The sequence below is a fragment of the Phacochoerus africanus genome, chromosome 3, assembly GCF_016906955.1.
Source record: "Phacochoerus africanus isolate WHEZ1 chromosome 3, ROS_Pafr_v1, whole genome shotgun sequence".
Lineage (NCBI taxonomy): Eukaryota > Metazoa > Chordata > Mammalia > Artiodactyla > Suidae > Phacochoerus > Phacochoerus africanus.
In genome coordinates this window covers 181,376,954-181,665,311 of record NC_062546.1, presented here as the reverse complement: position 1 = coordinate 181,665,311, position 288,358 = coordinate 181,376,954, and the positions used below count along the sequence as shown (strand labels likewise).

The window sequence follows — 288,358 nt, the reverse complement described above, 5'->3', positions numbered from 1 at the left end:
CAGGGCCCTCTACCAGCTGACTTTCCAATGGAAAGTACTAATTGGAGATTGGAGGGGGGACAGAAAGGGAGCACCCAGGGAATTTCTTTCTCATTCAGTATGAACCTCTAGAATATGTCTACTTGCTAAATTACTTGAGGACTTATTTTATTCCATTGACCATCCATTGACCATTCTGAGTGTTGTAAATGTTCTAATGCATTTGGTCCTCATAACCATCTCTAAGTACGGTTATCACTATCATCTCCATTTAGAGCTGAAAAAAATTGAAACATGAGTTTAAGTAAATTGTTTAAAATCATGTGGATGGTAAGTATAGAGCAGAAGTTTGAACCAGGTTATCCGGCTTTACAAAATACCTTCCTAAGCACTTTATCAATGTATTGTGGTCAAAGGTATGGGGACTGATTCAGACAAACTTAGGTTCAAATCTCAGCTCTATCCCTTAATCGTCAGTGTTCCAACATAATAATGTGCAAAAAGAAAATATCATTTTTGGCAGTGTAATTAACTACTTTCAAGGCCCCAGGAAGAAAACTCATTCAAAACTTTCCTACTTTGTCACTTCCTAAAGTATTAGCATCTAGCACGGCATTAGCCCATATGTCTTAACTTTTTAAAAGAATGTTAGAGATATATTCTTAGACAATAGAAAGATATGTTTCAGATAATTTTTGAGTATGCTTTTTAAAATTTTGCTTGCTTCCTGAGTCACACAAGAGATTAATGTGTCTCCTAAATGGACTTTATTGTTATTTTACTTTTTCAAACTGATGATAAATAGCTTGAATTATTCTTCAACCACAGCTATTCTCCCTTTAAAGGAAAAAATTACCATAATACAATTTGTTCAAGTACAAGCATTTGTAATTTAAAATAATGATAATCAAAACCCAGAATGCAGGTATATTTTCCCTCTAGTTTAAATTCTACAAGGTTTTCAGATAGTTAAAAAAAATCATGAGTTTCCATCGTGGCTCAGAGGAAGTTAATTTGGCTAGTATCCATGAGGACACAGGTTTGATCCCTGGCCCTGCTCAGTGGGTTAAGGATCCAGCTTTGCTGTGAGTCATGGTGTAAGTCACAGACACAGCTCAGATCCTGAGTTGCTATGGCTGTGGTGTAGGCTGGCAGCTATAGCTCTGATTTGACCCCCTAGCCTGGGAACTACCACATGCCATGGGCGTGGCACAAAAAAGACAAAAAAAAATCAAAGATACATAAAAAGTCATTTTTCTTAAATTGGTGTGAATATATTATACCATAGTTTGAATAATTATTAATTGTCTCATGTAATTAATCTAATACGGTGCCCTTTAATTTTTATTAATGCATTATTCAATATATTCCATGAAGAAATAACCTTCTAGTATAAAAACTAATAAATGCCTAAGTTTGACTCCTGAGAATATATTTATTGTATAGAATGTGGATATGGAGGGACAAGTTAAGGTTGACAGAGGGGTAGGTTAACTGATGTTTATTCTGGTATATATTGGATTATGATTAACATATCTTTTATGATTTTTTAATATTAAACAATATGGCTTATATGCATTTCTATAGCTTTTTAAAGTGCCTAACCCACTCCTAGTTAAATATTTACTACAAGAACAATTTGACTCTTCATTTAAATTTTTGCTTTTCAAAGTAGATCAAAAAAATGCACACTCTTCATTAAAAAAAGAGAGAGAGAGACTAGTGTAGAAAGCTTACATTTTCTTTAGAGTTATACAATAGAACAGAGAACATAATTTATAAAATGTGCACATAATATATAAGTAGAATACTAATAAGAAAACTCTGACTGCTTCAGATAAGCCTAAAGATGGATGCTTCATGAATATTTTCAAGTCTTCTGATATGTTACTTGTCTATCTTATCGATTGTAAAGGATGCAGAAAATTCATAGTCCAGGTAAAACCATAAAATTTTACCTTAAGTTTAGTGACAGCACAGCAAAAAAGTTTTATACACATGATAAACCAGTAATTGTTTCATTTTTTAAAAGAAAATGGTGGGTTTTTATATATATAAAACTGAGGTCTTTGTCCCCAGTTCCTGGTACATGTCTCCTAAAACTTAGACTCTCCAGAGTGCTGAATGTCTTTTATAGGCTAATAAGATTACTGGCATCTGGGAACTCATAGATAGTTTTAGGATGGGTTCTGGTCACCATAAAGATTGAGGCATGATTAGAGGATTGGAACATTTAGCCCCGCTCCTAATCTCTGTGGAGGGGAGAATGTGCTGGAAATTGAGTCAATCACCAGTGGCTAATGATTTGATCAATTATGTATACATAATGAAACTTCCATGAAAACCCCTTAATGATGAGGTTCAAGAGTGTCTGGGTTTATGAAAACAACAGATGTGGGAAGGTGGTATACCTGAAGTAGGTATGGGAGCTCCACGCCTCTTCTCCCATATCATGCCCTATGCATCTCTTCCATTTAGCTGAGTTGTATCCTTTATAATAAACCATAATAGTAAGTAAAAGTAGTAATAAAGCACTTCCCTAAGTTTTATGAGTTGCTCTAGCAGATCGTCAAACCTGGGGAGGAGACTATAGGATCCCACTGCAATTTAATGTATCCAAAGGCTGGTGCTTAGGTAACTTGAATATTTTTAGCAACTCCCCAGATAATTTTATCAGGTGGTCTATCTGCAGACAAACTTTAAAAATGAATATAGTTAATATTTCTCTCCAAAATATCTTCCAAAGTTTGAAAAACTGGTAAAGAATTCAACATTGGTAAATTATATAATTCCAATGCTTAAACTCTTCAGAATTCCCTGCAATCTATCCTAAACTATCTTTTCAAATATATCTCACTATTTTATACATAATTAATCTTCTCTGGTCATATTCACAGCCCCTCTGTCTCCTGAACCATTTCTATTTCCTTTTCTATCTCCCTCTATCAACTGTCTTGAAAACCTCATCCATCAATATACTGCCTTCTGATATTGAAGTTTTCTATTCCCATTAAAAATTCTCTTTCATTGATTTTCCACACAAGACAAAATAACAGTAGCCTCTTCCAACAGCACAGTACCTCCTTTCTAAAAATAGATCAGTCATATATATTTTGCCTTACTTATGAAGTATATTGTTTAAAATGTATAGCTTTATGTTCTATCTGATACATATTATATAATCGAATATAAATGTTATATATAATTATATAAAATGCATATACTTATATTGAGAACAAAATTATAAACACTACTGTAATCAACACAGTTTATTAAGGTTTCAGGTCTAACATCTTACATCTCTCCTAATCTCTACCTAAAATTTAAACACTCATACTTGTGGTGAAACTGATTTACATTGTGCTGTACAGCTGTAATAATTTTTTCACCTATTGTTTAAGGGTACATAAGCTATTTTTAAATGATTATATTCATAAAATAATGCTTTATTTATTTACACTTATTTATTCACTGAATTATAGTTGATTTACAATATTATGTAAGTTTCACATGTACAATATAGTGCTCCACAAGTTTTAAACACTATACTCCATTTATACTTATTATAAAATATTGGCTATACTTCCTATGCTATTCAATAAATACTTGTAGCTTATTTATTTTATATGTAGTATTTTGTACTTCTTAATCCCTTAATTCATCTTTCCCCTTCTGCCTTCTGTCTCTTCACTAGAAACCACTAGTTTTTTCCTAGTATCTGTGAGTCTACTTCTTTTTTGTTATATTTACTAGTTTGTTTTATTTTTAAATTCCACATATAACTGATATCTGACTCATTTCAATAAGCATTAATACCCTCCAAGTCTATCTATGTCGTTATAAATTGCAAAATTTCATTATTTTTTAGCTGAATATTCTTCCATAGTGTATGTGGCATAAGTGTGTGTTTGTGTGTACATCTTCTGATATCCACATCTTCTTTATTCTTTCATCTGTTGATGGACACACTTATGTTGCATTCATATATTGATTATTGTAAATAACACTGCTATGAACATTGAGGTGCATGTATCATTTTTAATTAGTATTTTTTTTACAGATATATATCTAGAAGTGGAATTGCTGGATCATATGGTAATTTACCTTTCAGTTTTTGATGAACCTCTATACTATTTCCCAAAGTGGCTGCACCAATTTAAATTTCTACCAACAGTGTACAAGGATCCCCTTTTCTCCACATTCTTGCCAACATTTGTTATTCGTGGTCTTTTGATGATAATCATTCTGACAGATGTGAGATGATAAGTCATTGTGGTTTTGATTTGGATTTAGCAATCTTGAACATCTTTTCATGTGCCTGTTGGCTATCTCTATACCTTCTTTGAAAAAAATGTTCAGACCATCTGCCAATTTTAATCAAGTTGTTTGGTTTTTTTAATGTTGAGTTGAATGAGCTATTTATATTTTGGATGTTAATCCCTTATGGGTCATATAATTTGCAGATATTTTTCCTATTCATTAGGTCGTCTTTTCATTTTGTCTTTTCATTTTTGCTATGCAAAATCTTTTATTTAGGTCCCATAAAGCTTGCCCCAGAAAAAAGAAAAATCCCAAATAAGCAACCTAAATTTACACCGAAAAGAACTTGAAAAGAACAAACAAAACTCAAAGTTAGTAAAAGAAAGCATAAAAACAAAGCATAAATAAATGAAATAGAGACTGACAAAAGAAAAGTAGAAAAGATCAAAGAAACTATGAGGGTTCTTCAAAAAGACAAATAAAATTGATAAACCTTTAGCCAGATTCATCAAGAAAAGTAGAGATGGCCCAAATCAATAAAATCCAGAAATAAAAAAGGAAGTTACAATTAACACCACCAAAATACAAAGAATCATAAGAGCTTATTATGAGCAATTATATGTCAATCAAATGGATTACCTAGAAGAAATGGATAAATTTCTAGAGATGTATAATCTCTCAAGACTGAACCAGGAAGAAATAGAAAATATGAACAGACTGATTACTAGTAATTAAATTAAAATAGTAATTAAAAAAAAACCCTCCCAACAAAGTACAAGACCAGATGGCATCACATTTTAAGAAGAGTTAACAGCTATCCTTTTCAAACTATTACAAAAATTGCAGAGGACGAACACTTCTAAACTCATTCTCTAAGGCCAGCATCACCTTAATACCAAAATCAGACAACGAAATCAAAAGAAATGGAAGAAAGAAAAACATAGGCCAATACCACTGATGAACATTTTTGCATAGACACAAAAATCTTCAACAAAATATTAACAAACCAATCCAACAATTCATTAAAAGGATCATACACCATGATCAAGTGATATTTATCTCAGGAATGCAAGGATGGTTTAATATATGCAAATCAATTAATAGGATACATCACAAAGACAAATTAAATAATAAAATCATATGATCATATCAATAGATGCAGAAAAAGCTTTTGACAAAATTCAGCATCTGATCATAATAAAAACTCTCCAGTAAGTTGGTATAGTGGGACCATACCTCAACATAGTAAAGGCCATATGCGATAAGCCCACAGGTAACATACTGAATGCTGAAAAACTCCTAGTATTTCCTCTAAAATCAGAAGCAAGACAAAGATGCCCAGTCTCACCAGTTTTATTTAACATAATATTAGAAGTCCTAGCCATAGCAACTAGACAAGAAAAATAAAAAGCATACAAATTTGAAAGAAAAAGTAAAAATATCACTATTTGCTGATGACATTATACTTCACATAGAAATTATGAAAGATGCTATCACAAAACTACCAGATCTCATCAGTGAATTAAGTAAAGCTGCAGGATATGAATTAATACACATTTTATACACTAAAAATAAACTATCAGAAAGAGAAATTAAGGAAGCAGTAAAGTTAATTTTTTTTGTTTTGTTTTGTTTTTTGTTTTTTTGGTGTCTTTTTCTTGGGCCACTTCTGCGGCATATGGAGGTTCCCAGGCTAGGGGTCGAATCGGAGCTGTAGCCGCTGGCCTACGCCACCGCCACAGCAACGCCAGATCCGAGCCACATCTGCAACCTACACCACAGCTCACGGCAAGGCCAGATCATCGGCCCACTGAGCAAGGCCGGGGATCAAACCCGCAACCTCATGGTTCCTAGTCGGATTGGTTAACCACTGCACCACGATGGGAACTCCAAGGAAGCAGTAAAGTTAATTTTAAAAAGAAAATGCTTAACATTAACTTTGTTAATGTGAGCCAACTATCTAACCTCTTACTAGAATGAGCTACTAAGAATATATTTGTATTTAACTTACTGATTTGTATAAGGCACAAACTCTTATTAAAAAAAAAAAAAAGCCAAGGAAATCTGGAGAGAAAATTCAGCAATAAAAAGAAGATAAGCAAAAGAAACAGAGAAATCATTGGGGTGTTACAAGGTCTAGCAATTCAACCCACTCTTGACTTTTCTATCTTTGGTACTCTTTGTGAAGGCAAAGAAAATAGAAGTGCTGATAGAGAATGGAAGAGTATAGCATATTCAGCCAAGTTTAAATTACACCAGTATGTTTAAGGCAGGGGGTGAATGATGAGAAGTGGCTGAAAATAGGAAGGAAAGGAAGCGCCCTCTATGTTCCTGGTAAGGAGAATGCCATTACAAGAACTATATAGTAAAATAGGAAATATAAATGTATTATGCCCTTCTCAAAATAAGTCTTAGGTCTGGCAAGTTAAAGAAAGCAAACACTTTGCAGTTTGCATGTGGGGGATGGTAAACAGGAGGGGATTTATATTCTAACATATCGAACACAAATGTAATCCAATGTACGAATAAATGATCTCAGATAATGATGAATGCAAAGAAGGAAACACATTGTAATGGATTAGGAAGTGATCACGCAGTCAGAGCACAGTAGAAGGACAGTCAGTGGTGGGGAAGTTTATGGAGATTTGGTGGTTGGGAAGGACTCTGAAAAAATTTCACTTGAGTTCATTCGTTGAGTATGAATGCTGATAAGGAGTCCAAATATGATTATCTGGAGGAATGTTCTAGGCATAGGGACTGTTAAGGCAGAAGGCAGACAATGGAGACTTAATAGCATGAATCCTATAGTTTTACAATTTAACTTCAATCAGCAGCTAACTAAAGTGGGAAGAACTCCATAGAAAAAGTAATATATCTCTGCTATCTTTTCACAACAAAAGATTACTGAATTAGTCAAAACTGTGGGGCTACAGCCTAAAACTTGCCATGCTGTTTTGCAGTGAGGGTAAAAAAAATAACTAGGTGTGCACAAAGGAAAGCTTTTGGGACATGAATCACCACTAAAGAGATGAGGTAGGCTGGACTGAGGATTTTTAAAGCTCTAGCACTCAGTGCCACTTGATGACATTAGAATTCATAATAGAAGTTGAAATTCTCATTGCTTCTATAAGTGGAAGTCCCTTTCAGGCTAGTTCTTATGGAACTTGCTTGCAAAATATTAGGCTTCAGTTAATAAATTAATTAAACAAAATTAAATTCTTATGTATCATAGAGAGGGTGGTTATGTTTGGACTGCTCAGTATCAATTCCCCTTTCAAAAAGCCTCCATATTCTTTATTGGAATTATATTTTCCTCATTGGATCCAGCCAAGTCTGCAGGGACTCAGCTACCCATTAGACAAGGGGCCAGGCCTGGAAGTACTCCCAAAAGGTGAAGATACTAAAAATGGTTGATATCTATTCAGACTGAGCCACAATGTCCTGAACAGACTGTTCATGTTGGCAGTTTGCAATTCCTAGACCCTAAAAATTAACTCAGTTCCTTCCTCTTCCCAATACTGCTTCTTCTGCCTCAATTAACATTTGAGATCTTTTGGTAAATTCTCATTTGTTTAAATTACCCAGAGTGTCCTAGTGTAGATAAAGTACCCTAAGTGAAGCATATTACCCAGAATGAATTAGACATCAGAGTACTAATATTCAATGTGCTTAAGTAGATTAAAAAAGAAATCACCTAGAGAGCTTTCAAAAATGACATATTTCAGACCCAACTATGAGATTCAGATTCAGTAGTTTGGGCAAGAGCCCAGGAATCTGCATATTTAATAAACTTCCTCAGGATTCTAAAGTAAACCACATTTTGAGAAAAAGTAAGAGGATCTTCTATCTTCCCTCTACTGCCACATTTCTTCTATGATTTACTGCTTTCTCCAGTGTTTGAGTGATATCTTCCAGGGTGCCTTAGGGCAGCTGTTCTGGCTGTATTTTATTGCTGCTCTGTTTCTTTCCCCACCTCTGTGTTAAGGAAGTTAATGGGATGTTTCCATTTAAAAGGCCTCCTGCAGAGTGGCAGACTCCATAGGGAAAGTAAAGTAAATAAGAAATAGTTAACTGTGCAAATTCATTAATTTATACTATAATCTGCTTAATTATGCAGTAAAATTGGGACAATTTGCTGGAAGTTACTTCTTTCCACACACTGAGAAGCAGGGCATGAGTTTACATAGTCTCTTGGTGTCTTCAAAAGAGCTCTGAGAATAGTACTAGAGAATGTGGGTTTGAATCTTCACTCTGCCCCTTACTGTTGTGTGGCTTTGAGCATCTATTAATGAAGCTGATCTCAAGCTTCTTCACAAATAAAAGGAAATAATTTCATAGAGTTATTGTGATAATGACAAAACATAACAATTATTTTGTAAACCACATAACTCATGATATATTCTATACTTACATCTATCTTCTATATTCTAGTTCTATACTCCTTTTTATTTTATTTATTATTATTATTATTACTACTATTATTATTATTATTTTGCTTTTGAGGGGTGAGTCTTTGGCATATGGAAGTTCCCAGGCTAGGGGCTGAATCAGAGCTACAGCTCTTGGCCTATGTCATTATATCACAGCCACAGCAACACAGGATTCGAGCTGCATCTGCTACCTACACCACAGCTCCAGCAACACCGGATCCTTAACCCATTGAGCGAGGCCAAGGATCGAACCCACATCTTCATGGATACTAGTCAGATTCGTTTCCACTGAGCCACAGAAACTCCCCTGTACTCCTCTTTAATATATAACTGCAGCTATTTGCACAATTCAAACTAATATCTGCTAATGTTAAATTTCAGTACAATAAAGCATTTAGTGAAAATTGTTAGGTTAAGTTATTATAGTATGATACCTACACTTACCTACACTTACAAAATGAAGTTGTTTTTAGATAGCTCCAATGAGCCAAAGATCCAAACACACTATTCTCATCTAATAACAATTTTGGTATTCTCATTGCTGGGCTGTTATTTTTCACCTGGCAAATCATGAGGATTACAAATGTGTTTATTATCTATATCATCTCATCAGAATAACTGTGCCTACAGTTACAGCAGGTATTCAATAAGTGTTTGCAGATTAATAATCTTATCAACTTGATTTTGGGGAACTCAAACACATTGACACTGTCAGGTTACATATAAGCAAAATGGTTCTAGTAATATCAATGTTGAAGGATTGTTTTAAAATTAACGTAAATGTATATGGGTACTTAGCATATTTGTCAACAATGAGAAATTCAAAGGAAACACTGACTCTCTTCTCTACACTTTACTCCACCACTGGGGAAAATGCTACAGAACTCACTGCCAATCATTCCTGTGTTGGTATTTTCAAACATAATTTCAATCATAAATTATCTTTGTTATAAGTATAAATTACTCATTGACAGTGCAATATTAACTGACCTTCATGTATTAATGCCCCATAATGTCTTATGAAAGCATAAAAGGAAGTTTCGTAGATGAACTTTCTACGTAAAGCTTTCCAAAATATCAATGTCAGATTTAAGTAATTACCTACATGGGACTGTCCCCAACCTTTGTGATCAAGCAGATGAATAGATGGCATACCCTGATTTGAAGAAACTGGCATTCAGTTTCCAAGGAAAATAATAGGGCTATTGTAATGGATATTTATCCTCTGATGTTTCTGGAGTACTGATAACAGAAATTCTGGGTTTCTGCAATAGGTCAGGCATCAAATGTTGAATTGAGAAAATTTTAAAGTTAAGTGCCTCTACTCCTGCTTTAAGATTAATTGAAGGCTACTGATTCATTTAATGGTTATCTTTTGGTGCTAGTACAAAGAAGTGCAGGGTAAGATGAGAAAAGGAAAAGATACGTATCTCATAACCTTTGCATCACCCTAAATAAAATTTACTATAAAAATTCAGATGTTATGAGAGTTTATTTTATTTTATTTTATTTTATTTTATTACTCAAATGAATTTATCACATCTGTTGTAGTATAATGATCATAACAATCTGATTTCACAGGATTTCCATCCCACAGCCCAAGCATATCCCCCTACCCCCCAAACTGTCTCCTCTGGAGACCATAAGTTTTTCAATGTCTGTGAGTCAGCATCTGTTCTGCACAGAAGTTCCGTCTGTCCTTTTTTCAGATTCCACATGTCAGTGAAAGCATTTGATGTTGGTGTCTCATTGTACGGCTGACTTCACTTAGCATGATGGTTTCTAGGTCCATCCATGTTGCTAAGAATGCTGGTATTTCATTCCTTTTAATGGATGAGTAATATTCCATTGTGTATATGGACCACATCTTCTTGATCCACTCCTCTATCAATGGATATTTAGGTTGTTTCCATGTCTTGGCTATTGTAAATACTGCTGCAATGAACATCAGAGTACATGTGTCTTTTTGAGTCATGGTTTTTTCGGGGGTAGATGCCCAGGAGTGGGATTGCTGGATCAAATGGTAGTTCTATTTTTAGTTTTCTGAGGAATCTCCATACTGTTTTCCACAGTGGCTGCACCAATTTACAATCCCACCAACAATGTACTAGGGTTCCTTTTTCTCCACACCCTCTCCAGCACTTATTGTTTGTATATTTTTGGATGATGGCCATTCTGGCTGGTGTAAGGTGGTACTTCATAGTGGTTTTGATTTGCATTTCTCTAATAATGAATGATGTTGAACATCTTTCCATGTGTTTTTTTGCCATCTGTATGTCTTCTTTGGAGAACTGTCTGTTTAGATCTTCTGCCCATTTTTGGATGGGGTTGTTTGTTTTTTTGGTATGGAGCTGCAGAAGTTGTTTGTAAATTTTGGAGATCAATCCCTTGTCAGTTGGTTCACTTGCAAAGATTTTCTCCCATTCTGTGGGTTGTCTTTTCATTTTGTTTAGAGTTTCCTTTGCTGTGCAGAAATTTTTACGTTTGATTAGGTCCCATTTATTTTTGTTTTTATTGTCAGTACTCTAAGAGGTGGATCAGAGAAGATGTTGCTGTCATTTATGTCTGAGAGTGTTTGGCCTATGTTTTCCTCTAAGAGTTTGATAGTGTCTTATATCTAGGTCTTTAATCCATTTGGAGTTGATTTTTGTGTATGGTGTTTGGGAGTGTTCTAATTTCATTCTTCTCCATGTGGCTGTCCAGTTTTCCCAGCACCACTTATTGAACAAGCTGTCCTTTCTCCATTGTATATTCTTGCCTCCTTTGTTGTAGATTAGTGGGCTGTAGGTGCGTGGGTTTAATTCTGGACTTTCTATCGTGTTCCACTGATCTATATGTCTGTCTTTTTGCCAGTACCATACGGTTTTGATGATTGTTGCTTTGTAGTATAGTCTGAAGTCCAGGAACCTGATTCCTCCAGCTCTGTTTTTCTTTTTTAGGATGTCTTTGACTATTCTGGGTCTGTTGTGCTTCCAAAAAAACTTTAAAATATTTTGTTTGAGTTCTGTGAAAAATGTCCTTGGTAATTTGATAGGGATTGCACTGAATCTGTATATTACCTTAGGTAGTATAGTCATTTTGATAATATTAACTCTTCCAATCCATGAGCATGGTATATATTTCCATCTATTTGTGTCATCTATGATTTCTTTCATCAGTGTCTTATAGTTTTCAGAGTACCCATCTTTTGTCTCTTTAGGTAGGTTTATTCCTAGGTATTTTATTCTTTTGGATGCAATGGTAAACAGAATTGCTTCCCTAATTTCTTTTTCTGCTCTTTCATTGTTAGTGTATAGAAATGCTGTCAATTTCCATGTATTAATTTTGTATCCTGCGACTTTGCCAAATTCGTGGATGAGCTCTAAGAGTTTTCTGGTAGAGTCTTTAGGGTTCTCTAGGTATAGTATCATGTCATCTCCAAATAATGATAGTTTTACTTCTTCCTTTCCAATTTGGATTCCTATTATTTCTTTTACTTCTCTGATTGCTGCGGCTAGGACTTCCAGAACTATGTTGAAGAGTAGTGGCGAGAGCAGACATCCTTATCTTGTTCCTGATCTCAGCAGGAATTCTTTCAGCTTTTCACCATTGAGAATGATGTTTGCTGTGGGTTTGTCATATATGGACTTTATCATGTTGAGGTAGGTTCCTGTTATGCCCACTTTCTGAAGGGTTTTTAATCAGAAATGGGTGTTGGATTTTGTTAAAGGTTTCTTCCACGTCTATTGTGAGGATCATATGGTTTTTATTCTTCAGTTTGTTAATGTGCTGTATCACACTGATGGATTTGTGGATATTGAAGAATCTTTGCATCCCTGGAATAAATCCCACGTGATCATGATTTATAATCCTTTTAATGTATTGTTGGATGCTGTTTGTTAGTATTTTGTTGAGGATTTTTGCATTGATGTTCATCAGTGAAATTGGCCTGTAGTTTTCTTTTTTTGTGGTATCTTTGTCTGGTTTTGGTATCAGGGTGATGGTGGCCTCATAGAATGAGTTTGGGAGAATCCCTTCCTCTGCAATTTTCTGAAATAGTTTCAGAAGTATAGGTATAATCAACCCTTTGCAGGGCATTAAAAATTCTGTGAATGGTGAGAATTTTCATTTTATGTTCACAAAACAAACCTAGTTTGTGCACTTCCAAACTTCCATTCCTTTACTCCATAGGTATATCCAAGTCAACAAGATTTCAATGAGTAAGTTTTTGGAAACAGTATTTACCATACCTTCTATTCAGAATATTCTCCCAGCAAGATATAAGGATGGGATATTCAGAATAGGTTGCTATCTTATTTCCAAAGCTAGAGGAGCTCTTGCTCTGTGACCACACTTTATGAAGAAGAGATTGAGAGGCAGGATTCATCATAACACAGTTTCTGTTTAGAACCTTTGAGTTGGGTACTTCCATTCTCAGTTTATACTAAGCAATCTTTTCTCATCCGCTTATAAACTTTGCTCCCTATACACAGAGGAATAGGATGAACTATTCGAACAGCCATCAGGTACTATAGAACATCTATTATATGTCAAACACTTGGAATACAGTATTGAAAATAAAAAGGAAAAAATCTCTGCCTTCATAGAAAAAGTATTCTAAAGAAGAAGCAGAGAATAAAAATCTAAATAGACATATGTGCTAAGGAGAAAATAAAATTAGGAAAGAGTAGATAGAAAGTGAAAGAGAACATATAATATTTATCTAGGAAAGGTCTCATTGAACTGTCATATGGACAAGACCTAAGGTACATTAAAGATTTTAAAAAACACTTGAGGAAAAATTATTTCAGGTAGCAGGATGACAGTTTGCAAAGGCCCAAAGTAAGGAATGACCTGGTCTAGTCAAAGCAAGTCAAAGAGACCACTGGCTGGTTAGAGAAAGCAAGGAGTAAAGAATCCGGAAGTGAGGTCAGAGAGTAACAGGGATCCATATCATACAAGGTATTTGACTTTTAAGGACTTTGCCACTTGTTTTAAGTGAAAAAAAGAGACAATGGGCTTTGTGAGCAGAAGGTAACATGATCTGATTATATTATAATGGGATCATTCTGGTTACTGTGTTGAGAACAGACTTGGCTAGGGTTGAAGCAGAACAAAGCCATAAACAAAGAGACCAGTTTGGAGGCTAGCAATAGTCTAGGTGATATGTAATGTTGGTTTGGATTAGAAGTGTTTAAAAAAAAAAGATAGTGATGGATGGTCAGATGCTGGGTATAAACTAAAGGAAAATCAAGAGAGTTTCTTAATAAAGTATTTGGTATGGAAGAAAGAGAGGATTCAAAAGTGATTCCCAGGTTTGTTTGTTTGTTTGTTTGTTTTGTTTTTAACCAAGTCAGCTATGAGAACAGAGATAGGAAAGTAACTGAAAGAGGAAAGAAGTAGGTTTGGAGAATTATATTTGCCACATCAAGTTTGAAATACCCTATAGATATTCAAGTGATGATGCAAAGTAAGCAGGTGGAGTTCAGAGGAGGTATCCTGGCTGAAGATAAACATTTGGGTATCAATAATAATTTAAGATTCAATATAATTCTAAGAGAGAAAAAATAAAATTCCAATAATTGGTCCTGGGGCACTTAAAATTTTAGATGTTTATATCTATGTAAGAAATATATTAATCTTGATATTTCCTTTCTAAATATTATTTGAGTACCTGTATGTAGGTATTCAATGTATATTTGTTAATTAAGAAAAATAAGGACACATTATGAGATATAATATTTTAGATGGAAATACATACCAATTGCTTCAAACCCTTATTCTACCTTTGCTGTAGGTATTTAACACATACAAACTGGCCAAAATTATAATCTTAAGACACAAACATAGTTTTGAGATCAATAAAAAATTTCACAATATTTATATAAAGCACTTCAACTATTATTATTGCTGTCATTATTATTATATCATCAAGCTATTGCTTCTTTGATTTTAGAGTTCCAGCCATACAAAATATTAATTGTGGAGAACATCCTAAAAGCAGTATTGAAAACGGGTAGCTTTCTGTGAACCAAATTAGGAAAGCTGACCTTTAAATAAAAAAGAAAGAAAAGAAGAAATTCCTGGTTTCAATCGTAAAATGCTAAGAATATAAAACGAAAGATCTCTCTACATCTCCAAAATGAAGCCTTGTGCTTCCTCATTTATATACTTGGGTGTGTTTTCACAAATCACTACTTAATGCAATAATGGGATATGTATGAATTACAAAAATGTGTTTCTCAGTGAAAAATTCTATTTCTTATGGGAATTCTATTACTAGTTTACATAGAAAATCCCTTAAAAATGGGGTAGTTAATAGTGTAGCTATCTATGAGGTAAATAAAATAGAAGACGTAATTTACAGTATTATTAACTAATCACTCCATTTAAGCCAGATAAAGCCATAAAAATGGATTGAAATCCTTTACACTGTCCAGTACAGCTTATCAAGATATTTGTTTTTCTTTCAATGTGGTAACAATTAGATTTATTTTTCAAGAAGTATAGCATTCTTATAGGTTCCAGAATATAAAATCATATAGTAAAAGTCATGCTATTAATTACACATGTAATTATTGTGCTTCATTTAAATGTCCTTCACTATTTTGTCTCAACCAATAACATACTTAATCATAAAATATTCAATAATGCTATGATTAAAACAAGAAAAAAGAAGACAAGTCAGTCAACAAACTTTGAAACAAGTGTCAAGAATATTCAAATATAAGTATCCATAATTATAACACTGAAACAATAACAGAGGAGCTAGTAGGAGTTCTAACCAGGATCCTTAACCAACCATGACCTGGTCTAAGTCTTGCTTGTGAACTGCTTTTTCTGCGCCTTTGGTGGTCACACTGGCTGGACTTTGAATAGGCAGAGTAAATTTTGTTTAGAGTAGTAGAAAATAAAATGACTATGAATGAAAATACATACACACAGAAGAACATAATCACCACTACTATCATTAAAAGACCAGCACTCAATCAGGAAATCTGAGACAAAATAAGGATTGATCTGCATTTCTAATGATGAGAGTCCTGTGAATGACAATTTAGACTGAAAATGAGATGGTGGAGAAATAGGCAGAGGACAGGTTCTCAGATAAGAAGAGAGGCAAATAACTTGAATTTGATGAGTGTGGGGCTGGGAAAGAGATTTAGTGAGATATGGAAGTCAATAGATTGTCATTGTTAAGTCCTTGAGGAACTGCTAGTCACTGCAGCGTGTAAGAAAACTAACTTATCAAATAGAAGATGCGACATTCAGAATAAATTTAAAAGGCCACACATAGGAAAACAGAGAGGGATGTATTAAAAATGCTCAGAGAAGGGAGTTCCCATTGTGGTGCAGTGGAAACAAATCCAACTAGTGTCCATGAGGACACGTGTTTGACCCGTGGCCCTGCTTAGTGGGTTAAGGATCTGGTGTTGCCATGAACTGTGTTGTAGGTTGCAGTCATAGCTCAGATCTGGTGTTGCCATGGCTGTGGTGTAGGCTGGCAGCTACAGCTCTGATTCAACCCCTAGCCTGGGATTTTCCATCATGTGCTGCAAGTATGGCCGCCCCCCAAAAAAAACCTTAGAAAAGAGAAAATTAAGACAGCAACAGTTGCATAAAAGAATTGGCATATTGAATTGGCATACAAAATTTATAAATGTGTCATAAAAGAAGTTCCTATTTAAAGTGAATTTAGTGAAAGTAAGGAAAAGGGTAGAATGGTCAATATAAACCACTGCTCCAGTAATTTACAACCAATGTAGAGAATCAATCTAATAGCTATAAAAATGCTCCTGGGAGGCATCCAAGAATCTGGGGGGTTTCTGGCTTTTATTTTCAAAATGTACAAATTAACTGGGTAATATTCAGGCTCTTACGTTATTTTTGCTGTAAAATCAAGCCTCTGAGATCAATGAAGACCCAGTTTTATTATCACTTCTGCAAAATGACACAAAATATAATTTTTTAAAAGGGCTTTTAAAAATGTCTGATTGTATTTACTGGTAGATTTTATTTTCTCTTGAAGGTACAATATCTTTCACATTTGTGAACCCCACCTTCTTGCTTCCCTCCTATCTCTCTCTCTCTCTCTCTCTCTCTCTCTCTCTCTCACACACACACACACACACACACACACTCAGGGAAACAAAATTAGAAAGTGTTGACGCGCATGAATTGGTGGGATCTGAGGTCTCAAGAATCAGCGGCGATAACACCTCATTGAAAAAAAATGTATTATATTTCACACTATAAAGGACCATAGTTAAATTTAGTAGCTTAGGAAGTATTAAAAATGGATTGAGGTCCAGAAAGTGAAAAATTAAACAACTATGAAAGGTGCTTATTAGCCTTAGTGGAAGGGAAATTAAATAACTTCCTGGAATCAGAGTGTAGTTGTACCTGACAAATTACCAACTTTCTCCAGAGGAAGATATAGGTATTCCCTGTAATCTGTGGGCAAAGGCAAATGACTACTTCTTGGTCAGAACATCAACTGTATCTTAGATTTTAAAATGCAATACGTGCAGATCATGTAGTAAATAGAGAGTACAACTCACAATGAAGTGAGGAATGGGCTTCAAGTCATTAGACTTAGATGTTTGTCCAAGCTCTACCCTTATTGGCTAAGTCACTTTTAGTAGTTAGGTATGAAACAACAATAATATTGTTGACTAGAACTCTCTCATAAAAAAGTAAATGATTAGATTGTGCATGAGAAAATTTTAATATGTTCTCACTAACATAGATGTTGTGAGTGAATAGACAATCTTTCCAAATTTCATAGGTGCAGGTGCAAAACATCTATCAATATTAACCTAGAAAGTTAACTCATATACCTAATTGATTACTTAAGCACTAAGGAATATAGGGCTTCCAAGTCTTTTATATAGAAGAGTTCAATAAAAAGAAGTAAATAAACATTTAATTTGAATGTCTTCATATATGCATTGTTTTTTTTTAAATAATGAAACATGACTTTTTAAAAATCTGTAAAGTAAAACATATCCATGGAAGAAATATAATTTGAAAACTGTTATGTCTGGTTGCTCCCTATTTTCTGTTAAATCAAATTGAAACTCTCTGACCAAACTTCAAGGTATTTTACCAACTGTCTCTTCATCTACTCAAAATATACCTTCTTTCTGATGAGTCAGACATGCACTATAAATCTCAACTGACTTCTACACTCTTACATGCTTGCTTCTACCATTTTCTTCCCTGAGAATATACTGCCCTTCTCTATCAACACCTTCTTTCACCTTTATTTTTATCTGATGGTTTCCATAATATTCACCATTGTCTCCACCCCAATGAAGGTAAAATAGTAGGACTGAAGGAAATATTAAGCTGTATCTTCCACTAAGGGTACGAGTGATGGCAGGGTAAGGAAGTACTCATTATTAACAACGGATTGAGAGACTGAGAAATCAGCTGGCTTGGGACCGGATGTAGATAATGAAATCTGTGGTTGAAGATGAGCCTAGGGATCATGATCTTCAGTGGGTACAGCTGCAAGTTAATAGCCAGAATCAAATAGGCATTCAGTAACTGGACCAAGTAAGGAGACATATATAAGAATGTTCATGGCCACATTTGTAATCAGTGAAAATCTGGAAATAATGTCCAAGAAACATGCAAAAGGGTCAAATCATTCACTATCAGAAAATGTCAATTAAAACACTATGCAACATCAGCCAGCATCAACAAAATAGCTATAATCAAGAGGACTATGAGCTCTGGCAAAAAAAAAAAAAGTGAAGTAACTAGAACTCTGATACATTGCTTATGGGAGTATAAATTGGTTCAGCCAGTTTGGAAAACAGTTTAGCCACTAAACCTGAACATATACCTCCCTTATCCCTTATCATCCAGAATATTTTCTTTCTTTTTTTTTTGTCTTTTTGCCTTTTCTAGGGCCGCTCCCGCGGGGTATGAAGATTCCCAGGCTAGGGCAGAATATTTTCACTGAAAGATATATACATGAATGTTCATAGCAGCTTTATTCATAATAACCAAAAACTAAAAAGAATATAAATGCCTTTCAATAGAATTGTGGTATATTTATATAATGGAACATTACTCAACACTAAAAAGAATTAATTACAACATACAACATGGATACACATATAACAACATGGATAAGTCTCAGAAATACTGTGTTAAGCGAAAGAAACCAGACATCACAAGGACACTAGTCAAGCCATTCATGTAAAGTTAGCAAAGGCAAAATTAACCTATGTTCATTGAAGTCAGAGTAGTGCTAATTCTAACCTTGATGGTGAGGGCCTCATTCAATCTGCTGAATGCCTGAATATAACAAAAGGCTTTTCACTCTCTCTGCCCAACAATCTCTGAGCTGGGACAGGAGTCTGATCTGTCTTCTGACTTAGACTCACATTGTAACTTCTACTATAGGATTTACTGCTTCTCAGGCCTTCAGACTCAGAGGAGAATTATAACACTGGCCCTCCTGGATCTCCAGCTTGCTGAGTGCAGATCTTGATTCCTTGTAATAAACTATATATGTAACTTCAACAGGTTCTGATTCTCTGGAGAACACTGATTATAACACATGACTCTTGGGATAAAGAGTTGGGGAAAGAAAGATTGGCTAGGAAATCATGAAGATTATCCATTTATCCCGATGTTTTACATAATATCAAATTAGAGTAAATTAAAGGAAAGATGTAAAAGAGAAAGAAAATTTAGGCATAAACATTTAGCTAATAATTTCTGTCAGTGAGCTCCAGGACCATTTGGAATTAGAAGTAAGCTACAGTTGATACTTAAGAGAGCAGAGAAGAAGCATACAGTTCTTTTACAGCCCTCCAGAAATATTTTAATGATTGTTCCTCTTTAATTCATTCTGTAATCATTAGGCTATTTGCATCTTCATTGTATTGCGAGTAAATTGAGCTTAAAATTAGATTTGTTTACCAAGTCTTAAATTCTGAAATGAATATTTTACCTGTGACTATTTCTTTTTAAAGAATAAATAGATCATAAGTATTAGAAAATATAACAGAATGACATAGAAGAGACATAAACTTTCCTAATATACATTTGCTCAATTTAGATGACATAAAACTAATACTTTCTAAAGGTCAGCTTTCTGACTCAAGTATTTCATATTCAAAGGCAATAAGTAACTAGGTTGTCTACAGAGGTTTTTTTTTCCCACCAAAGTTTATGTAACCTGATGACACATACCCAAACTTACTTATATTTCATTTTTAGGACCCATTACTAAAACATGTCAGCACCCACCAAAACAACAGAAAGAGAAAGTATAGGCAATTCTAATTTGAGATCCTGGTTGACTTTACAAACATCACAATACAGAACATAAAAGAAGCAATTCATGAGAGTAGTTCAGTTCATTCTTATAACCCTTCCTTTAAGTCTCAAAAGTCATTTGGGTTCATATCTCAAAAAACCTCTGTAGACAATACTTCCCAGTGATCGCCAATGCTGAGTATTCTGTATTCTGAATTTTATACTCCAGTGAGTCTGGCATCTGGCAGTCTTGTCTCTGTAACCAATACCATATTGCTTGACACATTCCTAATAAAGATTAACTTGATTATCTCAAAAGACATTTAAAACCACTCAGTTATACATAAGATATTGTTATTAATACTAGCATTTGAAAACTATTTGATGAAAATCATTTGTATATTATGCAATATTTTCTGTTTGTTAAGCAAAATAGAATTATTTGTCAAGATTTCAGAGAAACAAAACTTATGGATCTTAGTTACTATATATAACTAGCCAAAAGTAATACTGAAGTTTTTTTTTAAAAAAGAGAAATTCTAAAGGGTCAAAATAAATTTTTTAATTAAATTAACAAAATTCTAAAATTTAGAAATTACTGTTTAACACATGATTGTATCATATGTGATCCAGTGTACCACTTACAACTTTGTGAAATAAGTTATTTAAAATATTCTGTTTGAGAACTGTGCTTACCAAGAAAAAGGTAAATTAAGGATGGAGAGAAAGTCGAAAATAATATAGCAAATATATTCTACATGTGTTGTTAGCTCGATGAGGACAGAGATCCGGAATGTATAGCTAACACTGTACTCCAAGTGACAAGCAAAGTGCCTTGATCAAATATGTCTGCAGTATAAAAAATCTTTTTTAATTTAAAAATATAAACAATATATTAAAATTTTTAAAAATGTTTGCCGTGATTATGTGTTAAATTAACAAATGAATAAAACATATGAATAAAGGAATTAATCTTTCTAAATATAAATCAGAATTTGGGCACCAAAATCTTCTACAGAGAGCAAGGCTCTATCGAATTGCCCTCTTCAGTTTGGAAAACCAAGGGCAACATTGCTTACTGTTCAGGCAGACTCTCATATCAGTTTTACTTGTTTTTGCCTGCTTTAAAAAGTCAGAAGTCAGTTTTTCGTGTCTTGCAAAGTAATATCTTCTATTTCCATTCTGGTCATTTTATTTTCTTTTTCTTTTTTTTTCTTTTTTTTTTTTTGTCTTTTTGTTGTTGTTGTGTTGTTGTTGTTGTTGCTATTTCTTGGGCCGCTCCCACGGCATATGGAGGTTCCCAGGCTAGGGGACCAATCAGAGTTGTAACTACCGGCCTATGCCAGAGCCACAGCAACGCGGGATCCGAGCCGCGTCTGCAACCTACACCACACACAGCTCACGGCAACACCGGATCGTTAACCCACTGAGCAAGGGCAGGGACCGAACCTGCAACCTCATGGTTCCTAGTCGGATTCGTTAACCACTGCACCACGACGGGAACTCCGTGGTCATTTTATTTTCAAAAGTCTCAGCAAAATGCTTTCATAACCTCCAGCCGTTTCATAAATAGAGAGGTAACTGGCTGGCCATTATTTGGCTGATCAGACATTCTCTCTGCAAGCAGATGTCATATAAAAGAGATGTCATATAATCAGAAGTTTGCTTAGTGAATATGGAATCAGATTGACTGAAGTGTATTTAATTTCAAGGGTCTAATAACACTAACTAGGCTATCCAGCTGCATTGCTTCCACAATTGGTGTACACCTATTTCTGGGCTCACTCTGTGCCTTTGGCTTTCATAAATCCCCTTTTCCTTAACTTCCGATACAAAGTCACTCATTAGGATTATTGGTACCTCTCAGAATCCTTAATCATAATTTACCACAATTTCCCCAGGGTCAAAAATAAGGAAATGAGCATTTAAAATTACTAAAATTTTGTATTCTGCTTGCTTTCAATTAAAAACTTGCTTAATCATATTCTTTTTTTATTGTGTGTGTGGGGGGGTGTGTGTGTGTGTGTGTGTGTGCGAGTGTCTTTTCTAGGGCCGCATTTGCGGCATATGGACGTTCCCAGGCTAGGAGTCTAATCGGAGCTGTAGCCCCCAGCCCACACCACAGCCACAGCGATGTGGGATCAGAGCCAAGTCTGCGACCTTCACCACAGCTCATGGCAATGCGGGATCCTTAACCCGCTGAGCAAGGCCAGGGATCAAACCCTCAACATCATGGTTCCTAGTTGGAGTCGTTAACCACTGAGCCACAATGGGAATTCCTGCTTAATCGTATTCTTAAATGCCATTCCTAAAAGCATGATCTGAAACTTAGATCAGAGAGAGGTCTCAGATTTAAAGGATTTCAATCTCATATTTTCATGCTTTATACTCAAAAATATGTTCTGAAGTGACACTAGTGTGATCTGAAGTGAACATTACAATGAACTCGGGTCTGCATAAATGGCAACCTAAAATACTATTTAATAAAAGTTAACACTTAAGTGTCCTGAAGAAACCAAAATTTTAAAATATGTCAGGTTTCCCAAGAGAGAAAAGAATACACAATTATTGAAAGTTCAAATCAGCATATAAAAACTCTGTACCATCACCCCAAAGCTTACAATCTCCTTCGGCTATAAATCAAGAAGTTATTATTCCCCACAAAGAAACATGCCTGGCCTTTTGCTTATTAAATTAAAATGTATTATTCTGTTTATCAGATATACTATCAGTTTGATCTTTGAATGTGCTCTAAGAAGAAGTAAAATAAAAAATGTTGCTGGTAATTGATAATATTTTGTGATTTGGCATTGAATAGCCAAATGATCTGTCCGTAGACTGACACATGAAGAGCATTAACTTTGAGTCTGTTATTAGTTGATGAAGCACAAAATCACATTGATGAAGTACACAATGGTGACCAGAGTACATTTTAATCAATTATTGAATAATGAATGCAATAACTTGCAGAATAAATACTATCAATTTTAATAAAAATTGCCATCTAATTTGCACAATAGTTATTTCTTCCATTTACATATAAGGATTACTTGATTAATATTTCCAGGGAATAAAGTAAAACAAATCTCAGAATATTTAAATTCCAGTATTTGTTAGCCTAGTTGGCACTGCAAGTCCAGTATGTTACTTAAAACATCAAAATAACTTATTCAATGCCAGCAAAGTGTTCTATGACTTTGTATAGACAGTACAAAGAACTTTCTGTAGTGTAACTAGAAAATTTTAAGACTATTCGCACTATCACTACTTTATATTTAAAATTATTCAAACCTCCGACAGTTATTACATAGAACGTTTTTAAACTTAAAAGTGAAAAAATGTGTCAGGTTTGATATATGTTAAAAGAAAACCTGCATATCTTCTTAAGTTAATTGATAATAAAGAGTTACCTGTCTATCTGTCTTTGTCTAATTTTTCCAGCTGGATAAACTTAACTGTTATTAAACTTGACAAAAAACAATGATATTATTAATGGAAGTAACTACATGATGTTAAATGTTTCACCACAATATCCCAGTGAGTTTTAATTAACTGTATGACTGTTATGCTGGAGAAAAGAGGAGTCCATAGGTGATAACGTGAATTCTTTTGAGTTTATTATTCTTATTTTTGATGGGATAGCAGCCCATCATTTGAACATTTCAAAAGTTAAATTACAAATGCTTTAAAATTATAATCTAAAATGTATTTTTCTTCCTCAGGAAACCCACCTATCATACTTTATTTAACAGTAGATTTACATTTATAACTATCAAAAGACAAAGGAGCCCTCTAAAACCTCGAACTAATTTAGATAGATAGGTGGATAGGTAGGTAGGTAGGTAGATAGATAAGTAAACAGACAGACATGCATATGGTTATTACAATATTAAGTGAACTGCAAAATCATTACAGTCTTTATGCTTTCAATTCAGACACAAAAATGTACATTAAAACACCGGAGAGTATATTTAAATTAACATGTATGTTCAAAATGAAGGTTTTATGTAGAATGAAAAGTTCAATTTGGTTTAGATCAACAAACATTCCATTGTCCTTTATGTGTTTGATCCTATATCAGGTCCCAGATATCCATCTCCAGGTCCCTGCTTCAAGGACTGAAGCATCAGAAATGTAAAATAATTCATCATAATGATATTTATTGGGGGCCCCAAAGAGGGATCACTTTTAAACCTAAAGGGAGATGGAAAAATATTCAGGAAGCAATGATACTTGAGATTTATAAGATGAAAAGGGATTTGCCAGGTATAAAATACAAGAGGGGAAAGGATGATATAGGCAGAGGGAAATTGCACAAAAGCACAAACAGCATGGTGATTGGGAAGGACTTCTCTTGTAATGAAACATAAGGCTATAATTATCTTATATCTGCCCATCTCCGGGTCACAGAGAGCCTTATAGGTGATTCTGAGAAATCTGGACTTATATCTGTGTACTTAAAGAGATTTTATTTTTATTTATTTTATTTATTTATTTTGAAGGGGGGGGTCTTTCTTTTGCCATTTCTTGGGCCGCTCCTGCGGCATATGGAAGTTCCCAGGCTAGGGGTCCAATCGGAGCTGTAGCTGCTGGCCTACACCAGAGCCACAGCGATGCGGGATCCCAGCCACGTCTGCAACCTACACCACAGCTCACGGCAATGCCGGATCCTTAACCCACTGAGCAAGGCCAGAGATCGAACCCACAACTTCATGGTTCCTAGTTGGATTCGTTAACCACTGAGCCACAACAGGAATGCCTCAAAAAGATTTTATTTAGAAAAAAAAAATCTTTAAGATGGATAACACTAGATGGAAAGCAGAGATTAGACTGAAGGAGAAAGGATGAAGTTTACGAGATTAAAAAAAAAAAAAATCCCTGAAATAATCTGTGTGAGATATGATGGTTGGGTCTGACCTATAGCAGTGCCAGCAAAAACAGAAAGAAGACGATGCATTGAAAAATGTGTATGGCTCAAAGCCATAGGAAAGGGTGTTTGATAAGATGCAGAGGGAGTGATGAAGTAGGCAAAGACTACTTTGATTCTCTGGTTAGGGTATAGCCATTAGCTAACTGGAAATACAGAAGAAGCAGCTGATCTACAAAAGAATCTGAAGAATTCCAGAGGAAACTTTCCTTTTCCCCTGGCAAACAAGAAGACTTACAATATTGAAGCAAATTTTGAGGAAATATCCAAGTTTAAATGACATAAAATTTTATATTGAATTTTGAATGTAAAACTATCTAAAATGTTGCAATATTTTTTTCATTTTTTAAAGTTTTACTGTAGTTGATTTACAAAGTTGTGATAATTTCTGCTGTACAACAAAGTGATTCAGTTAAACATACATACACTTCCATTCTTTTTCAGTTTCTTTTCCCTCATAGACCTTCACAGAATATTGGGTAGAGTTCTCTCTGCTATATAGCAGTTCCACATTGGCCAGTCATTCCACGTACCACAGTGTACATGTGCCAATCCCAAATCCCCAGTTCATTCCCCCTCCCCTCAACCTGTCCCCTTGGGTTTTTCAGTCTGTGAGTCTGTTTCTGTTCTACACATAAGTTCATTTGCTACCCCATTTTTAGATTCCACATATAAGTGATATCATGTGATGTTTGTCTTTCACTAAAATCACTTAATATGATAATTTTGAGATATTATATTGCTGCAAATGGCATTATTCCATTCTTTTCTATGGAATTCTTAGAGAATTACAGAAAAGAATTCCATAGAATCCAATTCTGTAGAATTCAATTTCTACAGAATTCCATTCTAAAAAATTCCATTCTTTTCTATACACACACACACACACACACACACACAGTGGAATATTACTCAGCTATAGAAAAGAATGGAATAATGCTATTTGCAGCAATATAAAAGAATATATATATATACACACCATATCTCCTTTATCCATTCCTCTGTTGATGGACATTTAGGTTGTTTCCATGCTTGGATATTGTAAATAGTGCTGCAGTGCACTTTGGGTGCATGCATGCATCTTTTCAAATTATTGTTTTCTCCAGATAGATGTCCAGGATAGAGATTACTGCAGCATATGGTAGTTCTATTTTTAGTTTTTTAAGGAATCGCCATATTGCCTTTCATAGTAGTTGCACCAATTTAGATTCCCAGCAACAGTGTAAGAAGGTTCCCTTTTCTCAACACCCTCTTCAGCATTTATTATTTATAGATATTTATAGATATTATTTATAGATATTTTGATCTATATTATTTATAGATATATTTTATAGATATTCTGACTCTTGTAAGGTGGTGCCTCATAATAGTTTTGATTTGCATTTCTTTAACAAATAGTGATGCTGCACATTTATTCATGTGTTTTTTGTATATCTATATGTCTTTTTTTTTGGAGAAATGTCTATTTAGATCTTCTGCCCAATTTTTGATTGCATTGCTTGTTTTTTTTTTTTTTATATTGAGCTGCAGGAGCCATTTATATATTTGGAGATTAATCCCTTGTCACTTGCTTCATTTGCAGATATTTTCTTCCATTTTGTGCATTATCTTTTTGTTTTGTTGATGCTTTCCTTTGCTGTGCAAAAACTTAAGTTTAATTAGGTCCCATTTGTTTATTTTTGTTTTTATTTTCATTACTTTAGGAGGCAGACGTGAAAATATATTGCTGCAGTTGATGTCAGAGAGTTTTGGCCTATGTTTTTCTCTAAGAGTTTTAGAGTATCCAGTCTTAGATCTTTAATCCATTTTGAGCTTAATTTTGTGTATGGTATTACAGAGTGTGCTAATTTCATTATTTTTGCATATCAGCTGTCCTGTTTTCACAGCACCACTTGTGAAGAGACTGTCTTTCTCCATGTATATTCTTGCCTCTTTTGTTGTAGATCAGTTGACCATAAGTGCATGAGTTTATTTCTGGGCTTTCTATCCTCTTCCATTGATCTATATTTCTAGTTTTGTGCCACTACTATACTATTTTGACGACTGTAGCTTTGTAGTATAATCTGAAGTCAGGGATCCTGATTCCTCCAGCTCCAGTTATTTTTCTTTCTCAGGATCACTTTGGCAATTTGAGGTCTTTTTTGTTTACATTCAAATTTTAAAATTTTGATGGAAGATAGCATGAGAAAAAGAATGAATGAAAAGTATGAGAAAAAGTGTGTATATACACATGACTGGGTATAGCAGAAATTGATACAACACTGTAAATGAATTATACTCTAATAAATTTTTTTTGTTCTAGTTCTGTGAAAACTGTGACTGGTAATTTGATAGAGATTACACTGAATCTATCAACTGCTTTGGGTAATATATTTACTTTAACAATATTGATTCTTCCAATCCGAAAGCATGGCATATCTTTCCATATGTTTGTGTCATCCTTGATTTCTTTCACCAGCATCTTACAGTTTTCAGAGTACAGGTCTTTTATCTCTTTAGGTATGTTTATTCCTAGGTATTTTATTCTTTTTGATATGATGTTAAATGGGATTGTTTGTCTAATTTCTCTGATGATTTTTCATTATTAGTATATAGAAATGCAACAGATTTCTGTGTATTAGCTTTGTACCCTGAAGCTTTACCAAACTCATTGACAAGCTCTAACAGTTTTCTGGTAACATCTTTAGTATTTTCCATGTATAATGATGTATAGTATCATGTCATCTGCAAACAGTGATAGTTTTACTTCTTTCTTTCCAATTTGGATTCCTTTTATTTCTTTTTCTTCTCTGATTGCTGTGGCTAGGGCTTCCAAAATGATGTGGAATAAAAGAAAAGATTAAGGGACCAATCACAAGTACTAAAATTGAAATCATGATTTAAAAACTTCCAACAAACAAAAGTCTAGGATCCAATGGTTTCACAGGCGAATTCTATTAAACATTTAGAGTAACATCTATCCTTCTGAAATTCTTCCAAGAAACTTCGGAGGAAGGAACACTCCCTAACTCATTCCATGAGGCCACAATCACCCTGATACTAAAACCAGACAAAGATACCACAAAAAAAGAAACATTACAGTTCAATATCACTGATGGACATGGATGCAAAAATCCTCAAAAAAAAAAAATACAAACCAAAACCAGCAATATGTCAAAAGGATCATCACCTTGGTCAAATGGGATTTATCCCAGGGATACAGGGATTTTTCATTATCCACGAATTGATCAGTATGATATACCACATTAATAAATTGAAGAATAAAAACTATACATCATATAAATAGATGCAAAAAAAGCTTTTGAAAAAATCCAACCCCTATTTCTGATAAAAACCTACCAGAAAGTGGGCATTGAGAGAAACTTCCTCAGCATAACAAAGGCCATATATGACAAACCCACAGCTAACATCATTCTTAACAGTGAAAAGCTAAAAGAATTCCCACTAAGATCAGGAATAGGACAAGAATGTCCACACTTGCCACTTTTATACAAATACTTAAAACATCACAGCATTTTAAACTATATTGTAAATTTAGTAGCTAAATCATATTTAGAGTGTAAGAGCAGAAGTGAGACGTAGATGATGGGAAGGGAAATAAAGGGGGAAGGACAAAACCAGTTTCAAAGCTATGATTATGATCCACGAATTTGACCAAGGTCGACACTGTATCTTAGCATACAGGATCTGGTCAGGTGTCAGGAAAGGAAATGGACCCAGAGGAAAATACAGTGTTGTATCTGAGAGAGGTATTAAAACACACTTTAAAATAACAAGAAGTATCCATGCCATGAAATAGAGTTTCAAATGCATTACACAAGTTTTTCTTACTTCTGAAAAGGCTTCTAAGAAAAGGCATTGACTAATTTTTGTATGAAAAAAAATGGATAAATTAGGTGCTCTTTACAAGTAAAGAAAAAATGGACTAAGGCTGCTTTCCCCTAATAAGATGAAAGCAGAGATACTGAAAGCTCAGATAAACATAGAGGTGGTGATGGTGATGGTATCGATTTAGGTGAAGATTAATATAGTTTTTAAAACCATTAAAATGAATTACAATTATTATACTTGTCTGTTAGAAGAACTGCCTTCAAATGGAAAGAAGAAAAGTGAGAAAGGCCCTCTGTTATAAGAACAGTACACTCAGAGTGACAAAGTGGTTACTCCATTTGAGAGATTCGTTCATATCCACAACCTCAAATTGCTTGCTCTGTGTGAAGCAAGAAGCTTCATTAGTGCCATTCAAACTCCGAACTTCCTCCTTTCTTGGAGAACAGACATGGATAACATTTCTAATCTGCCCTGAAGATCCTTCCTGTGAAGACAGACTTCCCACAGGTCTCCATAAAACTTTTAAGCTAAAAATGACTACGGAGTCATGTAGGATATTATTCTCATTGTTTAGCTCACCAGATACTTTCCAGCATACTGAACTTCAGGGGACAGGGCAAGGACACATAGATATTTAATTATTTAATTTGCTAAATGTATTTGCATTTTTCAACCAATAGTAACTTATTGAGTATGTGGCTTTTACAATGTTTTTAATTTTTAAACAAATGCTTCAGAATAAATATTAGTATATAGAATTATAAATACCTAAGTTTTTCCTAGCAGAAAGTTAAAAATACTAGACTAATTTAAACAGAGACCCTTTGTAAGGTTATTCATTTCATACATGAGTAAAGTAAGTAGATTCATTTTTATGATTATGTACATGTGTGCATATGATTGTTTACAGATTTTATATACACAGTACCCAGAGTAAAGAATAGTTCTATTTCATACCTCTAGAATTAGAGATTCTATGTTTAATTGTTTTCTTAGGCTTAGGTACTAATATTTTCATGATGAAAGCTTTTTCTTTGCATTAGTTCTTTAAATAAAATTTTAAATATAGTTGAGAGATATGAAGCAAAGAATTTTAAAAGTGATAATCATTTTAAGTTGCATTTTATGTGTAAAACCAGTACAACTGAACAACTGTTAAATTTTATAATATTGATTGGAACTACATCCCTAATTTTGAGTCTCGAGACTTATTCTTTTAGAGGAACATATTGCTAAAAATTGTATGATTCTTACTACTAATTGATACTGGCAAGGAACACAGAGACTAGAATTTGTGCAGAAGTACTTCATGAAATATGAATGACTACTTATAATTGTTCATAACAAATTCTTTTCAGGGTCAGAATTAAATGATCTTCCCTTAAAATAAACAGATAGTGAATTGATTTTAAAACATGTACCCCAGAATGTAATACAGCTTAAGCAACAGATATTAGCTTTTCCTAAGCCTAGAAGATAAAGATAACAAGATGTAGAACAATTACGTACAGTTATATGTGAAAATTGTTTGATTTAGGTATTTTAGCTTTTGTAAGAAAACTCGCCATTTTCAAGCATGTTTTCATAGCAAATGCCCTGAACTTTATATGTTAAATGTATCTTTTTTGCCCATCAAGTTGGGTTAAGGATTAGGATAGGAACACTGATGCTTTCAGAAGACTCAAGAGTTCTCCATATCTGAAAAAAAAAAAAAAAAAGGAGAGAATGCTATCCCTCTTGAGGCATAGTTGAATTTGTAAACTCAAAAGAGCACCCAGCATTCCTGATGTTCAAGGGGAATTATTCTCAGGGAAGGTGAAGCTATGTCATTTTGGGAAGGAAGGAAAAATGGAAAGTGGGACCTAACCTGGCACAGGAAATGGCTAAAGAAACTTGACTTGCCATAGTCAGAGCTACAGCCCTGGTTCCATCTGCTTCAATTTGTGTACAAACTCTGGAGCAATTTAACAGGTGCAATTTGGGAGGAACTGGGAGTCAACTTTGGTAGTTAATTAAAATTTAGAAGTCTTTTAACTGAATTGAAATATTGGCATCTTCCATTTGTTTATCAATAAAACACCTAGAAATATTTAGCAAATGAATTATAAATTATTAGAAAAATGAGGGTATACTTATGCTATTAGTTATATAGAGTCATAATGCAGAGATATTTCTGTTTTCTTATCCACACTGTGATCTAATTGTCTGCTATTTTCAAAAAGTTTGGACAATCTATATTAGCCCAGCAGAACTGAGGACACTTTATATGTAAAGATAATCAAGTAAGTATTCTATGTTATTCTTTCTTTTTTTGTTCACAAGAGTATTGTTGGATCTAGAAAACAGTTTACTATTCTTTTTGTTTATTTTTCTACAAAACCTAATAAATAATGTTTGAAAAAAAATCATTATCAGCAATAAGACTTTCTATTCCAAGAAACATTTAATTAACCTATCACTTAAATTTGAACTCATTTTTCTAAACCATCATTTTCCTACCATGTGAGAACCTTGATATAAAACTGATTGTACTTTCTGATACTTTTCTATTCAATTGCATTTTCTCAAAATGGATACCACAATGTCATTATGTTACACTTTTGAATTTTTTTGTAAAAAAATAGCACAAATATATGAGGAGGCTAGTGTTTTCCTTAAAAATAATTTTAAAGTTTTCCAACAGTCTAAGTCATTGCCATATTAAATTATTTATTGGCCTTCATTGTGATGGTTCATACTCAATTTCCTGTTAATATAAGCATATGAGGATGTGTCTTCTTGACTGATAAGTAATGGACAACATAAGAATATTCTATTTAAAAAGAGAAAAAGGAGGAAATGGACCATCTGAAACTATTTTAAATTATTTATGCACCTTTGATGTTTAATATATTACTTTAAAAATGAAAAAAAAAAACCCATCCCTTCCACATACTACTCAGGGGAAAATTTTAAAATCCCACAAGAAAATAATTTTCTCAATCTAATGACAGAAATAAACAAGAATAAACCCAAGAACACTAGCTGACTCCCAAAGTTACACCTTCAAATCTCAATTTTCCTGAGCTTCAGATATACATCCAGTTTTCTACTAGAAGTTGTCACTTTTCAGGCATTAAAATCTAGTGATTTGTCCTCCCACCTCTACCATCCAGTCTTCCTCTTCATGTTCCTAATTTTAAGGAATGAGTCCGTGATCCATTAAATGAACCAAGCTGGATACCAATACTTCCCCTTCTTCTCCACTCTAGGCATGTAATCTGGACTCTAGTCTCCAAATTCTTTTGAATTTGCCTAGGCTTTTCCATCCCCAAATCAATTATCCTAGCTCAGGATTTCTTTTGCTCCTCACTAGAATTTCTTATATCTTGCCTTTCTGCCTCCAATATTAATAATTTAGAACCTACCTTCATTTCTGAAAGGTATGCCATCATGTCATCCCTTTGCTTAAAACCTATGAATGACTCCATTGCTAAACTGACAAAATTCAAACTCCTTTTTATGGACAGCCTACAGCATCATTTGTGATTTGACCTCTGTTGTGAGGCATCTTTCCCTAATCTTCTTCCTTGATTGTTGAGAGACCTGTTTCTCTAATTTTCCTTGATTATCTACCAATAACCCCTCCTCACGTGATCTCATTTAAGAAACACAATAAAAGCGGTGTGGTTTCTGAAGGCGGGGCTCTTGGTCCCTGAGACCTTGAGTCCCCCGGGTTCCCACCTTTACTCTCTCTCTGTCTTGTTATTCTTGTGTCTTGATGTTTTGTTGCTTTTTTTCCTTAAGCTCCGTAGCACCCGTTCTTCAGCCCCATCCTGCTGAGCTAGCCTTGGCAGACCTCCATCCACCACTTTAATCTCAGCTATCACATTTATATTGTGTTCTAACATTATTTAATTTCTTTCAGATCTCTTCCACAACTAAGTTTTGTTTCAACATATTCAGCTTTTTCGTAATTCTCCTATTATGACTTTCTACATTTTATAGGTCTTTCTAAAACATAGCCCTTTTTCTTTTTATCCTTTCATCATCATTCATTTCCTTCCTACCATCCAACCCAGCTGTACCTCCTGGACTAAATTATAAATAATCAGTTCAATAAGTGTCTCTGTCAAAATACTATCTCTAATTAACTTCACCCCCAGGCTGAATTAGGAATTCTTCCCCTGTTGTTTGTATTTATAACATTTAATATTTAGCTATTTAATTTTGTTGTTAGTATCTTTTCTTACTGTGAACTCGAGACAGTCATGACCAAGCCTCTGATGTCTGAACACCTAAGAGGCCATCAGGAACTTAGCACACAGTGGATATTAATAAATGAAAAATCTCAAAAATTTTAAACTCTTTCAAGAATTATTGAATTTGTTAAATATTGGGCAACATAAAATGTAATAATTGTTCTATTTTCTCTAAATGTATGTCTTTATTTCATAGGTATAGATATCTATACAATGACAGTACTGTAAAGAGAACAACTATGGAGATTCTAACATAAAGATAAATACTAGTTTGAATTAATTAAATAAACAGAATATATTGTTCATAACTTAAAGAGATGCTTACAGAATGGGCATAAGATATTCTGGTTACTAAGTGTCCATAATAAACAACTTTTGCTAAACATTTCATTTAAAATGGTCTATATGGGATTAGTACAGTTTATGTGATCATATATATGTTGATTTACCACTGGCAGTTTAAGTATTTAACAAATATCATAATCGGCCCCCATTTTTTGACTCCAAAACATATTTTTGCCATTACCCTATATTGAAGGTAATGAAAGAAAAGCTAAAATGAATGAGAGTGAAATGCCTCAAACAACTGGAGGCCATTGAAAGGGTTTAAATTATATGCACCAATTTTTCAATTAAATTTAACAATATATATATTCAGCTTTATTTCAGTGTTATACTTGTACACAGTGAACATTAAATTGCTGAAATATCGCCTACTAATATTTTAGACCTTTAGCTGTTACCAATTTATTTCCTTCCTTAAAACTCCAAATTTTCTAGGTACAACATACAAATATTTGTTCTTTGTATATTTCAATTAGACTTTAAATGTTAGAGCCACAGGGCACAATCATCTGTCAAGGTATATTTTAAGTTGGAGAAATAGGAAATCATTTTGACAGCATTATGTCTAGACTTTCTATATTTCTAAATGAAAAAAAAAAAAAAACTACTTTTTTGCACTGTGATGGTTGCCAATTCCAACACAGTTTGTGAACTGTGGTGACCTATAGTCATTCCTATCAGCTGGGCAGATCACCTGCAAGATTATTCACATTCTTGAGCTGTAAAAGAAAACTATTCAGATATTATACCCTGTAATGGGAGGGGATTTTCTCATCTTAAAGAAAACGTAAAGAAAAATATTTTAGATTACCCAAGACTTGATTGAATGTTATTATATATTGACCTTATTAAAAAGAAGTTTCAGATTACACCTGAAATTAACATCATGTAATGTTGATTATACCTCAATTTAAAAAATGAGTGACTTAGGGTCAGTTATGAAGGCAACTAATAAAAAGTGGATTCCTCTCAAGAACCTCCCCCTTCTCAAAAAAAGAAGAGATCATTTTGAGATTGAACAACAAATTAATAATTTTGTAAAACATACAATATGGTGAAATAATGTGTTTATTTTTTAGAATCTAGGTTCCTCTTGATCAGTTATTCTAAACTTTCCATCCTGTATATCCCTTTGAAGAGTTTTAAAGGTCATATACTGAATAGAGAATTTTAGATTTAATCAGGCTAGCTATTTAAAATGTAAATATTGAAATATCAGCCACTATCTACTGAAAAACAAGTTTGAGACAAAATTTCAAATAACAGAATTGCTATAACTAATAAGCATTTGAGTTGCATGTACTATTTGTTTCTGTGTAATCCCTAAACCTAGGAATCTGATATATGTACCTTCAATACATTCATCACTGTATATACATCATAATATGTCACGAAGATGATTACATTAAATGCTTTCATTTGCAAAAAATATAATAAAAACAGAGGGGGGGTGGGTAATAAATGTTTCAAAAGTAGTCCTTTTTAATCTTGCGTGGTACTATTTCTTGTCATGGGCAAGGGTCATAACTCAAGCCAGTTTTGACAGTTTTGTCATTTCCAAAAATTATTTAAGGTTAAACTTATGCAAATTTAAATGTTTATAAATTAATGTACTGATTTGACATAAATCATATTTACCTCTGCAAGAATGGAAACTTTGCTGTATTTTAGATATAACACAATTAAAGGAGGGGAAAAAAACCAAACTTTCTGTAAGCTGCATGGATGAAATTAATATGTTTAGTTAGAAATATATGGTCATATTTGGTTATCTTCAATCAAATCTTCATACTTCTGAAAATGAGCCATTCATAAATAAAAGTCAGGGAATTTTAAGAGTTTTTAAAAGCTATTGTTAATCATTTAAGAAATTAATAAGCAAGAAGAGTTTCTTTTAGCCACACTTCCTCCAACACACCAAAACACATGCTAGTTAGAGTCATACCTATTAAAATATATTTATTAGCTGCTAATAAATCTTTCAAGTAAAGACATCAGTGAAGAATGCTGATCAATGAGTTGTTGAAATCACCAAATTCCTTCTTCGAAGAATGTATCACCTAGATTTCAATTATCTTTGTCCCAATCCTCCATATCAAAAGCCTGCCCTACACCCACCTATGTCTCAATGGTCTTTTTTTAAAAATCTGGTTTCTGACATTTTTCTTTGGATTAAAAAAATACTACCATGAAGTTCCCATCATGGCTCAGTGGTTAATGAACCCAACTAGCAACCATGAGTATGCAGGTTTGCTCAGTGGGTTAAGGATCTGGAAGTGCTGTGAGCTGTGGTGTAGATCACAGATGGGGCTCGAATCCCGCATTGCTGTGGCTCTGGCGAAGGCCGGCAGCTGTAGCTCCAATACCACCCCTAGTCTGGGAACCCACATATGCTGTGGGTAAAATACTACCTTGACCAAATAAGCAGAAAATCCTGCAATTTTCTTTTCTCTAAGACCTTTAATTTCTCCCTCTTTATCATTTATTAAAATAATGACTTTCTGGGCAGCTTTGAGCCCAACCTTAATTTTCTTCTGAACGTCATCATTGGGTTCCCATTTTCTCTTTTCTCTTCAAGGCACAGTTTGTTCCCATGGCACCTGGAAGGATCCAGGGTCAATAACCCAGCCTCATTTCCCAGAAGTTGGTTCCAAATGTTGATCATGTCAAAACTCCAAAGAAAAATAAGTTACTAGCAGGGTAAAAATAATTCAAATAGATTCAGCCAATACTGTATGTTAGAGGACCGAGCATTCTCTGCTGGGTGACTGAGGGTATCAGAACATGACTATCACATAATCCCTACCTTAAGAAATTAAAACCTTACTAAAACATACATTTCTACAATTAGATTTTTCATAAAAATCTTTGTATATTTCATAAAAAGTCTGAGTTCCAAGTGTTGTTTTTCTTTACTTATTCAAATGGTGTGTGGAAGTGTCTGTACTAATCTTGTTTATAATCTATTGCCACTGTTTAATCCAAAATTATTGTTAACATCTATCATAGTTTCTACAAAATATCTCATTGTTTTAAAAAAAAGCAAATAAATCCAAATTTTCCAACAAAACTTCTTTCATTTTCCTCTTGAATTCCTTAAAAGATAAATTATGAGACCATAATGAGTATCAAATTTGATGGAAAATAACTTTATAGGGAAACCCATTTCTTTCTTTGCAAAAGGCAGTAGGGAAGGTGTTTTAACATTTAGTTACTGAAACCTCAGGGAAGATGGCGTTTTCTTCCTCAGCTACCTGAAAAAATATTAACTTTTACTCTTTAGTTTTCATTGATAAAATCATTTTATTTTCAGTCTTCCATAAATATTTGGCAATATGTAAAACATTACACAAGCATTTGAGGGACAAAGTGCAACACGGTTTTCTACCATGTGTTACTTCTAAAGAAGGCCAAAATGGTTAATAGGAATTTGGAAAAACACTGTACCACAACTGATATTTCTAAGAGCAGTTGTAATGAAGATTTGAAGGAAAACTGCCAAAGTATCACACATTTGAGAAAATATTAAATAGGATATCACATACTTTTGCTTTGGATCCAGTGTAACTAATTATTTTCAAAATTAGATATGACTATTCATTCACTATGAGTTGATATGTGTTTCATTCCATCTGGCAAGAAGGCTGTTTTTGTGTTGTTTCGTTTTTTCATAGAAAGTGTATTACTGACAAATGAATATCTGAACTAGAGCATTCAATTTAACTTATATATCAATATAGTGGGTATTTCTTTTAAAACACACTCTATGTTGCATATATGATACTGATATTTAAAACAATAGAAATAAAATATAGAAACAATAGCCTAATTTGCTAAAATGACTATAGCTATTTGACTTCAAATAATAAATTAAATAGCACATCGTAAATGTATGTGCTTGACCAATTTTTAATGGAGTTATAATTTCATAATATTTTTTTAATGTAAGTATTGTAACATTTACACTACTGTTTCCAGAAATGGAAGTTCTGGCTACTTGTATAATTAGTCACTGGCGCCTAAATAAAGAGCTTCTAAATAAAAAGGAACATTTTACTCATTGCAGAAGCGTGTTCCCTCCTACCCAAATGCTAGCAAGCTGAAAAAGAAAGCAATCTAAGTTCCTACCCTAGCACTGAAAAAATAATTTTCAATGATTATCGGAAATCTCTCATGACCTCCTGCAACAGAATTTACTTCAATACATTGAACAACATGTCATTCTGTGGACACAGTGCCCTTTCTAAAACACACTCATCTACCACGGAGAGCAAGTTAAAACTGAATATTAAAAATTCCTGCTTTTAAAAACTCTATTTTTCACTTCTCTCTTGGTCCTTGCTCCAATTTCAAATCACTGTAACTTATGATACAGCACAGTTTCAACTCTCACTTGGTTCCCTTGTGCCTTTCAGTCCATGACCTCAGGGCCTCATGCGTCATGGCTGAAGTTATACAGTCAGCCCTCCATTTCAGGTTCCACCTCCACAGATTCAACCAAACTCCAATGGAAAATACTAGGAAAAAAAATCCCAGTAAGTTCCAAGAGGCAAAACTTGAATTTGCCGCTCACTGGAAACTATTCGGATAACATCTACATTGTATTTACAACTATTTACAAAGCATTTATATTGTATTAGTTATTATAAGTAGTCTAGAAATTACTTAAAGATATGGGAGGATGCACATAAATTATATGCAAATACTACACCATTTTATATAAGGGACTTGAGCATCTGTAGCTTTTGATGTACTTGAGAGGTCCTGGAACAAATCCCCTGTGGATGCTAGGGATGACTGTACTCAGGAGCCTTCTAATTAGAGAATGCTTTTGTATAAAGAAGAATTTGAGGCCACTTGTTACAAATAATGTTTTCTTTCCAGCACACCTGGCCATTTAAAAAAATAAAGCTATGCACAGAAGTAAGATATATCCTGACTTGTGATGATGTTAAAATAATAGTTTAAGAATAATACAATAGGAGTTCCTGTAGTGGCACAGCAGAAACGAATCTGACTAGGAACCATGAGGTTGTGAGTTGATCCCTGGCCTCACTCAGTGGGTTAAGGATCTGCATTGCCGTGAGCTGTGGTGTAGCTCACAGACGCAGCTCAGATCTGGCGTTGGTGTGGCTGTGGCATAGTCCAGAGGCTGCAGCTCCAATTAGACCCCTAGCCTGGGAACCTCCATATGTCACAGGTACAGCCCTAAAAAGGACAAAAGACTCACACACAAAAGAAGAATAATACAATATAAAAGTTAAAACATTATCTAAGCTATAAAACCGAAACACTTAGAGAACTTTCTGGATAGAATCAAAAGTACCATATATAAATTCTACATAGTACCTATTCTCTCTTTGAAAGTATTTTAAGAGGAAAGGTAAGATTTCATATTGTAAATAAAATGTAATATGATTTAGATTAAAGAAACTCAAAAGGCAGATTGTGTTAGAACATTTGAGTAAGAGATTCTCCCTCCATTTCATAGTTCACATTTTCCAAAATTAGAGAATGCCTTTGATGACTTTTTATGATGTAGAGAGGAGGGAAGAGTACCTGAAAATGGCTTAATGGCAAAAGAAATTATTTCACTTTTAACTGCAAGTTCCACTGATAAGGGTAGCTTCAGGTGGGGCTTGAGTCATACCTCATATATCGCAACATCTATTCTGAGTTATACTTCTTTTGAGTATTAGATCCATTTTCAGCTGGCTTCTGTCATCATACAGCAAGGTGGCAGGAGAAGTTCTAAGTTTCACACTTTAGCACCACAAAAAGAGGAAAACTGAAGGCCTTTTTTGCTACTCCCCCACTACCACCCCAACATCCTAGAGATCCAGTGACTAAATAGGCCAGAAAGGAGAGGTGATGGCTAGCTTCATACAATCAAGATGAATTTAGACTTAAGAGTGAGATCAATAATACATGGCTAAAAACTGTTTGCTAAACAACATTTAACGCCTTCAGAAAGCAAGAGGGGAAAAGGCTACCAGGCATCTGATAAAAGATGTTGAATAGAACAGATGCTATATATTATTGTTATAGTTATGATAAATATAGCAAAAATGACATAACTGGAAAGATCTATAGAGTTACTCAACAACATTACTGAATTTTCTAAGTCCCTGTGTCTTCATTTGTAAAACTGATATTCCTACATTCAATTGTAAAATAAGAAAATAAAAATAAAGAAATATACAATACAAAATACAAAAATAAATTTAAAATAAAAATGAATAAATACAATTAACTTGAATTAGAAAGAATTGAATTATAAAGCAAAACAGGTAGAAAGCTATAAAAGGATGGGCTTACATAGTTTATTGTTTAAATGGTAAAAACTAGAACAACAATAGGTTTTGGGAATATCTGCAAAATTCTAGGCATGTAAATAAATGTATGGCAAGAAATACCTATAAATTTATTTGAGAACAATAAACTACTAAAAAAAATTGAAGCAGGAATACAAATAAGATTTTCACAGAAGAAGAAATGTACATCATCAATATAGTTGCTAAACGATGATCTAACTCAGTATTAGTTAGGGAAAAACAAGTTAAGACAACAATGTAGCACTCCATTCTGAGTGGAAAAAAGTAATGAAAAACAATAACATGCATGTTGACAAGGATTTTGAAAATGGCACTCTCTTCACTGTTGCTGTGGTTGTAAATCGCTATAATCTTTGAGAAACATCTCGAAACAAATTGCAATGAAATCTTAGATATACTGTTCTATGGATTTATATAATGAAATATTTAATGGTATTCAAATAACATCAATATTCTAATTTTTATATACAATCATGATCAGTAGCACAAATGTGCTTTTTATTTTGATATCATATGTGACAATAATGTCATGTCAATTAACATTAGATCACAAATAAAAAGTTGCTGATGAAGAGAATGAGAAGCAATTACTTTACCTCTAAATTTATTACCTTGACTAACAAATAGATATGTTAGTGAAAAGTTGTGAATAAAATTTTAAATTTTATCAATTCAAATTTACTCAATCTAAATATAGTTAAATCTATTAAATGCAAATGAAATTGATTATAACAAAGAAAGTAAAGAGAAAACCTTTAAAAAGAAAACAAAAAATTATTCCTTTTTAATACAGAAATCTATCAAAAAGAATCTTTTTAAGAGAGTATCACTTTACCTTATTTTGCTTTCCCAGCATAAAATATCAAGGACAGTGCATTTATTTCTGATTAAGTACAAATTAATCCTTACCACTTATTAGAGAAGTTTTCTTTTAAAAAACTTAATAAAGCCAAAATCAAACTATAGATTATAAATCACTATTGTTATATGACAGAAAACAAAATATCTTACCCCTAAGCTGCAGACCTGAGAGATGCAGCTTAAGTATAAGCACTGGGAACAAGGATTTAGTAGGATTTTTTTAAATCTTAAAACAATGCACATTCTTAAAATTATATTTACACTTAAAATATTTAAATCAGCTTTTATAATAAAACATATATGTTACCTGGTCAACTATAATTAACTTTTCCTGAGCATATTAAAGAAATGGAACTCTGGCCACCTATGTAAAAGAATAGATTTTCAAGGGAAAAAAAATATTTACTACCTTAATTTTTTTTCAAAAACTAAAATATAAAAATATCAATAAACTATCTTTTTGTCTCCATATTAATGAACTAAGACTAATAAAAATCTTGATTGTCTTTACCTCTGAGTTAATCTTATTAAATAAAGTGTCATTTTCCCTAAAATAGTATATTGAATTCTAGGTTTTACTTGCAGTATCATAAAACAAGGATTTCCTATACATACTGCTCATGAGATGCTTGCATCACTTTAAAACTTTAAAATAATTATCTCTAAACTTCATAAGATCCTATGATCTTTTTATTAAAGAAAATATTACTTGTGGATATCTGTGTTCTTACTATATATATTATATATCAAAATAGTATAGCATATATTTCAAAATAGCAGATCAAAATAGCAGATTACAGTGGTCATGTTTGTGGAATGTTTCTGCAAGTGGTCTTATATTTTTGTAATTTGTTCTTTGGCCTTTTGAATCATATATCTTTCCTCTTTTTTCTGTCACAGCTGATTGGGGCAAGGATGGATATATGACCATATATAAGACTCATCTAAGAGTTTAGTTATTAAAAAGAAAAAAAATCTTAACATAAGCAACGGCATGCCCTTTTTCTGAGAGAAGAATGAAGCCAACATACAGAAGAAAGGATAAAGCAAAGAACTGGTGGTTCCAGAGGAAGAGTGGAAGGTTCTTTATCTGTCCTCAATGGCTTCCAACATCTCAGTGTCTGGCTCCAGAATGTGCTATTGTATTTCTTTCTTTCTTTTTCTTTCTTTCTTTTTTTTTTCTTGTCTTTTTGCCATTTCTTGGGCTGCTCCCATGGCATATGGAGGTTCCCAGGCTAGGGGTTGTAGCTGCTGGCCTATGCCAGAGCCACAGCAACACGGGATCCGAGGCGTGTCTGCGACTACACCGCAGCTCGTGACAACGTTGGATACTTAACCCACTGAGGAAGGCCAGGGATCGAACCCACAACCTCATGGTTCCTGGTTGGATTCGTTAACCACTGAGCCACGATCGGAACTCCTGCGCTACTGTATTTCATTCATTTCTACAATACTATCATATCCTTAAATATTTAAGCTGCTTAGAGTAGGTTTCTCTTTCTTGGAACAAAAGAGCCTTGAACAAAATGAAGATGATTAAACCATGCTTAGTCAATATTTTCAAGACTAAAATTAGAATACTATAAGGGAAAAATCAGTTATTGTTACTCACTACCAGAATTCTCCTAAGTTCCAGGACTGTCTTCTTTTTTCAAATTGGACAGTATCTGTTGGAAGTCCCAGAGCAGACCTGGGCACAGATATGTAGCAACTGAGCCCAAATAGATGTGAGATGGGGTCATGAGGAAGAGATTATACAGACATACAGAAAGACAAGCCTATTAGAAAACAGAAATGGAGGTTGGAAAAACGCACATGGTCGCAATGTTTTGCCTAAGCAAGAGCAGGTGTGTTAAGCACAAAGTGAACAGATCTCAAAGGGGAATATAAATTCTAGTGTAAGGAAGAAAGGCATCTGCTACTCAAGGTTCAATTTGGACTGTAGAACTCAAGGGAATGATGGTGCAGGAAGCAGATAATAATGCTCAAGTCAGGCAGAGTGTTAGAATGAGGGTGTACTTCTGGGATTATGTTGCCAGGGAAGACGTTCTTTTTTAACTTAAAAGTACCCTTTCTTTTCCACAAAGAGGATAGAATGTTGATCTTTGTATTGAAATGTACTCTTGATATGATGTGTTAATTATATATTTATGTTTTTATTTAACTAAGGAGAAGGAGAAAAATTGTGTCATATTTTTCTAACATTGAAAAATAAATTTCCGGAGAAGAGACTTGTGGCTGCCTGATGGGAGGGGGAGGGAGTGGGAGGGATCGGGAGTTTGGGCTTATCAGACACAACTTAGAATAGATTTACAAGGAGATCCTGCTGAATAGCATTGAGAACTTTGTCTAGATACTCATGTTGCAACAGAAGAAAGGCTGGGGGAAAAATGTAATTGTAATGTATACATGTAAGGATAACCTGACCCCCTTGCTGTACAGTGGGAAAATAAAAAAAATAAAAAAAGAAAAAGAAATTTCCAAGTAAAAAGTAAAAGAAAATTAAAATGGAGTATAAAATGCATGAGAATCAGTTGAGTAGCTTTATGAGCTGCTAGTGTATGCTTGTTAGCAGAAATTCCATTTTATGATGCAAGAACTATTGGGGGAAGAAACAGAGATTGATAAATGATTAATGACTGGGTGCAACTATAGTTTGTGAAAAATGAGCATGGTGTTCATGACTTTAAACCTCATAAGAAGACCACAAGTGAGTTATATCCATTGACAGTGTATTCTCTAATGGAAATAAACCATAATATTGATGTGAATTCCTGAGCAACTCATTCATGAACAATTGAATGATGAAAATAAAATATGGAATTATTTTTGAAATCTAGCAATTAGAAACTGGCATGAAAATTCACAAACCAATAATGGGTCTATGTTTTATGAAATAGTCTGGGCTTAAAACAAAAATTGCTGGGGAAAATATACATATAAAACAAAAAATTTATAAAGAAATTTCTTTTGAAGCTATAATAGATCATTTTCAATATGACATGAAAATTTAATAATCAATTGAAATGAGGATAACACAGTAGGTCTCTAATAGATAAAGGAACAGAAGTTAAGGAAAATACAAAAGAAAATAATAAATATCCATTAATTTATAAAATACTGGACTATTACTTTATTGCCTTTAAGTTTACATTCAAGGTATCAATATAATTATGTCTTCCTACCCTAATCCTGTAAAAGTATTAAGTATCATTGTAGGCTATTTGAGAGAAAGACATTATCTTGATAATTAAAATAAATGCATTCAATACAGTATAGGGATATTACTTGTCAGTCTCTTCTCCCTAATTTCACAGATAAGCATTTATAACTCAAGAATTTTAGAGACACTACTAGCATTGTGTTGATGGATGATGGTTCATGGGGGTTTGATTATGGGAGAAGGAAGAAAAGGGCTACACACTAGTCAGGCCCTTTTTTGATGGAAAAGGATCTCTGAATTAATAAGGAGGTCAAAGGGAAAATAAATAAAATGGCAAAAAATGCCCATACAGTGACTTCTGTAACCAAATGGGAAAGTGAACTGCATACACTGTGAGCCCTTATTATGGGTTTGGGTCTGTGTATGCATTATATAAACACAAATATTCCTGTGTATGTAAAGAGCTACTGATTGGATGCTGACCTGTGCTAAACATCACAGGTGATTTGTCCTCTGGCTTATAACTGATCAAGAGAACAATAAAGCTGATGTGATATAGCTTAAAAATTTTGCTATATAAACACAACTAGTGTGGTTAACATTACCTAGTAGCCTAAGTACATATTCATGCATAACTAAAGATGTTGGTTCCAATGTATCTAAAGGCACAGGGGATTTCCTCTCTTCCCAAACACCATGCTCAGCTCCTTAAGTACCAATATCTCTAGCACCACAGATTCCTTTGTCGCAATTACTCTGATGTAGGATCTTCCCTGTTTCCTTGAAAGCTTAGCTTTGCCCTCTACTCACTAATTTGCTATAAGCAATGAGCATAAATAACCTTGGTTTGGAGATGAGTGGGTTGATACAGAACATTAAAAGAACAGTCATGGAAACTAATGTGGGCATAAATTTGATTGTAAGTGGTCCCAGCAGGGTTGATGAAAAACTGGATAAACAAGATTATACTGCTTTCCAAGGGGTTTTATAGTGAAAGGGTAGAAAAATAGTATATCATCTACAGCAATAGAAAATTAATATCCTCAATAAAATTTCAAGTTTTACTTGATGAAATATAATCAAACATGCAGTTATTTATATCTTTGTTTCTCAAACTACAGTCCAAGGACCAGCAGCATAGGCATCACCCGAGAGCTTATTAGAAATGTGTAATATTAGACCTCACTCCATTCCTAGTAAATCTGAACCTGACTTTTTAACAAGATCCCCAGATGACAAGCATGCACATTAAAGTTTGATACATACTGGTTTAGAGTATACTAAACTTTATAATTTTTATGCATTTCATAAATGTTTATGCTATTATCAAAAGTAACTATTCAAAGCCCCTAGAAATGCTTAAGAAGTCATCAAAAATTTTTTGTACCAGCAAAACAAATATACATAGAAATTTATGATAAAATTAAAATAATTCAAATTATGAAAAAAGTAGACATCACAGACCACAGACATGTTATCAACAAATATACATAAAAAAGCATATTCCCAAAGCAATCATGGAAATAAGAAACAAAGTATATTTCAAGGCAATTTTAAGTACAAAATTAATTGCTGATCTTGTAAAATTAAGAAATCACTACTATTAACCAAAATCAATTATATTTATCATATAAGCAATAGGGGTCTATAGCATACACCAGTCATTTACAGATCAAGGTCAATTTTGGTGAAAGAGTTTCATTTACATTTTTTAAAATAAGAGCATCCCATTAAAGAACAGAGATTTTTAAAATTATCACAGAGTAATAAAACTGATTGTTATAGATGAATATAATTAATCAAGGATTAAAAACTGACATCTGAGTTGATTAGAATATGTGTTGATTAGAAGAGAGTATCCAACTTTGTCTCCAGAGTTTTTGGTCAGTGTATTATATTTGTTTGCATCTGACTCTCCTAATCAGAAGATTTAAACAGCACTGGCAATGGCTCAAGATAAGCCAGAAGGACAAAAATCATATCATCAGCAATTAATTATATGGGGATCATTTGAAACTGTTTGCCAACTCTGAAAAAAAAAATTTTGATAAGAAATGAAGTGCTAGAGTTAGAAGAGATATTCAGAAAATTAAACAATGCTTTCTGACATTGTATTGTATTTTCTAAGGTACAACAATGTATATTATTAATCACATAAATTAAATTTGATAACTAAAAAAGAAAAGACTAGCAAAATGTCTTCAGATTATACAATCTAGGAAAGGACAGTTTCTTAAGCCATGAATGTGTCTTTCTATGCCGTCACCAGAGAGATCATTTAATCTGCCACTGAATTAGATTGTCTTGCAGATGCTGAACAAAATAATTAAAAATTCTAATTGATTTTTAGTCAACAGAAGGGATACCAGATGTTACACAGGGAGCTTAGGTCATTTATCTGTTGTCAAAAATTACTATGAAGAATAGCAATTTACTTATGATTATAATAAAATAATAGCTATTAAATTTGAGGGTTTCTCCACTCAATACTTGTCTAAATTTCAACTTAATTAAAAATACCTTTCCACAAATTACATATTTTTTGTTAAATTAAGGATTGAAGAATAGAAATAGTGAAGAGAAGGAGAGAAAAGATGACCTTAGGTAAAGAAAAAAGGGTTGCATTTGTCTGAATATTTTCTTTGCCTTTGTCTGCATTTTCTTCTGACTATTTCTCCCGTTAAAGTTGAAATTTCCTTAGGAAAAATATTAGTTACATAACTTTTCTCATAGTTCTGATTCTAAGAGGCCTTGACTTTCAGCTGAATTCTGGCCAGCATTCCATGCAACAGAAACATCCAATTTGGATAATTCCTCCAAATAGCTATCTGTGCACTTTCCTGATTCCTTCTTATTCAATGATCTTCCCTTTCACTTCAGCAACCACTTTGCACATCTGAAGTCCTTGAACTGTTCAATTGGGAAAACAAGCTTTTTGTTCACAACTTCCTGAGTCCAAGTGCAATGACCTCCAGTTTGAAAGCCGTTCCTATTCTCCCAGCCTGTGAATCCTCTTTTGCTTTTACTTCCTCCTCAATTCAATATGAACCCCATAATCAATCAATTTAACACACCCTCAGCAAGACCAGCATTTTCCTCCCCTACTTTCTACTCTACCAAATCATCCCCACCATTGCTTAGAACCATCAATATGATCTCTATTGCTTTGGCAGTCAACTGGGCTAGAAAAAGATAATCTTCAAGGCTCTAAGCTGATTCAGTCCTTCAGTCCTTATGAGGCCTGGGATCTTACTGGTTGTCTTTTTTTGCTTGTTTAAAACTTGTATATGTGTTTTTATTGAGGGGATATTGCCTCTCATGTATACAACAGACATTCATTTTACTTAAAGATTTATTGAGCAGCTAATCTGTTCCAGTCACTCTTCTGGGCAGAGTAAATAATATAGATATGATCCTTTCTATCACAGAGTTTACAATCTAGAGGTTGACTTTTAATACTAGACTGTACTCTTCATTAGCCCTTCAGGATCTCAACTGAGAGTCAAGGGTTTTGCAAGGGAGCTCGTTAGTTTATAGGCCCTGATTATTTCAAGCTTTTAATTGTTGAAAACCCAGTCTATTTCTCAGCCTCCTAAATCCCACTTCATTCCCAGCTTCTCAACATCTGCTTTGGACCTGACATCAGTGAGGAGAAAAGCAGTTTAAACTGTCAGGTTTACCTATTTAGGTTTGCTTTCTCCAGGATTTCGACTCCAGTGTAGCCCCTCCATGCTTTTTAACATTTTACATTTTGCTCAGGTTTCTAGTTTTGAGTAGACGATCTGCTCAGAAACAAGCTACTTTCAATGCTGGAAAAAGTCCATATTGTGTTTGTATTTACTCATGGAATGTTTTTCCCACAAGAATGTAAATTTCCTAAAGATTCATGTTCTACCGGTTGCTGTGTCTCACACTCCTAGAATAAAGCCTAAATGTACCACTTAGTGCATATTTCATGAGGAATGAAGTGAACATGTAACAGAAATGAAAACTTATGACCAGAGAAGGTAAATAAATCAATACTAGCTACAGAAATACTAGTTGCAGAAATATGTGGTAGTTCTGAAAGTACATTTAGGTCTAATGTTATTGCCATGAAAAGTAACACTGACACATTACCTTGAACAATTCTAAAAAGTGTATTACCAAATTTGTTTAAAAGTAAATATTTTGATATTAGGGGCCATAAAAAAACCAACAAGTATTTGAATTTTCACATACAAATTTATTTTGGGGATTTTAACATTTTCATCACAGTAGTGATATAATTTAGCTTACAGGCTTAGGGGTTAGATTTATAGGAATGAATTTTGGCTTGGTTGTTTAGCATCTATTTCACCTTGGACAAGTCTCTCTTAATCATTCTGGGTTCAGTTTCATAATGTATAAAATGTAGTTAATAGTGGTATAAATCTCACAGGATTCTTGTGTATATGAATGAAGTTAATAAATGTGAGAAAGTCAAAATAGTGCTTGACACATGAGACATGTTCAATAAATGTTAGTAAGTAGTAGCTGTTATATCACTAATCATTTCTTTGTTTTATGTGCTGTAAGGCACGTGTTACAAGTTGTCACCACAATAATTCACATATAACATCATTTAAAATATTTCACCCATATATCAAGTTACTTCACAGAACTTTATAATTTAAAAGTTAATATTCTTGAATATCTTTTAAATGTGTGGCATAAGATGATGGATTGGGCATGTGCATTGCCCTGGGCCATCTCCTCCTATCTTTCAGTCAATCAGTGAAATAACAGCAAGGACAAAAGACATTTGTAGAAATTCAGAAAAGGTGATTGGGACTGCACAAGCAGATTAACCCAAACAGTAGGAGTCATAGTTCAGGGCAGCATAGGAAGAAGGATGAACAAAGGTGGATGCTCTTTCCTTTATAGTGACAAAACTCCAATTCCACCTTCCCCTACCTCACTGACAGGTAAGGAGAGCAAAAGAAGTGGATTTGCCAATGTACATGTCCTTCCACACATATGAAGCCTGCAATCAGCACACTCATTCAAGGGCAGTAATATAATGTCAGAGAAAACCAAAACCAGTCACCTATAGCAATCCATGTAGTCCTTCAATGGTAAATATGTGCAAACCATAAACACCAATGAAGATGAATAGAACAAAAGCAAGAAGGAAAGAGGAAAAGGTAACATTGGTAAGAGAGAAAAAAGAAAAAATTCAAAGTTCAGAAACCAATTATAATTGACGTTCTCAGAGAGATTCAAAAAGATATATACTGCAAACACGAAAAAAATGTATCACTTAAAAGAAGTAATCATGGAATTAAAGAGTTTTTAGAAATTAAAGCTATATCTAAGAAAATAAAAGCAAAATCAATTTTAAGTACTAAAAGAAAAAAAGTTAATCTCCTCAAATGTAGAAGATTGAAATGGTGGACCATATGAAGAGAAAGAGAGACGTGGAAGATCAATTTGTGAAGGTCATCATCAGTGAATGTGTTCCCGCTATGGCACAAGGGACTGGCGGTGTCTCTGCAGCACTGGGACACAGGCTTGATCCCTGGCCTGGCACAGTGGGTTAAAAGGATCTGGTGCTGCCACAGCTGCGGTTGCACTGCAACTGTGGCTCAGCTTCGATCTGATCCCCAGCCTGGAAACTCCATATGCCGAAAAAGAAAAAAAAAAAAGCTCAGAAAAAAAAAGCAGTAACTGTAATTCTACAGGTTTAATGCTGATTTGAATCCACACCATTTTTTAAAATTAGTGGAAGATATTTTTACTCAAACAAATGGAATGAGCAGTTTAATAAAGAGGAATTTACAGGCATAAACTGAAATTCAAGAAATTTTGTATGTATGGCAGGAATACAACAAAATGAAATTTCAGAATGACAGCTGACCAAAGGATCTAGTAAGAAATCATTACTGATTAGCACATTCTAGACATAATGTTTTAAAAGAGCTAGTGTATATTAATTAATACAAAAGGCATTTTTTTTTCCTGTCAAAAGAATCAAAATAAATGCTGTTGGAAATTCTTGGATAAACAGCACATTTTTTTTTTTTCAAACAGAACACTGAACATCCTTGTTCAAATACAGCAAATGAAAATACGGCATGGTTCTAAGCAAGAAATTGAATTTAGAAAAGAAGATCTACTGTTCTACATGCACAAATATACCCCTTCAGGCAGTCTCGCTAGAGGTAACAAATTACACTCTTTTACACACAAACCCAACCACATAACCTAATCAGTAGCAGATACCTAATCATACTAATAGAAATATCATTTATTAAAATCTATTTTAAGAATGAATCTACAGTGAGAAAGTAAAGATCTTCATGTTCAACATACATATTAATACTTGAAATTATCAGAGTATGAGCATATCAGACAGAATCTGAGATGTGGAGGGATACTGGAGAAAAATTAATAGTTGCTAAATTCCTCATGATTCACTGTGTGAAGTGAAACATAAATGTTCAAAATAGATGGATACAGAAATTAAGATTATACATTATTTCAATGCATAAACAGATTTAATTGATAAAACAAAAACAAAACTTTTAAAAGATAGGAAGTGCGAGGAGTGAAAAGAACTGGTTCTCACCTTCCGTTTTGCAGAAACAGTAGATTTTGCTTGGAGGGCCTATATCAAGAAATACACAGGCATATAACTTATTCCAGAACTAAAATACAGAGATGGTTGAAAGAGCCTACATTTAAGAAAAAGAACTGAGAACATGGATTGAGGGAGTCTTTTACTACTCATTTTTCTTCTTTAGTGCTTTCTGAACTTTTATTTCCATGTCATATAGTTTTAAAATTATAAATTTGTATTTTTGAAGTTTGCTGAAACAGTCCACTAGCATTACTTGTAAACCTAAGTAAATTGTATTTGTCCTGCTAGAATTGCTTGAAATACACGTGGATTTCTTTTTCCTGGGAAGGAAAAATGACACATTGGCTTTGCTAGTTTAAGCAGAAACTTTTGAACCATGGTTTCTAGGTTTATTTTTCTCCAAATAATAAACAATTCACTATTGCTTATGAATTTCCATATCCTAATTCTTCATCATGTTCTAGACTCTTTTTCTGGGATCCACAAAACTTAATTGGTTCCTTTTCTCCTATGGAAGTTTCATAATAAAAGAAAAACTACAAATAAGAAGATATTTAGAGTAAACATGATGATACAGTTTCACACTTTTTTCCTCTGAGTGAACACTGCATAAACAATATTTAAAATATATAAGCAACATATGAACAACATGTGTCCACATCCAGGCTAGGTGAGAATAGTTCACATTTTTACTTGTGATCTCACTTGACTTTTATAGTTGATTTCTATATGTGTAAGATTTATGGCCTAATAAAAAGGGAAAAAATGAAAAAAAAAACCTATGTGAATTATAAGTATCCTAGAAGAATACTGTATTTAAAATACTAATGGGCACTCACAGAGCAATGTAACAATAATTTGAAGTGTTCTCTTGTTAATCATTAGCTAGTTTTTGGTCTTCAAAGCAAGTGTACATGTGTTTAAATATTTATAATTAAATAAAGATCAACTCTATAAATCCTTACTCTTAGGGGAGGGAAGGGTGGAATGAGGGTTTGAGATGGAAATGTTCAAAAATTAGGTTGTAATGATGGTTGTACAACTATAAATATAATAAAATCACTGAATTATTTAAAAAAATAAATCCCTAATCTAATAATCCACTGGGAAATTATATCTTTAGAAAAAAACAGCAAATAAAAATTTTTCAAGGTTTAGATATTTTTTAGCATTTCCACATATCTCATTCTGAGAATAATTAAAATTTTAAAATGTGTAATATAATTTTACAAATATACTAAGGAAATCTTTTAAAATATAACCAAAATTCAATAACAAAAAACATAATTTGTGATTCAGATTAAATATGTAAGTATTCAGAAAAGCAAATATTTCATTTCATTTCAAATCAGAACAGGATTTTTAGGTGTTTAATGTAATTTGAATTTATATCATGATCTTTTCCATTGCAATTCTGTTGCTGAATAACAAGGGTGCTGCCATATAGCTGTTAACTTTTGTTTCCAGTTTGTGAGATTTCTCTTTCCTCTTGTTTCTCCTTAAAAATGATGGCAAATTACCTGCAGTGATTTGATGCATCTGACACTAATTGCATACTTTCTCTGAAAACCTGCATGACATCACATTTTCATCACAAAGCAAGAAGTTTATGTACTTGCTGACTTTCTAAGTTGAAATGAGAATAAACACTTCCATTGGGAAATTGTGCAGATAATTCAGAAGTGTTCTCTGTAGAATGACAGTTGTTATTTTGCTTTAGAAGATAAAGGCATAGGAAACTGGTACCGATGATTTTTCTTCGTATTTTGAGGAAAGGATAAAATTAATAGTCTTATTTCTTCAATGCTTCAGTTAGAGTTGGTATGATTAAAATGAATTCTACGCAACTGAAAGAAATTGAATGAGGACTATGTCATAGATGATAGCAATTATTGTCAATATTGTTCATATAATAATGCTATTATAAGTTTTTAATCTATTAGAGATACATGCTAAAATATTTATTAGTGAAATGATATGATGTCAGAATTTGCTTTAAAACATACCGGGAAAGAAAAAATAGAAGAATCAAAATTTAAAGGACATAAAGTTGGTGGTATTTGGATCATATGGCAATTCTATATTTAGTTTTCTGAGGAATCTCCGGTATTGTTTTCCACAGTGGTTGTACCAATTTATACATCCAGACAAAACTATAATTCAAAAAGATACATGTACCCCTATGTTCACTGCAGAACTATTCACAATAGCTAAGACATGGAAATAACCTAAACGTCCATTGACAGATGACTGGATTAAGAAGATGTGGATTATATATACAATGGAATACTACCCAGCCATAAAAAAGAATGAAATAACTGTATTTGCATAAACATAGTTGCAACTAGAGATGCTCATACTAAATGAAGTCAGAAAAGGAAAGCCAAATACCACATGATGTCACTTATGGTATTCCAAATACCTTGGAATTTAAAATATGGCACAAATGAACCCATATACTAAACAGAAACAGACTCACAGAACAGACTTGTGGTTGCCAAGAGGGTTGGAGGGAGGGAGTGGGATGGACCGAGAGTTTGGGGTTGGTAGATGCAAACTATTATATTTAGAATGGATAAGAAATGTGGTCCTACTGTACAGCACAGGGAACTATATCCAGTCTCTTGGGATAGAACATGATGGAAGATAATATGAGAAAAAGAATGTATACATATGTATGGCTGAGTCACTATTCTGTACAGCAAAAATTCGCACATTGTAAATCAACTATTCCTTAATAAAAATAAAAAAGATAAAACTTACTTGATAAAAAAAATAAAGCTGGTGGTTTTTAAAGTTTGAGGAATGATACACAGAGGTTCTCTGTACTATTCCACTTCTACAGGTATTTGAAATTCTTTATAATGAAAAAATAAAACTAAAAAGGTATTCTGAACATAGCCAAAGAGCTCAAATAACCAAAAGTATTAAACCTATCTACAATTTGTATTTTTCTCCCAAAAACCATACTGTTTTTAATATTCTTAAATAGATTATAAACCTCCTGAGGATAAAGACCTTATCTTTTACATTGTTTTAATCTCCATGCAGAAAGTTTTTAATAAAATGCTATAAAATGAATAAAGCTAAATCAAGAAATATAAAGAATTAAAATATTTTATTAACATTTAATAATACTGATGATATAAAAACCTTCCAACTTGTTCTTTTCATAATAAAACAGTATTTTTTACCAAATCTTTGGTGATATTTAAAAGACATCTCAAACATATCATAATGAGTTAATCTGTTTCATATTTTTAATTTCTAAAACTTGTTACTATAATGCTCTCTGGGAGGCAAAAGGGTATTTGACTGTGGAACTGACTTTCATATGGTTACGTTATCAGTCACCAATACATTTATATTCATTAAAGTATTATGTTTATAAGAAAAGAATAAATTTTACAAAGATATGATTGATAAAGTATTATTAAGTTATTAGATAATCTGTTACTCTGGAATGTTGTTTTCTACATTTCAAGTAGAAAACATACACCCATTAGAGATGAAAACTCACGAAACACATAAAGAACTCGTTATTCTATTTTTCTGACTTCTTCCTCATTAAACAAAACAAAACAAAGTATCTTAGCAAAGAGATAATAGGACTATGCTTGTGAATACAAATCAAAAGAATTCACTTCAAATGTATTTCAGCTTGAGAAGATTAATTTTAGAGCAGTCAGTACACAGATTGGTTTTAATTTTAAAAAGATTTTTTAAAAATATAAACTCACTAATGATGTAATGATGTAACCTACTTGCTTTTTAGTATCATTTTACCATTTATAACATTCCTTGTCTTTTTTAATCATTCTGATTTATCCATATACCATATCCTGAGAAGAGCAAGCAATTTTTAAATTTTCAAAATTTTCATGCTCAAGGATTAACATTATCATGTGGACACATCTTAATACTGCATACAATGTAGGAAATAGGACAAAATACTTTAAAGTTTTAAATATTTTAACTATTAAAAATTGTCCCCAAATATATAAAAATGAAAGGGAACAGAGTTTGAGTATGTGTGTGTACACACATGCATTTAGAAGGAAACAACAAAAACAGATTGAGATAAATAAAGGACAACTAAGTTATTATAAAGAGAAGTGGTTAGATCATTATTATGAAGATATCATCAGCAGGCAAATTTCAAGAGCTCTCAAAGAGGTATATTTTTGACAGTGTTCATTACTCAATCATCTAAAACAGAATCCATTTACTGAAGGAAAACTGCAAATAACATGACTTTTTAGATTAAGCTATACTAATTTTTGCTATATTCTAATCATGGTTCTTAGTCAGATATTTTATTTCAGTGGAATATTTTTGACTTCCTAACGCAGTGTTAATAGGAATGTTATTTTACATCAGGCAGATAAACAAACTGAGAAATAAAGATAGAAAATAAGTACAAGCAGAAATCTATGTTGTAAATAGGTTTCTGTCTGCCCCCAAGAGTATGAAACAATTAAATAAAAACTCATATCAAATGAAAAACATGCTCTTCTCACAGAAGAGAGATTTTACTCTAGGCAATAGCAAAAAAAAATTAGCAAGAAAAGAATCTTAAGGCAATAGTCAATGAAGAAATAAATATAGGCAAGGCTCTCATTAATTTAGAGTTGAATGGGGCATCTGGCTGAAGAATGAAAAATGAAGACATCTGAGGTCCCCCCACTGGATATAAATATAAATAAATTAAATATTATAAATATAAATAAATTATATATAAATTTATAAATAAATATAAATCAAATCCTCAAAAAAGTCACATTTTTTAATTAATGACATACTAATATACATATAATGTATGTATGTATGTATATATACATTACATATATATATATATGAAGAGATATTGGAGAAAAGGAAATTAGAGATTTAGATGATAAAAAAATTTATTTAAATAGTAAGACTAGGCTAGAGTAAGATATTTTGGTATGTTTAAGAACTACATTAAATTTTTTGTCAAGATATCCACAAAACTATAGGAGATTACCTTCAATATTCCTGGCATAATTTTGAAATAAGCATATAGAATCAAAACTTTTAAGAATTAGAAATATCAAATGGATTTTTTTGTCTTAAAATGACATATGTAGCTTATACATTTAAAAGTATTTGCTTCCAAACATCAACCAGAATATATGTTTTAAATGAATAAATTATATCAGCTTTGGAAAACAGCTGATAGACATATGAAAATGTCTGTAAGACAAGATGGAATTGAAGGAAGAAAGAATCCTATCTAATTAGAGCATATTCTAAGGAGAATCACATTAGGAATTTGAGTGATTAGTTTTTCTCCCCAGTTTCTGCACAGATCTTTGGAGAAACCAGGCTTGGGAGGAGATGCTTGCAGTATTTAGTCATGGGTAGGGTGGAGGAAAATCAAGGAATTTTAGAAGCCTGTAGGATCTGCAATCACAATATAAACCTAATGTTCATCTCCACCATTACTGGCTGCAGATAGACTGTGCATATTTAAGCAGGAGAGAGAAGTCAGGCCAGACTAAGCTATTTTGGTCTGGAAACAACAAAGGATGATTAAAGAGAAGAAAGAAGCTTCCCATAAGGCAGGGCATGTCTCTGCCCACCCTCTTCATTTCCCACTTCCTCATTTCCTATAAACAGTTGATATTAAGAAACAAAGGGGGTCAAGGGAGGACATTCAAACTTTAGGGTGTGGAAGCAGATTGGGACATCTGGCACAAAAGAATGCCCAAGCCTAAAAGATCTTAGAAAGTGCTGCATAGTCATGGAAACTTCTGAACACTATATTTGTCCTCATTCATTATCTGACAGGTGTGACAAGCCACTGCAAGGTACTGGCTTCTTTTCAGCGGTTCCTAAAAATGGTGTCCTGGTCAAATACAGAAAGAGGTGAGGCAATTACTTTTCAAAATACAGCAGACACAGAAAAGAAATTGACAGCAAATGAGTGTCCCTGTCCTATAGTGCTCTCTTAAGAACCCTCTCTATATAGTTGAACCTTGAACATCGCAAGGGTTCACTGACCCTTCGTGCAGTCAAAAGTCCATGATCCATGTCACAAGTAGAACTATGAGATCACAGCACTGTCCTTAGTTCATTTAATCTGGCCAGTAAATTCCTGATACCAACACCTGATAAAAATAACTGATAATAAATGCCTAAAACTTCATTGAGTAATCTCACACTACAAATAACATTTAGCAAGTAAAATGCAGTTGTGTACTTGCAATGAAGACCTATGGAATTGTCTTCCTGGCAACATTTCTTGGGAAATGCTCCCCCACATGAGCGAAAAATCACATGGGTGCTGCAGAAGCCACCACATCAGACAGTTTTATCTTAGGTAAAACTGGTCCAAGAGATGGAAGAAAATCCTTTTCAAAGATTTCTATACACTGGGCCAGAAAAATCTTCAGAAGAATCTCTCTCAAAGGACTGAAGTTCTCTGTAGCTTCATACTCTGTTTCATGAAGAAAGCTATATACTATAGAAGAAAAAAAGGACAACAATTTAAAAAAAAATGAAAAAAGTAAGAGTTGGAAAGAAAATCTAGACACCTGCCAAATCCCTGGCTACTAGGATCAGGAAAACTCTGAATTTTTCTAAAATATCTTTCTTTCAGAGTTCCAGTCATGGCAAAGTGGAAACGAATCCAACTAGGAACCATAAGGTTGTGGGTTCAATCCCTGGCCTCGCTCAGTGGTTTAAGGATCTGGTGTTGCTATGAGCTGTGGTATAGGTCACAGACACAGCTCAGATCCTTCATTGCCGTGGCTGTGATGTAGGCTGGCAGCTGTAGCTCTGATTCGACCCCTAACCTGGAAACCTCCATATGCCGCAGGTGTAGCCCTAAAAAAGCAAAAATAATAATAATAATAATAATAAAATAATTTTCATGAGTTATTTCTCTATTATTTGCAATAAATTAACTCATCACCTTTTGTTTTCCTAAGCTAATTTCAAGTGGGTTTCCATCACTCACAACATAGACTCCCAAATAATGAAGTGTGAAAGCCAAATACAACATTGCCAAGTGAAATTCAGTCTGAGAATGCAAGAATGACACAGTATTAGAAAATGTGTTAATATAAACAATTATATTAATGGATGAAAAGGTGTTTATTGGAGACTTCCAAAATTCAAAAAGCAATCAGTCTGATTTTTTTTTTTAAAAAATCAACAAAAAGATTTTCAGAAAGTAATTCTTAAACATGATTATAAATGTTTTTTGCAAATATACAATTTGTATTGTGAACTGGAGACTGGACTGGCATTTGCCATCTGTCTCTATGCTGATTAAATCATGAGCTGCTGCAGCTGCTGACCCTCAACGCCCCCTGAAAGAGTTCAGGGTAAAGATCAGGAGTGAGGAACTCTGCTCTGGGAAAGCTAGCAAAAGAGGTCTTCAGATAGATATTTCAGGAGAAGATTTTATGAACTCAGTTCTTGAATCTCCTTGTGTCTAAGCACTAAAATCCTTCACGGTGATATTTCCTCCTCGTGACTAGCAGTAACCTTCAAGAAACTAGCATCAAACCTTTGGAAAAAACGTGTGCTCAGTCGAATGTACCTCACCCTTCGCCAAAATCATATATATACTGACATTTCCACCACCTCTTTGGAGCTGTTTTTTTTTGGTTTTTTTTTTTTGGTTTGCTTTTTTTTTTTTTTTTTAAGACCTATCTGAAATGCTGCCTCCTGGGTTATAGTCCTCCTGAGTTAAGTTTTATTTTGCCCCAAATAAAACTTAACTCACCACTCTCATGAGTGCATTTTTTTCTAAGTCGACAGTATAATACTTACAATTAAAACTAAAAGGGTATTCTCATTAAAGTCAACAATAATATAAAAGGGCTAACATCTCCATTGTTTTCATAAAGATATTTTAATCAAAACTATTGCAAATAGATGGAGATGAGTAAGTGAAATCAGAGTATAAATGTTGAAATGTACTGTTTATGACAATGAATATAAAACAATTAAAAATAAATTTAACAGGAATTTTGTAGATGATATGATTAAAAACTGGCAAAAGTTTTTTAAGAGATATAAAAGAATACCTGAATGAACAGAATGACATTATTCAATGTGATTACTCAATATTGAAAAAATACAAATTATCTTTTAAAAGTGTATTTTTATTTTCTTTTAATTAATTTATTTATTTTGCTTTTTAGGGCCACAACCATAGTATATGGAAGTTCTCAGGCTAGGGGTTGAATTGGAGCTACAGCTGCGATCCTATGCCAAAGCCATGGCAACTTGGGATCCAAGCCGAGTCTAGAACTTACACCACAGCTCCAATGCCAGATCCCAGACCCACTGAGGCCAGGGATAGAACACACATCCTCACGGATACTGGTCTGATTTGTTTCTACTGCACCACAAAGGGAACTTCCTAAAAGTGTATTTTTAAAATACACTCCAAAATATCATCAGCATGTTTTGCTAAAGAAGCCAATGAATTGCTAAAGGTCACTTGGAAGATGAAAATTCTAATATAAAAGAGAAATAAATATTTAAATATATTAAAAGTTACACATAATCTGAATAGTGAAAAATAATGTCATAACAAAAACTAGAATTTAAAACATGGTAATTGCAGCATTTAAAAATTAGTAGAAAAGTACCATTATTCAGTAAATGAGGCTGGTCAATTTGTTCTTTGGCAAAAAAACTATTATGTTACATTCCTATTTCAAATCTCACATAAAAATAAATTCCAGACAAAACCTTTAAGAGTTGGAAGAAAGCAATATAAACATGGTATAAGAATAAAATAGGTGAATATTTACCACTGAGCAAACACACACACATGCTCAAGTTCTAGTTCCAGATGATAATATAATAAGCTTCTGAATGCCCTTCCTTCCATGGACAAATCAAACCTATAGTTACATATGGAGCAGTTTCCTCTGAAAAAAAAAAATCCAGAGAAACTAGCTGAGTGACTCCTACACAAAAAACAGCCAACTCCCAGCTTCTGTCTGAGGAGCAATGGTTTGGACCCATAGCTAGGGCCACACTTTTAAGACCCCCACTGAGAGACAGGACCCCAAACACCTAGTTCTGCTTAGCTCTGTAAGCCAACAGAACTTGTATCCATCACTAACCTCTCTCCCCCCGGCTTAGATCAGATAGGCAGGTAGAAAACACCCAGATCTATCTTCCCCTTAAGAGGCTCTATTGCATACTTTAAGAAAGCTACTGCCTGAGGGTCCAAGTTGCTAATTTAACACACTTCAGGAGTTGAATGCCATCCATCCTGGAGACCAGAGTAGCCAGCAGACATCTTCTCTGCCTTCTTCCACTAACCTGCTCCAAACTGCTAATGTCTCCAAGAAAAGAACTTGTATACACATATGTGCTCCAGCTGTGCTAGCTTCCACCAGAGGGATAGCTCCCTGGATCTCCTGGCTCTCACAGCTAACTGTCTTGCACGTAGCAAACAAATAATTCTTAGCTAGCTAATTTCCCAGAATTTAGATCTGAGGGAACAAAGAAATATCCATCTTCCAGCCTTTCCCTGAAACAGTTGTATTTGCATAATTTAAGAGTTACACCGGGAGGATCAAGTTTCTAACACATATACACACATCTGAGGGGTTAACACATATCACCCCAGAGACCAGGGAAACCTGTGGACACCTGTCTTGCCCTCTCCCTCTAGCCTTCCACCTCCACAACAGGTCTCCAGTATCTCCCTGGGAGGAGTCTGTACACACATCTGGTATAGAAGCTTTTGTAGCTGCTGCCCAAGAGACAGGCCTCTGGATCACCTGGCTTAGGTAGTCAATGAAATTTACTTTCACGAGTCCCACAGGATAGGAGCAAACAAAGCAGTGGTTCTCAATAGGTGTAGGTGTCAACATCCTCCATAACCCCACACCTTCACCAGCCAACAGCTAGGATAAGCACAGAGGATATAGGCAAAAATTCCCATTTCCAAGTTTCATATTTTCTTGGCTACTGTCTGAGGTTCCAGCTTCCAATCAAACTGCATCTAGGTGCTGACTGCGATCATCCACCCCCTTCAGGACACTGCTGGGGCTTAGCACATTCTTAACTACTGAGAGTCATTAATGACAAAGATGGGTTCCTGGACAATTATAGAATGTTCGAGTGACAACAAAGAGCTTGGGCCAGGCTAATTGATAAAGTTTATCTCCTATAGCAGACCACTCTGTCAAGAATGGGAAAGGTGGCTGTTTTATCTAAAGTACAGAAATCAACATGAAGAAACAGAGGAATATGTTCTACCAGATGTCTTCGCTGATGAATTCAATCAAATTCTATCAAATTTAAAAAGGAATTAATATCAATAATGCCCGGACTTGCAAAAAAAAAAGAAGAAGAAGAAGAAGAGAGGGAAACACTTGCAAACTCATCTTATAAGGCCAGCATTATCCTGATACCAAAATGAGACAAGGACATGGAAGAGAGAGAGGACGGTAAGAAGGAAGAGAGGGAGGGAAAAATGAAAGAGAGAGGGAAGGAAGGAAGACCAGCAGCTGCAGCTCCAATTCGACCCCTAGCCTGGGAACTTCCATATGCCATGGGTGTGGCCCTAAAAAAATTTCCATCAAAGAGAATAAAATACCTAGAAATAAATTTAACCAAGGAAGTGAAAAATCTATACTATAAAAAGTAGAAGACACTGATAAAAGAAATTGAAGACATACATAAATAGAAAGATATTTTGTGCTTGTGGATTAAAACAATATTATTAAAATGTTCAAAGTGATCCTCAGATTGAAGGCAATCTCTATCCAAATTACGATGGCATTTTTCACAGGAATAGAATCCTAAAATTTATATGGAACTACAAAAGACCCCAAATAGCCAACGTTATGAGAAAGAACAAAGCTGAAGTTACTCTTCCTGATTTCAAACTATATTACAAAGACAAAGTAATTAAAATACTATGATACTAGCATAAAAACAGACACATAGATCAATGGAAGAGAAGAGGGAACCCAGAAATAAACCCATGCATATATGGTCAATTAATTTATGACAAAGGAGCCAAGAATAGACAATAGAGAAAGAATAAACTCTTCAAAAAATGGTGTTAGAAAAACTGGACAGCCACATGCAAAAGAATCAAACGAGACCCCTATCTCCCACTGGGCACAAAAATCAACTAAACATGGATTAAAAACTTGAATGTAAGACTTGAAATCATAAAAATTTTGGAAGAAAACATAGGGATTTAGTTCCTTGTCATTGCTCTTGGTGATGATGTTTTTTAAATGTGACACCAAAATCAAAACCAACAACAGCTAAATAAGTGGTGAAGGCTGGTAGCTACAGCTCTGATTTGATCCCTGGCCTGGGAACTTCCATATGCCGTGGATGTGGCCCTAAAAAGACAAAAAGACAAAAAAAAAAAGAAAAGAAAAGCTAAACAAGTGGGAGTGTATCAAACTAAAAAGCTTCTACTCAGTAAAGGAAACCATCAACAAATGAAAGGCAATTTTTGGAGGAGTAGGGGGAAATATTAATAAATCATATATCTATAAGATGTTAAAATTTTAAAAAATCAGTAATTTATATACGTCAATAGTAAAAAAAATATCATTTTAAGGGTGAGCAGAGCAACCAAGTAGACCTTTTTTTCCTAAGACATACAAATGGTGTGCAGGTACATGAAAAGGGGCCCAACATTACTAATCATCAGGGAAGTGCAAATCAAAACCAAAATATTACCTCACACCTTTCAGAATGACTATTATTAAAAAGCCAAGAGATAAGCTTTTGAACGAATGAGGAGGAAAAAGGAAATTTTATACACTTTTGGTGGTAATATAAATCGTTACAGCCACAATGGAAAATGGGTTTCAAAGAAAAATGAAAATAGAACTACCACATGATCCAGGAATCTCACTTCTGGTATATATCCAATGGAAAGGAAAACAGGAAAGTAAAGAGATATTTGCACTCCCATGTTCATTACAATATTATTCATAATAGCGAAGATATAGAAATAACTGATGTGTCCATAACAGATGGATGTATGAAAATGTTCTGTGTATGATGGACTATCATTCAGCCATGGGAAAGTAGGACATCCTGCTATTTGCAAAAACATGTATAGACTTTAAGGGCATTATATTAAGTGAAACGATTCAAACAGAAAAGGACAAATTCTATGTGTGGAATCTAAAAAAGCCAAACACATAGAAACAGACACTAGAACAGTGGTTACCAGGGCTTCAGCAGTAGAGGATAAGGGGAGATTTTGGTCAAAAAGTATAAACTTCCAGTTATGAGTTGAAGAAGTTCTGGGGATCTAGTGTAGAGCACAATGATTATAGTTAATATATAGTATTTTATGATTGAAAGTTGCCAAGAGAGTGGATCTTAAATGTTCCACCACAAGAAAGAAATGGCGGTTATTATGTCACATAACATAGATATTAGCTAAGGCTCTGATGGTATTCACCCTGCAATATATGCATATTAAATCATCATGTTGAATCTCTTAAACTTACATAATATGTCAATATGCCAGTAAAGCTGAAAAACACACAAATACTCACACCCTCAAACGATCTAAGGAAGATATTGATTTGAAAAAATACAAGAATCTAAAAGCATATTTTTGTCAAACAAAATCTTAAAAAAAATCTAGCTTCCATATGCAGAATGAATTTACACAGGGAGCTTCAAGCAGAACTTAACCTAACATGAGTAATGACAGAGATTTTGTTAAAGATGGAGGCAGTAATATGGGTCTTGGAGAGGAAGAGATTATTAAGAGTCAAAATGTATACGACTAGGAGTGAGAAGCAGGAGACAAGAATGACACCCAGTCTTGGGTATACATGTGTCTTCACACTGATAAGATTAGTGAAATACAGTTTTAGAGAAACTAACGTGAGATATCTGTCAAATTATTAAAACATCTTAAAATTAGCCATCAGTTAACAAAATCCATCATTTTGTGTACCTAAATATTTAGAGTAAAAGGTATAATTAAAATTTAAAAATAAATAATAAAATTAAAAGCTATAATATAAAAATTCCTATTTGAATACCACATTATGGGTCTTTCCTCAAAGTAATTTTTAAATGCAAAAAAAAAACCTGAGTTTTACTTTGAGTTCCATTGATCCTAGGTAGAAACCCAAAACATTAAAAACATAGCATATAATTAGGGTGACATCTTAAATATATCAATTTGAGAATGATTATATAAACAGTGCTAGAAGAACTCAGTGGCATCTGGAAAAATATAAGTGGAATAACACTTTAACTGAAAAACCAGAAAAATTCTAAATGTATAATATATTAAAGTGTAAGACATGCAATCATAAAAATATCAGAAGTCATGAAAGTAAACTTTCAAAACTTGGGAAAGCCTTTTAAAGAGAAAGACAAATACCTAATGATATCAAGTATATGTGGAATCTCAAATATGGCACAAATGAACTTACCTACAAAATAGAAATGGACTCACAGACATAGAAAACAGACTTGTGGTTGCCAAGGGGGAGGGGAGAACAAGTGGGATGGACGGGGAGTTTGGGGTTGGTAGATGCAAACTATTACATTTAGAATGGATAAGCTATGAGGTCCTACTATAAAGCACAGGGGGTTATATCCAATCTCTTGGGATAGAACATGATGGAAGATTGAATTAGAAAAATAATGTGTGTGTATACATATATATATACCCATATATATATATGACTGGGTCACTATGCTATGGAGCAGAAATTGACACACACTGTAAATCAATTATACTTTAATAAAAATTTTTCATACAAAATTTAAAATTAAGACCATAAGCAAAGTCAAAAGACAAATAACAATTTGGTGAAAAATATTTGAAATTTATGACACAGAAAATATAAATACATTCTCTGATACATAAGAGAGCTTCTAGAAATTGGTAAAACAAATGAAGGAAATTTGGTAATATTATTACTCATCAAAATTACAAAAGTCTGGAACTTTGTACTCAGTAATTCCACTTCCAGGAGTATTCTCTACAGATTTATATGTGCAAAACCATGTCAGTAGAGTTGACCCTTGAACAATGCTGGGATTAGGGGAACTGACCCTTCTTACAGTGAAAAATCCACATATAACCTTACAGTTCACCCTCCATAACCTCAGTTCCAAAGACTCAACCAAGAGAGGATTTTGTAGTACTGCAGTATGAGAGAAAAGTCCATACATGTATTAGGGGATCTGTGCAGTTCAAACCCAATTTTTCCAAGGGTCAACTGTGTATGTTATTGATTATATCAGTAAAAGACTGGGAAAAAGCTAATCTCCCATCAATCACAGACAGATTAAATGAATTTAAGGATATCATAAAATTTATTACTATGTAGGTTTTAAATAAATGAGGAAGCTCCTTATAATACCAATATAGAAAAGCCTCTGTGACTTAAATGATAAAAACAATGTGCAGAACAATTTCAAAGTATGTAAAATTTTTAGGTAAATAAAGGCAGGAGAAAATACATATTCAAGCTTGTTTATATATGAATAAAACCTTTGGAAAGATATAAAAGATACAGTAAATATTTACTTCCACATAGGTTATGGAGACTGGGTGGTGACAGGACAATGGTGGGACAATTTCATGAGGCTGCAGGTTCCATCCCTGCCCTTGCTCAGTGGGTTAACGATCCGGCGTTGCCGTGAGCTGTGGTGTAGGTTGCAGACGCGGCTCGGATCCCGCGTTGCTGTGGCTCTGGCTTAGGCTGGCAGCTACAGCTCCCATTAGACCCCTAGCCTGAGAACCTCCATATGCCGCGGGAGCGGCCCAAGAAATGGCAAAAAAAGACCAAAAAAAAAAAAAATTCCTCACTTTAAAAAATTTACTCCTTCTATACATCAAATATACTGTTACTTAAAAATAAGTGAAAAAAAACTTAAAATGAGGTTAAAATACTTTAAATGTTTGTTTAATAATTTTAGTATAAAATACTAATACTTGAAAAAATTTTAATGAGACCACTACAATATAATGAATATCTGTAAAACATTCCAAAGAAAATAAATTTTGAATTTAAATAGGCCAAATAAATGTTCACTTTCAAAACAATGAAAGGGAAAGTATTTGATATTGGTTCTCTATTAATAAAACAAAGCAAGACGATAGAGAATATACCAGAACTACTTTCACTGGGAAAAAAAATCCATTTGGGGAGCCTTTTTCTATTTTATCATTTCCAAGACAATGAAAGGTGATATTGCTAACACTATATTTTGTCAATGATATTGTGATAGGAGAAACTATATCAATGATATATTAGGTCATCTTCTGATAATGATTTTTTCAAAAGCCCCAAGGCTATTATTTAAATAGAAAATGTAAATGATATTTTGTTTGAATTGTGAAGAGAGATCCACAATAAAATATATTATTTTAATCTATGTTCCATAAGTGAAAAGCAATCTATTTCTATTAGCCTCAGGTTTCTTTCCTTCCCTTCTCCAGCTACAAAGGAATATAACTGCATTATATATCTTTTTCAACAGCAACTTAGATTTCCAAAGGGTATTTAAACCACAATTCATTAAAAAGCTTTCTTTTTTCAATTCTCCTAAAGCAGGGGGAAAAAAGTGAGAGATATACTTCTTATAAAGTAATTACAACCCCTACTAACAAGTATCATTTTTATTTCTAAGTAAATTTTTAATGATTCATCTGATCCTGTGTTAAGGTTAAGCAATAAGGAAGATGGAAAGAGGCTTCTTGAACAACCTTTTTAAAACATCCTTCTAACCTGTTACTGTCACCTTATCCGTTATATTTTTTCCAAAGCACTTATCATTAACTTCAACTGTCATATGGTTCTTACTTACTATTTCTTACTCAAAAGAATGCCATTCCCTGTTACCTGGAACAGTGATTAAACTTGAGGAAAATACTTATTAAAAAAAGTACTAACACTACATGTTCCTACACATTATGAGAGAAATCCATTCAATCTGAAACATTTATGGAATACTTCCTATGTGCAAAGATTGATATGACCACTATCAACAAATGTGTAATAGAAAAACATATGTTTCTAACTTTCAATTTAACATAGCAAGATAAAGATATATCAAAAACAATCAGGAGTTCCCGTCGTGGTGCAGCAGAAATGAATCTGACTAGGCACCATGAGGTTGCGGGTTCAATCCCTGGACTCTCTCAGTGGGTTAAGGATCTGGCGTTGCTGTGGCTGTGGCGTAGGCTGGCAGGAACAGCTCTGATTCGACCCCTAGCCTGGGAACCTCCATATGCCACAGGTGTGGCACTAAAAAGACAAAAAACAAAAACCAAACCAAAACAAAACAAAAAACAAAGAAAACAATCAGAGCAATAACACATTATGCTTGATGAAACCAGAAGGCATTTATAATTCCAACCTGTGATTTAAAAACAGGAAACATGGAAAAACAGTGGTGACTGAGCAGAGGAGAAAAGCACAAACTTAAGTGCTCACTGGAAGGGATAAAAAGGAGAAAGAATCAGGTAAAAAAGATTCAAGCAAAGGCAGGAACCTTTATATAGAGGAATCTACTCAGTCTGCTTAAAAAACAGCTAGGTCTGAAATTCCTCAGTCCCACTTTCTTCTCAAGAGTAGGAAAGTTGCAAGATACATTGTCTAAAGAAATTCAACCGTAGCAGCTCTAAACTTGGGGACTTGGATACTGAATGGGGTCAAGGTGTGGTGCCTGACTAAAAACAAAGGGATTAAGTAATATTCTACAAATTGAATGGTAGTGACTTCCCATGCAAGCCCTTTACTTTCCATCAGCTCTGGAACACAGAAACTAGTCTTTTATCCCTGGAAGTTTATATATGGTAGTAGCTCATTATCTGCAGAGAGAAAAGACCTAGAGACATCAACATTTGTGAAGCCCTAATGTAAATGGTGGCTGACTGATATATCATGCAGACTTCTCTTATGCATGAAGTCCTTCACTCTTAATCATGGATGGTCAAACTTACCACCAGATACAAAAGGATAGCCTCCTACACAAAAAACAGGACCCAAAGCAAAAGAACAAATAGTAAGTAACAGAGGAGGTACTATAAGCATAAAAATACTTCAAAAAATTTATAATTAATATTCTCTGAGCCATAAAATATTCATGCAATATAAACAGGGACACTATAATAAAAGAACACTCCAAAAACAAAAATAAGGAGTTTTCAAATTAAATATATATTACTGAAAAATAAGTGTGAATTAAGCATTTGAAAAATAATGTCGAAGAAATTATTCAGAGTGGAACAATATGGAAAAAACAAAATTTAACTAGATAGAGAAAAACACATAAAATCAGAAAGCCAATTCGATATGTCCAATATTTGACTAATATGCATTCTTGAAAGAGAAAGCAAGAAAATTGTGAGGAAATCATTAAATTAAATAAAGAACTTCACTGGGGAGTATGCAAACTTTCCATTAAAAGATTTGAAGATGTTTAAAAAGGTATGTACCATGTGCATGGATAAAACCATTTAGCCTTGTAACTTTCAATATTCCCAAACTAGCCTAAAAATTCAATATGATTCCAATGAAAATTCCACATGGAGCTTTTTGAGGAAGTCAACATATTTAATCAAAAGTATACATAGGAAAATGAAAGTCTCTATAAAGCTTATGCCAAGTTTTAAAGAAAAGCAAAGGAAGTATGGGGGTTCATTAAACTATTAAAATATATTAAACAAACAGTAATAAATATGTTTGGTTAAGAACAAATTAACCAATAGAACAGGTTAGAAAGCACAAAAAATTATCCATATGAAGATAAATTCTTATAGTTAAGTCTCAAACAGATGGGAATCCAAAGGAAATAAATACATAGCTCTAAATGAAAAGGTATAAAGCCAGTAAATGAAAATGTTTGAGTATCTTTTCCATCTAGGGATAAGAAAAATTAAATAAAACCCCCAAATTAAAATTGATAAGGGATAAATTTAATGAATAAAGACATGAAAATTAAGTATTTTTCATTAAATATCAGACACCATAGATGAAATTAACCAACAGAAAATAGGGAGAAGCTACTTGGCAATGTCAAAAACTGATAAGGGGGTCAATAAAAAAAATAAAATTCAACACATAAAAAGAAAATTACTGAGAGTTCAACAGAAAATCGGCAAAACTATAAAACTGTTCTTAATATCCCTTACATTCCTGTAAATATTTGTATAACTCGCACTGATGGAGCCATTCTTATTCCTGACATTGGTCATCTGAATCATCTCTCTTTTAATTCTGTTCATTCTAGATAGACATTTATCAATTTTACTGATCTCCTCTAAGAGTCAGCTTGTCATTTCATTGATATCTCTATTTTTCCTCTATTTTCTTTTTTTTAATTAAAGTATAGTTGATTTACAATGTTGTGGCAATTTCTGCTATAAAACAAATTTTCCTCTATTTTCTATTTTATTGATTCATTTTTATTATATTCATTCATGTTTTTACTTTGGGTTTAATTTGTTCTTCTCTAACACAAATATTTCCATGTTTCAAGTAAATCGATAAAAAGCATAGCATTGAGTAAATAGAAAAATTAAAGTTAAGAACTACATCCAGTAACATTAAATCCACTACTAGAGACAAACACTGAATCACCTAATTTTTTTCCCTTTGCCTTTGCATAATGGCAATGAAAATATGCCTCATTTTTTTTTTTTTTTGCCTTTTTGCCATTTCTTGGGCCGCTCCCGCGGCATATGGAGGTTCCCAGGCTAGGGGTCGAATCGGAGCTGTAGCCGCCAGCCTACGCCAGAGCCACAGCAACGCAGGATCCAGCTGGTCTGCGACCTACACCACAGCTCACGGCAACGCCCGATCCTTAACCCACAGACCAAGGGCAGGGATCGAACCCACAACCTCATGGTTCCTAGTCGGATTCGGTAACCACTGCGCCACGACGGGAACTCCTGCCTCACCTTTTAATTAAAAATATTTATACTTAGTACAATGAGTTGTTTTTATTCTTCTGGTCCTTCTGTTAGCATTCTCATGATTGATATGTCACAATTAGTGACATCAGTGAGGGAAAGTAATTGAGGAAGTGGTGCTAATGCAAAGGCTTATTGGTGTCATTTTTCAGACAATGAAAGAAATAAACAGAAACTAAGTAACGGAAACTCAATATTTTGTTCCTTATTTTTATTTATTTTCATCTTGGACAAGGCAGGTTTTTAATCTCATAAATAAACTGTAATGTGGAGATAATGCTTTATTCCTAATGGATAGTAAAATCCTAAAGTAAAACTTTATTAAAATAATTGTATTGCTTGGTTTCATGTAACAAAAAATAAGAATGAAGGGAATAAATGATCATAACTACCATCATCTTTAAAGCAATTTAGTAGGCATTAATTAGTCTAAATCACATAATACAAAAGATTGTAAAATTCCTTATTTATTCACTGAGATAGCTGCCAAAATAAAACACACATTATTTTTTTAATCAAAATGAAAAAATGTCTCATCAAACTAGCTTAAAAGATCATGTAATAGCTCAGGTGTAATACTGAAGCATTAGCTATGAAAATCGACTTTTTTTCCTGGATTAACCTAAGCATGAATTTGTGGGACTTACAGGCAATGGCTCCTGGGTGATTTTCAGGAGTAATAAGATAGCCATGAAGGTAGTGTTTCTATCAGTTCCCTAGTCCTGTTATACATCCACCCTCACTCAGGAAGGATTCTGTGGGTATAATTTGAGGGTGAAAATCTCATTATTAAAAATCATTCCTTTTTATGGGAAAAATAAAACATTAAATGCACACCAGTTTTTGCAAAAGGGGGAAAAAAACTAGTATTTTTTCTTTTTAGTTGTGTGTGGACAGGGGTCTAATAATTTAGCTTTTCAATTTTATTATACATCCTTGAAGAGTTCTTCTCACTCTTCTACATCTAACCAAGTCCTTCCTATCATTTAAGAAGTTTCAGGAGCCGTAACTCTGAACAATCTCCACCTCCTACAAAAGAAGTAATATAACCTATAACACATCTGGCAGTTTTACATTCCATATTTTTATTATTTATTTTTTATATGTTCACATGCTTTCTCTGAACCCTCACTATAAGTTTTTGAGGGATTTTCCTTTTAAGATTAGAGTCTGTCTCCCCAAAACCCTCTTCAAGCACCCTACTGCCCTATCACTACTTGGACTTCTATTTCTTCATGACCTCCATTCTCAGCCTTTACTTTTCATTATACCTAAATGAGACCATCACAGAGGTGTCAGATATAAGAACAGGAAGATCATGGTGTTAGACCACTGACCTAATGAATAGCAGAAATAGCACATATTAGCTATGCAGAAGTTAAGTTACCTCTAGTCTTTTACTTGTAACTCAATGAGCATATACACGCAAAATGAAAATGTGAAAAATTAGGGAGATGGAAACTACTTGATGATGCATTTCAAACTCCACTTTTACATTGGAGTCCCAGAAACTACTCCTTCAATTTTCTTCTTCACATTTCCTTATTTAATTGGCAAAATTATCCCCAGAAATTATTCCTTCAATTTTCTTCTTCACATTTCCTTATTTAATTGGCAAAATTATCACCAGGTATAATAATGCTCATTTGTATCCAGGTTGGGTCATCAAATGGTCTTAAAAAGTGGTGAAGTATAGATTTCTTTTCATTTTAGGACTGCTCTCCCTTTAAATTTCTTGATTCCTGGGTAGACCAGGGAACTACTGCTTTTGAGCAAGAAATTGATGTTTCTTTAAAGCATACCAGGGAAAACTTTAAGAGTTGGGGGGACACAAAGAGTTGACAAGCTTAGCTCAAAGACAGGATGACTGGGAAATATTAACAGGTGATTTCTGACACTTTAATCACTTTGGTCCAAAAGAGAAGACAATATAATTTATGATAGATTATCACATTTGAAATCTTGCACTTTCTGGAATTTTTTTATTCTAAATTATAAAGGTGACTATCCAAAGTGAGAAATCACTATTTCTGTAAAGATGACTTAATAGGGTCATGCATGGTAGAGTTGTTTGAGGAAGTCTGGAAGATGACTTCCAAAAATGTATACTACATCCTTAAGGAGTAAAAAATAAACAGATAATGTTTCATTACACTAGAACCTAGCATTTAAGAACAGAAACTTGAAATATAACTTTCAAAATATCAAGGGCTTTTCTTATAACTACTTAGGTGCTAATTTTGGAAAATTAAAAATTATAATTGGGCTAGTCAGATTTAGACTAATATGCCTTCAGTCCCTGAAAATAAAAATAATAAATGCAGTAGACCTCCTTCATTCTGGAGGGATATGTTACAAGACCCCCAGTGGACTGTTGAAACCACAGATGATACCAAACCAGACAGATATATACTATGTATATACTATACCTATGATGGTTTAATTTATAAATTAGGTACAATAATAGAGTAAAATAATAACCGATAATAAACTGAACAATTGTAATAATATATTGTAATAAAAGTTATATTAATATGGTATCTCTTTTTCAAAATACTTTACATACAAAATTTAATGCTTTTTCCATTTTTTTCTTCTTCTAGTTTTATTGAGATATAATTGACAGAACTGTATAAGTTTAAGGTGTGCAGCATGATTTGACTTACATCATGAAATGATTATCACAATGCCAATGAACATTCACTATCTCATATAGGTACAACTTTTATTTTTTTTACTTTTTATTTTTTGTCTTTTTGCCATTTCTTGGGCTGCTCCCGTGGCATACGGAGGTTCCCAGGCTAGGGGTCAAATCAAAGCTATAGCCACCAGCCTACGCCAGAGCCACAGCAACGCGGGAGTCAAGCCCCAGCTGCAACCTACACCACAGCTCACGGCAACGCCGGATCCTTAACCCACTGAGCAAGGCCAGGGATCGAACCTGAAACCTCAAGGTTCCTAGTTGGATTCATTAACCACTGAGCCACAACGGGAACTCCAGATACAACTTTTAAAATAGAAAAAATATTGTTTCTTGTTAGGAGAACTCTTAGGATTTATTTATCTTAACAATTTTCATATACAAATTTGCATAGTGTTAATTATATTTACCATGTACATTATAAACCTACTACTTTACATCTTGCAATCAGAGGTCTGTGCCTTTTGACTAGCTTTAACCAATTCCACTATCCTCCCTGCCCATGTTAACCACAATCTGGTCTTTTTTCTGTGTTTCCCTGTTTTTGAAGTATAATTTTCCTACAACACTATGTTAATTCCTGTCATACAACATAGCAATTCAATATTTCTATACACTTCAAAATGATCACCATGATTACTCTACCCATGATCTGTCATCATATGAAAATATTACATAGTTATTGACTATCCCCCACATTGTATATTTCATACCTGCAACTTATTTTAAAACTGGATGACCATACCTCTTAATCTCCCTCACTTATTTCTATCTCCCCCAAACTACTTCCCTCTGACAACCACGTGTTTGTTCTCTAGGAGACATATACCAAAAAAAAAAAAAATTAAGACCAATGTCAAAGGACCTACTACTCTGTTTTCTTGGAGACACTAGAGTTTCATTTCTTACATTTAAGCCTTTAATCCATTTTGAATTTATTTTTTGCATGGTGTGAGAGAGTAGTTCACTTTGATTCTTTTGCATGTAGCTTTCCAGTTTTCCCAACACCATTTATTGTCTTTTATCCATTGTATATTCTTGTCTTCTTTGTTATAGATTAATCGCCAATGTGTGGGTTCATTTCTGGATGCTCTACTCTGTTCCATTGATCTATGTGTCTGTTTTTGTGCCAGTAACATATTGTTTTGATTATTGTGGCTTTATAGTGTAGTTTGAAATCAGGGAGGGTGTTACCTCCTGTTTTCTTCTTCTTTCTTTAGATTGCTTTGGCTCTTCAGGGTCTTTTGAGTTATTCAAGGTCTGTGAAAAATGCCATTGTTATGTTCATAGAGATTTCACTGAATCTGTAGATTGTCTAGGGTAGTATGGTAATTTTAATAGTATTAATTCTCCCAATCCATGAACATGGCATATATTTTCATCTATTTGTGTCATCTTCAATTTCTTTCATCAGTGTCTTACAGTTTTCAAGGTACAGGTCTTTTACTTCCTTAGTTAGATTGATTCCTGAGTATTTTATTCTTTTTGATGTGATGTAAATGAGATTGTTTTCTTAATTTCTCATAATTCAGTTGAGTTTTAGCTGTCTTTAGAATCTTTTTTTTTTTTTTGCCCTTTCTAGGGCCACTTCTGCAGCATATGGAGTTTCCCAAGCTAGGGGTCTAATCAGGGCTGGAGCTGCCAGCCTACACCAGAGCCACAGCAACACAGAATCCGAGCCACATCTGCAGTCTATACCACAGCTCATGGCAATGCCGGATCCTTAACCCACTGAGCAAGGCCAGGGATCAAACCCACAACCTCATGGTTCCTAGTTGGATTCATTAACCACTGAGCCATGGCGGGCACTCCAAGAATCTTTTTTTTATAGTAGCAAGTCACCTGCAAATAGTAGTGACAGTTTTACTTCTTCCTTTCTAATTTAGATTTATTTTATTCTTTGTCTTGTCTAATTTTTGTGGCTAGGACTTTCAAAATTTTGTTGACTAAATGTGGCAAGAATGTACATCCTTGTCTTGTTCCTGATCTTTCCACTTTTCATTGTTGAGTATTATATGAGCTGTGGTTTTATCATGTCATATATGGCCTGTATTATGTTGAGTTCTGTTCTCACTATAACCACTATGTGCAGAGTTTTTATAATAAGTGGATACTGGATTTTTGTCAAATCTTTTTCTACATCTATTGAAATAGTTTTATGATTTTTATTCTTTAATTTTTTAACATGGTGTGTTACATTGTTTGATTTGGGGATATTGAAACACCCTTGCATTTCTGGATACAATCACACTTGATCTTGGTGTATGATTGTTGAATTTGGTTTGCTAGTATTTTATTGAGGAGTTTTTTTATGTTCATCAGCGATATTGGCTTATAATTTTTTTTGGAATATCCTGTCTGTTTTTGGTATCAAGGTGATTGTGAGTCTTGTATAATGAATTCAGAAGTGTTCTTTCCTCTGCAATTTTTGAGGATAGTTTGAGAAGTATAGATGTTGTTAACTCTTAACTTTAGTAGAATTCACCTATTGTATAAAAGTCCTGGACTTTAGTTAGTTTTGAGGATTTTTTTATTATAATTACTGATTCAATTTCATTATTTGTAATTGGTCTGTTCATATTTTCTATTTTTTCCTGGTTCAGTCTTGAGAAATACACATTTCTGAGAAATCTTTCAATTCTTCTAGGTTTTCTATTTTATCAGCATATACTTGTCTATAGCAGTCTCTTACGATCCTTTGTATTTCTGTGGAATTTATTATAGCTTCTTTTTAATTTTTCTAATGATTTTTATTTTTCCATTATACTTGGTTTACACTGTTCTGTCAATTTCTACTGTACAACAAACTGACCCAGTCACATATATTATATATATTATATATATATTCTTTTTCTTACATCATCCTCCATCATGTTCCATCATAAGTGATGGATATAGATGGGGAGATCTAGTTCCCTATGATATACAGCAGGTTTTTTAATTTTTTATTTTCTTGATTTGGTCCTCCTCTCTTTTCTTCTTCATGAGTCTGGCTAAAAAATGTGTCAAATCTGTTTATATTTCCCAAAGAACCAAATCTTAATTTCACTGATTTTCTATTGTTTTTTTAGTCTATTTCACTTATTTATGCTCTGATCTTTATGATTTCTTTCTCCTACCTTTAGGTTTTGTTTATATTCTTATTTCTCTAGTTCTTTTATGTGTAACATTAGGTTGTTTATCCAAGATTTTTTTCTTGTTTACTGAGGTAGGCTTGTATTGTTATAAACTTCCCTCTTAGAAGTGCTTTTTATACATCCTATAAATTTTGAATCATTGTGTTCTTGTTTTCATTTATTTCCATGTATTTTTTAATTTCTTCTTTGATTTATTCAGTGAATCATTGGCTGTTTAGTAACATACTGCTTAGCCTTCACATATTTATGCTTTTTTGCAAGTTTTTCCTTCTAGGAAACCTGATATGATTTCAATTTTCTTAAATTTGCTGAGACTTGTTTTGTGGCCTAATGCCTTTTCCTTATTGACTCAGCATGTATCACACACTGTGGCTGTAAACTTTTGCAATAGCAAAACTAATACAAATTTATTTTTTCTTCTTCACAATTTCAAGAATATAAGTTATTTTTTCTTACCTTAGATATTAGCAAACTCAGAAAATATTTTTTTTTTCTTTCTTTATTAAGTCCCTTCACCCTTTCACTTAACAGAAGCACTTTACAGCTTGTCTTTGGCACATGTGAATTGCCAGAAACACTACTTTTGAGTTTGGGGGCCATTATTAAGTACAATAAGGGTTACCTTAACACAGTGCATGATACTACAACCCTCTATCTAATACCTGGGGTGGCTACTATGTAATTAATGGGCAGACGTGTTAGTCAAAGGGATGACTTATATCCTTGGTGGGACAAAGCTTCACAGTGCAAGATTTCATCATCATGCTACTCAAAACAGCATGCAATTTAAAACTTATTAATTCTTTATTTCTGCAATATCCCACTTAATATTTTTCAGCTGTGGTTGACTATGGGGTAATTGAAACTGCAAAAAGTGAAACCACAGATAAGGGGGGACTACTGTAAAAATACATTATTATCAAGCTGATAATTCGCATAGTACTGTGTGTATAAGAATTTGAAAAAAAAGTATTCTAAGTTTAATTAACCAATATATTTTTGTTTGGCAAAGTTAGTTTTGGGTAAATAATATTGCAATATTGAAAGAAATGAGACAATATTCCATTTTTAAATTACAACATTAGCTACTTCAATTAAAATGCATAATTAGGAAGTTCCTATGGTGGCTCAGTAGTAAGAAGCCTGACTAGTATACATGAGGATGCAGGTTCGATTCCTGAACTCACTCAGTGGGTTAAAGGATCCAGTGTTGCCATGAGCTGTGGTGTAGGTTTCACACGATTCAGATCATGTGTTGGTGTAGCTGTGGTGTAGACTAGCAGCTGTAGTTCCAATTCGACCCCTCGTCTGGGAACTTCCATATGCTGCAAGTGCAGCCTTAAATATATATATATATATATAGAGAGAGAGCACAATCAACTCAATGTTGAGAAATTTCTACTAATGAAGATAAAAATAAAATGACAAGTGTAATATAAAAAAATGTGAAATGTTCAAATTTTATAAAGTGGTAATCTACATCAACCATTTCAGGGTGGTGTTTGCATCATTAAAATAAATAATTATGTACTAAATACATGTTAATGTTTGCAATAAATATATACTCATACATGTATACTCACATTCAAGAAATATAGTATTTTTTAGATCATTTCAGACTTTAGGCAATATAAGGATTCAGTTAGAAGCACACTTTTTAATGAATTTTTTTAAAGGTAGAAATCAATCGAAAAGCAATAGCCTTAAGTTGCTTGTGGGCTTGTGATTTTAATTCTATTAACAACTTCGTTTCATTAGACTTTCAACATTGAAATATAATTGTGTTAATAAGAAAGCTCTATTTATTTCACTTCATTTATCTGAATTGTTGCTAAGGTGATTATGACCTGCAAAATATGTCAGTGCATTAAAATAACGGTGTAAAAGGTGAAATGATACAAAAACTCATGAAAATTAGTCTTAAAAATAGTTAAAACTATTTTAACTTCTGTTGTTTGGCAAACTATTTTAAATGATACCTTTAATTTTTTTATTTTTGGTAATAATCTGAAAATAATTTTCATTAATGGTATACATTATTACTATTTGTTTAATCAAGTTTTTAACATAATTAGTCTACTTAATAGTTATGTTAATTATGTTATTCGTCTACTATTATTAACACACACTCTTTGTAAGGTTACAACTCAGTGATGCAACAAGTTATTCTTTTGTAAGGGGAAATCATTCAATCATGTAAACTTTTTTTTTTAGTTAACAAACCACAGTCACCTTCCAGTTTTGCCAGACACCAAAATAGCCTGAAGGAAACAAATATTTCTATAGTGAAACTAATTTGGACTTCTTCACCCACATCTAATGACAGCTGGACAGGTTGGAAAGACACTCCATTACCATTTTAAGCCGGCTAAATTTTAACTTGAACTTTAGTAATGCTCAGTCATTGTGCTTAATAAGCATTTAAACACTGTTGTCTTACGCTGTAACTGCAGATAAAATGCATATCAGAGATTTGGAAGTTGACCATAATGGGCAATGTCCTGTTTCCACAAGATAGATTCAATATTCACAGCTATAACCAAAAATTCTAAAGAAATGCTTTTACCACCACTGAAGAGGTGTGTTGAACGATGTATCTGTGAAATTCACAGTATGTAAGAGTATTTCTTCTTCCCTACACAAATTCAATCAGATAACACTTACTGTTCAAACCCTAACTGAAAATACCAGAAGGCAGGTCTTAAGCTAGAGAAGTCTATCACCTTTCTTAAAAGATAACAAGTATATATGCATACTTTTAAATCTGGATGAAATTAAATGCATTTTTATAGAATACTGTTTGGTTTAAACATATATTTCTGCTGATAAAGTGTTTAGAAGGTAAACCTAACCAAAGAAATCTACAAAACGGAGGTGATTTGTCCTGAATGTTAATGGTTAGTTATGTGTATTTATAAGTAGATAGATAGACATTAAATAGATGTTTCTTATCAAAAAACTTCTCTGACTCTATTAATGGTAAATCACAGGTTATATGGATGAACTGAACATAAAATATGCAAATTATCTTACATTAAATAAATGATAAAGCTATTTGTCCAAGAAAAAAAGGTGCAATAGGGAAGAAAGACTTAGGGTGATGGTAGAACCCTTTGATGCAGAAGTTTTTATTAAAAGTAAATGATTATTTTTTCCTAGATATACACCCAGGAGTGGGATTGCTGAATCATATGGTAGTTCTATTTTTAGGTTTTAAGGAATCACCATGCTGTCCTCCATAGTGGTTGCACCAACTTACATTCCCACCAACAGTGTTAGGAGGGTTACCTTTTCTCCACACCTCTCCAACATTTATTGTTTTTAGACATTTTAATGATGGCCATTCTGACTGGTCTGAGGTGATACCTCCTTGCAATTTTGGCTTGCATTTCTCTAAAAAGATATATGCACCCCAATGCCCATTGCAACACTATTTACAATAGCCAAGACATGGATGCAACCTAAATGTCCATCAACAGAGGAATAGATAAAGAAGTGGAACATACATACAAAGGAGTATTTTTCAGCCACAGAAAAAAATTAAATAATGCCATTTGTAGCAACATGTATGGACCTAGATTATGCTACTGGGTGAAGTCAGACAGAGAAAGATAAATATCATATGATATCACTTAAATGTGGTAAATAATAAAAATGACACAAAAGAACTTATTAACAAAACAGAAACAAACTCACTGATTTCAAAACCATCCTTATGGATACCACTGGTGAAACTGTTGTTGGGAGGGAAGACTTGGGAAGGTGGAAATAATATATACATACTACTGTATAAAACGTGATTAACAAGAACCTACTGTATAGCACAGGAATACCTGCTTGATAGTTTACAACATTCTACATGGGGAAAAGTGGATACATCTATATGTTTGATTCACTTTGCTGTACACCTCAAACTTATACAACATTTTCAGTCAACTATATTCCAATAAAATTAAATTTAAAAAATAAAAACATAAAAGTTTAAAATAAAATTATCTGCTTATAACACATAAAAATAAGTGATTATTAATACACTCCCTCAGTATCCATATACACTAACTGACTTTCTCCAGGTTACCTATGAATTAGTGAATTTTACCGGGAAAAAAGTTCTTTTTTTTTCTTTTTTTTTAATAGTTATTTCCCCAATGCAATATTTTCTATTGCACAGCATGGTGACCCAGTTACGCATACATGCACACATTCTATTTTCGCACATTATCATGCTCCATCATAAGTGACTAGACATAGGAAAAAAGTTCTTATAAATATTTAGCCTTCTTTCAAAAATATGGAGAGAATTACACACATAGAAAGCGTGAAATATAGTAATTCCTGAGGCACAGGAATATTTTCACTAAAATATTCCCTAACAACTTAAGAATACATATAATAAATTTGATAAAAGATGCCAACATGAACATAATTCTCTAATACTACATTCCACCTAATCAATTGAAATGAACAAAGGAATTTGAAACGGAATACTCTGAACCACTCTGGTAAAAGAAAAATGTATAATCTATAAATTTCGAGGAATTTTACACTATATGCAATGCAATTGGGAACATATTAAAGAATAACATTTAAAACATTGTCGGGAGTTCCTGTCGTGGTGCAGTGGTTAACAAATCCAAGTAGGAACCATGAGGTTGCGGGTTCAATCCCTGGCCTCGCTCAGTGGGTTAAGGATCCGGCGTTGCTGTGAGCTGTGGTATAGGCCGCAGACATGGCTCGTATCCCAGGTTGCTGTGGCTATGGTGTAGGCCAGTGGCTACAACTTCAATTAGACCCCTAGCCTGGGAACCTCCATATGCCGTGGGTGCCGCCCTAGAAAAGACCAAAAAAAAAAAAAGACTAAAAATAAAGCATTGTCAAATATCCATTTCTCAGAAAATAGGTTTAAATTTGTAATATTTTTCATTCACCATAATTTGTAATTAAATATCACTTTATGCATTGATTTTGTTGTTAGCTTAATATGATAGACAAAACTCCCATAAAACTAGAGACAGTATCTTTTTGACATTAACAGTATCTAGATTCAGTATTGAACTAATATAGGAATGAATAAAATAATAAGTAAAAACCTCCACTGAAACTTCCTGAATCAGAGAAGTAATAGGTGGATACAACAAAGAGCTGAGAAAAATACTGCCATGTATGCAGAACTACACAATGAAGCCACAGTCCTGAAGTATCCAACAACCATAACCAAACCAAGTATCAGGGCAGTAGTCAATTGGACATTATCAGATGCAGAATTTCTTCTTTGATGGAATAGACTATAATACCACAAAACAGAATAATGACAACCACAATGGGTATCTAGATTGTAAACTAAGCCAAACTGAAATCAAGGTATAGAAAAATGGCTTTTCCAAACAGAGACATCAGAAAACTAAAAATCCTTGATGTCTACCCTCATAAATTTTGAAAACTAGCATTTTAAATCAATGATACAGTGATAGATAATTAGTGATCTGATGAGCATTGTTTAAAATAAAGAAAAATAGATTATTGAAACTGCAAAGAAATTACAACATAATTTGAGTGAATAATTTATCTCAGAGTAAGACAAACATAGCAAAAATGCAAAGGAAAACATAGACATAACTGATATTTTTCATCTCAGACAGTGTAATTTTTATTGCCAGAAGTTGCATTTGTGTATATTTTGCATCTTGCATATCTCTACTTAACATGCTTAACCTTTTAGGTTCTTGACCATATGGGATGCAGTTATAATAAATGTTTTAATGCCCTTGTATACTAATTATATTACCTGCATATTTTCTAGGTTACTTTCAATGGATTGATGTTTCTGTATTCATTTGGGGGTCACATTTTTATACTTCTTTGCATGAATGGTAAATTTTGGGGGGTGACAGACATTGTGATTTTTACCTTATTGGGTTCTATATATTTTTTAATTTCTATAAATATTCTCTTTTTTTTTGTCTTTACATCTTTTTTGGGCTGCAACCATGGCATATGGAGGTTCCCAGGCTAGGGATCTGATTGGAGTTGTAGCCACTGGCCTACACCAGAGCCATAACAATGCCAGATCCCAGCCATGTTTGCAACCTATACCACATCTCATGGCAATGCCGGATCCTTAACCCACTGAGTGAGTCCAGGGATCAAACCTGCAACCTCATGGTTCCTAGTCGGATTCATTTCTGCTGCACCATGACAGGAACTCCTGAAATTTCTATAAATATTCTTGATCTTTGTTCTGCAATATGGCTATACTTCTTTGGAAGAGATTCATCTTTTGAGAGTTGGCTTTGAAGTTTTGTTAGATGGACAGTGATTAGTACACGGAAAATTTGGCCCAAATATTCAAACAAAACCTTTCTGATTACCACATGCCCTGTGAATGATAAGATTTTCCACAAAGGCTGGTAACAATAGAAATTTTCTCAGCCCTGTGTGAAAACCGAGGGATTTCTGGCTCTGATCACTTTGTCATTCTTTCACCAGCCTTCATCCACATGCACTGACAAGTACTCAGCTAGGTATTTCAGAGACCTTATGTAGATATTTGAAGTTTTCTATCTATACAGCTCTCTACTCTCTAATATTCAGTCCTAAAAACTCTAGCATGCCTTGGACTCTGAATTCTGAGCTCTTCTCCTCAACTCTGGAAAACCATTGGGATACACCTGAATTACCTGAAACTGTGAAATAATCTGGAATTTTCCTCAGGCAGAAATCAGAAAATTACTCTGGGGTTCACCTCATTAATTTCTTATTCTCCAGTGATAACCATCTTCTTTGGGTAATGTTGAATATCTTGAAAACCAGCCATTCACGTGCTTCGTCTCTTCTTTTCTCATTATTTCAGTCAGGAGAGCAATGCTTTCCCTGTAACTCCGGCTTGGCCATAACTGTCTAATAATTGAAATTTTGGTTTTTTATTGGTCATAATAACCTGCGGTAATCTGCACAAACATAGAAGGTATATTTTTTTAGTTTGCTAGGGCTACCATAGCAAATTCCACAGACCAGATGGCTAAATAGTAGAACTTTATTTTCTAACAATCCTGGAGGTTAGAAGTCTTGAGATCAAGGTGCGGGAAGGGTTGGTGTCTTCTGAGGTCTCTCTCTTTGGCTTTAGAATGCTGTCTTCTTTTCATGTCTTCACGTGGTCTTCCACTGTGTATGCCTCTGTTCTAATTTTCTCTTTTTATAAGGACACCATTCATACTTCATTAAGGTCCATCTATATGACCGCATTTTTCCCTAATTACCTCTTTAAAGCCTCACATTTTGAAGTAGTTGGGGTTAGGACCTCAACATATAAACTTTGATGGAACAAAGTTCAGTTCATAACAGTAGAGTTTCTTGAGTTGTGACTAATATAAGCCCATGTAACCAATGTCCAAAATGAGAAGATATCACTGAAATTTCTGAAAGTTCCACTGTGCCCCTTTTCATTCTTTCTCCCAACTCCCTTCATGAAGGCAACAATTCTCCTGATTTCTAACACTATTTAACATTTATACCTGTGGTTGAACATCACAGAAACAGATTACCTGGTACTTATGTACATATTATTTTATATCTTGATTCTCTCAATGAGCATGTTTTTAGGATTCTTCTATGTTTTTGTGTGATTCTATGGTTCATATCTTTCAATTCTGAGCATTTTATGAATACATCACAATTTTTTTATCCATTCTTTTTGGTAAGAGGTTGTTTCCAATAGTTTGCTATTATGAAGAGTTTTATAATAAAAAATTTTTACAAGTGCTTCGTATGCATGTTTGAAATTATTTGGAGTAAATCCCTAGGAGAAAAGTTGCTGGATATAAAGTATGTTTGTGTTCAGCTCTTTGAGAAACTGCCAATTTCTTCTCCATAGAGACTGAACTAAATTAGACATATTTAACTAAAGTGCATATCAAAAATGATCACAATTATAAAGCAATCAAAATGGTAAGAAAACTAACTTGCAAAATATAGGACAGCCCAAAGTTTAATACTTTTATGGAAAAAAAGACTTCTAAATTAATAAGAAAACACATACTGAGATATAAAAAATGTTAAGGGCATGATCAGATTATACAAAATAATACAATAACCAAAACCACTGTAGATGTGCATGAAAATTTTAAAATTGATTTTATCATGTTTTATTTAAGAGCAAAAAATGAAATTAAAAAATATTCAATAATATAGTTTGATTATATGTTAGAATGTATATCATGCATCCATTAAAAACCAATTATCAAGCTGTTTCATATATTTTAATGATATAAAATAACATTAAAATTAAGCAAAAATATCTGTAAATATAAACTGTAGGATTCCATATACACCTATGAAGTATTTATAATGCACAATTATGCATAAATATGATTAAAGGATATATATAAAAATATCCTACTAGTCAAAGATAAATTACAATTATCTTTGACTAGTATGATTGTAGATATTATCATTTATTTCTGGCATTTTCCCATATTTTCACAATTTCAAATAGAAATACATATTACATTTATATTCAGAGGAAAAGTAATAAGGTCTCATCCTCAAAAAATATATGCAAAAGAATACCTACATCACTTTTTAAATTTCAGACACCAAATTTTACCTGAATTTTTCATATATATTATAGTCAATCTCTGGTGTCATTTGGCTCATTACATGCAAATTCAGTGAGAAGATGCCAAATATTGCAGGAGCTTCATAATAGAATAGAATGAGAATTGTGTTAGAGTAAATGTCTTGCAACCCAAGGAAAGTACTCCCAAATTGTTTGGCAGTGAAGATAAATGTTTCAGCCTTTCAGCCTGAAAAGTGTCAGCCTAACCCTAACTACTCAATAAGGGCAAAGGTGTGGTGCAGAATAAAAAGTCATGGGAGGAGCAGGGAAGACTTTAAGTAGTCTGCTTAATCTGGCCTTGAAAACACATACATGTATACATAAAGAGAGGGTTTACATACATTATTAATACCCATGTTTGCATTATGTTTTCTGTAAATCTGAAACATAAGTGACCACATTTAAATGATATATATGCACATATTATGTTACATTTCATATTTTATAATATGTACTCACACATTAAAGCTATGTAAATGCACATAAATATTTATTCTATGATGGAGAGAAACTAAATTCTGAGAATAATTAGTTGCATTCATATACATGGAAATAAATTGGGCCAATAATATTTATATTCTTGTGCAGTTGTAGTAGCTCTAAAATTCACTGGAAAATATGAACACATATTTTCTACAAATTATTTTAATGTATTAAAATACAGTTAGTCTTTAAATAACTAGTCAATTAAATAACTATGAATAGTTAGAATATAGTAGAGTAAGAGTTATAGCATTTATTTTAAAGTCATAAAATTATAGTTTATTATAAAATAACATTCAGGTTTTCAAAATTCAATTGAGTCAATATAAAGTGAAACTCTTAGTCAATAAACTGAATTTATTTTCATAATGTCAATTTCTTTGGGCCCCCAAGCCCCTCCCCAAATCAAATTATTTCTGGAATATTAATATACAACAGAGTAGTAAAGAAATAATCCTTACAGTTTGGGCTAAAATAATATAACTACAAATGTTTTCTAAGAATATTTCACTAAAGGAAGCATTAAGGAATGCAAATTTATGTTTTTATTGTAATAAAAGTACAATCAGATCCAGCAACACAACATTGTAGTAATTTATAACATTCTGTTTTGTTCTTCCAAATTAAGATACCTTCCTAAATATATTTCAAACTTCATATATAATGCTTACATTTTAAAAACTGAAATTGGAACAAGAATTTTTACAAATGGGTATACTTTCAGAGGAAAATAATTTCCTGATATTGATATTTTCCTAAAAATAAACCAAAAACCCTGCTGATGCCATTCTCTACTTAGCTATGCTGACAGAGTCGCAGTTTCCTTGGTCCCTCTCTCACCTCAGCAAAGCATTAGAGCAGCAGACGTTTTACAAATTTATTAAAGCGAAAATACAATTCAGAGAGGGAGAGCAAGGACTCACATGTACGCAGGTTAAAAAGAGTGCCTGACTCACTCTGCAATAGTCTTTATACCCCACAATGCGGACCTGAGTGGAGACCCAATTTGATCTGATTTGTCTTGGGCGGGATTCCTTATCTGCATGGGGAACAAGTTTTAGAGTGGCAGGTGAGGAATGGGCAACATTCCTTCTCTAGCAGGGAGTGAGCAGCCCAGGCCGGTGAAGGTGGGGGAAGGGGCATATACAGTGAGATACGGCCAGTGGCTTTTGGGTTTAATCTCCTTGAAGGAGACGTGAAGTCTGTAACAGTGCTCACGTCAAAATAAAAAAAAAAAAATTACTGTATACATATACCAGATATAATGTGGATAGCACCCAAAGAAGTTATTGCTATGGTTCGTTGATGGTAGGACCAATGTGTTCACTGTTTAAAGGTCCAGTGATAATGAAGTTTTCATTTCAAATGCCATTCCAAATTAATTAATGATTAATTCAAATTATTAATAGGAGAAAAATGAAATAAACTCATAAAAAATAAGAACAAAAGAATGACCCCTGGTAGATAAGATACTTCAAACACTTTTGTAGAAATTAAGGCAGATTGAAACTTTCATTGAATGAAACAAAGTAATGAAGCCGTAACCCAGAACGCATGGAAACTGTACGCACCAGAGAAAATTCTACAAAGGCACTAAGATTGAAATCTGAAGGTACTAGAAAAGCCTGGAATACCAAGGATGGTAGCAGAAGGAAGGGACTGGTGGCAGTTTCTGTCCATGAAGCAACTACATTAGTCCTCTTTCCTACATACCTGTTCCCCATGCAATTTTCTCTCTCCTCAACTGTTCAGTGTCACAGTGCAGGCAACCTGGCACATACTGCCAAGGAGAATCACATCCATAGGCCAAACGCACACACCACTTCTCCAGATAAATTGAAGAAAAAAATCATAATTAGAAATAGGACTGAAAGATTAAGATTATGTGCTAAGGTTGAAGCCTACTCCATTCTGGCATTTGAGAGTATGTCAGAAAGATTCCAAATTGATTCCTGAAGATCTGCCCACCCATGAAAGGTGATGAAAAGCCTGCTGAAAATTTATACTTATAACTTTTTTTTTCTTAGCATTATCTTAGTAAACGGATAAAGTATTATCTGAAGCTAATGATTCTAATTAAACTTATTTGCAGTCTTTTCTACTTTCTTAATTGTCAGTTTTCCTTTTAGTTTTTTTCCCCCCTGAGCTTTATCTTTGGTACTATTGGTTTTAACACAGCCCTTGATTTGCTTGTCAATTTATATTCAATAAAGTGGAACTGGTTTGATTTCTCTACTGGATGACTTGAGTGTTCTCTTCATTTCTATGTAAAGTGTTCACACTAGGATAAAGGTAATTTAAAAATTTCCTAGTTGAAATAGTTGTGTCTATATTCTTCCCAAATCAAGAAAAAGCCATATTATTAAATTATTTAAAGACAATAACCAGCAGTACTACAAGAAGAAAAGGCTCAAAGAAATAACCTCTGGGAAGCAATATTAGAGTTGGTAGAATGAGGTTTGAATCATTTTTCATTATAAGCCTTTTTATTCTATTTTAAGTGTATTAAATTTTGAGAAAAAAATTAATAAATATATTAATCCAGTGGTACACTGAAGCTGGCTCACTCAGCCAAGGAAAGACAGTTGTGAGCCTCCCTCCCCAATACTGCTTTCAGTGACACCAATTAACTACCTTAAAGTCATGCCTAATGGGAGAATTCTATCATAGACATCAGTAAATGCTGCCAATCAGGGTTTTATTTTGGTGGGGAGGACTAGTGTATCAGCAAAACACTAATTTTCCTGAAGAGATATTTTAATAGAAGAACAATATCAATGCTGGCTGCATTTATCATGTTAAAAAACATATCTAGCATGCTAAGATTTAGAATAGCAAATTTATTTCATTCCTACTGCTCTAAAGCAGAGAATGGTTTTATTAATATGTCAATAAAAAAAAAATCCTGCAGATAAAATGTTACCAGCCTAAGCATTTGAAGTTCAATTTAAATTTATTCTAAATCATATCTTCATTATTAGAATTTCATAAAAAGTAACATGTTACATAAAGTTCTTGTCTACTAAGAAAGGGAATTTTCTAAGTATCTGTCATTTCAAAACAATATTTTTGATACTGCTTTCATGTAGATGCCAGAAGGGCTATGTGACTGATAATCAGTTTTCCCAGGCTGTGAATGAAGCCAGGTTTATAGTCTCTAGTAGGGAAGCAAAAATGACTTTTGAATTTATGTATATGATTTTTTTTGTCTTTTGTCTTTTTTTGTTGTTGTTGTTATTGTTGTTGCCATTTCTTGGGCAGCTTCCGCGGCATATGGAAGTTCCCAGGCCAGGGGTTGAATCGGAGCTGTAGCCACCGGCCTACGCCAGAGCCACAGCAACGCGGGATCCGAGCCGCATCTGCAACCTACACCACAGCTCATGGCAACGCCGGATCGTTAACCCACTGAGCAAGAGCAGGGACCGAACCCGCAACCTCATGGTTCCTAGTCGGATTCGTTAACCACTGCGCCACGACGGGAACTCCTGTATATGATTTTTAAAGGCATTTGTATCGAGAAAACAAGTGAACGAAAAAATTATGCACACGAGTAGCATATGTGCAACTGAATATATTTTATAATACCATATACATACATATATATTAAAGAGTTAATGCTACTTTTATAAAACAAAATCAGGTTTCCAACTCCAAAAATCAAATGATACTTAAAAATACTTTATAATTTTATTCAAAACAGCAAATTTGCCTCAAGTTTTACCTTTTTCTCAAAGAGATGAGTTTTTCCAGGTATAAATATCTTAGGAAATTAATCTTATTTTTCTCTAAATTTCCAACATAAAATTGGAGTTTCACTTCTGAATTTACCCACTGACTATGTAGAATACCTTTTGGCCATGAAAGAGAATAAGATGATAGTCAGCCCTTTGAATATTTGGGTTTGTTAAGAAATAGAATCCCATATAGGTTATGTATATTATATTTTGAAAGTCTAGAGACTATCAGTATATAGCACCTTGTCTGGTATTTATATCATGACCATTCACTTCGTTCATTTGTCTAAGCCTCTCATCCATATTTCTGAATTTATTTCAACAGAGTTTATGATACATTTTGCTGCTTCTGGTTTAACTTTCACTTCTGTAGTGAGTTTACTTGTAAAAACTCCTGCATACTGTAAGAAAATTAAAGATTTATGTGCACCCTTATTTCCAAAATTTGTTGCATTTTTCCTGTACTATTTCCTACATTTCCTAAGCTATTCTTAATAGTATTTTGGGGGAGGTTTTATCTGATTTCTCATTATATTAAAACTGGTATCTTATGTTATGCCTATATAGTTTTTTTGTGTTTGTCATTTTAGTTTTCAGGACTGCTTTTAGCATAGAAAATGAAATGAAATCTTTACTCTTCCATATTTGACCTCAATTTTTTTACTGTATCAATATTTGCAATTTCAGGAAGAGAAGTACTTTAGCAGAGAGAGAAAAAAGGCAGAAATGTTACTGAAGTTGATCATAAGTTGCAATTTATATAGAGGATCATAAAAGACTACTATAAGCAACTATATGCCAAAAAAAAGACAACCTAGAAGAAAGGGACAAATTCTTAGAAAGATAAAATCTCACAAGACTGAACCAAAAAGTAGAAAACATGAACAAACCAATTACAAGTAATGAAATTGAATCTGTGTTTGAAAAATTCCCAACAAACAAAAACCAAGACAGACGGCTTAACAGATGAATTCTAGCAAACAATTAGAGAAGAGTTACCAATTATCCTTCTGAAACTATTCCCAAAAATTTCAGAGGAAGGAACACTTCTGAACTCATTCTATGAGGCCATCATCATCCTGATACCAAAACCAAACAAAGATATCACAAAATAAAATTACTGGTTAATATGACCAATGACCAATGAACATAGACACAAATATCCTCAACAAAATACTGGCAAATTGATTCCAACAATACATTAAAAGAGTAATATACAATGATTATGTGCAACTTATCCCTTGGGTGCAAGGACTTTTTAGTATCTGCAAATCAACGTGATACAACACATTAACAAACTGAAGAATTAAAACCATATGATCATCTCAAGAGATGCATAAAAAGAATTTTGATATAACTGAACAGCCATTTATCATAAAAGCTCTACAGAAGCTGGGCATAGAGGGAAAATACCTCAACATAATAAAGGCCCAAAGTGACAAACCCACAGTTAACATCATACTCAAGGGTGAAAAACTCAACCTTTTTTACTCTAATATCAGAAACAAGACAAAAACACCCACTTTCAACATAGTTTTTTAAGTCCTAGACACAACAATCAGGGAAGAAGAAATAAAGGAATCCAAAATGGAAAAGAAGTAAAACTGTCACTGTTTGCAGATGACTTGATACTACCAGAAAATTACCAGAGGTCATCAATGAATTCAGTAAAGTTTCTGGAAACAAAATTAAGATACAGAAGTCTGTTGCATTTCCATATACTAACAATGAAAGATCGGAATGAGGAACAAAGGAGATAATTCAATTTACCATCATTTCAAAAAGAATAAAATGCCAAGGAATAAACCTACCTAAGGAGGTAAAAGACCAGTACTCTAAAAACTATAAGATGCTCAGGAAAGATATTGAAGATAATACAAACAGAAGAAAGATGCATTATATTCCTGGAAGAGAAGAATCAATATTGTTAAAATCACTGTATTACACAAGGTGATCTACAGATTCAATGCACTTCCTATCAAATTACCAATGGCATTTTTTCATAGGACTAGAACATTTTTTTTTAATAATCTGTATAGAAACAGGAAAGATCCAGAATAGCCAAAACAATCTTGAGAAATAAGAATGGAGGTGCAGGAGTCATGCTTCTTCACATCAGACTATACCACAAAGCTAGAGTTGTCAAAACAGTGTGGTAGTAGCACAAAAACAGACATAAAGATCAATGGAACAGGATAGGAATCCCAGAAATAAACTCACACTTATGGTCAAAAAATCTATGACAAAAGAGGCTAGAATATAAATGGAGAAAATATAGTCTCTTTGATACTGGGAAAACTGGATAATGGATAAAGAAGTGTTATATATGTACAATGAAATATTACTCAGCTGTAAAATAGAATCAAATAATGCCATTTACTGCAATATAGACCTAGAGATTACCATATTAAGTCAAGTCAAACAGAGAAAGACAAATATCATATGATATAGATTATATGTGGAATCTTTAAAAAGAATACAAATGAAATTATTTACAAAACAGAAGTAGACTTACAGACATAAAAAAGAAATTTATGGTCACCAAAGTGGATTGTGTGAGAGCTAGGGTTTAAATTAGGAGGTCAAAATTAACATATACACACTGCTATTTATAAAGGTCCTGCTGTATAACATAGGGAACCATATTCAATATATTATAATAAACTATAATGAAAAAGAATATGAAAAGGTACATATATATATATATATATATATACACACACACATACACATTTATATCTGAATAACTTTTCTGTACACTTAAAACTAAAAAAACACTGTAAAATGACCATACTCAATAAAGGAAAATGAATTCTCAGTATATAAACTGAAAAAAAGAAGTTGCAATTTAAATGCCATATTAAATGTACATGTGCTTATCTCCTCAAACTTCAACTAAAATGACAACAAAAAAATAAGCAGACAAAAATCCCACAAAGTCATAGGGAAGAGCAAAAGTGGAGAAGAAAAGATGAAATTTTGGAAACTGCAAAGTGTATGAATGTAAACTGATCTAGCAGCTTAAAGAAGGCTAGAAGCAAAGAGCCTGCAGGGGTCACACAGACAAGAAGCAAGTCAGTCTTTCCTCCCAGATCCTGGAAATGTGGGGAAGATGAAATACTGAAAAAGGCTGAAAATTGACAGCGTCACTGAAACTTTCCATCATCAACAGACTCCCTTGACTCCCTAATGTCTCTCCCCAGCCTATGCAATCTCCTTGGCAGAAGGTAAATGTTTACCATCTGAAGACACTGAACCATCATAGACATCATCTCAGGATGCCAGGCATAGCTGAGAGGAAAGGTGAGAATTGACACTGGCAATGAGAGAGATTAATGGAAATTAATTTTTATTAATGAGATTCCTCAGTCATCTTCCCCCTTAAGTCAAAGCAGGTCATTGTATGCTTGTCTAGAAAACAAAATTCATCTGTAAAGAAAACCCCTGTAGATATTAACCTTTGGATTTTCCTCTTTATGATGAGGTCTTCTTGACAACTCCCCACACTTTCTCAAGCTATTTTACATAGTAGTAATACTTTAATATTCTGAGAAAAAGTTATTTTTGATCTAGGAATTTGCCCAATCAAGTATGAAGAAAAGACATTTTCAGAATTTCATATTCTCAAAACCTTCTTCAACTTTGCCTTCTTTCTCATAAATTCAGTGTTGGAGGGTAGCAGAATATGCCACCCTAAAATATGCCTCTTTGGCATAAGGATTATTTTGAGCTGAAGGCACTGAAAAACATCAAATGCAGAGAGGCTTTCTCTAAATTCCATTTATCTGCTTAAAAACAGATATTACAAAAGGAACTCCAATGTCATAATCCCATCCCCAGGAGTGTCCTCAACCAGGGAAGATGGACTCGTCGTGGGAGAGGACTAGTCAACACCACAACCAAACTAACTTTGTCAAAACTATCATACCTCCCGTCTGTTCTTCTAAGGGCCTATTCATTGCTCTTAAAAATCATTTACTCTATCTCCTAAATGAACTACATACCTTTTACCCCTTTCCTATTAAGACAGTATGTAAGATCTCAAATCTCACTGCAACTTAAGGTATTCACTTTGTCCACTAGTGATGTCCTGTGCATGTTCTTATCAAGAAATAAATTTGTATAACTTTTCTAATATTAATCTTCTTATTTCATAGATCCAAATATTGAACTAGAGCCATTAGAAGGGAAAATACTTCCTCTCCTATAACAGACACCACCAAAACAAGGGGACAAAATATGGTGTCCAGAAAATGAGATTCAATAGAAAGAGGCCAAAACATTTTCTAGGAATCTATCAAAAAGAGGCTCTGAGATGGCAGCAGTGTAGCCAACCAAGAGAGCAAGTGGTCTAGACTAGAACAGGAGAACACAGCAATGCAGGAATGGTGTCTGTCTCCTAGAGGAAAAAAGACCATATAAAGAAGTATTATCACAACTTGATTCACCTCAAAACAGAACCTCCATAGTCACAGAATTTAAATACTGCATATTGAATTAATGGTAAATTATGATATAAATTGGTGGGCTGAAGGGAAAGAAAATGTCTAGGTAGGTTCAGGAAAAAGAACCTTTTGATAATTTAAACAAGGTAGGTCTTCTATATTAACAAATGAATGAACAGTCTGATCTAAGAAAACATTTGTATGGTTTATGTCAGGGAATAGTTTACATAAGTTTGCTTTTAGGAGCTCAATGGTTATCTTGTCTTATGTCTAAGTCTTTAAGCCATTTTGAATTTATTTTTGTGCATGCTGTGTGTTCGAGTGCCCTTAATTTACATGCAGCTGTCTATTTTTCCCAGCACCACTTGCTGAAGAGACTTTTTCCCATTTTATATTCTTGCCTACTTTGTGGAAGACTGACTGTAGGTGTCTCGGTTTATTTCTAGGCTCTCTATTCTGTTCTATTGGTCTCTATGTCTGTTTTCGTATTAGTATCACACTGTTTTGAGTAATGTAGCTTTGTAATATTTTCTGAAGTCTGGAAGAGTTATGCCTCCTGCTTTGCTTTTCTCTCTGTTTTGTTTTGTTTTGCTTTCCCCTCAGGATTGCTTTGGCAATTTGGGGTCTTTTATGGTTCCATATAAATTTTTGGATTATTTGTTCTACTTCTGTGAAAAATGTCATGGGTAATTTGATAGGGATCACATTAAATCTGTAGATTGCTTTGGCATTTTAACATGGTAATTTTCCAATCTAGGAACACGGAATATCTTTCCATTTCTTTGAATCCTCTTTAACTTCCTTGATTAATGTTTTATAGTTCCCAGCATAAGTCTTCCACTTCCTTGATCAGGTTTATTCCTGGATACTTTATTTATTTTTTGGTACAATTTTAAAAGGTATTTTTTATATTCCTTTTCTAATATTTCATTGTCAGTATACAGAAACACAAATGATTTCTGAATGTTAATCTTGTATCCTGCTACTTGGCAAAATTCGTTTATCAGATCAAGTAGTTTACAAACAATTCATACAACTCAACAAGAAAAAACCAAATAACTCAATCAAAAATGGGTAGAAGACCTAAATAGACATTTCTCCAAAGACATATAGATGGCCAACAGGCACATGAAAAAGTGCTCAACATCACTAATTATCAATAAATGCAAATCAAAACTACTGGAAGGTACCGCCTCACACAGGTCAGAACAGCCATCATTAATAATTATACAAATAACAAATGCTGGAGAGAGTGTGGAGAAAAGGAAACTCTCCTATACTGTGGTAGGAATGTAAATTGCTACAACCATTATGGAAAACAATATGGAGGTTCCTTAGAAAACTAAATATACTAAATATAGAACTATCAAGTATTTTCCTACTCCTGGGCATATATTGGGACAAAACTTTCACTCAAAAAGATACATGCATCACTATATTCATTGCAGCACTATTCACAATAGGCAAAACATGGAAACAACCTAAGAAGATGTGTACATTGCCTACAATGCAATTTTACTCAGCCATAAAAAGGACAAGATAATGCCATTTGCAGCAACATGGATGTAACTAGAGATTCTGATACTAAGTGAAGTAAGTCAAAAGAGAAAGACAAATACCTTATTATATCACTTATATGTTTGGAATCTAAAAAATGGTATAAATGAATCTATCTACAAAACAGAAACAGACTTGCAGACATAGAGAACAGACCTGTGGTTGCCAAGGGGTATGGGGAGGGAGTAGGATGGACTAGGAGTTTGGGGTTAGTAGATGCAAACTTATATTTAGAATGGAAAAGCAACGAGGTCCTATTGTACAGCACAGGGAATTATATCAAGTCTCTTGGGATAGACCATAATGGAAGATAATATAAGGAAAAGAATGTATCAATATGTATGACTGTCACTTTGCTGTGTGGCAGAAATTGGCACAACATTGGGAATCAACTGTAATTTTTAAAAAATTAAAAAAAACAGATTATTTAGAAATGTGCAAGTAAAAACAGGTAAAATTTAAAAGTGCTTCATTACAGACAGTATATGTTTGAAGTGGAGAGTATTTAGTGCAAAAAAAAGTAATTTTATTATTTTTATAACTGGAATTTTTTATGGCTTTTCGAACGCATACATGTATGACCTGGTTAATTATAACATTTGTAACAAGCAAAAAAAAAATAGGAATATCTATAATCAATATATTTAAGAAAATACGTTAAAGCCCTGAGGTGGGGAAAAAAATGATGTAGATAATTAGACACTTGAAAATTAGAACATTATCAAACTGGTAATTTTCAAATCTATCTTTAGACATATTTTTAATGACGATATATTCATAGGCACTAAATTAATAATAATTTGACTCTCTGTCTCTCCATAATTTTGAAAGCATATTAAATTATTCATTTTTTTGTGATAAGCAATTTTAGAATATATTCAAACTCCGTTTACAAACTTCTCTAAAGTTTGAATCTAGAATTATAATTATGGTAGACACAAAGATGTGCTACCCAGACACCCTTTCAAGGAATGTCCACTGGGGAGACTATGAACTGTACATGGCTTCCAGCTATCAGCTTTGTCAGTGTCTGCCTCAGCTGAAGAGGGCCACCTTGCCCAAGGTCATATATTTCCAGGGGCCAGTAACTGAGAGAGACAGAAGTTTAAAGCAAGACCACTGGAGTCCAGTGAAGGGCATAACCCCATTGTGTTGACTGAGGCTTTGTCAATTTTTCCCTGTGCCCAATCCTGCCCCCCTCACCTCTGCTTCTCACAGCTATTGACAGCACCACCACTAGGGCAGATTTTTTTTTCTGACAGGCTCCTGATTATATACTGTGTGTAACATATAAACATACATGTTTACATGTTAATGATATAACATATCTTATTGAAACAAACAATCGTATTTAAAATATATTGTCTCATGTGAAGTACAACCATTTACCACTAATGATTTAGAATGAAGTCAGGTAAGTATTTACATACTTGTTTATTATCCAATCAGTGAAATTAAAGAGTCTTCACAGTATCTGAGCTTCATCTCTTGCTGTTCAGATTCTGAACCACCTCCTTTTCTTGTTCTTTACCATCATATATGCTATGTATGGCTAATTTCTTTTACTCCGTCCCAGGAAAAAAGATAGGCTATACTCTTATGACTTACAATGGCATCACTTTTCGGAACTTTATACCGAATAATACAGATATTCTTGACTCTGCAATTCTCTCTTTATTACCTGATGCTCACATTATTGCTCATGACGCCACATCATCCATCATGAATATTGGCTTCCAATGACGCTCTCAAGCGATACTGCTATGCTTCCCTGATGTTGACCACAAATGCAAATCTTACACAGAGCATGCAGAAAAGCATGAGCAATCATTTATTTTGAGGTCATGCTAACTTTACCATTTAGAATGGTAACATACATGTAAAGCAACATATTACACCATAGGAGGAGCATACATGTAAAATAATACATTTTCAAACATGACTTCTGTTGAACGCTTTAGGCTATAATTAGTGCATTTCTAGAATACTACCTCTTCTCATGGTGACCCTCACCTTCTACACACTACCACTAGTAAGGAAGATAGGCAGGGGGGCCTATGACTAGTCCCACTCAGGCAAGAAATATCTGTCCTTTATCAGGCATGGCTTAAACCTGACTCAGAAGCACATAATATAACCACATGGATTTGAGAAATGAAAGGCTGTCAGCTGGAAGAGCCTATCTGCACTGTGTAACACAGTCTCCCTCAAAGGAGACAGGCCTAGTCAGTCCTGGAAGATTGCCTGAAAATACACTTCCATGCTTTCAGAGGAATGGGTGACCTTCCTTGGATGTTAACAAACTGGAATTAGCACTGCAAGTCAGAAGGTGGGCAGAGAAGAGACACCTAGATGTGCAAGAGCCTACATTCAGTTCCCTATATTATATGTCCAATATAAGAAGGAAGTTACGCAAATCATCATATCAGGACCATTCTGACAGCCTGAATTTGTGTGATTCTATGGAAGAATTACCCTATCAGTAAGCAGGAGCAATTTGCTGACCAGGCCACCTTCCTGGAACTAGGATCCTGACATGACCCATAACACACGTTCAGGAGCTCCTCAGGACATGTGGTTGAATCCACACACAGGCAAAAGAATCAGAGAAGACCCCCAAAAAGGTGAAATGGGGATGCTAAGCATGTTGTCCTGCAGATGGCATTGTCAGGACCAGACAATTCCTAGATAACAAAGGAAGACTTAAAAATCTCAAGAAAGTCATTCCAAACGCTAGAACTCTTGAGCCTTGGGGCAAGAGCAGGAAAACAATTTGCTCAAGTATAAGGGTAAAACTGGCTGCTGATTCTTAATAAAGATACCTAAAACTCTTTTTGAGTACCTACTTCCAGACAAACCTGCTGTGACAATAATTTACTTAGGAAATTATATAGAATGTTCAAAAGTTATTGAGATGTCTAATAAAGGCAGTATTTGTGAATTGTTTTGTTTTTTTAAATTGAAGTACAGCTGATTTAATATATATTAGTTTCAGGTATACAGCACAGTGATTCAGTTATATACATATATGTATATTCTTTTCAAATTTTTCCCTTATAGGATATTATAAATATATATAAATATATATAGTATATTTGAGTATAGTTCCCTGTACTACATAGTAGGTCCTTCTTGGTTATTTGTTTTATATATAGTAGTGAATAGATGTTAATCCCATCCTCCTAATTTATCCCTATCTGCCCCTTTTCTTTTGAAAAATTTTGTTTTTAAGCGTCTATGAGAAAGAAAATGAGAATTAATGCAGTATTAGTCTCCTAGGGCTGCTGTAACAAAGTACCACTAAGTGAGTGGCTTCAAAGAGCAGAAACTACTCTCTCTCAGTGCTAGAGTCTAAGGCCGGTTCCTTCTGGAGACTGAGGAAGAACTCTCTCCTTACTTCCCATGGTTTTCCACAGTCCTTCTCATCCCTTGGTTTATGGCAGCATAATTCTAGTCTTTGCCCTGTTGTCAGATGCTGTTCTCCCTGTTAGACTCTGTGTGTGTGTGTGTATCTTTTCTCTTCTTATAAGCACACCAGTCATATCAGATTAGGCCCATCCTGATCCAGTATAACTTCGATTTGATAACATCTGCAAAGATCTTATTCCTAAATATGATCACATTCACAGGTACCAGAAATCAGAATTTTAACATATCTTTGAAATGGACACAATTCAACCAGAAACAAGTACTGTTCTATAAAAACATGTTTGCTCTAGTTTCATTTTCTTACATAGATTCTACAGAAGAATTGTATGCAAAGACATTCTACAGTGGTGAAAAGAGTTTCTAGGAGTAAATGTTGAAATTCTTAGACATAGTTTTATTATAGCTCAAGGACAAAATGTTAAGTCAATAAGAAAATGTAAGAAGATGAGTTGGCATAAAATTACAAGCTTTATATTCAACATTTTGCGAATGTTTCTAATGCAAAAAGCAATAGTAAATCAGCATGCACTAAATAAATTCAGAAATAAGAAAATCAATTACATAGAAACTTTTTTCATTTCTCCCATTTAATGAAAAAGCAACCAATACATTTTCTTGAAAAAAATCCCCCACCTAATACATTTCTCAATGCTTATACTCAAAGGCCTGCTCAAAGGAAGCTTTTCTGACACCCTACACCCCTACAGGTGCTGCAGGTACCCCGTAATGTGGTTATTACATTGTTTTTGTAAGTATGGCACCCCTCTAGACTTTGAGTTCTTTGAGGACAGGGACCTCCCTTATTTCCGTAATTTCACCATCTATAATAATGCCTGGCACATATTAATAGCTAAATAGATATTTGAGAATCAATTAATAAATGAGTATATAAATATGTGATTTAACAACCTGTGAGTAACTACAAATCAACATTTAACCTAGGGTGATTCCTTACAAAGAAAGTAAGAAATGTAGATCATTTTCCTTAAAAGTAAAAAATATCAGTTCATTTTTTAGAAAAAAAAAATGCTGGGTTTCATTTTGCACAAGTCTCAGTAAAATGTATGGGCGCCTATTAAAGAAAAAAACGATCTTATATCAGGGATGTATTAGTTATCTTTATCATACCATTACTTAAACACACACACACATAAAAACTAGACATAAATTCCCATAGCTGATGTGAATGTCAGAGTATAATTTCATGTAAGCAAGAAATGTCTCTTCTTTCTCTTTGAGCATAATTTCTCAGGTTTACCCATTTTATATCAGAACTGGGGACAAGACCACAAGAAACTAAATATCTTACAGCATTATAGGCATCACATTAAATAAATTCATTAATAGTTCACAGAAGTCTCAATAAAAACTGCTGGTTCCTCTTCTGTGATCTGTTTTGGTTCAATAGCTCTCTTTCTGCTATTTCTGTTTCATTATTGGGGATAAGAATCATTTGGCAATTCCTTCTCCAAGCTGGAGGGCTGAAACTGGCATGCCATCTGTCTAGATGCCCCGTGCAGTGGTTTCTTTTCTGGGATCTTGTCACATCTCTAGGGTCTTACTTAGGAAATGGGGCACAGATCTCTTGTGTTCTTGGCCCTGCAAAATCAGCTGGAGGTAAGGGAAAGGGAAAACTTAATCTGTTCTTCACACATTAAGTTTCTCCACTGTGCTAGGAGCATTTTCTATGCCAGGTGCATTTTCTGCTCTTCTAAGGTCTCAAGTTTTCCTAAGTAACAAAATTGTCTTTTTTCCTCTCTCTCTTTCTGTCACATTTTCACCCCAGCCAAAGGTACAGAACCAAACTACTCCAACTGTGATAAAGGCAACAGTAAAAAGAAACTGCTATGGTAAAAAAAAAAAATCAGTGACTATTTCAAGAATATTTTTGATTCACATACCTTATCCTTGTGTTAGGGGACCGAACAGATGTACAAGCATGTCTCAGGAAGTACTCAGCAGGAGAGCAATGGGATTGGAAGTTATTGAGGGAAGGAGAGGTTAGAAATAAGGATCAAAGTACAGAGGAATTGGTTTTTTCTCTTTCAGAAAGAGAAAGTCAACAATATGACATTAAAATATATATGCTATATGGTGGGTTCTCCTGTTTTAAAAGAAGAATTTAGTCACTTTAGAAGATGAATTGGAAGGAGTAGAAATTAGTAAAAGGCTGTTGAGTCCAGGTAAGAAAACAGGAAGACCTAATTTAATTACCTTTTCTAATGATTCAGATAGCATGGGGTTTTATAACTATTTATTTAATAGTCTGAATATTTATTTAGTTCATTTCATGATTATATACAAGTTATCGGTGTTGCAGAAAATAAGTTATCTTAGGTACGTCATTTTGAATAAAAATCAATTTGTTTATAAGTGATAAAATTTGAATATGATTATTAAGAGCATTTAAAGACCCTTGATGCTGATAAGTGAACTATTATAATTCATCACATTAAATAGCTTTAGAACAGCATCTGTGATTAATCTAGAAAAATGTGTAGATTACTTACATTATCAAAATGATTACATCCATCACAGTAAAATAACTTAATGGGATTCCATTTTAGGAATGCATAATAATTAATTATCTGGGTTATTAGAGCAATTAGCATAGGCTCATATCTGTACTATCATAAATAGTTTCAATTTTATTAATTATATTTTACTTTAAATCTATGAGAACTGAAAAACTTAAAAATTAAAAATACTATGTTGCCATTATGGTAGATTTCAACAGAACTAATTTTTAATGAAATAAATAAACTATAATAGTATTTTATATTATCTTTATAGGTCAGCATTCATTGTACTTAGCCTAAACTTCCATTGAGAATGAAAGTCATTTAGAAAAGCCAACTGCAAGGAACACAGAATTATGAGTAAATAACATGGGCCCATTTCCTCAGCAAACATGAAATCCTCAATAAACCATAATGTGAGAAATGATCACATGATTTCTTTTGGGCTACATATACTGAATTCTCTAAGGATCATCTAGTTTTTCTATTAGTCTCTTTAAAATACTCATATTATTGAACTCTTTGCAAAATTTGTCCACTCCATCTTTTCAAATCTCTCTTTGCTCTTGGGTTTTGTAATACCATTCTGCCTTAGCTCTCTTTAATACTCTCAGTCAACCTGCCTGGTTTCTATTCACTGCTTCTTCCTTCCTTCACAGAATCCTGAATTTGTCCAGGTATTCAATTCTCCTCCATATTGCAATATGCTGTGTGACCAAGCTGTAAGGGAAGACTTAACAGTCCATGATTGGAAGAGAGGATTTCTTTCGCTTTCCTACTGTGAGTTCATTTTTTCCTGCAATCATTTCATAAACATGAAGGGAATCAGCCTAATTATAAAAGAGAAAGATGATGTGACAGATGATGATATCTGTGTGCTTACTAACCTATGTTGCCCAGTCTCCCTTGCAGCTAACTCAATATATACCGTGTGACTTAGTTCTGGAAGTGTATAACCCTCCCAGGGATGGCCACTACTCCTCACAGAGATACTTAACTCTTTTTTTTTTGTCTTTTTGCCTTTTCTAGGTCCACACCCGCAGCATATGGAGGTTCCCAGGCTAGGGGTCTAATCAGAGCTGTAGCCACCAGCTTACGCCAGAGCCACAGCAACGCGGGATCCAAGCAGCATCTGCGACCTACACCACAGCTCATGACAACGCCGGATCCTTAACCCACTGAGCAAGGCCAGGGATTGAACCTGCAACCTCATGGTTCCTAGTCGGATTCGTTAACCACTGCACCACAACGGGAACTCTGACACAGCTTTTTTTTCACTCTTCTCAGAACCTCAAAGGTTGTGTGTTAAAGATTCCAGTGTTATAAAAAGATCCTAAATCTCTGAGATTTCCCAAATCGACACTTGGAAAAGAGATGCTCAGCAACGCTTCCAAATAGGAAAACCTCCATTGACCAGATATGGGTGAGAAATAAATTTTTATTGTGCAAATCCCTGAATGTAAAAATTGCTTATGAACATGTATAAGAATGGAATATTGGAGGCAAAGATATAAAAGAAGTATCTGGAGAGCCTATAGGTCCCTTTCCTCAAAGTGGTATATTCAAAGTCGAGAATGACTCAGCCACATGTAGCATAGATCCTATTTAAAGCAGAATCAGTGAATTTATAAACCACCTTATCCAAAAGTTTGGTTTGTTGCTTAAATTACATTCTTCCCCCTTTCTATGCATTTCTTTATAACACTGATTTTCAATGCCATTGAAAATTTGTTTCATCATTGCAATAACAGATTTTAATGGTGACTTTCATATACTAATAGCCATCTAAGGTAATCAAGTGGAAATATAATTTATACTTCTCTGTAACAAAAATATAATAGTAATTTCTTTCTTTTTTCTCCTAAAAGGAAATAAAAATAACACATATATAATATTTTATTGGGCTTCACAAAGTATTGCGAGTACAAATATTTTTTGTAAAAAACACTATATTTTTATATTTTATTATTTATAGATTAGTTCCTCTATTTTATTTAGCCCTAATCTATTACTTTATGCCTACCAAAGATGAGACTAGAATGAACACGAGACCCCAAAGGAAATACAAAACTGTACTTTTGAAAGGTAAGAAGTAACACCAGAATAATTTAAGCTTGACAGTAGGAAAAATTTAATTTAAAATATATGCTAGAAAAGTATTGCTAAAACAAGGATAAGAAAGCCCAGAGAAAAACTAATCATGATACAAAGAACCTTTCTAAGCAGCAACAATCCATTCCAATGTGCTTCAAGATAAAATAAATTTTAACAAATAAAATAAATAATTATATAGTAAAATAATCTAATATTTATTTTCTCAAATCAAATTTTGCTTTCAGAACCAGTTTACTTTAGAACACTACAACCAAAAATGCAGGATTATAGTTCAAGAAGACCCGAAGTGATCTGTTTAACTATATACACTTCCTAAATCTGGAAACAATGGTATTTTCTCACGAATTGGTTTCAAATCATGTTAGATCTTTCACTGATATTTCAAAAGTGGTGGCATTTGAAATTCATTCCTGCTCAAGAAATCCAGACCTCTACCAGAGCTGTCCATATATGTTTAGTTGACATAAAAAGTTAATAACATCATATGAAAAATGTTCTCTCCAGCCAGTCTGAATATAAGTCAACGTGTAAACATCTGAATATCAAATAGGATAGCTCTGTGTCAAAGACACAAATTAAAAATAAGATGATCTTTGAGGTTTAAGCTATGAAGAGAAGAAATACATCACTATAAAGGATGTGGATTATTCCCTGCTGGATCAGGGAAGCTCTTCTTTCAGAAAAGTTCTTTCTGAGGTAGTAACATTTAGCATGAACCTTGAATAATGGGTAGGAACTGGGAAAAAATAAGTTGAACTTTGATATTAGTCCTTACAGTAACATGTACATCATTTACTATTTTTTAGATTTTAATAATTGAAAATAACTTTCCAAAGGACTTTCAAAATTAAAATTAAAATGCTATTTTCATGGCTGAAACATCCTTATAAATCAAATTCATTTGCATGAAAATTTACACATAAATAAATAATAAGTATTATAATCATTGGTTTAAATAAAATGAACCATATTTGAGCTTAAAAATCAAAAAATATATTCAACTATTAGGATTACAAGTAACATTACATCTTAATTATAGCTAGATAGACATAAGCCTATTATATTAAGAGCTTGCTATATGACATGTATGTCTCACTTACTCCACACATAATTCTGTAAAGTAGATGTTCCATGTTCAAGACCACTTGTGGGGTAAGAAAATCATGCCTAAGTGAAGGTCAGTCATTACCAGAAGGCTGCGCAGTGTTATGGACTGAGTGTTTGTGACCCTCTCCCAAAATCCATATGATGAAGCCCTAAACCCCAATATGACCAAATCTGGAGGTAGAGCCTTTATATGAGTAACTTTACAGAAGTAACTAATTAGGTCATAAGGGTGGGGCTCTGATCCAAAAGGATTATTGTCTTTATGGGAAAAGATCACCTGAGAGGTCTTTCACTCCTTGTGTGCGCACACCAAGAAAAGACCATCTGAAAACCAGGAAGAGAGTTTACACATGAATAAATAATAAAGCAAGAAACTGAACCATGCCAGAACCCTGATCTTGGACTTCTGGCATCCACAACTATGAGAAATTAATTTTTGTTGTTTAGGTGTTCCAGGCTCTGATATTTTGTTATGGCTGAACCAGAAACTGAACTGTGCCAGAACCCTGATCTTGGTCTTCTGTTGTCCAAAACTATAAGAAATTAATTTTTGTTGTTTAGGTGTTCCAGGCTATGATATTTTGTTATGACAGCCTGAGCAGACTAATACATAGAATAAGCAAGTGATGAGGTCCAGCATTGTAACTATAGAACCCACATTGCTAGTCTCTTAGCTGTAACTAATAACCAAGTAGAAGTTACTTTAAGTTACATATACCTAGAGTCAAATATATTCCACAGCACAATGAAATTTAATATAAAGTGTAATTAAAATCTCTTTCATGGACCATAAAGAATCACCATTCAACATTAAAGATCATTGTACAGTTGACTAAGCATTAAGATTATGTTATAGTAACATATGTGGACCATCACATGTAAACAAAAAAAAATAATGTGTTAAATACCAAAAAACAGAATGTGTTCATATGCCACACTCAATTTGTGAAATGATCTTAATCTAACCTAGCAATTGTGGAAACCAAGTCAACCTGTGGCTGTGTCCTTCAGCTATGGCTGAGGATTAAATCCCCATAAACTACACTAGAATCTTAGTGCTATTATAGATGAACAAGAAATCTCCAGGAAGGGGTTGACATGAAATGAAATTAATTAAGATTTTAAATTTCACAAAGTACTATAGTAGACATGTCCAAATTGTTCAGAGTAAAAAATCACTTATCAAGTCAACAAAAATAGTATTTTTTAAAGTTCCTAGAGAAAACTGTTCCTAAAACAAAAATTGATATTCCTGTTTTAATTTGTTTTATGATCAGAACACATAAAATTAAATAAAAATAAATCAGCATTTATTGGTTTCAGATTATAATAAAATTGGCACATCAATGATAAATTGACATCCTACCATCAAGAGAACCATTATTAGTATATTTTTATTTATCCTTCTATTGATAGATAGATATATGGAGAATGGATGAATACATATATACATACATACATATGTACATACACATACATATATATGTTGTTAGAAATTGGTAGCATAATAAATATATTAATTACTAATAAAACTTTCATGTGTTAATATATTATTAATGTTTTATTTCCTTAAAAATTCTCTTAAAATATTATTTAACCAATTTAATACCATTAGCTGTATAAGTTGCTATCTAATATTTTTCTATTAAACATAATACTGTAAGATGTTCTTTTACCAATACATGTGTATGAATCTCTAGAGTAAATTCTTATATGTTAAATCAATTAGAGAAATAGCAAGGGTATTTTTAACACCATTAAAACAACTGCTCCATTTAAAGTACAGAATGAGAAAGTATGATTTCAGTAAAAAAAATACCTAAAGAAGAAGAAACAAAAAACTAGCCAGCTAGATAAACATATAAGGGCTCACAATGTAGGAGTGCTCTGTTAACACATTCCAAACTTTGAACCCCAGTTATTTAGCAGGTAAAAACCATTGTCAGTATATATACATAGCTAACCTAATAAATACTGAAATATACACATATGCACAAACATAAACATAGAAGGCAAAATTCATTAATTTATAGTAATAACAAAGATTTGAAGCAATTTGAATACTAGAACTCAGAATATTTTTTCCATATAGGCTAATCTTCAGATTACATGAAATAAGGAGACACTTACCACTGAGTATGGAATTAAAATAAGGAATTTAATAGTATCCTAGATTTTAATGACAACTATCTCTACTACAGCACTACATAAAATCAAATCATGTGTTTGGGCCAAGACATACTCCAGGCTGTATGTTTACAATGTTTTAGAGATACTGAGTTCCATTAACTCTCTGGATCTCCCTTCTTTAATACAATGCATATCATTGTTTTTAAAATTTATTTACTTCAGATTGACTACAATAAAATTTTTTATTTATTTATATACAAAGTAGTTATATTTCTCTGAAAGATGATCTGGATGAATATTTTAAATTATTAGATAATACTTTGGGTGATTTCCACAAAGTAATGATGCTTCTCACATTTTATTTCTCAATGGAAAAACTGTATAGATTCTTATAGCCATAAATTGCATACATAGAAATGTTGTCAAACTATCCCATCAGAAAATTTGAACAAATTAAACCACAAGCATAATATAAAAATATTATACCATCGATTATTTAAAGTAATTCTAGGTACTTTATTTTTAATATTATTTTAAATATTTATGGTGAAATCAATAAGGAAATCAGAAATTATTTTAAATGGAACTTTTGAAAATTTTTTTGCATTATCTCAGTATTACTGTATAGGAACATAACAGATTTCCATATATTAATCTTGTACCCTGAAACTTCCCTGAATTCACTTATTGGTTTTAATAGAGTGTCATGTCGTCCGCAAATAATGACAGTTTTATCTCTTCCCTTCCTATTTTGATACCTTTCATTTCTTTTTCTTGTCTGACTGCAGGGACTAGGACTTCCAATACTATGTTAAAGTTGTGAGAGTGGGCATCCTTGTCTTCTTCATTAATTTACCAGGAAGGCTTTCAGCTTTTCACCATTGAGTATTATATTGGCTGTGGGTTTGTCATAAATGACCTTTATTATGTTGAGATATGTTCTCCTATGCCCACTTTAATAAGAATTTTTTTCATGAATGAAAGTTAAATTTTGCCAAATATTTTTTGTGCATCACGTAGGTTTTGTCTTTCTTTTGTTAATGTGCTACCGGTATCACACTGATTGATTTGAGGATACGGAAACATTCTTGTGACCCTACAATAAACCCAACTTGATAATGGTGCATGATCATTTTCACGTACTGTTAGATTTGGTTTGCTAATATTTAGTTAAGGATTTTTGCATCTATTTTCATGAGATATATTGACCTGTAATTTTCTTTTTCTTTTCTTTTTGGTAGTATCTTTGCCTGATTTTGGTATTGAGATAATAGAAACTTCATAGAATGAATTTGTGTTCCTTCCTGTTCAATTTTTAGGAATAGTTTGAGAAGGAGAGTTCTAAGTTTTTCTTCCTATGTTTGGTAGAATTCTCTAGTGAAGGAGTCTGGTCCTGAACTTTTGTTTGCAGGGAGTTTTAAAATTACAGATTCTATTTCATTTCTAGTAATTGGTCTGTTCAAATAGTTTCTTCTTTACTCAGTCTTGGCAGGCTGTATGTTCCTAGAAATTTGTCCATTTATTTGAGTTGTCCAATTTACTGGCATATAACTTTTTATAGTATTCTCTTATGATTTTTCTTTATCTCTATGGTATCAGTTGTAATTTCTCCTCTTAAATATTTTGTTGTTTGGTTGTTTGGTTGAGGCTTCTCTCTTTTCTTGGTGATCTTGGCTAAAAGTTTTTCAAAAAAAACCCAGCTCTTTGTCTCACTGATCTTTTCTATTGTTTTTTTAAATATCTCTTTTATTTGTTTCCTCTCTGATTATTATTTCCCTCCTTCTGCTGATTGGAGCATTGTTTGTTCTTTGTCTAATTCTTTCAGGTGATAGATTTTTCTTGTTCTTGATAAAGGTCTGTATTGCTATGAACTTCCCTCTTAGAAATGCTTTATCTGAATTCCATAGATTCTAGAAAGTTGTTTTATTTTCATTTGCCTCAAGATGTTTTCTGATTTCCTTACTGATTTCACCATTAAGCCATTTTGGTTTGTTGTGGTTTCGTATGGTTAATTTTTGTTTGTTTTTAGTAGCATGTTGTTTAGTCTCTATGCATTTGTTGTTGTTGTTTTCCTTTCTGTAGTTGATTTTTAGTTTCATATTGTGGTCAGAAAAGGTGCTTGAAATAATTTCTATCCTCTTAAATTTCTTGAGGCTTGTTTCAGGATCTAGTATGTGGTCCATCCTGGAGAATGTTCATGCATGCTTGAAAAGAATATGTATTCTATATTCTGTTTTTTGGATTTAGTGTCCTGTATATATCAGTTAAGTGCAAGTGGTCTATTGTGTCATTGAGGACCTCTGTTGCCTTATTGAACATCTCAGCCATAAAAAAGAATGAAATACTACTTCCATTTGCAGCAATATGGATGGGCCTAGAGGATATTATACTTAGAGAAATAAGTCAGACAGAGAGTAACACTATATAATATCACTTACATGTGGAATTTAAGAAATAATACAAATGAATGTATATGCAAATCAAAAACAGACTTACAGACAAGAAAATAAACTTGGTTACTAAAAGGAAGAGGGAAGGGGTAGGGATAAATAAGGATGTGAGATTAACAAATAAAAACTACTATACATAAAATAGATAAGCAGCAAAGATTTACTGTACAGCACAAAGAACTATATTCATTATATGTAATAACATATAATGGAATATAATCTACAAAAATACTAAATCACTATGCTGTTCACCAATATTGTAAAACTAATACAATAATTTAAAGCAACTGTACTTCAATTTAAAAAAAGGTAATTCTAGACTATATTAGTTTGAATTTCTTATATTAAGTATCTTCCTTTTTGCTCATTGGCTATTTGCTGTTTTTCTCACATAAGGGACAAGTATATCTTTCACTTTTTTTAACTGGGATTTTTTTTTTATTCACTTGTGCAATGTCTTTATATTATTAGCATCCTTCCACCTGTACTTTAAATTCCTTCCACCCTATTCCTCTCATAAACTTTATACTTTGAATGTTCCTTTTATATCTTATGTATTCAACTTTCCTACCATAGTGGATGCTTCCATTTAGCTTACACACAATCTTCAGTTTCTCATATTAAACAAACAAAAACTTCATCAAACTCCATTCACCCTCTAACGACTTTATTTTCATTTATTTTTATACCTTTTCCAAGGCAATATTTTAGAAATAATTGATTGTTTTCACTGTATTATTTTATTTGCATTTCTAATTCACTAATTATCCAAGGCCAATCTCATTTTGCCACCAGCTTCATGAAAAAGTGACTCCAGTAATATTTAAAGTAACTTGTGGCATTCAAGACTGTTGATCATGTCTTTCATTTAGTGTTCTATGATGTCATGCTTTCTGAATCCACTCCTATCTCTACCTATTTTTTTACTTTCTTCTTTCAAATTAATTTTTACTTACTTATTAAATGAGTAATACAAGGTTCATTTCAAGGTCTTCTACCCTTTTCACTCTTTCCTGAAAACATTTCCTCCATGCCTACTGCTTGCTGTCACATATAAGAAGATAAATCACATTTTTAATCTTCTGTTTAGTCTCACCTCTAAAATCTAGATCCATACAAGTTTGATGTCTCAGAGGCACCTACAACTCAAGTGTATCACATTGATCATCTCTACCCAAACTTCATCCTCTGCACCAAAAACCACCCATTTTGAGGTTTTACAGAGGACAACGGAACAAGATAATGTAGCTTTTCTAATAATAAGGGTATAGTTCTATTATAAACATCTAAAATATGCTTGTTATTCTATTCATTATACACTCAACTTCTACTGAAAACCTTTTAAACTATAACCAAATAGACAACTATAAACCATTATAGGGAAATTATATTTAAAAGTTGTTCCTCTCTTTTTCTGCCATCTTTGACCTTAATTCTTGTAATTGCACTAAAGATTTCAGGTAAAAGTTTAGTAAGTCATAGTGAATCTCTCCAAGATATTTACAAAACATGTTTATGATGTGGTAAATATTTTGGTCTACCCCATCCAGAAATATTTTTAGAAAATATCAACATCAGCCAATGGCTATGAGAATTCTAACTATTATTTTTATTAACCATTTAAATTACTGGAGGAAAACATGCAATGTGAAGGATATTGTTTTATTTAGTAATGTTAAAGTGTAAATCATTTATTTTTTCTGATAACCTTGCTATAGTCAAGTGAGTAATCTACTTCTCTATCTGAAATTATCATATTTTATAATGCATTATTGATTCATGGCTGTTACTTAGAGAAAGAAAAATGAAGGCATAGAGAATGGTCAGAACTGAGAAAAGACTGAGTTCTATAATCACACAGGTTAGGATCTAAGTAGACTGCAACTGTTTCAGGTGGGATAGCAAGTCATACTATTCAAAAATTAATCCAATTTACAGTCAAACAACACCAGAACTCAAAGATGGTCTCAATGGGTATACAATACTTACAGGTCCGAGAGAATAAAGAATGACTTAAATATATATTCATATGTTCCTGTCCCAGGTCACTATGTTAATGAAAAGAGACCCAGTCAGAAGAAGATAGAGATTGAAAATAGGCAGAAATTAAAGACTAACATCTACTGAGCACATATCGTATTCCAGGAAAAATTGCCATGTACTATTAGGTAAACCATTTCATTGAATCCTTATAGCCTGACACTGATTTTCTTTTACTTTATCTGTCCAGGACATACACCCATGTCCTAAGTACACTTGAAAAATGTCGCCAAATAAATGCTGCATGCCTGATTACCTGTGGCAATTTTCTTTTTAATACACAAACGCTAAATATTACAGAAACAGAAAATTCAAAACAAGTAACAAAGAAAACACCCAGAGACAGTAGTTGGGACCCATGGGAATATACTACAACTTGGGGAACAAGGGACTGGTTAGCACTGACTATTGGGTAAGCCTAGAAGAGATGGAAACCTGCATCATGCAGCTGAGACTTGTTCAGCATGCATTCCTTTTAACACCCAGGTTTGCTTGTTTGTTTGTTTTAGGAGCCACATTCTTGTATTATCAGCTACGTGGACTGATATTATTCCCATCTCAAAATTGTGATTTTTTTTTATATCAGGATAGTGGCCATTCTCCTAGTCACAATTTTCAACTCTGGGGTGGCAATTAACCCAACTAGTCAATGAAACACACGGCAGCATTTGCCTAAACTTGCAAGAAAGAGAACTTCGTTCTCTTTCTTTAAGAGATATGGAAGGAGATCCTTCCCTAGATGGTGCTGTGATAGAATATGAAGTAGAGAACCATTTCAGTCATTTTATTCCCACAAAAGGAGAGGTTGAAGCCTGAAGATAAGGCTACTATAAAGGACAGAAAAGAAACATAGTGAAATCAGGTGCTTAATGATATTTTTAAAACAGTGAAACAAGGGGTTCCATCATGGCTCAGTGGTTAATGAATCTAACTAGCATCCATGAGGACACAGGTTCAATTCCTGGCCTTGCTCAGTGGGTCCAGCATTGCTGTGAGCTATGGTGTAGTTCGCAGATAAAGCTCGGATCCCAAGTTGCTGTGAATGTAGTGTAGGCTGGCAACTGCAACCCCAATTCAACCCCTAGCCTGGAAACCTCATTATGCTGTGGGGGGCCCTAAAAAGACAGAAAAAAACAGTGAAAAATTTGATCTGAAGCCTGAAGCCACTCCTACCTCTGACCTTTTCACTTTATGGATCTAATAATTCCTTTTCATATTTTAACAAATTTATGTTGTATTTTTCAGTTCCAACTTATGCTGGTAGCAGATGGGATCTCAGCATGGCTCAGGTGATAAACAGCTCCAAAATGGCCATTAGAAGAATTATTTAATGATCCCCACTTTGGAAGAGCTGAGATGAAGGTGGGAGGTAAGATCAGGGAGGGTTTCTAATCACCATGAATTTGAGTGACCTTTCAGGGAGAACAATGGGTCCAAATGTGAAAAAGGCATACAAGGAAATTGAGTAGGAAGTAACATACTTTTACTTTAAGATCATAAAAAATACTCTTCATATATTTGAGATAAAACTTACAAAACTAAGGTATACATATTACATTATATCCTAGAATTATGAAATTTATATGATTGCATACTTTTATAAAGATGAATTGAAGGTGCCTATATTACTCCAACACATATTCTAGTGGAAGAAAATAAATTCACTGTAAGTCAATAGCTAAAAATATAATTAAAGTATTTCTACAGGACATAAAATAAAATATTTATTATTGCATCAAGAATTAAGTAGTTTCCTGTCTAGTACCCTTATTGCTTTAGATTAAGCATGAGTAGCAAAGAAAAATTAGGAGCTCCTGTTGTGGCACAAAGTGGTTAACCAATCCGACTAGGAACCATGAGGTTGTGGGCTCGCTCAGTGGGTTAAGGATCTGGTGTTGCTGTGAGCTTTGGTGTAAGCCAGTGGCTATAGCTCCAATTAGACCCTAGTCTGGGACGCTCCATATGCCACAGGTGAGACCCTAGAAAAGACAAAAAAAAAAAGAAAGAAAAATCGGTAGAAATAGGTTTTAGCTTAAATCTATATGGTAATTTAACTCCAGAAATATATTGCTCTCCTAAATCTCTAATACAAATAAGAAAACTGAAAATGTCATTAATAAATTCAAATTAAACATATAAATATACAAAGATCTATGTAATATAATTATAGATGGGCTATTTATAAAATGATAAAATTATGAAATGAAGTATTATATATTGATGAATCATATTAATCAGATATATAAACAAGGATGGAAGAGGTAACAGAAGGATATCCACTGAGCACTGTACAAAGTAAATATCAGAAAAGTCTTTATAATATGACGCTAACTGTAGATGGGAGTGGGGAAGGTAAGAGACAGGGTTTTAAAGGATTTCTGAAAGGACAATAGTTACCCGAAGTGTTCATAGTGTGTATCTGTTTCGGTATATGAAGAATGGATCAAGCAGGAGCATACATAAGAAAATTGCATGTGATTATGAATATTTAGTAATTTGTCATACAGATAAAAACTATCATTATCATCATAAATTCCTTCACTCGAATCAAATAAGCACAAAGTTACATTTCACAATATTGCTGACAAATTTATATTGTCAATACCAATATCATAACTATACAACATTTTGAGATACAAGAAAGGCCAATTAAGATATATCTGTATGGTACAATAAGTTTTGTAGAGTGATTCAATCAGCATACCGTATAGCAAATTTTAACCAGTGTTTTCAGAATAGTTATAAAAGTAAAAAAAAAAGAATATATACAAATACATAATATATATATATAACTATAAAAAGGAATATCTTGTTCACAAATAAATCTCATTTCAACTGTAGCTAGAAGTTTTGACACTGTATATTTAAAACTGATACCTTTTTTTTCTATTTCTATAACAATATCCTTTAATATAAATCTCTATTATACATAGTCTGTATAATCCAGGTGAAATTAAAGGTCACTGTTGTCAAGTTGAAAAATCAATTTTTGTTTATACAAAGTAACATTTGTTGCCATAAATAGTAATGAATTCTGAAATGTCCAAGATACAGATATTTTGAATGTGTACCAGTGCTTAAATGTATTTTATTAAATGGGAGTTAGTATTTATCTAAACTGTGGAGCAAGTCTGAGCGTAAAAGATTGTGGGAAGGTGAGCACATAGCTGTGGACATGTCCAAAGGGCCTGAATTTTTGGCTGTCATGGGCAAGTCTGTCTCACTGATGAGTGGGAACAAGGTCAGGGTGAAAACAAATAAAAGGGCAGTTTGCTGAGAGGCTTTTACAAAAATGCACATCTTAAGAATCTCCATGAGCACATTTAGCAGAGAATCAACCTCACTGGCCTATATCCTGGAGTTTTTTGGGTTTTTTTTTCCCATTTCCCCCTCATTTTTCTACCTTGTTTTCTTACATCTTTACAGAATGTACAATTTCATCACCCGGCAGCATCTTGCTACTTTTTTAGTACTTCCAATTGCTTTGATTTTTGTTGGTTATCTTAAATTACCCCTTTTTCCAACTTCAACTGATTCACTATATCTTTTAACTCTAGTCTTTCTATTTCCACCTGATCTTCTTTATCTTTCTTTAACATATATTTTCATCTATAAGAATATAAAGAATATATCTCTGTCATTTTTACATTGAAAAATAATCTTATTTTTAATGTTATAGTTTAACTTTTTTCTATTTTCTGGCTTCTTTTAGGTTTTTAATACATTAATTCTTTTATTTTAACACCTCTCATCTTTATGTCTTTAAAAAGTCTTCCTTGACTAAAATTTAAAGATGGTTTATGTTTCTATTACCACATTTAATTCATTTAATTTTTAAACTCAAGCTTCTAGACTTTACTATGTCATTTTCACTTAAAAATTTCTCTTTATTCCTTGTCATAAAATTGTTCTTACTTTATGATTTATTTTTAAGAATAGAACTAAGCTAAAGGAAAATCTCCTCTAAAAAGGAGAGTTGGAGCTTTTGTCCTTCAGCTTTCCCTGAAACATTCCTAGTGCTTCCATAAGTGGGTCCAGCTTATTCGTACAGGCTTCTCCAATAAATAAATAATTAAATAAAGCCAATCTCACTTCAGAATATCTGGGTGACATTATGGCAGATCTGGAAGGGAGGGGGCTGGTAAAGAGCAACAGGACTGGGTACTTCACTGTCAAACATACTTCCAATGCGGAGATTTTCAATACATTTTAAGCTAGCATGTCAAAATGACAAGTTTTTATGAGTATAATGAAGAGATCTAAAAGGAACCATTGTGAACATAAGTCAGGGAGGTACATAAAGAATGTAGTTAAAAAACAAAACCCAAACACTTTACATTTTGAAGGAATTAACACTGAAATGTCTCCGCCCATTGCCTAACTCATGCATTCTCAATGAGGGCAATATTGCCACATTCCAAGGAGGCAAAAATTGGTTCGTGGAGGAGGCTGAAAAATGTTATATATTACAAAGATTTGTGGACCTCCAAAGGCCAGAGTGTATAAACAGATATATATGCTATGAGAAACTGGCTAACTTGTCTCTCTGTCAGAAGAGACAGGCTAGAAAAGCTGTAGATAGTCTTCTTAATGGCAATTCACTCATTTTTTTCATTCATCCTTTCAAAAAATAAGTTTTAAGTGCCAACTATGTGTCATAATCTATATTATGCACTAGGATACTATGGTAAAATAAGGCATGGTCTTTTTCCCAAAGAAGCTGACAGCCACCAAGAGAATCATATGTTTAGACATGTAAGTGGGTAAGTGAAGTATATGTTTTGTTAAAAAGTGACTACAACTCTCTGGGATCACATGGGGTGGGGGAAGTAGTCTATATTTACTGAATCAAGAAAGGCTTCTTGAAGGTCATAGTAACTAGAAATATATGTTCAGGCAATTGAAATAGATCACACAGCACTTAAAAGCAAGACAAAGGATAGGTCTGGAAATGAATGTAGTTAATTAAATTCAGTATGGTTGGTGGGATGGATAATATCCAAAAATGATCCAAATTTCCTTCTCTAACTGTATGCACATGCCACCCCATCAATCAAAAGGTGCTTATTTCCTTCCTCTCAAGTCTTGGCTGGTCTGTGGACTTGCTTTCACCAAGGGAATGCAATAAAAATCATGCCTCTATGACCTAACGGCCTGGGCCCAGGTACTAAGACAAACAGCAACTTCTATCTCCTAACTTTTGGAAGCCAGCTATCACAATCTAAGACAATCCAGGAAATCCTGATAGAGATTCTATCTATCTATCTATCTATCTATCTATCTATCTATCTATCTATCTATCTATCTATCTATCTATCTATCTATCTATCTTTCTACCTACCTACCTACCCACCTACCTACCTACCTGTCTATCTATCTATCCATCCATCTAGAGAGGAGCAGGGAGGGAAAGGAGTATTTATGAAGAAATCCTATAGAGTGGGATATCACCTGAAGGGAGGGAGATTTAGAAGAAGAGTGAGACATCAAACATGTCTGTAAGTTTTCTTGAACTTTACATCCACCAGCTGAGGGTAGCTGAGCTGAGTGATTCCAGCTGAGCCACATGCAACAGAATCACAGGGCTAATTGCAATCAACCCACAGAATCATGAGAAATAATCTAAAACTTTTGGTTTAAGCCGCTGAGATTTGAACAGGTCTAGTTACTAAATCATCTAGCATGTAGAGTGTAGGGTCACAAAGTTGAAGAGGTAAATAAGAACCAGAAAATAAAAGGTTTTATGAGCCTTGTTAAAAAGTTTAAACTTTTTTTCTTTCCCCTGTTAACAACAAGGGTTATTTAACGGTCCTTTGGAACAGAGTAATGAAATCAGAGTCAAATTAGAAGACTAGGTGGGTTTGTCCATAGACTAGAGGAACCATGTTTGCAGACTTCAGAGCAAGTTGCACCTAATGGGAGCAGATGCTTTATAAGGGACAAAAGCTAGCCAATGCCTTCTTTTCTGAGACTCTAAAAATGAGAATATAAAGGTGATGAACTTTAGGTGGCTATTTTAATGGCTTTAAATAATTTTTGACAGTATAAGATATAAGGTACATATTTCTTTTATTCCTCTAGGTTTGTGTAAAATCATATTTCTTAATTCCTTAATTTAAACTACTGAGGTAAAATAAAAAATTTCCTTTTAAGTTTTAAACCTTATATGACTAAATTCCTCAATAAATCCTGAAAACTTCTAAATACGAAATTCTTTCATCTTGAAATATGACATACTCCTTACCAAAAATTGTAAAATGTATTTTATCTGCAGAACTTTCCTAATAGAAGTGATATAATTTAGCCATTCTTCTTATACCCCTAAGTTATGTATTATTAAATAAATCTATCTAGTATTAGCAATGTGCTAGTTTATTTACAAATATTAATTCACTTAGACATCATAACATCAATCAAAGTAGCATAGTAATAATTCTGATTTTGTAGATTAGAAGTAAATAGAGATTAAATAACTTGTCCAAGATTATAAGGTGAATACGAAAAATAGACAGTTTAAGTAACTTGCCCAAGGTCACAGAATTGGTGTGCAGTAGAACTACAATTTGTATACAGGCCAGCTAGTACCAACATTTGTAATCTTAACCACTAACCTATATTGTTTCCCTAAATTCATGCCCTTTAATTTTAAAAATTCCTATTAATTGGGAATACAGATAAAGCAAACACATAAGAATCAATGAAGAATAAGACATCAAACATTCTGAAATCTCAGATTCCTCCTCTGTAAAATGGGTAAATAACAGTACCATATTAAAGATTTCTTCGTAAGGATTAAATGAGATGATATGTGAGAAATCTTTAACAATGTAAATTGGCTCAACTTCTCAATAAAGTTTCACTGTGACTACTGGTGTATAGTCATCATCCAGGATGTAAGCTCCAATGTTAGTGACCACTAAAGAGACTAATAAGTGAGTTCATAAGCCGCTATTTTATTTAGCCTATTATTTCAAAATTTATACTTTCTGGAGTTCCTGTCATAGCTCAGCAGTTAACGAACCTGACTAGTATTCATGAGGACACGAGTTTGATCCCTGGGCTCACTCAGTGGGTTAAGGATCTGGCGTTGCCATGAGCTGTGGTGTAGGTTGCAGACATAGCTCAGAGCCTGCGTTGCTGTGGCTGTGGTATAGGCCAGCAGCTACAGCCCTGACTGGACCCCTAGCCTGGGAACCTTCATATGCCGCAGGTGCAGCCCTAAAAAGACAAAATATATATATACTTTCTGACCCTGTGGTTGACTTAAATATTAAAAAATGAATTCCTAGTGTAGCTTCTTGTATAAAGGTAAAATTTGTAAAGGAGGGGGGGAGATTTTACACAATGTGTACTACTCCAGGGTAAAGGCCATTATTTAGATTTAAAGTCACTTTGGAAACGCCCAGCTAAACAAAAATAAATTCATGTAATTCTTATAACACTTTGGTTAACTGCCTACAACCTCACTCATTTGGACTAATCCAGTCCCTAAAATTGGGACTTAACAATTTTCAGAATTTTCCTCTTGTTGGTTTTATTTATTAAAAAATGATAAATCCCAAGATAACTAGTAGGAAAGATTAAATCAATAAAATCAGTTCCCTAGAATAACTAAGATTCAGTATAATCAGTCCGATATCTTTTTCTTTTTTCTTTCTTTTTTTTTTTTTTTTTGCTTTTTCAGGCCCACACTCACGGCATATGGAGGTTCCCAGGCTAGGGGTCAAATGGGAGCTGTAGCTGCTGGCCTACACCACAGCCACAGTAACGCCAGATCCGAGCTGCATCTGTGACCTATTATTAGATCCTTAACCCACTGAGTGAGGCCAGGGATCGAACCTGCATCCTCATGGATCCTAGTCAGATTTGTTTCCACTGAGCCACGACAGGAACTCCCAATATCTATTTTCAATATCTACAAAAGCTTACAAATAAATGTAAATTCTCTGCCAAGCACAAAAAGAAAACATATATTCCCTACCATGTGCTAGATGGCTAGATTTAAATGTACTGCAGTACACTTGCCACCAAAGAAAGGAAAAAATTTCTCAGAATGATCACTGAGAAACTGAGATGGAGCCACTTCTCGATCAGTCCTTCTGTTTACAACGAGCAGGTCTAAAGCCATATATATAACATTTAGCTTCCTCTGAAGAGAATTTCCGGTATTTTTAAGGCAGATCATGAGAACATTTTACATAATAAAATATTGGAAAGAAAATAGGGAAACCTTTAGAAATAGATGTACCTTTTTTTTCACCAAGTAATATGTTGGTTGTTTGGGTTAAGCATAAAGCGAACAGAGGTAAATTCTTTCTATTCCTCGATCAAAATTTCTCAAGAAATTAATAGTATCATTTTAAGAAATGTTCAATATTATTAGCAAATCAAGGTAAGTGGTGCCTAACTTATTAGCAATTTGTTAGTTTCCTTAGAAATCTTTGATACTAGTCTGGTTTAACATGACATAGTGAAAATTATAAAATCTACGTGGTAGCAATGACAGCTGCAAGAACTGTCTCAGATACAACAACTTTTAAAGCTTTAATCTAGAACTTCATATTGAGATCAGAAATTTACAGTTACCTTCTTTCTATGGGAAAGGTCTCTCTCCCCCAAAGTTGCCCACATATTTGTGTAGAAAAAGCCTGCCTTCTATATCAAAAACAATATTTTTCATTACCCTTGACACATACTGTTTAAACATACCTCTGCCTTTGCTCTGATGTGTGATTAGAAGCTGGAGATGTTTGGAAATTAGGAGGCCCATGTATTTCTCAAACACCCATTACCTTCTTCTGAAGAAAATATTCAGAAAGAACACTCTGGAAAAATGCAAACCATTTATTCTCTGTGCGCAGATTTGACAGCTAGAACTCTTTTTCCCCACTTTCCTGCAATCCTACACTAAGGACTAACATAATATTAATCCCTCTCTATCCATTTCCTCTGGGTCTACAGTCAATAATTGGGTGTCTAGGCCTTTATACTGCAATGATAAATACATAACCAGATTTCAATCTCTCTCTCTCCCTCTCCTCACTCCCTCTCTCTCACCATTTTATCCCCAATGTTTACAACAGTCTGACACATGGTAGGGATTTAGAATACAATTACTAAGTGAATGAAGAAAATCAAGGGGGAAAGTCTGTTTGTCCCACATCAAGACCACTTGGTTCTCCTCTCACATATAGCTCTAAATTTTAGCAATGTGACTTAATCGTGTCCTTTCCTTGACCATATCAATACTCCTCCTTCTCAAGAAGTGATTTTGACCTGCCCCATATCCATGACATCCGTATGTCAAAGGTGCATGGAATGCCAAATTTTCCTTCTTACATATTCTTTATCAATCAAAAAGTCTTAAGTTCATTGATACATTGTAGAATAGGCAATATATTTGTTCATATTCATATTTGTTGTTGAATTCCTCCATAAAAGCATTCTTCAGGTTTGTCAGATAAATCCTCACTCCTCAAACAGCAAACAATCTAGAATACTTAGTTGCCAAGAAAATCAGGTTGGACAGGAAAAGAATAGATCTGGGGGATGACCAGGTGGAAGCCTAGATTCCAGGTCACCAAGGTCAAAGTTAAGAGGTACTCAGCTGTCAGGTATCTGAAACAAACCAAGGAGGCCAACTAGGTGAGGGAAAAGCAGAAGAGTCAGGAATCCAGTAAGAGTCTTAGGAATACTTAAAACGTCACATATCTGGGAATTGGAAAGAGAAAGTACATAAGAGAATAAGGGACCGACTGTTGAGGACACAGACAAGCAAGAGTGAGAAAAGCAGGAAATCAGGAAAACAAGGCAGTTTACATTAAAGGGGCCTCTTTCATACTTCCTGTCAAACAAAAGAGAACCAGGTCTTGGGTACATTGCAGAAAGAGCTGTAGTTACTGTGAGATTACTCTTTATAACTAATCTATTTTCATGGCGTATACCATTTATGGCTATGATTGTGAGTAGAAAAATTAGATCACAGATATTACAGAAATCAATGCACATTCAAGCCAAATTAAATTTAAAAGGCAGGGCGACACTGGCAATACATAAATTGTAAGTGGATAATATATTTTTAAAAGTTTTCTATAAAACTATGACTACAAACAATATTTTCATTCAATCCATGCAGTCATTCCTTAAACACCTATGAGGCATCTCCTATATGTCAGGGGCTATTCATAATGAGACATGTTCTGTCCCCTCAACAGTCCTCGTTGAGGGTTTGGGAGACATAAACATGTAAAGAAATCTTTGGGATTCAATAGGACCTGTTCTATGTTACCCTTTATTATAGCATCTAGCACCAAGAGAACAGAAAGAAAGTTCGATTCACAGAAGAGTTATTTTCTCAGGTTGCTTGATATTTGCAAATAGAAAAAGTAGGGAAATGCATTCCAAGTCAATGGAACATGAACCAAGACATAAACATGTGAAAAGATCTCACTGAGTCTAGAGCATGGTGGTATAGAGACAAGGGGTACATTAAGAGCTAGAAAAATAGGTTGGAACCAGATTGGGAAGGGCTAAGCACGTCCTGAGGGCTTGAAATATAAAGATTTTAAAGCAGAAATAAGATATCAGATCATTTTATAAAGATTACTATAATGGCAGTAGAGGGGGTAAATCTAATTTGAAGGAACATCTGGAGGCAGAGAGACCAGGAGGAGATTGCTGGGGGAGCCTAAGTGACAGGTGACAGACTCTCAGAAGTGGAAGGCTGCACAACTCATTTTGGATATAGAATACAGACCTAAGTGACTGGCTGGATGTGATAGGAAGTGGTCAGGAGGATCGGAGATTCACAGATCATCTTATGTAACCATATGGCTGATATCAGTGACACAAACCAAAATGGGAGAAAGAATAAGGTGAGGGTGGAGGGGAAGAGGACGATAGAAAGAAGAAACTGGCTTTGAGATCTGCTAGGTTTGAGGTGCTCATAAGGTGTGCAAGTCGAAATGTCCTATTTTATGAGGTACTCTGAGTTAATAGTGATTGCCTTGGGATAATGTCAGTAGTTCTAAATTAAATTTGAATTCAAAGTACAAATATTGCTACATATGCTGGGGTATAAGTCTAATAAAAAGTTTTATTACTTTCTCTTACACTATTGATATGAAAAAAAGGAATAATATAAAATGAACATGATAACTTCATCTTAGTCCTGGCCACATAAAAAATTGTCGAAATTGGTTTAAGTCTTAAACCTATTGGCACAAGCACTGATGTTTATATAGCTCATTCACTATATAATTGTGAATACCAAGAAAAAATATGAGAAAAAAATTTTTCTCAAAAAATATTATAAGATACTATTCCATGTGCACAAGCTTTAGCACGGATTAGGGACAAGATCTTGGCAAATTTGGGTAAGGCACCCCAACAAGTAATGACAGAAAGTGCTGAAACCACTGATGATTTGTACTTCATCAAATCTTGCCAACTCAAACTTTTTAAACTGAATTGTTAGTATAAGTGTGAATATAATATAGTTTGAAACATTAAATAAATTATTTAAAAGAAAAAGAAATATATTGAAACTTGTCCTAAAGCATCTTCCCTGACATTCTGTATTACAAAGATTACCCTTTGCTTTAACATCCATTTCCCTTTCTATTACACAGCAGGTAACAAGGAATGCTAGCAGGCAGCTAAGCAAAAGGGTAGAGTGAGAGATAGTTTCCATATTTTCTGAAAAATTATTATTACATTGTCATACCATGGAAATTCGACTTTCTCTATCATAATATATTCCAGAAAAAGTTATGCAAAAACTGAATGATTTGTTGTTGTTGTTTTCCCCCAAAGAGTGAAACTATGTCCTAAGAGAGACTAGCATAGTTCCATTTCTACCAACCTTAGTTAATAAGTGGGATTTTTATGCATTGTTGGCGCTACACATAATTGCCATATATAATTATAATAGGTCCAACAATGCCTTCCTGTAGGTCACTGTGGTTATTATTATGAATCTAGATAATTAAAACAGAATGAAAAACTGTTATAGCCCCAGAAGGGCAACTGTCGGTCTCTGAGTCTATGCAACATTGGAATTGAAAATGCTTTGTGCATTGTCTGTGACCAATGAAAAGGCCTTTCCATAATTTTAGCTGTAAATTGACCCAAAAAACAAATCAGAACACCTTCTGGAAGATGACAGCTACTCAACAACTCCTGAGTGCCTAAATCAACTTAGTTTAAAGCTGAAAACAGATACATGCAAGGCCACAACAGACAATCTGAAATAAACTGAAAATCTAATCCCCTAGTTAAATGATGTGTTTATTCATGGAACACACCCCAAAATATAAATGGTTAATAAAAATATATGTTTACATTTGCTGCAAATTTGTGTACCTCCTCCTTCTTAAAATTTTATAGCATAAATATTATTGTTATTTAATGAAAGCTAACGGAATACCTTAGTACTTTGATAGCAAACTATAAAACCAGCAGAATGTATCTTTATATTATAGAAAATGTTTTAAATTATTCTGAAGGCTACTTGTAAGTAGTTATTACAAATATTTTTATCTGCATATAATCATTGCCCTTCTAAGGAGAATTTTCTGGAAGCTTCAAGAAAATAAGTTATTTTCCTTTGATAACTCAAAGTTTAAATATACACTAGGCTCTAATATGTTGCTTCTTTATTTGGAGAATATAAACATCATAAAAATTACAGTATATCTTCAAGCTTATTATAAATATACATTGTAAAATACCAGTTAAATTTATAGATATAAAAGGGATTTAATATTTAACTTGAAAACACATATTTTAAAATGTAATTGTGGGCTCTTATAAACATATATAATTTATAGCAGAAACAAGAAGAGAAATATTGACCAATGCTAAAAAATTACATTTCTATAATGCCGATTTTTGGCATTAAAAGCTGCTAAGGGAGTTCTCACTGTGGCAGTAGGTTAGTGATCTGGCAGTCTCTGTGGCAGTGCTTGTTCCATCCCCCTCTCCAATGCGGTAGGTTAAAGGATCCAGCATTGGAGTTCCCACTGTGGCTCAGGAGAAACAAACCCAACTAGTATCCATGAGGATGCAGGTTAGATTCCTGGCCTTGCTTAGTGGCTAAGGATCCAGTGTGGCCATAAGCTGTGGCGTAGCTTGCAGACTCAGCTCAGATCTGGCATTGCTGTGGCTGTGGTAAAGCCGGTAGCTATAGCTCAAATTCAACTCCTAGCCTGGGAACTTCCATATGCTGCACCTACAGCCCTAGGGGGGAAAAGAAAAAAAAAAATCCAGCATTGATCCTTTTTTTTTTTTTTTTTTTTGGCGTAGGCCATAGCTGTGGCTTGGATTCAATTCCTGACCCAGGAAATTCCATATGGGGCCAAAAAAGAAAAAAAAAAGCAAATTAGTCATTTTTTCCTTATTTCTGATGACTGCTTCCATGGAAAGGCATGGAATACTACTGGCATGAGCCTAACTACTTGCTAGGCAGCCACTCAGCTATGAATTGTGTTCAGCAGGGCATAACAGATTCCATTCACATCTAGGTCCACTTGGAAGTTTAATGGGCATCCCAAACTTAATATGCCCAACCCCAAATTCCGAACCTGGCCCTCTCTTAGCCTTCTTTATTGAAATTCATGGCCACTCTACTTTCATTTTCTCTGACCAAAGACCTTGGAGTTATCTTTAAATCCTCCTTCTCTCTTTCTCTCTCTCATCAAATCCAGCCTATCTGAAAATTCTGTTCACTCTCTCATCAAAAAATAAAAATCTTACCACTTAGTCTCTACAACATTATCATACTAGGCCAGAAAATTTTTATAATTCTTTTGAATTATTGAAACAGTTCCTAACTAGTCTTCCATCTTCTACCCTTAACCCCATGCCAGTCTATTTTCCACACAGTAGTCAGAGCATCTTGTTGTTACATAAACCGAATTGCATAATTATTTTCAAGATCCTCTAACAGCTTTTGAACATTCTCAGAATAAAATTCACAAGATTTAGTATGATCTATAAGGCCTTAAGTCACACTCCTGCTGGTGCCCACATACCTAACTTCATTTTCTCCTCTTCTGCAAGTTCATTTGCTCTGTTTATAATGGACTCCTTGTTGGAATATTTTGGCCACGCTCTCACCGCAAGGGCTTTGCATTTGCTGTTCCCCTTGACTCTAATTTTCTTCCTTATTCTCTGCACGCCTCACTTCTCTACCTGCTTCAGGTTTTCATTACAAGTCACTTTCTCAGAAAAGCCCTAGCCACTTGTGTTTAACTTCAAGTCACCCTGTACCTCATTTCCTTCTGCCTCCTTTATGTTTCTCTATAGCACTTATGGCCATCAAACATATTATAGCATATATGTGTTCATTACTGGTTTATTACTTATTATCTGTGACAAATACAAGTTCCCTGGGAACAGATTTCTGTATATTTAGTTAATTTTCCAGAATTGTGCCTGATAAATGTTAAATAAATTTTTGTAGAATGAATAAATGAATGTGAAAATATGCTGTCTTTCTTTTAAAAAATATGCAGTCATCTTACACAGCCTAACATTTATTTCACAAAAATATAGTGCATTATTTAGGACAATTAAAGCAATACCTCAGGTAAAGTTTGATGAAAGTTGGGAAATTCTCCAAATAATAAAGGACTCAGAGATCCATGCTCCATCTAGCACAAAGTTCATCACTTTCAAAGACCTGTTATTTCAGCTATGAGAATGTAATTGGAGAAGGCAGAGAATCCCAATGGAAGTCTTGGGGGTTAACTCACTTTGGAAGGCTGGGAGAAAGAATCTTCCAACAGGAAGAGGAAACCGAATTGATAAGCATCTAGCCAGTCTCTGCCACATATGAACCAGGAAAACACTAAGATTTCATGTTCTTTTTTATTTTTATAAAATACTTTAAAACTTATGTTGTATGCCTACTGAAAACCATAATGGAAATAAAGCAGAATCATAGAATTGAAAGTAACTACATCAGTGAGGAGAAAAACGTTAGTTACATATTTCAGGAACTGCCTCTTTCAAAGAGCTAACATTTGAGCTGAGATTTTAGAGATAAGAATGAGCCAGACATGCACTAATCGGAGAAGTAATAACACAAGCATAGGGAAGTGCTAGTGTAAAGACCTGGTGGCAGCGATAAGGGTGACATGTTTACAGAATAGTGAGAAGACAGGGTAGCTGAGGGTCCTGGGCAAGGGGGCCTGGGAGAACGTGTGGTCAGTCCAATGGGAGGTAGGCAGCAGTCTCAACTTGCAGAGCCTGGTATGCCTCATTAACAAGATAGTATCTTATTTTAAAACAAAGGAAGACATTATTATACTTTAAGGCAGAAAATCTTTCATCTGATTTACATTTTTAAAAGATCAGTTTGGCTATTGTGAAGTAAATGAATTATTGCTGGGTAAGTTAGGGTGAATTAGTAGGCTTTTGCAATAGTATGAGAGAGGGCCATAGTGATATAAATAGAAGTGGAAAATGTAAATATATTCTGGAGATAAAGCCTATCAGACTTACTCCTAGATCTAATGATGGCAATTACAGGGTAAGAGAATGAGTTATCAAAATTACTCTGAGGCCTTTGATTAAGTAAATTCACATAAGTTCAGATTCTGCTTTTGCAAAAATGGGGAAGATGAGAATATCATTTTCTGGGGGAAAACCAGAGTTCTTCCTGAACATGATACTTTGGAGAAGTCTATTGGACGTCCAAGCTCAAGGAAGATGTCAATATTAGCAATATCCCCAAGGGAATCATTGCTAAATGGAGAGTAGATAAAGCCTAAGAATGAAAGAGGCCATCTGAGAAAGTGAAGCAGCAAAAAGATGAAGCTGTGATGCTGAGACTGGGGGCAATCTATCAACCAGAAGTCTGGCAGAAGAGAAGCAGCCTTCTGAGAAGACACTGAGCAGGACAACCTAGGAATCAGCAGGTAGACCCAGACCCTAAAAATAATGGAAGTCAGGAGAAAAAAAAGCAGCGGTCATGGGTTGTATTGACTGCAGCTGACAGGAGAAGCAAACAAGAACAGATGAGTGACCACTGTTGGTGGGCTGGGATGAAGCAAATGACCAACAACTGCAGTTCCAGAGCAGAGCAAAGGAAGGGAGCTCCACTGGAAGGGAGAATGAGAAGAGCGGGCGGAGGCTAGTTCAGTCAGCACTATAGCCAGCTTTTTTAGTGAAAAGAAGTAGAGCAGCTCTTGGGGAAATACCATAGGTTTGGTGGAAGTTGTTGTCTGGTCAAGAAGAAAACATTTTTTTAACTAATGGAAGTTACTGGAGGATATTTTCTAGGTTGGAAGGAACTATCCTATAAAGTAGAAAAAAGACATGTATCTCAGAACTTAAAAACTCTTAACTAATCTGATTTAAAATCCTCTGATTCTTCGACCTATGAAATTGCACTCTATAAAAATGCAAATTAGCAAGACACTAAGAATTTTAAAATTATCTGGAATTCAATATGCGTTTATTTTATTATGACCTTGTTAGAAAAAAGCAGTAAAAATACATTTTAATATGTCTGTTTTTTACAAGGAAAGAACATATAATTAACAAATTCTGCATTTAAACACAATCTAATTAATTATCTTAATATTTAAGTTCAAAGCAATTATCCTAGGTCATGCTTGTCAGAGGAAGAAAAATATCTTGGCCAAACTCATAGGTTGTATAGTTGTATGTTACTGACAAACGTGTATGGTTGATTGTAAAAATAGAAACTATTTCCTCGGTCTTTTTCTTTAAAATAATGTGTGGTTCATTCACGTTTTGCGGTTTTGAGTTAACCAGACTTGCTACAAAATCTTTCTCTGTATTCTCAAGGTCTCTGAGCTTCATCAGTGTGTGTGTGAGTGTGTTTGCGTGTGTGTGTGACAAAGGGAGAGAGAGAAAAATGGGGGGAAAAAGCTGCATCCTGGAATTTATAGATGCTTAGTTTATTGTTATTACTGATATTCTTTCATTATTGTTATTATTGCTATTATTGTTATTTTGATGAAGTCAAGGAACTATACACCATAGAGGAGAACTTTATTTCCACTTATGGTAATTGAAAATCAAAATAAATAAATAAATTCACAGTTTCTTATAAAGAAATTTTTTTTATTCTTTAAAGAAACATATAATTGAGTCAATAAATGTCATATTATTAAAGTACCAAACATCTCTGTATATATGTGGGGTGGGGGGAGTGGGTGATTTAGCTATGAAATTGAGAAGAGAATATGAAATTATTTGAGGAACACTAGAAAATTTACAAATGAATTTACATTATGGCTACTTAAGGACTGATGTTACATACTGAGAGTACAGAAAAAGTAGTATAATAAAATAGGTGGAAGAGAAATGAACCCCTGAGTTTAAAAAAATGGCAATATAAAGAAATAGAAACTAAGACAAATTGCAAGACAAGAAAGAAAAAAAAAGGCCCAGGTAAATGAGCTGTCTCAAAGTCACAGCTTAATCTTCCTTTGAGGTATGTCATTCCAGATTAGTGATTATATTTTCTACTAGTGATTCATTTTTTTTTTTTTACTACCTATCTCATAATGCTAGAATCTTCTCTCCTAATGGGCTAGCTAGTGAAGATTATGACGGAGAAATTATTCCCTGGGTCTGCAGTAGTAGTTATCAAGGCAGCTGTCTTTCCAAAGGCTGCAAATAAATCAAGCTGAATCCAGATTTTGTCTTCGACTAAGAGCTAAATGTTTCCCTCTTCCTCTTCTCCACATTTTCATTTTAAAAAACTTCTCCCTTAACCTCTACTTTATCGCTGATCAACATATCTCATTCTCTCTGTAAAATACTTGGAGCTCTCAGACCCTGCTCCAGCAGACTTGCCCAGGGTTGCTCCCACCAGCAAAGGCCCATGATTACAAAGAGTCAAAGGAGCTTGTTACTAAACCTCCTCATAAGCCAGTTGTGTTTGCTATTGTAATGTAATTAAATATTAATCAAGGTGATGAAATACAAGTGTGATGAGAATTACTGTCAATAAAAATTAAATTAATGCCATGGGCGGTGAGGAGATCATCATCTGAGTGTTTGAAGTTCTTGTTTCAGACTAAGAAAATCATAAAATTGAAATTGTTAGTGATGCATTATTGGTATAGCTTATGCAAGACATATGATGTAGAATTCCAATAAACAGTCACTTAATCAAAGACAAGACCATGGCCTTCCATGAAATGACTGCCATGTGAATGCAAATGAACCTTTTAAGTTGAAATAGAATACTTAAGCTGTGAATGTACCATTACGATTCCTTTTACTGACAGAGCTGTTCAATAAATTGACCTACTGGTTGGTCATGGTAGGTAAGAGCCTATCTCCTGTGCTCTTAAGAAAGATACCATAGACAATATTATTGCTACATGAAAATAAACAAATAGAGTTCAGAAAGTAAATTACACATACAGTCATCGAGAGCAAGGGAAACAGTGTGAATGACAAAAAATAAATAAAAAATCCTCACCACAGCTAAATGTAAGTTATTAGAGTTGGTTTACAACCTATTCTGAGACATCTGTTCTCATTAAAGTATAACAGGGGCGACTATATATAATGTCTGCCATATACTTTTGTACAAATCTTAGATTTCCCGAAGATCAATAACGTAAACTTGGGGTTATGTAAACAAATACAATAAAATATTACTTACCTGAACCATAATCAAAATGATTTATCCATGATTATCTACAAAAGCTGACCATTTACTCAAATTTCAATGTACCATAGAACTCTATGATAGAATATACACATATTTATTCCCCCAGAAGTATCTTTCTCAAAAACTCTGAACAATAGAAGTATATATTTTACAAGATTTAAATAAATTCCTATGAATGTAAATATGCAGATTAGTGAAATAATGCATTTTTAATAAATACCAAATAAGTAGTAAGTTTTGTCTTTAAATTGACGTAATTATGGTTCACATAGCTATGGTCCTCAAAACAAAACTATTTGTTAATGAGAAAAAAACATACTTTTTTTTGTAAAAAAAATTGTCAAATTGTAAGTAAAATAATCAAATGCAATGCATAGTGGCTGAGATCCTATTTTTAAAATAAATCCTACAAACCTCTCTAAAAACAATTTGCACCTTAAGCCAGAACTGTAATACCCACATTAAATAAGCACAATAGTGCACTTAGCCTGTACTGCCACCAAGTGCCTAAACCAATTAGTTTTGAGATTCTTGCAACAGCTTTAAGCAGATTCTTTCAGTGTCAGAAGTAGCAATTTGGAAACAGGCTAAAAACAAACCACTTTGACCATGAATGGCTGTAATAAAAGAATCATAACTTAGACACTATTAGGCAATCTCAAAGGTATTAATAAAGCATTAAGAATCCTACCAGCTCACTGGAAGTTCGTGAAGTCTAAATATGTTATTCAGCTTGTAGTCAAATTTTGCTGGACAAATATTTTCTTTACATAAACACGGGTTTGGATTTGGTTGCATATTTGTGGGAAATTCTGAATCCTAGAGAAAAAATAAAGCAAGACCTTTCTGTAAAACAGACAACTCACTGTACACATTGATACAGTCTTATTTAATATTAAATTACAATGTAAATATTACTCTTATAAACCATCAGGATATACCTTCAGTCCTTCAGTCCTGATTTTAGCTTTGAGAAAATATACAAAAAAGATAAATTTTTAAATAAGGCATATACATTCTTGTATAAGTCTAAACTGTATTCTACATAGCAAAAAGTATTGGCAAACATCCCCTTCTTGAATCACAGTGAAGCACAACAGAGTACTATCTCATGTTATTGGTCACTTGTCCTTTTTCAATTATTTTCCATCCCCAATGGTAACATCAGCAAAATGTGCGATTATTTTTATACTCCTTTTGTCCTCTAAAAATGGTGAACTAAAATCCTTTTAATTGAGTAACAAAATAACAGCAACCAATTGATAATTATAACTGATAATTACAGTTTTATTTAAATCTGAAGCCTCAGGGATAATGTGAAGGAATTTACTAAAGAGAAAAGATTTCTGTCATTTTAAATCACACGTACATTAGCATCTATACCTGCCATGTGATAGTCACTTCCCTTCCCATCTAGCAAACTCTAACTAGAGACCATGAAAAAGTAGTGTCTCCTTACTGAAAGAAGATATGCTACTAATAGCATGTAATTAACACTTAATGAAGGCAGATTAATTGTTCGATTCCATAAAAAAAGGGAAATAATGTGTTTTTCCTTAACATTTTAAAATTGCCTCTAAAAGGGGGAGACATGCTGTTTCTTAGTATACTCATTCATTTATTCAAAAATATTTATAACTGCTACTTTATGCCAAACATTATTCTAGGCATGGGGAATGCACCAAGGAACAAAGAAAACGAAAAGACTTGCCCCTGTGGAGGAGACATTACAGAGTTGGAAATGATAAAGCCAATTTTCATTGATGAAGTCTTTTTCTGATTGCAAAGTAATATACATTCATATAGAAATTTAATGCAATTCATTCTACAAAGAAAAAAATTAAAGTTATTCTTACCACCTAGATGTAATTACTATTAATACTTTCACTTAAAAAAATTGTCTCTCTTGGTTTGTTTTTTGTTTTTTTTTGTCTTTTTAGGGCCACACCCGTGGCATATGGAAGTTCCCAGGCTAGGGGTCAAACTAGAGCTGCAGCTGCCAGCCTACGCCACAGCCTACGCCCCAGCCACAGCCACATGGAGATCTGAGCCACATCCGCACACTGCACCACAGCTCATGGTAATGCCAGATCCTTAACCCACTGAGCAAGGCCAGGGATCAATCCTGCATCCTCACAGATACTAGTCAGGTTTGTTACCACTGAGTCACAATGGGAAGTCCAGCGTCTCTCGATTTTTATAAAATCAAAACAATGATCTATTATCCACCCTCCATTTTTCATTTAACACTATATCACTGCATTTTCACATTATTCAGTCTGTTTTGAAAGAATGATAAATGCCATATTTTATTTCACATCAGCTATTTTTTTCTCTTATGACTATCAATGCTATAAAAAGAATTTTTGCCTCTAAATCTGCACTTTGCATCCTTAAAGCAAAATTCTAGAAGTGTAAATAAATAATAAGCCAAATAAGATAAACATTTAACAAAAAACATACCTCTTCACAGATTGCTTTTCAGAATTATTATAAGAATTCATACCCCTGCCAGTTATATTGTACTGTGTATACATCACTTCTTTGTTACAGGGCACACTCACGCATTGTATGGGCAGGCCACTTGATAGGGCTGTCCTCTTGCTCTCTGCAAATCCCCTGCTTGACCAGTGCTGCTTCACCTACAGCCTGCCCTACTCACATGACCTCCCTATAGACTTGCACCAAGCCCCAGCTAGAGATTATTCAGAACTCTTTACTTTGCCTATCAAAGGGGTGGTGAAGGGGTTGTGGAGAAAAGGGAACCCTCCTGCACTTTTGGTGGGAATGTAAGCTGGTACAGCCACTATAGAGAACAGTATGGAGGTACCTTAGAAATCTATACATAGAACTACCATATGACCCAGCAATCCCACTCTTCAGCATATATCCAGACAAAACTTTCCTTAAAAAAGACACATGCACCTGCATGTTCATTTCAGCTCTATTCACAATAGCCAAGACATGGAAACAACCCAAATGTCCATTAACAGATGACTGGATTAGGAAGATGTGGTACATATACACAATGGAATACTACTCAGCCATAAAAAAGAATGAAATAACGCCATGAGCAGCAACATGGATGGAACTAGAGTCTCTCATACTGAGTGAAATAATTCAGAAAGAGAAAGACAAATTCCATATGACATCACTCATATCTAGTATCTCATATACAGCACAAATGAACCTTTCCACAGAAGAGAAAATCATGGACTTGGAGAATAGTCTTATGGTTGCCAGGGGGGATGGGGAGGGAGTGGGAGGGATTGAGAGCTCGGGGTTAGGTTAACGGATGCAAACTATTGCTCTTGGTAAGGACTAACAGTGAGATCCTGCTGTGTAGCACTGAGTATGTCTAGATATTTACAACACAGTACGACAATGGGAGAAAAAAATTATGTATACATATATGTGTAACTGGGTCCCCATGCTGTACAGTGGGGGAAAAAAAAGTGTGTTGAGGGAAATAACAATAAAAAAATTACAAATAAAAAATTAAAAAAATTTTTAAAAGGGGTGGTGAGGTGCCTGCTCTCGGCTGCTTTCTCTAGTAACTGACCTCAATTCCCCCAGTAACTTGTAAGCTCCTCTGCCCCAGGGATGGAACACTGGCCCTTCCCACCACTGTCCCCCGCACACCAAGAGGTATAGCTTCAGGACCTTACTTCAGACTTACAAGCTCCTCCATCCATTATACCACTGATGTTTCTGTCCCTCACTCCTGGCTCTTTCTTCAGTCTTGAAGCCGGGCAAGCAAAGTGTGCAGCCCAAGACACACACACACACACACACACACACACACACACACACACACACACACACACACAATGTGTCTCTGTCCGAGGGCTTGTAGGTCTGTGGTGCAGCACCATCTCCCCCCTCAACACACACTCTGTCCCTCACTCCTGGCTTTCTTCAGTCTTGAAGCTGAGCATGTAAAGGGCTTGTATTCCTGCAGTGTAGCCTAGCACACACACACACACACACACACATGCACGTACACATGAACACACAAACATTCATATTTAATAATTTCTTTGGCTAATATTTATTATTGAGTGTCTATTTCAGGACAGGCCTTGGTTTCAGTTCTTATATTACTGACCAAAATAGACAAAGTTGCCTCGCTTGTGGAACCTACGTTCTAGCATGAGGATACTATAAAAATAATAAGTATGTAAGTTATAAGGTTAAAAATCTGAAAAAACGCTAATTCATATATAAAACCATTTTTCTGGTGTTTCTCCAATTAGCTGATTAGGTTAACTATTTTTGTATTGCTTTTTGCACCTCATTTTTTTCTCGACTGTATATATTATGCCTTTTAGCCATTTTCCTATTATTGCAATGATACTTCATTTTAATAATATTGCTTGGGTTGGAAATGGAGGGAGAGTAAATTATTATGTCAGAAAATATAGCAAGGTGGAGTGGAATCAGTCATAATAAAAATTTTTGTCTACATGTAGATATCTAAAACCATGAAGTTATTGTCTATAGCAATTTGCATAAGCACTATTCAATCATTATATAAAACTAATACAATGAGGCATGAAATAAAACTGATCAACTAGATTTAATAAAACCTAATCAACTATATCCTGTTTGGCACAGCTGAGAAGAATATAGGAAAATAAAATAACTGAACAACTATTTAAAACAAGAGCAGTAAAGGCCTAGTCAGAGCAATCCTATCGAAACATAGATGCACTTTTAGGCACAAAACCTAAACCCAGCCTGTATTCTGAAACATTCAGGAGATAATAGCCAATAAGATGGCAGGCAAGAACAAGGAGGTAAATGTGGGATACACATATAAGGACAATCCATAGAGGAGTGAGGAAACAAAATAAATCTTAAAACTATTCTTTCAAGCTATGTAACCATTACCATTTCTTTGTATTGACAAAGTACAACTGGAGGGCAAAGCTAAATTCTCAGTAACATGCCTTGATAGGTCAGTGGTTCTCAACTCTTGAGTACACACTGAAATCACCCAGCAGCTTTTTAAAAAAATACCAAAACCAGGTCCCACCCCAGACCAATTAAGTAATAATTCCTGAAAGTGAGGCTCTGACATTGGTATTTATTTTATTTTAAAGTCCCCCATGTGAAATAAAAGTCAGGACTGAAAATCTTTGTTTTTCCTCACAATTCAGCTTCACCACATACCAGAATCTGAATTTAGCCAAGCCTTTCAACAAACATTTTAAGCTGTATTTTCTCACCTATAAATACAACCAAAATCATACCAAATTCATAGATGGCTGTGAGGATTAAGTGAGATAATTTCTGTGAAGCACTGATCATGTGCTTGGCACCTAATAAATCCTTAATAAATATTAGTGATTTCTGTGTTTAATTTTATTATTGCTGCAATTAGTGGCACATGTTACTTTCAACTGTTGAGAAAAGGTGAATATACTCATTAGGAGTTATTTCATACTCTATTTATTATAACATACCCTATCTTAATCAAATCCTAGGTTTAATATTCTCCTGGAATATGGATTAAAGCAAAGCAGACTTTGGTATGATTCCCACCTGTCAGAATCAGTCCTATATCTAGTTAACTGCTGTTTATCTCTCTTTGTCCCAGGATCAATAACAAAAGGAGTTCTTGCTTCACTGGACAGCCAGTTGGGATTAAATACAGACTTGCTGCTTATATTCACAGGATGAAAGAACAGATGGGTAACTTGCTCTCATCTCAGTGATATATCAGTTAGGCATCCCCTGCATCTACACTGATTGGGAAGCCAATTATCTATTTGGCTTCCTTCCACAGGAGTCTCTTGGGTACCCAGGCTCCATCCCTATGCCATTGACTTGTATCTGCTTCTCGATCTTGTTCATTGCTTTCCACTGAGCCAATATTCATGGGAATTACCCAGAATAATCTTGAATCTGGAAGCTCAAAATTATTCATTCTACATTCGCGTGTTTACATTGTGTCAGGCATTAGGTTAGTTACAAGACCACAAATATAAGTAGAATATACTCTTTCCATTGCAAGGATTCACAGTCTCATGAAGGAACAGCTTAAATGAAAAGAAAAGCTATACTAGCCATATACAGAATACATTAAGGTGAAGAAATAACCAATAAGACTTCTGGAATGAAGTAGATAAAATTATCATTAGTTGTATATATTTTGATTACATCGATAGATGATAGAGATAGATAATGTGTATGAAGTCAAGTGGGAAAAAGAATTACTACTAAGAAATTTATTAAACCTAAAGAAAGAAAAACACACTTTATTCAGAGATATAAATCAAGGGCTGATTTAATATCGATATTCTATGAACTCAAAGTCTATTAACAAACTTATTAAAAAGTTTGATTTAAATATTTAATTCAGGGAGTTCCCATTGTGGCACAGCAGAAACAAATCTGACTAGGAACCATGAGGATGTGGGTTTGATCCCTGGCCTCACTCAGTGGGTTGGGGATCTGGCATTGCCATGAGCTGTGATGTTGTACACGGCTCATATCCCATGTTGCGGTGGCTTTGGCTTAGGCCAGCAGCTGTAGCTCCTGTTCAGTCCCTAGCTTGGGAACTTACATGTGCCATGGGTGAGGCCCTAATAAAAGCAAAAACAAATTTTTAATGCAATTCAAATAAAATCTTCAGTGTGAATTTTGAGAAGCCTTAAAAAATTATCCTAGAATTTATCTGGAATAAAAAAATCAGGCAAAGTTGCTTTGATATTTATAATATCTCCATTTTACAGTCAAGAAAACAAACTCAGAGTAAATAATCCAAATATAAGCAACAAGTATAAGTCTAAATGATTCCAAATCTAACAATTTTTTTCAACTATTACAAAATGATGACTGAACAAGAATGGACTATTTCTTTAACCATTCAGTTATTGAATTTAATCAATAAAAAAGTTTTGATAGCATAATATTGCAATCTGTTGGCCAAGATATGGAAAAAAATATTCTCTCATTTGAGGTGAATGTAAACTGATTTGGCTTTTTCAAAGGGCAAATGGAAATGTCTATTAAAATAAAAATTGTCTTGGCAATTTTATATCCAGGAATTTGCTTTATGGGTATTCTCACAAAGCTTCACCAAATTACATATATGAGTTTTGTTTTTTGTTTTTGTATTTGTTGTTGTTTTTATGATTTGCTTGTGCTTTCTAATATGTAGCATTTCTTATAATATTAGATATTGAAAACAATTTAATTGTACATCAATACCTTGATTTAATTAAAAAAAATATCATACTATTCTGGTATACTATCTTCAAATGGAATGAGGTACATGCAGTTCTGATATAATCCTAGTACACCAGTATGGCCTTTTTGGTTGTTGAAATACGGAAAGATACTTAACAACATTTGGAAAACAGCTGATATCCTTAGTACATACTCCATGTTCCTCTCAGACCCACCACTCTAGTTCCTCCTTTGGGTACCCTCCTACCCCTGACGTATTCATTATCTTGTCTGAATTAAGGTAGTTCCTAGCACATCTGGGCCTCCAGGCTCATTCTCCCACCCTACATCCATCATCAGTGCTGACTGGTCAGTGCTCATGCTTTAATGGTTGTTAAACATTTTGAATATCATTCTAAATTTATATATACTTATACAAAATTATACTTGATATATTGTTAATTTTAAAAAGAAATTTACAGAGTGGCAAATAAGGAAAATCATTCCATTTTCACAAAATATAAAAAAAAGTTCTACATATCTAAGTGATAATGTATGTATGAAATATTTTAAGGAGAGACAGAGAAAGTAAGAATCTTAACAGTGATCACCAGGAAGAGATCAAGATGGTGGACTTTGGAGGGTGTGGAGCTCACAGGCCCCCACAAACACATCAAAAATATATCCACATGTGGACCCGATTCTCACTGAAAACAAACTGTAGACTGGTAGAAAGACTCTTATACAAACAAGAGTGTAAGAAAGACCCACACATAGCAAAGTAGGACAGGAAGAGAGGTGATCAGATTGGGACCTGAGACTCTAGGAAGGAACAAAGAAGAGGAGAAGGATTATATGGGCTTGGGGGCCCCTCCCAGGGAGTGGGCAGTTGGAACCACAGATTGAGTGCTCCAGCCCTGAGGTATGATGCTAGGAGAACCACTAAAGAGCTAAAGACATACACAGACCGCAAGTGAGGAGACAGGAAAAGATATTCATGCAAATGGAAATAATGAGAGATGGGGTAGCAATATCATATCAGACAAAATAGACATTAAAACAAATTCTGTAGCAAAAGACAAAGGGTACTATACAATGACAAAGGGATAAATATAAGAAGGGGATATAACAATCATTACATATAAGTGCTAATAGAGGAACACCTAAATATATGAAGAAAACATTAAGGGAGACATAAAGAGAGAAACTAACAATGATACAATAATACTAGGGTTATTTACACACTACTTACATTAATGGATAAGTCATCCAGATAGAAAATAAAGAAACAGTAGTCTTCAGTGACACATTAGATCAGTTGAACTTAATAAATATTTACAGCACATTGCATCCCAAACCAGCAGAATACATATTCTTTTCAACTGATGCGGAACATCCTTTAGAATCAATCGCTTGTTACGCCACAAGAAAAGTTTCAACAAATGTAAACTCAACATCTATTCATGATGAAAACTTTCATCAAAATTTGTACAGAGGCAACATATCTCAACTTAATAAAGTCCATTTATGACAAACCCACAGCAAACATTATATTCAACACTGAGAACCTGAAAGTTTTTTGCCTAAAATCAGGAACAAGACAAGGATGCCCAGTCTTACCACTTCTGTTTAACATAATATTATAAACTCCTAGCACTTAAACCAGACAAGAAAAAGAAAAGGTATCCAAATGGGAAGGAAAGAAATAAAATTCACTATTTGAATATGACATGATACTATATATAAAAAACCCTTAAATCTTCACCAAAAAAACTTTTAGAACTAATAAAGCAACTCAGTAAAGCTGCAGGACACAAGAGTAATATACAGAGGTCTGCCTTTCTACACACTAATAATGAAATATCAAAGAGAGAAAAGAAAACAATCTCATTTAAAACCTCAACTAAAATAAAATAAAATACCTTGGAATAAACTTAACCAAGTAGGTAAAAGACTTATACCCTGAAAATTGTAAGACATTCATGAAGAACACTGAAGATGATACCAAGGAATTGAAAGATATCTGGTGTGCATAGACTGGAAGAATTAATGTTGTTAAAATGTCCACACTACCTCAAGTGATCTATAGACTTAATACAATCGCTATCAAAAAACTCATGACATTTTTCACAGAATTGGAACAAATAATTCTAAAACTTATATGGAATCAAAAAAAAAAGAAAGAAAGAACCCAAATGGGCAGAGCAATCTCAGGTAAAAAAATAATAATACAAAGCTGAAGTTATCACACTCCCTGACTTCAGACTGTACACAAAGGCACACTAATCAAGATAGTATGGTATGGAGAAAAAAAAAAAGCAGAAATACAGATTAGTGGAACAGAATAGGGAACCTATGTGTTGATTTTTTTAATTAGTCTCCTAAGGGAAAAAGAAACAAGCTAAAATAAGCAATTGTGGCCTATTTAAATTTAAAAACTTGCACAGCAAAGGAAACATTAACAAAACAGAAAAATAACCAACTGAATGGGAAAAAATAAATGATATGATGAATAAGGGGTTAATATCCAAAATATATAAGTAGCACGTACAACTTAATATCAAAAAACTAAGCAATCCAATTAAATAATGGACAGAAGACCTGAATAGTAAATTTTTCTAAATAAGATACATAAATGGCAATAAGTACCTGTTAGGATGCTCAACATCACTATTAATCAGATAAATGCAAATCAAAACCACAATGAGCTATCACCTAATATCTGTCAGAATGATAAACTGTCTCATAAATCTGTCTAAAAATGATAAACAATGTCAAGGACATGAAGAAAAGGGAACTCAAGTACACTGCTTGTGGGAATGTAAATTGGTGCAGCCACTATGGAAAACAGAATGAAGGTTCTTCAAAAAACTGAAAATAAGACTACCATGTGATATAGCATTTCTACTACTGTGAATATATCTGAAGAAAAAAAATACTAATAAAAAGATATATGCATGCCCTTGTTCATGGCATCATTATTTACAACAGCCAAGATATGGAAGCAACTTAATTGTCCAACAACAGATGAATGGATAAAGACATGGTATAAATACAATGGAATATTACTCAGCCATAAAAAGAAGGAATTATTTTCATTTGCAATAATGTGGATGAACCAGGAGTGCCAGAAAGGGAAAGACAAAAACTCTGCTATCACATATAGGTAGAATCTAAATATTAAAATAGGCATTCCCATCATGGCACAGTGGAAACAAATCCAACTAGGAGCCATGAGCTTGAGGGTTCGATCCCTGGCCTCACTCTGGCGTTATGGTGAGCTGTGGTGTAGGTCCCAAATGCAGCTTGGATCCTGCATTTCTGTGGCTGTGGTGTAGGCTGGCAGCTGTAGCTCTAATTCGACCCCTAGCCTGGGAACCTTGATATGCTGTGGGTGCGGTCCTAAAAAGACAAAAGACCAAAAACAAACAAATAAATAAATAAACTTAAACAAATGAATATGGCAAAACAGAAACAGATTCATATACACTGAATGAACTTGTGGTTACCAGTGAGGAGAGGAAAGGGTGGAGGGGAAAGACAGGGGTTGAATATTACAAACTTCAGTCTAAACTAAATAAGCTATAGGGATATATTGTACAGTATAGGGAATGTAGCCAATATTTTATAACTTTAAATGGTGTATAATATATAAAAACATTGAATCACTGTTGTACACCTGAAACTAATATTATAACTGAGCTTTATTTCAAAAATATATATAAAATTTTCAAAATAGGGAGGCAGCTATGAATGTACATAGAAGCACTATTTATGATAGCTAAGCTATGGAAGTAACCCAAATATCAACGAATAGATAAAGATATGGTATATATGGACAATGGCATATTACTCAGCCATAAAAAATAATGAATTAATACCATTTTAAGCAATATGGATAGACTTAGAGATTATCATACAAAGTGAAGTAAGTCAAAGACAGACATCAAATTATATCACTTATATGCATAATCTTAAAAAAATGATGCAAGTGAACTTATTTACCAAACAGAGATACATTCACAGACATAGAAAACAAACTTATGGTTACCAAAGGGGAAAGAGCAGAGGGGTAAAATGGGAATGTGAGATTAAGATATATACACTACTGTATATAAAATAAATAATGAACAAGCCTACTTACTATGGGTGGAAGAAAGCAGGGCCATAGATCTTGAGCCTGAATGCTTGGTCATGAAAAATCATGACTCCCTCTTGGAGTGCCAAAAGGGATGTGCTAGGAAAGAACAGATACTGCTTTGCTAAGACAAAATAAGGGGCCAAAGCAGTCTCTTTGCTGTTCTGCAGGAAGTTGCATTATGTCCTAGATAAATGCTCTTATGAATTTGTTGCTAATGATTTTCTCATCAGGAGATAGCATTGAAGCTCCCTGTGCTGGTTTAGCAAAATGTATCTATAATCTTTTTGAAAGTTCTGCTTCCCACACTTCTGCATGTAGCCTTTGTGCCCAATCCTAATAAAAGACAGACACTGAATTTGCTCGGGGCTCTTGCTTTTCACAGCATTAGCCATCTCTGTGTTTTTCTTAAGTTGACCTCCAGGCACAGGCCTGAGTTCAGATTGTTGTGAACGATGACAACTTATAGCACAGGGAATGCTATTCAGTATAATAACCCATAATGGAAAAGAATCTGAAAAAGAATATACATAAATATATATGTATATACACACATATATATGAATCATTTGGCTGTAGAGCTAAAACACTATAAATCAACTATACTTCAATTTTAAAAAGGAAAAAGTAAACTTAAAAAAGAACAAATCTTTAAAAATTAAAATATTAAAGAAGAAAATTAAAATGTGGAGGCAGGAGTTTCAGGATCATAGAAGGGGAAGTGATGATGGAAAAAGAATTTACTGTGATGTACTGTGAAGATGGAGGAAGAGCCCATGAGCCAAGGAATCTAAGCAGCCTCTCAAGTTGGAAAAGTCCAGGAAAGGATTCTCCTCCAGAGGCTCCAGAAGAAACCAGCCCTGACACCTTGATTTCAGACTTCTGCCCTCCAGATCTGTGAGCTAATAAATAAGGGTTTTAAACCAAAAACAAAACAAAGAAAGCAAAAAAACCCATTGTTACCAATGGATAGAGTAGAGATCAAAGCAAAGGGAATAGATTAATTACATTTGACATCATATCTTTCTTTACTGTTTGGATATTTTATCACATATATGTATTCTTTTCTTAAGTATTCAATTAAAGTAATATATATAAAGAATCTAACATACACATATTAAGGCCATCTCGTTTTAACTAGTATTTTCAAACTGTGGCTTACCTGGATATGATGCAGTTAAAAACCTGTTTTCAATGACTTGTCAAATAAAACAAATTTGGCAGCTAGCTATAGAGACCATCAAGAGCTTCTCTACATCTCGCTGCCTCCCTTGCAGTTAATCTGAGTTAAAGTTACTGGGTTTTGAAAAATGGGATGTTAGTAGAAATGATGGAAGCCACTTCCAGTCCTAGCCTTTAAATATCCCAACGTAGTTCACCATCCCCCTTCCACAGTGACTTTGGAGGTCTATATTCCAGACAGTGTAGCCACCAGACGGCTACCCCTATACCCAAGTCACTGAATGGAGGAGAGCCACACTGGGGAGTTACACTGTCCAGTCAGAATGAACCTTAGTTGTAAAAACACTTTGGATTTGGGGGCTTATCTCTCATTTCAGCTAATGTTTACATTGGCCAATACAGTTGAAAATGATGATACTTAATAATCAGTCATTTATATTAATTTTTAAAAATACAAGGTCAAAAGATGAATGTTTTCAAATAGTGCATTTAATGAATATGGCAAAAAAAATTGTTCAAATGTGATTTTTCTCTCCTTGTCCTAAATTTCCATGGTGAGAGGAATTTATCAGAAATAAAGTAAGTTTTGTACAGGCTTTTGTGCCCTCATTATTGCATTCATCACTCAAGTATTCTATTACCTGATGACAAACTTCACACATTACTACCTAGCAATGACAGACAGGTGACATTATGTCCAAGACTTGACTGAGCTAAGTGATATTCACAGTCCAAGTATGAACATAAGAGTGAGGCAGGGAAAGTCCTTCCTTATTTATACATTCAACTGCTTGACTTTTATGTTTGTTTACACTGTGGTGACTTCAGGTTGTAAGGAGGATTATATTTGCAAAAGGCTGTTTTCACATGTATTTAGGCATCTTTGATCTAATACTCCTAAAAGTATCTAATCATTCTTTAAATTTTCTACTGTGTATAATTACATCAAGCAAATAGTTTTGGTGCATTTTCACTAAGTCATCCTTTACTTTGACCCAGATCAAATTAGGCTAAAGTTAAAAGACTAACAAAACAAAACATATGGAGTTCCTGTTGTAGCTCAGCAGGTTAAGAACTCAACATAGCATCTGTAAGGATATGAGTTCCATCCCTGGCCTCACTCAGTGGGTTAAAGATCTGGCTTTGTTGCAAGCTTCAGTGAGGGTTGCAGATGAGGCTTGTATCTGGTGTTGCCATGGCTGTGGGGTAGGCTAACAGCTACAGCTATAGCCATGGCTGTGGGGTAGGCCTACAACTACAGCTCCGATTAGGACCCTAGCCCAGGAATTTCCATGTGACTGTAAAAAATAAAAATTAAAAAAAGCACTTGGAAACTCCTAGTTTGTCACATTTTTAAAGTATATCTCTAGACTAAACTGCTTATTTGTGCCATAAATTTATTAATAGAACAGAGATCAAAGATTTGCTTGATTTAAAAACAGAGATTGACAGCCAGATTTATACTTCCTCTTAGTATGTATAGGATTTTGAAGGAAATAAATTATTAAGAAATACTCTTAGAATATTATTAAAGGTAAAGACAAGAATTGTAGTGCTTCAAGTAAATTTAAGTTGTGAAGTTAAATGAATGTACTTTTTACTATGCTGAATAATAATATTATTTGAAAACTAACTTCCATTAATTAATTTCAGTAATTCTCAAAGAGTAGTCCTTTGAGCAGTGTATCCACATCAGCTGAGAAATTAATTAAAGTACAAATCCACAAACCCCAGTCCAAATTTACTAAATCAGAAACTCTGGGAACAGGGTCCAACGATCTGTATTTATAATGAGATCTTCAGGTGATTTGGATGCTTGCTAAAATTTGAGAGCCACTGAATTTCATGAAAATCTTATCTTTCAAAATTTAACAAACTTAGCTAACAGATTTAAAAGCATTAAGCATAATTATAATAACTGAAATTTAAATGCCATATAATCAGAACTGGAGAAAATGAATAAATTATAGGTATTCAATATCCAATATCTTAATCTTTATAATATTACAATGAATTTACATTAATAAAAATAATTATAATGCAAGGAATTTATATGATTCATTATATTCTTTCATTATTTGTCTCAGTGAAGTATCATCAAAAGGATATAATAAAACACTAGCCAGTCAGGAACTCAGCTGAAATTTTTTTTAACATTTTTTATAATGTTAAAAAATGTTTTAGAACTTCTCACCTTTTTCATTTATCATATATATTAATTTGTGTTCACAATAACTAACCTCATTTTAAATAGTTCACTAAAACTTCAGAGGAATAGACAAGACCATTAAAATGAATTAAGATTAATAGTGAAAATAATAATACCTATCATTTATTTAATAACCTACCTATATACTATCTCAGATACTCACAAGAGTTCTGCATGTTGGATATCATCTCTTTTTTACAGATGGACAAAAATTGAGCTCAGGTAGGATAATGACTAACTGGTGTTGCTGGGACCAGGAGTCAGATTCCATCTTCCTGGCCTTAAAGCCTCGGTTATTTCTACTTTGCCCTTTGGCTCCAGTATCTGTGATAGTATTCTTGTGTCTCCAACTGGACACTTTTAACTAAGATGCACTGATGAAATACTTAAGACCTAACTTTTCTTCTAGCTTAAAAGAATAATTTGTTTTAACTATAAACTACAAACAAACAGCTCCTGAAATTGCTTAGGACAATGTCATATCTACCTGAAATTTTCAGAAACTTGGAAACTCACCTTGAAGCAGGCTTGGGGTGAGTAGGAGGTGGATAAGGGATGAACATAGTGAAACTGTAAATCATTTTAATTTCCCCATGGCCATACAAGGATCATTTATCATCCTCATTTTACAGATGGGAAAAATTAGTCTAAAATAATCTAACCCTTTTCCCAATGTTACAAATCTGTAAGGTTAAAAAAAGCACATTAAAATCAAACTTTGTTTGACTCCAAAATCTTTCTCATTTTACCATATTTTACCCCACCCCCAAGTTCTTTCATCAAGGCCTGTTGTTTTAAAAGTTTTTCTTTTTTAAAAAATGGGCTTCTTAACAGAAACAGTAAAGGTAATGAAACCTTTTTTCTTTAATGCCTTGGTAATCATTATTAATACTACTGTTCAACAATACAACTTTGTCTATTTTTTTAGTCTTTATGCCTTCTAATTATAATAATCATAGCAATTTCTGCTCTTTTCTTGATCCATTTTTGTGTGGTTTCTAATCTGCTATAAGTCATAAAGTACCACAACCGGATAAATTAAGAACCTTTTCTTAACTACACCAGTAAAGTTCTGTATTGAGACCTCCTGGGAGTTCCCATTGTGGCTCAGAGGTAAAGAATTTGAGGAGTATCCATAAGGATGTGGGTTCAATCACTGGCCTCACTCCATAAGAATCTGGCATTGCTATGAGCTGTGGTGTAGGTGGCAGATGTGGCTCAAGTCTAGCATTGCTGTGGCTGTGGAATAGGCCTTCAGCTGTAGCTCCAATTCAATCACTAGCCTGGGAACTTCCATATGCTGTGGGTGCAGCCCTAAAAAGGCAAAAATAAAAAAAAATATGACCTTCTGCACAGTAGCACTATAATTTTTAATGCAGATCTTTGTCTCAGATGAGATCTCTCTGTTGGTCTTATTAGGGATAAGTGTGAATATATTTTTCTTCTTAGTGCTTCACCTGCAGCACATGGAAGTTCTCAGGCTAGGGCTCAGATTGGAACTACAGCTGGAAATCTACACCACAGCCACAGAAATACCAGATCCTTAACCCACCTTGTGACAGCCAGGGATCAAACCTGCATCCTCACAGATACTATGTTGGGTTCTTAACTCACTGAGCCACAATGGGAACTCCTAAGTCAGCATTTTTGATGACTGAGTCTCCAGAAGATCCAATACTGATTATTGAATAAAAATTGTTATGAAAACTGGTTTAATTATTCAGGAGGAAAAGGTAGAATATTGCATTTTATCCTTCTCCCAAATTAATTCTAGATGAATTAGAGTTCAATATTTTTAAAAAATTATGAATCAGAAATAATATATAAATATTTATATAATTTTGGAATATAGAAATCCTAAGCATAATATTAAGAAAGAAATAGTGAAGTAAAAGATAGTTATAATTGACAGCACAATTTTTAAACTTCTAAAATTAAAAGAAATCAAAGGGAAAACTGCAAGGAAAATGTTGGCATATAAAATAATTTATAATATATAAATTACACATAAAGATGACTTAAAATCAGTCATAAAAAAGTAAACTGTCTTGAAGAAAAAGATACAAAGTCTATGAATACACAAGTCACCCATAAAGTAGTCGGTTAACATGTAAAGGGTCAGTCTCTCTAATAATCTAATACATTCGTAATAACAAACAATATGATAATCATTTGCAAATTGGTAAACTATATTTTTAAGTGAGAAAATTGGTGAGGTACTCTCATACACTTTAAGCAGTAATATAAAATTATATAAACTGTCTAGAAGGAAATCTTAATATGCATAATATTAAGAAATGACAAAATACCTTCTATCAATAAGGTTATTTCTAAAAATGTATTTGAAGAAAACATTCATATGAATGTGTTAGGATGTATATATAAAGATATCCATGGGCCACTATTTATTGCAGCAAAGTACAAGAAACACCTAAATTTCAATAAATAGGGATTAGTTAACTGAATAATAGAATTCCATACCTCCAGGTATTGGGACACAATTTAGCTGTTAATAATTAAATTTACAAAGAACATTTATGGACATAAAAAATATCCACTAATATGGAATAAAAATAAATTACATACCTGCATACATATATGTGTGTGGAACTAAAAGAAAGTATATCAAAATAAAAATAGTAACTAACTCTGTGTGCTATTTTATTTTATAGTCATTTCTTCATTCTCAAATCTTTCTAAAAGGGACTGAGATTACTTTTAACATTTAGAAAAGCATGTTATCAAATATACTTATGATGTAGAAATAATACAGGATAGGACTACACATCTCTGCCCTCTTGAACGTGGTGTGTCCATGTGATTTATCTGACCAATGAAATGTGAGCAGAAGCCACATGAGGCACTTGTGGGAAGACCACTTCTTTGGTACCTCCTTCTGATACTATGAAAGCACATGACAAGCACTTCATCAGCCTGTATTCCCAAATAATTATCATGAGCAGAGCCCCTTTGTTGACCCACAGTGTATGTGATATATTTGTTTTTGTTTTTTTCTGCTTAAGCCACTGAGATATATTTGACTTGTGTGTGTGTGTGTGTGTGTGTGTGTGTGTGTGTGTGTGTGTGTGTGTGTGTTAAGACATCCAAATTTCAAACTGGTGTAGATAAGACCACAGACACTGAGATGTTTGGCAATGTCTTATTGTCTCTACTCATTAAAAATGAAAGTAACCTATTACTATTTGTAATTCCCAAGTAAAATAACCCTTTAAGTAATACACTGATTCTTCCTTCATTTATAAAAATCACACTACGACAGCCTTAATAAACTTGTTTCAAAGCAGCGAATGAAGTCTACATCCCTCTCTTGCCCAGACTTTTTCTGAGAAGTGGGAATAATGATCCAATTCATTTGTGTTCTCTTAGACAAATCTTCCTTTTAGGAAGACAATAAACACTTTTCTAATGGTGCCTTTCTGTTTCCCATGCACATTTCTGGAGGGCAGACAGGTTCTCTTACTGACACCAAGAGCATACAGCTGGGTTGCCTATACTTCTATTTCTCTAGAATGCATGATAGTGGCTCCCATAGTCCTCAGGAGCCTAAACAGATGCTAATCGAAATTCAACCAGGATAAAAACTCTTACCAAAGTATATAAAAGCCATTTATGACAAACCTACAGACAATATAATACTCAGTGGAGAAAAGCTGAAAGCCTTCCCACCAAAATCAGGAATATGACAAAGATGCCCACTCTCACTATTTTTATTCAACATAATATTGGAAATCATAGCCACAGCAATCAGACAATCAAAAGAAATAAAATGTATCCAAATTGGAAGAGGTAAAACTGTCACTGTATTAATATGACATGATACCACATACAGAAAACAATAAGGACTCCAAACAAAAACTACTAGAACTGATCAACAAATTCAGCAAAGTAGCAGGATACAAGATAAACATTCAGAAATTGACTGCATGTCTGTATACTAACAATGAAATATTAGAAAATGAATATAAAAATATAATATCTTTTAAAATCACACCCAAAACAATAAAACACCTAGTAATAAACCTAACCAAGGAGGTGAAAGATTTATATGCTAAAGTCTATAAAACATTAATCAAGGAAATTAAAGAGGATGAAAAGAAATGTAAAGAGATCCCATAGTCCTGGATTGGAAGAATTAATATATTTAAAATAGCCATAGTACCCAAAGCAATCTACAGATTCAATGCAATACCTATCAAATTACACGTGACATGTTTTCACAGAACTAGAACAAACAACCCAAAAATTTATATAGAACCGTAAAAGACCCAGAATTGCCAAAGCAATCCTGAGGAACAAAAACCAAGCAGGAGGCATAATTCTCCCAGACTTCAGACAATACTACAAAGCTACCTTAATCAAGACAATGTGGTACTGGTACAAAACCAGACATACAGACCAATGGAACAGAATAGAGAACCCAGAAACAATCCCAGACACCTATGGTCAATTAATCTTCAACGAAGGAGGCAAAAATATAAAACGGGAAAAAGTCTCTTTAGCAAATGGTGCTGGGAAAATTGGACCGCTGAATATACATCAATGAAACTAGAACACACCTTCACAAAATTCACAAAAATAAACATAAAATGGTTTAAAGACATAAATATAAGACACCACAAAACTCCTAGAAGAGAACACAGGCAAAACATTCTCTGACATCAACCTTACAAATGTTTTCTTAGGTTAGTTTCCCAAGGAAATAAAAATAAAAACAAAAATAAACCAAAGGGAACTAATACAGTTTACAGGATTTTGTAGAGCAAAGGAAACCATAAAAAAAAGACAACCTATAAAATGGGAGAAAATAGTTTCAAACAATGCAACCAACTAGGGCTTAATCTCTAAAATATACAAACAACTCATATAACTCAACAACAACAAAAAATTGAAAAATGGGCAGAAGACCTGAATAGACATTTTTCCAAATAAGACATACATATGGCCACAGGCACATGAAAAAATGTTCAGCATTACTAATTATTAGAGAAATATAAATCAAAACTACAATGAGGTACCACATCACACAGGTCAGAACAGCCATCATTAATAAGTCTACAAATAACAAATGCTGGAGAGGGTGTGGATAAAAGGGAACCCTGCACTGTTGGTGGGAATGTAAATTGGTGAAATTCCATTCACTATGGAAAACGGTATGGAGGTAACTTGGAAAGCTACCATATGAGCCAGCATTTCTACCCCTGGACATTTACATGGACAAAACTTAAATTCAAAAAGATACAAGCATCCCTATGTTCATTGCAGCACTATTCACAATAGCCAAGACATAGAAACAACCTAATGTCCACTGACAGATGAATTAATGAAGATGTAGTACATATATATAATGGAGCACTACTCAGCCATAACAAAGAACAAAATAATGCCATCTGCAGCTACATGGATGGAACTAGAGATTCTCATACCAAGTGAAGTAAGTAAGAAAGACAAATACCGTATGATATCACTTATATCTGGAATCAAATATATGGCACAAATGAGTCTATCTACAGAATAGAAACAAACTCATGGACATAGAAAACAGACTTGTGGTTTTCGGGGGTGGGGGGGAAGGAGTGAGAAGAATTGGGAGTTTGGATTTAGCTGATGCAAACTTGCATTTGGAGTGGAGAAGCAATGAGGCCCTGCTATACAGCATAGGGAGCTATATCCAATCACCTGTGATAGAACATGATGAAAGATAATATGAGAAAAAGAATATATATATATATATATATATATATATATATATATATAACTGGGTTACTTTGCTATACAGCAGAAATTGACAGAAAATTGTAAATCGGCTATAATAAAAATTTTACAAAAAAGAAATAAAACCAGGATTTAAGGAGGTCAAGGGTCACTCATACAGTACCTAGTTATTGCTGGTGCAGAGCTATTAAGACATAGCTATTTATTTTCTCAATGGTTTTTGATCATATCCATTCACTACTGTAAGAAAATAGTTAATCTTTTAAATTCTACTTGACATAAAAAATTTAAGCAATTAAATGAAAGGTAAGAAAAAATCAATGAAGTGGACACTTACCAATAAAAGACATACTCTATTTATTGTAAAGCAAGGCAATTCTCCACTAGTAGTTTTGTTTGAAAAAGGATGAAGACTTTCTAAGCCTTTATCAATTCCCCTCACTTAGCAGCATATAAAAGAAAATTGATAGACCTGGACATTTCAATGACTTTTAGATTATATCCCTCTCACTATAATATTAATTTAAAATAAACAATTATATAATCTCTATGAAACAGAGACCAAGAATAAGTCTTATAAAGGTTAAATTTGCCCAAAGATATATCTGACCAGTTATACATCATTGAATTGGATGACTTGTCTAGTCACATTCACTGTCTAATATATTCTCTGTTGGCAGCTTCCAAAATAAAGCATAATCATGTATTTTTGTTACTGAAATTGCCACATTTAACTCAGCTATCTTATCCTGACTTTAATGCAGTTAAATTAAGAATTGTAATTTAGGAGTTCCTGTCGTGGCTCAGTGGTTAACGAATCCAACTAGGAACCATGAGGTTGAGGGTTCGATCCCTGGCCTCACTCTTTGGGTTAAGGATCTGGCATTACCATGAGCTATAGTGTAGGTCACAGATGTGGCTCAGATCCCGAGTTGCTGTGGCTATGGCATAGGCCAGCAGCTGTAGCTCCAATTAGACCCCTAGCCTGGGAACCTCCATATACCGTAGCTGCAGCCCTAGAAAATACAAAAGAAAAAAAAAGAAAAAAAAGGAAAAAAAGAATTGTAATTTAATAAAAAATACATCATCCAATTTTTCATTTTGACGAAGCTTGTTATGCAATAATGTAAATATCTAAAAAGTTTCTATTTATATTTCATGTAAAATAACCCTAGACAATAAATAATAACTTTTAACACTATTATAATCACATAAAAGTTTGCAAACTCTGACATTTTCAAAGGAAGGATAAATGAAATGGAGAGACAGCAGAAAGCACATGAAATTCATGAAAGTCTACCAAAATGATAACATAAGTGCCCATTTCTGTCACAGTGTCATGCGTGAAGAAGTGCCAAGCAATGCTTTATGCGAAGTCAATAAATGGGACAGCTTTTGAAAATGATGGCCCCATTTTCAACACATTTCCTAATTCAGCAAATCAACTTTCATTTATTTGAGATACGAGTAAATGTCAAGGATTTTCTGGTTAGCTTTGTGGATAGAAAGTATGGATAATCATTGATGCCTCTCCTCACTGGTTTTTATCTGTATCCATCCCTCTAAGGCAATGCCTTGTTGTAGCAAGGTTACATTATCTGCATTAGCTGCTAAGAGGAAATGCTTGATATTTCTGCCCCAAACTGTCATTTGTTTGTTTTACATGTCCAGATAGAAATAGAAGCCTGTGCCCAAATTGATAATCATCTTAGCTACTGAAGTTTTCACTGTCTGGGGAGACCCACAAGGATGAACTTCTCGTGGTTTGGTGACTTATAGCTACATGAGGACTCACAGTAAAATAGCTACTTTTCACTCTGAGTTTTTCAAGGTAGCTGCCATTAGTACAATTTTCTGCAATTTTTATCTTCTTTTTGTTAGTACCTACTTTGGTGGTCTTCTTACCTTTGAATTTTAAATAAAGTTGTAGTTTAGACAATGTAAAGCAGGTTCAGTCATTCAAAAGCCAGGAAGATAGTTCAAATGAATTAACTAACTAGTCATTGAAAGATGTACATTTAATACGTAATTCTTCACTTCCACATAGTAATATGTTCTCTCCCTTTTTTTTAGTAAATATATAACTTTCTCTCTCTTTCGTGATACCACGCCCCCCCTCCTTATGTTAAAGACACGAGTACAAGACAAAATTAATTTTTATCTCTATGGTAAGAAAAACAAAAGCAGAAATATGAAGATTAATTATACCTATTATGGAATATTGCAATTGTCACAGAATAGTCCTTCTATTTAACTATGAGCTCTTAGAAGACAAGTATGAAATATTATTCACTTTTGTCTCTCTAACATTATAACTTACACATAAATGGCTACTCAATACATGCCTATTTAGTGAACTAATGGCCTTCCCAAAAGTCAGCATGTTGTTCATATCTCATTCATGGAACAGAGTCAGTATATTTCTCTGAGGTAGAAATGGTATAAAATAACTTTATAAATCATATTGTTGTGTGTGAACTTACCTAGGAATTTTATTCCCCTAATTCAATCACTAGGTGGTAAATCCTATATGGGGCCAGCTAGAGACATTCTTTATTTTTGCACCACGGAATGATAATGAGTGTTAAAGATTTAGTGACTCTAAAAACACACCTACTGATTTACAATGACCTACACTAACACTATGTAAATAAGATTTTTAAATCCATTATACATTTACATTTTAATAATACCTTTCAGAGATTCTGATTCAACTTCTATCTTTTGACTTCTAGCCATGCATATGCATATATACCAAATTTACTATGTATTCATAAAAAAATCAAAGATGACGCAGGAATAATTCAAGATAACCTGTGTTTCAATGACTTCAAATATTTGTCTTCAGGTCAAAATCAGCTCAATTCCTTTGCCAAAAGTTTGCCTTATTCCTGTTTGAGTGTCCCTGCAACATTAACAGGCAGATACAATGGAAACATATTCATCTAGAGTCAGATTATTTTCAGCAGAGTGAGACAAGTAGGAAGGAGCAAGATCTCTGATAGGAATCTATCTTGACATGATAATTAGGCTTGTTATAGGAATATAGACCAATTAATTTTGAATCACAGTCTTGAAGACACAAATGGGGTTTGAATAAGATGGTAGCAAACAGCATGCATTAATACAAAAATGATCTAGACTCTGGGAAAAGCAAAACTTGGTACTGCAGATGAAAAACCCATAAAGAAAGAGTACAAGTAGGTAAGACTGGAAAGGATGAAGTTGAATGGAAGAAGTCCATGAAGGAATAGGAAGACGAGATAAACATGGAATTTTATAGACACTGAAGATACTGAAATTCTAGGCAAAAAAAAAAACATGATTCAAGAAAATATATTTTTCAAAGTAATATACTGTTTTCAATTATTCAATATATCATACATCCTATATATAAATATAAAAATTTAAGTTTATATATATATATCTTCAAAGCAGATAAGTTTTAGTAAACAATGAATGATATGTGGAAAAAACTCTCAGTTGAAAAAAGCTAAAAAATATGGTCAAAAAAAATTTTTAGATGTCTTTGAAATATCAGTGTTTAAAAATATAGTAAAGAATAACTGAGTCAAGATCCAAGAGGAGAAAGACACACATTTGGCATTTGGCGTTCATTTTCTCCTGAAGCTTTGGCTACTTGTCAGACAACTTTAATAGAGAAGGCTAAGAAAGTGAGACAAGAAGGACTAAAATTGAAGCTGAGAGGCCAGCCAAAGGATGCGTTCCGCAAACACCCCAGGCCTTGCACTGAGAATCTGAGGAATGAACATGAACTAGTTACAGACTGACCTTCCAAAGACCAAAGCTAAACTTTGAATCATCTCAGTCACTAACTGGAATAAGGTGATATGCCATTGACAGTACTTCTAGTACAACTTCCTACAAGATGTTACCTAAAATCTGCTTTGGAGAAACAGGGCCTCATATCAGACTTCTATTTTTTTTATATATTTTAAATTTTAAATTATTTTTATTTTTTCCATTATAGTTGGTTTACAGTGTTCTATCAGTTTCTCCTGTACAGCAAAATGACCCAGTCACACACACACACACACACACATATTATGTGTGTTTTTTCTCACATTATCCTCCATCATGTTCCATGACAAGGGACTAGACATAGTTCCCTGTATTATACAGCAGGATCTCATTGCTTGTCCCGTATAAATGCAATAGTTTGCATCTATTAACCTGAGACTCTCAGTCCATCCCACTCCCTCCCCCTCCCCCTTGGCAACCACAAGTCTGTTTGTTCTCCAAGTCCATGAGTTTCTTTTCTATAAAAAGGTTCATTTGTGCCATATATTAAATTCCAGATATGTGATATCATATGGAGTTTGGCTTTCTCTTTCTGACTTACTTCACTTAGTATAAGCGTCTCTAGTTCCATCCATGTTGCTGCAAGTGGCACTATTTTGTTCTTTTCTATGGATGAGTAGTATTCCATTGTGCATATAGACCACATCTTCTTAATCAGTTCATCTGTCAATGGACATTTAGGTTGTTTCCATGCCTTAGCTATGTGAATGGTGCTGAAATGAACATATGGGTGCATGTATCTTTTTCAAGGAAAGTTTTGTCTGGATATACGCCCAAGAATGGGACTACTGGGTCGTATGGTAGTTCTATATTTAGTTTTCTGAGGTACCTCCATACTGTTTTCCATAATGGTTGTACCAATTTACATTCCCATCAACATTGTAGGAAGGTACCCTTTTCCCCACACCCTCTCTAACATTTGTTATTTGTTGACTTTGTTAATGATGGCCATTCTGACATGTGTGAGGTGGTACCTCATAGCAGTTTTGAGGAAATCATAAAAAAAAGACAACCTATGGAATGGGAGAAAATAGTTCCAAATGATGCAACTGACAAGGGCTTAATTTCTAAAATATACAAACAACTTATACAACTCAACAGCAAAAAAACCAACAACTCAATTGAAAAATGGGCAAAAGACCTGGATAAACATTTCTCCAAAGGAGATATACAGATAGCCAACAGGCACATGAAAAATTCTCAACATCACTAATTATTAGAGAAATGCAAATCAGACTTCTATTTTTAAAGAGACATTGTCTAGTACACACAAAAACAAAAACAGAACAAATAAAACACGTTCATGAAACTCAAGACAATGTGACCAAAACCCAAGAGAAATGATGGACATTAGACACTTACCCAACAGGAATACAGATGATGAAGAAATTAGTCACAGATGTTAATCTGTGAACTGGAAGATGAATCCAAAGGAAACTACTTTGCTGACAAAGGGAGAGGTTAATATATGGAAAAGAATATAAAATACAATGAGAATAAAAGGAAAATATTTATAAAAATATAAACTGGCACCTGATATAAAAATAGAGATAAAATGGTGAAGAAGCAATATGTGAAGAGATAAAAGCTAAGAATTTTCCAAACCAATAAAGAAGATCAAGCCACAAATTCAAAAAGCATGACACAGAGTTCTCATTGTGGTTCAGTGGGTTAAGGACCTGACGTTGTCTCTGTGTGGATGCTGGTTTGATCCCTGGCCTCACTTAGTTGGTTACAGATACCACACTGCCGCAAGATGGGGCATAGTTCACAGATGAGGCTCAGATCAAGTGTTGCTGTGTGGCTGTGGCATAGGCCAGCATCTATAGCTCTGATTCGACCCCTGGTCCAGGAACTTCCATATGCCACAAGTGTGGCCTTTAAAAAAAAAGGGGGGGGGGGATAAAGAAAGCATAACAAACCACATGCAGTATAAATAAAAAAGAGAACTATACATATATATCATAACATAACTGCTAAAAATCAAAATAATGGTGACAGAAAATCTTTAAAGAAGTCAGAGGGAAATACAGATACATAGTACTGAAATAAGGAAGAGTAAGAATTACAGCTAACTGGAGTTCCCATCATCATGCAGTGGTTAACAACTCTGACTAGGAACCATGAGGTTGCAGGTTCGATCCATGGCCTTGCTCAGTGGGTTAAGGATCCCGCGTTACCATGAGCTGTGGTGTGGGTTGCAGACACAGCTTGGATCCCGTGTTGCTGTGGCTCTGGCGTAGGCCAGAGGCTACAGCTCCGATTCGACCCCTAGCCTGGGAACCTCCATATGCCATGGGAGTGGCCCTAGAAATGGCAAAAAACAAAACAAAAAATAAAATAAAGTAAAATAAAATAAAGAATCACAGCTAACTTTTCTATAGAATAAGGGAAGCCAGAGATGATGGAACTGTATCTTAAAAGTGCTGAAAGGAAATATTTGCTCTCCTAGAACTCTATACTCAGTAAAATTGTCTTTCAAAACTGGAGACAAAATAAAAGCACTTTCAGACAAAATCAACTGAGAATTTTTATTACCTGAGTAGCTTTTTCACTGCAGGAAGTTTTTTTAAAAATGTTAATTAGAAGGATAATGATTTCAAAAGGAAAATCATGGTATATGAAAGAATGATAAGAAAATGAAATAGGTATTTGTGAGTATATTTAAAAATTAACTACTAAAAATAATAATGAAGTCTTATAAAGTTTTAAATATACACAAATGAAGATATGTGACAACACTGGAATAGTAAATAGGTAATGGAAATATATAAAATTCTAAGATCACAGGAAGAGGTAAAAGTACTGATTAATACTAGACTCTGATTAGGAAAGGATTCAAGGAGTAATCCCTAATATGTCCACTAAACATTAGTAGAAAGAAAAAAATTAAGTAATTATAATGATAATAAATTAGAAAAAAAAAGCTATAAAGAAGAAAGAAATATGAAAGAAGGGGAATAAATAAAAAGAAAATAATCATACAGTAAAGTTAGCTAAATATACAGTTGGCCAGAAAGTAAAAAAAAAAAAAAAAATTCAAGTATATGCTGTTCCAGGTACAAAACTAAAATATATGGAAACAAAAATGTTAAAAAAAAAAACTCTTTTATAAAAATACCAAAAAGAAATCTGGCCCAGCTAAAATAATATAAGCAGACTTTAATACAAATGTCTAAAATAAGTGAAAAATGACATCCAGGATATTAATAAATTTAATTCATTGTGTAGATACAATTATAAGACTTCTGTACACTGCCTCAAAATATAAGCTTCAATTTTTTTTTTTGTCTTTTTGCCACTTCTTGGGCCGCTCCCGCGGCATATGGAGGTTCCCAGGCTAGGGGTCGAATCAGAGCTGTAGCTGCCAGCCTACGCCAGAGCCACAGCAACGCAGGATCCGAGCCGCGTCTGCAACCTACACCACAGCTCACGGCAACACCCGGTCCTTAACCCACTGAGCAAGGCCAGGGATCGAACCCACAACCTCATGGTTCCTAGTCAGATTCCTTAACCACTGCACCACAACAGGCGCTCCTAAGCTTCAATTTTTAAGAACAATAACACCCATCACAGCATCTCACAAAATTTCCCCAAAAATTAATATAGATGAGCACAACAAACAAGAAATCGCAAAAATCAAATTTTCAGCTTAATCTTCCAAACATAAAAGTAACTATAATAGGAAAAAAAAAAAAACACCAAATTACATCAACCTCTCATGCCCTGCCCCTGCTGCAATTGTTAGAGAGCAAGAGCAAGCTGAAAAAACTTCCAAGAAAGAGGAAATCTAGCAAGGCATAACTACACAAAGAATAAGTCTGTCTTATATGACAAAATAATAAAATCATTTCTTGGTTAGAGAATTGGGATTCCAGGGGGAGGAATTGGAAAAATATGCAACATTAAGTAAATGTCTTCGAAAAGCAAAGTTTCTGGAAGAAAAAGCCAAAAAAGAGAGGGAGATGTGGGCTTTGGCAGATGAATAGTAAAAAAGGAAAAAATATAAGTCAAAAAAGTTAGGATCCTACAACACAAAAAGAATCATATATTTGAGGGCATACAACTTTGACCATAATTTTAAAAGATACACTAAAGAAACTAGCTTTTATATACAGATAGAAAAGGGCATTAGTCAATTAGAAATCTTGGGCACATCCCCAAATCAACAAAAAATGAATAGAAGAAAAGAATTAATACATACAGTTTCATTATCCAAAAAATAAAAAAATAGAGTCTGGTCACATCTGAACTGATGAAAATTCCCCTTCAAAAACAACCTTTAAGCAGAAGAAAACTGTATGAAACAATTCAAAAAACCTAAACAAACTCAAAAAAGCTCTTGAATTGGAAATTCAAAAGTTAAGAAAGAAATGGACATTTAAAAAGAAGAAATAACAGAATTCACTGAACTCAAGAAGGAAATGAAAGACCAAATTATCTCAGACATGAGAAATAAGGGAAAACCATTTTAAATTAAAGATTTTTAAAGAGTACTGAAGAAAGGCAGAAAAACCACTGATAGGATAAAAATGAGAAAGGAAGTAGTACAAAATTTCAAGAATATGAGGGACATGGAAGACAGGAAAAGAAGAGATAACGTTCACATAATTATAGTACTTAGAAGAGTAAAATAAAACTATGAAATAGAAATAATATTTAAAACTGAACTTCAAAACAACTTTCCATAAATTTTAAGAAGGCTCCAACCTACATATTGAAAGGAACCCAATGACAATTGGGAGACAGTAAGCCCAAATTTTGACTCTAAGACATATCTTAGTAAAACTACTAGACCTCTAAAAAAACTGTTAAGGTCCCCAGGCAAAAAGATCAAATAATTTTACAAGGAAAATTCAAGAGCATTTACTGGTATTCCCCCCCCCCCTTTTTTTTTTTTTTTTGGTACTTTTCTAGTTTCAGACCCACATGCTCTTTCAGACATCATGAGGTATAACAGAAGGTTATACACTTCTATAGTAATTATTTGGCTCCCACTCACTTCTGACTTCACTTTGGGAACCCACATTCCCTCCATGGCTCAACCCCATACATTCAGACATATGCACATGCTTCTTTCTTCCACTAAGTTCCCTTCCTAGCCATTGATACTCTTTCCCCAGCCATACATACTGAATAGGGCTCCCTTAGTATAGCTTGGAATAAAAATGTATCCCATTAATTGTTTGTATTCTTCCAGGTTGTAATCCAAATGAAATACAAGGTAAAGATTTCTGGAGCACCTGAATATGCAAGAAGAGCATGATTAAGTGTAAAATTATAGAATTCAAACTCTTCTAAACATACTGCTAGCCATAGGAGACATGAAAAATCTTATCTTTATAGCAAAAGTATTATGAAAAATAATATAACATTTATAAAGTTCCTTAAGCAAGAAAGTAACATTTGAGTTTTTTTCTGTTTTCCTCAGGTAAAACTTTAGATCACAATAATAAATTTTATCATATACTTTAAGAAATTTAATTAATGATGAGAGAACTTCGATGCTCTCTCTAATTAACGAGATAAGAGGAATGTATAAAAGGTCAGCTTTTGGACAAACATTTTATTATCTGGAATTTGATAATTAGGTAATTTTGAAACCTAGATTTCAAGAAATAACACATTAAAAGAACTTTTTCCACTAAATTAGTATAACACTAGATGTTTTCAAGGTCTTTAGAATGACTTTGGAGGTTTACAACATAGAATCAGTGAAACTATCAGATACAGACAAAATACAATTTAAACCTCTAAAAGAAGTGTGTGTGTAATAGAGGGGAAGAATATGTACTTTGGAATAGAAAGAAAACATTTAACTATATTAGTTGAAGGCAATCTTGTGAACAACTTGTGCTTTGGTTACAAAATTTCATCCATTCCAATCAGGCAATAAAGAAACATGATAACGTGATAATAAGATACATGATTTAAATCCTGGGTCATGTGCAACCTGACCACTCCATTTTTAGGTTTTGGTGTACATTGCAATGACTATGAAAGAGGTGCTCAGCCTTATGTCAGGCTTATGAAGAAAACTGCCTTCCATATTGGCAGCAATGGATCTTGCAGCCCGGGAAGAATCTCTGGTTAATATGCAACTTCAGGCTGCTCATAAAGTCACTCCTAAACAATATAATTATCCATCTGGCAACCAAGTATCTCTAATTCTTGGAAATTTCTGAGTAAGTCTGGAGATAAAGAAGCAAATCCAACCTATTATATTAATCTGGGGCCATATTTCCAAAGAAATTCTGAAGATATCACAATCTAGAATATAAATAGTGTCAAATTTAATCTTACTATCTTTATATAAGAATCAAAGTTATAAAGTACAAGATGAATATAGAGAAAATATAACCTTTATATTATTCTACAGACTAAAACATATGTATGTATATTAAAAATCAAAGGAAAGAAATAGCACTTAAGTTGTTTAAGTGTTAGAATTTTGGAATGAAATATACACACTTTTAAAAAATAGCATGTATTTTTTGTTGTTACAAGATCAACATTTTGTTAACATCAAAATAGAGCATTGAAATTAATAGACCCAAAGTCTGTACTTTGTATTATATAAAACTATTATAATATTCATGGTGAAGAGGAAAAAAGCTGCAGATGATAATCCCTGACCTCAATTTCACTGGAGTATTGTAGTAACATATTTCCCACATGCCATTAGAAAAAGCTCCATACAAAAGCCAAGGATTCCTGGCTATGTAAAGTATTATCATACTAAATACTAAGAGTCACAGAAGAGACAGGGAGAGCAAGAGGGAGAAGGAATAAAGAGAGGAAAAAATGGGGAGTGGAGGGATAGAGGAAAAGAAAATGAGAATGAATGTTAAATCCTGTCAGCAATCAACTCACTTTTTAATACAGAATCTCCTCTGCTTCCCACTGAGATGTTCTCAGGTACAACTTCAAACAACAAAACCACCTGTGTGTTTCCCCAACATGCTTATATTCTACCCCTGAAACCAATTCTTGTCATGGACTCCTTTGAGCCTGCACCCAGAGAGGAGCAAGGTGAGCAGTCAGTTTAGTGCCACACTCACTGCCTGCGTTCCTCCAGGCACTGGAACCAGGGGAATTTTTCTGCCCTCTGGCCTCCCAAAGTAAGCCCAGACAGGCAGATGGCCACTGGATCTGCCAATAAGGGTCTCATCCTCCCAAATTCTCCGCATGCACTCATCATCCCTCTCATCACAATTTCCCATTTAATTAATATTACAAATTATGAAAATAACTTCACTGGAAAAGCTAAGGATTCATATACTGTGTTTAAGTAGGTCCAGGACAAGTACTGAACATTCAGTATAGTAATTCATTATTATAATATGATGAAAATATACTCTTACCACAGAATACTGGTTTTAAAGTCAGAACCGATTTTAAATCCCAGCTGTCTTATTTAGTAGCTCTTTATATTCATAAACTCAAAAAGCACTTATCATTATGAGCTAGACACTATGATAGGTTGGAGATACTGCAATGAGCAAAAAGAGATAGGGCCCCTGCTCTCTCAGAGCTTACAATAAGGGTAGTAAGAGACATTAATCAAAAATATTAATAAATGCAAAACTATAAAGTAAAATAATCTTCTAAGAAGAAAAGAAACAGGCATCTAGATTTTACAAAGCAGAGAAAAACAAAAGAACCAGACCTAAAATGAGGGGTCAGAGAAAATTTCACTGAGGAAATGATGCTCCAGAGGGGGAGGGAGTGGGGTGGTTGAGGAGGTTGGGATTAATAGATACAAACTATTGCCTTTGGAATGGATTAGCAATGAGATCCTGCTGTGTAGCACTGGGAACTATGTCTAGTCACTTATGATGGAGCAGGATAATGTGCAAAAATAGAATGTGTATGTGTACGTGTAACTGGGTCCCCATGCTGTACAGTAGAAGAAAAAAAATTGTAATGGGGAAATAACTATTAAAAAAAAAGAAAAAAAAACAAAGTAAACACAGAAATTAGAGTTTTAAAAGTTGTTAATTCAAAAAGATATATCCAAAACCCCTCAAATTATTATATTTTACATGGTGTACTTTTTCTTTTCTTTTTTTTCTTACTAGATTAGTGGTTTATTACAAAAGATATCAAAAAGGGTATGAATGAACCACCAGATGAGGAGATACATAGGTCAAGGTCCCAAACACAGGGGCATCTTCCATGGCATTTGAGGCCACGTGTGGATGTACTCGGGTTCACCATTCTGCAAGTTCTCTAGGGTTTTTTTTTCCTTAACATTAATAATAACAGGAAAAAAAAATCAGTTAAAGAATAACTTCCATTGGATTAGTTGACATAGAACTCCACTTGTAAGGGCAGGAGATTGGAAGTTGGTTAGGGCATACACAAAAGGGGCTATAGTACCCCAGAGCATCTGAGAGATTGCCCTTGAAAGGTGATAGGAATTTAGTATAGGATTCCAGTGTGCACTATCAGGGGCCAGAACTTCTTACTAGCACATATCTGAAAATAAAACCTGAATCCAAGAGCCAAAAGACTGAGGGAGATTGAATGGCAAAGAGAAAGACAAAGAATGGAACAGACAAAAGAAAACATGACGGTATTGCTTAAGCCATTCAGATCAGCCATCTCTAAATGCAGAACTGTCACCTAGGCTTCTCAGTTACATTAACTCATGATTTGACATCTTTTAGGTAAAATTCAGCTACTTTGGGATGAGTTTTTGACTTAATCTAGCTTAAAATAAGTTTCTGTCACTAGCAACCAAAAGAATCTGAAGCAACAGTGTCAAAGAGGCCCAAGCTTTATACCGAATTAACTAATGGAAGATGTTCTGCCCAGCCCCAAAATGGGCAGAGGGACAGCATGAGGAATAAGATACATAGGCAAAGAGTGCACTCTGATATTAAGGTAAAGAAAACTAAGATTTACCAAGCATTTCCTAAGCCAGGCACTCAAATTTTTCTTACCATGTAAAAATAAAATGTTGAGGCATGACTGTGGGATTGAACTGCAAAGGTATAGCTCACTGAAGCAGAAAAAGTCAAGGGCCTATAAGATTGAGTGGGGATGTTTGCGGGGTGTTGAAGTGACACTTATTTTGATGTGATTTGTGGTAGAATAAATTGGCTTTAAGCAAGAACACAAAGCTTACAAAATAAAGAGAAAACATTTTTAAGAAACCATTTAAAAATATAGGTTCTTACTAACAATAACAATATGAAGGCTTGCCATGGGCTGAGCACCTGCCTAAATTCTATACAGGAATTTTATTATTTAACTCTAATAAAAGTTATTTTAAAGGGGGTATTATAATCCTGATTTTATAGATGATAAAATTGATGGAGAAATTAATTTGCCCAAGATACCAGAGTTAGAAAGAAATGAAGGATGGGCAATGGGACTCTAAACCTCACAGCTTTCATCAAAATGCTTAAAGACTAAGAGGGTGCTCATTTTTGCACAGTGTTACATGCTATACTGAGAACGGAAAGAATGCAAATCAAGTCGTGTGAAAGATTTAGTCCATGTAAATGATGATGATGAATGCAAATGTTCCCATAAAAGAAAAGGAATTTAATGGTATTTTAAAAGGAATTAAAGGGTATTAGGAAAGGAATAGCATTTCAGATAAAGATTTGCTAGTTGTGAGTAACATGAAGAAATACAATACATAATACAATGCAATCAGTATTTCTGACCTGCAAATAACTCATAAATTACTTGACTAGATAATACATTAAGTCAAATTTAATGTCATGACAAGATTAAAATAATCCAAGTACATAATATAATTAGCATATATTAAAATCAATTTTATTTGTATTAAATTAGAGATTTAATGATATAGTATCTGAAATCTACAGTACCACAGTTTTCTAAATGCCCAATATCCTCACTGCTTGACATATGAAGTTCAAACAAATTTTACAGATTTCAGAAAATGCCACACTAATCTTTTTGTGTTATCTCCCTCCTCTAGCTATAGACATTTCTCCTCATGTCCCCAAGCTAAAATTGTTTTCAATTGCCCATTTTAGTCCTATTCATAATTCCACTACTTACTCATGAAAAGCTGCAGTAAAATGTGATTAAGTGATTTATTTAATATTAAATAGCTGATAAATAGCAGTGAATGGACTAAAACTCAGGGCCTATAACTTTAAGACCAGTGTACTTTCATCAATATCTGATTGAAAATTTGAGGATGACTTAAGATAATTCTCAGGCATCTAAGTTTATTAACAGATAGGAATTAAAAGACATAAGGAACAAAAAGAATAAAGGCATACCTGTCTTTTACATAAGGGAGAGAAGGTAACTAAGTGAAAAGTGAGCTGGTTTCAAAGAGCAGGATTAAGTTATGTATGCAAAATTACAGAGCTAGTGAGTTGTACCAGGATTATAAAGAGAGCCCAAACACGCATCTTAAAGATTGCCAACCCTAGCCATAAATAGATATTTCATGATTTTGTTATTTGATGAGAAATATTAAAATATATGATTTTATGTAATCAAGGGAATTCAGATTTGTTTTTAGTCCTGAATAACTGGCCCAATGCGATGCAATTTTATCGATCTTTTTAGACAATAAATATTAACTAATTATATTAAGCTCCACATGGATTTAAAAATCCCAAGTAACTAAATGAAATAACCATTATCATTAAATATATTTTATCTCATTGTTTTTCCATATCAGCTTTTGACTACATGCTTGATTTAACTACATAATAAGAGATAAGGGCATTTATTCTTCATTCAATACTCTTTCCCTCAAAAATCACTATCTAGAAAATAAGATGCACTAATAGATGAATTTTACATCCAGCAAAGGAAATTAAATTTGCACTGAATATTTTAATGATAGTCATTTGCCAGATCAGTCTTTCCTAAACAATCATTATAAATCAGATAAGATATTCAGTTTTAACAACTAAATTTGAGATATCAGGGAATATATCCCTATAATTTAATGCAGCAATTATCCCTGAAGAGTAGCATTGTCGTCCTCACTTTCATTGTTGTAGGACCACAAATCCAATAAGAATCTTTTGAAATCTCTAACTCCATGTTGGTAATACAGTAGAGATGGACATAAAGCACTTTTCCTGCAAAGAGGTTGTACATCAACCACATAGTTTCCTTCTGCCTTGAGTGTATCCCTTACAAAGCACTAGACACATTCTTGACATTGAAGGCCACAATTTAGGCTTGTATTCAAAGACTTCCCAAACTACAAATGTTCCCCCAGGCCCGTGGTAAAAACGTAAACAAAACTCAAAGGCTGGATTCTCAGCCTGCCAAAGGTTTCCTTGCCCAGAGCCTAGAAAGGGGACAAAACATGAACAAGACCCCTAAAATCCCTGATTCTCAAAGGTCAAATTCTTTACAAGTATCTGTGAAAAAGTGTGACGAATATGGCATCCTTAGAGTGAGCCCCCATCTGAATGAGATGGAACATCACCAATGGGACATACTGGTATATAAATGACCACCATCTTCCTTATTAGAGTCATCTAGTCACCTGGAAATTAATACCTTCAAAGTTGAAGATGGCTTATTAAATAAAGAATTGGAGTACACATAGGATCTAATATCTAAAAAAGATAACTCCTCCTTCAGTAAATTCACTCTAAAGAAAAGACCACTATCTCATTAATTGAGAGTACTTTAATGACATATTTTAATATAATTCTATTACTGCAAATAACAACTGTGCCCATCTTACCATACTGTGTCATACATTCATGTTTTGAAATGAATATGATTGAATGTAGATTGAAATTGTTGGGTCTATAATGGGTAAAATTTCATATTTTTACAGGAATTATGTCATTTTAAAAGTCATTTCATGATAAAGAAGATGTGGTACATGTACACAATGGAATATTACTCAGCCATTAAAAGGAAAGAAGTAACAGCATTTTCAGCAACGTGGATGGACCTAGAAATTATCATGGTAAGTGAAGTCAGACAGTGAGACACCAACATCAAATGCTATCACTTACATGTGGAATCTAAAAAAAGGACACAATGAACTTCTTTGCAAAAGAGATATTGACTCACAGACTTTGAAAAACTTATAGTTTCCAAGTGAGACAGGTTGGGGGTGTGGGGATACACCAGGGGTTTGGGATGGAAATGCTGTAAAATTTGGTTGTGATGATCGTTGTACAACTATAAATGTAATAAAATTCATCAAGTAATAAAAAAATAAAATAAAAGTCATTTCTTCTTCTCCTATCCTTGCTGGAAATAATTATTTGGCCTAAACCACATTATGAAGCAGGTAAAGTATATTTTAAAACTTCTCATATTCCTTCCCACCCTTTGTTTCTCTCTCCTAACTTTTCTCATGTTACCCTTCAAGGCTCAAAGCATCCACTAGAGTACCCTATCTGGACTTGCTTTTCTCTAAGATAATCCCTGGTTCTATCCCCTCTCCTCTCTATCTCTAGAATAGGTATATAGAGAAATTAAGGATTCCATGAAAAGTGCCCTTCCAGTTCCCACATCATATCTTAAAGTTCAATAATCTTTAAGGACAAGTGTGAACATAGGATATGTACACCACTGAAATGCTCTGTAAAAACAAGCTATCTTTGATAATACCAGTCACTATACTAGTGTAGTATAGTGTAGTATAGTATAGTATAGTATAGCATGGTATAGAGTTTTCACTAAAGACTTTCATTACAACATATCGGCAAATGAAAGAAGACTATGTAATGGAGAGAACAAAGGATTCGGGGGCAGAATCTTGAATTGAGTTTAGCTTTCGCTCACAATAATTGGATGATCTGTTGCAAAGTAATAAAACTTCCTGGGCTTTCATATCCATACCTACAAAATAAGAATAATATCTCCTCTTTCAGGACTATTGAAAGAACCAAGATTAAATAACATATTAAAGAGTCTGTATTTAATAATGACATATTGTCATTATATTAGTGACTATAGCTAACACCTGAAACAGGACCTATTCTAAACTCTTTAAACTTCACAGCCACCATATGTAGTAGATACAGTTGTTAGCCCCCTTTTATAGATGAAGACCTTAGGGCACAGATAATCTACTTAACTGAACAAAGGCCACTCAGCTGCTATGTGACCAACCTAGCATCTGAGTACAACCACTATCCTTCTCCCCAGAATCTCTAGTCTTCATTTCATTTCTATACTATGTCATTAATTTCAAGGTAACCTAATCCTGTAATAAAATATTTTAATATTTATTTGTTTATATCTAATACTGGGAGTTGAACATAAAGTAAAGCAAGTTGTGGCCTGTGAACTGGAATTTTCTACTGCAAATTTCATTATACCTTGGAGAAAGAAATAGGAAATAAGGCAGAGAAATGCTCAGGCTTTTAATGGCAAGAAGATTTTGGCTTCAAAATGTACATAAGAGATAATTATGTCATGATTGACACAGACCAGAGATAAGAATGACACATCTCCCCAAATGAGATAAAGATGTTAAATCAATAGCAGCCAAAACATTACTCCTCTGCCTGGGTCCCATGCAGAAATAAGTCATTAAAAGACAAGCCTCAAGTGTTTGAGGCAGGAGAAGTATAGGGAGAAGATAGCCTTCCTCTGATAGATAAGAGCCGGGGCAGGGAAAGGGAAGAAAATCTGAGCTGAGGTTGCTGATGGTGATATTATATCCATATCTGGGGACTAAGGCTCTAAGATGGGAAGATGGTACCCAGAGGGCTAAGCTTTGATCTGAAGTAACCATTAACTACATGTCAGCCAAGAAGCAAAATGCACAGCCTACAGGAATCCTCTATCTTGGGTCAGAAATTGGAGAATAGCATACTTGGGAGTACGGGAACAGTAGTAGAATGAAGTGGTTCTTTGAAACTTGGTACCAATTCTGGTTTTCCTATCTATGGATCAAAAAAATAGTCTGGTGGTTCTGTGTGTGTGTGTGTGTGTGTGTGTGTGTGTGTGTGTGTGTGTGTGTGTGTGTGTGTGAACATGCATGCTTAGGATACTGTTCCTTTTCTTTAAATACCTCTGCAAAAGCATGATAATTTTTCAAAAAAGTATTTTTAAAAACTAACAAAAAGTTACTAAAATTAACACAGAAGCCATTCTATAGTGATTATTTAATGTTTCTAGAAATTCTATAAGGGTTTTAGGTTATTAAAAGAACTTAAAGAATCTCAGATAATAAAGATTAATTCAATATATGGCTGCACAAAATGAACTCGAGAAACTTAACTCTTTCAAAAGTATTAAGGCAGCTTGTGTGATTTCTACTTCACATCCTTCATTGCTGTGTAAATTCTAAATACCTTCTTGGCCTTTGTCTTTTAAAATAAAAATGTGTCTCTGTGCTTTCCAGTTTATAATAACACTCTTTGTGAGTGATAATACACTCATCTTTGCTTCACACAGCAACTCATTTTCTTCTGCTCTCTTTGTCATCTCAAAAATGGGTAATATCTGTCTCTGAAGAAAAATACAGCATATAAAATATAAGTGCACTCTCGAGGGATTATCTGACAGTGTCTTGTGATAGATTATCCAAACAATACATATCACTGCTCTTATCCTTCATCATTAGATCAAATTCATCATTTACCCAGGGTTTATCTTTTCTGTGAAGAGTAAGTTCCAAAAGAAAGCAATAAACACCACTGCCATTTTGACATACATTACAAATGTCAGTGGGAGGTATGTCACATGCTAGCCAACAATGCCACTGAGATACTGCGCAAACAAAAACTGTAAACCAATGAATATTGCTTTTACTAATATTTAACGTTCAATAAAATAAATGTATAGTTTATCTTTATCTTACGTTAACTGAGAAAGCAGTATTATTCCTAAAGATCTCTATAAATGCAACCTGTCCTATCTTAATCTGTTTTAGGATCAAGAAGAAAAGTACATATAACTAATTTCCTTAATGCAATCTTTTGCATGTGAAAGTCCCACAAAGAGTCTAATTACTGCAATAGTTGAATAAAATGTGCCTGTAATATGACTTGTATGACTTGTACACAGGGATCTCATATATTATTAAACTATCTTCATTTTGATGTTCAACATCTTTGAAGTCACACTTTCAATTCAAAACCTATAATCGAATATGGCCAATCACAAAGCAGTCCATACAACAGTTAAGATATGCAATGTGACTGGTTCTTTTCAAAGAAAAAAATAATTGTACATGCTTTCAATACAAAGCTATTTTAAAGGGAAAAACAATATTCATTTTCAAAAAATGTGAACTTTTAAAATGTTACTGGACCTTGTTATTTCTTTCTTTTTTTTTTTGTGTCTTTTTGCCATTTCTTGGGCCGCTCCCTTGGCATATGGAGGTTCCCAGGCTAGGGGTCCAATCGGAGCTGTAACTGCCAGCCTACACCACAGCCACAGCAATGCAGGATCCAAATTGCATTTGGGACCTACACCACAGCTCACCATAACATTAGAATGTCTCTTTTGGGTAGCCCCAAAGCCTTGACAAACAAAGAATGCATGTGTATGTGTATGTAAATAAATATATTTACACACACACACATCTTTATAAAATATTGCTTGGCTCCAAAGGAAATAATATTTACATCATCATAGCAATGAAGAGTTTACTAGTGTTCAATTTGTATAAACAACCAACAGAGAGAAACAAAAATTTAAAAATTCATTGCAGGTTAGAATGTTATTTAATTGTTATCAATATTGAAATATATAAAAGCACAGCTAACAGATTTTAAGAAGTGGAAGGAAGGAGAGGTAAAGGATGGAGGGCACTCAAATAGTGGATCTTACAAAGGAAAGACACAAGAGATAGTACAGTTCATGAAAATAAACATAGAGGCTTAACACATTAATTACTGTTAAGTATTTTATTCTATATATGAGGAAGAACAAAGATAGTGAAATAATTGTGTTTAGAGAGGAACAAGAAGGTTAAATTAGATCTAAATTTTCAACAAACAAAACAAGAAGTCAATAAATAACACCTAAAGGTGATGTCAAGAAATAAAATGGGAATATCAGTAATAATATTAACTACAAAAATAAGCATAAATACGAATATTTTGAGATAGCTGCCCCTCAAAAGAAAAACTTGATGTAGCTAAAATGAATGCAGGACAGCTGTAAGCCTTTCTATGCAATTTGTTTCTTCCTTTGTTTTCAATCTACGTACAAGTAAAATGCTCAAAAATATTTAAGAGCAAAAACCTATATGTCAAGCAGAGCCCCCAACTTATAAGAAGGAACCACAAAGAAAGTGAAAATCCACTTAACCTCTTACTGTAACCCTTCAGGCCACACCCCAGAAAACCCCTTAAAAAAACCGGGAACACCCGCTCGAGGCTCTAGTTCCTGCAACAAAGCAGGATGCTCCTAACATAGTTCTATACATATCTAGATAGATAAATATATACATACATATCTGCAGATAAAATTACATACAAACATATATGTGTATGTATGTTTAAGAGTGTATGAATAATGTAATCTATAATATATTTAACAATGTAATTAGCATCTCATATTTATATATAAATTATTATGCCTATGAAGCCAACTAAATGTACACACATTATAGATACATATTATACAATCTAGTTAGATAAAATAATCACATACTGTGGAGGCTACTGTTATATAAGTGTATATTTCCAACTAAGTTTTACATTCCTTATAAAGGAGCTTATTTCTAAAATAGAAATTGCTATTTGCAAAATTAAAATGAGAAAATATAAGCTAAGCACACAATTCAGTTCCTGGCACGTAGTGCAAACTATTAAAATCTAAGTTACTTCCTTCTTATCTATGCTCATTAATAGGCACCAGGTCAGGACTGCATTATCAAATAACCTAATTTTAGTAAAACAAAACAGACTACTTGCAGATTACTGTGCAAGCTACCTGTGCAGATGACTGTCCTCTGCATCGCTATAACTAAAAAAATGTTATTTGAACTTACATTTCATAATATGTTTGTAAGAACTGCAATCCCAACAACTGAATTATTGAATTATTTACCCTAAATTATTTTAATAATTTAAAATAAACACGAACACTATAATAAATTCAATAAGTCAATTTTAAGTTGAAGAAAATTATCATGTCTACTTTACCAATGCATTCTTCCAAAAGACAAATAAAACACTCAAAATAAGAATTAAAATAATACTGTCACACTTCTTTAAATAAGAAATTTCACTGCTCTACATCACATATCTTCACAAATTCATAGCAACTTAGCAGTTGAAAAATGATGAATTTTGAAGTTTCATTTTTGCTAAAAAGAAAAGAAAACTAAGTAGGCAGTAAAGATTTTTGGTTTAAATGATGAATCAACTTATATGTGTATCCAGGTGGAACATGACAAGCGAAAAAGATAAGTTCCCAAATTATGCATACTAGGGTCTCATTTTGCAAACCCAATAACAAGCAAATACATAAATAACTGCATGTAACAATGTATTTTTGTCAACTATTTGTCAACTATGTACTGTCAACAAAATAAAAAACTATTCTTTAAATAATAATAGTGACTCCCTCGAAATAAGATTGTATATGATTTACAGTTTATGATTTTCTTTATTTCCTATAATTTCTGAATTTTTTAATGAGAATACATTATTTTCTATTATGAAAACTACAGCTATTTAAGTCATAGATAATGTCATGATTTACCAAAATTAATTTACATATATGTCAACAAGTACATAGTTTTTCATAAAACAAGCTATAACCATTCAATATTTGTATGTGACCATGTCACGGTGAGAACACTATAGTTCAAAAAGGAGAAAAACATGTGTATTTCACCATGTAATATATATTTCACAACTGTAATTTCTTAGGTACTTAATATTATCTTCTCTATATGAGATATTATGAAAGCAAATTATGTGAATATGTGGAAGCAAAAATCACTAGGCAGTTGTCAAAAACCCTGACTTTTATAACAGCCTTGACTCCATATCAGATATTCTGAGCTCATGATATTTATGGGCCCTACATGACTTACTGTCCCATGGACTTCAGTAGAAGAGAGAAAAAGGATTATCATCTAAGGACTTTAGGAATACTAGGGAGGAGTTACCACTGAGGAATAGTGGATTAAGGACCTGACTACAGGGTTGAAGGATCCATTGCTGCCACAGCTGTGGCTTGGATTAAATCCCTGGTCAAGGAACTTCATATGCCACAGGAGCAGCCATAAAATTTTTAAAAATATAAACCTGGGCATATCTTCTCCTTCTCTTACTAGTCATGGCACTATGTTAACATCTTTCCCCTGGAAATCATAACTTTTTATCATCTTGGTAAATCACTGTGGTACACAGGTATGTTCCTTTCCCTAAAACACCAAGTACCCTGAGGATAGATACAGCGGTACCTCTAACTCATTTTGGTACCTCCTGAAACAGAGCTTCCCAATTGGTTTGCCACAAATGGGTTATGGCTACACCCAAAATATTGATACTTTTCAGACCCCAGGGCAGCCAGGAGAGGAGCAGGGATGCCTGAGTCCAATGTCTGGTTTCTTCCCCCAGTGAAAAGCCTTGTCTGTTTACCTCAGTGAGCCATACAAGTATTTTATCAGAGTGCCAAGGTATGGAAAAAAGTTAAGTAATGCTATCTAAAACTTCAAGTGTTGTGGTATGCTGTCCTCATAACTCCAGGAGTAGACCACACGCAATACACTGGGGTGGAGTTAAAACTCATTTGGTTTTCCAATAACCAATTGGTTTATGCCCTACTTTTGGTTCCTAAAAGCAAGATGACAAACACTGGCACAATACCTCTGGGCCTCATCACCCAAAAATCTGGTCTCTCATGCATTCTGAGTGTTTGTGTAAACAGCAGCCTGTGGCTCACAGACAATCCATGTGTGGGTAACAGAATTAGGCTATATTTGAAGTCTCCTCCTTTACCACAGACCAGGACTTTGGAAATACATTCAGACTCCCGAGAGGACCTATAGTCTCTCCCAACACCACCCCCATCCCTCTCAAACAAGGTCTTCTGGGACTGATTTCTTTTTTTTTTTTTTTGGCAATTTCAGGCCAATAAACTCACTGTGCATGATGTCCTGCTCAGGCAGATGACCATACAAGATGTGTCCCTTCTGGCCTTCTACTCTCTCTCATCTTCGCATATTTACCCCACTCGAAGTGTAGTCAATCCTTTTCACTGCGTGTTCAGGTCCATCCTATCTTACAGTAAACAAACTACCCTAATAGCCTCAACATGTTCATAAAGCACTGCCTTCATTTTCCTGCCTTAATTGAAACTGGATCTCCTCTCAAAGGCCCCACCATCTCACAACAACAAAGACCCTTCATTTTCTTAGATCCTAAGGTGAGTTTCTAAAAGCAGTGCAGTCCCATGTGTGTAATAGTCAACTAGGCAGTTTTAGTTAGATGTACCTCAGAAATCCAAATTTCATCATGTCAAAAATGAACTAATATTCTTTAGAATATGTACAATATTTAATATTCTGCAGAAACTCTCATCTCGTCTTCTATTCCAAAGAATGAGAACACCATCAATACTGCTGCTCAAGGCAAAAACATTGTTCCTTCTCTTGCTCTCTCACACACTACAAAAGGAATCAACCACCAATATCCACCAGTTTGCTTAATCAACAAATCTGTCCATGCCATTCCCTCACTACCCTGTTAACTTTTCTAGCTAAACTGTCTTTATCTCTCACCGAGATCACTGGATTTATCCCTGACCTGGCATCATGCTTCAAGTTTTGCTTCATTTCAACTTTTTAAAATGATTTTTGTTTCTGTCTTTTGTCTTTTTAGGGCCATACTTGCAGCATATGGAAGTTCCCAGGCTAGGGATTGAAATGTAGCTGTAGATCACTGAGCTAGGCCAGGGATTGAACCTTCATCCTCATGGATACTAGTCGGGTTTGTTAACCACTGAGCCAAGATGAGTTTCTCTCAATTTCTTTTCAGGCACAAAGCTTATAAGCACAACATCTTCAGTGGGAGCCTGAAGGGTTACCTTAGGAAAAAGTTCCAACTCTTTGTTACGACTTCGAAAGGATTCCACGGCCTGGCCCAGGTCAGCTATGGGCATTGCATGTCCTTTGAATGCTTCCATGGCCACATTGAAAAGCTTTGGGCTGATTCCCAGATCTTTGCACGTGCCACTAGAGCTTCTCCTCTTCTTTATCCCCTCAAGCTTCAGCTTGGATGTCACTGATACAGAAGGGAGTTATCTCCCCCCGAAAAAAAGATTAAGTACATGCTTCTCTGCACTTCTTTAGAGTCTATACTGCTCTCATCAGAGAAGTTTTAACAATTGCTTTGCATTATTTTTCTCCCAACTGCTAGATTCTAAAGGCTTAGAATCTATGCCATAAATAGGCAGGAACTGTGTTTTGGTTTATTCATTGCACAGTCAGTCAGCACACAGTATATCGTCCAAAAAAATTTAGTAATCTGGAAAATCCAAAATTACATGGAGATTAAACAACACACTTCTAAATTAACAGGATTCAAAGAAAAACAATACTCAGAGAATTTTAAAAATATTTTGAACTAAATGAAAATTAAAATACAACTTTAAAAACCTGTCAGATGCACTGAAAGCAATGCATAGAGGGGAATTTATAGCAATGAATGCATGTATTAAAAAAAGATGAGTTCCTTAGTGGCTCAGTGGATTAAGGATCCAGCATGGTCACTGCAATGGCTCAGGTCATTCCTGTGAAGTAAGTTAGATCCCTGGCCTGGGAACTTTCAGACCAGCCTGGCTACAGATGGGGCCAAAAAAAAAATAAGTAAGTAAGTAAGTAAGTAAGTAAGTAAGTAAGTAAATAAATAAATAAATAAATAAATTTAAAAACTGAGAAATCTAAAATGAATCATCTAAATATATGTACTTTAGGAAATTAGAAAAAAAAGATCAAATTAAATCCAAAGTAAGTAGAAGAAAAGAAATAAGAATTAGAGCAGAGATTACTGAAATTGTAAAGGAAACCAGTAGATAAAATCAATAAAACTAAAAAAGGATTCTTTAAAAGGATCAATAAAATTGACAACACTTTAGTCAAGCTAACTAAGAGAGAAGCCACAATACTAACATTGGAAATGAAATAGGGGCATCATTACAAGTCACATGGGCAGTAAATGGGTAATGAGTAAATGGGTAAAAAAGGAACAAATCTACACCCATAAAATGAAAAACCTAGAACATGGAACAATTATTTGAATGACATAATCTGCCAAAACTCACTCAAAGAAATAGACAATCTGAATAGACTTAAATCTATTAAAGAGATTAAATCAATAATTAATAACTTTCCAAACCACAAAGCACCAGGCCCAGATGTGTTCACTGGTGAGTTCCACCAAAATTTAAGGAATAAATTACATCCATTATCTACGATCTTTTTCAGAGGATATATGCAGAGGGAATACTTCCTAAGCCATATACAAGTCCAGCACTGCCCTAACAATAAAACCAGAAAAAAACTACAGCCAAAGAAAAGTACAGACCAATATCTCTAGTGAATATAGACATGAAAATCTTCTGAAAATATAGCAAATTAAATATAATAATGCATAAAAAGGATTACACATCATAATCAAGTGGGATTTATTCCAGATACACAAGGTTGGTTCAACATCAAAAAATCAATCAATGTAACCCAGCACATCAACAAGCTAAAAAGAAAAATATCATATCACACATGAATGAGTAGATGCATAAAAAGCAATTGAAAAAATAACATCCAATCATGATAAAAAAAAAAAAAAACTCTCAGTGAACTAATAGAGGGAGACTACCTAACTTGGTAAACTGGGAATATAGGGAGAGCTACAAAACACTTCTAGTTAATATCATGCTTAATAGTAAGAAACTCAAAGCTTTCCTACTAAAAATAGAAACAAGGCAGGGATGTCCTGTCTCATCATTTCTTTTCAACATCACAGTGTAAGTCTTTGCTAATACAGTTAGGTGAGAAAAAGAAATAAAGGATATAGAGATTGAGAGGGAAGAAATAAAACTGTCTTTGTTCACAGATGACTGTCTATGCAGATAAGGCATAAAAATTGACCAAAAAAAGAAAACTGTTGGAACTAATAAGCAATTATAGCAAGATTTCAGGACACAAGATTAATACACAAAAGACAATAACTTTCCTATATAACAAAAATGGACAAGTAAAATTTGAAATTAAAGATATTACATTACATTAGCACCCCTGAAAATGAAATGCTTAGGTATAAATCAAACAAAAGATGTATAAGATCTACATCAGGAAAACTACAAAACTGATAAACAAAAATCAAAGAACAATATATATAGAGAGAGAGATTCCATGTTCATGAATAGGATTACTAAATAGCATCAAGATGTCAATTTTTTATAAATTAATCTATAGATTTAGTGCAATGCTAATTAAAATCCAGGCAAGATAATTTTTAGTTACTGAAGCACTAATTCTAAAATAAATATGGAGCTACAAAAAAATGCAGAGTAGCTACATACCATTGAAGAAGAAAACAAAGTTGAAAGACTGACATTACACATCTTCAACACACTATAAAGATACAGTAAGCAGGACAGTACAGTATTCACAAAAGAATAAACAGATGAATGAAACAAAATAAAGATCCTAGAAGTAGATCCACTTGAATATAGTTAATTGATCTTTTATAAAACAGCAAAGGCAAATACCATGAAGCAAAGATAGTCTTTTCAACAAATGGTGCTAAAAAAACTGGACATCCACCAAAAACGTATCTAGACAAAGACATTACACCCTTCAGAAAATTTAATTCAAAATGGGTCACAGACTTAAATGTAAAACACAAAACTATAAAGCTTCTAAAAAAATAACACAGGAGAAAACAGCAGATGACCTAGAGTATGATATATATTTTTATATACAGTACCAAAGGCATGATCAATGAGAGAAAAAAATTGATAAACTAGATTTCATTAAATCTAAAAGCTTCTGCTCTGCAAAAGACAAGGAGAAGAGAGTAACACAAGCCACTGACTGATAGCAAATATTTGAAAGCATACATTTTATAAAAGACTTCATCCAAAATATACAAAGAACTCTTGAACTTTAACAATAAAAAATCCAATAACCCAGTTTAAAAAATTACCAAAGACCTTAACAAATCCTATACAAAATGAGATAGACAGAGTGCAAATAAAAATATGAAAAAAAACTCCACATCATATGCCATCAGGAAAATGCAAATTAAAACAACAATGAGATACCACTGCACACTAATTTAAAAAGTTAAAATCCAGAACACTGACAACACTAAATGCTGGTAAGTTCGTGAAGCAAACAATCTGGTGGGAATGCAGTATACTACAGCCACTTTAGAAAATATTTTGGCAGATTCTTACAAAACTAAACAAAGTCTTAATATACAATTCAGCAATCACATCCCTTGGACATTTGGGTAACCATTTTTTATTCAAAAATTGAAAACAAATAGCAACACAAAAACCAGAACAGAGATGTTTATAGTAGCTTTGTGCATAATTGCCAAAACTTGGAAGCAACTGAGATGTCCTTCAGTAGGTGACTGGACAAATAAATTGTGGTACATCCAGACAATGGAGTAATACTCAGCACTAAAAATAAGTTATTTAACCAAGTAATATGCATGGAGGAAATGCATATTACTAAGTGAAAGAAAGCAATCTAAAAAGGCTACAAGCTTGGGATTTCCTGTCGTGGCTCAGTGGTAACAAACCCGACAAGGATCCACAGGGAAACAGGTTCAATCCCTGGCCTTTCTCAGGGGGTTAAGGATCCAGGGTTGCCGTGAGCTGTGGTGTAGGTCGCAGATGCTGCTGAGATCCTGCGTTGCTGTGGCTGTGATGGAGGCCAAGGGCCACGGTTCTGATTCAACACTTATCCTGGGGATCTCCATATCCCGTGGGTGTGGCCCTAAAAAGCAAAAGATAAAAATAAAAAGGCTACAAGCGATACAGTTGCAACTACATGACATTCTGGAAAAGGCAAAACTATAGTAACAGGAAGAAGATCAGTGGCTACCTGGAGCTGGGGATAGGGATAGGGAGAGATGAAAAGGTGATACACAGAGGATTTTTAAGGTAGTAAAAATATTCTGTATGACACTATAATGATGGATACATTTCATTATATTTTTGTTCAACCTCTGTAATGTATAACACCAAAGGTGAACCAAATGTAAACTATGAACTTTGACGATTATGACAGGCCAACAAAATTTCATCAATTGTAATGAATGTACTATTCGGGTGGGAGATGATGATAATGGAGGAGGCTATGTGTGTTTTGGGGGAAAGGTTACATGAAAAATCTGTGTACCTTCTTCTCAATTTGCTGTGTGCCTGAAGCTGCTCTAAAAAAATTGTCTCAAAAATACTGAAAATCTATCTTAGAGCCATTAAATTGATGTTGAACTTTATTAGATAATATAACAATTTTCTGTATTATGAGTAGATGTTACCTGAACATTAAATTTGCTATTTAGTTATCTAATATACTAATAAAAGATAATATATTAATTAAAATATAAGAAAAATTATTAGTTAAGTTAAACTAGATAACATTAACCTTCCTTAAGATTTTTAACTATAGGAAAAATGAATCATTTAAAATGAGAAAAAAAGATACAAACCAAAAATATTTTGTTTAACAAAGACATAGGCTCCTATGAGATTGTTGTCAAAACCTACAAACACGTCTTAGTAAAAAACTGTCACCAGATTCTTAGTCAAGTGTACTTTTATTTACCGCATTACAAAATCATACAGAACACTCCACCAAGAACGAAACAGTGGCATCAGCTAGTTATACACAAATATAGTACATGACGTACAAATAAATTAGAACTTGACGTTTTCATTCATCATTTAGAAGGATCTAGGTCAAACAGTTATTATTTCTTATTTATTTGATATTAAACATAAATCAAACTGTCTTGGCTTCCTAGTGAAGGCAAAATGCTTAAATTTTTGCATTAGGAGTATGTCACAAGACTGGAAATTTATCACTTTTTTTGTCAAGCTAATCATGTGATAGTTTTGATAGGGAGAAAAATAATTGTCCACGAACACTTCATTTTTATATTAATTTTACTGTTTTAAAATGAGTTTTAAAACCCCAAAATTCATAATTAAAAAAACCCCACAAAATGACATTCATATTTAAAATATAATTTAAACTAAAAATTAAATACATTTATAAAGAAATGAAAATTATACATTTTCTGCAATAAAAAATCAAGAGCGCATCCTAAATTTTCATACCATTAGATGAACTAGATTAAAAAAAGTTATTGCCAAGTAATTAATTTTAAATTAAGCATATTTTCCCTCCTTTGGTATTTCTAGAAATTTAAAGTTCTAAGAGCATGTGTATATATTACAATAATCAAAATGTTTAACACCTAAGGGGACAATTAAAGAATACTGCCTTTGCTCAAAGAAAAGATATTAAGGTAGAAAAATTCCCAATCCTAAATGATATAGAGCAGTCTACAATGTACCACAATTTCAATGATTATCTAGGTTAGAGTCAATTAAAGAAAAAATGCACACTAAAATCCCATAACAAAGCACCCAGTAATGACTGCTTTGTACCTTAGAGTTCCACTGTACTGTGTGCTTGGACTTGTTAAATCAACAGTATTTTTGAATATCCTAATGGGGCTCCAGAAAGTATAGAAACTGTTGAAGGTCTTAGGAAGATACTGCAAAATAAAGCTGAAATGATACAGAGGCACATATAATTGAATATCTGAAGAGCTTTAGTAAAAAGCAGTGGTAGGCATATTCTGTGTATCTTAGAGATAAATCTAAGGGAGGCTGGGAGTAGAGTCTGTAGAATAAAATAAAGCAGATACCTGACTTTTTACCCTGAAGTGAATGGGATTGCCTCATGAATAGTAAATATTCTTCCCTTGAAAATGACCACAGTGAAAGGTTGCTGCTTTAGGTTGAAGTGATAGAGACTGATTCTTTCTCTCACAAATGCTAACAAAATATTTTCTATGTACTCATAATTACTACAATTACTTTGTTATGTTAACAAACCCCCCTAAACTTACCGGTTTAAAACAACCATGTATTATCATTGCTTATGGCTGACTGGACTCAGGTGGGTTGGCTCTCATACTGTGTGTCTTTTGCAGTTATAATCACACTGCGTTTGGGGCTGGAGTTATTTTAGGCCTTGACTGGCTGAATGTTCAAGAAGGCTTCTTCAATCACATGTCTGGCTATCTCAAATGGGATGGCTGCACAGCTAGCCTAGCCTCTTTATCTCTTTTCTCTATGTGGACTCTTCATATGGCAAGCTTCCTCATAGGACAACAGTCTCAGGGTTGTCAAATTTGTTACATGGTAGTCTTTTCCCCCAGGTAATATTTAAGAGACACTTCCAGAAACTGAAGAATGATATTTGGAGTACCACATGTTCCTGTTGTATTAATTTACCCTGTCATCTTTCAGCTCACTCTCAAGAATCCTTTTTAAACAACCTAATTTATCAGAAACCTTAATTATAAATGAATTTGCTGCTATAAGCACCTAGTTTTAAAACTAATCTTTTTATTTTTTATTTTATTATTTATTTATTTATTTATTTGTCTTTTGCCATTTCTAGGGCCACTCCCATGGCATATGGAGGTTCCCAGTCTAGGGGTTCCTACGCCAGAGCCACAGCAACACGGGATCCAAGCCACATCTGCAACCTACACCACAGTTCAGGGCAACGCCAGATCCTTAACCCACTGAGCAAGGCCAGGGATCGAACCCGTAACCTCATGGTTCCTAGTCGGATTTCGTTAACCACTAAGCCACGATGGGAACTCCTAAAACTAATCTTTTTAAATCATACTTTAAAAAAAAAAAAGGTAAATAACTTTCAATAGTATATGTAATTTTCTTTATAATTTTAAGAAAGTTGTTAAATTTTCAATATGACAAATTAAGTTAGGAAATGTATATAAAATACACCTAGTACAATACCTAGCATACTATGTGCTCAAGTGTTTTAGTTAGTATATACATACACACATAAACACACATACACACAGACACAACAATAATTTTCCTAGGAATAAAAACCATTATTGGATGTTTTATCCACTATTGGAACAATATTTCAACAACCTTATACTCCAAAAATTTGGAAATAGTACATAATCTTATGGATAGCACTACAAACATAGGAACATTTCAGTATAGTGTATAGTATGTGTATGAGCTTCTGTAGAAGAGCATAGCATTTTTTTCTAGAAGACATATTTTAAGAAAATGCAATGAGAATGGTAACAATATTAACCTGTTCTTTTATGCTTCAGTAAAATCATTAACACTCTTGTATCAACATATTAATTAACAGCATTATCCAAGATAACCCAATAGTATTTGATATCATAGATTGAAAAGATCCTCATATTACAAATATTTATGAACCCAGTACTATAAGCCTAATACTCTAGATCTTTAAAAATATCAATTTAATAATGACTTTTAATTAACCTTCTAATTTATTCTTTGTGACACTATTGTTTACCTCACCTTCTTGGATCTACGTCCTCTTGTTAAGATATTTTTTTCCTACCCTTACATTTTATGGCATGGTGTTTCCTTTTTATTCCACAATCTCATTGTGATGTAATATCAATCTCAGACTTTAGCTACTAGCCCTTCTCCAAAAAAGGGTGAGTCTGGAGGCCAGTGGGGAAGGGAATAAACTAGTGGAAAGTAAAGAGCCAAAATAAAAATAATTATTAGTGCTACCAGATGTCACCCTCTAAGTAACTTAGAGAAGTTAATATGGAAAGTAGGCTAGGATTTATTAAGGGCATAAAAACGATAAAATTTTGATTCTTAAAGGTTTAGTGAGGTGCTGAGAGCAACAATGCTAAGGTATATATGATTTCTAAACTCAAGATTTTTCTGTAGAACATAATACTCTTCAATCCAAATAAGGTAATTATAATGTATATTTTATGTAATTAAAATCCAATGTTTTGAGTTTTCTGGTTTATAAAATTATCCCATAAATCACCTAAATATAAATTATAAACATTAATATATGGCTAAATAAAATAATGTGCATTAATATCCCAAAGTTAGAAGCTTAGAAACAAGTGAAATAATATTACACTTCTCCCTAAGGATAAAAATCATTTAATCTAGCATCAGAAATCCTCAGAACTGGTATTCTCTCATCTTCCTTGGTATCCTCCATTCCTTCCCACGGCCTCCCACAATGAGAATGAATGAAAGGATAAAGTCAGAGTAGCCTTTTCTTCAACTACTAAATCTCTACTGTCTGATTCATAATAAGAAGTAGAAAAAAAATTGAAAAAGGGGAGACTATTGAAAAAGATTAAAAATGCTATATATAGTAATCCATTATATACAAATATATGTATTAATATATGCTATACACATACTAATCCACTATTTTGGGCTATTGATTTAAAAAAGGAACTTAAGTAAACCTCCCTTGTGATTACTCATAATTTTATTTCACCTTATACCTCCATTAGTTATCTAAATCTAAAGTTCCTTTTTCACATTACTTCAATACCTACAATTCCTATATTAACCAAGTAAATGCACTTCCCAAACCCATCCTTTTCTTTCTCATCTTTTCCAGGGCAATTCTAATCAATAGTTCGGTTTATCCACTGAGTATAAAATAGTTTAATTCCAATTAGTAGAATGTTATTCCAAAGACATACAGAATGGGAATCTTGATTGCTAAAATTAAATGAGGGACTCAGCAGTATATTAAACTACATCTTCTGAAGGATTTCTCCGTTGAAAAACAACCAAAATCCAAGTAAATCATAATTTTATTGCATTGTTACACTCAAGAGAAGTTGAAGAAGGCAAATTCAAGGGAAAATAGCTAATTAACATATGAGTTATAAACAGTAAGCACATACAAAAAAAATGTATTGCCATGATGACAAATGCTGAAATAGAACTGCAATCTAGAAACTAAGCTGTAGGCTAGTCATAAAACAAAGACATAGAATCATAGAAATTGTTTAAATAAATTAAAAGTATACACAAGCAAATGCAAGCAACAAGAAATTATCAAGAATTATGAAAAATGATCTTAAAAGAACCAAATGTAGCCTTTAAAAGTAAAAGACAAGTTTGTTCACATATAAAAACACAAAGGATGGATTAAAAAAGATTGATAAATACAGAGAAGTAGAAGATAAGAATGAAGACATTCTAAGAATGCAGCACAAGGAAAGAAGAATATAAAAAATATAAAAGGGGTTTAAGTATGGAAGATAGAATGATACAGTATAACCTACACCTAATTATAGACATGGAAGGAATAAATTTTTTAAAATGAAGGAAAAGTAAAACTTACTGCAGTAATGAATGGGAAATTTGAAAAGTGAAAAAACAAAACGAAAAAAAACACCTGCTACCCAAACATAGGGATCATAACATATCCATGAGATAAATTAAAAAATATATCTATTATGGTGAAACTCCTGGACAAAAAAAAAGGGAGGGCAAAGATGAAATCTTTAAAAAGTCAGAAAAATTACATGAATACGTAGATAAATCCATATGTGTATGTGTGTAAAAAAACATTAGACATAAAATATAGTATTAAATTTGATTTAAAATGTATTTAAATTTTTTAAAGAAAAAAGAGAAAGAAAAGATTATTACAAATGATGTTTCAATTCATCTAGTTGATATAATTCTAAACTTAGCATCTATTAAAATAGCTTAAAAGGTATAAAGCAAAAATTGATTAAAGTATAGGAAAAGACTGAAAAAATCCATCAATTTACTCAAGTATTGATGTTGACCAAAATATAATATAGATATAGAAGATCTGAATATATGAAAATAAAACTTATTGAAATATATATGAAATTCTGAACTCCAAAGTTAGAAAATACACATTCTTCTGAAGTACACACACTTAATAAAAATGGAACATAAAGCATTTTTACTAAGAGGATAAAAGTTAATCTGATAAAACAGAAATATTTGAAAAAGAGTGGGTTGAAACAAATAGAAAATAATCCTCTCAAAAATAACTCTCCCAAAGTAAGTGATCAAAGTTGGGAGTACCCACTGGTTCAGAGGTTAACCAACCTGACTAGTATCCATGAGGACATGGGTTGGAGGCCTTGCTCAGTGGGTTAAGGATCTAGAGTTGCCGTGACATGTGGTGTAGGTCACAGATGCGGCTCAGATCCCACATTGCTGTGGCTGTGGCACAGGCCGGTGGCTACACTCCAATTGGACCTCTAGCCTGGGAAACTCCATATGCCGCAAGTGTGACCCTAAAAATACAAAAAAAAAAAAAAAGTTGATCCACAGCTGAGCATGATGGACCAGGATTCCTTTCCCTTTTGTTCATCCATTAGGACACTGTCTTGATCTGTCTGTCTAAACGGTCAAAGATGGGTTATAGGCATACCCTTGTTCCATACAAATTGAAGAGAAATGAGTATAAAACAGTTCAAGCCTGATGCTCCTTTAGGGACTGGATCATGTATCAGTGTAATATAATAAGAATCACAGTATGTCAGTGGTATATAAGAAGAAGCATTTAAATCTGGCTTGTGGGTCAGATGGAGGTCAGCTGATATGGATGGAACCTAGTTATGACAGCACTGATCCTTATGTCTTTCACTGAACCACAGACTAGTTGAGACCTGTTTTTCCAATGTCCATGGCAGAGGTACAGGAGAGCAAACCAAAATGTGCAGCACATACAATCCTGTTATGTTAGAGAATCAAGTTATGATTGGCCAAAACAAGTACATAATTAAGCTCTGTATTAATGATCAAAGTAGTACCTTCCTTGAAAATGAGGGGAAGGTATAAACATTTCTGAAAAATAACTTAATAGTCACACACCAAGTGCACATTCCACTGGCAAAATTTAGTGTTCGGTCACACATAGGTATAAAGGAGGTTGAGAAATAAAAGGTCTAACTACATAACTAGCTACATGATGAAAACTATAAAATAAAGAAAAGATATTTTGCTGGAAAACTAGCAATTTCTGCCACAGAAACTCCCAACATTTTTCAGTAATTTCTTTTGTACAAATTATGCATTCTGACCATAATTTATTTCAACTAGAAACATTAACAGTCAAAAAAAGATAACTTCAAATATATGCACAGGTAAATTTGAAAATATCCTCTAAATAAACCATCAAAAAAAAGAAAACATAATGAAGATCTTAAAACACTTAAGACTGAATAAAAATTAAGCTGCTATATATAAACACCTGCAGGATGAACTTAAAATAGAATCTAGGGGGAAATCTATGGTGTTAAAGATTTAGAATGGTGAAAAGGTCAAAAATTAATAAACTATGATTCCTACTTAAGAAGTGGAAAAAGAAACAAAGAACAATACCAAAGAGTGTAGACAGAAGGAAATTATAGCAATGAAAGCACAAAGTAATGAAAAGAATAGACATATAATAGAGAATTATAAAACTCAAAAGTTAGATCGTTGAAAATACCAATAAAATTCAAGAAGACAGATGAAAGGTGGGGAGAATTTGGAAGAGAGAACTCTAAGGAGGGAAGAAGATAAAGAGATGTCAAATATAAAAAGACAATATCACTATAGATTCATTAGAGATTAGAGAGATTTATTCATTGATAAAAATGCTACAAATATTTTAATGTTGGTAAATTAAAACTTGGACAAAATGGTCATATTCATGTAAATATATCACTTTGAAACTTACCAAAATTGATTCAAGAAGAAATAACCTCTACAGTTCTATTACATTAAAAAATCTGAATTCATAATATAAAATATTCCCAGAAATATATAGCAGCTCCTATTAGTTTAACCTAAGATTTCTACTCAGACATTTAAAGCACAGGTCTTCCATATTATAAAAACTCTTTCAAAGAAGAGAAAAATAAGGAATATTCTACAACTCATTAATGATATCAAAATTATAAAAAGGCAATGCCTAAAAAGGAAAATTAAAGGCCAGTTTTATTCATGAAATTGAAATAAGCATCCTAGAAAAAAAAAGTGCACTAGATCCAGTGATATACAAATCATAACACATGATGTATGTTAGTTTTATTCCAAGAATGAAAGAAAATGTTACATTACAAAATCCATAATGTCATTTTCCACATTAAAATGTTAATGAAGAAAATAATCTCAAAAGCAGAAAATTCAATATTCATTCATCATAAAAATAAAAGATTAACACTTAAATATGGTTTTAAAACTTGTCATTCATTTATGATATAAAAATTAATACTAATTCAGGATAAAACACAAACTTAGCATATGTGCACATAAAGGAAATACTTTTAACCCAATAAGGAATACCTACCAAAGATTTAAAACAAACATTATTTCTCGTATTGAACCATCAGAAGCATTCCCTCCAAAATAAAAAAACAGGGTAAGAATGCCTATTCCAACCCTTTCAATTTATATAGAGGTCCTAGACAATGCACGAAGATAAGAAATAGAAATAAAATTTTCCAGGATTAGAGAAGAAAAAAATCACAGCTATACTGTTCATAGATAATATCATTATTTATATGATGCCAGCTTTAGTAAGATCAGCCCAAAGAGAGAGAATGAAATTTAAATACAGGGACCTTGCTAAATTTACAATAGAGAGTTTAGCAAAGGTCCCTGTATTTAAGAGCAACTCAGAGTAATCGATTTTATTTCTATATGACAGCAACCAATAGAATGCGCAGTTTTCAGTTACTCATTCATTCAAACATGAATATTTATGTAATACTTACTATTGGCCAGACTGAGGATATAGCAATGAATAAAGCAGATAAATATTCCTGCTCCCATGGAGCTTACATTCTAGTGCAGAAGAGATACAACAGACAAGTTAATAAGTAAAACATAGGATGTAGGAGAAAGATATGTAAGAGATGTTAAGTGGGAAAAAAATCAAAGGAGGAAAGAGATCTAGGAAAGAAAAGGGAATGAGGGGCAGCATTAAATTTTAGATTCGGTGGCTATGGAAGGTCTCTCTAATAGGAGAAATTTAACTAAAGTTTTAAAGGAGCTTGAGAGGATGAGCCATTCAGATATCTGAAGGAAGACAACTCAGGCAGAGAAAACCTCAAGTGCAAAAGCCTGAAAGCAGGGCATGCCTGGAGTATTCTACAAACAAGGAAAAGGCTGGTGTGGCTGCAACTGAGTGAAAGATGGGAGAGTAGCTGGAAATGAGGTCAGAGAGATACAAAAAAAAGGGCTACACTACATATGGCCGCAGACTCTATAAGTTCTCCTATAGCTCTGGAAAGGATAGGAAGCCACCAGAAAGTTTTCAACAGAGAAACGTTATGGTAGATTTATGTTTTAAGAGGATCAGAGTAACTAGAGTGCTGCTGTGTTCAAAGAAGCCTGGAGGAAAATAAAGAAAAAAAAAAAATGGAAAGATCAGTTAGGAGGCTATTGCAATAATCCAGGCTAAAGATGATGAGAAAAAAAAAAAAAAAAAGATGGAAGAGTGGATATTTTTTAAAGATGGAACCAAAATAATTTCTTTTCATATCTGATGCAAAATGTGTAAAAGATAAATGACTTAAAGATAACTCCAGAGATTTTTGGTTAGGGAACTGGAAGGGCAGAGTTTCTATTAATTAAGATAAGGATATTGAAGGAGATAGAGCTTTAATGGGGAACCAATGTCTAATGGCAAGGTACAAATAAGCAGTTGGATATATAAACTAGAGTACAGAAAAGAGATCTCAGCTGAAGGCACAAATTAATGAGTCACTAATATACAGGTAATTTAATTTAAAGCTATGAGTCTGGGTGAGATGATCTAGGGAGTAACAGCACCAAAGAGAAGATGTCCCAGAACTTCGCTCCAGAACACCTCAACAAAGAGGTTGGGAATATGAGGAGCAAATAGCAGAGGATATGAAAAATTATGAGTTACTGGTAATAACAAGGCCAAAAGTGAAGCAAGTGGCTGAGAATGGAGAACAGGATCTCTTAAATGAGAAGATGCTGAGGAACTAAAAGTTCAGAGTGTTAGAAGGATCATCCACTCAATTTATAAATAAGAATTACGGCAGGAATGATTTTTACAAAAGTGATGATGTCATGGTGATTTTTTTAACCAAAAAAATAATAATAATAATAAATTATCTGAGAAGTGCCTGAAATACAAAGTTACTATTGAGTGAGATAATCTGATGATGTGAGATTTAAGGCAAGGTGGACTCATGAATGAGGTAGGAGAAGAGAGTGAAAGTAGCACGGAGAGCAAAGGGGACAAGTATGGGACCTCTAAGTCCAGTACTACAGTTGAGTGGAAGCAGTGTGGAGTACCCCTGACGGCTTTAGGTCATGGTATGCCAGAACTGTCTCAGAGGAGCTGACTACAGACATCTCTTCTCAATTTCACCTTTGGTGAAATAAGACGGTAGTTTGAATGGCTATGGCATAAGTATTCATAGCACAGAAACTGAGAAATACTACAAATCAAGGCTTTTTCCCCCAAAAGAGCTGATTATTAAACATTTACCAGAAACTTCCTCACATCAGGAGGAACTATAAGCAGGGAAAAGCTAAATTTTAATTAGCACAGAAAGTGAACGGAACATTCACAGTAGAAGTTGATAATACAGAGGACTGTGCTCATCAACGATCCTGAGTTCCAGAGAGGACAGAGAAAAAGATTCGGGAGTCAGGAAAGGAGAAGAAGAGATTGGGTCAGAAAAAGTGACATGAGGAGCCTCAAGGAGGATTAGAGTTCTGGAATAAATGATGAACTAGGCGTTCTAGGCTCTTTATGAAGACTAAAAAGAACAAAATAAAACGGGTGCTGAAGAAAAAGACTGGGGAAGAAGAGGCCAGAAACAAGTGTTGCTCAGATTCTCCCCTTTGGCTCCCGCTGACAGAGGCACGAAGTCTGGTAGATGGGTGGTCTTATTCTGAGCACTTGGGCACTCTGTTGTCTCCTGCCAGTGATGTCCTGCGGAGGTGTGATCTTATTCCGAGTTTTAGAGTTCCCTCTCCACTCCTGATGATGGAGGTGTGGAGTTGGACAGAGGGCTGATCTTGCACTGAGCTCACAGGCACCCTCTTGGCTTCTGTTGAAGGAGGCCTCAAAGCCGACAAAGGGACAAGTTATTTAAACTACTTGTAAATATCATTTACAATAGCAAAAATTATAAGGTACTTAGAATTATACTTAACAAAAACATGTACAATATCTATATGAAAGAAGTATAAAAATGTTATCTGAAAGGCATTTTGTAAAATCCAAATAAATAGGGAGGTAAACCATGTTTATTCATGCACTGAAGGACTCAATATCATAAAGATGCTAGTTATCTCTCCATCAATCTAGAAAACCAAAACTATGCTAATAATGTTCTCAAGAAAAAATTTTTTAGGAATTTAGCAAGCCCATTTAAAAATTTATGGAGAATTATAGAATAGCTAAAATACTTCTGAATAACAAGAATAACGCTGAGGGAATTGCCCTAAGATATACTTACTAAAAACTGCTATATTTTAAAGCACAGTATACTAAATGAATATCACTTATATGTGGAATCTAAAAAAGTTACACTTTTAAAAAATATGGAGAATATGGTGGTTACTCTGAGATGGGAGGTGGAATCAGCTATGATGTTTAAGGATACAAACTTATATAATAAGTAGTAAATAAGTCATAGAGATCTAATGCATAGTATAATTAAAATAAACAATAATATTGTAGTATAATAATGTGATAATTACCACAATCTTGACAAATTAAAATACATAAATGTATCAAAGTAAAACACTACATACCTTAAACTTACACACCACAACTCACATTTACTCAAAAAAATATGGTTCTGACACAGAAGTAAACAAATTCAACAATGGAACATAAAGTCCAAAAGCAAACCCAAGTATACACAGAGACTAGTTAAATGACAGATCTGGTACTTGCAGACCACTGAGAAAAAGAAAAACTGTATAATAAACTGTGCTTGGATAAGCAATTATTTAAGTGAAAGCAAGTGAAACTTGATTCTTAACTATACTCCACATAAAGAAAATTCAATTTCAAGGTAAATGAATTTGAATTCAGTTTTGGGGCAATTTCAATACTACAATTGGAAAGTAAAATTTTATGATGAGACATCCCATTGAGATAAGATAGAGGACACATTTCTTCCCCTACTCTTCCCTACTAAGAACTATAGTACAAGACACAATGAAAGTAGAACTTCAAAATTTGGAAATAAGGTTAACTAGTTCAAGATACCAAAACTGAAGGAACAGCACACCAGGAGGATATTTTACTTCTATCTCCCAAACATAAGTTTAACTCAGGTCAGACTCCTAACCAAAAAACAAAAGGTAGTGAATTCTCTGACCATAACCAAATCAAACCAGAAATCAATAACAAAAGAAAACAAGAAAATCTCTTAACCATATGGAAATTAAACAACACACTTCTAAATAATCCATAGGTCAAAGAGGAAATCTCAAATAAAATAGAAACTAAAATATACAGAACTGAATGAAAATGAAAGTGTAACATATCAAAATAAGTGGTATGCAGCTAAAGCACTGAGAGGGCCATTCACAGCACTTTTATGCTTACATTAAAAAGAGTAATTATCTCAAGTCAATAATTTAAGTTTCTAATTCAAAAATGTTGAAAAAAAGAACATACGAAACTCAAAGCTGGACGAAGAATAAAGGAAATAATAAACTTAAAAGCAGAAATCAATGAAATTGAAAATACAAAAACAATTTAGAAAATCATGAAACAAAAAGGTAGTTATTTTTAACGAGTCAGTAAAAGTGATAAAACTCTATCCAGCAAGATTGACAAAAAAAAAAATAGGGAAAAGATATAAACAAAAAAATATCAAGCATACTGGAATAAAGGCTCTCACTGTAGATCATATGGCTATTAAAAGTATAAGGGAATGTTATGAACAACTTTATGCAAATTTACTGTCATAAATTTAACAATTTCAAAAATCACAAACTACTTAAACTCAATTGAAATGAAATAATAAACATATCCCTATAACTATTTAAAAAACTAAAATTATAATTTAAAATCTCCCCAAAAAGAAATCATCAAGTCCAGATGGTATTTGGAGAATTCTATCAAATATGTGAAAAATAATTAATAACTACACAGCAAGAAAAATAACTATTAATCCATGCAACAGCTGGGATGAATTTCAAGGGAATGATGCTGAGTATAAAAGTCAACCCCCAAAAGTTAAATATTATATGATTCCATTTTCAATAACAATCTTGAAATGACAACACTATAGATTTTAAAAAGAGATTAGTGGCTGTCTAGGGTTAGGGATTAGAGGAAGTGGAGTATTGGAAAGTGAATATGACTATAAAATAGTAATACCAGGGATCCTTGTGGTGATGCAACTATTCTACACCTTGACTGTATCACTTCAATATGGGATTGTGATATTGTACTTTACTTTTACAAAATGTTACCACTGAAGGAAAGTAGCTAAAGAGCATAGGAGGTCTCTCTGTATTATTTCTTACAACTGAATGTGACTCTGCAACTACCTCAAAATAAAAACGTTGGGTTTAAAAAAATTAGAGACATTGGTGGAACACAAAAATTTAAATAAATACTGTAGATTAAATGAGAGTACTAAATCAATGTTAATTTATTGATTTTAAAAATTACATTGTATTTATGTAAGAAAATGTCTATATTTTCATGAATTATACGCAAATATTTGATAAAGAAAAAAAACAACGAAAATACTAAAAGAAAATACTCAAGCAAAGCATTCTAATCTCGGGTTAGGAAAGATCTCTTAAACACAGGACAGTAAGGGTCACCATAAAAGAAATCTGACTACAGTAAAATGAAGAACTTTTTTCTGGGTTACTCCTTTAAAAATAAAAATTGAGGAGTTCCCTTCTTGGCTCAGTGGTTAACGAACCCAACTAGGATCCATGAGGATGTGAGTTTGATCCCTGGCTTTGCTCGGTGGGTTAAGAATTAGGAATTGCCCTGAGCTGTGGTGTAGGTCGCAGATGTGGCTCAGATCCCATGTTGCTGTGGCTGTGGCAGAGGCTGGCAGTGGCTATGGCATAGGCCAGCACCTATAGCTCTGATTCAACACCTAGCCTGGGAACTTCCCTATGCCGTGGGTGCAGCCCTAATAAAGCAAAAAAAATGAAGTTAAAAATTAAAATAGTGTGTATTTAATGTGTAAGAACATAACAAAATGAAGAACTTTTATTCATTAAAAGACGCTATAAACAAACAGAAAACATAAGTCACTGTCTAGGTTAAAATATATAAATTCATGCATCTGATCAAGGAATTAGAACCTAAAATATATTGCAAATTACTCTTCAAAGATCAAGAAACTAACAGAAAAATAGGCAAAATATATGAACAAACACTTCGAAGAAGCTAACGTAAATTTCCTATAAACGAAAGAAAGCATATTCAATTTAATTATTAACAAGAAAAGTAAAAATTAAGATCCATAAGGTAACATATTTTACTCATTAGACTGGCAAAAACAAAGAGCCCAATACCAAGTTCTGGAAAGGACACAGAATAATAGAAACTACGCGTGGGTTTGTAGACATGTCCAACTAATTCGAAAAAAAACATGACACCATCTAGTAAAATCCTTATCTCTCCAGCAATTCTAGTCCTAGATTAATATGCTACAGAAAAACTTGCCTCTGTGCACCTGGAAATGCGTGTACAAGAATTCTCATGGCATCACTGGTTATTGAACCAAGAGTTTGAAACAACCTGAGCATCCATGAATAACTGAACAGGAAAGTATATGTGTGAAATGAATTACAGCTACATAGAAGAACAGGGAAAAGACTTAGAAACAAGATACCAAAAGAAAAAAGCAAATTGTATAACACTACATATATAGTATATAACTTGCAGTTATGTTATTTACATATTTATGTAAATGTAGATAATATGCAATTTATGTTTATTATAGTTAAATTTACTCATAGTATATTTAAATTAAGTAAACATAACTTGAACACATTTATACATATATATAATATATGCATATATATATTTTTTTTTTTTTTGCACCCATGGCACATGGAAGTTTCCAGGCTAGGAGTAGAATTGGAGCTACAGCTGCTGGCCTACAGCCACAGCAACACAAGATCTGAGCCACTTCTGTGACCTACATCAGAGCTCACAGCAACAGCAGATCCCCAACCCACTGAGTGAGGCCAGGGATGGAACCCGCATCCTCATGGATACTGATCAGCTTTGTTTCCACTGTGCCACAATGAGAACTCCCCACATTTATATTTTAAATTGTGGTATCTTTAATACCTAAATATACAATTTTTCATAAAGTGTAATTTTAAAATACAAACATCATAGATACTGATATTGACTGAAGTTTTCAAAATGTTGTAAAATCCTAAGTATTTTTCATTACAATTTCATTTTTGTATTTTCTAAATCATTCATGCTTATGCATAATTCAAAACAGAGTTAAAAAACAGAATAATTAGTATTTCTTAATTACTTTTTTGTTATTATCATTTACTTCTTTTTACGTAAGGCAGAATATATTTAGTGTAATAATATATTTCTATTTATTTGATTTTCCATTCAGAACAGAATTATAAACAGGTTGGCTTAATCCTTATGTATTTAACATGGCACGATATTATGAATAAATATTTTGATTAATGTACTTCCTCTGGGATTTTTAATGAATTATTGCAACTGTTGAAGATAGTTATTCAACATTATTATCAAATTAAAGGCATTAAAATTCCCATTTGCACAGGATTTTAGACTTTTTAATATGTTCCTTATTTCTAAACTCTAAAAATAATGCAAAACTAATTTCCTTTTCTGCAACTTTAAGGATGCTAAATAGAATGATTTAACATCTTAATGTCATATTCGTAATTATTGGCAAAATGACAACCAGATCCTTAGCTGATACTAGAATCAGAATTCTGAGCAGAATTTTTTGCTCAAAGAATTACTTTGGGCAAAAAATAGTAGTAATAATTGCTTAGCAGTATTCATGACTACTCTACTAACTGCGACTAAACTCACTATAATAAAGCAAGGTATCTGCATGTAAGTGTGTTTAATTGCTCTTGAAGTGCACCATTAGCATCAGTGTGGAATACCACAAGATGATGACATGCACTGATACATCAGAGGTAAGGGGACCTTAATTCACATTTTCATATTGCTATCCTTAAACTATAAACTATTTTATAGAAACACCAACATATAGGATAAAGATATTACATAAGATGTCATGTTTTCACTAAGTGAATCAAAATATAAAATAGCCCCTAATGAAGTCGAGAGTTGTGTAGAATTTTATAAGCATAGTAGCACTTTCAAACAAATAACAAGAAACATGCAAACATTAATAAGAAAGTCAAAATTAACCACCAAAATGCTTTAATGTACATATCTCAGTGTGGATATAATCTGAAATAGGGAAACCATGCTTACAATCAATGAAAGCTACTGCTAAAATATATACAGGTTACCATATAATAAAATGACAAAAATGGTTAAAGGGTAATGAATCTAGAAGTCTTAACAGACTTCTATTCAGTGTTACCCACTCATGTTTAAAAGAATAAAGCAATATTAGCAATTAATTTTTATTTATCTTCTCCTGATAAATAACTCTTTGTACAGAAATACTACCCTTTCATGGGTTTGAGTTCTAACAGGCACTGGTCTAGATATATTACATATGAGATTTCATTGAATCATGACAAAAACCCTTTGACGCACATATCATTCTTCCTAATTTATAAAGATACTGGGTTAATTCTTCCTAGTTTATAAAGCATACAAGTTAGGTAATTTGCCCAGATTTGTACAGGTAATAAGTGGTAGATCTGGGTTTGACACAGAGAATAGGCTTCAAAATAATTCATACTCTATTAAAACAGTTTCTGCTAAAGTATATGCTACAGTATGTTAATAGAAGCTATGCTGAAGGAAACTAGACTGTGATAGGTAACTCATACTAGAATAAATTATAAAAGTATTAAACTCAGGACAAAAAATAACATAACTTTTCTCCCTTAACAAAAGATAAACTCACCCACACACAATTTCTAAAGACCTAAAAGAAGTTATGATTAAAGGACAAATAAAAAAATTAATCAATAGCATATGAAAACTCACCCATAGCTTATGAGAAAGGAGCTATTTTAATGGCTATATTGGTAGTATAAGCTGGGTTTTGAAAAGTCATTCCTATATTACATGTATTACTGATTAATAAAATTAAATGATTTTTTAAATGTAACATATATTGTTAATTACAATTGAAAGTTATTTTAAGGGAAACATCTAAAATTTATCTAAAGTTTTTCTTATAATAAGCTCTGAAATTACTAAACCAGCTGTTTAATCATAATCTACAAATTGCATAATCTACAAATTTTATTATAGGCTTTTTAATTTATCCTTTAATAAGATTCTTAGATTTTAGTTAAGTATAAAGATAACAGGAATATTTCTAAACATAACAGTATTTATTTCTCAATTTGATGTATAAATATATGATATAAAATATACTGAAAATTTTGTTGTATTGCAGTGTTTACATATCCTTCCCAATATAGCCTCAGTTCTTACACATTTGGATAAAAAGTATCAATATTTCCTTGATAATAACTTTAAAAAACTTTAAAAAATGGTTTCCAGCAAAAACATATAACCTATGGAACCAATTCCACGTGTTAAAGTTATTTTGTTCAAATGATCTAAAGCAGTTCTTTTCTGATTTAAACCCTAAATGTTTTCCTCATTCTGCCTGAATGAAAAGGCAAAACATCAGAAAAAGTCATTAATTAACTATTTTTAAATTTTGCAAAAGTGAAAAAAAGTTCCTTCTACCTTATTTCTTTTCACTTTTATATAGAGAACACATGATAAAGCTTTTGCATATAGACTAAAACCCAAGAATCTATCTCTAATGAAAGCAGGCAAACTATCTTAAGAGATGTACACATATGTGTTGGGACTGGAGGGAAAAGCAAAGCTTGGAGTGACACCAGAGCACTCCTCACACACACAAGATCTGGCACCTTGCCACTGGAGAAAAATGGTAGGATCTGAGGCTGGCGGTAAGGGAAAGGAAAGGCAGCTTCAGTAAAATATGCTAATGTGTTTTAATTCTAATGTTCCAAAATTTCTGTATTCATTTGGCTATGTTGGAGCTGCAGCCTGCCCAGCCTTCCTGCCTGCTCTGCTCCAATGTTCCTGGCAGCTGACTCTTACTCATTTATCAAGAGCCCACAGTCAGCCTTTACACATCTTTCAATGTCGAAGAAACTCATGACAGTTTGGAGTTTTGATGATGACAGGGAACTGAATATCTTTAACTACTGACCTGAAACAACTTTATAACCTAATCTAGTCTGGAAGTCATGCATATAAACACTCAACCATTGATCTGTAGTCATTTGAAGAAATAACTATAACAAATGAAATAAAATATAAGATAAGGATAAAGATAAACAGACTCTGGAGAAAATAGAGAAAAATATTCAGGGAGCAGAAACTCTTTTTTGTTTTAAAAAAAGTCTCTCTACTTCAAGGAGACTGAAGTAAATATAACATCAATGAAGACACAACAGACATCTATAAAAAAGGATTAATTGGAGAATAAGAAATAAATCTTAGAGGGAATTCCTGTCGTGGCTCAGTGGTTAATGAATCTGACTAGGAACCATGAGATTGCGGGTTTGATCCCTGGCATTGCTCAGTGGGTTAAGGATCTGGCGTTGCCATGAACTGTGGTGTAGGTCGAAGACTCGGCTCAGATCCCAGGTTGCTGTGGCTCTCGCGTAGGCCAGCGGCTACAACTCTGATTCAACCCCTAGCCTGGAAACCTCCATGTGCTGTGGGAGCAACCCTAGAAAAGACAAAAAAAAAAAAGAAAAGAAAGAAATCTTAGAAATGATGAATCAAATTTTCAAAATAACAAATTCAACTAAGAAGGCAGCTTGACAGAAAAAAAAGGACCCAAGCAGAAGAAACTATGAAGTATACCACCAGGGAGAATATGGAGGTTGACCCAAAGGGAAGTACTGCTCCAGATAAGGAAGTTCCTCAGTAGAGTTGGTAGGGGTATCTAAAGAGCCCATGAAAGTGTCCATGAGGGTAATAGCTTTTTGTACCTACTAGGTTCAAGAACCATAAGCCACTATACTGTAGTTTGAATCAAAGAACAACTTTTCTATTCCCTTTATAGTTCATAGTTCCTCCTTTTTCTCTTTCTTTTCTTTTCTTTTTTTTTTTTTTTCTTTTTTTGGTCTTCTTAAGGTCTCACCCATGGCATCCAGGCTAGGGGTCAAATCGGAGCTATGGACACCGGCCTATGCAACGCCAGATCCAAGCCATGTCTTCGACCTATACCACAGCTCAGGGCAATGCCAGATCCTTAAGCCACTGAGCAATGCCAGGGATCGAAACCGCAAGCTCATGAATACAAGTCAGATTCATTTTGCTTAGCCACAACAGGAACTCCATTTTCATCCTTTTTCTTTCCTTTTCGTTTTTTTTTTTTTTTTGTCTTTTTTTAGGGCCGTACCCACTGCATATGGAGATTCCCAGATTAGGGGTCACAGCTCAAGGCAACACATGGTCCTTAACCCACTGAACGAGGCCAGGGATTGAACCCACATCCTTACGGATGCTCACATTAACCACTGAGCCATGACAGGAAATCCTCCTCCTTTTTCTAATTTCAACCTTGCTAGTTAACTAACTAGATAGGAAAAAAAAAAAAAGGAATAATCACACACCACTACTACCACCACCCCTTACTCCTGAAAGTATCTAGCCCAAAGAAGGCCCAGCTTTTGAAAGAATTGGGAGAGGATTTAATTTGTATCAAATGTGGAGCTTTGATACTACACAATGCTGAATATCTTTATTGATCTGAGGTTTATGTTTTAAAACTTAAGGTCAACATAGAATTAACTAATAAATATCAATGAAGCCTGCACAGAATTTTCACCTGATGACAACAGATAATCTCCACTAAGGAGCTTTAAGGACAGTAAGTTATATAAAAATATTGCTTTTACAATGATATCCTAAAGTCTTACTTTTTAAAACTAATACAGTGAAAATTATATCCCACTTGAAGGCACCTAGTAAAGAATGGGGAAGAGAACTACTACTTTAAATGTAAAAAAAAAAAAAAAATCAATGGGCCAATGAAACAATCAAAGAGGAAATCAGAGACTACCCTGAGACAAATGAAAACAGAAACACAACTTTCCAAAATCTAAGGGACTCAGCAAAGGCAATTCCAAGAGGAAAGTTTTTAGCAATATTAGCAATACAGGCCTACATCAAGAAATGAGAAGCATCTCAAATAAACAACTTAAATTAACATGTAAGCAAATTAGAAAATCTAAAAGGAAAAAAAATCAGCAGAAGAAAATAAGAGGAAATACATTTTCAAAAGGACAAAAAATCAATAGAAAAGATCACTGAAATCAAGAGTTGATTTTTCAAGAAGATAAACACATTGATAAACATCTAGCCATGCTCAACAAGAAGAAAAGAGAGAGGAGGTCCCCTTGTGGCTCAGTGGTAACAAACCTGACTAGTTATCCATGAGGACATGGGTTCGTCCCAGGCCTCAGGTAGTGTGTTAAAGGATCCGGCTTTGCTTTGAGCTGTGGTGTAGATTACAGAAGCAGCTTGGATCCTGTGTTGCTAGTAACTTCCATATGCTGCAGGTACGGCCCTAAAAAGACGAAAAAACAAAGAGACAAAAAAGAGAGGATCCAAATAAAATAAGAAATGAAAGAGGAGAAATAATAACCAAAACCGAAAAAGAAACAAAAAACACTTAAAAATATTACAAATATTTATATGCCAACAAATGGACAACTGAGAAGAAGTGGACAAATTTTTAGAAACCTAAAACGTGCCAACTGAATTCGGAAAAAGTGACAATCTGAAGAGACTGATCACAGGTAGTGAATGCATTGGTAATAAAAAACTGAATAGCATCACAGGAGAATTGTACTAAACATATGAAGAGCTAATACCTATCCTTCTCAAACAATTCCAAAAAACTGAATAGGATGGAACACTCTCAAATTCATTCTACAGGGCCACAGTTATCCTGATACCAAAACCAGATAAAAAACTACAAAGCAAGATTACAGGCCAATATCTCTGATGAATATAGATGAAAAAATATTCAACAAAATATTAGCAAACTGAATTCAACAATATATAAAAAGATCACACTCCATAATCAAGTAGGATTTATTCCAGTGATGAGGGATGGTTCAATATCTGCAAATCAATCCTGTGATACAGCACGTTAAAAGGAAGGACAGAACCCATATCATCTCAACAGATGCAGAAAAAGCATTTGACAAAATTCCACAAGCATTTCATGATAAAAACTCTCATCAAAGTTAGTATGAGGGAACATATCTCAACACTAAAGGCCGTTTAATAACCCACAGCAAACAATCATACTCAACATTGAAAAGATGAAAATTTTTCATCTAAAATCAGGAACTAGACAAGGATGCCCATCCTCCTCACTTCTATTTAACAGAGTACTGAAATTCCTAGCCAGAGCAATCAAATAAGACAATCATAATGGATAAGCAAGAGGTCCTACTGCATAGCACAGGAACTTTATCCAGTCTCTTGGGATAGATCATAATGGAAGATAATACGAGAAAAAAAATGTGTGTATATATATGTATGACTGGGTCACTATGCTCTACAGCAGAAATTGACTCAACATTATAAATCAACTATACCCTAATAAAAAAACAAATTTAGTTTAAAAAAAGAAAAAAAATGAAATAAGGGGCACACAAATTAGAAGGGAAGATTTAAAAGTGTCACTATCTGAAGATTACATGATACTACATATAGAAAAGCTTAAAGTCTCCACAAAAAAGGAAAAAATATTATAACTAATAAATGAATTCAATTACTTGCAAGATACAAGATTAATATACAGTATTGTGTTGCCTTGCTATAATAAACTAGCAGAAAGGGAAAGCAAGAGAACAATCCTATTTAAAATCACATCATTGGGAGTTTCCTTTATGGCTGGGAGTTCCCTTCATGGCTCAGCAGTTAATAAACCCAATTAGGATCCATGAGGATGTGGGTCCAATCCCTGGCCTTGCTTGGTGGTTGAGGATCTGGCTTTGCCGTGAACTGTGATGGCAAATGTGGCTTGGATCCCATGTTGCTGTGGCATAGGCCAGCTGCTGTAGCTCTGATTCGACCCCTAGCCTGGGAACTTCCATATGCCACAAGTGTGGCCCTAAAAAGCAAAAATAAATTAATTAAATAAAATGAAATTACATCATCAAGAATAAAATACCTAGGAATAAACTTAACCAAGGAGGTAAAATACCTATACTCTAAAAAATATAAAACATTGATAAAGGAATGTGAAAAAGATACAAAGAAATGGAAAGATATCCTGTGCTCTTGAATTTGAAAGAATTAATATTGTTAAAATGTCCATGCTACTTAAAGCAAGCTACAGTTTTAATCCAACTTCTATTAAAATACCCATGACACGTTTCACAACAAGGAGTCTTGTCAATGATTTTTTGATATGACACCAAAGTACAAGCAACAAAAGCAAAAAGAGTTAGACAACATCAAATTAACATTTTCTGAACAGAAAAAGAAATAATCAACAAAATGAAATGGCAACCTACTGAATGAGAGTAAATTTCTAGTGACTGGGAGAAAATATTTTCAGATGTGACATACCCAATAAAGAGTTGATATTTTAAATATATTAATAACTCATACAACTCAATAGCTAAAATAAAACAATCTGACTTAAAAAATGGGAAGAGGATCTGAACACACATTTTTCCAAAGACACACAGATGGCCAAGAGGCACATGAAAAGATGTTCAGTATCACTAATCATCAGGAAAATGCAAATCAAAACCACAATTAGATAGCACTTCACACCTGTCAGGATGGTTATTATCGAAAAGACAACAAATAACAAGAATTGGTGAGGATATGGAAAAAGGGGAACCCTCCTGCATTACTGTTGGAAATGTATATTGGTACATCCACTATATAGAAAACAGTAGGTTCCTCAAAAAATTAAAAGTAGAAACACCATAATATCAAGCAATTCTACTTCTGAGTATATACCCAAAGAAAATGATAACAGGAAGAGACAGCTACACTCCCATGTTCATTATAGCATTACAATAGCCAAGTTATGGAAACAATTTAAGTGTCAGTAAATGAATGAATAAATGCGATGTGAGAGCGAGAGAGAGATCCATAGATGCATACTGGATATACAGACATAAAATCTAAAATAGCTGAACTCATAAAAACAAAGGAGAATGGTGGTTATAGCAGGGGGGAGGGGGAGGGGCTAGGAGGTGTGGAAATTGGGGAGATGTTGGTCAAAGGATATAAAATTGCAGGAAACAATGAAAATTAAAGGAGTAAATAAAAAATGATTACTTGTAAAGGGGGAATAATTCACCTTATACATTTAGCTCTTTCTATCCTATTTAGATATTATGTTAAATATTCTATTACAAAGCCAAAAAAGAATATACTATGCACGAATACGTAATTTTTTGTTACATAAAATGCCAACCTTTCATTACTAATGTAAAAAATCTTACAAGCCATAAGCAATTAATGAATGAATCAACAAATCCATTTCTAATGATGACTTACCTACCTGAAAGAGAATTACTATGCCCTTAGAAGATGGAAATGTTCCTGATGACCACCACCACCATTATCACACCCAAAAAATCCTTAACTCTGATTTTTGTTATTATTGTGAGTGCTCCATTTGCATCCTGAACTAATGACCACAGTGGAGATGAAGATTTTCCAAACAAGAATGAGCACTACTTATTGACAAAAAGAGAGTCATGTCCCACCACTGCTTGCATTTGGCAGAGACTCAAATTAAAGGCAGGCAGAGGAGTGGGAAAACTTTATGATGGTAAAGAGGAAAGTCTGTCCTGATGGGAACTGGAGGCATAGGGAAGCTACAGGCAGGTTGACTAGAAGAGGGATCGACCACAAATAAGATAAATTTAAACATTAATATTGCTAATAGAGGAATAATAAAATACTTATCTAAACTTCATAAAAAGTGATTATCAAAGCCTTGGTATAACCTAAAAATATTTAGTCTGTATTTTATTTTAATTTTCCCTTTTTTGGGCTGCACCTGCAACACATGGAAGTTACCAGGCTGGGGTCAAATCTGAGCTATGGCTTCTATGCTACACCACAGCCACTGTAACGCAGGATCCAAGCCACGCCTGCGACCTACACCAGAGCTCACGGCAACGTCGGACTCTTAACCCACTGATCAAGGTCAGGGATTACACCCACATTCTCATGGTTTCTAGCTGGGTTCATTACCACTGAGCCATGACGGGAACTCCTGGTATTTTATTGAAATACTCTATATGATACCAGATTCTAATACATAACTTTGAGATACTAGCTGAGTAAATGATTTGTCACTTGAATTTTAAAAAATCTATTGTTCTTACATCATTACTACTACTAAAAAGTTAATATTGTAAATATTTTCATTTTAAAATCAATATCAGATATTTTATAACTCAAAGGTAATTACTTTATAAAAAACATTTATTACCTCAGTTAGACTTTTATGCAATTTTCAGGACAAGAAACTAAACCTTTCAAAGGTTTCAGGTAATTTTTTTTTGCTTCCTCATTTTTGATCTCTTTGCCCAACAGTCTTTTTTTTTTCTTTTTGTCTTTTATCTTTTAAGGCCGCACCCACAGCATATGGAGGTTGCCAGGCTAGGGGTCTAATCGGAGCTACAGCCACTGGCCTATGCCACAGCCACAGCAACACCAGATCTGAGCTGGGTCTGTGATCTACACCACAGCTCACGGCAACACAGGATCCTTAACTCATTGAGCAAGGCCAGGGATCGAACCCACAGCCTCATGTTCCTAGATGGGTTCATTTTCTGCTGCACCATGATGGGAACTCCACCGACAGTCATTTTTAACACCATTTTTCAGTAATCATTGTAGAAGATTTTAATTAACAGCCTGATTGCAAAGAAAATCATTCAAATAAATATAAGGAGATTCTTATATAGGCATAATTCTTTCCATCCTACTTTTTTAAAAGACTAAATAAAGTTTGAAGTTATACTATGAGAAAAGAAATAAGGGATAATCTGGTAGTTTTTTTTGTTTTTTTTGTTTTTTTTTTTTAGACAAAGTTAAAGGAAGCAAGTAAGCAGAAATGGTCATGATTATGTGGCGGAGTGATTAATCCAGTTTTCTCTCCTGATAAAAAGTGCATGTCCCTCAATAGCCTAGTTACTAATAACACTGAAGAACCTCCATTTTCCATATACAGATGAAGGAGCTTGGAATACATAACTTCCAAATTCCTTTTCCAATAAAATAATGATATGGTATGAGTCCAAGAATATGAATACCTGAAAGTTAAGTATGAATTTACAGAAAAAAATCATACCTTTGTATTAGCTTTCATCTTTATTTTACATTTGCTTTGTTCTCTGGCTTCACGGAGACCTTTCTGAGTAGGACCTTCTGGTGCATTTTCCTTTTCACAATTAGGAACAACTATAAGATAATATAATTTATTATGGATGTTTATACTGTAAGATTTAATATAACCAAAAAAAAACCAACAAAGTCAAATTCATTATACATGTATTTTTTTAAGTATTAACCTAATAATATTAAAACCATACCAAAAATGTTTAAAATGGAGTCTTGAAGTCATTTCCCAAAAATACAGGGTGTCACTGCTGCAAAGTTACTGAAATGGCATGAGGAGCCAGGAGGAGAACATATGAGCCAACTCTAGTTACACTATACCTAAACTCCCATTATCAAGAAGTTTCTCATCTTTAAGAAGAATTGAAAAGGGCCCAAGGAGACAATGGTAAGCAAAGAAAAAATTTCCCAAGTGGAAATGGATAATAAACAGAGATTTTTAAATGAACACTGTATTAATAAAATATTCAGTTTCACAAAGTTGAAAAAAACAGAAAGAAAACACAGGATAACATTTCAATGTAGTTATAACACTGAGCTCCAAACTCTCCTGGACAGAAAAAACAGTCCTACAGGAATCCAAGAGAAAAAATAAGAGTGGTGGAAAAAGTCTGTTTCTTTTTCACGTCTTTCCATGTACACATACACATATAGGTATACATAATTTCCCTCTGTATTTCTAAACAGCAAGCTTCTGTCAAACAATGAATGTGGCTATGGTCATTAACTCATAAATAAAAGAAACCACTCAATATTCTAAATTATAAGACTAATTTATAATTGAGAAAAGATAATGAAAAAAAAATATGTGGATGCTTTCAATGTCAAGGCTCTTTGAGAGTTTTGAGAATCCTGATTTATAAAGGTAAGGAAGCATACGCTAACATTTAGTTTCTTTCCTGATCTTATTTTTCCTATTCAGTACCAGTTGCAAGGAAGAAAACCTCAAACTAACTCCTACAATAACATAAAAACCAAATGTTGCATAAGTTAGTACTATATGAAAGTACTTTAAAAAAAACCCTCAAATACGTGGGTACCCAGACTACCAGCACTCCCTCAAGTTAGAGCCCCACAACACCTGGAAGTCAAATTGTGGAGGAAAGGCAACAATTACAGCTCGCTGAGATTACAGGACAATTTTCACATCAGATTCACTTTTATTGTATTTTCCTCCTCAACGGCCAAGAGTGAAAACCTCATAATGACAATGATTTAAAATTATAATAATTACCATTTATGCCTCATTGATGTTTCACCATCTAAAGCTACTGGTCTAAACAATATACACATATTATTTCATGAAATCCTGTCAATAGCCCTGTGAAGGTCACTACCTTTTGTTCCCATTTACACATGAGGAGAACTTGTATAGTAATATGGGAAGAATGGAGAAAGCAGTAAGGAGAAAAGTCCAAGATTATAGCAGATCAATCTAGGAATATGAGCAGATCTCAGGTTCGTATACAAAACGTTACAAAGCACCACTTCATGAGAGAAGTAAAACAAAAAGCAAGAAACAAACAAAATGGTAAGGAAAATGAAATAAAAAAATCATGGAGTTCCCCTTATGGCTCAGTGGTTAACAAATCCGACTAGGAACCATGACATTGCGGGCTCAATCCCTGGCCTTGTTCAGTGGGTTAAGGATCGGGCATTGCCATGAGCTATGGTGTAGGTCATAGACGCAGGTCGGATCTGGCATTGCTGTAGCTGTGGCGCAGGCAGCAGATACAGCTCCGATTAGACCCCCTAGCCTGGGAACCTCCATATGCTGCAGGAGTGGCCCTAGAAAAGGCAAAAAGTCCAAAAAAAAAAATCAAAAAGGGCTTGGTTTATGAGTACATGTAGCTGTTTAACAAGATGAAATTACAAAGATTTACATTTTAATAATATTTTAGAAAAAGTTCAGCATTTGGAACCAAAACACAGGAATACACATTGCATAATTCATGTGGAATTGGCATAGAAATAATATTTCTTAATTATTTCTCCATGTACTAATAATAAACACTAGAAGAAAACATAGGCAAAACACTCTCTGACATCAACATTATGAATATTTTCTCAGGTCAGTCTCCCAAAGCAATAGAAATAAGAGCAAAAATAAACCCATGGGACCTCATCAAACTGAAAAGCTTTTGCACAGCAAAGGAAACCCAAAAGAAAACAAAAAGACAACTTACAGAATGGGAGAAAATAGTTTCAATAGTTCATCAGATAAACATCACTTTTTTTTTTTTTCCCACGGTACAGCAAGAGGGTCAGGTTATCCTTACATGTATACATTACAATTACATTTTTCCCCCAGCCTTTCTTCTGTTGCAACATGAGTATCTAGACAAAGTTCTCAATGCTATTCAGCAGGATCTCCTTGTAAATCTATTCTAAGTTGTGTCTGAGAAGCCCAAGCTCCCGATCCCTCCCACCCACTCCCCCTCCCATCAGGCAGCCACAAGTCTCTTCTCCAAGTCCATGATTTTCTTTTCTAAGGAGATGTTCATTTGTACTGGATATTAGATTCCAGTTATAAGGGATATCATATGGTATTTGTCTTTGTCTTTCTGACTCATTTCACTCAGTATGAGAGTCTCTAGCTCCATCCATGTTGCTGCAAATGGCATTATGTCATTCTTTTTTATGGCTGAGTAGTATTCCATTGTGTATATATACCACCTCTTCCGAATCCAATCCTCTGTTGATGGACATTTGGGTTGTTTCCATGTCCTGGCTATTGTGAATAGGGCTGCAATGAACATGCGGGTGCACGTGTCTCTTTTAAGGAGAGTTTTGTCCGGATAGATGCCCAAGAGTGGGATTGCGGGGTCATATGGAAGTTCTATGGATAGATTTCTAAGGTATCTCCAAACTGTTCTCCATCGTGGCTGTACCAGTTTACATTCCCACCAACAGTGTAGGAGGGTTCCCTTTTCTCCACAGCCCTCCAGCACTTTTTATTTGTGGATTTATTAATGATGGCCATTCTGACTGGTGTGAGGTGGTATCTCATGGTAGTTTTGATTTGCATTTCTCTTATAATCAGCGATGTTGAGCATTTTCTCATGTGTTTGTTGGCCATCTGTATATCTTCCTTGGAAAACAGTCTGTTCAGGTCTTTTGCCCATTTTTCCATTGGGTGATTGGCTTTTTTGCTGCTGGGTTGTATAAGTTGTTTATATATTCTAGAGATTAATCCCTTGTCGGTTGCATCATTTGAAACTATTTTCTCCCATTCTGAAAGTTGTCTTTTTGTTTTCTTTTGGGTTTCCTTTGCTGTGCAAAAGCTTTTCAGTTTGATGAGGTCCCATGGGTTTATTTTTGCTCTTATTTCTATTGCTTTGGGAGACTGACCTGAGAAAATATTCATAATGTTGATGTCAGAGAGTGTTTTGCCTATGTTTTCTTCTAGGAGTTTGATGGTGTCCTGTCGTATATTTAAGTCTTTCAGCCATTTGGAGTTTATTTGTGTGCATGGTGTGAGGGTGTGTTCTAGTTTCATTGCTTTGCATGCAGCTGTCCAGGTTTCCCAGCAATGCTTGCTGAATAGACTTTCTTTTTCCCATTTGATGTTCTTGCCTCCCTTGTCAAGGATCAATTGACCCTGGTTGTTAGGGTTTATTTCCGGATTCTCTCTTCTGTTCCATTGGTCTGTCTGTCTGTTTTGATACCAGTACCACACTGTTTTGATGACTGTGGCTTTGTAGTATTTCTTGAAGTCTGGGAGAGTTATGCCTCCTGCTTGGTTTTTGTTTCTCAGGATTGCTTGGGCGATGCTGGGTCTTTTGTGGTTCCATATAAATGTTTGGATTGTTTGTTCTACTTCTGTGAAAAATGTCATGGGTAATTTGATAGGGATTGCATTGAATCTGTAGATTGCTTTAGGTAGCATGGCCATTTTTACAATATTGATTTTCCCAATCCAGGAACATGGATTATCTTTCCATTTCTTTACATCTTCTTTGATTTCTTTGATTAAAGTTTTATAGTTCTCGGCATATAGGTCCTTTACCTCCTTGGTCAGGTGTATTCCGAGGTATTTGATTTTGTGAGGTGCAATTTTAAAAGGTATCGTATTTTTGTATTCCTTTTCTAATATGCAACTGACTTCTGAATGTTAATCTTATATCCTGCTACTTTGCTGAATTTATGAATCAGTTCAAGGAGTTTTGGGGTTGAGTCCTTAGGGTTTTCTATGTATAGTATCATGTCATCTGCATACAGTGACAGTTTGATCTCTTCTCTTCCTATATGGATGCCTTTGATTTCTTTTGTTTGTCTAATTGCTGTGGCTAGGACTTCCAAAACTACGTTGAAGAGCAGTGGTGAGAGTGGGCATCCCTGTCTTGTTCCAGATTTGAGTGAGAAGGCTTTCAGTTTTTCCCCATTGAGGATTATATTTGCTGTGGGTTTATCATAAATGGCTTTGATTATATTCAGGAATGTTCCCTCTATACCCACTTTGGCAAGGGTCTTGATCATGAATGGATGTTGGACTTTGTCACATGCTTTTTCTGCATCTATTGAGATGATCATATGATTTTTGACTTTTTTTTTTTTGTTAATGTGGTGTATGACGCTGATTGATTTGCATATGTTGAACCATCCTTGTGAACCTGGGATGAACCCAACCTGGTCATGGTGTATAATTTTTTTGGTATGTTGTTGGATTCGGTTGGCTAAGATTTTGTTGAGAATTTTTGCATCTATATTCATCAATGACATTGGCCAATAGTTTTCTTTTTTGGTGGTATCTCTGTCTGGTTTTGGAATGAGGGTGATGGTGGCATCATAGAATGTCTTTGGGAGTATTCCTTCTTCTTCAACCTTTTGAAAGAGTTTAAGGAGGATGGGCACCAGTTCCTCTTTATATGTTTGATAAAATTCACCTGTGAAGCCATCTGGTCCTGGACTTTTATTTGTAGGGAGTGATTTTATGACCTCTTCAATTTCATTTCTAGTGATCGGTCTGTTCAGTTGGTCTGTTCTACCTGATTCAGTTTTGGCAGGCTGTAAGATTCTAGAAAATTGTCCATTTCTTCCAGATTGTCAAACTTGTTGCCATATAGTTGTTCATAGTATTCTCTTATGGTTTTCTGTCTTTCTGCTGTATCCGTTGTGATTTCTCCTTTTTCATTTATAATTTTGGTTATTTGGGTTCTTTCTTTCCTCTTTTTAGTGAGTCTGGCCAGGGGTTTGTCAATTTTGTTCACCTTTTCAAAGAACCAGCTCTTGGTTTTATTAATTTTCTCTATTGTTTTTTGAGTCTCTATTTTATTGATTTCTTCTTTGATCTTTATAATTTCCTTCCTTCTGCTGACTTTAGGACTTTTTTGTTCTTTTTCTAATTCATTTAGGTGGAGGGTTAAGTTGCCCATTTGGGATCTTTCTTCTTTTTTGAGAAAGGCCTGTATTGCTATAAATTTCCCTCTGAGCACTGCTTTCGCAGCATCCCATAGATTTTGAGAGGTTGTGTCTTCATTATCATTTGTTTCAAGGTAGTTTTTAATTTCCTTCTTGATTTCCTCATTGACCCATTGGTTTTTTAGTAGCATGTTGTTTAGTCTCCATGCAGTAGGTTGTTTCTCTTTCCTTTTCCCATGGTTGGTTTCTAATTTCATGGCATTGTGGTCAGAGAAGATACTTGAGATAATTTCTATGCTCCTAAATTTATTGAGATTCGCTTTGTGTCCCAATATGTGGTCGATTCTTGAGACTGTTCCATGAGCATTTGAGAAGAATGTGTATTCTGCTTTTTTTGGATGTAGTGTCCTGAAGATATCAATGAAGTCTAACTTTTCTATTGTTTCCTTTAGGATCTCTGTTGCTTTATTGGTTTTCTGTCTAGAGGATCTGTCCATTGATGTGAGGGGGGTATTAAGGTCTCCTACTATGATTGTATTCTCATCAATATCTCCCTTTATGTCTGTTAATATTTGTTGTATGTATCTGGGTGCTCCTGTATTTGGGGCATATATGTTGACGATAGTAACATCCTCTCCTTGGATGGATCCCTTAATCATTAAGTAGTGTCCTTTTTTGTCTTTCTTTATGTCTTTTGTTTTAAAGTCTATTTTGTCTGATATGAGCATTGCGACTCCTGCTTTTCTGTCGTGTCTATTGGCGTGAAATATTTTTCCCCACCCTTTCACTTTCAATCTATGTGTATCTTCTGTCCTAAGGTGAGTTTCTTGTAGGCAGCATATTGAAGGTTTTTGCCTTTTTATCCACTCAGCCACTCTGTGTCTTTTGATTGAGGCGTTCAGTCCATTGACATTTAAGGTGATAATTGATAGATGATTATTTATTGCCATTTGAACCTCGTGTTCCAGTTGATTCTATGGTTCTCCATTCTTCCTTTCTTTTTTTTTTTTTTCTTTGGTTGGATGGTCTCCTGTTATTATCTGCTTGAGTGTATTTTTTTTTTCATTTTTTTGCAAATGCAATATTTGGTTTTGGCTTGTGGTTGCCCTGTTTTTTAAGTATGCTAACCCCTTCCCATAGTTGTGTGTTTTAGCCTGATGGTCCTGTAAGTTCAAACACTACATTACTATATTAAAATTAAGAAGAGAAACATACAAACAAACAAAAAGGGTTATTTACTTCCTAACATTCCTTGCCCACATTTTATGGTTTTGATGACTCTTTTTTATTTTTTTCTTTTTAATTTTATTTTGTTTGAGGCCTGCTCATGATTAAATCTGTATGCTGGCTTATTTGAGTGACTGCTCTCTGATTGCAGTTTCCTCAGTCCTAGTTCTTCCTCTTCTTTTTTTTTTTCCTTCCCTTTCCTTCCTTTCTTTTTGGTTTAGAGAAGCCCTTTCAATATTTCCTTTAACCTGGGTTTTGTGTTGCAGTATTCTTTAAGTTTTTGTTTGTTGGAAAAAATTTTTATTTCCCCTTCTATTTTAAATGATATTCTTGCTGGATAGAGTATTCTAGGTTGCATATTTTTTCCTTTTAGCACTTTAAATATCTCTTGCCATTCCCTCCTAGCCTGTAGTGTTTCTGTAGAGAAGTCAGCTGATATTCTTATGGGGGTTCCCTTGTAGGTAACATTCTGTTTTTCTCTTGTTGCCTTTAGGATCCTCTCTTTATCAGTAGCTTTTGCCATTTTTATTATGATGTGTCTTGCTGTGGGTCTGTTTGTGTTCAGTTTGTTTGGGGCCCTCTGTGCTTCTTGTATCTTGAACACAGTATCCTTTAGATTTGGGAAGTTTCCAGTGATAATTTCTTCAAATATATTTTCCATCCCCTTATCTTTTTCTACTCCTTCTGGAATTCCTATTATGCGTAGATTGGCCCGCTTTATATTATCCCATAGGTCTCTTATATTGCTTTCCAGTTTTTTGATTCGGTTTTCTGTCTGTTGACCGGATTGAGTGATTTCCATTATTCTATCTTCCATATCACTGATTCGTTCTTCTGCATTATTCATTCTGGTTTTTACTGCCCTTAGTTCAGTTTGCATCTCTGCAAGTGAAGGTTCTAGTTTTTTCTTGGCTCCTCCTTATATTTTCTAGTTCCTTTCTGAGGGTATCTGCATTACTGTTCATATCTTCTCTTAATTCCTTCAGTATTTTCACTATTTCTCTTTTGAACTCCAGGTATATCAGACTGCAGAGATCTGTTTCATTGTCGACTGTTTTAGGTGAGTTCTCCTGTTGGTTTGACTGGGGGTGGTTTCTCAGCTTCTTCATCTTGTTTGTTGTTTTCTTTCTCCTGAGGGAGTTGTACTCTCCGTTACTGGGCAGTGTTTACCTTGTCACTGCCATGGAATATTTCCTGAGGGCTGGCGTTGTTGGTCAATTTTTTTGAGGCAGTGTGGCTTTTCTGGAGTGTTGATGGGGCTAACAGTGTTTCTTTGAAGCAAAGGAGGACTTCCTGAGGGCAGATAGGACTGGGAGGTCCACACCACGATGGTAGCAGATTTCACTTGGTCATGCAGCGCTTGCTCTGGTGTTTTTAGGCTGTGGGGTTCTTGCAGGGGGTTGGCGGTGTTGGGCAGCTGTTCCTCAGGAGTGCAGCACCCCCTGGGGGCTGGAGCAGCTATCTGGGTCACTGAGAACCTAAGAGGCTCTTCCCTAGGGCAGCCCAATTCAGAAGGACAGCCTGAGAATGTAGGCGGATCTTTTCACAGTCTGGCCAATCTTGTTGCAGCTTTTCTGGGCTGCAGGGGCTCTTCTAGGGGGCTGGTGGTGCTGAGCAGCTATTCTGCGGGAGTGGGGCACCCCCTAGGGGCTTGGGCGGGTAGCAGGGCCACTGGAAACCCAAGAGGCTCCTCCCCAGGGCAGCCCGACTCAGAAAGACAGTCTGAGATCTTTTCCCGGCTCGGCTGAGCTTGTTGTGGCTTTTCTGGGCTGCAGGGGGTCCTGCCTGGAGCTGGCAGTCCTATGCAGCTGATCCACTAGGGCACCCCCTGGGGGCTAGGGCGGGTAGCAGGGCCGTTGGAAACCGAAGAGGCTCCTCCCCGGGGCAGCCCGACTCAGAAAAACCGTCTGGGAATTAGGCAGATCTATTCACGGCCTGGCTAGGCTTGTTCTAGCTTTTCTGCGCTGCAGGCCTTTTCTCGGGGGCTGGTGGTGTTTGGTGCTACTCTGCGGAAGTGTAGCCCCTCCAAAGGGCAAGCGGGCCTGTGGCAGGGACAGCACCTGTGGTGGTAGGCTTCAGGAAATTGTTGAGGCCAGCCCTCCTGGATGGCAGGCAGCCCCAGATTCGGCGAGAGCATAGGGGGTGGTGGGGGTGGGGGGAGGGGATGCACTGGGAAGCACAGCTTTCAGCTAGCTAGCGGGCCTGTAAGCTTGCTGTGGCATGGGGGGTATTCTATGGGGACCCACCCCTTCTTCTCTCCCCTCCCCAGCACGGGCGCAGACCAGGCTCTTCTCCCAGGTTCCCTCTGATGTGGCTTTCCACTTCCCCGCCCCTAGAGTATTGCTCCCTTCCTCTGTGACAGCTTTGTTTTCTAGTCTTCTAGTCTCCCAGGCAGTCTCTGCCCCGTCAAATGGTCTCTAGACCTCCCAAGCAGTTTCCGCTCCGCCCCGCCCCCCCAGCCAAGGGACTAACCTCTGGAGCCTAGGTCTCGGTGCCCAGCCCCCACCCAGGCGTCCCCCGGCCCTTTCTCAGGACTAACCTCTGGAGCCCAGCCCCCACCCAGGCGTCTCAATTTTTGGTGACTGTGCCCATAGTTCAGATGGTCCGTTCGGTTCTTGATCGGCTTTTCCGTACTCCAACTTACTGCTACACTCTTCTCTGCATCTGGAGATTCCTCCGGTTCGTTTGATCTTTCCCCCGTGTAGGTGACTTTCCAGGGTTCGGGATCCCTTTCTCCTCTGCAGTTCCCTTTCAGGAGCGCCCGTCCCGCTCGGATTCACCTTCTCTCACTCTCCTCTTTTCTCCCGTTCTGCCCCGTAATGTCACGAACTTCTTGCCGTTATTGGAGTTTAGGTTCTTCTGCCAGTGATTGGTTGCTGTTCTGTGCGAGTCATTTATTCTGTAGATGTGCTTTTTTTTGTTGTGTTTGTGGGAGAGGGCGAGCGTGTCCCCCTACTCCTCCGCCATCTTGTCCTCTCAACATCACTTTTAATTACACAAGGATTTGTAGAACAAATGAGAGGCTCAAACATTAAAGTTTTTGTGTCACATTCATGGTTAAGTGCGTATAATTTTTAAATTCTACATAGCACTTCTTAAGGTTTAGTAAATATCCTAGCAAAGTCATGTCTATATCATGGCATCATTATGTTTATCGTTAAATGCTTATTAATGACAAGGTCTAGAGTATTGATTGGTGCTATGCAGTTTCCCAAATTTTATTTGGCACAATCATCATCTTAAGGAAGGTACAGTTCCCTGAGAAAAATAAAGCAAACATCAAATAAACAAACAAACACATTTTCACTTATGAAAATTACAGTTACTGTTCTTCCAGTGCTAAATTTCACTCATTCAACCATTTCTTAATGTATGCACACATTCAAACCAATATTAACTTAACAAGTTCAGGCTGCTGGTTAAATGTCTGAAATGCTGGAATATACTCATTGAACAAATACTTAATTACCTACATACTGCCAGTCTCTAAACCCATTATAGGTTAGACAAGACAATGATTTAACCAAAAAAAAGTTGAAAAAATTATCCACAATTTATCTCAGAAAGATAAAGAGAAAATATCAAAAAGATCAGAAAACTAAAATGAGATCAAGTATACATTTAATTGGAATTCAGAAAAAGGTAATAGAGGTAGGGAGAAAGAAGCTGTATTTGAAATGACAGCTTTCTAAACTGGTCCACATGCTCCATATAATCATAAGAAATTGACATCTTGTAATGTAATCTCGAACAGCAAAAAAAACAAACAAAAAAAAAACCTTAAAAACCAATTAATTAAAACCTTAAGGACTACTTTGCTCCACTGCACATGACATCTGTTTGTGCATGTTGAGTCTGCTTTTAAAGTTTTTTAACTCCCTAAAACATTTCCAATTTCTTGCTGTTCTTCCTGAATTCTGTTTCCTATCATAAATTAGAAGACATCATAAAATATAATTAGATATATCTTTATAACTTGGTTTGGAAATAGCTATTGTATTCAAATTGCAACCACATATGAAAACAAAGTAAGATAGGTTAATGAATAACACAAACATAAGAAAAACTAACATATTGATAAACTTTTTGAACTTTAATAATTTGCACAAGAAGTTTTATCTCATAAAATGTAATACTTTCTTTGCTTTCTGTGTAGTTTCTTGTAAATATTTGATTCATATTAATTTTCATAACTAAGAAAAGTATAACACAATACTATCACTTCAAATACCTAGTTGACAATAATTCACTATTTCATAGTTTCTCCAGGGCATTTTTCTATTATTCCACATACATACAAGAATAAATATAAAATTATAAATCCTTTTCAGGTGAGAAATCTGAGTACCAAAGTATTAATAACATTTTCTCTAGGTGGTGGCAATTATGGATAATTTTTAAAACATTTTATCATTTAATATTTTTCTGTAATAAGCATGTCAACTTGATAGTCAAAAAATATGGTATGTTTAAAATTCTTTGATAACTATTCCAAGTGAGTCTAATTTTTGTCTTATTCCTTAAACACAGATTAAATAATAATTAGCCTTTCTCCTAAAGTTCAGAGTAAATAACAATCAAGTCATTGTTTCCTACAGAGTGATTTACCTTTAAATAGTTTCTACTGCCATATCAACTTCTGCTCAAAATAAATGAAAAATAGAGGAATGACAGACGGAATATTTTTAAAATTAAACTGAGAAAATGAAGAGAGAAAGAGTTAAAGAAATTAAAATAATCATGAAGGACAGCAAGATTTATGAGGAAACGTCAGTTAAACAATAAGACAACGTTTTACAAATAACAGTCCTTGCCTAAGTAAGGCTTCAAACTGACCAGCCAGTTTGAGTGATGCTGGAGTCTGTGACCACAGCCAAATGCTGACAAAAGAAGCCTAGGAAAAGGTACTGCAAACCCTATACCTAAAACTAGAATGCCTGTTTTTTAAGCACACAGTTATTCAGTACAGAATTTAAGGAATTACTTTTATTCAGGTAATTGGGATCATGAGACTAAGAAAATCTGTTTTCTTCATGTTGAGTTGGATTTTTTTTTTTGATCAAAAAGCCTCTTCAAAATATCATTGATAAAAATATAATCACATACTTGCTCTTCAAAGCAACTTATAAATTTCTGTCTTAAAAAATTGCAATGAGGAGTTCCCGTTGTGGCGCAGTGGTTAACAAATCCAACTAGGAACCATGAGGTTGCGGGTTCGGCCCCTGCCCTTGCTCAGTGGGTTAAGGATCCGGCGTTGCCGTGAGCTGTGGTGTAGGTTGCAGACGCGGCTCGGATCCCACGTTGCTGTGGCTCTGGCGTAGGCCGGTGGCTATGGCTCCGATTAGACCCCTAGCCTGGGAAACTCCATATGCCGAGGGAGCGGTCCAAGAAATAGCAAAAAGACAAAAAAAAAAATTGCAATGAATTAAATACTAGAAGATAATTTCGGCAAGGAATTATCTGTAAATGATCATCTTATTTTAATAAAGATGTCAAGGATAAATAAATAAAATCATGAGCTATCATACTAGAATCTAACATCAGGGATTAACTGGTATAGCATTAACCCCTCAACCTTTATGCATTCTCATATATATATTCACAAACGATTCATTGTAAGTTAGAGTTCCAGATATTATAGTAGTTTCACATCATCCTTTCATACCTAATCTGATTGTATTCTTCTTAAAAGTCATCTATATATGAAACAAATAACTTTTTCATACAGACAGAAAAATATATTCTTTAAAAATGAAGTAAAGGGAGTTCCTGTCATGGCTCAGTGGTAACGACCCCGAATAGTATTCATGAGGACACAAGTTCGATCCCTGGCCTCGCTCAGAGGGTTAAGGATCTGGCGTTGCCATGAGCTGTGGTATAGGTCACAGACTCAGATCAGATCCCGCATTGCTGTGGCTGTGGTGTAGGCCAGCAGCTGTAGCTCCAATTTGACCCCTAGCATGAGAACTTCCATATGTAGCTGGTGCAGCCCTAAAAAGTGAAAAAAAAAAAATGCAGTAAGAAAAAAACATAGAAAATAATCACATCACATAAAGAAAATCATGTAAACATTTTGGTGGGCATCCTCTAATAATTTTTCTTTGCATATATTTAACAAGCATGCTTTTATACTCTATAAATGGTTTTATTTCTTAACATTAAAACACATGCATCTTTCTATGCTTGATTTTAAAGAATTTCTGGTATTATAAGGTCAAGTATATATAAACATTCACATCTGGTTAGAGACTAGGATTGCTTATTATTTTTGTTACTATAGATATGACTGCAATAAACTTCCTTATACATAGTGTCTTTAAGCATCATGGAGTGAAATGATATTTCTTTACCATAAAATCTTAGGAAATAAACTACTAAATCAAGGCTAAGAAAAAAATTTTGAATGTGACAATGATACATATTTCTTTCAAGCTTTAATTAGAGAACACAAGAATAATCACCTGAAAAAACAGGATGTTATGTTTATTAAGAAATTCACTATTTTGCAGTCTTTCTGTACTTTAGAGTTTCTTATTATTCTCTTTTAAATGAACATTTTCGAGGTATAATTTACATATGATACAATGCATACATTTTAAGTGTAGAGTTGGATAAGTTTTAACAAAGATAAGAAGGTGTATAACCAACCACCAAAATCAAGATATAGAATATTTGCATTTACCCCAAAGTATTATTTTTTATCATTTACATACCTTATAAATATTACCTTAAAATGCTATACTTTTTGTCTTTATCAACCACTTTCCTTTTAAGGAAATTAAGAAGAAGAAATCTTCATCTTTATGTTGACCAGAATTAAGCATTTCTAGATATCTGTACAGTATTTATATCTGTAGATCTGACTTTTTCTGGCTTTTCTTTCTGCCCAAAGAAATTACTTGTACTTTAGGATGGCTTGCAACAAAATCTCTCAGTTTTCATTTACATGGAAATGTCTGTATTTCCCTCTACTTTCTGAAGAATATTTTTATTGAATATACAATTCTAAATTAAATTTTTTCCATATTTTAAAGATGTCACTGTTTCAAGCCCCAAGTATTTCTGACATGAAATCAGCCTTTATTTGTATTACTGTTCCCCTGTAGGTAATGTCTTTTCTCTCTTGCTGCTTTCAAGATTTTCTCACATAAATTCTGAATACAGTGTATCCAGGTATGATTTTGTGGTTTTGGTTAGTTGATTTTTTGGGTCTATAAATTTTCCTTACATCAATTTGGAAAATTTTAGATCATCTTTTGTTTAAATATTTTTATGCCCCATACTCATTCTTTTTTCCATCAGTCCTCCAATTACCTATACATTAAATAGGCAAATTTCCTTCCATTTTTTTCTCTCTTCTTTAGGTGATTTTTATTGATGTCATTTAAAATTCACTGACACATCTGTCATCTTCAATTTATTAAGTATAAAATTTTGATTTGTTATTATATTTTTCAGTATGAGATTTCGATTTCCTTTTTTTGTTTGTTTGTTTCCATTTATCTTCCAAGACTCCTTCTCTTCACTTATTTATGACATATTTTCCTTGGTCATATTAAAAATAACTGTTATAGTGCAGAACCTGAAGACAATGGAACCATATGGTTCTAAAGAACCATAATCTTAGCCCTATATAAGGGAAGTGTTATAGAACTCTGTTGCCAAGTAGATAAAGCATCCTGTAGAGTCCAGGCAAATAAGCCATTCTAACAGGAATTCTCTGGGAAATGTCTCATGCAGCCTTTAAATTCCTGGGAGCAATCATACATCACTCAGTGTCCTAGAACACATGACAAGTGAAGTACCTGGGCTTCACTGCTGTTGTGGTTTACGCTGAATTCCATCATAAACAGAAGTTAATTGATTACAAAAAACTGAATAGGAAAAACCTCATGCTCTAGGCTGCAGGTCTGCTAGAGCTATGCCGCACACTGTGCTGGCAAACTAGACCCAAGTTATTGAGTGTGACAGAGGGTTACCCCAAGTAGATAAGGATTAGGAGACAAGATTACAAAGTAGAAGGACCTGAGCTCACCTCCTCTCATGAAAACACCAAAATCACAACTAATTTCTGAACAACCAAATGACATACAAGGGAGTCCCCAAAAGATTATCAACTATTTTTTTTTAACAGAAACTCTGCAGGCCAGAAGAGAATGGCATGATATATTTAAAGTGATGAAAAGAAAAAACCTGCAACAAAGAATACTCTACCCAGCAAGACTCTCGTTCATATTTGATGGAGAAATCAAAAGTATTTCAGAGACAAAAAGCCAAGGTAATTTGGTACCACCAACCAGCTTTAGGACAAATACAAAAGGAAACTGTCTAGACAGGAAAGAAAAGGCCACAACTAGAAACAAGAAAGTTACAAGTGGGAAAGTTCACCAGTAAAAACAAACATAAAATAAAAGTAGGAAATCATCCACATACAAATATGATATCAAAGCAAGCAATCATGAGGAGAGTACAAATGAAGGATATTGCAAACATATTTGAAATTAAAATAATCTAAATAAAAACCATTAAAAAAAATGCACCCGTAAGTTCACTGCAGCACTATTCACAATAGCCAAGACATAGAAACCTAACTGTCCATCAGCAGATAAATGGATTAAGAAGATGTGGTATATATACACAATGGAATACAACTCAACCATAAAAAAGAACAAAATAATGCCAATTGCAGCATCGTGGATGGAACTAGAGACTCTTATACCAAGTGAAATAAATCAGAAAGAGAATGCCACACACCATATGATATCACTTATATCTGGAATTTAATATATGGCACAAATGAACTTTTCCACAGAAAAGAAACTCATGGACTTAGAGAATAGGTTGCCAAGGGGGAGGGGTAGGGAGTGGGATAGACTGGGAATTTGGGGTTCATAGATATAAACTATTGCCTTTGGAATGGATAAGCAATGAGATCCTGCTGTACAGCCCTGGGAACCATATCTAGTCATTTATGATGGAGCATGATAATGTGAGAAAAAAGAATGTACATCTGTATGTGTGACTGGGTCACCTTGCTGTATAGTGGAAAATTGACAGAACAGTGTAAACCAGCTATAATGAAAAAAAAATAAAAATCATTAAAATAATAAAAATAAAAATAAAAAATAAAACAATCTTGTGCATAGACAGACTGCAATATCAAAATCTCATAGTAACTCCAAAACCAAAAAAAGATATACACAAAAAAGAAAAAGGATTACAAATATAGCATTAAAAATAGTAAGACAGTTCTCAAATCACAAGAGAACAAAAGAGGAAAGGAAGGAAGAAAAAAGATCTCCAAAAACAAATCCAAAACAATTAACAAAACAGCAATAAGGACATACATAATTACCTTAAATGTAAATGGATTAAATGCTCCAACCAAAAGACATAGACTACCTGAATGGATACAAAAACAAGACCCACATATCAAAAGAAAAAAAAAAAAGCAACTCAATTAAAAAACTGGCAGAACTAAATAGACATTTCTTGGGTTCCTGTCATGGTGCAGTGGAAACGAATCCAACTAGGAACCATGAGGCTGCGGGTTCAATCCCTGGCCTTGCTCAGTGGGTTAAGGATCCGGCGTTGCTGTGAGCTGTGGTGTCGGTCACAGATGCAGCTAGGATCTGGCATTGCTGTGGCTCTGGCATAGGCTGGCAGCAACAGCTCCAATTAGACCCCCAGCAGGGGAACCTCCATATGCTGTGGGTGGAGCCCTAAAAAGCCAAAAAAATAAAGACATACATAGACATTTCTTCAAAGAATAAAAAAGGTCCCAAAACCCAGTAAAATATGCTCAACATCACAAATGATTAGAGAAATGTAAGTCAAAACTATAATGAGGGAGTTCCCATCGTGGCACAGTGGAAATGACTCTGACTAGGAACCATGAGGTTGTGGGTTCGATCCCTGGCCTTGCTCAGTGGGTTAGGGATCTGGCATTGCTGTGAGCTGTGGTGTAGGTTGTGGGTGCAGCTCACATCTAGTGTTGCTGTGGCTCTGGCATAGGCTGGCAGCTGTAGCTCCGACTGGACCCCTAGCCTCGGAACCTCTGTATGCTGTGGGTATGGCCCTAAAAAAACAAAAAGACAAAAAAACAAAAAAAAAGTGTAATGAGATATACCTCACACTAGTCAGTGTGGCCATCATCAAAAAATCTACCAACAATAAATGCTGGAGAGGGTGCAAAGAAAAGGAAATTCTCCTACACTGTTGGTAGGAATATAATCTGGTACAACCACTATGGAGAATAGGATGGAGGTTCCTTAAAAAACTAACTATAAAACTACTCTATGATCCAGCAATCCCATTCCTGAGCATATATCCAAAGAAACCTGTAATTCAAAAGGATAATGCACCCCAACATTCAGGGCAGCACTATTTACAACAGCCAAGACACAGAAGCAACCTAAATGTCCCTCGAGAGAGGAATCGATAAAGGATATGTAGTACATATATACAATGGAATATTACTATCCATAAAAAGAATGAAATATTGTTATTGTTATTCCCCCAATACAATTTACAATAAAAAATAAAAATAAAAAAGAATGAAATAATGCCATTTATAGATTATAAACACTCTAGACAACTGTCCTCCTCTGAATAGTACCGATTTTTGTTCTAGCAGTCAGTTTAATTTTTTGATGATCACCTTGAATTCTAGGGTTAATCTGATGTTTTATTAGTGTGTATCAATAGAAAGCCCTAAATATTTCCCAAGGTTCTCTAATTGGGCAAAATTCAAACTCTAAGCTCTGTTTCCCCAAGAAATTCTGTGTAAGCTTTATTTTAGGTTTTATAGTGTGGGTGCAGGATATTTAATGTTAATGTGGTGTTACCAAGGGTTAAAGAGGTCTCTCCATCCACACATGGCCAGAACACCAACGTATCGCATCACTGCTTGACATCTAGAACCCCTTAATCCTATAGAGTCTTCTTAGTAGGTCTCAGGTAGTTTTGCATGTGTAGCTTCGCCATCAACTAAGGACTCTTGAATACTCTCTTACAAACCAGGCCACTGCTCATTGTTAGCATTCTCTTATTTGGTGCACTTTTCTACAGATTCTAGTTGCATCAACAACTCATGAACTGCAGTCTTTGCCTTTTCAGTTCATACAGGAGTGCCATCTCTTCCTGACCTCTCTCTCCGGGGAGCTTGGTTTAAAAGTTTCCCTATACGAAAGGCCATTGTGATGATGGACCTTAACTTATAAATTTTCCTTCTGTCATCTGCCTTCTGTGACTTGTGATGTTTTCCAGTGCCTAAAAGTAGCTATCTCATATGTAGTCTAGTTTTATAGTTATTTATGGAGGGAAGGCTAGTCTGGTACCAGGTACTCCATCAGGACCAGAAACAGAAGTCCTGCCATTATGGTTTACTCATATTTTTCTCTAAAATTAGTATATACAATATTATATCTATATTTCCTCGATACTTTCATTAAATATTTTAACTTTGGAATTATCACATCATTTATTAGCTTTTAATCATCTCTAGAATTTTGAGTTCTAATAAGGCTGAAAAATCACCAACCAATAATAAATTTAAATTTTATCACATTTTACTTTACCTCTTAATTCAGGAGCATAGACACCATGTCCTATTTCCATATGCTTCAATGTTTCTTGAAGTCCAGAAATCTAAAAATTAAAATCCATGGATGTGGGATTATACCAAATAATTCAAAAAATGGGTTTTAAAATGCAACGTTTAAATGCTGATTACAAAGTAGAAAATATTAATTTCTCTTAAATTAATTCCTACATATTTTAAAAATTTAACAAGAGAAAATATAATTTTAAAATAAATTCCACAGGCAAATATTTAGTATTTATTATGGGTAAGCATCTGAAATGTTTACTTTACCACAAAGCTTTTGGAAACAAGAATACTCGTTACACACTTTTAATGATAATTATTCAGGTCTCTACTTTGAGAGAGTTTTATCCTCTGTTGAAATTGCTTCACAACAACTTAATTCATCTTTATGTCCATGAAAGATGAGGTAAATATTAATTGGGAAGTAAAATATGAAAAACCTGCTACTATTCTAAAATTCTTAGCTCATTCTCTACCCACAAATAGGCCTTGTTATTTTAAATATATTTTTTAATTTAGAGCATTTGTTAGCTTGCTTGATGGTATATTATTTACCTATATTTTCCTGAAAAACAGACTTCAAATTCAACCTTAAAAAGCTATCTCAACAACCCTCATATGATGATTCAATACAAAATATCCTCTGTTTAATTATATATATAGGTACACACGTTTTTCTATCACTGAGCATCAACATTTCTTTATTAACAGAAAAGAGAATATAATAAATTGTAGTCTATGGATTAGTGCTCATGAAATGCCTGGGTGAAAAAAAAGAGTGAAAAATTTGTATCGCTTCTTGGACGCCGAATTAAATTTTTTAAGTGAATTTCTTATTTAGAATAGTGCGAAATTTATATAAAAATTGCAAATATGGTACACAGAGTTCCTGTATACTGTTTCTTGTACATTACCATGGTACATCAACAGGCTCAACATCCAACCCAAATTTGAGTGGTGGTCTATCTGTAGGTACCCACAATAGCTCCTTTGTCCCTTGACATACCTCACTGTTGTACTGGGTATTTCCTCTCTTCCTGTCTTCCTTTCATCCATCCTTCCTTACTTTCTCCCTCTTCCCTCCCTTCCTTTCTTTCTTCCTTTCTCTCTTTCGTTCTTCCTTCCTTCCTTTCTTTCTTCCTTCCTTCCTTTCTTTCTCATGCTCTCTCTCTCTCTCTCCCCCACTCCCTTCTCTTTCCTTGCTTTCTTTTTTTACTTTATGAATATTTCCTAGTTTCTGGGACAAGATGTCCCACGTGCTCACCCAGGCACATCCCAAACGACAATCATCCCCTTCCTTAAGGAGCACTATTTCCTCTTACTGGAGGATAGTATTACAAATTGATATCGGGCACTGGGTATCCTCATTACTACTACAGTCATTACTTCTAGACCCTCTCAGCAGTCAGACCTAGAAATAGATACAAATGTATTTTTCAGACTATCTCCCGAACTGATCCCCATGATCCAAAAAAGATAAAATATAATTTATTATACAGAAATATTCTAAAAAGTAAACTACATTTATCTTTTTTAAATGCAGATCTCTAAATCAGAATTTCAGACATTTTTGGTAATTTTCTTAAACTAAAATAATTAAATTATAGATATTTTTATAAGACAAATAATTTTAAAAATAATCACATTGTTTACTGTCTATCAAAAGAATCTGAAAACACATTAGATTCTTGGCATCTCACAGTATGCCTTCACTCTTTTAGATACAAACTAAATAGCATTTTAAAAATTCTAAAATCTAACCCTTCTAAAGGAAACTATTTGAGAATTCTACGCATTTAGAGAAACATGGTAAGCTAAACGTTCATTAAGAAAAGGTTTTTAAGAAAATGATGATAAGGAAAGGACAATGAATGAGCGCGAGGAAATGAGGTCATAGATGTTAAGGATCTCACAGGTGCTGTGGCAGAGGCCATGGAGCAAGCAAGTTATATAGGGTTCACACTCAACGACACATAACTGTGTGCTTCAACACCAGGAATATAACCAAGCCAGTCACACTACCCTAGAAAGTTAAGGCCCAGGGGGTAGAGTATAGACTTCAGGCCAGTGGATATATAATGTCTCTTATACCAGGAACCATCTGAGAAAAATGACAAGAAGACATTTGAGGACAGAAAATTAGCACTGATAGTTATGTTTTAGCTAAACCACCAGTTATAGAGTTTTCTATCATCCTGTGCTAAACTCAAAGATATTGTTTAACCCAGAAAGATATGGGTAGTCTTCAATAGTGGGTTATTTTTTTCTTCTGCCTTCAGCAGGAATAGGGATTCAAAAACAAAATAAAATAAGTTGTAGATAATAAAGATACAGTTTTTTGCACACCTGGATAACAGTGTGTAAAATTGAACCCTCTTTCATAGCATGATTTTAAATCTTAAACATGTTTACATTTTAGAGATTTATCAATCATAATGTGAGTAATTTTATCTCTGCTTAATGGATGAGAAAAGAGACATATATGCAAAAGTATCTGAATGTTCACATGGCTATTCTGCAGCACAGCGGGCACTGGCACCTACCATTCCTAATCCTTAGCTCTTTTAACTAACCAGCGAAGAGCAATCTGAAACCCAAAGACTGTATGTGGCCCAAATATGCTATCAATATGGCTCTTGATCTAACCTCGTATTAGAGATAAGGACATTTATGGCTATTCTAGGACGATAACCCTAATCACATAGATGATGGGTTGAAGATCCAGTGACAGACAAACTGCAGGTGTAGAAAGCAACACGCTGGAGAGGAGCATGGGCGCTTGCCAATGTGGATGCTGGAAGGCCCTGAGATCCTTGAGTAGTGGAACTCAGTCTGATTGGTCACCAGGCCACTGATGTATTCCTCCTGGGAGAAAGGTAATAGGGAATGAACATGATAACAGGAAGATAAGGAGGGTAAGATGGGCAGCAAAATCTAAGCTGGACCTGTGGCAGGAGAAGAAGAAGGAGCAACCTGGATCTAGCTCACAGTATTCTAGGCTGTGGTTGTTGGGGGCGGGGGGGCTATGTGGATAGGTTAGATGAAAAGGAGCAAGGAGATGAAATTCTGAAGGTTTGACAATATAATGCCATATAAATGTAAATTATTAAACTCATTTTATGCAACATTACTAATAAAACAATTCAATACAAAATTAAATTTCAAGCACAAAGGAGACAAGTGATGTTTTCAATTTAGTAGTTCAAACTTACACTCAAGACAATATACACTTGATTAAAGCATGTCTTAATAAAATCATTCAAGCTTTGTAATCATTGTGCAAGCTTTTGTAGCTTCTGAAAATTTAGCCAAAACTAAAAATCTCCAGAAGACAATAAAAGAATGCTAAGCAGAGCAGCAGTTTTATATTTTCTAGTAAACTGTTAGATATTTTTAATATGGCCAATAAATATTTTATTTTTCTTCAATTCCATACCAGAGGTTGCTTATCACTGCCCTAAACCAAGGCCCACACTAAAACCCGGCAGGGAGAATGGAAAAGGCTGTCAACAGCAAAAATGGCTGAAAACTGAGTCAACGACTAGGTGTATCAAGGGGGGAATTGTAAGGACTTTCTATTCATTATCTCACCTAAGTTCCACAACAATATTAAAAGATATGTCACTGTGGTTATACTTTAGGTATGAGAAATCTGAGTTCAAACTGTTTAGGTAAGGTCCAGGTTTACAGCTGTCGAAGTTGGCATTTAAACCCAAGTCTGTCTGACAACAATAGTTTTTCCTCTAATTACATTTTAACAATTTCCCCAAATTTATATTTTAATTAACTGATTTTAATTCAATAATAATTTTTGTAGATTTAAGATGGATAAAATACTTTTGCTGAACATTTCCAAAAGAGTCTTTTTTTACAATGTATCAATTGGTGGAAATCTTTTAAAATTTACCTCAGAAAAAAACCCCCAATATTTCTAACAATGTTCTAAAAAAATAAATGGCTAAAAATCATTTAGGTAGCTTTACTGGTCTCTTTACCTGTCTGATTGCTCTGTCTCTTTCTAAGGAGGTCAGCATTTTCTGCTTCAATAAAGCGTGGTGCTTCTCATGCAGCACTCTTATAGTTGGTTCATAAGATGCATAATGTAACTTCAACCTATGAAAAATAAAGGGCATCTTAAAGGGTAATTGAGTTAAATCAGTGATTTCTATCTAACATCTAAACCTTTTTTTCTATTTTTTTTGCGCTGGAATAAAAAGTGAATAACCATAGAAAGGTCAACACAACAGAGCCAAGGATTGCAAGAAATGTTATTTGGCGTGCAACTTCCCTGCAACCTGGGTGGAGGTGAGAAAGTCACAGTTCTTTTGAGTTAACCAGTTCTCTACTTCATTTTGCTGTACTCAGGATGCACTCAAAAGCTGCTGCTATCCATTGACAGAAAACAAAATTACAGTTTAATTCGGAAACAATTTTCAAAAAGACAAGGGCTACAAACAATGGATGATTAAACAGAAAGAGCGTTATTCATCAAAATAAACTGAAGAATGATCTTGAAAACAAGAATGAATAACCTCATATTAAGAAAAAAAGGATAAAAATATTTTGACATCTCATTCATATCATCTCAACATATGATGTAAACATTTAAGAATGTTTTATTTGAAAATGCCTTCAAAGCAGTTTTTTTTAATTTTTTTGTTGTTGTTGAAGTGTAATTTAAATCATGTAAAATATACAGATCTTAAGTTCAGAGTTTTCAGTAACATGCATGCCCAGGTAGTCCACATTTTTATAAAAATACTGAGTATTTCTAACATTTCAGGAGATTCTAGACCTTCATATATTTGGAATCATAGAATATGTTTGCTTTTGAAACTGGCTTCTCTCTTAGCATAATGTTTCTTTAGATCCTTCTCTGCTGTATGTATCAAAAATTCATTCATTTTTATTAGTAGTAGCATTCCTTTGTATGTATATTCTGCACTGTGTTTATCCAATATTATGCTGATTAATATCTGAGTTGTTTTCAGTTTGGGGCTATTATGAATCAAGTTTCTATGAAAATTCTTATACAAGTCTTATAAGATGTTTTGGTTATATATATTTTTATTTCTTTTAGAAACAAGACCTAGGAGATAAAATTGTTGGGTTATAATTTATATTTCCAAAGCAATTTGCTGGATTACTCCACATTCTTACCAACATTTGGTGATAATTATTATTATCAAGGGTTTGACAATTTTATTATCAATTTTGTCAGTTTTATTTTCCAAAACCAATACATGCCTTTGTTGACTTTTTTTATGTTTATACCTTTGCTAGTTTGTTGGCCTCTTAACTTATTTTCATTTTTCTTTCTCTGTATTTAATTTGCTCTTTTTTGAGCTTCTAAAGTATAAGGTTAGATCATTGGTTTAAATTTTTCTTCTTTTCTAATATAAGCTATCAATTTCACTTTATGCACTGCTTTGGCTAACTCCTATAAATTTTAAAATTACTTTTTAAATCATTAAGTTCAAATTATTTTCTCATTTCCTTCTTTGATCCATGGATTATTTAGAAGTATGTTACTTAATTTCCTGGTGTTTGTAAATTTTCCTGAGCTTTTTGTCATTGATTTTTAATTTAATTTGGTTGTGGTCAGATATACCTTATACAGATATAATCTTTTGAAATATATAGAGACTTGATTTATGACTTATTTTGGTGAACATTCCATATACACTTGACAAGTCCAAAGGTAATTCAAGAAATGTCAAATATGCTCAATTAATTTATGTCTTGTTCTGTATACTTGAGAATTTCTGCTATTTTTCTAATAACTGCTAAAAGAGGAATGTTAAAATCTCTAGGTATAAGTGTGGAGAAATCTATTTTTCCTTTCCACCTTATCAAGTTTTGCTTCATAGAGTTTCAAGTCTTATTCGAATAATGCATATTATATGTTCCTGATGACTTGACTCATCAATATGAGATGACCTTTTTCTCTAGGTCTCAGGATGTGCCTGACAATGTTTTTCTATAGCCCTTCTCCTTAGGCCCTATGTGCTTGCAGAGGTGGCCCTGAAGCCCTAGAAAGAGCTAACACTTCAGGTGTAATGCAAGTTGTTGCAGAGGCCTTTCAACATTTCCATTTAAGCTTTTTTAGGGCCAAGTCTAAATTCCTTCTTTAGGACTAGAATAGCTATGTTCCTATGGAGTCGTTTATTAAGGGTCTTAAATGAATGCTTAGTGTACACAGTGGTTTTTTTCCATCATAGTTGGTCAGAATTCCTACATATGTCATATCAAGAGTTCAGGGACCCCTCTATTTAATTAGATTGAAAGTATATCTTTTATAAATTCCATAAGTACTTCATAATTCATCCACTTACTTATAAATTGTAATTTTTATATGAAAAACTGAAAATATGTACACTCATAATAAGACACTCATGTTAAATGCGAAATACTATAAAATTTACAGGTAAAGTCATCTAATTATAACTTAGATGAACAATTTAGAGAAAAAGCTAAGGCTGACTTTCTGTGGTTTATGATAAAAGGAAATATAGATACATAATTGAAATATTAAAAAAATGACATAGAGAACTCAGACCCTAACAACCTAGAATCAAAAACACTCCTCTCTAGTTGATTTAGTATGCAGTGGCACAACTGGTGACTGATTAACTTCATGACTACTATTTTTGCAACTCTCAGGCCATCACTGAAATTTTGTTTTAGGACCTTAGGAAAAAATACATTAGTGATTCATCCACATGATTAAATGGATACATATTCTTAATGATTAAATATGGAAATAAAGGCTATCTGAATATACACTAAGTGGAGTTATATTCCAAAGTAATGTGGGTTTCTTCACTGAGACTCCTAGGGCTTACAAAAAGTATAATCTGAAAATGCTAAATTTTTACATGAAATTTAATAGTATTCCCTTTAAGCATACTAAGAAATTTAACAAGCATGACATGTTTTTATAGCCTAGAGTGTTAAAAAAACAACTAAAGAAACAACTATATTTTAGCTGCCACAACTGGATACAAAGGGGCTTTGAGACAGTCATCAATACAAGTAACTGAAGTACTGAGGCCTGCTTGTATCAGCACAGAGAGTGGGAACAGAGTCAAACCTGGAATCTTTCCCATGAAGAATGTGCTGTGGTTCGAACTCATGTATGTGCTGTATGTGTAAATACACACACACACACAACTACTAAAATACCTTTGAGTATTCCTCTGGGCAAATGGGTACCTCACCATGATGAAGGCAAAGCAATTAGTTATCTTTAGATAAGAAAAAGCTTAGCTACCTTTATAGGACTTCTATGTGATTTCAGAGGATCCACAGACCTCTTTATTGTCCTGAGAGCACAGTAATTCCCAAATATAAAAGAATATATTTTTAAAATAAAATATCATATAGAATTCTAAAAATAGACCCTGTAAAAATGCAAAAGGAAAATCTACATGAAATAGTACATATTTAACACATAGATTACATCCAAAGTATTTACTATATCTTATGTTTCAGATACTCTATTAGGTACTTTCATTATCATCATTTTTACAGATAAAAAATAGAATTTCAGTGAGTACACAAAGAAAGGTAAGTGGTAGAGCCAGGCTTCCAGTGTTTGAGACCACAATTCAAGTTCTTTCCATTACATTATACTACTTCTCAGTTAATGTTTCTGTTAAGAAGAAAACAAATCTTTCTGAACAATTTTTTTCTGAATTTCTCTGGACTTGAAACAACTTTATGAACAACAAGAATTAGACCAAAATATGAGACTAAAAGAACTGATTAAAGTCAATGAATAAACACTCTCAGGCCTTTTCTTTTTCAAGTTAATGTAATCTCTTTTAAACTAATGTTTTATTTCTACAGAAATTTAAGAAAAATCAGAAAAGCTCTAGCAATTAATATATTGCTAAGTTTGAAAGTACACTGAATCTGAAACTTCAAGGGACAGCCTGTGAATAAGAAATCATAATCGCCAAAATGACTATAATCAACCTACAAAATACAATTATCATGACCATCCCTAAGCTGTGTTGTTCAATATAGTAGCCACTAGCCAAATGTGCCTATTTAAAGTTTAACAAATTAAATTTAAATAAAATCAGCAATCTAATTCCTCAATTGTACTGACCACACTGAAAGTGCTTAAAAGAGGAAGTGACTAGTGGCTATCATATGGGACACTGCAGATATAAAATATTTATAATGTCAAGAAAGTTCTATTGGATAGCACTACCCTAGACCAAGCAAAGGAGAATTGAATTTCAGTTAGAGATTATAAATTCCTTTATTGCTGTTTTTTGGTGAGGAGGGTAGTCAGGTGCAGGGAAAGAGAAGAGGGAAGTTAATTTGCATATCATTAGAATAATTTATAAGAGCCTTAACATAAATTCAAGGTCATTCAGTATATGTTCCCTACACCTGTCCTTTGTCAAGCCACTCAGCACTTTGTTCTCCATGCTTACAATTCAGGGAACATGTCATATTCCTTCAACAACTTGGTGTCTTTGCACAGGATGCTGACTCCACTTCCTGATTCTGTTAAAAATATAATTTCCCATCACAGATCTTAACAGTCTCGGGGAACCTTGATAGCAAGGACCTAAATTTACTCATCTTTGTATTTCAAACACACAATATATAGTGCCTGGCAAACAACAGATGCTCAATAAATGTTGAATGAATAAATTTACCTAGAGCCATCTGCCACAACTTAGTTGCTTAACACAAATTAAATAGCCAATAAAGATTAGAAGCTTACCCTTTGAGGTCATTAATTAATTTGTTTTTCTCCTGGACTACTCGCTTGTGGTGCATTCGATGAAAATCACGTTCTTTCTGAGTTTTCAGTAGATCTTCTCTAGCCTTGCTGAAAAATAAAAATAATAACTTTAAAAATCACTGCAAATTCCTTCCTGAAAATAACGACTTACTTATCAGTTCAAATCCAGTACTGAACAATTCAAAAGATAACGAAAAGCAAAGATTCCATTATAACTCATTGAAATACCCTAACCAACATTAATATATATGGAGGTGAGGGATAAACAGGCTAAAACCCACACTTTTAGAAATACCATTCATTTACATTTAATTTAAATAAAGTAAAATTAAAGTATGCTGCACAATAATTTTCAATTGATCTGTTTTTAAATATAATATTTTACAAAAGTGAAATACAAATAAAATAGGATAATTCAAAATAATCACAAATAAAGGAAAAGACTACAAAATTTAATTCTCAACTTGCTTGAATATATGGTTAAGTGGGTTACTCAGTTTCTGATCATTGTAAGAAAGCAAGCATATAAGTTCTAGAAAAACCAAGATTTTATTCTGGTAATGCATGTGAGAAATATTTATCGCCCAGAGATCACATAACTAGAATAACTGGTAACTTAATGAGGAAGGTCTTCAATATCAGTGTTGTGATACAGAATCATTCTTCAACTGGATATATTTTCTGCACAAAGCAAAATGAGTAGTCTGGCACAAAGCAAGCAAGAGTATTCTAAGCCCAGGCTGTATGTGAAAAATTAATGAGAACGTTTCACCTACCACTGTAAGTTAGTTTAAATATAATGATGTAAAATATAATTTCTTATGTAAAAGTAGGTTATCTAGCAGTCTTAGTTAACTGACAAAGTGCTATTGCACTGAGATTCTCACACTGTGAAAAATGGCTGGACTGAATTAGAGTACTGACATCCCCCAAGGATCAGAATGGAATACATCTGCCTCTCGTATTTCAAAATTCAGATTTATATAAAATAAGTGCATGCAAAGATATCTGCTTTAGGAGCTATATCAGAGCAATCACTAGAAATGATGGCTGGAGGGCTGCCAAAGTAGTTTGGGGCATGTTATGATCAGTGAGACGTGGCGGCAAGATCAAGTCCCTCGTGGCATATGGTGAAAGTGTCATCCATTTTTCCAACTTTCTTTCTTTCTCCCCTATCACCTCCTCCTTATTTTGGATGACCTATATTGTTCTTCATTCTACTGTCAATGTTGTAGTCATAATCACAAGTAAACAAGCAGCGTGTAACAGTATTTCATGGCCTAAAAATCTAACTCTTAACTTCATTTCCATGCCAACAATCTTGAAGGCACAAGAAAATGTAGATTAAAATACTCAGACTTGAAAAATCATCTGCAGAATATCCAACTACTAGACAAAGAAACAGTTATTTTTATTCTTTCCAGGTTTTAATTCTGTGTGTGTGAATGAAGATGGGCCAAAAAGAAGAGAACCCCTGCGCCACCACAATACGCCTAATGAGTAGTGAGTGAAAAGGAGGAGAGAGTTTAAGCAGAGTAACTGAAAAAGATAAATGGCTAAGGTGACATTTTGCTGTGAAAGGACAAGAACATCACCTGAATTCTCATTCATTTAGAAGAAAAGCATGTAAAGTGGCTTATTTACTGTCTTGCACACAGAAAATAATGAAAATAATGACTGTAATCATCATCATATTACTATTACTATTTAATATAGTAAACACATCCAATTCTTCTAATAGCTACATTTATCTACCTAAAATAGGGGGCATACCAATAGCTAAATATCCTCTAATGGACCAAAAATATCAGGGTACATGATTAATTGTAAAACTGTATGTCTTTATAAAGTAATTTAAACTTTGTGAACATCTATTGAGTCTACTGAAACTGTCCCATTTTCAACAACTTGATGAATCATGTAATGAGCTTATGTTTATTTATCTCATCTGAAATGTAAACCCATAGTAGGCTTAAAAAAATCTCAGAAAAATCACACCACAAATTTTCTTAAGCAGAACCACAAATGTGTAGCCCTGCATCAACTCACTTTTTAAATATACATTTAGAGGCCTATTTGTACTCATCCCAGGAAAGAAAGCATAGGATTTGATCGAAATATTAGACCTTAAAGTTTTTCTGACCATTAAATTGGTTTTCAGGGACTTTGTTTGCACAAATGAAGTCTACTCAGTAAAACAATTTAAATTCATTTCATGGTGCTGCTTCTCCTATTATGATCATCCTGCTTGCTGCCCATCTGCTTAATAAAAGGAAAATAAAAGTTGTACTAAAAAATAAAGTTCAACATATTCATACAAGCAATTTATATTTAAACTATATAGTATTTTCCCATTATATTAGTAGAGCATCTTTGGGTTAAAAAACTTTTATCAAGAAAAACATCAAATATAGAAATTCTATTTCAAGTACAATGAAATAGGAGTTATTCAGTGAAACATTCTATTTAGATTTGTATATCATAAAGAAAACACTTTTTAAATGTTTTTCCTTAATGGGACAGCAGAATGACTACTTCCCATTTCAGGAAAGCAGCATATCAAACTCTATAATTAAATTATAAAATAGCAAGATAATCATATTTTTATCAAACTATAAAAGCACCGTCCCCAAAACTCCATGTTTTATATATAAATATAATTTAATAGTGTACTCTAAAGACATTTTTAACTAAATGACCCAAGTAAAATAATTTTTATTAACTGAGCAGTTTTAACTAAGTATTTTCAAGTGACCATTTAATAATAGATTTACTGAGTTATTATAATTTATCAAAAGGTAGTACATAAATACTTATTCCTGTTCACATGCCCCAAAGAAGGCCATCTTTGTCATGTATTCTTTGCATGTGCAAACCTAAATCAAAGTAATTCCTGATAGCAGTACTATATAATTACTATTTCATTACCTTTGATTAGTTATAAATGAATTAGTTTAATCTACTAAAATTAATATTGGAATAACTGTAGGATAGCCAGGCATTCAACCAGATTAGAGGCAAACTTTCATGATATTCTTAACCAAAAAAGAAAGAGAAATACCCGTCTAAAAAAAAAGATACCTTCTTAATTTAACAAGCAATTACCTAAACACTAAAGCATGAAATTTTATGAGCCTCCTTATTATCTTTATTTTCACAGTGTGTGTTTCTGAAAGTCATTAAATTAAATGGGTCTTCAGAAAGCTGGGTCTCTTTGACCTCTTTATAGAAGTGAATTTTGTAAGTGAAATTAGGGCCCATTAGTAAAGTACTGAATTTTTTCTCAATATTAATTGTCATTTAATTTTCTTTCTGTCTATATTTTCTGGTGGAAGATAAAATCAACTATTTCATTATTTTTAAAATGGTACATTTTAATCTTCTATTTAGTAATCCCAGTCAGTATCATTTCCTGACAAATCCTCACTACTCTCACTAAAACTTTTCTGGTCTGCATTACATTTCCTTAATGCAAAAGCCCAGCAAAGGAAGACAGTACTCTAAATGGGGCAAGGCTTAGCTTTAAAGTTATTTAAATTCCCATTATGAAAGGAAAATATGCCTACTCGTAAGGAATACTATAAAAGGGGCAAAAATCATCAATTAACTATTCTAAAAAATTATTAAAAGCTTAACTAAAGAGCAAAAATGTTAAGAGCACACTTTCACTTAAGCCCCTTCCATTTGTCAGGCACAGCTATAGGCCCTGGGGATATACTGAGCACAAGACAAGTCCCTATTACACGGAACTCACAGTGTAACCAAAAAGGGGGGAAATTGGGTAATTAGAGGTAAAAGGCACAAATTTGAAGCTTCTTCATAAATACACACAATTAAAAATAACCTAACAAAAAGAGATAGATACCATAAAATAGAAGACTAAAACATGAACACGTAAACCCCCCAAAAATATATACATATAAATATATGTATAAACACATTCTTCCCAAATTATAACAGATTCAACTCCATCTTATTTTAATCCCATCCTTGTCTTTCTATAGAAATTGACAAAGTGAATCTAAATTTTATAGGAAAATAAATAAATGGGAGTTCCCATCGTGGCTCAGTGGTTAACGAATCCGACTAGGAACCATGAGGTTGCGGGTTCGGTCCCTGCGCTTGCTCGGTGGGTTAACGATCCGGATTGCCATGAGCTGTGGTGTAGATTGCAGATGAGGCTCCGAGCCTGCGTTGCTATGGCTCTGGCGTAGGCCGGAGACTACAGCTCCGATTAGACCCCTAGCCTGGGAACCTCCATATGCCGCGGGAGCAGCCCAAGAAATAGCAAAAAGTCAAAAAATAAATAAATAAATAAATAAATAAAATTTATAGGAAAAATAAAAAGGATCTACAACAGCCAAACTATCTCTCAAAAAGAAAAACAACGCTAGAAGACTAAATTTACCTAAATTTAAGAACTTAATTAAACCTACAATAATCAAGAGTGTGGTATTAGCATAAGGATAAACAAATAGATGAATGTAATGGAATATAGAAACAGACCCACAAATACAGAGTCAATTGATTTTCAACAAAAAAATACCAAAGAAATTTAATGAAGGATGAAATGAAATAAAAATGGCATGAAACTGATGAGTGTTAATACTGTTTGACAGCCCCATGAGGTTCATTATTCTATTTTTTTTTTTACTTTCTATAGGCTTGATATTTGTTTAGAATTTAAAAGTTAATATATGTAAACAAATAAATAAATTGCCTTGTATCTCCCTTATGGAAGAAACACCACTCTTGGCTGTTTATTCAATGTTCCTGCTGTAGATAATAATAAGATTGATGAAGATGATAAAGCTATTTCACCCACTTAATAACTATGTGCTAGGTACAATGCTCATTATACTGTGATGGTTAAGACATGCACAATCTTTTCCTACACCAAGTTTATAGGAATGTACAGAAAATGAAGGAAATAAAACATATACATATATATCCATAAACTCTAGTGAGTGTTATGAGGGGGAGAAAAAACACTGCTGTAATATAGAATACTGATTTAATCCTCACTGAGTACTTACCATGTGATGCATATTGTGCTAAATATTAATATGAGAAAAAAAGAATGTATACATGTATGTGTGACTGGGTCATCTTGCTGTGCAGTAGAAACTGACAGACAGAACCTGTAAATCAGCTATAATGGAAAAAATAAAAATCATTTTTAAAAAAAATACTTGTAAAATGATTCCCTCAAGGATAGATAATACCACTCCACTCCACATGAAAAACTGAAAGATAATCCTAGTCCTCTATCTAATAGACAGCAGACAGCATGTATTTGTGTTGCTCTCTTCATAATACTTAATCTGATATCAATACCTGCTCTGAACCAAAGTTTGAGTGGAATTAGTAAGCAATGCAGAATTTGGTAACGCCAGATGTTGTCCTTCAAGTAGCTAACAGTTCTCTAAGGAGTTAGACTTCATCATTACTATCTTGTAACCATATACATCAACTTATAAGAAGGCTATGCAAGATATGTTCTCCCCTCTCCACTATGTCCCGCCATCCAATCTATTTTCCACACAGTAGCCACCTCACATTATGCTTCTCCTCAAGACTACCGATTAGTCTCACATCCCACTCAGAAGAAAAAAAATTAAGTTATAACAAAGGCTTCTACCACTTATCCCTGTTTCTAGTCACTATGGTCTCCTTGCTCATCCTCTAACAAGCCAAGCTGTCCCCAGCACAGGCTCTCTGTACTTCCTTTCCCTCTGCCCAGAATTCCCTTTTCCCAAGTTTACACATGGCCTTCTCTCTCAATTTCTTCAGATATCTGAGAGGACTTCCCTTACCATCCTGTATAAAACAGGTCTCATGTACCTCTGTCTCCCTTACTCATGCTAATTTTCTTCATGGCGCCTACCACCACCTGACTCAACATCTTACATCTGTCAACATCTACATGTAGTTAGTGGCTCTCTTATTGACTGAGTGGCTGTCTTATTGGACAGTATACCCTTAGAGAGCTTAAACGGTGTGAAGAGAAGCCTGCTACAAGGTAGAAGTAGAGGCAGAACAGCATGTTCTCAAAGAACCTGAGGGAGGAGAAGAATGAAAAATAATACATTGAGTAGAAGAGGTGGGGTAAAAGCTGGACTATGGAACGTTAAGAGACTAAGCACAATGATGCTTTTATGAGTAAGACACCCAACAGAGTATTGGCAATGTGTACACTAGTAGAAGACATAAAATGCTAGTCAAGGTACAGAACAAAATCAAACAAACAGGTTTCTAGTTAATAAAACTCAACTGTTTTTATGTACCTCAGACTGAAGTGCATATTGTGGCATGTCAACTTCCAAATAAAATAAAGTTTATGAAGTAGTGTCTTAACTATTAAAGACATCATAAACCTAAGTGATGTTTTCAGTCCTCATTCAACTAATAGTTCTCTGCAAATGTGAGAGAGGTCACTTAAATTCTAGAACTCTGAATTTAAAATAAAAATTGGTTATTGAAAAGTAGAGTTATAATTTAATTTTCCAAGAAAGAATGTCAAACTACCACCCAGATCATTCCTCTCCAGTATCTAGCATGTAACATAGTCAATGTAACTATAAATCTTTTTAATAATGCTACTTCCCTTAAAAACATCTATAAAGAAATTTTCCAGTTTTCTTCCAAACTTTTAAATCAAGGTATAATTAACATGTACTATTATATTAGTTTTGGGTATACAACATACTGATTGGATATTTGTACATACTACAAAATGATCACAGTAAGTATGGTTAATAACCATCATCATACATACAGATTCACTATACACCAAATTTGATAATTTAGAATATAATCTATATCTGCAGCAAATATAGGGAAAATCTCTGTTTTAAAAATGGCATTGCTTATAGCAGAGAAAAAGACGATTTCTTTTTTAATTATAGCAATTCAAATGATATTTTAGAGTGAAATATTTTCCCTTTTCATTTCTTCCTTTATGCTTCATTATTGCTTAATTTCAAAAATATTAATGATGTGATAATTTTTAAAAACCTAAGATGAAAGATTTAAGGATATTGAAAATAATAGCTGACATTTTCAAAGCACTTTGTGATTTACACAGCTCTTTATTATAGATTGTCTTGTTTAATTATCACATCACTCCTTAGGAATTAATAATATTATGCATAACTATTCCCAGTATAACAATAAGAAAAATGCATTAATATGTAGCAAAATATTGGCAACTAGGTGTTTGAACTTTAAGTTCTGTACTCTTTCCATGGCAAATCTCCCCTAAATAAATATTAAGCTTATAGCTATTTGATTTCACTGATTTCTCTAGAGAATCACTGATTGCTATCAGTTTAATCAAGATAATACATAACACATATATAACCTGACTCCTCTCATATATTAAATATTATTAGAAAATTATTTAACATCTACACTCACCTTGCTTTAAGAAATAGTCTTAATACAAAAAAAAGAAAACTTTAATATACATTCCATAAAGGGAATCCCACCTTTATCTCTGATTCCTACTGGGAAAATATCATCACAGGTCAAACAGAAAAACCTGTGTGATGAAAAATTACCATTTGGGGCAAACTTGTAGCAAGACAGCAGTTGTTTTGGGAATTTTTTACAAAACTTCATTCGCTATTTTTTGAGAATGTATCCAACAAAATTACGCCACAGGACACATTTCACCAAAAGCTACTGTGAAGCACAATGTGCTTAATATTCATTCGATGATATAAATATTAAGCATCTATTAAGGGTCAAGCAGCTTTCCTTCAAATTTTCTAGGTGAGCTAGATTAAAGTAAATATTTTCCTTTTCTAATCTGTGTAAGTTATCTTAACATTGAGCATGAAAGATTTGAGAAATAACCATAAGTACATTGAAATTAAAATTGTATTTTAGTAAGTATAGTAAATATTATAAACATTTAGTGGAGTTCCCATCCTGGCACAGCAGAAACAAATCCAACTAGGAACCATGAGGTTGTGGGTTTGATACCTGGCCTCGCCAATGGGTTAAGGATCTGGCGCTGCCGTGAGTGTGGTGTAGGTCGCAAATGCGGCTTGGATCTGGTGTGCCTGTGGCTGTGGTGTAGGCTGGCAGCTTTAGCTCCAATTAGACCCCTAGTCTAGGAACCCCCATATGCCATGGGAGCAGCCCTAAAAAGCAAAAAAAAAAAAAAAAGTAGTAATCTGATCTTTTAGTAAACATGAACAGGATATAGAGTTCATTTGAGTGATATATTTTAATCATGATTTCTCTTTATATCAATTTAATAGTTTGCATTGGTAATAGTTTTTATGGTTTTAATTATAGTTATTAAATATAATATGCAATAAATAAGCAGTAATAAAAATGATTAATTAACATCACTGGAGCAAAACTCATTGCAGAAAAAGGCTTTATTCAAAAGAAATTGGCAAACTTAAACAATAATCCAAAGTAGATCAGGAACTGAAATAGTATGCAAGCCAGCACTGTGAAAAATTTGCTGGGTCAAACTTCTAATGCATCCATTAGGTGTCTATACACAATCACAGTAAGAATCAGGGCTAACAGTGCAAATCACTTCTGAGAAATGGAACCGACAACAGAGAGAATGCTGGTTCTAGTAACATCTTTCTGAGGATCATCATACACTTCTATCTAAAATGTAAAATTTCAAAGAGTGCATCCATAGATACTACGCAATTATATTAACTTGCAAAAAAACATTCCTGAAAGTTCATACAATAAGTTAATAATGATCATACAAATTGCCTTTTATTTACACCACCTTTTAAAAGTAGGCGCTTATTTTAAATGCTTCTTTCACTTTGTAATACAATGTTGTTTCTTTACATGAAACTTTTTTATGAAGATCCTGAAATACTGTGTTTCTATAAGGTGGTTCTGCTTATATAATTTTGTTTTAATATGATCCTTTAATAGCGAAAGTCCCTCTTGAAATGTTTAATAAAAACTAATGAACTGTCTCTACTCCATATCTAAGCATTCATTTTTCGTCTAACATTGTCTTAGATCAGGAGATGCACCCCAAGTCAACACATTCTCATATTTGTCTTTGCTAGAATAACACTGCTCATTTATCTAAATTCATTTGCCAAAAATGTCATGTCTTTCATAACTTTGGAAAGAAAGAAACATATGGAGAAATTTGGTTTCTGTTAAATTTTTCCTCTGTACATAAAAGCATGCTAGGAAATTAAAAAATAACATTTTTCTTTAGGGAGCTTTCGAACACTGAAATTCCTCTGCTAAGAACACACTAGCACCTTCCTTCCTTTATGCTTTGTATAATTGTATTATTTCAGAAATCAGCTTTTCTTCATAGGAGAAGATTTCCACAAGCTATGAAATGATTATCAAAATACATGAGGAAGCAAACGTTACATAAATTAACAACCTGCTACACAACTTTCTGTATTCCACTCTTGTTGGCTAGTTGCAATTGTGAATGTTCTGGTCATCTGTTCGATTAATTTGCTAGTAAAGCCTTTCACATTCTTTCCAATGAGAATGGAAATATAACTGAGTTATCTAGAACTAATGCTCTGGAACATGAGTTCATCCACATAATAGCTCATTCAATGCCTTACTTTTATTTAGTCCAAAAGAAAAAGAAAAAAAATCATTTTAAAAAAATGACATACTCAGCTGCCTGTTTATAGTGCTTCAAGTCCTTCTTCAAAATTTTGTTCTCATTTTCTAAAAGCATATTCTGAGTGTAGACATCTGGAACATTCCCAGCATCTCTAAGTTCAGTTATTCCCTTCTGCATTAACTCATACCTAGGACAAAAGTTCAAACAAAAAATGTTATGCTGTTTCCTTTTAATACATTGGCTTAATTTATGTACACTTTAAAAAGTTAATTCCTAAGGAAAATTTATAGTAATAACTTGCAATATTACTTTTATAAATTAAAATAATATTCATAATACATATTTAAAATAGTAATGAATTATAGGGACGCATATCATGATGGTGTGCATAAAATATACCTGAACATCTCCTATGTTCCAGACACTGGACAAATTAACAAAAATGTCCAAGTCCCTACCTATGTAATGGAATTTCCATTCTATGAAGTAAAATAAAGCGGGGTAAGAGAAACAGACCGAAATACAGTGATGAGATTATTAGTACTATTTTACATAAGGTGGCCAGAGAAAATAGGACTGACAACATAATATGTGAGCAAGAAACTGAAGGAAATGAGGGATCAAGCCACATGGAAATACGGGAAAGTACATTCCTAGCTAACAGATAAGTTAAGGCCCTGAGACAAGGAAGTGCTTGACATGTACCGCATACAGCAAAAAGTCAGTACATGGGGAGTATTTGGAAATGGAGCCAACTAAGTGGGCAGAAAAGAGAGTGGTGAGAGGTAGGTATGGAAGTTAGCAGGGAGCCAAAGAGAGGAATGTGATTTTACTTAAATCAGACTGAAGTCCTTGGAAGGTTTTGAAACACAAGTGATACTGATCAAATTTATGTTTTAAAAGGATTAATCTGGCATCTCTTTAAAGAAACTAACTCTAAAGAATTAAGAGTAGAAAGAGAGTCTGGTTAGGAGATGGATGCAATAGTTCAGGAGAGAGACACTGGTGACTTAAAGTTTCTAGCAGTAAAGACTGTGAGAAACAGGTCCTTTCTGGACATGCTGTAAAGATGGAGCCAACAGGATTCTCTAACAGATCAGATGTCAGGGTTTGGCTTAAAAGAGAAAGTCAAAGATGACTCCAAGATTTTGGCTGAGCAACAGATATCCATTTAATGAAATGGGGACAAATATAGTAAGAACTGGATGGCTAGACGAATCAAGAAACTGTTTCTATCCATGTTAAATGCAAGATGCCTGCTGGGCAATTAAGTAAAAATGAACATTGTTAAGTACATGTCCAGGGTTTAGGGAAAAAGTCAGGTCATGCAATTTAAATTTGGAGATCGTCAGTAAATAGATCCTTTTTTAGGGTCACAAGACTGGATGAGACCAGTTAGGAAGTGAATGTAAAGAGAGAAGTCAGTCAGTCCTAGGACTGTTTCAAGGCTGGGAAGAGAAGGAAATATTACCAAATACAGACTAAGAAAGAGGGTGCACTAAAGTAGTGAAAGAAGAGGAGAGCACTGTGGCTCAGAGGCCAAGTGAAGAAATAAGAAGTGAACGACAGTGACAAATATGCAAGGAGAATGACTAAAAGGAGTACAAAGGATTAGTCACTGAATTTGGCAATGTGAAGTCACTGAAAAAAGTTTCAGTAGAATCATGGAGATGAAATCGAAACTAGAGTAGGAAGGAGAGAGTAGGAAAATGAAGAAGTGGAAACAAACTCTTTCAAGGAGACATGCTGTAAGGCAGAGCCCAGGAAATCAAGATTTACCTAGAAGAGAAAGTGGAGCCCAGGGTGTTTGATGTCCTCTTTTTTTTTTTTTTTTAATATATGACACTTGATTTTACATCTTTATACTTATGGAATAATCCAGCAGAAAGGCAAAACATTTGCAGTGCAAGCAAGAGAGGGGACAAGTGCAGGAGTAATGTTGTTGTGTAGGCAAGAGGAACTGGGATCCAGGAGAGGAGAGCTGGCCTCAGAAGACAGTGTAAACAGCTCAGCCTCTGTGACAGGAGATGGAGAAGGCTGAGAACAAGGTGGCAGCTTGGTAGAGAAGAGGCAAGAGTTGTGGAATTTCTATTTTCTCAGTGAAATAAGAAGGAATGTAAGAAAATCATACCTAAATCAATAAATAATTATAATTTTAATCATTATATGTAAAAATTAAGAAAGTTAAATCCATTAAGAAGATGTGGTATACATACACAATGGAATACGACTCAGCCATAAAAAAGAACAAAATAATGACATTTGCAGCAAGATGGATAGAACTAGAGACTCTCATACTAACTGAAGTAAGTCAGAAAGAGAAAGACAAATACTGTATAATTTATATCTCAAATCTAATATATGGCACAAATGAAGCTTTCCACAGAAAAGAAACTCATGGATTTTAAGAACAGACTTGTGGTTGCCCAGGGGCAGGGGGAAGGAGTAAGATGGACAGGGAATCTGGGGTTAATAGATGCAAACTATTGCCTTTGGAATGGATAAGCAATGAGATTCTGCTGTATAGCACTGGGAACTAGATCTAGTCAATTATGATGGAGCATGATGGAGGATAATGTGAGAAAAAGAATGTATGTATATGTGTGTGTGTGTGTGTGGTCACTTTGCTGTACAGTAGAAATTGACAGAACACTATAAACCAAGTATAAGAGAAAAAATAAAAATCATTATTAAAAAAATTAAAAAATAAAATGCATTCGGCAAAAAAAAGTTAAATCAAAAACATCCAGAGTCTAGAAAAACATTTTGAGTAATAGTTATTAACAAAGAAATCCCTACAAAGCTTGCTATAAATGAGCTAAACATTAGTTTAATAACTTAATTTTCAGCACTTTCATATTAAAAATATTAACTTTCTTAATATATTATACACTGTCATATGTTATATGTCATATGTTTTTGTGTTATATATCTCATTGATATCAAAAATAGCCAAAGAACCCCTGCAGAATATCCAAAAGGTTAAGATAATAAATATCAAATGGTATTTGCTACAATTTATAAAAGAATAGATAGATAACCATTTCATCATAAAATCACTTTTCTAGCCAGATCTGGGATGTGATTTATACTTTTCTCAGAAGAGAAGACATAAGAATTAACTAAAGTATTGGACCATAAAGATTTTCTGGCCATAAAATTGTTTTTTAGGAACTTGCTTTATTTTATGCAGAAAAAAAATCACTAAAATTATTTCAGTAAGAAAGAGATATGTAGTCTTCTAAATTAAATGTTATGTAAATAAAGTAATGTGATAAAATAAGTACAAATCAAAACATAACAACATAACATATACTACCTTTATCATATATAACAGGATATTAAAAAATTATTTATCACACAAAATTTCTACCATCCATATAAAAATATCCAAGATGATTTTAAATTCACTTTAAAACACTATTAAATAGGAATCAATCTATGAACTCCAGAAATATATTCTTCAGTAAAAACTGCTTTTCCCAACATAAGATTTTTTTGTTTTGTTTTGATGTGTGTGCGTATATGTGTATGTGTGCGTGTGTGTGTGCGTGTGTGTGTGTGTGCGTGTGTGTGTTAAACAAATAGCCTTCACTCACCCTTAGTCTAAGACTGAAAACATTCAGATGGAAGAAAAGATTGTGATAACTATTAGGAGCTAAAAATAAAATGTACTATCAATACAATTGCCAATGAAATTACTACCAATAAAATCATATTAATGGTCTTATTTACCATAACATCCACAAAATACTATATGGAAATGGAGAATATGTACGTATTTCAGGGAGAAATTGCATAGACTTTCATAAGATTTGTTTATATGCCAATAGTTTAAGAACTACTGCCACAAATGACAAGTAGTTTTGCAGAATTTCCGTAAACATATAAATGGTGTCAAGATTAAGGGTTATTTTTCTCTCATGATGGCACCCAAGACACAGGACATAAAAACAAGGGAAATCAGCCTGGCCTGGGCTGACTCTGCCACTTACAGTCTGTGACTGGCCGGTATCCTAACCTCTCTAGCTAAACCCATTTCCTCATCCATATAGTGGAGATGTGATAGTGGCTTCCTGCTACACATAGCTGTCTGGAGAAGTAAATGAGATTAAGCATGAGAACATAATGTACTAATAAAAATGATACAAAGTACATTCATGACTAACAAGCCTAAGGCTTCATCTTAAATATTTTTAAATCCTTCATATTTAATAAATATCATACTAAATCTGGCTATAAAATTTAAGTATTCACTTGGTAGGTTGCCTCCTTGATAACACAGTAAATAAATCTCTGCATAGACAGAGGTCAAATTTAGCATACTGCAACACAGTAAACGTTAGATTTTTTTTTTTTTCCATTTTTAGGGCCACACCTACAGCATATGGAAGTTCCCAGGCTAAGGGTCGAATCAGAGCTGCAGCTGCCAGCCTACGCCACAGCCACAGCAACACTGGATCTGAGCTGCATCTGCAGACTACACCACAGCTCATGGCAACACTGGATCCTTAACCCACTGAGCAAGGCCATGGATTGAACCCACATTTTCATGGCTACTAGTCAGGTTCATTACCACTGAGCCACAACAGAAACTCCTAAAAGTTAGATTTATAGAAGTTAACGACATTCCTGTGTTTTACTTAATCTTGTTTGGGGAAAAGAATTCTTAAAACATGACATAACTAGAAGCCAACTCCTAATCAACTGAACAGTAATAGGTTTAAATGCTAAAGGAACAACTACATAGTTGTGTGGGATTTATTGAGAACCAGTAATGTATATACAACACCACACATACATCCCACACAAACTGGACAACGTAAGGGATTTTCAGGGGGGTTCATTCTAGGCTCTTGATTTAAAACCTAAACATTACAATAAAGTTGTAGTAACTGCACTACCCACATTTTAGTAATTATATATTGCCAGATTTTACTGATTAAAAGCAGCAATATTTACCTTTTTGTGAAAATTAAAGCAGTATATTACAAATATGACATTTCTACCATAATTAAGAAAAAAGTTAAAATAGCAAATAAACATCATAAATAATTGCACTGTCACCTTTTATGGCATTTGTATTACCATCCCACCTTCAGTGGAATGGTAGGAACAGAGCCAAACTAGAGAGAACCAAAGAGTAAATAGGAAGTAAAAGTGTAAAGAAAGAAAGAAAATAAACACCTTTGCTTTCAAAACATTTGGCTGTAAAGAGAAGAAAGGTGGGAGTAATGAGAGGTAATAAGTGGAAAGAGCAAAGAAGAGCAAGAAGGTACATTTCTGCTTAGTAAGTCCTGATCTTACTAAAAGCCAGCAAAACATTGCAGTGGTGGAAAGGAGAGGACTGACACAGGCTATCAGGGTATCTAAAATACATACCATATTTTTCTCCACTTTAAGCCTTTCTGTAATTTTGTCCCCAGGGAAACTATCATTGTCGACAGAGCACTTCTAAAATGGTCATCAAAATACCAGACTAAATCCACAGTGCAGACTTTTTTGTGCCATAGGTTATCATATATATGTATAATGTTTTTTGTAAATGGCCAGAAAATAAAAATTAAGAATTCAAAAAAAAAAATCTTTCCAGGCCATATGGTCTCTGTTATGACTAAGTTAACTTTGCTGTTATATGTTATAATGTGAAAGCAACCACAGACAATACCTAAAAGATAGGTCATGGCTGTGTTCCAATAAAATTTTACTTATACAAACAAAAGGCAGGTTAGATTTGGTCTTAGTTTGCTGACCCAAGATTAAATGGATTTACTGCAATTACTATTTGAGGAAATGAAGGAACATAAGTCAAATTTTATTGCCCTGGTTTTTTTTGTTGTTGTTTTTTGGAGTTTTGTGTTTTGGTTTTTTTTAAAAAAACCAACAACTGAGAGGCCTTGTTTCATCACCTCTTGCAAGATTAAATGAATTAATAGTAATGATTTATTACAGTGCTTCTCTCCATAAGAAATTATGAAAATAGAATATATATAATATTCTGATAGTCTTATTATGCAAAATAAGTAAAGGTTTAAGATAAAAGTAAAAAATGTTTCATTTAAAATTAAAATATCCAATACAGTAAAATCTCATTACAAATAATTTATAATCTCATTACAAATTAAAAGGTAGGGATAAGGATAAAATTATTTGAACTACGATATTACTAAACCCATATAATGAAGAGATATTTTATACAAATATTAATTTATGATTGTAATATTATGCCAAATAGTATGCTTACTTAGGGATTCTATAAATCCTCATACCCAAAACATCTTCTCAATTCAAACGGCTAAATCTAAAAAGATAATATGGCTACAAGCACCTAACTGTTAAGAGTATATTTGGTTCCAGAATCTCCAAAGGGAATCATTTCACACTTCAGCCTGGCCAAACGTGTAAGCACTACTTGTCCTAATACACATTCTTACAAGAAAAAAGGGAAACTGAATGACATTATCTTTCATTTCATTAGGACTACAAATTAATCATCTACCTACTTGTACAAAAACGTATTTTGTAGTACATTTGTAATTATTTCTTAAGGACATTTTTATAAAAATCATTCACACAGTCTCCAGATTTAATAAGAGTTATTATTTTTCTACCATCAAACTTGCTCTTTTTCCTAAGCTATATTAATGAAAAATGGTTCTCCTAGTTAGATTTATTAATATTAGATATGCAATTTTAAATAATGAAACTGTTTCTCCTATGCGCATGATCTCCGCAGATGAGAACCGAAAAAGCAAAATATAAATATTAAATCAAAGTTGGATTAGTAGAAATCATACATTACCCCTATATTTAAAATTGGGATTGAGATATAAAACACTATAAACTTCTTTATATATTATTCCTTCATTCTATAATGTGCAATGGCTGTTAAAACTCATTTTATTATCCAATTATTTAATAATATTTCATTATTATTATTATTTTCATTAGGACTCTGAAAATATGCCTATAACATCACTGCTCTAGCAAAGAAATAGACAGTATACCTGTGGATTTTTCATAACCAATAAGTTATGCAATTTTTCAATTTATAACAAAATCTTGTGTCTGGATATCACTTGAAAGATTAATCCCACTTACTTGTAAATTAAAGACTATTTATAGTAAAAGAATCAGTTTATGAGAAGAGTAAAGCAGGCCATTATACTTTAAGTAAATCAAGCAAAGCAGTACTGATAGTAGGATGTCTTAATGTAAGAAATAATGCCCTTATAATTATGCAAAAGATTTTTTAAATATTTCATAAAATAGCTTTGCATTATATAACTTCACTTGATTTTTTTGCTTCTTGAAAATCACCTAAATTTGAATATTAAGAACAGATGTTTAATAAAAATTTATTTGAAATTGATATCCTGATAGTGTGTACATGTGTGTTTTCAGTGGTGATGATGAGAAAAGTTTCTATCTAGTTCATTCATTTTGCATAAGCTGAGCCACTCAAAGTCTTTTAAGATGATTAAAAGCATACATGTGAGATAATGTAAGTATTTCTAGGTTAAGTAGTCATCTGTTTGTTTACCATTCAGATTGAAAACAGTCAAGAGTTCTGGTCATTCCCATTTTGATCAGGAAATTGCAGAGAAAGTCTTCTATTGCTTCAGGTGCTGCAGGCTTTGAAGATAGGACTGTTTTCTGCTCCTAAAATTTAAATGTATAATTATTAATTTTGAAAATATCAAAGCTTTGATTAATGGCACAGATAGGCCTTTTGTTCATTTATACATTCACTTTTTAAACAATTTTGTTGAATATTATGTTTCATGAACTATTTTAATTCCTAGGGATAAAGCAGTGATGAAAACAGACAAGACTTAGCCCTTTTGACAGTCAAATGGATGGGAAGAGAAAATAAATAACTACATTATGAACATACAGTGTGACAAATGGTACTAAGTGCCTGGGGGTAAAAACAGAGGGCTGAAGTGAGGGAAAGCCAGGTATGGGGCAGATACATGTGTGGAACTGGACTGCTATGTACATAGGGAGACAAAGGAAGATTTCATTGAGAAAGTGGCACGTGAGCATAAATTTAGAGAAGAGGTAGAGTCCTGTTTCAGATACAGCATTAGCAAGAACAGAGGCAAGCAAGAATGTGACTGGATTGTATGAAAAACTGTAAGGAGGTCAGCTTGCTCTAGCAATGGTATATAAAACATTTTTAATTCTTTTAAAAATCATTACAAAAAATTTATAATTTCTGATTAAAATATATGACTTTGTGCCTTGATTTTTAGAAACATTGTGGAAGAAATTATGTGCAATAGAGAATTCTTGCACTACTACTTCATAATGGTAGTAAATGAATCTATCAACTATATCAGGGGTCAGTTAACTGTTCCAGTAAATAAAGTTGATTAGAACCTCGCCATGACTCTTGTTTACATACTGTCTATGGCTGTTTCTGCAATACATGAGAGAGTTGAGCAGGTGTAACAGAGACCTCATGCCCCTCAAAACAAAAGATTTTCTACATGCCCCTTGAGAGAGTAAGTTTACAGATCCTTAAACAAGAGAAATGCAGTTATTTCAGCAAGTGAGATATATTAGGACAGTCAAAAAACTATCACATAAGTCAGTACATTAAAAAATTAATGAGCAAATTCTTTTAAAAAAATCACCATCATCATTGTCTACAGGGTACATATTTTCTTCTGATCAGAAAGAACGCACTCATATCACTGCAGACCATTTGGATAGTCAGATGTAGTTTCACCTACTGAAACTCGGCAGGGGATTTTCCTTCCAATATCTCCTTCTCAACTTGGTAATGGTGACAGACCAGGTTACACAGAATGCATAGAATAGTTAACCAGACATGCACTAAAGAAAGAGAATCTTTTTTGCCACAAAAAGTGATTTTCAAAAGTTCTATAAATACCTTAATGCTGATGTTAATTACTAGTTACTAGTACGACAATCCAAATAGTGGTGAGTTTAAGCAAATTTGGGGACCGGGGGAGCTACAGAAAATTACTGACAAATGATAGGGTTTTGAAATAATTTTTTTAAAGCTCATGTAGAATAACTTCAAATCCCCTCCTAAGATCATTTTTAAAAAGGCATTTTGTAGCATTGTTGATTAGGTGTAGACCCTGTATCAAACATCATGGGAGATGCCAAAGTAGCCAAAAACAGCATACCTGCCAAGTTATATATATATAACTTTAGGTGAGGGCATAATATAATTAGAAGTAAACATTCATCATACAGTAATAAATGCTACCTTGGCATTTGGGGTCAATAAATCTGAGTATGATTTTTTGGGGCCTTCTTTAGGGCTGCATATGCAGCATATGGAAGTTCCCAGGCTAGGGGTCAAATCGGAGCTGCAGCTGCCAGCCTACACCACAGTCACAGCAACAGTGGATCCGAGCCACGTCTATGAACTACACCACAGCTCACGGAAACACTGGATCCTTAATCCACTGAGCAAGACCAGGGATTGAACGTGTTTCCCTGTGGATCCTTGTCGGGTTCGTTAACCACTGAGCCATGACAGGAAATCCCAAGCTTGTAGCCTTTTTAGTTGGTTTTATAAACAAGAAATATTCTTAAAACAGCCTATGGCAAAACTCAAAGCTAGTTTTTAAAGATAAAATACTACAGAAACAAAAATCAAATGAGAAATATATAATTGACACAATTATAAAATGAATCCATATTTAATTTTAAAAGTTTAAGGGAAACTTTTGTTAATTTTCTGCATATCACTGTTCCTCCTCAGAATTCAAAAAAAGAGATAAAAACTTAAATGATAGCCAACCAGCTTTAAATATATCATAAATCTAGAAAGTTAACTCTTCCAAAGTTATGATAAAATAAAGCTTCTGAGAAACTGATGACAAAAGAATTACTGATATTTGGTACAGGAGATATGATAGCTACTACATTCCATTTACTCCCCAACTGCCTTTTTTTAATTTATCTTTGGATTCACAAAGCATGATGCCAGATACAAAAATGCAATTATAGTTCAGGTCATAATTTGGGAGGGGGGGTATTTATTTATTTTTCTCATAATGAAATAGTATATATTTTAATTTTTTAAATGATTTTTATATTTTTCCATTTAATTCAATGATGAATATATTCATTCACTTATTTAACTGCTATTCATTTGGAGTTTATTATGTACCAAGCACTGTGTTAGGTGTATCTACGTTACCAACTACCAATGCAAATGAGTGGTACATAAAGAATTTTTTAATCCTTCTTTATTTAATGATGAAAAGCAAGAAGGAAGATGACAAGCAGACCATATCATGCAACTAATGTTTATTTGCTGCTCATCATTCAAAATGCTGTATTTTAAGACTTTCCTATAAATGACTACACTGAGATATCCAATAGACTAATAAATAAGTCTATGCAGTAGACTTCACTTTGAGTCCACCTAAAAGGAATGATATCCAAAGGATACATTAGAGAATAGAGTTTACTATAAGCTAGAACCCTCCACTTAAAAAGTAATCAATTTTGGATTCAAGAAATCCTTCTCTTCAGCTTTTTTCAATTTCAAATGGACAGGTATTTTGGAAAGGTGTCAATGGATTTCTGAATTGAGGAAATCTACAAAATATGGAAAGATTGACACAGAGCAGAATATGGAGTGAAGTATATCATATCTTATTTTGCACTGAGGAAGATAAGTGTGGACATAAATAAAAATATAACAATTTCCTTCATATTTCACAGTAGGTAGAGCCTTCATTTTTTAAGAAAAGTATCCTTATTATTCAGCTTTGGTATGAAAATATAAAGCACTTCAAAATATTTTTGCTATCATCATTAAATTATATTTTCAATTTTACAGGAATGCCATCACTCTATGTACTTTCAATTGGAGGTATTATAATCAGAAAGCATCCTCACATTATTCTTTAGTGAAATTAGCTCATAAGCCTCACAAGAAAAAAATCATAATATATTAAGCATTCCCTGTGAGCTTAATACTTCCATTAAAAAAAAAGACACAGATGCTTATAAAACAAATTGTAGAATATATATAAATACCAAATTCTGCATAAGTGTTGAAATCCTTGGTTAAACTCCATTGAGATTAAAGAGGGAGAGTTCTGAGAGAAAGTGTCATTTGTTGCAAAGTCATGCAAAAGTGACCACGTATGGAAAATGACAACCCAAGGCAGAGTATATACGACTACTTACTAAAAGCTAAGGTTTGATGACAAAGAAATAGAAATGAAAAAGACATCAGGTCACAGGGCTGCATCTAGTAAGTAAAGTAGGCCTTTCAAAACTTCACATGAAAAGTATCACTGTTAAACTATAGGGTATGGTTGTGCTCAAAATTCTCACCAAAATTTGAGTATCTGTAGCTTGTTCTTGGACCATCTGAATTGCTTTTGCCAAATCTTCTTCACCTTCTGGAATGCTAAAATTGTCGTCTGGTATCTAAATCACAGAAAAAGCGAAAGAGAGGAAGAGTTAGAGGAAAATAAAAATACCTTATTTCATTTCAGAAATAATTCTCCTCACAGAACAAAGGACAAAAGAAATACTTTATCTAAGACACCATGTCATTCTGAAGACCTATAAAAAATGAACAACTAACAAGTAGGCAGCCCTCTGACTTCCCTGTAAACATCATTCAATGTCACTTCTAATAAACTTAAGATTAGCTTATGGGCAATTGCTTTTATCTATAATGACAAATGTAGTAAAAACTCCGCTAAAAAAAAAAAAATGTTAAACCACCTGAATGCCAGCATTCTTTCTTCATCCCAGATTTGGTTCACAATTACTTTTCATAACTTAATTTCTAGTAAATTAAGTCTAATATTAAAATTAACATTCAGTAATTTCAAGTGATATGTATTATTATCTCCATTTTACCAGCAGTAATGCAAAGCCTATCTTATGTGTTTGTCCTGTCTCCTGCTTGTCCAGGCCACACCTGCCAGGCTTGCTTTCACACATTTTCATTCACAGCTTCTGTTATCTAGGAGTGGCTCTGTCCGCCAAGCCTCAGATGTAATGATAGGTTCCATTGGAACAATGAATGAAAGGAAAGGTTTGAGACAATAAGCATATTAGACAGAAATACAGATAAGTTGGAAGGAGGCATAGGATATGAGCTCCAGCTAAGTAGTAGGAATCTGAAAGACCCTATCAAGAGCAGACTGGATGAAAGGGAATACCTGCTAGACAGAGATAATAGACAGTAGTATGGATCCATGGGCCAGGTGATAAGGGGCTGACTCTGAAGGACATTCAACAGGAAAATCAAAAGAGCTAGACGTATTAACCGATCTAAATTTTTAAATAGAACTTTCATACTGCACTCATAACCAGCTGATTAGCTAAATTCAGTTGAAAAATTAGCATCACTTAAGAAAAAAATGTATATTTAATAAAAAATAAAATGAATCCTTCACAAGAATAACTATAATGAATTAACAGAATAAATATGCAAAATGAACAAATTACCTCTTCATATTCATAATCATCTTCAGATGCTTCAGTTATAGTGACCTCTAAATATACTGTCAAGTTTGAATCTCAAAGTATATGGAATAAAATTATTATACTTAAAAGTTGATATAACATTAAAATACAGTATTAGATCCAAGAATCTCACTAAGTTAGTAAATGCAAATAAAGTTATTTTTTAAATTTTTCTTCTTCATATAGCCTACAATTATAGATGTTTTAAAACAAAATACTTTGTTATTTTAAATTATTATTCTATATTACCCAAATCCATAAAAAACTATATTTTTATCTCTTTCTTATCTGATGATTTCCAACTCTTTTCTAAGAAGACTAACAAAAAAGTAGATAGTCTCATAATATATATTAGAAAGAGATAAAAATGGTGGACAGGAAAACTATGACGGTAAATTTTTCAAACCTATCTCAAACCACAGTGAATTTTCCTGAGTTACAGTCATTCACAACGCAGTGTGACCTCTTTACTTGGTTTTAAGTATTATGAATGAAAAAACAAAGCACACCAAGATTTACATATAAGTAAAAAAGAGATTTCAATGTTTTCATCAATAAAAGGTACTTATACCTCCACTCTTTCTTAAATATCTTAATTTTAAAATTATCTTTGAAAAGGCAGCTTAATTTTAAGCAAATATAAACTTATATTTAGTAGTCATAAACTATATATAGTAGTCATAATTCAGCAATTCATATATCAGCATTAAATTATGAATGGACATAATTCTAATAAAAAAATTCTAATAGCTCTGATATAAGACCTTATAAGTTTCTATAATTACAAATGAAAATTCCAAGATAACATTTAATTTTAAAATAAATCAAAACATATACCAGTAATGCTATTTTGTTTGTTGGTTGGTAGGTTTACATTTTTTACAAATATACAGACTTGATTATGCCAAGTTTAAAAGGTATAAAATTAAACACTTCAACGCACAGCAATGGTTTATGAATCAAAGATGAGATTAGCTTAGTTTTCATTTTGCTGCTATGAGAAATTATTCTGTCATTCTTGGTGGAATATTCTCCAAGAATAACCTGATGGTGTGTATAACAACTTCTGTTGTTTGTAATAAGACTGATAACACTCTTCAGCATATTTAGTAGGAGCCAGGCACTGTGCTAAGGGTTTTACATGTATTAACTCATGTCATCCTCATACTATCTATGAGACTGAAGCTACGATAATCTCCATTTTATAGATCAGGACCCAAATGCACAAAGTTACACAACCAAGAACCAACAGCCCTAGAAGTTCAGGTTTCACTCTGCTATACTACCTCTCTTATTATTTCATATGGGTTTTCTTCAAGTCTTTAAATACTGGAAGCATTTGCCAATGATCTGCCACATAGTATTAAACCTCTAAAAGATAGGTATGTATTCTTGTTACTCAGTCCCACCATAAGCAATAATTCTTCACTATTTGACTTATAACTTGAGGAGAGGCTTAAGCTAGTTCAGTTGTGACCAATCCTCAGGAACCAGGTAAGTCAAAGGACGAAGGTTTTATTGTCAAACATGAGTATCTCTCCAATAATAATATGTCCAATAATTTAGACTACAAAACTAAGCTATTTAAAGGAGATTAAACAACACTAAAAAAAAGTTGCATACCTGTAGTTTGTCCCATAACCTTAAACTTACCCATATCAAGTAACTGGAGAGAAGTACCTACCTAAACATTAGTGCTCTATTATTACATAACAGTTTCCAATAGGCTTTGCCTCACTCTCCTTTAATTCCTTGCCAGCAGCCTCCTTAAAGACCATCAGCCTACCACTAATATCCAAGGTATTTTAGTTTCACTAATATTCTACTTAAAGTAATTTCAACATCTGCTTAATGCTCAGTGCCAAAGTCATTCTGATACTTTTAAGGTATTTCTTGCTTTAGAATCTCATTTCTAAATACCAAAATCTGCATAAAAAACTCTCCAAAACTTAAGGCAATAAGCATTTCATAGTTTCTGTGGTTAAGAATTCAACTGGACAATTCTGATTCGGGATCTTTCACGAAGTCTGTCAATACGGCAGCCAAGATTGCAGTCATCCAAAGACTTAACTGAGGCAAGAGGTTCCAATTCCAAGAATGCTGACATTGTTGGCTAAAGATTTCAGTTCCTCCCTACATGGGTCTTTCCACAACCTTCTTAAGCCTTCAAGACATGGTGGCTAGCTACTTCCAGAATAAGCAAGGCAAGAAAGCAAAGTGGAAGCCATAATATCTTTGATGAACAAGTCTCAAAGGTCATATATCATCATTTATTCAATATCATGTTGATTTTATAGGTCAACCGTATTCAGTATGTAAGGGTATGGGGATCACTGGGTAGCATTTTGGAGGCTGGCTATCATACTACCTTTTAGGTTTTGAAAGTATTTTCAAGAGTTAACATATATAAATCATTCAGAATGGTGTCTGGCTTATAAATACTATACAAGCGTTTGTTAAAATTTCCCTTGTTTTAGAAAGAGATGAGTACCTGTGGAGAAGTCTCATAATCTCCCATGATCTAGTTCACCTATATGTTAAGATGAATGGACAAATAAAAGACATTCTGAATCCTTCCTCCTTTTCTAGATTTATTTTTTTCTGACACATTTGCACTTAATGATATAAAATTTCCTGAGCTTCAGCTACAGGGAGTCAGCTTCTTTTTATGGAAAAATATGCCCCCTTCTGAGAAACAACTACTAGAAGATGATTTTATAGGCAGTCACTTGTCTTTAAGTCTCCAGAAAAGTAATGCATCTTTCATCACTGCTCATACCATAATAAATTTCACAAAGAAGTAAATATTCTAAAATGATCTGGATAGATTTTTATCATTGTAAATAAGCCAACTACTTACCAAGATTATTGTGAGAAAAACATCAAAGCAAGGCTTCTTAAACATGACTACATAGAGAAAAAAAGTGATTTGTCCTCAAAGCTTTGGAAATATCAAACAACAGTTGTATACTGCTAACAAAAAAAAAATATTCTAAGCAACAGATTTTAGTCACTAATAATATATTCTGTTTCCTCACAATCAAAAGAGAAAAAATAAGTACCATTTTATAAATTTTTAAAGTATCATCACATGGATCATAAGCATTTGTACTTTTATAGCCATGTGTGATTGAATGGCACAGATATAGTCATCTCTAAATTGAAAAAAAAAAGAAAAGAAACTACATCAGAAGATTAATAGATTTGGCCAAAATCACAACTATGAGTAACAAAGTTTCTTGAATATAAATACCATGAATTTTCAACTACACCGTACTGTTCCTATAGTGACACAATGGCAAAACGCAATTTTTACCAGTAACTTCAGTAATGAACTCTCTCCCCTGTTTGTTTTCCAAATTCTCAAGTGTCATATTACCCGCAGATAAATCCAACCCTTTAAAGAGCTCAATTTGATGACACTAAAGGAAGGAGAAGTATAAAAGAGCTACAGGGCTATAGACGCAAAGATTAAATAAACCAAGGGCAAGAGATTAACAGAACAAAAAGGTCAGGAAGAGGACAAATACCCCAAATAGGACCCAGTAGCCTTCTAAATCGATACTTTTAGTATCCACATTATGATCTGTACAGAAAATCTTCCCAGACGCAACACAATTGAAATGTGATGTTGCAGTATTACCAAAGAAGTAAATGTACTTTGGTCTGTGCGTTTGTAATCAATATGTCTATCTGGCTGGCTGGCTAGCAACACATGGACAAATGCACAAACAAATCCCAAAACAATTCTGTGGCATTTTACAAACACTCACACAGCTACAGGAAGATAAAAGTAAAAACAAATGAATATGGAAAATTGAATAGGAGAAAGGGAAATAGGAGAAAATAAATATGCAGTAAATGGTATAAGTCCTCATGAACTTAGTTAAATACAAGCCACAGGTTTGACTCTAAACTTCCCAGCAATCTGGGTAAAAAGGGGTTCCAATTCTCTATCCATCCAATGAAAAGAGATGAGTTTCTCAGTAGATGTACAGCAACCTCTGGTTCTGAATTCTAAGAGAAATCTTGCTTTTTGGTTCCCATAAAGAGAATACTGTGGACTGTACATATGTTGATTCCCTTGGAACTTGGAACAGCCAGAAAGACAGAGTGAAGCAGGATCTGATGGGTCACTGCATGTGAAAAAGGTTGGAAAGCACTGCTTTAGAAGCAATATTGGTAGAACGTAAACAGGCAACATATCAAGAACCACCTGAAAGATAAAACCCTTTACTCTGTTCTACTTTTACTGGGCAACTTTCTCATCTGTAATTTCTCTTAGGTGATCTTATTCTCCAGGAAATGTCCATACAATTAAACTGGCCACAATTCTCATTCAAAGTTATTTTTCCACTGCAGAATAATAAACCGACATTCTGGCTTAAAATCAGTTTCTTGATGCCAAGTTGACTCTGAGTCCTTACAAAACTCCCTTCCCATGACGTACCTAGTATTCCTTAAAAGAACATCATGAACTCCAATTCCAAATTTCATTTTTTTGTCTGTTCTGTTTTTTCCTCTGAGATCTGGTTCCTGCCTTTCTGCCTACCTGAGCTTGAGCTGGACTATTGCACCTGGTTTTCTAGTCTTATCTTGGCACTGTCTGTCGTCTCCCCTTCCTCCCTGGACTGCAGCCACAGCCAGAGCACTGCCCCCTTCCAGGCCAGGGACTACATCCTAGAGTCATAGCCTAGACTCAGACTAAGGTTCCTACTCCATATTTCCACTTACTCTGGAAGGAATTTAGTAGTACTTGTGAGTTTGCATACTGTGAATTAGTTCCCTGGTACCCCATCACCATGGATGAACTAATTGGTAGTTTCTGCACTAATAGAATTTGCACCAAATTCTGACCTTGTAGACCTTGTCAGAAAATAGGTCAATATACACCCACACTGAAACTACTAGGAAGCCCTAAATCCAACACAGTATTATAGAAGACACAACCACAAGAAGCTTCAGAGAAGCATTTCAGCTGCCCTAATAGAGCAAAGCTTGAGGTGACAGTTGTTATGATGGGGTCACAAACGAGGTTCTGCAAATGGACTACAGCCAGAAAGAAATGAACAATTTTCAGATTAGAGCAGAATACAAAGTTCGTCACTGGTCTCCTCTACTATTGCATCTGCAGGTAGCGATCACTGCCAGCAGCGCCATCCTTAAAAAGAACTAGAGTGAAACATATAGCTAATTATATTTTTCATGATTTCCCAGAGCTGCTATAGTCAGAAATTGCTTTGTAATTTTGCCATCACTGTAGAGTCAATGTTCACAGAGGCAACCTAAAATCTAGCTGGGATGCTCCATGATCAACAGTTTACTCACTAAATTGAAATAAAAATAAATGTATTATAAATAGCAAACATCACAGTCATGTCTTCTTTCTTAGGAAAGCTAATTTAAAGAAAATAAGTTAACGGAATATGGATCAAAATGGCAAATAACTGGCACACTTGCTTCCCTATCCCCCCCTGCTATTTGCTTCCTTCAGTCTTTCCTACCAAATCTTATTAATACCACATACCAGGGAACCATTATTAATTCAATAGAATTGGCAAGAGCGGAAATTTATTGGCTCCTTCTGCTCTAAAGAGTTACTGTACATTTTCTGCCTCAGAAGCTAGAAAATAACTTTCTGGCAACTGTAAGATTCATAGCTCTTATAGAGGGTTGTGGTGTAAGTTTTTCTAATTTCTAAACCAAGAGATCCAAAGATATGGGATCTACATATTATACCACTATCTGAAAATATAAAAGCTAGAGGTTAAGATATTTGTCTATAGCCTTACTACTCCAATTATAGTCCTTAGACCAGCAGCACCAACAGCATCTATCTGGGAGCTTGTTAATAATACAGAATATTAGCCCTAAGCTGCCCCTATTGAATTAGTATCCTCATTTAAAGATCCATATTTTTGACTCATATGCACAGTAACATCTGCCTAGACCAGAAGACACAGAACAAAATATAATTTTTTTCTCTCAAATAAGCTATGGCTTTAATGCATGTAAAACTCAGCACTCCCGGCTTAGTAACATGCCACTTTTTAAAAATGTTTTTGTCGAAGTATAGCTGATTTACAATGTTATATTAGTTTCAGGTGTAAAGCAAAGTGATTCAGCTCATACACATACTTCTTTTCCTTTATAGTTTATTACAAAATATTGAGTATAGGGGAGTTCCTGTCGTGGCACAGTGGTTAACGAATCCGACTAGGAACCATGAGGTTGCGGGTTAAATCCCTGCCCTTGCTCAGCGGGTTAACGATCCGGCGTTGCCGTGAGCTGTGGTGTAGTTCGCAGACGTGGCTCGGATCCAGCGTTGCTGTGGCTGTGGTGTAGGCCAGCGGCTTCAGCTCCGATTAGACCCCTAGCCTGGGAACCTCCATATGCCGCGGGAGTGGCCCAAGAAATAGCAAAAAAAAAAAAAATATTGAGTATAGTTCCCTGTGCTATACAGTAGGTCCTCCTTTGTTGATTATTTTATATATAATAGTATAAGCAGTACATAAGTAACATGCCTCGATCTACATTCTATATTCAGATTATCTGTTCTTTTTATTTGAATATATAAACTAAGTGACCACAAGCAAATTCAGCTTTTCAATGATAATAAGAAATACACTACTTGAGAGCATATTGATTATTAAGGACTTTACTAATAGCTTCTCACTTAAAACCATAAATATTCCAGAGAAGTAACATCTTAGAGGAAGTATATAACTGTTAAAAGCAATAAATAAAATAATTTTTAAAGTTCAGCTTTAATTAAACAAAGTTATCAGTAAATACTACCATTGCAGTGAGATACTGGCTATAGGATATCGCTTAAGAAAAAAAGTGTGTTTCTTATATGAGGTATCAGTTTAGCATGATCACCATATTTCAGGGTCTGGAATCCTTAATTCTGCATTTTTGGAAATAGCTAACTTGGGACTGCATCAGAGTTGATTAGCCTCAAAGTTAAACTCAGTCAACCCTCAGAAATTGCTCTTGAGGCCAGAGGAGACCTCTTCAGTGGCCATAAAACTTATGTCCATAATCTAAGAAGTCAAATTGTTAGTGCTAAAATGCCTAGAAAAATAATAATCAAAAGCCAATTAGGGAAGCTGAGAATCAGTGCAATGGGAGGTAGGTAACAAAAACAAACTACTTTGGGACTTCCACTTCCCTCGAGTAATGCATTTCATTACTCTTGCTTGAACAAGTTCTTTAGACAAGCAGCCAAAAAATCAATTAAGCATTAGCTTTCTTAGGACAATTCATTCTAGCCTGTATTTTCCAATTGGAATTGAGCACTCCCAAAGGACTGCAGCCACACATTAAAAGGCAATCCCTGGTCACTACTACAATTGAAAACCTCACCAAAACTACTGATTTTTAAGAGAGAATTCATTTATGAAAGACAACCAACCTTCTTCACAATTACTAGAGATACCTACTTGCCCATTTACAAATCACACAGTTAAAATCTAGCCTTTTATTTTACAAAGGTGCAAATGTCTTTCTAATAAAGAGTTCTCCAGAGGATTCGTGTATTCTATGACTAGATTTTTAAAGTTCTGGAGATAGCAAAATAAGATTAGAACTATGTCATGCATGTTTGTATCTCACCTTGTGCAAGTTTAAAACTTAAAAGTAAATATATAAAGTGCTTCAGAAGAAACAAACTTCTCTAAACTGTCATAAAGAATGTGAGGCTTCTACTAATGACGCCATTCCCCACTCCCCATAGTGGAACCTGGCTAGCTAGGTTTCTGGTTTGGACCACACTAACCTATACATATTCTTAATCTCTGAATGGTTAAGAGAAATGAAAATGGTAATTTCCTGGAGAATTTGAGTCAACCTCTTTCATAAGACTTGCTCAATATTGATAGCTTATTGTTTATTGTTCTAGGAGCATCTGTTCAATAATAAATAAGGGAAGACCAAGACCAAATGCCATGGATTAGAAGTGATTAAGTACATGTGCAAAGTAGAGAACATCATATTTCTGATTCATTAGTGCATATTATAATTTTATTTACCTACTACAATAGCTCAAATTACCTGAAAGCTAAAGACTTTAACCCAAGAAAGTTTCTCTTCAGCAACTATCATAATTCTTAAGAAACAATGTCAAATAAAATTATACAGTCAACTCTTAATTATGCATGTTGAGAGCTCAAGGATACAGGGATAACTGAGATTCAAAGGTAGTCCTCGAACTTCATTTAAATAAGAATTAAAGCTCTCCCATGACTAAATCTTTTATTTGAAATTGAATGTAGGAAAACTGATTGGTTAAATGTTTACTAATCTCCTGAATACCCTTTAGTTGAAACCCAAAAGAGTCAACCAAAGAGAGATGGAAGAAATGCAAAGTGGCTAGATATTTCACAAAGAGGATAATAAAATCCTGGAAGAAGGGTAGAATCAAGATTGTAGACTAGGGAGAATTTGAGCTTAACTCCTCCCATGGACACACCAAAACTACAACTACATATAAACAACTCTCTCTGAGAATGACCTGAAGACTAGTACAGTGACTCTTCTACATTAAGGATAAAGAGAAGAAAAAAAAAAGCGCATCAAGATAGGTATGAGGGGCAGAGGTATGATCTATTCAGGACCCATACCCCTAGTGTGGCAACCCACAAGCAGAAGGGGATATCACAAATACAGAAGACCTTGCTAAAGGGCGATGAGTTTAAACCGCATTTTGATAATCCCCGGCCAGGGGACCTGCACCAAGAATATGATCCCCCATGAGGATTGGCTTTTAAAACCAATAGGGTTAACACACAGAAGAGCTAGAAGGCTTTTACAGGAATCCAAAATTCCACTCTTAAAAAGTACACAAAATCACTCACTCTGAGTCCAGAACATAGGCAGCAGACTGAATAGCACCTGGCACTCTTCCTGACCTACCAAAGCCTTCCTAGAATGTCCCTGCCAAAGCAGTCCCCATTCACCATGTCCCACAACCTTCCCTCTTTCCCAGCCAATGTCAAGCCTATCAAAGCCAACCAGCACACACAGTCTATAAAGGGAATGCTCTTACACAAGGCCATGACTTTAAGACTGGAAAAGGTAACTAATTCACCTAATTCATAGAAGCAAACACAGAAAGCAAAACAAAATGAGAACACAGAGGAGTATGCTCCAAATCAAACAGCAAGACAAAACCCAAGTGGGGGGTTAAAAAAAAAAAAAAAACTTATGAATCAGAGATAAATACTTTGCCTAGTAAGACAATTCAAAGTAGTGGTCACAAAAATACTCACCAAACTCAAGAGAATGAATAAACATAGTGAGAACTTCAATAAAGATTTAGAAAACATAGGAAACAACTAGAGCTAAAGAATAAAATAACTGAAATGAAAAATACACTAGACAGAATCAACAGATGGTGGCTGATATAAAAGAACACATAAACAATCTGGAATACAGAATAGTGGAAATCATCCAATCTAAATAGCAAAAATAAAGAAATTTTTTAAAAAAGGATAATTTAAGGAAATAATAGCTTAAAATTTCCCCAACCTGAAAATGGAAACTGATATCTAGGTCCAGGAAGCACAGAGCATCCAAACAAGTCCAAGAGTCCCAAGAGAGCCATGCCAAAACATACCATAATTAAAACGGCAAAAGTTAAAGAGAGAATTTTAAAGGCAAAAAGAAAAAACAACTAGTCACATACAAGGAAACCCCTATAAGGCTACAGGCTGGCTTTTCAGCAGAGACTTGCAGTCCAGAAGACAGTAGCATGCTATGTTTAATGTGCTGAAAGAAAAAAATTTATAATCAAAAAGGCAAGGTTATCATTCAAAATTTGAGGAGATAAAAAAGTTCCAAAACAAGCAAAAACTAAGAGTTCAACATTACTAAACCAGCTTTACAAGAAATGTTAAAAGGGCTTCTTTAAGTGGAAAAAAAGGCTATAACTAGAAATGAGAAAATACATGAAAGAAAAAAATTTCACCGGGTAAAAGTAAACATACAGTAAAATCAGTAGATCAGACACTTAAAAAGCTAGTATGGAAGTGAAAGACAAAAGTCATAAGATCAACTATAACTACAATAAGTAGTTAACAAATACACAAAGTAAAAAGATATAAAATATGACACCAAAACATAAAACATGGGGAGAGTAAAAATATGGTGCTTTTAGAATGTGTTCAAACTTAAACAACTATCAGCTACACTATATATATGTAAGTGCAAACCAAAAACCTACACCAGATATTAAAAAAAAGAAAAAGAATTCAAATAACAATAAATGCCAAATATAACAATAAATTCAAAAAAAACTGAAGGAACACTTTCGAACTCACTCCATGATGCCAAAATTACCATGATACCAAAACCAGAAAAATACACTACAAAAAAAGGAAATTACAGGCCAATATTCCTGACAAACATAGATGCAAAAATCCTTAACAAACATATTAGCAAACCAAATTCACCAATACATTAAAAGGGATCATACATCATAATCAACTAACTGGTATTTATTCCACGAAAGCAAGGATGGTTGAACACCCATAAATCAATGTGATACACAACATTAACAAAAGCTCTCAATACACGCACAAAAAGCTTTTTAGAGTATTTGACATAAATTTATGATTAAAACTCTCAACAAAGTGAGTATAGAGGAAACATACCTCAACATAATAAAGGACATATATCAAACACACTAACATCACACTCAATGGTAAAAAGCTCAAGGCTTTTCTTCTAAGATTAGCAACAAGATAAGATTGCCCAATCTCACCCATCTCTGCAACATATTAGTGGAAACGGCAATCCAATAAGAGAAAGAAATAAAAGACATCCAAATCAGAAGAGAAGTAAAACTGTCACTATTTACAGAGGATATAATACAATTTACAGAAAACCCCAAAGACTACCAAAAATTAATAGAAATAATAAATGAATTCAATAAAGTTGCAGGACACAAAATTAGTATTCAGAAATCTGTTGTCTTTCTCTATACTAATAGCAAACTATTGAAAAGTGAAATAAAGAAAATCTCATTTACAATTCAATCAAAAGAGTAAAACAGCTATGAATAAATTTAAACAAGCATGTAAAACACCTGTACTCTGAAAACAGTAAGATATTTATGAAAGAAATTTAAGAACAGCACAAATAAATGGAAAAATATACTATGCTCATGGATAGGAAAGATTAATATTGTTAAAATGTCCATACTATTCAAATCAATCTACAGATTCAATGCAATCCTTATCAAGACAGCAATGGGGAGTTCCTGCTGTGGCTCAGCAGTAAGGAACCTGACTAGTATCCATGAGGACGCAGGGTGGATTCCCAGCCTCGCTCAGTGGGTTAAGGAACCGGGATTTCCCTGAGCTCTAGTGTAGGTTGCGGATGCAGCTCAGATCTGTGGCTGTTGTGTAGGGCAGAAGCTACAGCTCTGATTCAACCCCTAGCCTGGGAATGCCATATGCCTCATGTGTGGCCCTAAAATGGAAAAAAAAAAAAACACCAATGGCATTTTCACATAACTGCAAAAATTATCATAAAATGTATATGGGAAAACAATACCCTGAATACCAAAGCAATCATAAATAAAAACAAATACGTGATAACAATCTCTGACTTCAAACTATGCTACAAATCTAAAGTAATCAAAACTGTAAAGTACTGGCACAAAAATAGATACATAGATCAATGGAACAGAATAGAAAGCCCAGAAATAAACTCAACCTTATATTGTCAATTAATCTACAAGGAGGTGAGAATATACAATGGAAAAAAGACAGCTTCTTTAATAAATAGTGTTGGAAAAACTGGACAGCCACAAGCAAAAGAATGAAACTGCACCATTTTCTTTCACTATGTACAAAAGCAAAGTCAAAATGGATTAAAGACTTAAATATAAGACTTTAACCATAAAACTCATAGAATAAAACATAGTGCGCTCTTTGATATTTTTGGATCTGTCTCTTCAGGCAAAAGAAACAAAAGCAAAAATAAACAAATGGAACTACATCAAATTAGAAATCTTTTTCATAACAAAAGAAACCATCAACAAAACAGAAGTAGAAAGGACAATCTATTGAGTGGGAAAAGATACTTGCAAATGATATTCATGATAAGGGGTTAACGTCCAAAATTCACACAAATCAACATCAAAAATAAGTAAATAACCCAATTAAAATGGGCAGAAGACATATTTTTCCAAGGAATATATATATAGATGGCCAACAGACACATGAAAAGGTTCTTAACATCTTTTATCATCTGGAAAATGTAAATCAAAATCACAATGTTATCAACTCACACCTGTCAAAATAGCTATTGCCAAAAAGCCAAGAAATAACAAGTGTTGGAGAGAATATGGAGAAAAGAGAACCCTCATGTACTCTTGGTGGGAATGTAAACTGGTGTAACCACTATGGAAAACAGTATGGAGGTTCCTCCAAAAATTTAATATAGAACTACCAAATGATCCAGCAAGTCCACTTATGGATACTAATCTGAAGAAAACAAAACACTAATTTTAAAAGATATACACACCATATGTTTATTGCAGTATTACTACAATAGCCAAAATATGGAAGTAACCTAAGTTGAACATCAATGGATGAACGGATTAGGAAGATGTATATGTTCATACAACGGAACATGACTCAGCCATAAAAATATTGAAATATTTCCATTTGCAAGAACCTGAATGGGCCTTGAGGGTATCATGCTAAGTAAAATAAGTCAGACAGAGAAAGAAATTTACTGTATGATTTCATTTATATGTAAAACCTAAAAACCAAAACAAGCATAACAAAACAGAAGTAATCTCTTAGATACAGAGAACAGATGCCAGAAAACAGGGAAATGGGGGTATGACTAAAAGAGATGAAAGAAATTAAGAGGTACAAACTTCTAGTTATAAAATAAATATATCATGATGTTGTAATGTAAAGCATAGAGGATGTAAACAATAATATTGCATTAACTTTTTATGGTAACTCAAAGTAACTAGACTTACAGTGGTGATCACTTCAAAACGTATAAAAATACTGCATCACTATATTGTACATCTGAAACTAATATAATTTTTAAGTCTTTTTTTCAATAAAGAAAATCCTGGGAGTTCCTGTCATGGCACAGCAGAAACGAATCCGACTAGGAACCATGAGGTTGCAGGTTTGATCCCTGTCCTTGATTAGTAGGTTAAGTATCCGGCATTGCCTCAAGCTGTGGTGTAGGTCGCAGGCAGGGCTCAGATCTGGCGTTGCTCTGGCTCTGGCAAAGGCCGGCAGCTGTAGCTCCGATTAGACCCCTAGCCTGGGAACCTCCACATGCCGCGAGTGCAGCCCTAAAAAAGATGAAAGACAAAAAAAAGAAAGAAAGAAGAAAAAAAGAAAATCCTGGAAAGTCATAGTCGCTTATAAATGTAATTACTTGAAGCAAGATTTGTAAGATACGTTTTTCGCAAACTACTCTATGTTGGCAGCCTTAACTCAGTGCTCTCCCTGCAAACTAAATAAACCTGATTTTCATTAGTGAAAGTTGTGCTATATTGGAGTATCACCATTTGACGAGTGTTTGTTAAAAAGTTACCTCACTATGTTTGCCTTGTGTTAATAATTAAACTATGCATGACAGAAATCATTTTAATGCAGACAAGATATGATATGGCTATCATTCACTAGCATGGGCATAGGATATTTAACATAGATAAGCTGTGAAAGAATCACTGAACTGCTCTTGAATTTCAAAAGGAATATAATGGGATAAGACAGCTTGTTAAATTCTACGAAAACCTCACTTAGGACACTAAGAACACCCACATACTTCATTCAAATTGATGTCAAACTATCGAACACATTCCTGTAAAAATCATGTTTGCATGGAATAAAATACTCCACATTTTCTTTGACCTTTTCTACCAAGTTCAAGTTCCCATTTAGCAAGGATGTGTACTGAGCCTGAGTCAGGACAGGCTAGTCAGTTTGCCAAAGCCCACCAAATTAATCATTGCTGGATCTCTGAAATCTTGAATTAAAGCCGAGGGGATTATATTAGGACCAAAAAATAAAGGTAGATTTTGGAGTTTTCTTGATATTTTTAAGAATAAAACAGATTAACCATCCCTCTCCTATCTGCCTGAATAGAGTAGCTATCTTTTTCTCATGAACTCTCCCCATCTCCTGAGTACCATTTACATAAAGAAGGGGAGCTCAAAAGCTTTACATAAGACATAGTAAACCTTATTATCCACAAATGGCTATTCAATTTTTCTGGTTATTTCCACTGATAATCGCTCATTACTATCTGACCTGGTTTCTTTCAAACATCTCTGAGCCCTGTCAGCTCACCAGGTTACCTACCCTTTAGTTGCTAAAGGAGTGGGGGGGGGTAGGTAATTATCATTGGATAGCCAAAATTTAAACTACCCAGTAAGTCGATGCTACCAAAAATCTCTTATGCATTGGATAATTGGACCATCTACAGGATCCAGCTGGATATTCTAAGCTTCCTCTCCTTTAACACCCAAAGGTAGAGGTCTTTTTCCCTAATCTCCTAACGTTCCCCTATGGAGTTTGTTTTCATTGGGGGGCTTAAAACCACTGAGGAAGAGGAGCATTGGATTACTTTGTTGCGCTACTTTAAAATACAATCGCAAAGTTTTCTGAGTGGTTACTACTAAATAGGAGAATCCCAAAGGTCTTTTTCCAACAGAAGCATATCAGTCTGCAACTACTAAAAGGCGAAAAATGACAGTAAGTAGATATCAGGGGATCACTGTGTCAAAAAAGCCACCTTGAGATCCAACAGGCGTCTCTACAGGCTTCGTGACCTCAAGCTTCATAGGGCATCCATAGTGGGAGCCCGCGCCCTCGACCCCAAAACCGGTTACCGTGGCCAGCGTCTAGAGGCTGTGCCTACACGGGAAGGATACGCTCCAGGTAGAAGGCGCCCTCAGCGGCCACCGCGTCCGCAGTGTCCCCGGAAGTCGTCAAGCCCACGCCCAAAGCTTCTTCCAGGACCCGCAGGGCCGAATCGGCCATCCCCTGCTGGGCAGCCATCTGTGGCGCTCCACTTCCCAGCACCCTGGCTGGCCTACTGCGTCTCTAAGGGCAACCGCGAAGACGCTTGCCGGCGAAACCACGCAGCTCTCGCGAGAGCCTGGTATCCTTCACCCCTCCCACCAGGCTGGATCCGGGCGGGAAGGGCTGCCCAGTGGCCCTAAGTGTTGATGTCCTCTGCGCTTCTTACGTTACCGGGACAACGTCGTTGCCTAGTTACCCAGAGCATTCCGAATGCAGCTCCTGGAGTGAAAGAGATAAAATGAAGCAGCGGGCTCGGTTTGCAAACAGTTTCTTACCAAAGCGGCTTGGTTTTCTGTAGTTTTGACCCTAGCGTTTGTTTCTCTGCTCATTTTCTTCACGAAATTGCCTTTCAGTTGGTTTTTACATGCCCATCATCAGTCCCCGGATTTTAGATATGTATAGAGTCCTCGTTCTCCCCAGGGAAAACTTCTAGGAAATAGAAAGATCCTCAGTGCCTGGAAATTTTTTTAAGTTCTAGAAATTATAACTGAGAGATTGGTCCAGAGGAACTCTCAATGAAGAATTAGGCTGATCACCCTAGCCAATTCCTTATTGTGCTTCTTCAAAGTATGTATCTGGACTTTTTTTAAGACTTCGGTTTTATACTTGGAAATGTAGTTATAGCAGTTGTAGCGTTGATTCTTACCAAAGTACACCCATTTCCATAAGAATTATGAGGTACAAATGCTCTTCTGGTAATATGTGATACTTGCCCAATCATGTGCAATCCTTTTGTTATGACAGAATCAAGTTTATATTGTGTATTAGAAACATCTACAGGCGACTTTTTTTTTTAACAGATTCTTTTTCATCCTATGTTCTTGATGAAAATTGGATGCCAAACAGCAACTAATTATGAAAGGTCCAATTTATTACCCAAAAAATAGTGTCAGGGCCTTGCACATTCAGCAAGTCATGTAGAAGCATAAGAGAACGTAAAGGGTCTCTCTGAACAATTAATGCTTACTTTTATTTTTGGTCTGTTGTAAGAGCTCTTATCTTAATTTTTAGAGGTACTATGTCATGTTCTACAGATAGGTTCGAATCCTGACTCTTCTGTGTGACCTTAAGTTCCATAAGGCTTATTTTCCTCTTCTCTAAAACACAGATTTTAATACCTAATTTACTAAAACATAGATTAATGAAATGAAATATGTTGAAAACACTCATTATCACCATGTCTGCAAATAAATATTTGTTAATAAAATTTACTTAAAATAATTGAGTTAATATGCCAATCTTGAATTGGATAATATATTTGTAAGGAACTTACATATATAGAAAAGAAAATTTCAGAAAAAACTTATATATTTATAGAACTATCCAGCACTCAAAAAAGGAGAAGAACTTTAAGAGCCATTAAAATATATATATATATATGATTGGTATCCACTACTTAGAGAAGTGGGAAAGATTATTGTCAAAAAGAGCTTTAAAAAAGGTCTTATACCTTAAAGAAGTATTATTACTGTACTCTTCAAAAGTTTTTTTTTTTTTTTAATTCTGGATGGAAGTCTAACTTTCAGAAGGTACCAAATAACCAAAGTTTTAAAAAGAACAACCAATTTGATTATGTCTATAAATATCACTTTTGATTTGTACTATCCTTTGTAACATTAAAGAAACTCCAGAATTGTAAGAAGGGAAAACATATAGCTTCTCAAAGTCACCTTTCTATATATTTTTATATATTATATATTTTATTTATTTATATATTATATTTTATATATTTATATATATATATTTCTATATATTTTTTTTTTAATCTTGTCTTTTTGCCTTTTCTAGGCAACAACCATCCTGTGATGATCATACCCAGCTCGCTGGCATCCTGGCGCTGTACACACACACACACACACACACACACACACACACACACACAGGACAGGAGTTACGGCATCTGCCTTTCCAAAAACAGAGAGCTTGAATACCCTTATTGCTCCCTGTGGTATAGGTGTTGAAGGACCCTTTTATGAAGTTGGTTTCTTCATGGAAGAGAATGGCTTAAGGATATTCTGGAATTTAGAAACAAAATCAAACAAAGCCCTTTGCCAAAATACCTCTGTATTTATTAAGTATAACCATTTTGACTTTTTTTTTTTTTTCTGGTCTCTTTGCCTTTTCTAGGGCCGATCCTGTAGCATATGGAGGTTCCCAGGCTGGGGTCCGATCGGAGCTGTAGCCGCCAGCCTATGCCAGAACCACAACAACGTGGGATCCAAGCCGCATCTGCGGCCTACACCACAGCTCACGGCAACGCCAGATTCTTAACCCACTGAGCAAGAGCAGGGATCGAACCCGAAATCTCATGGTTCCTAGTCAGATTCGTTAACCACTGGGCCACAATGGGAACTCCGCCGTTTTCATTTCTTTTTAGTTTGCCTCATCCTCCCCCATCTCCTCACATTTTCCCCATATCAGCTCACTCCCACCAAGGTTATCCACGTCAAAAATATGATGTCCTTCTATGTTTTTCTCATTCGTAGCCCACCATGGCCTCTAAGCATCATGTACTATTCTTGCTGAGTTGCCAGATTACAAAGCTTATCAGTCTCCTGATACTGAGCAGTTTTTCTAGTCATATATTTAACTAAGTCAGTCAAGAAGACTGCAACTTGATTATAAGCCACAACCTAATAAACAACCAGGTAAGAGATTCCAATTTTATTTATTCTAGATGAATAGCCAATAATACCAGAACTTTAAACAAAACGAATTTATCTTTTTCATTTTCATATATAATTTTATACATTAAGTTCTAACTTTTATTGAGATTTAATTATAAAATATTTATTCTATTCTGGTAACTTGTTTTCTGTTTCTTTATCAATGCTGTAATGATTTCTGGTTTCTCCACAAATGGTTTTTCCACCTTACTGTTCTGATATCTGGAACATTCCTTTTCTGGTTTCTTTTTTATTCTTATCTCTTTGGGGATAATAAATATTAATATTGTTTTATACATGCTTTATCATCCTAAAACTACATTGGAATTCTAACTAGAAGTGCATTAAATATATATATTAATTTTAGAAAATTAACTTTCTAATAATAATGTTTCTGTCCAAGGACATAGTAGGCTTTTCCGTTTGTTCAATTTTATTTTATGTCTTTTAATAAGATTTTGTATTTTTATATCATGAAATATTTCATTCATATATAAAAGTATGACAAATCATTTAATGTGTTCCTTTTACAGAGATTAAATGATTCTTTCACTTGGGAAAATATTCTATACATAGCAGCTCCCAGTTACAATGAGATCCTTGATTTAAATTATCTTATTTTGTCCTGTGAAGCATTTCTATGATTTCATTTCATTTGACTTAATAGTTATTGAATTTAATTAATGTCCTCCAAAAACTATTTTCAGGTAAAATTCTATTTCATTTTTTTTCTATTCCAACTCATTTTTGATCAATATTTCTGCATTGATTGCTTCCTCTTGATATACTGCACTATAAAACACCAAATAAATGATAAACATGGTACATTCAAATAGAAAATTTAATAATATCCAAATTGACTCAGGTTTAATTATTGCCTAAGACCTTCTATTTCTACAGACTCCTATTATGCTCTATTCATCTCTCCTCCTTTTTGTGCTTTTCTCATATTTAAATTACAGGATATTTGAAACTCTATACATGAGTTTTGGGGGGCTTCAGAAGAAAGAAGTAGCACCAGGGATTCAACACTCTACATATGTGGAGTTCTCTTCATGGCTCAGTGGTTAACGAAGCCAACTAGGATCCACGAGGTTGCAGGTTGGATCCCTGGCCTCTCTCAGTGGATTAAGGATCCAGCATTGCCATGAGCTTTGGTGTAGGTCGCAGACATGGCTCAGATCTGCTGGTCGCAGACGTGGCTTGGATCTGCCTTTGCTGTGGCTGTGGTGTAGGCTGGCAGCTGTAGCTCTGATTCAACCCCTAGCCTGAGAACTTCCATATGTCACGAGTGCAGCTCTAAAAAGCAAAAAAAAAAGAAAGAAAGAAAAGAAACCATGCATATGTATTGATTTATTCTATGTACAATGCTCAGGACTAGACATAAGTGGTAAGAGCAGAGTAGGAATTCAAAAATGAATAGTAGATAGTTCTGACTTCTGAAAGCTGACAATCTAATAGATGATCCTAATTTGAAAAGTTACTCAGCAAAGAATGACTCTTAACAGCAATGTATAATACCATGCAATTGGAAAGTGTTACCAAAACAAAAAGGAGGCAGAGAAAGGACATACCTAGGGTTAGGAATAAAACAAAGACTAATAAGAAAAAATGTAAAGATTTAAAAGGGAAAAAGTGCATTATATAATATATGATGGTGTGTACATATATTGACTACATTTTGAAAATGTTAAAAATATACTGCGTCATAGTTAAGTTTCTACTTAAAACTGTAAACTGATCGTGTAATTTCAAGCTATAAAACAAACATCCCTTTTTGAAAATGGTTCTCTAAGTGGCTCAGACCAGGAGCACACCATCACTTGGGAACTTATCAGAAATGCAAGCTCAGGAGTTCCCGTCGTGGCGCAATGGAAACGAATCTAACTAGGAACCATGAGGTTGTGGGCCCTGGCCTCGCTCAGTGGGTTAAGGAGCCAGCATTGCCATGAGCTAGGGTGTAGGTTGCAGACACAGCTCGGACCTGTCGTTGCTGTGGCAGCGGTGTAGGCGGGTGGCTACAGCTCCGATTCGACACCTACCTAGCCTGGGAACCTCCATATGCCGCAGGTGCGACCCCCAAAAGACAAAAAGACAAAAAAAAAAAGAAAGAAAGATATGCAAGTTCGAAGGCCAATACAGACTGAATCAGAATGACTGAGGTGAAACCTAGTAATCTGTGGGGGGGGGGTATTTTTTTAATTGTTATTTCCCCAATACAATTTTTTTTTCTGCTGTACAGCATGGTGACCCAGCTACACATACATGTATACATTCTTTTTTCTCCCATTATCATGCTCCATCATAAGTGATTAGACATAGTTCTCAAGTGCTACACATCAGGATCTCATTGCTAATCCATTCCAAAAGCAATAGTCTGCATCTATTAACCCCAAGCTCCCAATCCATCCCACTACTCCCTCCCCCTTGGCAACCATAAGTCTATTCTCCAAGTCTATGATTTTCTTTTCTGCAGAAAGGTTCATTTGTGCTGTGTATTAGATTCCAAATATAAGTGATATCATATGGTATTTGTCTTTCTCTTTCTGACTTATTTCACTGAGTATGAGAGTCTCTAGTTGCAGCCAGGTTGCAGCAAATGGCACTATTTTGTTCTTTTTTATGGCCAAATAGTATTCCGTTGTGTATAAATACCACATCTTCCTAATCCAATGCTCTATTGATGGACATTTGGGTTGTTTCCTTGTCTTGGCTATTGTGAATAGTGCTGCAATGAACATGCGGGTGCATGTATCTTTTTTAAGGAAAGTTTTGTCTGGATATATGCCGAAGAGTGGGATTGCTGGGTCATATGGTAGTTCTATGTATAGTTTTCTAAGGTACCTCCATGCTGTTCTCCATAGTGGTTGTACCAGCTTACATTCCCACCAACAGTGCAGGAAGGTAATCTTTGTTTTAGTCCAGGCAATTCTTATGGACATGGAAGTTTAAGAATAATTGCCCTACCACATTTTCCTCCTAGTTTTCCCACAGTGTCTTCAATGTATCTGGATAGAAAGTATGTCCCGCAAAGTGTTTGTCAATAGGTGTTTGGTAGAGTGGTTTTGAGTGGTTAACAGATACTGAAGTCATCTCTGGACAAGCAAATAATTGGTGGGATCACCAACATGTACAGGATGTTTCCTTAACAAATTTGATCTCTAGGTAATCCAGCCCATCTTATACTTCTCAAACACAAAAGCTTTTCTCGGTTGATAACAGTTCCCACTCTTACTTTCACTGCTATCCAAAGGGGTCAGATAACATTCTTACAAAATGAGACAATGACACTAATTCTGCCTCCAAAATGGTTATTTACAGGGAGTATCTGTAAAATAGACAAATAGTACTGAGTAGTCTCTGAAAAACAAGCAAACAAAAAAAAAAAATACACATAGAGAATACATTTCAGCAGCCCTGTAGGACACTTCCTAAATAGCTGGGAACCCAAACAAAGCAAATGGGAGAACTAATGAAATTTAAACCCTGCTTTTGCTACTGCAGTGATACACATGAGTATGGAGTATCTGAATGAATCATCCAGGTAAAATTTGCATATATGTTAAGTAAAATATACAACCCTTAAGGTTAAACTAATTTTACATATAAATATGCGGTTTTATCTATTAATTTTACTGACTTTTAAATAAAAGTATCTTAAGCATATTGTGCCTCTTAACCAAACCATAAACCTCATTATCAGTACACAGCTTCACCATCATCACCTGCAGGTGAGGTAGAACAAAGGCAGGTGAAGATCTAGAAACAGGTTTTTGAACTGGCATTTGAGGCCTGTCAGAGTCATAAGGTGTAAGAATTGAGGAAAAGCCCAAGGACAAGAATATTACTGTGTCTAGACACTACATCATGGTCACAAGAACTGCAAGCTATGGAGCAAACACTTAGAAGCAGGTTGCCATTGTAAAAGTAACTTTTGTTATTCATCCATAAAATGGGATTATATAATAACTTATATGGAGTAGTAGCAAAGTTTTGGAATATCATAAGACCTCAATAAATCTTGTATGCTATTAATTATTTTTATAGACTATCTAAGACAGGTATGCCTCCTGGGCTTAGCAGATTTGCCAAATTTCAACTAGTGGCTTAAGAATAAAGCTGAGCAGAGTTTCCTATGAAGCTTTTTCAGATTCCCAAATCTCCTCCCGGATTTCTATTGCCCTAGAGTTTCTCTTTCAACATTTTAAGCAATCAAGCAAGAACAAGAAGCCTGAGGGCAGTAATTCTCAAAGTGTGTTCCAGCTATCAGTAAAGTAAATTTCACTAAAATAATGCTTATGTTTCTATTTATATCTCTTATAAAATAGAAAATATTTCTCCCCAGTATATCAAAATCTTAGGAAATATTCTAACAGGTTATCCAGGGAGGTGAGAGCCCACAATTTCTCAAACATCTCCCAATTTAGGGAAATTGACAATGAATTTTCAAATGCACTGAGTTTAGCCTGGATTTCATCATACTCAAACTACTTGAAAACACTTGATTATCTAATCACCAAATTGGAAATGTGAGGTAAAAATGTTGCAGCTAATCAATTTATAGTCTTGAGTTTCTAAGACACCAGGAATTAGCCATTTACCTTTCTGATAGTCAAATTCTAAAAACAAAATTATTTCTATTTCACTTCAATTTGAGAATTTGTTTGTGACCACAAGCAAAATTAGGTATAAAAAGGACAAAATATACTTATAAGGAAAAAAGGCAGTATGACATTATCCAAAAGCAGGAATTAGTGATTAATTTTATAGAAGTTATTATGTTGTTTAATTTATTTTAAAATATATTTGGTCTCAAACTATTGCAACAATATACCTATAGAGTTACTGAACTGGGACTTAGCCTGTTATTTTTCAGGCTGTCAGAAAATATTTTATAATTGCAGAAAATTCAAAAAATAAATCAATTGCCCAAACCAATGTTAACTGAAATAAACAAGGCAAGAAATAACAGCATTATGTCAGAAGTATATCAACATTTTGTGGGGTTGATGAATTTTTCCTTTTGACATAACCATCATTATTGTGCTAGGAAATTTGTCAATTCGAAAACTTCTTTTCTTTCTCATTCAATTCATCTATCATCTGTTTCAGATTTCAGTTTTTTCTTTACTATCCTTTCATCCATTTCTATATTTATTTTCACCATGCTAAGTTAAGCAATGAAAAATTTGAGTGCTCACTATTTAAAAGATTCTGATAAGTTGTATAAATACCATAATTATTTCACATATGAAAGATATTGCAGTTCAGCTGCCACACCTTCTAAAAAAGGCCAAAATCTGACTTAAAAGTTACCTTTTTCTATGACCTCCCTCCAAAGAGACTGGACTATCTTCTATGAGGGCTATGGAATCCTTACAACTGAAGAACAAATCTTAATCATTATAAATCTTATTTATAAGAAATGAAAATTTTTGATATTAGAAAAAAACTCTCACAATCAAATTTACTTCCACACCAAAAACAGATTAAATCAAAAGTGTAACATTTTCCTATTTAGAGTTGACCTTTGCTCAGTGAATCACATATAAGATCCTCCTGATACATTTGAAATAATGAGTTTCGAAAGGAAAAGAGTAGAGAAGAAATAAAACTGGTGGTAGAACTACAAGTCAAAGAGTTTTATTCTTGCCCATGTGAAAATGTAAATTGTTTATAAAATATTAAAGGAATATATACATTATAAATAAAATCTTTAAAATGAAATCCGATATAAAACTAAGAGAAAGCAGGGGGTCCCCACTGTGGCAAAACGGATTAAGAAGCTGACTGCAGTGAATTGGGTCACTGTGGAGATGTAAGTTGGATCTCCAGCCTGCAGCAGTGGGTTGAAGGATCTGGCATTGCCACAGCTGTGGCATAGGTTGGAGCTGCAGCTCAGATTCAGTTCCTGGCCTGGGAACTTCCATATGTCACAGCTGCGGCCATAAAAATAATAATAAAAATAAAACACAGCAAATCAGAAAACATTAAAGAGCATTTCAAAATATTAAGTATTGTAAAACCCCAGCTATCTAGAAATCTTTGAAAAATTTGTTATTTTGGATGCTCAGACTTTACAGACATATGATGCTTTGCCTCGAAAAAGTAAAAATCTTACCACATTTACCAAAGTAAAATTTTGGCATGCGAATGTTTCTAAAATGTGTTGTACATTTCTCTGAGTGCTTAAATAAAAGATTTTGCTAAAACTCTGTCAGCTTCCAAATGACTCACACGATTGTTCTGAACATCTGCTTCTTCGCTATCCATAAATCAAAGGAATGTTAGACGGACCCATTATGTTCCTAGACTTTGTCCTTTGTGGACATACAGCTGCTTCCAATAATTATATGATTTCTTCCTTTGTAATCCGCTCCCTGGTGTCTATATGCTTTCAGTGTGCCTACATGTAGGACTACTCTAGAGTTTATTTTATTGTTTCTAACCTGTAGACAGCATGTTAGAATTGTGCAAAATAATGATAAATATCTTCCAAAAGAAGACCAAATGAAACAAGGTGTCATTAAACTAGGTAATGTCTCTCTAGCAGGAAACATTTTTGTTTACCTCCGAGTAGGGGACAGAACAGCAATTCAGGGTAAATAATATTCATTGCTGGTGAATTTATCTGTGAAATGTTACCATTTGAGGAGAATACAATTAGCATCAGAAATTATATGTTTGGATTCAGACTCTTAGTGCAAGCCAATTTATACAACAAAAAAAACCATTTTAATTTAAAGGATAAATTACATCAGTGTTTTTAAAGGCATTTATCATAGACGATGGTAGATAGATGATAGATAAGTACAACTACAGAATAATCATCTTAATTACATTACAATTTGTGCACTTCTTATTACAGAAGATGAAGAACAAACAAAATTGTCCCAATAATTTTTTTACATATGTGTTTCAAAACCTCAGAAGTTTAGAATCATAGTTTTAGGTATAGAAACTTTCTCCCTTCCTTTATTGATGTCAGTCTGACGCATGGACCATTGTGTACGTTAATGGTAAAGCAAAGAAAGCTGGAAGCCAGTAAACTCTTATCTAGGTTTTTGCTATCTGTATTAGTGCATGGGTTAATTACTGCTCAACAAACTAATTCTAATGTGTGTCAACTGTCAATTCTTAAACAAAGACCACCAAAAACACTGTTGCTTAACCAAAGTGCACTGAATTTACTTCAGCAAGGGAGGTTATCATCTTGATAGTCTTAGTAAGTAAGACCGAGTAAACTAAGTTGACTTAGTAAGCTCAAAAGTAGAGGTTAGGGAAGAATATTTAGAAAGTTTGGGAGTCTGCTTGCAAGTGACTTAAGGTGGAAATTTTAAGAGGGAATCTGATTAGAAGCAGACAAAGTTAATGACCTAATACACTAGGATCAGAGGTGAAAGTCTTATAAGTCTTGATAAACTAATTGTTTTCCTGACAGGTGAGTTGTTTATTCAGGTGAGCAAATCGGTACTGTGATGAGATAGTCATTTGCCCAGATGAGCAACTTTTGGCTCAGAAAAATTGCTTTTCAAGACTATTTTGCAGTGAACAGCAAAGATGTTTACTGGTTTGGAGTCTGACTTAAAATTTCTGGGCACAAAGGAAAGTAATGTTGACACAGCTAGTGGGAGGCTATCCACTGTGGGAAGGGCTGGTCTGACCTCAAGAAAATCACTTAATCCATTAGTCTCATTAGCAAAATGAAGGCCAAACTTTTGCTAGACAGTTGGAACATCTTGACCCTTTTATTGGTCAGCTACTACCACAAAATTGTGACCTTACAAACTGATCCAAAAAGCAGGAGCAGACAATAATCAGACTTTCTTCCTTGGTAATGCATTGGTGAGTCAATTGGGATTCAGCTGAGCTAGACAGAGCTCAGTTAGTCTTGACCCAGAGTTTGGTCAAATCCAAAGTTTGGACATTTTCCAGGTATCTTTCATCCACCTTGACAAGAGGCCCCACAAAGTATATTCTTATTTTGGTAAAAAGAAAGAGCATAAGAGGGCAAATTCAACCCTCTCAATTCATTTCGGGCCTTTACACAGGCCTGTAGTGTAGGCTCTGACAGTGGGATTGTGTGTGTGTAAGTGCCTAACTTAAACTTTGATTGCCCAGGCATCTATCTGAAAGAGGCACCCACTTCAAAGATGGCTATCTTGAATAAACACATGGCTACCTTGAACAGTCACATGACTAAATAAAGAACCAGGCTTCACCATCCCCCCTCCCTGCCCAAGTTGCTTTGTTTCAGAGATCTTGGTTAGTTTCAAAAACTGACCAGTTGTGTCACTTATTTTTCTCTTCCAGTGCTTTAAATCTCTGCTCTTATGATTTAAAGTCACCAATAAAGAGTAAGCCTTCCAAACCCTAGGCCTCCACATTCAACCCCAATAAATGCAGAATGCCAGGTCCTGTTCTTCTTCTTCTCTCTCCTCCCCCTCCCCTTTCCCCTTCCCTATTCTTCTCCTCCTTCTTCTTCCCTTTCCCTGAGCCCTTACTATGTGGCCCCAAATGTGCCATGTAATTTCTAGTATTTGTAGGTAATAAACTTTTTAAAATTTTGTCCTGATGATTATTGCTGAGGGTGTCATGCAATCATAATGAGAACCATAAGGGCCGGGGAGAGGCTACAACATTGATTATCTATAGGCTGAGACCAACACACAATAATGTCACATTTACTGAAACCCCCATTGATGAAAGCAAAACTCAAAAATTTATCCAAAACAAAGCCCGAAAATCAAGCCAAGGAAGCGCCCGCCGTGTGGCCATATCAAAGACCTCAGAATTGGAACTCAATAATCCAACCTACCAAATCTTTGCAAAGAAACACTCTTAAATTTAGGTTTCAACCAGCCTCAGTCATAGAAAGCTTGGAAAATTAGGAAGTCTCAGTGCAGGCATAGAAAAGTACACAAAATAACATGCATAGTTTCTCCCCCATATCATTTATTAGATCATTTTCACAAATCAGTTTGTGGCATTTTAGAATTAGAATCTGGTGAAGTTTTTGGCATTGGACCAATTAAGAAAAATAGAAAATACTGAAATACTGTTTTCACATGAGAGTTTTCTATGTTAAATCACTTAAATGTACCCAATAAATTTATCAGTTTATAATGAATATGTAAGAATGTTACAGAGCTTATATAACACTATATATGAGATAAAACAGCCTCAGTGCCCCCTGATTATTCAAGTAGCCACTAAAGAGCTATCACAGCTCGAGTGATATCTTTCCTGCTTTCTTCCCAAGTCCTCAAGTGTTATTTCTAAAACTATAACATTCTTTTGCTCCCATGACCATACACTTTGGTATAATTAAAACAAAACTAATGAGTATGGAGTGAATTATAAATTACAAAATAGGAGTTTCCATTGTGGCTCCATGGGTTAAGGACCCAACATTGTCTCTCTGAGGATTCAGGTTTGGTCTCTGGCCTCACTCACTAGGTTAAGGATCTGGCATTGATGTAATCTATGGCGTAGGTCATGGATGTGGCTCAGATCCAGAGTTGCTGTGGTTCTGGCCACCAGTCCAAATATTATCCCCGAAAAATGAGGATGTCAAATTACTGTACTCACCATTTACCTGTAGCCAAGACACAGTACTAATATAATTCATGACCTGGTGATAAGGCACTTTTTTAAAACTGTCTTGATAATATCAGTAATTTATTAACCCTAATTAATAAATTATCATTAATGAATAAGTGATAAGAATAAATAGGCGAACTGGCAGTATTGCTGAGACACAATCTCATTGAAGAAAATAACTATTCTGAAGGGGAAGGATCAAGACGGCAGAAGAGTTAGAGGTTGCGCTCAACTTCTGCCACAAACACATCAAAAAAACACATCTACCTGTAGTAGAACGATTTGCACAGAATAGATACTGAACGCTGGCAGAAGAATTTAAACCTCCCAAAAGGGCAAGAAACCCTTCACATAACTAGGTAGAACAAAAGAAAAAAAATGGAGAGAGAAAAGGAATCACAATAGGACTAACATTCCTGAGGGGAGCTGTAAAGAGAAAAGGAACCCACAACCTGGGAAGCCACCTAATCGATGGGGAGTTCAGCTGAAGTGGAGGGATCTCAAAGTTGCTGAGAAAAGTGCAGAAGCTGGACTGAGGAGGGCAAAACAGAGTGAGAGCCACACAGATCATCTGCAGAACCACCCAGAACACCACAACCTGAGATTATCAGACAGGGGCTGGGTGCTGAGACTCAGGCACTGGAGGTCATTTCTGGGAGAGGACTAGGGTTGGCTGTGTGGAAATAGCCTGAGGGGGTAGGGAGCAGTGTTCCATGGGCTGGGGAGGAGAACACCACAGCCAAGGGAACCCAGGAGGAGGTCTGTGCCTGCAGGAGAGAAGCAAGGTGCCACTGTTGGAGAGGGCAAGAGGAAGAGGGGTGGACCACCATAGGAATTTCTTTCCCTGAACACACCTGAAATCTCAAAGGGTGGGGTGCCTCTGGCACTGGCTACGGGTGGCGAGAGGCCAATTACTCAGGCTAAGGGAGGCTGGGCACTTCTTGTGCAGGCTATGGGTGGTCTGGCACCTCTTGTGTGGGCTGAGGGCAACAGGGAGCTAAGCGCAATGCAGTGCCTCTTGTGTGATCTACAGGTGGGAGGGACAAATCACAGCAGTCATCTCAGAAACTAGGGGGAGGTGTGGCCTGCCACCACTAGGGGTCTGTGAAAAGACTCCACCTGTGGCCCGAGTCACCTCAGAGGCCAGCAAAAAGGAGGGTACTGCAACCAAGCATTACCCATTGTTGCTCTCACTCCCCTGAGAACACACCCATTCTGCTGCTGCCACTTCCAAACACGTGGGGCAGCACCCAACATGCTTGATCACTATCACCTCCCAGGACCCTACAACTAGGAGAGCTTGTGCAGTGCCTCCTGCATGGGCTAAGCAGGACAGGGTGCTTCTTGTGTGGGTCTACAGGTGGCAGGGGCAAACTATCATAGTAATCTCTGACTCCAGAGATGGGCGTGGCCAACCACAATGAGGGGTCCATAAACAGGCACAACTTTCAGCCCCAATCACCTCAGCAGGCACCACAGAGGAGGACATTGAGACCAAACACCACCTGTTGTTGCTCTCACTCCCCTGAGAACTCACACACCTGCCACTGCCATTGCCACTGCCAAATTCTCCAGGCACCGCTTAAACATGCCTGAGGCTCTTTACCACCTCCCAAAGCCCTGCAACTAGGAATAGCATGCACCAGCTTCCTGCGGGTACCTGCTACTGTCAAGAGCCCAGCAAATAGGCACTGATTACTAGCCCTACCCACTGCCTCCTTCTCCATGGAAACACACTCAGCACCCTGGGAATGACAGCCTACTCACAAAGAAAGAGACAGAAAATACCCAGACTCCCAAACTAAAAATAAATAGTAACACCCCCACAAAGTGAAAAGGGGCACTCTTGCATAGGAATAGCCCTCTGAGACTACAGTTTGGTTTCCCTAAACTCATAGAAAAAGAAAAATATAAGCAAATGAAGAAGCTCAGGAACCATTCCCAGGTAAAAGAACAGAATTCACCAGAAACAACAAAGAATGAAACAGACCTCTGCAATCTAATAGACACTGAGTTCAAAAGGGAGATAGTGAAAATACTGAAGTGAAGGATGATATGTAGGAATTAAGAGTGGATATAAACAGTAATGCAGATTACTTTACAAAGGAACTAGAAAATATAAGGAGGAACCAAGAAAAATTAGAAAATTCATTTGTAGAGATGCAAACTGAGTTGCAAACTGAGTTAAAGGCACTAAAGAGAAGAATGAATAATGCAGAGGAACAAATTAGTGACTTGGAATGTAGAATAAGGAAATCAGCCAATCAGGTCAGCAGACAGAAAAACAAATAAAAAAAAAAAAACATGAAAGCAATATAAGAGATCTGTGGGATGATAAAGTGGTCCAATCTAGGCATAATAGGAGTTCCAGGAGGAGAAGAAAAATAAAAGGGGGTTGAAAATATATTGAGGATTTCCCAACGTGGCTCAGCAGTTAGCAAACCTGATTAGGATCCTTGAGGATGTGGATTCGATCCCTGGCCATGCTCAGTGGGTTAAGGATCTGGCATTGATGTGAGCTGTGGTGTAGGTCACAGATGTGGCTCAGATCCCAAGTTGCTGTGGCTCTGGCATAGGCCAGAGGCTACAGTTCCAATTGGACCCCTAGCCTGGGAACCTCCATGCTGCGGATGTGGCCCTAAAAGACAAACAAAAACAAAAACAAAAATACATTTGAAGAAAGTATGTCTGAAAACTTTCCAAATCTAAAGGAAACAGATATCAAGATACATGAAGCACAGAGGGCCCCCAACAAGTTGAACCCAAACAGGCCCACAACAAGATATAATAAAAATGGCAAAAGTTAAAGACAAAGAGGATTCTAAAGACAGCAAGAGAAACACAAAGCATTAATTATAAGGGAACCACCACAAGGCTATCAACTGATTTCTCTGCAGAAACACTGCAGGCCAGAAGAGAGTGGCAAAATATATTCAAAGTCCTTTTTTTTTTTTTAAGTCTTTTTGCCTGTTCTAGAGCTGCTTCCTGCGGCATACAGAGGTTCCCAGGCTAGGGGTCTAATTGGATCTGTAGCCACTAGCCTATGCCAGAACCACAGCAACACAGGATCCCGAGCCACATCTGCAACCTACACCACAGCTCACGGCAACGCTGGATCCTTAACCCAGGGATTGAATCCGCAACCTCATGGTTCCTAGTTGGATTCATTAACCAAAGTTCTAAAAGGGAAAAAAAATGCAGCCTGGAATACTTTACCCAGCAAGAATATCATTTAACATATAAGGAGAGATTAAGGATTTCTCCAACAAACAAAAGCCAAAAAGAGTACAGCAATACTAAACACATTCTAAAAGAAATATTGAAAGGGCTTCTCTAAATTAAAAAAAAAAAGTAAGAAGAAATAGGAAGGAGGAATCACAATTGGAAAGCAATCATTTAAATAAGCTGATATACAGATTTCAAAGGAAAAAATTTTTTGTAAGAGTGACAATAACCACAAGGAACAGCAAATGGACAAACACGAAGATGTTAAAAAAGGACTTCAAAACCATAGCATGTGGGGAAGGAAAGTAAGAAAATATAGACTCTTTTTTTAATGCATTTGAGCCTATATGACTATCAGACTAAAACAAGCAGATATAAGAAGGGGTTAACATACTTTAAAAAACAGAATAACCACAAATCAAAACAAACATACATTCACAAAAAACAACAACAAAAAAAGGACACAAGCATAAAGTAAATGGAAATCATCCAACCAAAAAAAGAAAGGAACAAAGGAAAAAACATAGAATCAACTGGAAAACAAGTTTTAAAAATGGCAATAAAATACATATTTATCAATAATTACCTTAAATGTCAATGGACTGAATGCTCCAATCAAAAGACATAGAGTGGCAGATTGGATAAAAACGTAAGAGTATACAATATGCTGGCTACAAGAGAATTACATTAGGGCAAAGGATGCACAGGGAATTAAAGTGAGGGGATGGAAAAGATATTTCATGCCAATGGGCAAGACAGGAAAGCAGGAGTTGCAATGCTTATATCAGACAAAATAGACTTTAAAATGAAGGCCTGACCCTAACCCTAACCCTTTCATTGGTAAAAGGAACCATTCAAGAAGAGGATATTGTGTTCATTAATACATATGCCCCTAATATAGGAGTACCCAGATACCTCCAACAAATACTAACAGACATAAAAGGAGAAATTGATGGGAATACAATCATAGTAGAAGACTTTAACACCCCACTCACATCGATGGACAGATCCTCTAGACAGGAAATCAATAAGGCAACAGAGATCCTAAAGGACACAATAGAAAAGTTAGACTTAATTGACATTTTCAGGATGTTACATCCAAAGAAATCCGAATATACATTCTTCTCAAGTGCACATGGAACATTCTCAAGAATTGACCACATACTGGGGCACAAAACTAACCTCAACAAATTTAAGAATATAGAAATTATTTCAAGTATCTTCTCTGACCACCAAAGGCATGAACTAGAAAGAAACCACAGGGAAAGATATGAGAAAAAAACTGACTACATGGAGACTAAACAACATGCTACTAAAAAACCAATGGGTCAATGAGGAAATCAAAAGGGAAATTAAAAATACCTTGAGATGAACAACAATGGAGGCACAACCATTCAAAATCTATGGGATGCCACAAAAGCAGTGCTTAAAGGGATATTCATAGCAATACAGGCTTTCCTCAAGAAAGAAGAAAAATTTCAAATTGACAACTTAACCCACCACCTAAATAAATTAGAAAAGTAGAACAAGCAAAACCTAAAGTCAGCAGAAGGAAGGAAATCATAAAGATCAGAGAGGAAATCAATAAAATAGAGATTCAAAAAAACAATAGAAAAAGTCCATAAAACCAAGAGCTGGTTCTTTGAAAAGGTGAAAAAAATTGACAAACCTCTGGCCAGACTCACAAAGAAGAGGAGAGGAAAAAACCCAGATAAACAAATAAAAATGAAAGAGAAGAAATCTCAACAGATACTGCAGAAATACATAAAAACCATAAGAGAATACTATGAACAATTATATGCCAATAAATTTGACAACATAGAAGAAACGGACAACTTTCTAGAGACTTAGCACCCACCAAAACTGAATCAAGAAGAAACAGATCAACTGAACAAACTGATCACTAGAGATGAAATGGAATAGGTAATAAAAGCCTACAAACAAAAGTCCAGGACCAGATGGCTTCCTCACAGGTGAATTCTACCAAGCACACAAAGAAGAACTTACACCCATCCTTCTTAAAATTTTCCAAAAGTTTGAAGAAAACAAACACTCCCAAAAACATTTTACAAAGCCACCATCACCGCAATACCAAAATCATACAAAGATACTACAAAAAGAAAACTATAGGCCAATATGTTTGATGAATATAGATGCAAAAATATTCCACAAAATTTTGGCCAACCAAATCCAACAATATATAAAAAAGATCACACACCCTGACCAAGTGGGATTCATCCCAGGTTCACAAGGATGGTTCAACATATGCAAATCAATCAATGTCATACACCACGTTAACAAAAGAAAAGTCAAAAACCACATGATCATCTCAATAGATGCAGAAAAAGCATTTGACAAAGTCCAACATCCATTCATGATCAAACTCTTACCAAAGTGGGTATAGAGGCAACATAGCTTAACATAATAAAAGCCATTTATGACAAACCCATAGCCAATATAATACTCAATGGAGAAAATCTGAAAGCCTTCCTCTAAATCTGGAACAAGACAAGGATGCTCACTCTCACCACTTTTTATTCAACATATTGGAAGTCATGGCCACAGACAAATAAAAGAAATAAAATGTATCCAAATTAGAAGAGAAGAGGTAAAATTTCCACTGCATACAGATGACATGACACCATATGTAGAAAACCCTAAGGACTCAACCCAAAACCTACTTGAACTGATCAACAAATTCAGCAAAGTAACAGGATATAAGATTAACATTCAGAAATCAGTTGCATTTCTGTATACTAACAATGAAATATTAGAAAAGGAATACAAAAATGCAATACCTTTTAAAATTGCAACCCAAAAACTTATATACCAGGAATAAATGTGACTAAGGACGTGAAAGTCTTATATGCTGAGAACTGTAAAACATTAATTGAGGAAATAAAAGTGGATTCAAAGAAATGGAAAGATACCCATGCTTCTGGGTTGGAAGAATTAATATCGTAAAGATGGCCATACTACCTAAAGCAATCTACAGATTCAGTGTAATCCCTATTAAATCAGCCATGATATTTTTCACGGAACTTGAACAAACAATCCAAAAATTTATATGCAACCATTAAAGACCCAGAATTGCCAAAGCAATCCTGAGGAAAAATAAAATCCAGGCAGGAGCATAACTCTCCCAGACTTCAGGAAATATTACAAAGCCATGGTAATCAAGACAGTGTGGTACTGTACCAAAACAGACATACAGACCAATGTAACAGACTAGAGAACCCAGAAATTAACCCAGATGCCTATGGTCAATTAATCTTTGACCAAGGGGGCAAGAATATAAAATGGGAAAAAGACAGTCTTCTCAGTAACTGGTGCTAGGAAAACTGGAACATACCCTCACACTATGCACAAAAATAAACTCAAAATGTCTTAAAGACTTAAATGTAAGACAAGACACCATAAAACTCCTAGAAGAGAACATAGGCAAAACATTCTCTAATATCAACCTTACAAATGTTTTCTTAGGTCAGTCTCCCAAGGCAACAGGAATAAAAGCAAAAATTAACCAGTGGGTCCTAGTCAAATTTTTCACAGCAAAGGAAATCATTAAAAAAAAAAAAAAACCTATTGAATGGGAGAAAATAGTTTCAAATGATGCAACCAACAAGGGCTTAATCTCTAAAATATACAAACAGCTTAATAAAACTCAATAGCAAAAGCAAACAACCCAATTGAAAAATGGACAAAAGTCCTGAATAGACATTTCTCCAAAGAAGATATGCAGATGACCAACAGGCACATGAAAAATTCTCAACATCACTAATTATTTGAGAAATGCAAATCAAAACTACTATGAGGTACCACTTCACACCTATCAGAATGGCCATCATTAACAAGTCAACAAATAAAAAATGCTGGAGAGGGTGTGGAGAAAAGGGTACCCTCCTACACTGTTGATGGGAATGTAAATTGGTAGAACCACAATGGAAATAGTATAGAGGTACCTTAGAAAACTATACATAGAACTACCACATGACCCAGCAACCCCACTCTTGGGCATATATCCAGACAAAACTTTCCTTACAAAATACACATGCACCAGCATGTTCATTGCAGCACTATTCACAATAGCCAAAACAACCTAAGTGTCCATCAATAGATGAATGGATTAAGATGTGGTATACATATACATTGGAATACTACTCAGCTGTAAAAAAGAACAAAATAATGACATTTGCAGCATTGTGGATGGAACTAGAGACTCTTATGCCAAGTGAAATAAGTCAGAAAGAGAAAGCCACACACCACATGATATCACTTATATCTGGAATCTAATATATGGCACAAATGAACCTTTTTACAGAAAAGAAACTCATGGACTTGGAGAACAGATTTGTGGTTGCCAAGGGGTAGGGGAGGGAGTGGGATGGACTGGGAATATGAGGTTAATAGATGCAAACTATTGCATTTGGAGTGGATAAGCAATGAGATCCTGCTGTATAGCACAGGAAAATATTTCTAATCACTTTGATGGAACAAGATGGAGGATAATGTTAGAAAAAGAAGGTGTACATATATATATATATATATATATATATATATATATATATATATACATATGTATGTGTGTGTGTGAGACTGGGTCACTTTGCTGTACAGCAGAAAATTGAAAGAACATTGTAAACCAAGTATAACGGAAAAAATAAAAATCATTTAGAAAGAAAGAAAGTAACTATTCTGAAGTTGAAATTTAATTCCAAAAAGTTCAAGAGGTCCAAGATCAAGGTGCCAGCATGGCCCTGTCCTGACGAAGGCCCTCCTCCTGGTGCATAGTCAGTGCTTTCTCTCTGTGTCCTCACATGGTGGAACAGGTGAAGGAGTTCCCTAGAGACTCCTGCCTAAGGCACTAATCCCATTCACGAGGATTCTACCCTCATGACTTAAGCATCTTCCAACAGCCCCACCTGCTAATATCATCACCATCAGGGGTTGGGATTTCAACAAATGGAATGTGCTCTTCAGACCATAGCAGAGGGAAAGAATTAATAAGTATTTATTATAATTTTATTAAGTAAGGAAGGTAGTTCTCATTACATACTTACAATTCCCACAATTTAACCCCTTTTCTACTTCACCCTCATCTCTCCCATTCACTCCAAGCTAAAGAGTTGTTTCTTTAGTGGTTTGGGGTTGTACTGGGAAAAGTATCCACCACTGCATAATTTATGTAATCCAGTCTTATGACCTTCCTCCTGTCCCTTGGACAAAGCCTTCTCATTCTTGCCTAAGGTTTTTCTGTGGCTATGCCCTCTTTTAGTAAATCCATTACCCTGGATAAACAAGTTACATGGTGTTTTTCTTGATACCTTTCACTTCTACTTGCAATGTGTACACATTCACTTTCTTGTTGATCTAGTGCCGATTTTTACCACCAAGGAAGGACTTTGTCTTATTCAGCCTTATTGTTCCAGTGCCTAAAATCATGCCTAGATCTTGTTAGACCTCCTATAAGTATTCAATGAGTCAATGAAGGAATGAATGAATGAACTGGTGACTTGTATCCTTCAGCCCTTAAGAATCCCAAAGCCAGAAATAGATTTCTCAGTAACCTTCACTGAAGACAGTTATCTCTTGAATAGTATCTTCAAAACCTAGTCACCCATCAAAATTAGAAGATTTTTATAATTTGTCAGACAAAATGAAGTCACTAAGTTTTATTTCTGAATATTCATACATGTAATTCCTAAGAATATTATAATCATTATTTTTATTAAAAATCCTTTGAAAATATTTTCATTTTACTTTCTTTACAGAAAAGCCATAGTATCAAGACAAAAAAAATGAAAATAGAGACACTCTGGCTTACAACAGTCAAGGATATTTACAGATCTTGTGATCCCTAACAACCTCCTGGGACCAGTTTTTGCAGTATGTCTATTCTTGCTAAAAGAATGATTTTTCCATGAAGCTTCTATAAGCAAGGACCTTTTTTCCATATCATGGTAGCTCCTTGGTTTTATGGTCAATTCAATTCCCAACCCCTTCCAATACCATAACAACCTATATTCATGCGTTACCAGATGGGGCAGAATTTGAGTTTTTGATATTTTATGTGCTACAGAAATTAGGCTATAAAAACTCTAGCTGTGTCATGGCTCCAGACTGTTTCATGCCTGAGAATGTCATTACAAGTCCATGTCCTCCACCAGCTGTCAGGACCCTCATCACAAAACCCTAAATTACATAAACCTCACAGAGCAACTAAGGAGAAAAGATCTCCACCAACATATTCCCCAAAATACCAACCAGGCTATAAAAAAAAAGAAAAATCTCCTTGAGGGAACGCTGTGATTGAAGGAGACCATGAAACTATAGGTTATACAAGAAGATATTCTCCTGCCTAAGGGTATTTTCAGAGGAATCAAGGCAGACAGTGCATTATAGTTATAAAAAACCTTTACCAACGAAGCCAATTATCAAATGCAGTTTTACCATCTTCTGTTTGAATATCAAGCTACATAAAATCTGTGTGAATGATATACCTTCCCAACATAAGAGATTTCCTTTACAATCTGATATGATATGAAGTACTCATACCATAAAATTAATAATAATAATATAGGATTTTCTCCAGTTT

At 34.3% G+C, this 288,358-nt stretch overlaps 1 protein-coding gene across 4 annotated transcripts; it reads right to left on the bottom strand.

The window, feature by feature from the left end:
• Positions 1-128,745: 128,745 nt before the first annotated feature.
• On the bottom strand, positions 128,746-266,309 carry SPAG16 (sperm associated antigen 16). Of its 4 annotated transcripts, none has more exons than XM_047773421.1 (10): positions 266,119-266,309; positions 251,181-251,227; positions 250,050-250,145; positions 246,253-246,371; positions 238,759-238,896; positions 229,094-229,201; positions 224,343-224,460; positions 220,319-220,388; positions 202,105-202,214; positions 128,746-129,116 (listed from the first exon to the last, which is right to left on the bottom strand). In XM_047773421.1, the coding sequence occupies exons 1-10, from the start codon at positions 266,243-266,245 to the stop codon at positions 128,985-128,987; spliced, it is 1,065 nt and encodes a 354-aa protein (XP_047629377.1). In that variant the 5' UTR covers positions 266,246-266,309; the 3' UTR covers positions 128,746-128,984. The 4 variants fall into 4 exon arrangements, with proteins under 4 accessions (XP_047629377.1, XP_047629380.1, XP_047629376.1 ...); XM_047773420.1 differs by lacking the exon at positions 128,746-129,116 and adding an exon at positions 186,086-187,661; XM_047773424.1 differs by lacking the exon at positions 202,105-202,214 and having other exon boundaries at positions 129,012-129,116.
• Positions 266,310-288,358: the final 22,049 nt, after the last annotated feature.

Bases quoted from the DNA above. Each gene is read 5' to 3' on its own strand.
- SPAG16 (XM_047773420.1), bottom strand. From the start codon at position 266,245: ATGGCTGCCCAGCAGGGGATGGCCGATTCGGCCCTGCGGGTCCTGGAA. The intron at 251,228-266,118 runs GTATCCTTCCCG...CAGTATATTTAG, and splicing joins GGGCGCCTTCTACCTGGAGC to AGGTCACTATAACTGAAGCA. The intron at 229,202-238,758 runs GTATGTCATTTT...TTTATTTTTCAG, and splicing joins CACTATAAACAGGCAGCTGA to CAAGGCTAGAGAAGATCTAC.